Below are 248,523 nucleotides of genomic sequence, written 5' to 3'. Positions count from 1 at the left end.
AGAGCCACAGGTGTCATAGTTGCATCAAATCTTATCGCTTTACACACTCTTTAGAGGCAAAGAATACAACTTGCTCATGACAGTGGCAAAGGGGGCAAAATTGGGTACCTAAGATTAGTAGCAAGTTGGTGTGGGGTCCTGAGGAGTGGAATTGATACATTTATCTTCTCCTGTTATATCCATGTTGATACAAAGTAAGTTGTTCCATTTACTTAGAGGGGTAAATCTGTGTGAAAAATCAAACATATTTTCCGAGATTCAGAAGTTGTTTAGCCAAATTCTACTACATGAACATTGTAAAAGTGCATAAGTTGTTCATGATAGTAGCAGAGGGGCTCAAGTGAGCCCATTATGGAGGGTAAGTGGTCAAAATGTGCCCTATCATCAGGAAAAGATATGTGTGATTAAATACTTTGAAGGTAAGGGATCATTCTGTAAGTATTGTGATATTATATGTAAATGTATGTGAATTGTACATAGTCCTATTAGAGTAATGACATTCAAAGCACTGATGACAGATAACACCATACATTCACAGTATACTCTTGTAATGTTGTGTGTAGATACCTATTACACGGTAAGCGATTCTGTTTCATGTGAACACTCGTATCTCATGACTTGTTGCTGCTTCTGTATATGTCAAAGTTCATGTGTATTTGAAGGTTCTAAAAAGGAAATACTGAGATTAAGTTAAGGTCAAGGCCCAGCAGCCATACTTCAAGTTCATGTAGGAAAACATACAAACAATAAAGACATGAAATCCCAAATCGAGTTTAATGCAAAGTGTGCTCTAGTGTTATTAAAACCCAATCCATTGTTAATTATTTTTCACAGAAAAAAATCCTTAATTACATCTTTACACATCAAGAAAATGATTTCAATAAACAATAAATGACACAATCATTTCTGATCATTGTGAAGACATAATGTATGACCCACCATGATCAGACAACGCAATACAGGAGCTTGCAACAAATATAGCCAAAACAAAAGAGACATACATTTGACAATTATATATAAAACAAATCATATAGCAATGTGCATTTTGCACTCCTTCAAAATATATAAAGCAAATTTTCTTCTTGCACCAACAAATAATAAAACCACTTATATATATTTCATTCACAATAGAATGACTTTTTCTTTTTTTCTGTTGCACAAAACATAGCTGGTGTCATAGTGGAAAATGTCATGCTTTCTAGGTGTGCTTCACGCCTTGCCTTCACTGCTTACATATTTTTAAAGATTGGATTGACTTCACAGATAGGTAATGTTAAGCTATATTGCAAACTTAATTTCCACAGGAATGAGAATGAAACACACTCATAGCAAGTACTGTGGGTCTCCTACTTACACAAACAAAATAAGTATGTGCACTGTATAGAAAAAAATATATATAATTCAAGACTTGTTTTCTTTTGTCATAGCCTCAGACACAAGAACTGTCTTACATTGATTGAAATGGCATTAACATTCTTAATTCATAAACAAGGGTCAAAAACTTTATCTCTATCTCTCTCGATTTGAAAAAGGAAGCACCGTATTATTACCAAATAAAGGCATAGATTATATTCGACATTCTTTTCAATAATCAGTATTTGGTATTATACACTTCTGCATATTACATTTTGCATAAACACAAGGGCATACCTCAGAAACTTTGTTCATGCACTGAAGTATAAACTACACAATGCAGCTTATTAAGAAACATATGCAGACAAGTAGAATGCATTATGTACAATTCAATCAGACCTGTTATACCAAATCAAGGTACTAAAGAACATAACACCTCCCCCCTAAAAAAAAATTAAAAAATAAAAAATAACCAAAAACAACCAACCAACTCTTTGATCTCTAACTGTAAGAGAAAGCTTGAACCTGACGTAATGTACAGTTGTAAAGAGATGTATTTTTTACTGAATGCAATACACTGCCAAGCGCTCTTGTAGCTTCGGTGAACCCTGTGACATGGGTAATAAATCAGGTCAGCATGTTCAATCTGTTTGACTTTTCCCTCTGATAACTAATGAAAAATATCACTTGAAATATCTATTTCCTTTTGCTTGGCATCCAATGTTTTATGGGATATAATATTCGTAACTTCAACATAAATCATTTGAAAACAGCCTATATGGTCTTTTTTTTTTCTCTACAAAAAAAAATATTTACAAAAGCAGACCTGCCAATTTTATTAACCCATAAAATGTACACTTTTTTTTTTACTACTTATTTGTCATATCATACAAGACTCGTTCATACAGGCCTATTCAGTGATACAAATTTATACATTTCCATCCCACTATAATGTCTTACACTGCAATAATATATCTTGTGCTTCTAGATAGTTCTCTGGAATGCTTACAATACTATGTATTTTTGTAACTGCATAATGGAATTCATAAACAGTTCTCCATTCATAACGCGAACAAGTTCACACTAAAAGTCACTCACATCATCAATGATGTAACCTTGCAAATAATTGTTTGCACCACATAACACATGGATGGAATTCTCCTTGTACGACTAGATTTGTCTGTCATAGCCAACCCAATGAAACACTAATGACATATCAAGGAGTTGCCTATGTCCAAACTTTATGAAACAGGTACATTGATATACTGATAAAGGTCAAAGTTCATACTGTCTCTGCTCTGTTTTTTTTTTCCATACACATCTGAGCTCAAAAGTTGGTGTGCCATAGGTAGCCAGTTACTGCATTAAGATGCTTGAACATTACAGTGGTAAATCATCAAATTCATTCTCTTGACTTATATACAAAGTGCAGAGATGTTTCTAAGGAAAATATATCAGAGCAAAGTTACTGCTGCTGATATGAAGGATTTAATTGTACATATATGTTCTCTTTGAGTCTATATGAACCAGTAAATGATGCATGTTAACCACTGTTTATATGACATCTCAGAAAACTATTAATTATTTCACTGCCTGGATTTCAAAGGATTTTTTTTTTTTTTCCTGATGAATGATGTACGTAAATCTAATTTTGTGGCACATAAATGTGTAATGTAATCCATTTAAAAAGCTAAATGCATACTAACATACAGCCACTGAAGGAAATTAGATGTTTTCCCCAAGGCTGGATGTAATATGAGTTTATACATTATAAAGCAGAACAATGTAAATACTATACTTCTCTTTCTTATCACACTTGATTCAATTTGTCTCTATGTGTATGTATGTCCACCTAGAAAAATATGACAAAAATATTCCGTATGGGATATGACCTTCAATTTCACCAGAGGTGTTGATATATCTGGTTTCATCTTCATATCTGCCTGTCAATTCCATCTGATAGAAAAATATTTGACCATCCATCTCAACTGCAATGGCAGATATATTCCATGAATTCAAAGAGATTGTAACCAGATGTATGGAAATTTGGAATTAATGAACAAAGTAAAAAAAATGTTACAATTTTGATTTGACAGTATATGCCAAGTATCCAAGAATTTCCAATTGTATGACTATAAATGCTGTTATATCAAAAGTCATTGGTCACAAGCAAAGGGTAAGTACAATGAATGGACAATTGACCACTCAGAATCTTGTTCTTCATGTGTCACAGTTCAGTGTGGGCATAATAACATGTTAAAATTTTCCATAACTTTACTGATTCATCATCGATATGTTGCATATAGTGCCATATAAGGTGCTACAAAACTTGGCCACAAGATGGGTATATTATCTTAATGTCTAAATGTTGGACTTGCTCAACCAGTCTTGTGAATATATGTACCCACTGACATAGTGCCGAAGTGTCTTCTCAACCGTCTGGAATTGTCTACACCATATATCTTGCAGAGTTGCTATTTTCGCAAATTTCAGCAGTCAGGTGCTACCCGAGAATTCAATAACAACACACAGAAACATTTACTCTGATCCCGACATGAATGTGATGGAATGTGCACACTTCTCTGTGCATTTTCTTACTGTACTCTGTGATTGCCAATTAAACCACACCGAAGTCCTGATATGTAAAAAATAGACTGGCTAAATCCATGGCGTATACAGTATCTGCATTCTGTTGAGAAGTAGAGGACTGTCGTGTGTCATGTGACGAATAAATACGCTGTGTAAACTCAATTCACATCAAGAGTTGCAGTCGGGTTTATACAGGATTTGTGGGCATTCTATCTTTGTTCTGCATCATACTCTCTCACATGCATATTTAAACATACGTCATTGTACCTACAAGAAATAATTTGCCGTCAAAGATTTCAAGAAATTTCCCCATTGCATGTCGGTATGCATAGAATTAAAATAACTGCACAATACTGTTTTGTATCATACACCTCACTTCCTTTGAGAGTATCATAAATACATACATGAGCATTTGTTTGGTGTACATGTACCTCAGTGCCAACGTCATGAGGCCATTGGAATGCAAATAACCAGAATGAGGCTACCAACATTGTGCAATCTCTGATCTATCCTGTACATAAAGGTTCAGTGACATACAGAAAGATTTAGACGAGAGGGAAAAAAAAGAAGAAGATAAGGTTCTCAGGTGATTTCATTGTGACAAGTACACTTACAACAGTAATATTGCCAGCCATTAAATAATGGAACTTGCCTTAACCAATAAAAATAAAGTTTTCATACTGAGTTCACTTACTACAGTAAAACCAATCAGTGCAATAATTTTCATCAAAACACTTCTTAATTGATAAGACTACCAATGGGCTTTGTAGAGACACATCCTTTTTATACAACCAGGAATAATCTTACCTGGTGAATGAACACCCTAACAATACCCTGATGCATATTCTTAATAACTACCATGGTAGCTATTCCACTCCTACTTCTGCATGCTGTTCTAAGTAAAGTGTGCATCATCTGGAGTAAGTTGTCATCGGTTTAAATATATCATAGTCAGTACAAGAGTGAGGTATCCTTTACAATAAATTTTAACAAACTGTGATCATTGCAGAAAACGTAACAATGTCACGACACCTATGAATAAGGACATAACTCCAAAGTCTATAATGGGGAATAATATGACATCTAACAATTTGGCACATAAAAAGTTTCTGTGCACAGAAAGATATTGGAGTACACTATCTATGTTTTTCTATGCAGTTCTTGTATATCTTCTCTTTGTTCATTCTACAAGATTTGACATACCTACCAGGTGACCATACACCAACTGCTCATAAATATCTGATACTTTATGCCTCTGCTCCGTGTAATGAACTGCTATCTATCATTGAAGATATATCTCTTGCAAAGTAAGCGATTCAGTTATTTACTCTCCTCTTTCGGCCGCTAGCAATAAAACAGTTCTGATACAAAAATATTGAATGTTCTTTCATTCACATGTACCTTTTCACAGCTTATGCACACAAAGCAGACAAACATTGAAAGTTTCAAGTTATTGCCGCCTACAGAAAGGAGACATTGGAAGAACATGCTAAGCACCCTTCATCATATCTATGGCCAAAGGTGTTTTGATAAACAAAGAAAAGTGAAGAAAAGGCTTTCCATTATCAGCCTTTCCACACTTCTTCCAACTACTGTAGTAACTCCATATTTTAATGGATGTACATTGTGCATGTCAAGTTCTCACAAGTCTGGTTTTTAGCCTTAAGACTGAACATTCGCAAGAAACTCGGATAACAATGGGTGCGTTCGAGCGCTCTAAAGCGAACCAAAGCGAACTGAACCAAAGCGTACCGTACCGAACTGTGCCAGTTTTGGAGCGTTCGAGCGCTCTGTTGAGAAGGCGTACCTCAAGAGTTATTTTTAGAAAAGGTCACGCATTTTGTAGCAAGAATGTCATTCACCTGGTGCTTGAAGTACTTAGCACTGTCCCAAACAAAGAGAATGATGTCTTTGCATTGTGACGTATGCGCATAATACGCGCATGCTTTACAGCGAACTTTTGGTACGCTTTGGTACGCTTTTGAGCACATCGGGAAGTAGTCCGCTTTAGGCTCAGTACAGTCCGGTACACTTTAGGAGCGTTCAACGCTCCTCTGGCGCGGGTACAGGTACGGTACAGTTCGCTTTAGGAGAGCGCTCGAACGCACCCAATATATATTTGAATACTCTATTTTTAAAACTTTATCAAATATCTGCTTCACATCTGTCACTATGTGCATTTCTAAATAAAACATACAAAATCAAATAGAGATATTTAAAAAAAAATAGTTGAACCCATGTTTAAAGCATATGACCGAGCCACTTTAGCAGTGCCTCTGCAATTAATAGAACTGTGTTGAAATGAAGTACCATCAGTAAATTTTCAAGATTCTGTTGAAGTGACAGAAAAGGAATCAAGACCTCCGTAAGATACAACTGAGAAATGTGTTTGTACACCTCCCTGGAAGGTTGATCACTTCTACAGTACTAAGCTGATAAGGACATTAAGCATCTGGTGCAATAAGGACAAATGGTAGGAAGGATATTGGTTGATGAAAGGCAAAGAAGTGATCACATACAGTCCGTCTCAGACAAGATCTACCATCGAAATGGCAAAGTAAATCTACAGTGTTTGTGACTTAGATGGTGATGCATTGCGAGTGTTGAATGACGTCTTGGGGCGGTGAGGCCTGGGCTTGACAGGGGGCGGTTTCCGCCCTGATCCCCCCGTGGGTGTGGAGGGGGAAGAAGAAGTCATGGGAAACACTCCAACTCCTATGCCAACCCCCAAAGGGGTGGTGGCTGGTGAGTAGGGACGGCAAACATCTCGGACGATGTCGGGGGTGAGGGCGGCATCGACGGAAGCTGTGGTTAGCCTGGCCTCGTCGCTGTGGTGTCTTACGTGGTCTGGGCTGGCAGTCGTGGAGGAGGAAGTGCTAGTAGCCAGACTGCCTGGGAGGGACTTGAATGATTCTCTGTGAACGGGAACAGATCATAGGAGAGACTTAAACCCCTTGATGCTTGAATGATTATGAGTGATTTAGTTTATCACATTACAGAACACATGAATCATATGCAATAATGTGCATATACACTGTGCATCTTTGTATATCAATTCAAGTGTAGATATATGTGTCTGTGCATTGTGGCAATGCATACAAAAGTTATAAGGCATGGTTCTTCATAATCTGTGATAAGAAAAAAGTGGGAAAAATATTTACAAATTTGAAGTATGGGTACATGCATTCAAATTCTATACATAAACTAGAAAAGCACTCTGAGGGTGCAGACCTCCGCCACGCAGCTACTTTCCATCGATGATCTTGCTCTTCCCAAAGAGATTTTTCTCCTCTCCACCACTGTGGAAAAGTTCTTAGGGCTCTTCCATAGAGATCAGTGATTTCCACCCATAGGTATACATGTTGAAAAATCGTCCGATTTCCCAATATAGAAGCCTTTGTTACGTCATAAACCCTCAGCTGCACGGCACGCCTTGCCCAGCTGCGAAACTAGAGCACGCACTTTAATGCGCGCATGCAAACCTCAAATACGCGCAGCCTGAACTCCCAAGTTCATTGACCCTACCTGCCAAAATATCAAAATCCTTCATAAATTCCCCAAAAATTCTCGGATCACTACCAAAAGTTAATCGTTTGTTACTTGTGTCATTCTCAACCTTTTCTGCAAGTTTCATCCCAATCCGTTCACTACTTTTTGAGTTATTTTGCACACGGACAAACTAACTACTGTAAAAGTGGATATTTTTGCGCGATGAATTTTTCGCGCTTGGGCGGGTCAGAAGAGTTTCGCGTGTTTTTAATTCCACGAAATCAAGACATCACGCACAGAAACGAATGGCATGCAAAAATATTCGTGTGCTTTTATTTTCGCAGTAGTTTCTGGTTGCGCGAAATGCGCAAAAATTTCAACACCGCGAAAAATGTCCACTTTTACAGTAACTAACTAACAAACGGTAACGAAAACATAACCTCCCTTGGCGGAGGTAACAATAATATATGTATGCAAAAACTTATAGATGTATAACATGTACACCTGAAAGCAACGGTGTAGCCAGGATTTCATCTTAGGGGGGGCGGTTAGTCTGCGAGGGAGCGAAGCGACCGAGCCCAAGCGAGCGGAGCGAGCGAGGGGGGGAGGGTGTGGGAGGGGGGTGTCCCCCCTGCCACGGTAAGAACTTTTTGCATTTTGATGTTGTAAATGGTGCAATTTGATGCATGTTTTTGCGCGTTATTGAACAATTTGCCTATATAATGGTATAATTTAAATACACTTCTTGTATTAATTCTTTTCACTGAATATCATGAACGCGACTGAACCCGAGCGAGCAGAGCGAGCGAGGGGGAGAGGAGGGGGTGTCCCCCTCCCACGGTGAGAACTTTTTGCATTTGATGTTGCAAATGGTGCAATTTGATGCATGTTTTTGCGTGTTTTAACGAGTTGAAACAGTCCCACTTGTTTAAGGTTGCAGTATATTTTGATGTAGATTATCATTGAATAATTTGCCTATAATATGGTATAATTTAAATACACTTCTTGTATTAATTCTTTTCACTGAATATCATGAACGCGACTGAACCCGAGCGAGTGGAGCGAGTGAAGGGGGAGGGGAGGGTGTGGGAGGGGGGTGTCCCCCCTCCCACGTGAGAACTTTTTGCATTTTGATGTTGCAAATGGTGCAATTTGATGCATGTTTTTGCGTGTTTTAACGAGTTGAAACAGTCCCACTTGTTTAAGGTTGCAGCATATTTTGATGTAGATTATCATTGAACAATTTGCCTATATAATGGTATAATTTAAATACACTTCTTGTATTAATTCTTTTCACTGAATATCATGAACGCGACTGAACCCGAGCGAGCAGAGCGAGCGAGGGGGAGAGGAGGGGGTGTCCCCCTCCCACGGTGAGAACTTTTTGCATTTTGATGTTGCAAATGGTGCAATTTGATGCATGTTTTTGCGTGTTTTAACGAGTTGAAACAGTCCCACTTGTTTAAGGTTGCAGCATATTTTGATGTAGATTATCATTGAACAATTTGCCTATATAATGGTATAATTTAAATACACTTCTTGTATTAATTCTTTTCACTGAATATCATGAACGCGACTGAACCCGAGCGAGCAGAGCAAGCGAGGGGGAGAGGAGGGGGTGTCCCCCTCCCAGGGTGAGAACTTTTTGCATTTTGATGTTGCAAATGGTGCAATTTGATGCATGTTTTTGCGTGTTTTAACGAGTTGAAACAGTCCCACTTGTTTAAGGTTGCAGCATATTTTGATGTAGATTATCATTGAACAATTTGCCTATATAATGGTATAATTTAAATACACTTCTTGTATTAATTCTTTTCACTGAATATCATGAACGCGACTGAACCCGAGCGAGCAGAGCGAGCGAGGGGAGGGGAGGGGGTGTCCCCCTCCCACGGTGAGAACTTTTTGCATTTTGATGGTGCAAATGGTGCAATTTGATGCATGTTTTTGCGCGTTTTATCGACGTGAAACAGTCCCACTTGTTTAAGGTTGCAGTATATTTTGATGTAGATTATCATTGAACAATTTGCCTATAAAATGCTATCATTTAAATAATCTTCTTGTATTAATTCTTACACTGAATATCATGAACACTGTCTGTTCAGCAGTCAAACAGAAAAAGCATGCACACGAGGGTGTAGATAGGGGCATATCCCCTCCCACACAAAGGTGATTTTGCGTTTTCAGACCTGAAATTCAGCGATCTGTTGCAAATTTTTGGTGCAATACTTTTTCATCGAAGTGATAAAATCACGGAATTTAGCTCTTATTCCGAATGTGCACCATCTGTGTGTATGTATAAAGTCTAGTGAGGTATATAGAGGAAGGGGGATTCCTCCTCCCGCTCGCGGAGCTTTTGCGTTTTTGGAATTGAAATAAAGCGATCTGGGTATAGCCACAGTCTATACTTCTATGCATAGTGGAAGGGGGGGGGGGGGGGAGGGGCGGGGGAGCAGGGAGAAGGCGTGGGCGAGTGTTATCCCCACCCTTCCCTTCCGATCCAGCTTTTGCCTTTTTAAGGTTGAAATTGAGATATCTCATCTACGCATTTTTAATGGAATCAACATTTGGGAAATCACACACACACACACACACACACACACACACACAAACTGATTGGGGGGGGGGCTGAGGGAGGAAAGGGTCGATTAAAAGGGGAAATTCCCCTTATACATGAGGGAACCTTGAGTTTTCGGAATATAAGTGATAAGTCTTGTGCACTCAGAATTATTCATAATTTTTTGTAAATCTAAAAAGTGTACTAAGCTATGGAAAGAGGCACAGAGGGGGAGGGTTTGGGAGGGGGTATCCCCCTCCCAAGCACGAGAGATTTTGCATATTTTGAATTGAAATTCAACGATCTGGTGCACACTTTGAGTGAAATATTCAAAAAATATCTTATTTGATGAAAGGTTGCAAAGGAGACCCGCTTCATGTGCATGCATATACAGTATACGCGCATTTTTTTTTCCGCCTCCCAAATCCCCGGTCCAAATCTTGGGGGGGGGGGGCGATCGCCCCCATCGCCCCCCCCCCCTGGCTACGCCAGTGCCTGAAAGTAACTTACCCTTTAGCACGTAATAAAATTATCTGTCCTAGCTGAATTCATACAGCCATTTTATTCCCACAGCCCTTTTCAGATTGAAACATATTTAAATCATAGCTTTGCTTAAAAAAATAGTGATTTTCATGAACTATTGACTAATCCAATTCTTCTGTACAACAGTCCAGGGGAGACAAGGTGGTGATTATGGCTTTATACATGGAATCTACTGACTATTAACCAACCATGGGGCATAGAGACATGTACATCATCTGCTTGGTGTGTGAATATATTTGTAAAGGATGAGTGTTTCCTTTATTAATTTTTGTTTTCTCTAGTCACTGTAATACAGGACTTCATGTTACATTCTCTTAAGACAATCAGTGCACATTCCATGTATGACATAAAGGATACTGTTGGGTCAATACAGCTCCACTGAGTTCAGTATACAATTGTAGATTCAAACTCTTGTAAGCACTTGTTAGTTCTATCAATCAGAATGCCTAAAAATAAATTGATGATGGGCCTATGTCTTTGTGATAAATCCCAGCTTTCTGCAAAGTCATTGAGAATGAAGTATTGCTTAGAAAATGCCTGCTTGCAGTACCCTAGCCTTGATTCTCAGAATGGACCGGGCATGAATACTAAATATTCTTGTTAATACCGCTGCATCTCTTTTTGTGAGTTGAAGAGAGAATCTCACATGTGCTGAGCCTCTTACATTTAACACACGTTGGGATAGCAGCAAAAAAGAAAAAAGAAGAAAAAAAAGACTACTTGCAGGTTGTTATACTGTGCTGTATAATTCACTGATAATAAAACGTTAAGTAGCGAAACTAACATTGCAGAGTTTGTCCCACGTATACACACTCCATTGTATTAGTTAACCAACCAGTTTCATTGCTTTCAGTTTTATCTTGAGTGTCAATATATATATGTGTGTGTGTGTGTGTTTGTGTTTGTGTGTGTGTGTGTGAGTGTGTAAAAGTACATTGACATATGCATCACATTTAAACAGTACAAACCAGGTAAAATTAGTTTTATTTTTTCAGTTAATGAATATCAAATGACACACTGAAATAGGAATATTTCCAGAACATGCACAGATGTGCATCATCTACGTATGTATATTGTGTAAGCAAAATAACTTGGTAGCAAATCTGCCCTATATTTTATCTAGTCTGTTAACTTTTGTGTCTGAGAGAGTTTGAATGAACATAGAGTGTTACCCAACTCTGCTTTTAATAAAATTTGTAAAATATCATTACCAAAGGACCTTAATTGCAAAAGTATGATGTGTTCGCAAACAAAGAGCTATACTTTTGGAAAGGGGATATTCTCTCAATGTAACATATTCAACAGAGGTGCAGAGAATAAATCCTACTGGGCTTTTTGGACTACAAATCCTGGCACCCCTCCAACTTAGTGGATTCACCCATTCAACACAAGGCTAGCAAAAGAGAGAGGCAAGGCCATGTGGTGCATTATGTGGCAAAATCAACTCGGTAAGTAAACCTGATTGTACAACTGACATATTGATCTGCTGTGTGTCACATGGCCCCAGTTCATAAAAGATACATAAAACACAATAAGAACTTTGAGGAAGCTAACAAGGATCATCTGCTTGTGTGATTATTAGGCACTTTAGTTCCTCTTTCTGAGGTTGTCACATTGCCCCTCCTTCTCCAGGTTATAAGCATATAAAGACTCTATGGTCTAAAGAAATTACATGTAACTCAAATTATGCTGTAACACTGAAATGACTACCACTAGACTATGTAACCATAGAGTTAAAAAAACTAAAATTGCAGCTGCAATTGATGGAAGAAGAAAAAGATAAATGTGTGTGCATATCATACACTTGTAAATCTTGTGAATCACTTCAATGAGGAGATCTTAAATAAAACAATAAATAAATTTTGCAAACTATCCCTTCTAACAGGCATTCACATCAATTCTTTTTCATCCAACCTACAAAGGAGTCGTACATTTAAGATTAAAGGTTATATGAATATGACTAACAGTGGTATTGGGTGAATAAATGTGTACAGTACCATGGTTGGACCACTGTTAAGTGGCTAGTACATGCATGAGACCTGATCTAAAGCAGACAAGCACTAATGAGTTATCTCTTGTGAATGTATGGTTAAAGATGTTAGTGTGTCTTCATTCCAATACTCAAAGATAACAACATGGTTGCAATGCCTAACGTGCAATCACGCCAAATTTCCTTTCAACTGTCTCCAAGTTTAGCATGGAGGTTTCTATCAATGCCTTTTATATTGTCATCCTTCTCATCTGATTTCATTGTCAATATTTTATATTATAGTGAGTTTACATATTTCTTCAAGACCCTTCCATTAATTGGTAAAAATTGGGGCAATTACTTTACAAAAGCAGTTATTCTTCATATGACTGGTATGCCTTCAGGGTTCAACGTAATTAGAAGCTTCCACGTCCCACCACATACAAAGTTCCATTCTTAATAGGTGTTCCACCATATTAATGTCATAATTTGAAGGGATATCTAAAAGGTTTGTATGACTCATTTTTCAGAAATATTCAATATATCTCTATTTCTTTGCTATAATCATGTGCAGTACAGTTGTATATAGTCATCACAGGTATTTAAATATAACTGGTGCTTTTAACACATTGATTTGTGCTGATGAGATCTGAGAAGCTGAAATTAATACAAAAAATTCAAATGTAAACCAAAAAACAAACAAACAATGTTTTGCCAGTGATTTAATGATAAAGAATGAGAGTGCTGCAAAACATTCATTTCAGTTACAATTCAATGATCACTAATTTGTTTTATCTTGTTCCTTTTTTTTTCTTCATTTATCTGCAACAGTTACAACGGTGGACACAGTATCAACTTTATGGACACTTCTTTCACAATGGACAGCCATGGAAGCTACCGACCTAGCAACAGCTACCAAAAACTACAAAACTGAAAGGGGCTGATCCAACACCTAATCTCATGAATAGCCTATAATGGTCTAATTCTTTCCTAATGTTATTATATCTGCCAACTTATACCTTATTTTTTTTGTGCCAATGAAAGCTAAAAGGATATGGAATGGTAGTTTCTCATCTGGATGATACATTTTAGATGATTAATTTTTCCAACACAACCCAATTGGGTATTGCAAACTTGTGTAACAAATGGATACCTAACGTTACGTTACGTTAAAAAGTGCACTTGATATGCAAAAATGACTTTATGAAATGACATATTTCCAACAACAGAAATAGAAAATGCTGGAGAAACCTTTACCGTCGCTACTAATTTTGAAAAAAAAAAATCAGAAAAAAAAATCAGTTCTTGCATTGGTATCAGTTACTTTTACGTACTGGCTGCATTTCACAAAATCTCTCTTCAAAATAAAAATAAAAATATTGCCCTTGAATGAAACCAAGTTTCAAATTTGAGTATATTTCTTTGGTATACCACCATGGTTGTGATCATTGTTAAAGTCCATTACTTGACTGGTAACATAATTTCATCTATTACTCCTGTGTTTCTAGACAAGATCTTTTGATAGGCACCTTTAAGGTCAATTATTTCTGCAACCATTATAACTCTCTTGTGTCATTTGTAAATGAGTGGGGGAAAGTTTATCTTTTTGCAACCGATACATCACTATGCACAGGTAAGTCTACGGTACTCATATGTATTACAAATGAGCTATTAACCCCAACCCACACATCACCAAAAGCTGTACAGACTACTAAGCGTATGTGCCATTCCCAGCAACGCCACTCACACATGTACACTCATTGACTGATGCGCACACACACACACACACACACTCCACTTCTTAAACATTGCTTAGTAATAATGGTGAATCAACCATGGCCTTGCAGTGATTACAGGCATGCATTTTTCACTATTAGTTTGAAGTGATCCAAAATGAATGAGTAGAATGAGAAGTGTGAACGAGCAAATGTCTTTTTCTACCTCACCTGTCACCTTTACAAAATGTTTTCATATTTGGACTCTGTCGGGGAGAAGATTGGCCAAAAGCAATCAACCAGCATTAATAATGATCTGGACCTAGATAGGCAGCCAACTTTCTGGACTACCAGTAATGTGCAAGAAACCCTACATCACACTGCAGTTGTATCTGGTGTGTGAATAGATGCTTGCAATCTTCAATATTTTGGCACTTTGATCAAATGGCTGTTCAAAAGAAAATGGATAATGTCCTGCATACCAGCACTGAATGGACAATGTGAACAGCATGTAGCATTTGATGATCTTGCTAACATTACCCAGAAAAGATTATTGGAAATCATTATGTGTATGACTGTATGTTTCCCATGAAACACATTCAGAATTTTCTTTTGCTCACATTGAAACATGCTGTTAATTTTTTTCTCTAACTTCCAACCACTTCTCTTAAAGGACAAGTTCACCTTCATAAACATAAGGATTGAGAAAATGCAACAATATTAGTAGAACACATCAGTGAAAGTTTGAGGAAAATTGGACAATCGATGCAAAAGTTATGAATTTTTTTAATTTTTGTGTTGGAGCCGCTGGATGAGGAGACTACTACAGCTTGTGAGTCATATGCGTACAACAATATAAAGAAAATGTAAAAGAAATTCAACATATTTTCACTTTTTTCGCATGATAAAACAGCACTTGACTTGCCTCTTTCTAAAGGCAGGGGGAATAATATTACCCATAACATTTGTCGGTAACGAGTCAGGGGAATGTGTACTTTTGTCAAAAGATGGAATTTTGTGAAATTCTCTTTATATTTTCCTTATATTGTTGTACGCATGTGACATCTAAGTTATTCATACACTGCAGTAGTCTTCTCATCCAGCGGGTACTGCACAAAAACTTCAAAAATTCATAACTTTTGAACGGATTGTCTGATTTTCCTCAAACTTTCAATGATGTGTTCTACTAATATTGCTACATTCTCTCAATCCTTATGTTTATGAAGGTGAACTTGTCCTTTAAAAAAAAATAATAATAATAATAAATAAATAATAATAATAATAAGTATAAACATTCAACATTCTGTGCAATTCAATTGACAAGATTCTTGTGATACAACCCTGTTGGCACACCCAAGATTGTTGCATCCATGATGTATGACACAATACATATCAACCTCCAGTGTTATTTGACCACTTGGATATAAACAGATTCTTTTGAATACCATGTGACCAAAATGAAAAGATACTGTCTTTCTCCCAGCCCTTGCCATGATCTGATTTTTGGTTGGGTGTGGGTTCATGCATGATTTTGGGAGAAGGGCAAGGATGGTTGGTTAGGCTAAGTTAATGTAACATCCATGCATTCATAAATGGCACGTATGCAATGCATGTACAATAAATATCCATCATGCATCTTTTCAGCTGATCACATGAAATGATGACAGTAACATTCCAAGTACAGAACAGGTTTGACATGAAAGATGACTACCCTTACACAACATTTGCAATTACAATGAATGACAGTTGATGCTTTTGATGCCCTGTGTTTTTGAAAGGTGCTTCAGCTAAGAGTGTGCAAACTACTGACATCATTTCCTCCATGTTGGTGTGTACAGCACATGATAAAAACTCTGCTACTTCAATCAAGATTATGAAAATATGAGGAAATGAAAGTGAATTCCACACAAGGGTGCATGAAATCAAAGACCCCCCCCCCCCCCCAACTGACCTACTGACAGGACTACAAAGAGCATTTATCCGATAAATATGAGTTATGGAATATTGATGATGTCACAGTTGTCTCTTAAGTTTGTTCAATTTTGGCATATTTCATTCACTGCTAATGACACTACTTTGTGACACTAAGTTTCAGTCTTCAGAGCATTCATAATCACACTTAATTTTGTCTCAGGACAGCTTTTGGTATTTGGTTTTTTCCCAGTGAAATATCAGTTCAGATCAGTGACACTTTCAGAAAGTGGAGTGAGAGTATGGCATGCATATCTAATTACTGAAAGGATATCACAAATGCCGGCACACGCCAATCTGCCATTTTTGATGCCTATGTTTCATTATTAGTATGGATAGAAATGCTTTTGAGAGCTGGCTGTTTGAAACAAGACTCTTAAGCATGATGTCAAACGGAGGTTAGGAGTATCTTGACTTCACAGACGTAAATGTCCTACATATATTGTACATACCAGGAATTGAGCAAGGTGAATATTTGGTATTTAATAATAATGCTATCAGATTTTTTTTTTCATACAGAAACATGCAGCATGTCACTTTCAGCCATATTTTGGTAAATGTTTATTCATTGATCTTCTATTTATCATTTCAATCCAAAATGTTTTATATTGGGCTAAGGATATTTTGGTAAGAATGGTCCTGTCTATCTGGAATATGTGTTAAGACTGTATGTCCTGAACTGATAATTTCTTGTTGTCAAGTCTATGTGTGTTAAACATTCCTTCTTGATCTAATCTTTGGTGAGACATTTAGATACTCTCCAAATTCTGTCAGTCTCCATTCAGATGGCTTTTACTTTCCCAATTATTAGTACTCCACAAAATCACTCTACTCCTTATCAATAGCCTTTGAAAAACACTGGAAATGTATCACATCAGATTGCCACTCTTTCTCTTTTTTTCTAGGCTCCTAAAGTAAATCAGCTTTGTCAATACAGTATATGTGACTCTGTATAAAGCAAAGGCCATAGAAACTTCCATTAAGAGACTTTCTTGCGAGAGCCTTGAGAAAGCCGGTACGATGAAATGAAGCTGCATTTGTTGTATCCTAGGCACACTAAAGCCATCCTAAGATCCCTGCAGGCACATTCAACCCATCCCCTACCAGGGTGCTACATAAATTTATTTTACCACTTGTCCGATTGGGCAAGCAGATTTTCAAATTTGCTGCAAAACACTTGCCCGAAAAGACAGTCCAAAATATAAGAAAATCATATAGTCAAGGGCTTAATAAAACAAAATCATTGGAATAAACAGCACACATTGATTCGCACGCTTAAACGCATTGTAGTAACAAACTCTGTCCGATCAAGTGTTGCCATTGCATTGCATTGCATTAGAGCTTCTACATGTAAGTGTTAGAAAGCTGCTGAAATAAAATGTAAAGTGCGTTGCATCACTACACAGCCATTAACTTTGGGCTTTGTATGGTTAACTTTGTGGGTTTGTTATGAGGGGGTATCAAGTGAAAAACAGGTGGATTCAAAACTTTTTGCTTGTCCAGTTCAGGCAAGCATTTGTTCTTATTGTTCAAAAACACTTGCCCCGGGCAATCGGGCAAGTACTTATGTAGCACCCTGCCCCCACTTAATCATGACTGTAACTTTAGCTATAATATCCTTAATATCAGCACTGTAGTGAAGTTGGTATTGTCCTTCCTTCAAACAGTTTACATAATCATCAATGACTAGTGGGTCTAGTTTAACATGAGAAATGGAACCCACTAAAGGCTATAGTTACTGTGTTCACCACACTAATAAAGAAGAATATTACGTTCCCAGTTGGCTAGAAATCCCTCGCTTCTCGTCATGATTATTGCAGTAGCTGTGAATGCCTATCTTCATAAAATCTTTTTGAAACAGCATCCTGGAAAGGGAAGATCGACTACTGCCTATACTCACTGATGGTATCTAGTCTTCCATCCTATGAATGCATTGCCATGCATACAGTATCATGCGGTTTAAAGAAGGGGTGCACTTACACATCTGGTAAGCTGATGTAGTTCTGCTGGACCAAGCCTTGTTGGTCTCCATGGGAACCCTTCCACCATGTTTCATCCACTCTCTGGTAGAGCTTCAGGGTGTCACCCTTGGAGAAGGTGAGCTCATCTGGAGACTTGCCAAGGTAATCCTCCTTAGCTGTAGCTATGATTGGATCTATGGAGTGATGGGAGTAAAGGTTAATGACTGACCAGAAATATTCACAGACACAACTCATTATTAGAGAGCTTTAGATTTGCAATGCTGATGTTGAACAAAATGATTGTGTTGGCTGTTCTCTTCTCTTCCTGAGTTGCGTTACAAAGTAGCGTCAGGTTACACAAGGACACAGCCTACACAAAGTAAAATGCCCCCCCCCCTCCCCCGCCCCCCGGATCTGTGAGTGGACGCGAACATAACCGACCGTTCAAACTTGGATGATGCCAGGTCGATTTTCACTAGAAAATTTGAGCATGCCCAAAACAGGTTTTTCCTCTGTTCGTCCAAGTCGCAAAAATCTATAAAAGCTCCCTAATAGAAAGCACTGAACAACGTACAGTGTATCCACATTTCCTGGCATCAGTCTACAGTTAGTAACACAGCTGCTTTTTTACAGATCATATTTCACTCATTAATACACAAACTCCTTTGCTACTGTTATTATCAGTTTGAATTATCTCATCTTCTATACAACCAGATGTTACTAAAATCATTTCATATACCACTAAATTATTTTTAAACCATTATTCTGGTACATACCAGTACTTAAAATCTGTTAGGATTACAAGAATCAGAGAGAATGTGTTAGAATCCTGCACACATACACTCAATTGAACCTGCTGTCAGGTTGCCAAAAATCCTGCAGCTTTTTGTTTCAATCAATATTATTTCTATAAACATCCTGGAGGGACATGACGATTTAGTCACTCATCTACATGAACCCTCAACAGGATGCAGCCTTTCACTCTTTACGCTATCCTATTGAATATATCTATAATTTGCTTTCATTTTATTTGTAATATTAACATGATAGTTATGTGTGATTGCAACATCCGAATCATAAACTGACTGACTAAAATTGCAATTGGCAAGCAAACACTTAAAGAAAATTTTGCAGTGCAACTTTCTCTATGTCCACAGATGAAACTAATATTTTGCAAGTAGCATTGTTTTCACAAAAGTGAAGTGCCACAATAGAAGAATGAAAAGAGAATGAACAAGTTTTCCACTCTATTGTTTTAGCACTTAGTTGTATTTTAACCGCCAAGTACTTTTGTAAAGCTAAACATTTGACAGCACAGTCCTGTGTGCTTGTGTTATTCACTCCCAGCATTTTACCCTTCTAATGTCTTCTCCTCACCCTCCAATGCTTGGTATAATATTGGGGCGTTATGAACAGTGAGAAGCTGCAGTCTGCAAATAGCATTTCTAATGAGGTTTGGATATTTAAGGATAAGCAAGGTTGACTGTAAAAGATATTTATCGTCGCTGGGGTGATAAGACCTTGTATCTGCAATTTTGATGAAAATGACTTTCTTAGATTAATAGTCAAATAATTGGTTAAGTGATGTCCTGTCCAAATCCCAACTGTCTTACTTAAAAAATGAAGCCACCACGGCATGTCAAAGGAAAGGCTATCCCATTCACTATAGTGCTTTGGCCGCCATGTTTTTTTACTCTCCTGAACATTTGACATTTTGTAGATACGAGGTCTTATCACCCCAGCGACGTCATGCATACAGAAAATTACATCCTTAGTTTTCCACAACATTTGAATCATACTGAAGTAACCATTTGCATGACCATTCAGAAGACAATAAAAGCAGACTTTGGAGTGGGATGGAACTTACTATCATTGGTGCTGTCTGTCTCATCAATCACTGATTCTGGTATTGTTTCCAGGCTGCCTGTTGGACTATGATCAAAATGGGGAACAAAATGACTGGACATTAAGACTAATAAGTACCCTACTGTGAGATGAACGTCAATGAAAACTGTTACTCACACATTACAATATGTGATTTCATTACGTCAGCAGCAGTAATATCAGTAGTTGTAAAATAAGCATTAGCAGAATATGCTGCAGTGTCACTATGATCACTACAGTCATAAGTCTTTATATTAGTAACAAACCATGATCACTACTGTTGAAAGTTTTTTGCAAGTACTCCAGAAATACATACTCTAGAAATTTAAAAACAACCTCAATCTGTTTAAAAAAACAAGGCTATGAATAAAAGAACGACAAAAAACTGAGTCAAGGCTGCCTTCAGATTGACAAATCACAGCATCCAAATGTATCACTATCACTATTGAGTTGTTCCACATAGCAATAACTGCTGAAAGCTGCAAATATACACTCAATATGTGACTTTTGATTGTGGGGGTATATAATGGGTTAACCAAATTTCAATATGCATTTGGGCATTCATATGCACTTGTACTTTTACTAGTAATACTCATGTATCAATCTTCTTTATTCTAGAAACTTAAAGCTTCAGTAGCCTAATAAGCAAACAATACATTTTTACAGTTGAATCATTCCCTATCCAACACACTCATCTGATTGAGGCTACTGAGCAATCATCAGTAATGTGCCTTGACTGCAGTCAGTATGCATGCCTTGGAAATGCTCAGCAAACATACCTCAGGTCTGCATTGTTCTCCATCTGGAAGAGTGGACCCGGCTCTGAAGGGAAGATCTCATTCTGGAAGAGGATCATGGTCTCCACGAGGTCATTGATGTTACCCTGGTAGGCAACCTCGTCGTAGCCATCTGGTGGTCTGATGAGGGTGGGCCCAAAGCAGAGGGCAAGGTTGTGTGTGTCCATCATGTGTTCATCACTGTACTGAGACAGTCTGGCAAAACAAGAAGCAGGAAATTCAGGGACTCTTCTCACACTAGCAATACATAGCTCTGGCACTAATGCTAACTCTTGCCCTGCTACTTTTATTGGTCAGCAGCACTACATGTAATATTTTCTTGCTTCTGGTTGCCTACAGATACACTTGTCTGACTAATCAAAACAAAGCAATAAACCACAATTTTACAATAAAGGCTTAGCGTACTCTCAATGTGAGCTGTCCTGTTATCTTATACAAATGATGCACAGGATAGAGTGCGTTAGTGGAGGCGTATAGCGCACTCGAGGGTATTTACAATTGTGAAACATGCTTGAGGCGAAGCCGAGTGCATGTTGCACTACATTGTAAATACCCGAGAGTGAGCTACGCCTCCACTAACGCCACGAAATAATACTGTGCATCATTTGTTTTATAAAATGGGTCGAAAATTCGAAAACTAACAGCATTTTTCAGCGTTTTTCTCGTACCTTTGTGGGTCAAGACGTCCGAAGATGTTCGTCCCAAACATTTACACACGTCACGCTCGGAAATCCCGCACATACAGTATAAGTATGATGGGGGGTTGGGTTTCCGGACACTTAAGTTCCCGCATGAAAACTTACTTATGTTACATAGAATATGCACCCTTTACCTTAAAGACTTGATATAGACTCCTCATATAGGCCTACTAGACAACATACTCTGAAGACGGCGTGAGAATTAACCTGTTAAATCGCTGGATTTGCCCTTCAAAGTGACTCCATGTACGCATCTGGTCCCACAACGCTTGGTCTACTGTACTGTACAAAGTGTACGTATAAGAGTATACGTTCGCCACACATGTTATGCACAAGGGAAGAAAGGCCAGCCGGCCCGCAGCCCGAACTAGAAGTTGTTTACAGGATTGACAGCGCGTACTGTATGCATGCAATTCAAAGGAGCCGCCGCGCGCAGACGATCGGCAATAGGATTTAACACGCAGTGCGATGGGACTAGAATAACCAAAGCACACGTGACTCATTTCAGCGCTTCCTATTGGCTACATTCTTGAACCCATTTTATAATACATATTACTTCTCTCTTCTGTGAATCCTTCGTAATTATTTGACAATGTGGATTTCTACTATCAGAGAGAATAGTCTATTCTACTTTGTACAATAGAATTCATTCCATATAAATCACAATCCCTAGCAGCAAGACTTGTTAAGAATACATGTCCCCCACTTAAGTCCCAGAGTGTAGATGATGTCACATGGCTTGCATGCACAGGTCACTCCCATTATAGCTACAGCTGTATGTCCTCGGCACGAGCAGTTTTCTTTCGTTATATCGAAATTTTGCTACAGCCCAACAGTAAAGTATATAAAGATATAAAGATGATACTTTTGGGAACTCAATTTTTACTTCATTGTAACGAGAATTTCATTAGAACCATGTCTGTTATAATGGGAGTGCACTGTATGATTAAAGGGATTAGTTTTGGTTGAGATAGGGATTCAGGTTTTAATGCTTTGTGACATAATTAGAAGCACTTATATGAAATATCAAAGAGCATACTCATTCTAGAATTAAAAGTTTACTTTGATGAAAATTGGTTTTAAAATGGCTGAGATATAATAAAACAAAGTTGTCCTAATAAAAGTTGGGACCATCCTCTCCCTGCCTGGTGGTAGATCTGTCATAATGGAATCACAGACAATCTCCATGGACACACTGGAACAACATACTCATGATGATTTACGGCTGCTGCCAACAAATGCTTAGAACACACACTATTGTTACAGTGAACTGTAAAAACACTCTACCATGTGTATTTCCTATTAAAATAACATGGAAGAGAGACCTTGCTTAATGCAGAAAGGAGTACTATATGTTCTTTCATGTCCAACGACACTAAGCGTACACTAATGGTAAAACCGACACAAATCTAAGAGAGAATGTTACAGAAAGGTGTTTGTTTGATTGTTTCCTCCACTACACGTCCGGTGCTTGCCTTGTTGATGGAGCCATGACTTTTACAATCACAAACTTCACCAATAGGTACATAAAACGGGAGAGAAGTGAAGTTTCAACACCCAACACCACTATTTATTCTAAAACTAATGGTTGATATAATGGTGAATCTGTGTAAATTCTCTATTCTACCACAAAGATATTATACCCTTAGAATTGTCTTGACATTACAACATTCTTTCTGCATATCTCTAAAGTAGTTGACACACATGTATGTCATGTGTTTACTTTTGATGTGTGTCACGACTAGTAATTCTTACTGATGCAATCCATGAACTTGTCAAACTTGTCCTTAGGGAAGAGTGGTTCAGGAAGCTCTCTGAAGTAGGCCTTGAGCACACTGGCCACCACATTTACATCTCCTTCCTCACCCAGGCCATAGATTGGGTCTTTGCCTGGATATAGCACACACAACGACATAGAAAAACAAACAAAGATAATTATCTCACTCCCAGCAAACTGCAGCCCACAGCACTAATTACACCCTCATGTAAAGACACATTAGTTTGTGAAATATCAACTTCCTTTAATATTGTCAGTGAGACCACCTCTGGAAAGAAAGAACAAAAAATAAATAAATAGAAATGTCACTATGGCAACTGGTATGCCTCCGCCATATCACATTATTCTCACAAGAGGTCAACAGTAAATATTGCCAATGTGAGACAACAATTTCACATGATGGCCAGATAATCATTATTCGGTAATCATACACCGATTTTCAAGACAATACTTTGAGCCATTTTCAAAATATGGAAAACAAGTGAAATTTTAGTATTTTCACTTTTGACCTCACAGTCTAAAATTTTCCCTGCATAATCCCTGTGTGACAATGCATTTACAAATTGTATACCTCCTACAAATGCAAGTGTATAAAGTACATTCAATGATTTCTATTAAAGGTATGGAGAAAACTGTGCAATTTCAGCATAAGATTTTCACCATTTCAACTTGACCACTGACCCTTGACCTTTGATCTCTGACCCAAGAACTTCCAAAGAGAATCAATGTCAGGCAATACACATAGAAGCACAAAGTTTCATGAAGATACTTTAAGCCATTTTCAAGATATGGAGGAAAGAAGTGAAATTTTAGCATTTTTATGTGACATTTGACCTTATGTCCCAAAACTTTCCATGAAGAATCCACGTCTGTACATGTATACACTAAGTTTCATTAAAATGAATTCAAGCATTGTAGAGATATGAGGAACACAGTGAAATTTTAGCATCTGACCTTGACTTTTGACCTTGAGCATATACGCCCATTTCAATGGGTACAACTTCTTTCATTCTTACATACATAAGCCAAGTTTCGTTTGACTACCTGAAACTGTTCTCAAGTTACGTCCTCCACAAACTGATTACGGATGCACAGATGGACAACCCACAACATTATGCATCCAGCGCCACTTCATGAAGGAGACATAAAAACAACCCTAATCCTTTTCATCATGAAACACTATCTACACTAACTACTGGCCACTTATCAGATTTCCTGTTCAACTTTCTAGCGTCCTACAGTTGCAAGTTCGCTACGCTTCTGTGACAAAATACACTTTAAAAAAAAAAACACTTTGGCATTGTCCAGGATTGTCTGCTGCCTTACGAAAAGGAAACCAAAAGATTTCGTAGAATGGGTGTTGGTTTCACTCTCCCACTCATTAGTCCCATCAAGTGGCACAGAAAACAGGCTCATGATCAATCACACATCAATTTGTGTGGCTATAGTATCATCCACATTACATGCTCTGGCAGTTGTCAGGAGGCATAAGATGAAATGTACACACTGCATCATGCCATGAATATTCTGCAAACTATGAGTGTTCATTGTTGTTGTTGTTTTTTTAATAAGATATGAAACTGCACAATCTGAGAGCTTACACTATAATCAACTCAATGCACATTTTCTGCAGAGACTTTATATGTGCAGTATACTGATAGTAGGTTGTTGTTGTTGTTGGTTTTTTTTTTTTTGGGGGGGGGGGGGTGGAGGCAGATACTGAATATATATGCTCAAGGAAGGTTAAAACATGGTAGCTGTTATTTAATCACCCCCCCCCCCCCAAATAAATAAAGATGATGTGTTCCTCTCTCCATAGGGTGAAGTGTATAATAACATTAACCTCCAGGATCATACATGTAACATACATGTATCAATAACTGAGGAGTGCATGTGTAAAAACTAATAGAATGTTCAAGATAATGATTCAGGATGAAGGTTCTACGCAAGGGAAGGAATGTACATTTAATACAACTTCTGTTGTCTTTAAACCACTAAGAAATTTAGACAGCACAAGATTCTTTCAAAGAAAAATGTTGACTATTCTGTATGAAATGCTTGGACAGGAACTAAGCATAAAGGTAAGTGTAATGTGTTCAAGTTATTCGATAAGTTTGCATGGACACATACATAGCAGTGTGATGATGAGTACAGTATGTTGTGTGCAAATCTAATGTGGTACACTGATACACCATATTGTGGCCTGTACTTTGTCGAAGAAGAAGATTCCGAAGAAGACTGCAGTCTCTACCATGAGGACATGCACAATTAGGCAAATCTGTACTTAAACATTTTTTACCTATGCTCTTGGAAGAAGAATAACACTGTTAAAATTAATGACCGTTACAAAGTTTGTCCATACATAAACAGCTTTCACAGCATATCTGCTTGTTTTTTTTTCTTCATAAAAGAAGATATTATCAGAGATATGACATCTTCATTCAAACCGTTTTGAAATGGAAGGAAATTCTGTGATTTCCTTTTTATGTCAGTGTATGTGACAGTATGTGTGTGCGTGGGTTTGTGTCAGTGAGATTTTCCTGGACTTGGCGTGGCCGTTCACTTCTATGCAGAGAAATGACATCAAACAGATCTATTGTGTCTTTAGCTAGTAATCAGCTATGAGGTAAGACCTACCCCTCTCAAACTGCTCCTTCATGTCATTGATCTCCAGATGAGAGCCTGGTAGTCGGAAGATGCCATGGTGATGGAGGCCTAGAGAACAAACAAACAAATCATCAGCAGGTAAAACATCATCCAATCAAGTCATTTTATATCACTGTCTCTTACAAAAACAAGAAGTAGAAAAGCACTTGAAGAGCAGATCTCAGCAAAGCTCATTTCCAACCATATATATGTATATATGCTAAAAATAGCTAAATTTCACAATGATAAAGAATCCTTTCTAGTACAGTGTCTCTGTTAATTTCTTGCTGTGTCCCTAGCACCTCCTCAAATACACACAGCTTGAATTCCGTAGTTGATCCAGATCACTACTAAAATTTAATCATCTGTTCCTTGAGTCTTTATCATCTGTTCCTTGAATCTTTATCAACTTTTCCTGAAAATTATATTCAAATTTGTCCACAACTTTTTGAGTGGTCAGACTGAAGCCCAAAGTTATCATACACAGATATCGCACAAATTCCAACATGTATACTCACCATATACTGTGATAAACTCTATGCAGCTTGCAACGATAGGTGGGATTTGAAAGTTGCCAGACTGCAATATAAGGAAACAGAGGAACAACAGCGTTACTATTGATGATGATGACGACAATGATTATGACCAGCATTTATATAACACCATTTGTCAGTTAAGAACATTAAAAAGGCACCCAGCTCCCATCTGTTTACACAGGGCTCTAATACATGGACATTCTACAGTCACATGTGATGAAATATACAGCAAATATACCACATAAAGCTTATAAAGTCTTTGCTAGATGAAGTCACAGAAAGGGCTACTCTTCCCTACTACCATGCAAGTAATGTGTGCTGCAACTCCTGACAGGCTTTTCTTAGCACGCATTTACCAAAGAACTTGTGACATTATGCCACAAACAGTTCTCAAGGCTCAGTATGATTCACTAGCCCACTACAGAAAAAAAAATTGTAGTCTTTTGTCAAGGAGATGGTGCAAACATTCCAGGGATGCAAGATTGAATACTTCCATCACAAGGATGAGAGGAGCATTACATCATAATTGCTATTAACACTGACATCCTTCTTTCCCTTCATATAACATTGTATTTCATGTGATGTTCTATCTGTACTCACATCCAGGTACTGCTGCAGATCTCCCCCAAAGAGAGGCATGTACACAGAGCCTGGTCTCTCCCTCAGCTTCTCCTTCTTAGGAACGTGATTCAGGGGTCTGTGGATAGAATATCAGTGACATAAAAGCTATCTGTAACAGGTCCTCTTCAAACAACAATCTACACATCCACAGAAACACATCCATATACCAGTACAACACATCATCAGTTGAGCTCAAAATTTTCATTACTGGTACTTGGTATACTTTGGATCAAAAGACAAACTAGTGAATAGTTTAACTCTGATGATTCTTTCTATGCAAAGAGGAACATTTTTGGTAAACACTACATTCTGACAAAATGATTCAAAGTTATTGAATCTACTTCATCAGTCACTGCTAGAATAATTTAATTTTAAATCCTCAACACTCTGTGAAGTAATGTCATAAAGACAGATGCTGCCTAATAACTCCTATATGCCACAGAGAGCTGTGTCTCAAAGCCATCTGACAGCTGAAGGCAAACATTCCACAGGATATCGAACTCCACCCCGACCCCCCCCCCCAGCACTTTCATTCCAATCAATTTGGAATATAGTATTATTTGTGGAAACATACATCCTCTTTTATATACCTCACCTCCTTTTGTAATCTAACTATATTATGTTCTTTGCATGTCAGCTTCTTGACACTTGAGATGGAACATGGCATCCCACCTTTGTGACAATTTTCATGCAGAAAAAAAAAGTTTTATTTTTACTTCTTTCATAACAGTTTAATTAAACTATGCAAGACTGTCAGGGAAAACCTTGCAAAATATCTTGACATATATTCTATTCCTAATATAGTAGATACAACTGACAAATGCAGATGTATTGACATAAGATAAGAGATTGTGTTTAGTAGTGTCATCATACTCCACTTTTCTCCTTGGTTTTTGTATCTGTTCATCTTTTTAATAACCTTGTGAGAGAGAAGAGTTTCTTTGTGAATTTTAACACCCTGTGCAAACATGTTACATGACAAAAGGTCAGCAGCAAATACATACCTTGAGCCAGAGGTGCCACTGGATTCATGGGCTGAAAAAAAAATTAACAAAATCAGACAATTCAATGAGTAATCGCAGCCAAAAATGTTATATCAGCACCATCCTCTAAAATGGCCAAGTATCATCCCTGTAACAACCCACTTTAAAATTTAAGATTGTCATTTTACTTTCATCATATAAACTTCTACCTTTCATGAAATTGTCTTGTTTTTATAAGCAATTTTAACACTAATACACATCTTTGGAATCTAGACGGTGGGAATTCACCACGACAATGGGAGTGAAATCCCTGGAATAAAATCCAGACCTAATACCCACCATCACACTTCTCCACAGATGAACTCTTTTGTCAATTCATCAAATGGAGAGAAACACTCAGGTGACTTCATAAAGCTAAGATACAAATTGTAGCTAGTTTTTAGAAGACATAACATCTCAAATGTGGCAACTTGAATACACCTGTGTTACTTTGTTAATCTGCAATTAAGCTTCTAGTTTTCATATAAATTCATATGTATTCGTACGAACTTTGCCAAATTTGTGTGTGTCTTTTTTTTAATCAGGATTTTTTGAAAATTCAACAAGCTTTGGAACGCCTGAAGGGCATTCTGCTCGTTGCCACAAACTGGCAACGGTACCATGCAAAGACTTCCTGAAATACCTTACTCATGGTCATTAAGTATCTGAACATGAAAGCTTTATCTCAACGACTCTTAAGGAACTCTACAGCAAACCAAACTATTCCACTGCCCTGCATTTCACACTTCCAACTCCCTATACTGTCTGGAGTTCAAATTCCACACATGTGATGCTATCTTCGCACAAAATGGACACAGTTGACATGAAGGGCACAGAATTGCAATAAACATTGACAGTAAAACCCTACCATCAAGTTTCTGCCGTCAGAGGAAAGAGACTCTACGTCTATCTTACCTGATCCCAATGCTGCCTTCATCAGCTCCTGTCTGGACTGCATACGTGCCAATGCATTCCCTTTCTCAAGGTTCTCTTTGAATTTCTGATATGGAGGAAGAAAAGAAAGAAAATATGATGACCTAAGTCTGGGTTGGTTAACCTACATCTTGCATGCTGCTTGGACAATTTCTTCAGTTTTCCCTGGATTGTTTATCTGTTTGTAGATTACATTCATGCACACTCTACTGCCCATGATATCGAGTGTAATAAAACCTGAAGGTTTTATTTTTCAAGTGCATTGACACGATTTTGCAATACAGCTGAAGAACAACAAACAAAAATGCATAAGAGAATCATCTATTTCATCAAAGAGAGTAAGAAGTTAGGAAGTTTAACAAGAATCTTCACACTTTTAAAGACATACAGGCTTAATTGTCTATTCAAGAGCTGACATCCAATGATCTTTAATCTACTGTACTTTCCCAATCAAGCGTCACTGACGTCACACATAATAATGCATCTAGAAAACAAAAACATGCATATCACAAACTGCATTCACTGGCATTAAGGCCGCACAATTTCAAACAGAAAAGAAAGTTCCAGTGCTGTTCAGCAGGAAGCGTTGACGCGTGAGACTTACACCGAGAAAGTAGAGCTCCTTCTCCTGGTTGCTGCGAGGTCGCTTCATGGAGGGCACCCTCGACAGTTCTGCGTTGGAGTCGTGCGCCTTCAGGATGCGGAACTGTGCCTGCACCTCCTCATCAGCCAGGTTTGTAGTGTCGTCTGCCCACATCTTCTGCATGTCTTGTAGCGTCTTCATGATCTACACATCAACGGAATAGTGGGTCAGGTAGGGGATACGCTGAACTGATCTCAATCTAAAATTTTTACACATTAAAGTCACTAAACTGTACAAGCTGTACGACTATGGTAAAACCAGAAATTTTCCTTGTGCATGAAACTTTCAAAAATTTCACAAAGAGCACAGATCTGCAAAAGTAAGATACGCAATAGAGTGCTTTTTTTCTTCACTGTTGCAGATCGATAGGCAAGGTTCACGATGTATAAAAGTGCACAGTTTGTTATTTCCAGTATGTTTAAGGTACACTCAAGAGGAATAAGCAGTTACACCTTCCAAGTAATGGAATTAATCCAATTCATACATACGAGTACTGTATGTATACACTTGTGCATGTTACAGCTCAAGTCAGGCTGAGTAATAATTCTGAAGTCAACTACTCCTATGCATGTTTAGTAGTGCGCATTCAGTTTTGTTGTGTGTTTTATATCAACCAGCAGTGCGTGTTCAACAAATCCGTTTTACTAGTACATGTAATATACTTGTGATTTTTGCATGGTCAGCAATTCATAAAAGTTTCATGCCACGGATGTTTTTGGTTTTACAATTAAGTTTCCCATGATGGTAAGCTACACACCAACAATTTCCACTAATGTAAATCTGCACTAATTAGTTTTGATTCATCAGGCAGTATTGCAATAATCTTTCCAAAGTATAGAGAGCAAACAGGTTCTATCATGAGAAGAAATGCTTGACAATAATGAGAATATTAGAATTTGATGTAATACATTAATAGGGTTTTGAAGTATATCAGAGTCAAGGGTTTCACTTATTACAACTGATTATGATTGATGATGTACGGCAACATTTTTATATTCAAGATAATGAACAGTCTCTGTGGCAAGTTAGGCAGATACATCTGTGTGTGGTTATGAGACAAGGCTTGGTCATGAGACAAGGCTTGGTCATAAAAAGGATTTGATCAATTTGCCAGGAATTGGTTATGACAGCACACAGTGAGAGTATGCAGACACAAATCAAGCATGCATATATACTCCATCATTTTGCTAATTGCCCACGCACAGAGACTATCTGGGACACAATGTATTTTGACTTTGATTTCTGCACACAGAAGGCAAATGTTTGTAAGAGGCTAGAATCCTATCTAGGTTGGCCAGTATGCCTTCTTTCACCTCCCACACTTTAAGTCTGGGTGGCAGAATCTCTTCAAACACAACCCTGGCACAGTACATAGTGTTCACTGTCTTTTATCAGAGAATTTCAGGTCACGTTTCATTACAAAAGCATGCAGCTCCTTTGTTTCATGCAGTCTATTTGAAGGCCTGACACTGCATTTGCTCCTGCAACAATGTTTCCAGTGTTATTTTCTCCAAGGACTTAGGGTTAGGGTTGTAATAAAGTTTCAGTTATAGTTTGATGTGAGGATTGGGATAAGGGCTAGGATTATGTTTGTGGGTAAGATTTATGTTTGGCTTAGCATGCAGATATTTCATGAGAGCAATTGTTGCACAAACAAATGTCATGGAACCATTTGAAGGATATCAACTAACAGGAACGCATCTTAGTTGTGCCTACACATGAGGTTGGCAGTAATTGTATCCAGATTTCTTTATCTTTGTTTCTCTGATAAAAGTCACCTGCGACACGAAAGCAAATATGACATGCTGCTGTGACTAAAAAAACAAACAAACAAAGCCAATCACCCCCCCCCCCCATACTACAGGCAAACAGAATGACAAAGGACAAAGTACATTTCTCACACTGGTAAGTTGGGAAAATTGTTCCGTTATTCCCATTTTGCTTATCATGAGCTAAAAGAGCACTCCAGTATTTGTTTTGGATTGAAGCTAAACTCTATTACAATCTGGGCTGTACACACACCCACACATAGGTATGCTTGCAAGTATATACAGTCAGACAGAATGTGCAGAGGGAGGGAGAAAGAATACTAGAATCCTTATGATCAATCAATTTAACTAAGCAGGCCTAATGATACAGTGCACTCCCGTTATAACGAACAAGATTATAACGAAATTCCGGTTACCATGAAGTACAAATTCAGGCTGAAACGTTATCCACTCTATTTTTTTTTTTATTGTTTATATGTTCTGTTATAACGAAATTTCGATATAATGAAAGAAAATTGCCAGTCCCGAGGACTTCGTTATAATGGGAGTCCACTGTAATGCTAAACTTGGGATCACTTCAATAATTTGAGGTCAAACATCCAACAGACCTTAAATATACTGAACAAAGTTATTTCTGTTTATAATATACTGCATGACACAATGGACACAAACATCTTTACTTCAAACACTGAAATTTTCATACTATTGTTTAAACTACCTTCTACAATACATAATATTGGGTGTACAATGTATGTCACAGCTAATACAGAAAATGGAAAATAACTTTTGAGTGATCCATTTGATACTAAGTATTTTTGAAACAGTAAAATCATCTATTCCTCAACAACTTCCTTCTGAAAAGCGACAATATTGTATAAATACATGTATAACACTTTGTCCATTTACCTTTCTATTCAATACTCATTTATGTATTACTCAATGTGCATAATATACATCATATCTATATGTTACATCTATTTGTAGATATTTTCCTATCTATATTTCCAGTAAACAAGGATCTCTTCATCTACTACACAATTTAATGACAACAAGGATATCCTATGGTGTACAAATATTGGTTGGCACCAGATCCTAATAGATTCCTAGAACCCCACAGACAGATGACTGTACAGACCATACTTCGGATGAAGTAAAAATCCAGTCTCTAACTGCAAAATGGGCCGCCAGGTTTCGCTCTAGCTCTCTCGAGTCATAATTATCTGCCGTTAATCAGGGGCAACCTCTCCTTGCCGCTCGTTAAAACAAAATCAAGGTTCAATTCGTTACGGTCTAGGAACACTGATTACCCTGCCATCTCTCTCATCACATATATGGGAAGACATTACGCTGTGTGAGCGGTATCAAAGACGGCACACCAAACATATCATGTATGCTTCCACGAGCGCACATACAGCCAGTCTATACACACTAAGCTACAAGATCAATAACACAGATGGAGAAGTGCACTCTCACAAGGCTAGATTTCTGACAGGGAATATGGCTTTTGAGGGAGACAATAATACAAAAAATAATACTAATTTTCATTATGATATTACATTTATTTCAATTCATAGTCCTGCTGAATGTCATGAAAATAAACTGAAAATTTGAGTGATGAATATCATTGTATATTGTATATGTGCAAGCATAGTTTTCATTTTCAATTGCATCTGAAATCCAATATAGGCCCTAAAGACAAGAGGATCTCCCTATGAATCTCATTGTAAGAATACATTTTTTCTTTGTCTAGGATACATCATCCTCTCTGTAATTAGTTGTAGTAGAACCTTTCTCAACCTAGGACTCAAAACCATGATGTGTGCATGTAGGGGGCTTTCACTATCATACAAAAAGCAAACATACAAACAAACAAACTTGTTTTAATCATCTTTTGAAATGCATTTCCAAAAGTATTTAGAGTTACTGGGCATGCATACACTTGCATAATTGCCTTGCTGACAACTATTTGCAGATGAACATTGCATGCAATAGCTGCGTCACAAGTACCAATTCCTGTAAATCAAATGTGTAACTCTCGATATGCTGCATATGTTGTATATTATATGTACACACCACTGAGGAAGTGAGTACATGTTCAGGCAGACTCCACCTCCCCAATCGCTTCTAGAGGTCAGACTATGAAACTATCAATGCAAACTATAAAGACTTAAGCACTTGAACAGAATTGAAGTTTGCATTTAGATTTAAACAAGAAAAAATACAAATTAAGACTAGCATGAATTGTGTTTAGAAACATGTTTTATACAAGTAGTCAGTAAAGTGTGAAAGCCCTAGCTGTGGCTCTGGCAGGCCCTGGATGAGAGGCACAAAGGCAATTCTCATGTCTGTGATCCTCACCACCACCCCTCTGGTATCGTGATTAATAAATGGGGAGGGATGTGGTTCAGCATGACTCCCATCTGGAGCTACTCATGGAATAATCTACGCCGACATTGCAGGTGTTCCATTCTCACTGATGGCTTTTCAAGATGCCTTGCTCCCCATGGGTGAGAGGAACAGGGGGAGCGGTAGCCTTTTGACAAGGCCTCGTGGCTGAGGAATGAGACTAACTCGCCGCAACGAGTATCGCGTGCAAGGGGTGAACGCGAGACCAAGTGGCGCAGCCATGAGGCCTTTTGAAACTTAGGTTTTCCCTGCCACTTCACTATGTACGTGATTGTATGAATTGTTCATGTTATAGGGCGGTATGGTTCAGTCAGTAGCAAACCTGTATCACAATCAACCAACTCGGGTTCGATTCCCATTGAGTGTAAATTGCTCTGTTCCTCAGGTAGGACATTTAGTAGATGGAGTTCACAAGTGTGACGGATTCATGACTCACTCACGTAAAAGATCCTACTTCATTCATCACAAAGAGTGGGTGCTAACATGGTAAACTTGTCCTCCTGCAAGTCTGCACCAGAAAATGGGCAAATGATGCCAACCCCTTGCGGTTTGCTCCAGGTGACTAGCAATAGCCAGCAAATGGTATCAACCATCAACCAGGCACATTGTGCCATACAAAGAAAAAGATTCATGTTCTCATGAATTAATCATAGTGGTATACTATAGTATGAGCTGATTTCTAGGCTGCGCTAGAGAGTCCCGATGAGCAAGCTACAGTATTTGCATGCTTATGCATATTTATAACACACTGATGTCATTGTGAGTAATGTGGTCTCTGGTTGGTTGCTACCTTTTGGGTAGCAAAATCGAGAAGAAATAAAGTTGTGAAATAAGAAATTCATGTCAGATTATAAAAGGGGGCTGCGCAACTTGGTCTTGCACTTACTCGTTGCCTTGAAGTTAGTCTTTATTCCAAGCCTCAGCCAAGAGGCCTTGTCAAAAGGCTAGGGTAGAGGGAAAACAATGATGTCATCTCAGGCTGCTCAAAATAAAAAAAATAGTTCTCTACTAAAGCTAATCTTGCCTTCATGTTACCAAAGATCAACAGGATAATTGAGCCCAATAAGCCCTTATATTTATATGGTTGGAGATTATCTTCACAGCAGCTGTATAATCTGCGACATTTCATCAAGTACTTTCACTCCTTACCCGTGGTCTGTTTGATATTACACTGACTTGATACAAAGATATCTTTGGTCATTCGAGCAAACATTTCTTTATCTCATGCATTCATGATGAAGTAGCGATCCACATGGATCGACTGTGCAAAAATTGAAATTCCTTTCAGAGTGACGGCTGCCCAGTTTGAGCTCAGTAAGAGTCCCAAATGTTTGCACATCACACTCAAAGCTTGGTACATCACCCAGCAGTCGAAGTGGGGAAAAAAAATTATGCATAAAATTTTGTCTATTCCAGAATTTGCCCAGCACGGCCAACCAATCCCAGACAAATCTATTTGTCCGCCACTCACTCACACCATTCACCCCAACTCTTCTCGTCTCTTCAAATATTGACGCAGGAGAGGAAAGTTGCTCACCTCATTCGTGTCTGTCTCTAGGTGCTTGATGCGGCCACTCAGATTGTCAGACTTTGATTTCAGTTCCTCGGAGAGCGGGTAGATATCGGCCACCATCGTGGTCGTCTGAAAACCATGAGAAAAGATGTGGGAAGACTGATTCACATCTCATCTCACAAGGCACAAAGTGCATTGGGAGTGGATGCAATGCAAGGACTCGGCGGCACATGCTGGACACACTCATACACTGCATAAAGCTGACGAGACTTCTGAGAATGTGTTTGTTCAACTGTATTTGAACAACATCAGATAATGCTATAAGCTGATGGATGTGCTGTCCCGTCAGATGCAAATCATACAAGTGTAAACAATGATCTCAGTTGCATTTGAATAAATGGAATGTCATTTTGAGATGCCTACCTAATTACTTTTAAAACTGATATAGATGGCAATTAGCACTGGTAAGGGAAAGATATCTGAGTTAGTATTCACATCATTCAAAAGCCTCTCTTTAAGGATATCTAAAGAAATATCACATTTAACAGTAAAAGATAGCAAATACTATGATGACTACACTGGAGCACCATTTGCACTGAACTTATGGTGAATGAAATGCTTGTAATATTGAGAGGGTACATTTCATCTATGAATCAAGAGATCTGCTTTCAAATCAGCCCTGGGAGAATGAAGGGAAACATACATAATTCTGATACTATAAAATCATAAAACATGATGCTTCAACAGACTCTATCCTATATAATACCACTGCCATGAAACACTAAGAACTGTTATTTTGACTTTCTATCATTTTGGCATTTAATGTATTCTTGTATTTCTCTCAATTTCCGTATGGACACAATGAGTGCAGGACAGCCACAGCCATCTACATACTATGTACAAGTGGTGCACTCATTAACAAACCATTCATTGTTATTTGTTATTAAAGGACAAGTTCACCTTCATAGACATGTGGGTTGAGTGAATGCAGCAATATTAGTAGAACACATCAGTGAGAGTTTGAGCAAAATCGGACAATCTGTTAAAAAGTTATGAATTTTTGAAGTTTCTGCTCAGTCACGGCTGGATGAAAAGGCTACTAGCTTGTGATGTCACATGAGTACAACGATATAAAGAAAGAATAAAGAAAATTCAACATATTTCCATTTTTCTCGCATAACAAAAGAACATCTGACTTCTCTCTTTCAGAAGGCAGGGAGAATAATATTACCCTTAACATACGTCAGTAGCAAGTCGAAGAAATGTGCACTTTATTCAAAAAGTAAAGTTTTGTGAAATTCTCTTTTTGTTTTCCTTATATAGTTGTACGCATGTGACATCATACACTGTAGTAGTCTTCTCTTCCAGCAGTTACTGCGCAGATACTTAAAATATTCGTAACTTTTGAACGGATTGTCCAATTTTCCTCAAACTTTCACTGATATGTTCAACTAATATTGCTGTATTCTCTCAGTCCTTATGTATATGAAGGTGGACTTGTCCTTTAATAGCTTGAGCAGGGCAAAGAAGTTCATATTGAAGGCACCTATGTCAGTGAGTGCTCTTGGGTACTTTGATTCGGCTGCATAGCACACATTCAGCAGGCATAATAAAATGTGTACACTGTCAGTAGCCATGCCATGACAATCCCTACCCAGAGACCATTGGAGGGGCTCCTCAGTAACTCACCGTGTCTCCTCCGTGGGGGATGAATTGGAATGTCTCAGGCGTGGTGAAGGCATGGCGATGGGTCTCCAGGAAGCTGTCCTTGTCCTTTGATGCACTCATGCTGCGGATGTTGAGCTCCAGCCGCTGCAGGTCTTCCTGCTGGAGTCTGAGTAGTTGGGTCTGGGAGGCCTGGAAGGCGTACAGCATCTTCTGTGTCTTGCGCACATAGCCAAGGTCTAAGCACTGATTCAATAAAACAAGACAAATATCACACTTTCTATAGATGCAATGGATGAAGCCTGCTTGAACTACTAACAGTTAGAACATACTTCTCAGAAGGACTCAAAATTCATCTTTTACCTTCTTGAATTTGCTTGCAATATATCAAAAGGGATTACCAAGAACCTTGTCTGGCTGACACGATTTGCCCGGGTAAGGAATTGTTTTGGAGTATTTTGAAATCATAAGTGCAAAATGATTTCAATCATAGTACATGACTTTATTCCTGAAGCTCCCTCCCAGTTCAGCAGTGAGTTGGTAGACGATATAAGTAATATGTAATGATCAAATCATGCCCTAGTACTTCGTAGTAGCAGCATTAAATCGTATCCAGCTAACAAGATGCTTTTTATCAAAAGTGTGCATTTATTGTTGCAAATATTTTACACTTTACAAGGCTACTTTATAGAACAGCAACTACCTGGTGCATGTCTGCTGGTACACATTGTACATGTTCTCTTCAAAACAACAGTAAATTCAGTAACAGTGCAATAAAATGATAAGATATGTGTATATCATCGAAACAAATTTTAATGTCACCATAAAACAAGAGACCCGGGGGTCACACGCTCACCTGAGTATCGCAAGTTCACCTACCGTGCATTCTTGCAGACTCTTACCTGAGAACATTGGAAACTTGTGGTGGGGGTAGCTTTGAGAATGGGGGCATGGTGTCCATTTACATATTCCATCACACTGGTAAAAATACCTGCCAAGTACACTGTACTTTATAGAATGTTGGATTATGCAGCTTGGGAAAAAAGTCTTAAAGCCCTATCACTTCTGATAAGAACTAGAGAAAAATATTATTTAATATTCATTAATTTAGGAGGTTTGGACCCCTGGGGCCCCCAAGGAAAGCCTGGTGCCCATTCAAACACTTTGAGATCTTATTCCTATGGGAATGCTACTTGACGAGTTTGGTGAAAATCCATTATGTTGTTTTCAGCAAGAAGATGAAAATTTAGGCCCGCATTTGGACACCCCCATCCCATCCCGCTTCCTTGGGTTCCAAGGGGGTGGGGGGGCACCCCGATTCTCCCATGAACAAACTTGAAACAACAGTCATCAATACACTGACTCATTGTATTAACCCTAACTAGGCGGGGGGGCCTCCCCCCTCGACGTTCTGCGCGATGTATCGCAATCGCAAAAAGCTATCGCCGCAACATTTCATGACTTTTTTCTTTCAAGTCTCCCGCATCTTTTGACACCAAATTTGCGACGCCCGGGCGCGCGGTTCAGAAGTTACGCATAAATATGTACATGCATGTCAGACCAAATATTGCTCAAAAACGTGAATTCGTGTACAATTTCAATGCAAACTGTGCTTACAGGCAAATTTCATAAAAGCATGATTATTTTGGTGTTTTATTGATTAAAATCAATGAATAACATATTTTCTTGTTCGAAGCAATGTCGCAGACAAATTTCATCGAAAAAACAATGAAAAACATAAAGTTGAAAAAACAGAGAAATACATAAGAAATGCAAAAAACAATAAAATACTTAAGAATTTTTTCTGATATCACAATTTTTTTTAATTACATTTGCTAAGGACACTAAAAAGAATACCAACACAAAAATTGTGCCTGTTTTGAGCTTTATTTTGTGATTTATACCAAATAGTCTGATTTCATGCATCATTATGCATAAATTAGCATAATTTAGCATAAATGATAATTTTTTGAAAAATTAACTTCAAGGTATTTTAGATTACATCATAGGCAATGTGTGTGCCAATTTTCGTCGCAATCGCACGGTCGACGGCCGAGATCTGGAGGGGGGGGGCCTGGGAGGCCCCCCCCCCCCGGCTCGATCAGCTACCTAAATAGCCGGTCTAGTTAGGGTTAACTTACAGTATATGTAGCTCAATCACTTCCAGTTCTAGAGAAAATCTGTAAAGATTCCTGACAGGAGGGGGGTGGGACCCCTGGGGCCCCCCAGGTGGGGCATGATGCCCATTTGATGGAATTGAGATTCTATCCCCCTAGGGATGCTACCTGCCAAGTTTGGTGAAAATTGGTGATAGGGTTTTCAAGAAAATGATGAAAATTTACAATTTCGGTCCAAATTTAGGCCCCCTGGGGCCCCCAGGTGGGGCATAGTGCCCATTTGATGGTAATGAGATTCTTTCCCCCTAGGGATGCTACCTGCCAACTTTGGTGAAAATTCATCATGGCATTTTCAAGAAAAAGATGAAAATGTACAATTTGGGCCCCATTAGGACCCCTCCCCACCCCCCTCCCCTGGGTCCCAAGGGGGCACCCCTGATTCCGCCATGAACAAACTTGAAACTACAGTCATCAATGTACTAATTCATAGTATAAACTTAGCTCTATCACTTCTGGTTCTAGAGAAGAAGATTTTTTAAGATTCCTTAATTTTGGGGGGTTTGGGCCCCTCTGGGGGCCCCCCAGGTGGGGTATGGTGCCCACTTGAACAAATTGAAATCCTATCCCCCTAGGGATGCTACCTGCCAAGTTTGGTGAAAATCGGTCCAGGGGTTCTCAAGAAGAAGATGAAAATGTAAAAGTTTACGCACGACGCACGATGCACGCCGGACGTCGGACGAAGAGCGATTGCAATAGCTCACTTGAGCCTTCGGCTCAGGTGAGCTAAAAAAAAACAGTTCCTGAGATGTAAAACATGAATGTACAATCTCCAATATGCAGACATGATAAAATGCCTGATATAGCACACTCATTTTTCTTGATGCTATTTTGTTTGTACACCAATGCAGTTACATAGATAGGGTAGGTGTCACCAGTGTAAAAGATTGACAGTTGTAGTAGGTATATCAGCTGCTAGTTTGCATGGTACTACACAAATATGTCTAGTCAATGAAGGTCCCTGTGTTTTTGCCTTATCTACCCTGGTTGATCCAAGTGAAAAAGATGGTATGTATCACAAATATAACAGGTGGCCCAATTTCAGAGTCACATCAAGAAAATATCCTGTTTTGAAGCATGTGTCTAAATATTATCCAGTAAGCCCACTAAAAAGGAATGCTTCCCAATTTGGTTCTAGGCATGATCGCAGTCATTGTGTGTGAAGGCTGCATGGAGCCCATGGCTGACCATGCATTGCAGCTACAAAACCTCATGTGTGGGCTGCCAAGATGTTCCCAACACTGACTCGCACAAAGGCAGGCCAAGTTTGCGGCCACAACGTATCCCCCTCCACAAGGTCATTCACCGAGAGACTGTCAGTACAGTCTTCACGAATGACAGGCCTCGTGTTATGCCATCTGTGCTCCATGCCAATTATCAGAATAAAATAATGCCATTTGTGATGCTTCAGTGACTTTCATCTAATGAAAAAGTGCAGATATATTCCTACAATGTTATCAATTCTTTCTCTTGTATTACTGCTTACTAAAGATCGTGACTACCTGAGAGAAAAAAAAAGGCTTCAGGAAAAACATTTAGTTAGAGTTTCAGTGGCGGATCCAGAGGGGGGCGCACCAGGCGCGCACCCCCTCTTTATTTTTTTGTTCAAATAAAAGAAATAAAAAGAAAAAAAATGGCGATGGGGCACTTGCACCCCCCTTTAATTTCGTAAAGGTGCCTCCCCTTTACGGAATTCCTGGATCTGCCCGAGTTTAGAAGTAAGGAATGGAGAAAATCAAATATATTTCAAAACACAAGTACCAAAGTTAATGAAAATTTCACTTAAGATGACAATCAGAATGATTTGTTCCATTATTTACTGCAAAAACTGTTATTTTTGCATACAGATATTTTCACAAACGAGATCACAGACATTTTCATGAGATGTTGCTTTTGCGATTTGACACCAAGACCTTCATACTTCTGTACTACTACCTGTCCTTTCCTAATATTTTTGTGTGCTATCAAATTGGCAGCCCAACAGTAATTTGCAAAATCTGCAAATATTAAACCCTTATGATAATAACAGCATACACTGTAAATACAAGACATCACTGACTTGTTAAAATTGACAAAAGGTGAATTCACAGACAGGATATGCATGACAACTGCATCATCAACAAAGTGTAAGTTATCATAAACACTGGTTGAAAAGAATTTCGTGATGCTGATTCTTGAAGGGAGTACCTCAGCTGAGGGAGGCAAAGATTACATCTTTTGAGTATAAGATGAAAACACTGGACGGAGGCCAGTGAGGTATCTCCTGAATACAGACAGACTCACATCAACTAACTCTGCCCCATTCTTCCCAAAGTACTTCTGTATGGTGGCATTAGCTGCAGCCGTGACCAGCAGGTAGTCATTTCTTGCTCTTGTGGCCTTGACCTCCGCACTGCTTAGTTTCTGTTGGACCTAAAGTGAAAGACAAGAGAGGAAATGTTGCCATCAATGTCAAAATAGAATCAACAACTTCAAGGCAGTGATGTTGTCTCACTTCTTTTTGTGTGTGTGTCATAGTCTGGGTGGTGCATGTACAGTGTCTGTAAGCACGAACTGCCTTTTACAAAGATACAAATGTATGGGAGTATATATGGCGCAGAATTTTAATCACATATTTTCCCATAGGATCTAGGTATACTGGAAAGTATCATTTTTTGCTACTTGCTACTTGCAAAAGATATATCTAATCACTAAATTCATCATTATATAAATCTTTGCTCTGACTAAAAGATCAGAAGTTGATGGTTTCTTTCTTTTTTTTCTGATTGGATGGTACTACAGACTTGCTCAATGTGATATTTACTGACAATTATCATAAAAAAAGAAAGCAAAGCAACAGAAATTTGTTAAAGATTATGCCCTTATACAATGTACATACACACCACCTGCATAACATATATATATTTTTTTTCTCTCTCTCTCCTAAACACAGGATATCTAAGCTGGAACAGGATGGATACTTCTGGATTTCCTTGGGAATTTCCCATGGTAAATGTTTGAAGGCATAATGTGAGTTTTGAGTAGTGTACCATCAGATTCATCAGGAAAAGAGAGAGGAAAAAAATGTGAAAACCACATGTCACTATCAGTGATCAAATTTGGCATGCTTTCTAACTTTACCTCTCCCAGTTCCTGGAAATCATGTTTTGTTTGCTATGCTTGGCTTGTCTGGCCTCGCCATATACAATTGTTACAGCATCAAATCAAGCAGCAAAAGAAAACAGAGGGGGGAAAAAAAGGAAATCACCACCACATGTATAAAGAGATATGTACCATGACATTTTACATGAAGCGCTCCAGTAACAAACTGTGGTCGGACAGCTCATTCACTCTCTGTTTTAAAGGTATACCATACCATGTGTAATGGTAAACAACCTTTCACAGCAAGATATGTCCTACTTTGTATAACCAATATAGTTCAATTCAAAGACAGACTTGTTTGATAAAGGTAGATGAAAATTGGGACAACTGGGACAACTTGTCTAAGTGATCAGAGTATGTAACCCACGACAGCTGCTAGTAGCCAATTTTATGTGCAATGACACATCATGACCATGTTAGCCTTAATCAATTTCAACAAATTAGATAAAGTTATGATGTCACATCCTGCTATTCTCCCAATGGTTTGGACACAGAAGCCATAAAAAGTCATCAATGCTCTGTTATTACAACACACTACTGTAAAACATGATATTTTCGCGTCATGAAATTTCACGAATTGGAGCCGACAGCCTTTTTTGCAGCATGAAATTTTCGCGAGTTGCCTCTAACATTTAATGCGTATAGTGTAGACAAGAACTTTCAAGTGCATCTTAATTTTGTGAATCTTGGCTCTTGCGAAACACGGGAAGGTAGAATGCACGCGAACATTCTTCGTTTTACACTAATCATTTGAGGTGAAGTTTTTCTTACTGCTCTCATCAAAATTAAATGCTGTACAGAGTTGCATGCAATTCAGTGGAAGAATCAGCTTGGATTTAATTCATGTCTGTGATTAAGACTAACATCACTTCTCAGAGACCAATATAATTTTTTCAATATGCACATATAAAACCGTTAAATCCCATAACTGCTATCATTATGTCATATTCTAGCATAACAACTCTGATTAAATTATGAAGCAAATCCTAATCAAATAATTGGTTGAGAGCATACACGTGACCAGGCATTTAGTTTGCCAAACACATAGTCTTACTTATGACTGATCACTAGCACTTTCACATGGCGATCAGGCAACATTTCATTGTTTGATTTACTCGTGATGAGGGGGATTTATCAAACAACAAGGATCTGCTTCATCATTCTATACAGGAAATAATACACATCGTTTTGTTCTGGCATTAGTACAATTATCCACACTCGATATCATCGAAATAGTCCGAACATTCTTGGCTATCGCCTCAGGCATCTTAGATTGTTCCATAGGTACCTTGCATGAGAAATTCATACTAAATGCCCTCACTGTGTATTATCTGTATATCATTCTGTCTCTTTGTTTCTACTCCAATGACAGTCAACACTTAAACACAGAATGCTTGAGGCAAAAAAAAAAAAAAAAATCAGTGTCATTATATTCAAGTCAATTTTGCAACCAGGTGGCTACTGCTCTTCTGTGTGCCATGAGCAAAAAGCACATTTAAAACAGTCTAATATTTCTGATAACATATAATTTCAAACCCTACAGAACATATTGTACAAAAAGTCCTGTGTCATTCTCTTAGAGATGATAGCATGAGAAGCTCTGAAGAAATAGAGCTAAATAAGTTCTGCCCAAGTAATATCACTCGAATTACCCAATTAAACATGTAATGATGGATTTTGTAGTCCGTCTCATTTCTACAATTCTCAGTGGAAAAATGATAGGAACAGTGGGAAACACAACAGGCTCCATGAAGGGTCTTTTTTTGTTGCAAAGTATGATTGTCAAACCCAGAAAATCTTTCACCAAAATAATTCATCCCACCACACAACAACACGTTCCCTTCATTTAAATTCATGATCCTTTTCTTTTTTGATGGGGGGGGGGGGGGGGGGGGGAGTTACTCATCATTATTCTTAGAGAGAAAATTAGCACAAAGATTGAAAACAGAAAGCAATCCAGTTTTGAACATAAGCAGCCATAATCCAATGAACACTTTATTCAAATTTATAAATCACTGAAAAAATATGCTTTGCTCGGATGTTATATATCATGGGGAGAATTTGAGTCTCCAGTTAAACATTTCTCAAATTATTTATGGCTGCATGTCAATGCGAAACAATTTAATATCACCAATAAAAACTCTCATGTCAGTGTTAGGAAAAGGCTTATTATGATGAGAAAGCAATTTATGATGAGGACATGAGTTCTCGAACGAAACTTTAAAAAGGATCCCACGGTCTTTAATGGCATCAGTCTAAAGTGTATGAACTTGTTTGTTTCAGCATTTTGAATACTGTATACGCTATAATTTTCGCGTACATAAATTTCCGCGAATTGCCGCTGTCACACATTTTCGCGAGTGGTTAAATTCGCGATTGGGGGACCAGAGAAAATATGAAGTGGCAATTTAAAGAAAGTGTGAATTTTCAACTTACTAGCAAATAAGAATGATACTAGTTATACACTGCATGAAAAAAACTTATCAAACTCTGCAAACTAGTAAGTTAGAATTCAATATTTTTGAAGTGGTTAAGTCCATCGTGCTAGATTTCTGACGAGTGGTCCCCTTGCGGTAATGGATGGGCTCTCTACAGTATTCGTAAGTATGAGACGTGGACGTGCGTAAACAAGCTTAGCCAGAATGGTCTGTTCGGTAAGCCGTGACATGGTATACTAATACTGAAATGTTCGTATCATCAAGGCAAGGGATTCATTTTGGAAGGTAATATTTTCGCGTGTTGTTAATTTCGCGAATAGCTCCCGACTCGCGAAATTCGCGAAAATAAAACCCACGCGAAATATATAGCGTATACAGTATCTTCCACTTCCTAACCAATTAGAAACTTTCTTATATCATTTGTCAGCCTTACAACTTCTCGTTAACTTCCTTTTTTTGATTGTCTGTGTCTATTACTAAGACTGTCTGTATCAATGGAAAGCGTAAAAATAGACAAGTGGGCCTTTTAAGACATGCTACACATGTATAATGACATATTGCCCCCAGGACTGAGTTGTCATGTGAGCACCTACATATAGGCCAAAGTTTATGGATGAGATCAGACAGGCCATCATATCTCAGCACTACTTAATAGCTCCCTTTTGTTGCTGAAATGGCTGTATAGAGCTTCTCAACATTCATGTTTCATTCTTCCTCTTACATCAAGCCAACTGAGCACAAGACATGCATTCATCATCTTCCCTGACTTCAAAAAGAAGAAAGCCTTTTGTATCATCAAGAGGGAAAAATGCATTTGTTCTACTTTCTCATTTGGCAGCCCTTGAATTACCTTTTCATGTTGCCTTTCATGGTCTTTCACTCTTTTCCCTTTCTTCCTCGCTTTCTCCAAGTCGGCTGCAATTTGCTGCATTTTGTCTTCCATGGCCTTGTAGCTGCCGTGTGCTGCATGGTATGACTTGGTTTCCTGGCAATTGGAGACACATGGGACATTTTCATCAGTGAAAAGTCATGATTATTTGTCGTGTCACTCAGTTTTATGATTATACAGAACATAGTTGACCCTGAAATTGAACTAATAAATGGCATTCAAAGCTGCTTTTGCAATCAAGTGGCATAAATTCATACCACTGGTTGACAAAAAAAAAAGCACTGTATTGGAGATTTTATGACATTGTGTGAATTACCAAGCCATGTTTGTAATTTTGAGCACAGATGTCTGTTAAAGGGATCGTATAGTTTTGGTTGAGACCTAATTTCAGGTTTCTAACATTCTTTGGTTAGATAATGAGAAACTTCTTATGAAATATGAAAGAGCGTGTCTTTTTATGAGGAATTCAACGTTTATTTGATGAAAATTGGTTTGGAAATGGCTGAGATATCCCAAAAAGGGCGATTCTAATAAAGTGTGGGACCCACACTTTATTACGATTGCTTTGTTTTACTTTGTTTTTGGCTGTTTCAGTCATTCCAAACCCGATTTTCATCAAATTAGCTTTGAATTCCTCTTAAAATGGTATGCCCTGTACTATACCATAAGTATTTTCTTGGTATCTCGCAAAAAAGTTAAAAGCTCAATTCTCATCTCCACCAATACTGTACTATCCCTTTAACACAATCTGAAAACACACTAGAATGTTATTTTTGGGGACTTCCTGGAATGGTCTGTTTTCGCGAAGTATCAAGATTTTTTTTTCTCATGCAGGAAACTTCCTTCATCTCCCACATGTTTTCTACTTGCCTCCTACGCAAACATTATGACTAAAAAGAGGGTATATGCAGCCAGTGCAATCAAAATAGAAGCTGCTCAAAGAGGTCTATTAAGATGTCCATGCTATGTCGTCTGAAGGAGTTTATTATTGAACTGCATGCATCACATTTCATCCAAAATATCCTGCATTTGAAGCTTAAAAAATGAAAGGACTTCTCACTTTTAATTTCATTCTCATTAATCAATTATTGTATCTTCTTGTATTATCACAAAGGTGTCATTTGTGATAACATTGTCATGACGACTTGAAAGTTGCCCTATGTCTGCCACATAAAAGGTCATTTCAAACTACAGTGAGTTCATTTCAATCTGAGACTCCCACAATGATCTGCCTATAGAGAGTGGCAACATGTACGAATGTGACTCCATATGTTACTTTATTACTTCATGGAGAAGGCCTCAATTCATTAGCATTAGATACAATGAAAGCTCATTAAATGGTTTCAATGATTCAACACATTCTCAAACCACATCTACAGGTGTAATAAAGGCAATAAAAACTGACATAGAGACAATTGTTCAATGGTCACACAGGCTGATACAAATTAATACACACATACACATATATACACAAACATGATTACTGATCAAAATGTTTCATAACTTCCTGATATAATGTCCATAACTTGAATAATGTTTACATATACATTTTGCTCATACTTTTTTTAATCATTGATCACACACTAATGTTTCATAACTTTAACTTTAACTTTCTTGGATTTGGAATACTATACTTTCTGTGATAGGGTTTATTCATTTGCTTTTATAGCTTCATATTTACATGTAAAAATGTTCTTTCATATCACGTCATGTTCACCTAAAATAAGATGAATAATAAACCTGTGTCAAACTACCTACATTTTCTGGTAGTTTCCATAAATGTTCACTGGTCTTTAATGAGATTTACATGGCTAAAGCTTTCTGCCATTCCATGGAGTCACCCTTGGTATTGTTAATATAGCGTATTGTCTGTAGTTGGAAGATCTATGTATGTGCAGCTGTATTATAACTCCATTATAACCCCCAGTGTTTTCAGTGACACTTACCGCAAATAACTCATTCAGTACTCTAAGGATTTCATTGTGCACTTCCACCGTCATTTCTCGACTCTGCAGTAAAGGAAGATAAAAACAAGACAGAACAAATCATTACTCCAGAGATCAATGACAGTTTGACTCGCAGCCCTATCAAGAGTCGCAGACTTTCTAACACTGAAGACTTCATGTAGATCATGCCTTTTCAATGAATGCATTCAGACATGAATAGAACACCTGTTTCACTGTGAAGATCGAGATAATGCCTATCTTACCCTCGTGGCTGGAAAGGATTATGAGCAGGTGAAGCCTTTATGGTTTAATACCACAGTTATTATGTGTTTTCATCTTGCATGGTATGTTACGTAATATTAACCTTGGATTAGTCATCCCACTCAACTAATGCTAACAAAAAAAGACAGAGAGAAAAACATGGTGAGCACTCTTAATCCCAGAACTTTCAAACAGAACATATCAGTGTGTATGAGCATAAAGAGATGACATTGTGGTCCATATTTGTATTCCCACTAGGTGCTCAAAACACTCAAATGGGTACACACTGAATATTTCAACATATTGCATAGGCCGTTATTTTCACGGGTTTTTTTTTTTTTTTTAAATCACTGTGTGATCGCGAATTTATCAACACGTGAAAATGTTGCCACGCGCTAGGGTATAGTGTACGTACGATATCATCAGTGTCAATTCGCAAACTCTCAAAAAATCTCTTACAAATACCTGTGATCTCCTCATTCTTGAAAATATCTGTACGTGAAAATAACAGCTTAAACAGTACATTTGAAATCCATGAAATTGTGACACTTTAAAGAGCCTATCTCAATGGAGGAGACATTGCTATAACTGCCACAACTGATCAAGTGTAGCAACTTGTGCAACTCAAAAAAGACAATATATATATATATATATATATATATATATATATATATATATAGGCCTATATAGCTTGTGCTCACACCAGGTTAACATCTGAGGCATCTCCAAACAACGTGACAACTGATTTGCATTATGGGGACATCTCAACGACATCCCATGTTATCTGTAGGTCACCATGGGTCTCCTCAGGGTTGCCTTGTCTCATCAAGAAATGCTGATGTGGAGACATTGCTGAAATGTCACTGAGATGTCTCCAAGACCAGCTGGACAGTGGAAAAGGTCTCCTACAAAATTGAACTTGCTCAATTCTCCCCGGAGACTCCGCTAGTCTCCAGGAGACATCACGGAGACATCTCCACAACCAGTGGAGACTTGATACAATCACTACAAGCTTGCCACCTAGTCTCCAGGACAATGAGGTACCCACTTAAGGGCTATCACCTCAAAATGCCTTCACACAGTGCACAGAGAGGCTACTGAGGGAGGTACAAGAGATGAGCATATTTAAATAAGAATAGGTGATTTAACAATGATAACCTTTGGTCTATAGGACTGCAACATTGCATACATAGTGCTCCTCATTTCCACTGTACATTAAATGTCACTAGCCTTAAAGTCCAGACAGACAAAGAGAGAGACTTGTTTGCCAAAGACATCATGCTCCTATACATCCTCTCATACAGAAGAGAATATGGCATACATTTAAAGGTGATTTGCCAATATCGAAAGATTAAAATTTTACTTTTTTGGGGGGCAGAGTTTGCTTGAATTTTCATCATTTCTTCTATTTTCTAATCCAGGCCAAAATGGGAGGGGGGGGGGGGGGGGGGAGCTTTCTCTCTGAACAAACAGACAAAATGTCTTAGACATCTTCATATCACGTTGTGCCTAAACAAAGGTTGTTGGTCACATGGCATATAAATGTACATAATAGTATGACATCAGCTGCTTTTCATTAGGCACATGATGAAATTTGAGAATAAAAAAATACCCGAGAAGAAAGCAGATGATTATCACCCACAGTCATAGAAACAAATGAAATGAGAGTTGGTGACGAATAATGGATTCTGACAACTCCCATCGTACACAAAGGTACACACTCATCCATTGTCAATTGCCTTTATAACATGAATATTTAGTGACCCATGCATTACACAAAGACAGACCACAAATTAATGGTGCTTTCAAAACCATTAAAGCGTGGCCAGTCGTAAATATCTTGATTGCCGCGTTCAAGTGTACATGAAAGTTTTACGACTATGCCATGGGCTAGGCTGTGTGTAATCTGCACCGCACAAGGGAACCGCACAAGAGAACCACACAAGAGAACCGTGTGACACATGCTGAGCATGACTGTCTGATTCACACCCCTCCAGTCAGAATTTTTTCTGCCTTTGGACTTCCCCCAGTCCGTCTATCTGTAGGGCAAATCAATACTCCTACAATACTCCCACGGGCCTTAGGCTCATTTGGTGTGATGAGAGGAGGAGGAGAGGGCTGATAGCACCTCCAAACACTTCAAGAAGATGGTTGCTGCATCCCTTGATGAGTTCACCAGACGGGGAAGACTTCACTTCCCTCTCAAGTTGGTAAATATTTACAATAATTGTACAATCCTACCTCTTGCCCTTCCTCCCCCTACTCTTCTCCCTGATTATGCCTGATGAAGATTACAAATTTGTATCTAATCAGAATTGCTGATGCTGAGATGGTGGGGTAAAATGGCTGAACTGGAAAAGTACAGTGGGGGAAGATGAGAGTTTGATTAATGTGCATCTCAGAATCCAGCAATCTCAGATGAACATAGCAAGCATAATCCCTCCATGACATCATTGCTACATGATATCACTGCCATGTCTCAACAGCTCATTCTCTCTACCTAACCAGACAGAGAGCTAGCATACACAGATTGGTGAGAGATTAAAAGGAAGAGTTCATCTATCCAATACTTCCTAGAAGGACTCAATTGGCACCATATCACACTGCCTCAGTGCAGTATGTATGAAACCACCATCACACTAAAATGATGGCAAACATCACCCCCATCAGGATATTACCACCAGGGAACATTATCCTTCCTTCCTCTGTATGGCCTACCGTTATGGAACCCCCCCCCCCCCCAAACCTTCTACAAACATTCTCTGAACATGACCAGCATACTCCAAAGACTTCCATCTGTATATCATATTACAGATTCCCCCCCCCCCCCCCCCCCCCCCAATGTGGCCTTGTGCCCATCAACATTCCCCACAGTGCATTGTACCTTCTCACCATTGCAATTTACTTTCCCTTTGATACATACTTGGAGTGCCAAGTTCTAATACACACAAATTGGACCCAGCTGTTCTTCTGGAGAAAAAAAAAGGAAGGAAAAAACCCATGGATCTTTCTCCTTTATTCCACCACAACTGTAATACAAACCTAATCAAGGTACTGTAGGCTGTATAATTCTAAGATATCATCTTGCATTTGAAAACAAATCTCATATTTTATGATGAGTTAATCAGCATTGATGACCCCACTCCAAGGCTGATGAAGCTAAATTTTCTATGTGTGTTTTGTTTTTGTCTTTTGAGCTCACATTCCATTTCATATCTGCCAACAAGAAATGAAAATCATGATTTCTTTCTTGTTCCTTCAGTTCTTTGAGCGCTTATGATTGCAATGAAAATTTTAATACTACATTGTGTTGGTAAATTTATCCCATATCTATGGTATATTGTTGCAAATGCCACATATTTTGTAAAGCATTTATCTAACAATTTTGGACAGGAGCCTAGTATTCGTGAGTGGTTCAATTCACACCCAAGAAACACAATACACTGTAGATGGATGGGATACACGTAGGAAAGAAATATCCCTTTTCAAAGGAAAAATTACAATTTCTCACCTGAGACATGGTATACATGGCAACCTTTTCTTGAATTTGGATTTTGAAAATTCTGCTAGCAAAATCCATGAAAATAAACCATGTAGGGGCCTATACAGTACATTACCAGTCGATTCAAAGTACAGTGACCACACCTTTCATTTGATGCTTGCAGTATGTTACTAGTATAGGCCTATGTTTCTTGTCCCCCCCCCCCCGCGCTTCAGGAAACTAACAATGAAAAAAAAATTATCAAAGCAATACTATGTATTTGCAAAACACTCCCTCCTCCCATTTCATTGTAAAGCTCCATTCAACTTTAACATAGTCTCAGTATCTTTAAGGACATTCACAGAATATGGAGGTTCTCCTTCTCAACACATAAGTTGACAAAATTGCATAGTTTTTTTTAATTCAGCTCCATCTCCAAAATATTCAGACAGAGACTAGCACTCCTCTTCTTCAATTCAATCACAGTTATACTTGCCTGAGCCTACACCATTCCCTGCATTAACCACTCATACAAAAACCTAGATGCACTGCAGATGAAATCTGAAATTGACTACATGCAAACACAATTCACATTTATGTCGAGCCATCTCCTCTCATCCTATAATGCAATCTTCCTCAGTCCATGTATTAGCTAACACAACAAATGCATCTAGTTTTCTTTAAGCCACCATGACATGTTGAAGCAAACTACATTGAAATTATGAATGGACTGTCAATCAGAGGCACAGAGTTGCTGCAGGGAAACTCAAACCATAATACCTCACCCACTGCCTATTTCTCATTAATGAATGGAAATCAGCTTGGCTCTAACATTCACTTAGCAAGCTGACTTGCACTTATCAGAACTGTTATATTATATATACATGAACTATAGTCTTTAGGGAAACATTTCATATATTTCAATATTTTGTATTCAAGTAAAGTGCCACTTACAGTCCAAATTCATTAGCTATCCATATGCAAGAAGAAAAGAAGGAATTTCATCAAAATAGAATACAAAATAAGACAGTTATAAAATGTGAATGTTTCCAAAATTTCCACTGAACAGTGAAAGTGATCTCTGGAATTAAAGTCTGACAGTGAGAAGTGAATTGAAGCTCAACATGATGCAAGCAACAAAGCTCTTTTTAGGGTAGAAGAAACACAATAATGATAGAAAAAAAATACTAGTGTAAATTAGTGTACATATATCAGTGTATGGCTTTGCTGATGATAAGCCATGAATACCAGAGATGTATCTTGTGAGTCATTAGCATGTTCTCATCACACACAGCACTGCCCATGCCTGGACCAAGCCCCTTCTGTTGAGCAATCAACATTCAGCCGACATCACTGTGAATCTGGCAGTGTTGCAATATCAAACTAGATTACTCAGTTCATATACCGTAAATGTTGAAACTTTGCAGTGTGGAAATTTTGCACATTTTGCGTGGCTAGAAACTAGCGCAAAAATAAATGCACATCAATATCTTTGCTTGTTATACGTAAAGCTATTTGAAATTCATCTTCTCCTGCAGAGGGCAAAAAATGACTCAAGTGAAAATTTCACCTTTACAGTAACATGTTGCATGATAAAGCAATATACTGATTGAAGCAACTGAAGCAATATAATGATTGAAGCAATTTAATAATTGCTAACAATCGATTACACCACTACATGCATCAAAAGAGGCTGCCGACAGTCCAAGGTTCTGCATTTCAAGGGCTACTGTGGCATCAGTTTGCAACATTTTGTTGCTATTTTGTAATTTGCATCAAGACCAACCGATGATCACTCCATATTCCAAGAAACATCACAAAAGAAGTGTAACTGTATTTACTGACTGTGAGAGGTCTAGAATTTAGTTTGAAACAGTGCATGAAGGATAGCCTTATGCTGGAAGAAAAACATTTGCCTCATTGACACTCCATTTTCATATCATCTCTGATGTGATACAGGATTGAGTACATACAAGTTGCATTACTTCCCCTAAAATGCCTAACAGAGTATTTCACTTGGCAAATCATCACCCTAGTGAGCATACACTAATACAGATGTATATAGGACAGAACATTATGGTGTCGAAGCAGACATCTATTGAGGAAATAGTCACTCACGCTGCATTCCTTGAACAAAGACTTTCAGACATCAAAACCACTTAACTGTCAAGACCAACCATCCCACCCTTTTCATGGTCTGATGCTAATGGATAATAGGCACCAGTTTGTTGTTGTACCACACAATGACAAAATGAATATGGCATAATGGTTCAGGTTTAGCCAGGTCATGCACCACACAAAGAGATGCCCAGCACCCAACTTGTAGTAAAAAGGATAGTATCCTGGATCGGGGTGGTTCCTACAGGATGCACACAAGAATAGTACATATATACAGTAGTATCATGGTTTCAAAGTTTATTTCCTAAAACTGAGAGTACAAAGGTCCCAAAACATACCACTGCATGCAATTCTAAACTTGGATTTTGCTCACTATGTATACTGTAGTCCTGGTATCCAATGGAGTAGATTCTTACCTGAAATTCAATTGCTTGCTCCATAAAATCATAACATTTACTTGTATGTTTTTAGGGAATCTACACTGTACTAGCAGCACCCGTGGAAATCCACAGGTCTGAGGGGTTTTATTTTTTTTCTCATAATTTTACGATTTTGCACATTTTTATTGAAGAAATAAAAAGATAAGTCTTCTCATTCTTTCGTTAATTGTGCTGTCTTCTAAATGACCACCCTTCCCAGAAATTTAATAATACATTTTTGTAGTATGTGCCCAGCGATCCGGTCCATTGGTAGGGATCATTCCCGCCACTACTTGCTGTTATTATAGAACTTGAGTTTCGAGGGGTTATTTGCACCCGTTGAAGTCCAACAGTTGTCTTGTTGCCCCTCACCCCTCCCCCCCCCCCCTCACGCACACACACATTTCCACCTCCGCAGGGCAAAAAAACAAAAACATTCAGGGAAAATTACCAAAAACGCAAATGAGATTCCCCGAAAGTTCTGCCCACAGATTGTTCCCGTCAAAACGGGAAGATATTAACACTATGACTTTGATTACCCCCTGCTCTTGCATCCACAAAGGCACCCATGGGAATCCACGGCTGGTCTCCAGGCCTCGGTTTGTTTGTTTTTTTTCATATTTCTTTTCCCCACGTTATGAGAGAAAAAAGAAATATTTTCGTCTTCATTTGCTCCCTCCTTTTTATTTTTAATAACCAAAACTTGGCTTGATATATCATAGAACCATCATCTGCTTCAGACTGTACATTATCATAATTAATATTAGGCCTACAATTATTGCTCCTATTATTGTTATTATTATTATTGTTATTATTATTATTATTATTATTATTATCATTGTTATCATTTGGGGAGGGGGAGATCATAGTCATCAGGTTTAATATGCTCCTGTGGGAGTAGGGTCTCATGACCTCGTTTGTTTTTTTTTCTTTAATATTTTTCCCCCATGTTATGGAAGAAAGAAGAATAATTTATTCATCTTCATTTGCTCCCTCTTTTTTTTCTTTTTTTTTTGCACCAAAACTTGGTTTGATAGACCATAGAACCACACATTCTATTTCCACTTGTAATTTTAAAAATAGGCGGTCGGCAAAATGAGGTTTTCCCCTACGTCCGCTCATCTTATGAATATGTATGATTACAGCAGCTCTGCAGTAAACGAATGGACACAGCTGCGCGTGTAATCTGATATGGAAGGGTACGATCGGCAAATATATTTAGCCGTCCTAAACAGTCTGCGTACAATGACATCGGACTTGAGAGCAAACGGCGAGCAAACTAAATAACGTACCTGAGCTGCATAGTATTCTGCAGTTGTGCAAAATACAATTAAATAACAACGTTCGTTGTTTTCATTTGGGGACGCCAATGGTGAACTGTACGTAAATGCCCTTGTAGTCCATATCACGCGCACGCAGATATAGTGCTTCGTGTAACCATCGTCAATACATTACACACCCGTAACAGGCGGAGGCAAAGGTACATCACAGAAATATACACACACTCAGAGTGTGTAGAGTTCTGTGAGGTACATTGTGTGTGTGCGTGCGCGTCCGCCGGAAGATGTCAGAGATTTCGCCGCATCCATCATCTTTAGTATCCCACTGTCTCTGCAAGCTAAAAGATGAACGGTCGAGAAAGCAGGAGTCCAGCGCAGGATCGGTGGATATTAAAACGCTCGGCTCTTTCGTCACGCACAAAAATGCATTATGCATCTATCTAATTAATTTTTCTTTTTCGTCCTCGACGTCGACACGGAGGCGGAGCGGGGATGGAACCCGCGCCATTCGATGCAGGATACTCTTCTGCGGCCGACGGCACCGGTCGCAGCTGCCCGGAGCCGACGGCTCAGGAGATAGAAAAACCAGCAACGCCGGAATAAAACAGGAAATACATAAGGCCGCAACAACAACAACAACTTCGAGTATTATGATAGTAGATGTTCCTGACAGTAATGGGGATCTACTGTAAAACACGATATTTTCACGGCAGGAAATTTTCGCGAAGTGGAGCCAACGGCCTTTTTCGCGGCATGCAATTTTTGGGAGTTGCCTCTGACATTCAATGCATATAGTGTAAACAAGAACTTTCACATACATTTTGATTTTGTGAAACTTGGCTCTCGAGGAATCGCACAATTAAAAATGCTCACAAACATTCCTCATTTTACAGTATAGCGCTACCTAGGACACACACATTTTATAACGATGCATACCTTCAGGATTCTTTCCCTTCTACTCTCAATTCATATACCAGTATTAGCAATTTCTTAAAGATTATTTGTGCATGCACGGTGTGTGTACTCAGTAAAGCCCAGATTAATTTGATTGCACACACTTGTTAATTCATAATCAACATCAGATATGCAAAATTTGTTCTGGTTGAATTACTCTTTTTTTTTTGGCACTCTGACAATAGCACAAGATTCTGTTTGTACTATTCATGTGAAAAAAAAAATTAGTAAGATTTATTTGAAGCATGAAAGGAGTGGTTTCAAACAATACAGATTGCAAGGTTACATTGTAAATGTACCATATTTTGCAAATGAATTCAAATTACATTAGGCCTATGTTGCTCTTGTTGTATTTTGGGGTGTACTAGTTTTTGTGTTAAGAATGCGCTATTGTTTGGGTATTACCCAGTTATCCAATCTGTACACTGACTTTATATTGTTACTTTACAGAAAAGCTACTATACCAACACTTTACAAGGTCTGTGGAAACTGAATCTGATTATGATACTGATAGTAAGACTATCCATTACCCCAGGTACATATGGATACATGGTTTACATTTGCATATGACATTTCACGATTCAGTTTTCTTTGTCTTACCAAGCCTGGGCCCCATTGCAAGAAAGTTGCAATCAATTGCAAATAATTGCTAATTTTGAAACAACCATTCTGATTGGCTCAGGGTCTGCCCTATTAAGAAGACATGCATGCAACAATGATTTTGATTGGCCAGTGACAATCAGTTGCAAGTTGCGTTTAAACGCAAAGTTTCTAGCAACGGGGCCCTGATCTATTTACTCTTTAAGCCCTACATATCAAGTGTAACAAGGCTTCTACCAGTGATCTGAGGTATTCAAATTCCATGGAAGTAGGCATCATAGTCCTTGCATGCCCTTCATTAGCTATGGGGTGGTTCTGGTTTACTGCCTGTAGGCCTTGGCTGAGGTGAAGGGAGGCGTCTGTATTCTGTGCCTCAGGTGTGCCAGTAGCAAGCATTGCCTTTCCTGTTCTTCCATGGATGAACCTACAACTGTGCATAATGCAGCTGAGACTACATGTAGTACCACTGCTTTATGTACTGCTATTCTACTATCATGGGTTGATATGTTGCAAAGCTGGGTTGTTTGTTTTGTTTTGTTTTGTTTTGTTTTGTTTGCTTTGTTTTGTTTTGTTTTGCTTTTTGGTTGTTGTTGTTGTTGTTTTTTGTTGTTGTTGTTGTTGTTTTTTTTTTTTTTTTTTTTTTTTGGGGGGGGGGGTGGATGAAAGCCCTGTTTCCTGACCTATATTCATTACATGTTCTTATGAATATCATTCATCCCTTTGCAAAATATGCAGTATTTCCATCATGTTGTACCGTGCCTGTGATGTCGCAAGTCCTTTGAATCATTGCATTCATATATTTAGCTTTAGAGGGCAAGTCCAAGATAAGGTCCCCTCAGAAGGCAAAATTTCATCTTCGATCAATATTGACATGTTTGGTATCATTTTGAAGCTTATGAGTTGAAGTTTTGATTTCCATGGAGGAAAAAATGATATTATGTAAATTTATGCAAATTTCAAGGGCTTCATTTGCATAAATGTGAAACACAGCGTTACGTATGGGACATTTATAAAAATTCATATTAATTCAAAGGAAAGCAAATGATATTTGATTTATATGTGGACATAAGAAGTTCATCACATAGTTTAACTTGGTATGAAAATTTAGGGATTATGCAAATGATTATGCAAATTAGCTCGTGTCCTATCATGAGATGTCCCATACGTAACAAAATGAGGTCATTTTTTTAGGTTTTTTCTAAAATTGCTAAGGTTATTTTAATGCCCTTTTGGAAAGTTCTAATTTATTGTTTAGAGAAATTAAATACCAGAGAAAAAAGAAAAAAAAAGTAAAAGAAACATTTTTTATTAGGCATTGAAATAATGTTGCGTATGGGACAAATGCGTTACGTATGGGACATCCTCATACATATTGCATGTGAATGCATGTAGCTAGCTGGGAAGGTCTCTCAGTACACATATGGTCAATCATCCTGAAGAAAGCATCCCAACATTGTAGCTACTTTTTGAGTTATAGACACTTTAAACAATACATGAACTTGACTGAACAATTTTCAGAAAGGGGGAGGGGAAAATGGCAAAATACACAATGAAAAATCAGCATTAAAGGGATGGTATAGTTTTTTGTAGAAATGAGGATTCAGTTTTCAACATTTAATGAGATGATTGGAAACCAATTATATGAATTACTTAAGAGCATACAATCGTAAGACTAGAGGAATTCAAAGTTTATGTATGGAGTTCGAATTTGAAATGGTCGTAAAAAAAAATAAAGTAAAATGATTTTTTTATTTATTGCAAGTGATACACAAATTGTCCTTATTCAGTTTTCAATAGTAGCCACAACAAAATTCATGGGTATACATACTGAGGTGTGACTCGAATCAATGACCTGACTGCTAGACAGACATCATAATCTACTCGATCACTGGGGTTCCATGCAGCAGGTATTGCTTATTTATTAAACTTGATATTTCTTGTGTCAAGTTGATTTTTATTGAAACTGAATGGCAAACTGCCCTTCATCATAGGAAGTAAACACTTTAAACTATTCAATTTTTCAGTTGTAACTATCCTGATAAAAATAGGGCATACATACTAAAGGTTGGTCATAAAAATATAGAATATGATTAAATGTGATTATGATGGTAAATATCTGGGGAATATTGTTCCCTTGTCAATCTGGATCAGTATTTGAGTAATTTCAACTGATTCCACCTCAATAATTATGCAAAAATTTGTTTATGGGTATTTTGCAAAATTATTTTGCAAAATACCCATAAACATGGTTCTCCACACACTAAACGAATGGGGGACAAAGGGCATGCATACCCAGGTTGGTCATAAATATATAAAAATATGATTGAATATGATTATGATGGTGAATATTTAGGGAATATTGTTTCCTTGACAATCTGGATCAGTATTTGAGTAGTTTCAACTGATTTTACTTCAATAATTATGCAAAATACCCATAAACATGGTTCTTCACACACTAAATGAATGGGGGACAAACTGTCCCATACGTAACTGTCCCATACGTAACGCGTCATGTCTGTCTTTAATTAGAACCTGTAATTAGAGCTTTTTGCCTAATGACATGAAACTTACCTGTGATAATCTTGAGTGTTGTGACTTTCATCACAGTGAGTTACAAGTTGTAGAATGATATACTTTCAGAGAGTTTTGAGGTTGAAAAAAATGTTCAAAAAAACAAAATTTTTCTGGTCCCATACGTAACGGCACATATTTTCTCTTCTAGAATATAATTGTCAAGGTAATTTTTCTCAATTTTTTACATGATTATACTTCTCCTAGATATCAATCACCATGATGAAGTTCAATATGATCAAAGGCCATTAACACTATTTTTCAGGTCATAAAAGTCTCTGAATGTCCCATACGTAACGTGCGCGTTATCTTGGACTTGCCCTAGAGACAAAACCCTACAGATGTTTATGCTCATGTTACTGTAGCGTGCAAAGATCATTTCCCATGGGAACCAGTGGCTGATTTGCACTTTCTCAAATATAAGCACATTCTTTCCTGTTACTAAGATTTTAACGTTGTTTTTAATACTGAAAGATAACCAGGAGGAAGGAAAAGTATATAGACAATTTTGAAGTCAAGCAATAGGCCTATATGATCATTAACTGTACAGAAACTGTCGTGAGATAATTGCTATGTATAATACATAGAATTCATTGTGTCAAATATAATGCGTAGTGGAATGTATCCGGTAATATATTATACAGTACTTGTACAGTATCAGGTAACAAATATCTATTTCAAGATTAAAAGTCCACAATTTGTCTTGAGTGAAAATGAAAAATTCTATGAAGTACGAATTGTGTGAAATTGCAAAATAGATTTACAAGTTGTGACACAAAAAGTTTAACAAGCTAAAACACATTTATTAAGGACTAGCATTTATTGTTGTGTTGTTTTTTCTTTTTACTTGAAAGTTGATGCTTTTGTCAGCATTTTTTTTTTCATGGCACAACTGTCTTCATACTCAAGGTTTATAATGTCTTCATGTTGACATGATCCCAGAGGTCAGCCCAAAACCTTTATATCTACTCTTGTCAATCAAAAACATTTAACAGGAACCAGTAGAAATTCATTGCTCTTGAAGCTACTAACAAACACATCAGCCTTCATTCCACATACTGGTACACAGGCACATTTCACACAAAACTACAAATGTAGCAGTATCACTTTACAAAGAGCCAGCAACTGAAGACTACAACATTATACACTCTCCCCTTTGCCTTGGGTAATTAAAACTCACTGCAAGGCAAATGATTTCAAAGGACACTTCGCTCTTAAAAGTACAGTAGCATTTCTTGAAAGCCAATTCAGGCAAGTAGGAGACAGGGTACTGTAAAACACAATATTTTCATGGCATGAAATTTTCACGAATTGGAGCCGACGGCCTTTTTCGCAGCATGAAATTTTTGTGAGTTGCCTCTAACATTCAATGTGTATAGTGTAGACAAGAACTTTCACATGCATTTTAATTTTGCGTATCCTGGCTCTCGCGAAATTTGCAGAATTAAAATGCATGCGAACATTCCTCGTATTACAGTATATCATTTCCTTAATGCTTTTTGGTCACCTGTATGGAAGAAGACCAATGAATGATATTTCAGTGTGACTTGTATTCACTTTTTTCAACAACAACTAGCACCAGTGAAAAGGTGGGCAGGACTACAGTTATACAGAAGGCTGTGTTGGGAGACAGAGGCATTAGAGAGACTCCCAGCAGATCTGATGTTACCCTGGTCCTTGAAGAGCTAAAGGGGTAGTTCAGTTTTGGTTCAGATGGGACTGCAACTTTCCAACTTTGTGTGTGTGTGTGTGTGTGTGTGTGTGTGTGCGTGTGTGTGTGTGTGTGTGTGTGTTTGTGAGATAAAGCAAAACCCCTTATGAAATATGAAAGAACATGTAATTCTTAGAGAAATTCAAAGTTTATTTGATGAAACTTGGTCTTGAAATGGCAGACATATCCAATGAGCGTATCCGGGCAATTACCCCCAGAGGGCAATCCCCCCCCCCCCCCCCCCCCGGCTAAATACTGGTTAGTGGTAAAGTTAGAATAAAGATTAGGGTTAGGTTTAGGGTTAGGAGTTTGGGTTAGGGTTAGGATTAGGTTCAGGATTAGGATTAGGATTAGGATTAGGGCCAGGGGAAGGATCTGGGGTAATTGCCCAGGGTGTAATTGCCCTAGACCCCCAACGAGGCAACCCTAATAAACTGTGACAGGCCACGACTTTTATTAGGATTGCTTTGTTTTACCTTGTTTTGGGATATCTCAGTCATTTCAAAACCAATTTTCATCAAATAAACCTTAAATTCCCCTTAGAATTGTATGCTCTTTAACATTTCATAGGGAGGTTTCTAAATATCTCGCTAAACATTAAAAGCTGAATCCTCATTTCAACCAATGCTATACCATCCCTTTAAGGTAGAGGGGAAACAATGAACCCTTCCACAATCCTCCAAGAACTTCTTTTTACATTCATTTACATACAAGTTTCAAGCTATTTGTGTTACTTTTGTGAATCAGAAAGCAAAACTACAATCTCTTTTTGTCTATTGTGTTTCTAAAAATACATTTGGCCAGTCACAGTCCAGAGGTATTTTCCAATCAAGTTTTGCTCGATTCTACTAGAATGCATAATTTGTCATCTACAAAATTTGAACCATTTTTTTTAAAGGGGGGAGGAGCAAAATCAAAATATCCTGTTTTTACTTAACTAAACGAGAGCAAGCTAGTCAAATATGAATATTAATGTGTATCAATTAGAGACATTTTCATGTGATAATGCGCTATATAGATATTGTGAATTATTATTATTATTGAATACACTTTTAATCCAGAGTGTCTCGACACATAGAGCTGTATGTTAGATTGATAGGCTACATAGGCCTATATGGAGTTTGAAACATAGCTGTTTTTAATTAGTGCTGACTATATAAGGAGTTTGAGACACAGTTGTTTTAAATGGAATGCTGTTTGGAGTTTAAGATCGCAGACTCATTTCAGAATCTAAATGGCTGGTAACTCTAAATATGATTAGAAACATGTTGCACAAATTTGATTTCATGTATATATACACTGTACATATTGGCCATCTTATAATGGACATAAACACACCAATAGCTTTCCAGCTGGCATCATGTGTACATGTCCTACTTTCTATTCCAAATTTATCTCTTTTCTTTTCTTTTTTTTCATATAAACTCTGGGCACAAACAATGTTATTGCCTGAATTCAAAAAGGAAGTTTGAATCAAATCCATGGTCTAAATTAAGTCCATAGATTAAAAAAGTATGAAATAGGTAGACTCTTCATACACACGTGTCAGCGCACGTTAATTATTGGATGTCTCTTGGCATATGTCATCTACTATGAACATTAACACAAATAAAATTTGCATAATATGTGGGCTAAACTAAAACTACTTTTTGACTTTGGGCCTATGTTTCTGTTTGATGTCAAATATACAACTATAGATGGAAAGAAGCAATACATTGTATTGTACCAGTGCCTTCCTTGCCAGAGATACTGCACAATCAGATAGGATGCACACTCTCTTGAAGATACAGTCATGGTGTTCCTACATGTAGTCAATAACATGAGCCTCGGATACAGTATGTTATATGACAAGCCATTACAATTCTGACAAGAGGAAATAACTTGAGTGGAAGCAAAACTACAATGCGGTTGGAGGAGATGATCATTTTGCTACGGAAGAGAATACTTTGTGAAGTATTCTATCATAATAAATGAAGTGGTGTCTGCAATAACAGAATAAGTGCTTGTAAGTATCTTGTCTGAACCTTATTTATGAAGCCACTACACAAAGGTTAATAAACTGTAGTTGGGGCTGCCTAATTATCTAATAAAGCTACAATGTAGCATCACAGCATCTATATACCACTCCATTTAGAATTCAGTACCTTAATTGCCTTTAAATTATGTTAAGGGTTTTTTCCCTCTCTCTCTCTCTCTCTCTTTATTATTCATCATTTAATGCACTACAATGTACTTACTTAATTATGTAATTGTGTTTTTTTAATCTTTTCCCACACACTTGCAGTGCACTTCCAATTGTTTGAAGTGCAAATATTTGTCTAGACTGCTGTATGGGGTTAATTACAAATGTACAGCTCATTCTGAATCAAAGGAATAACATTCGGAAGATGAAACTGTCATATGTATGAGTTTAGTCAGAGGGATGAAGTTTCTATAGAGTTCAATGTAATCTACCAGAAGAACTACAAATATTTGTATGATGTACAGTCACTTGAATGCCAGTGAAAACAACAATCCACAATGCTGAACGAATGTTGCTGCTGTTAGTGTTGTATGGCTGTCATAGCCACATTACTCATTAAACTGCAATGCTGCTTTACTTGTAACAACTTGTGGTTATATCCAAAACAGAATGAGGCATCTTTGATGAGTGATACTACCACCACATCAGTCAGATTGACACTGCTATGGTTAAAAAGTTATCCATGCAACACAGCATTCATTGATGACTTTACAATTCTACCTGCTATAACTACTATTAGGACCTACATTTGCCTCATATGCCATCAATTTCAGGAATTTGTTGCCTTTGTTCCACTTGCACATGTGCACAGTGGCTATTATCTCTGGATATCTCCATTATTTTTAATTTCTCATCCGATGCAGTACACAAACACATCAAATCTTGCAGAGTCAAGAACAGAACAATTTGAGCAATGTTCAACCTATAACTAGGCAGATACTGAAGATATCCCTGAGTTGTAGCAAAGATATCATGTTCCCCTTGCACACAGACAGACAACATGATGGAGAGTGAAGGCTGATAATGATATGCAGTAAAGGAGGATGAATGACTGCCCTATGACTTGCTCTCTGTGAAGGCAATCATGATACTGTGCTCTCTAGGGAAATGGACTGATGTTGATTTGTACATCATCCTATGACTAGCACAAGGTGTATGCAGACTGGAGAAAGATGAAAGTCTTATTCATTTTTTTTTTTTTTTGTGTGCAACATATTTGCTTTCAACCACATATATAAACGGTGAAGAACTGTTCAAATCATACCACATTTCCTTGTCACACAGATAACCTGATTTCCAGCACTTCTCTCCATCTATACCTGTACATGTACTGTGTTACACACTGCCCATTCTAACTATATCACTATAATTTTTTTTCTCATACTCTGAAATCTTTGTAACCTCTTGAATAAGATTTATTTTTAATCGATATAATTAGTGATACAAAAGTTTACAATTGGTAAGTTTTAATGTCAAAGCTTCTCTTGACCCTCACCACATTCATATTTTGTCCAATATGTTACATTAGTCTGTAATTTCTTTACAGTCTATACTTCATGAATTGTGGAAATAAATGAATTAAATCAATGAATGAAGATACACAATAATGAGTGAACATACAAATACAACACGTAATATGATGCAAAATAAATTGTGAGCTCCAACTGAAGAAATCAAAATGTCAAACATGAGTTGTTGCCTACATGCAAACATATTTGGTTGATTCGCATTTACAGCAAAATATTACAGTATTTTGTAATGTGAAAACAAATAATGCCGCAAAATACACAGCAAAAATACCATGGTATTTAGGGTGGTAATTCAAACTTCACACCAAATTCACATGCAAGCTTTCAACGTTATTGTCACAAAATACACTTATTTCTCACGTGATCTAACAAACTTCCTGTTTTGTCCCTCATAGGAGATATGCATATTGTGCATTGTTTACCACAGAGAAGAGTACTTTCTGGCCAGAAATACCATGTGTGTGTGTGTGTGTGTGTGTGTGTGTGTGTGTGTGTGTGTGTGTGTGAATGAGAATGGTAACAACTGAAATATCGCAATACCTATTACCATGGTATTTTGCCAGTGAGAATGGAAACAACGGATTACCACTGTATTTAATACTCCTTTATTTCTCAGGTGAATGTACACTGTACCTTTACGGTTAATAGATCTATCCACCTTGGTTTGTATCATGTGCAGTAATAGTCCTCATTGTAACAATGACATCCCTCGCAAAGCTCTGTGAGAACAAACTTCATGGGTTCAGGCTTTTGATCTTTGTTCCCAGTCTACCACACCTCAAACTAATTCGGATCTAGTTTTGCTGCACAAATCCATCATTCCCATAAAAAGAAGTCTACTAGGAAGTATCTACTGACTACAGTATGTTGTCATAATACTGTCATGAGGCTTCTACCATGAATATGTATCGCTCAGTTAATTGTACATTAGAGTACAGCCACCTACATGTAGTGTCATATTCACAAATTTGTGGCAGTAACTCCACAGACTTGGTACAGAGTTAATGTCCTTCTGGCTCTCAGAGATTCACTAAGAATGCAGTAAGAGTACTGCTGCAAATATGCAATGCCAATTCTTTTGCCAAAATAGTTTTGAAGATGAAGATTACTGCATCTGGTAGGATAGCCTTTTGTTGCCCCGACATGCTGCAACTGTACTTGCTTTTTAAAATATACTACAAGAATGGACCAAAATGATAAACACTGATACTTCTCATGACTTGCTTTCTCATATCACTGACAACAGTTTATAGCCATAGGTGTCAGATTTTATGAAAACAGGGTTAAAAGAATTTTTTGCAGCCTTCATACATTTAACTGAGTCATGGAAGTAGCATCATGCTCTACGTTTAGTGGCAGTGCACAAAATATCTACATACATGGTACATACAACTGTACTTTTGCAGACATGAGCCAATAGGGCCTACATATTCACAAATACTTAGTATGCCATGACAAAACAAAACAAATCAAATCAAATCAAAATAAAACAAAGCAAAAAAAAATGCATTTATGGCACAAATGAGACCTTTACATCACAAACAAACCCTCTTTTTGTTGTAAAAGGATTAAAACTATTAAAGTTAACACAAATGCGATGAGATCTTATACTAGCACACTTCTGGGCTGTAAAGACATTTGGTAGTTCTAAACAACAGGAACTGACAAGGAAGACTTCTACATGCACAATGGTTGTACCTTGTATGATGCAGTATTCTCATATCTTTTAGAGAATGGACTGATTATAAAATGCCTACAGGTGTAAATATATTGTATACCACAGCATGAGAGATATAATGGTAAATAAGCAATATTTAATCAATAAAGCAAGTTATTATAAATGTGACACATTTCAAGAATTGGAACTTGTACAGTTGTAAGACCACTTCCCAAGTGGTTGAATTCATGATGGACAATCACACTGTTAGAATGAGCACAAACTATCATCACTTTGCACTTAAAAGATCAATTTCTCACTGTGTACAATTGTATATATGGCATAAAATGCATAAAATAATTATGGGAGGCAATACCAGTATTTCTGCGAAATCTTCATTCACAAATATTGGTTGAGTTATAAAATTCTAGAAAATAAAGACACTGTGAAATAAGCATACTGTACAGTATTGTCAAGGGTATTTCGCTTAACTTTTATGGATGTACCTGCATCATAGCCTGCATTTGTAAACCTATGCAGTTTCTAACATTTCAATATTAGTGTTATTGTAAATGATATTAGGGCCCAAGTACATTGTATACAACATTGGTCAAAAAGTTTTCAGCATAATTCAAAGTTAAAAGGACCTCTGCATGTATATAAAGGACTGCAGGCTTGTTTCTCCTCTACTAACTCTACAGAAAATCTCGTCAATTTCATATCCTGAAGGAATTTGGATACAATTCCAGATGTTTTGTCTAACCAGCAATAATTCTGAGAATCAGGTATGATAAATTAGCCCTACTTTTGAGTCTTATATTTTGTGCACTTTCATGTAATATTTAGACATTTTACATAATTTGTGTCAAGGATAGTAACTACATAATGTTCGCTTTTAAAAGTTGATTTAGCAATTTTTAATACGTATTGCAAATCATGTGCATCACCGACCTTTGTACATAAAATATCACACACACACACACTTACACATACCGGTACACAAACACAAAAACAAAACTTTGATGCAGCCAATCTAACCCTGGATCAAACTATATGGATCTTGATATCAGTAATTATGAGTGTAACTACATTGCAGATAAGAGAACTACCAATGTCAGCACAAGATCTTACACGATTTGCTCTTCATCATGTTTATCATGTCAATATCATACCTGCACTTATGATAAACTGATGTCTTCTTTAAAGACAGTCACATGAAAACATGAGTGTACTATGACTCATTCTACAGGTGGTCACTCATAATAAACAGAGCTTGGCCTCCAAAGAACATCAATTACGATCATCAGGATGCTATGCTTTACCTTATCCTACGAAGGCAGTTATTTTTTTTCCAGCACGAACAACATTTTGACTTGCAGGTGAGGTTCCTACTCATATAATAATCTCTTCAAACACAGTAAATAAAACCTCAAAGCCTCTGGTACAGTTGATATAGACAATCATAACAGAAACTGGCAAAACTGTGTCGAAATAAGCGATCATGTATGCACATTCTCATATTTACAACCATGCAAAATAGAAAATGAAAAAAAAAAATCTGAAATAAAACAAGAAATCCTGAAGATCATGTACAGTTGTTTACTACACAAGTAAGGGGGGGGGGGGGGGAACTGGCAGAATTCAGTTTTGTCTGTTAATGAATGGACAATTCTAAATTGCCAGAACTTATCGTCATGTGAATTTTGAGGGTAAAAAACATTTCTTGAACAACTGATCAAATGATGCCATTTGTCTCAAAGGCATAATTTACCATTTGCAGATAAAACAAAAACCCACCATTAATGTTTTAAAATAGTTCTAGAATGTGAGTTAGGGATAGAAAAATCCACTATAAAAATTAGAATCCGTATAATCGATGTGAAGTATTGTTAAATACACAAAAACTGAACAATAGTTATAATAAGAATGCTTTCAGAATAAACCGTCTACAGTTATGGTTTATTCAGAAAAATACTGATTATCTCCTTTTAAGGCTTTATTGCGAATGTAGGATGTAGGATGTTTTGTGATACAACATACCTACACATATGCATCAAATGTAATATCTTGAATATTTTTGTAAATCACTGCTCCCAAAGGTAAACTGGACCTTTAATACTTAATATTACCATGACAGGAAAGCAAAGTTTTGCAATACCTTTTCTGTTGCTTTGGGGGGGGGGGGGGGGGGGGGGGGGGGAGACATACCAGTATTTATGTGTAAATTACCTTGCACCCTAATTGCACTTTGAGACTATCCTTACACATTACTGCACGTAGCTGCCTGTACTTGTAAACCGAGTGTTATACAAATAAGTTAAAAATAGCCCATAGCTGTGAGTGAACAATTATCTAAACAGAAGTCGTCACAAGCCAAAGCAGGGAGATTCATGAAAATAGTAAGTAGCATCAGTGCAGTCATTTTCCATGAAAGAAGAAGAGAGGGGTGGAGTGTACCTTACTTGTCATGTATGAAAAAAGAAAACCAAACAAACAAATAAACAACACAGATGAGTGGGATGCTATATGACAGAGTAACAGCAACTACAGATTGTACATGTAACATGCATATTTGGTACATATCTATTTTGTCTCATTTGCTCAAAAATTTTATCTCACTTTTCTTGTGCAGCATTCATGCTATACAGAGTAATTCTGTATTTGACATTACTACTAGTACCTTTTATAAAGATTTTATAGTTCATGGCCTTCACATACTGTCTGCAGTAAATCTTCACCTTCTTATCACAACATGAATGATAAATGGCTAATATTCTAGTGTGGATTTACAGCTATACTAACATGGTACCAGCTAATATAGTCTATGATACACAAGGTCTGCAGTGCACAAAGCATGTGAACCTGCTATGGGCAGAGGGGATTTCAATCAGGAAGTAGATGCAATATTTCAGTTGCACGTGTTCTACCCCGAGCCTTGGCAGTCCTCTATACAATATATGATCACTGCATTCGTCAGTTGATGCTTGAACAACAGGCAGTGCATTCATACAATAGAATGTATGATGTATTGCTCAGGTCTTGACAGGATGAAGAACCCTACTGAAAGATTGACATTGCACAAACACAGCGAAATGTAAGCATCAGTAATTAATACAAAACCAGTACAGGAGTACAAGAACAAATCTGCATTACAATCATTCAGTTTAGTAATGATTGAACAGACAATAAAGTACTCAAGTAATATTTACCATGAAACTATTAAACTGCCAATAATTTGGCTTTTTCTCATATGAAACACTTCCTTCATGGATGTTTTTGTGATGCATGCTACATGTACTTGTAGTCATTACATGTCCCCCAAACTAAGACTCCTTCATGTAAACTTCTAAGGACAAACAAAAGTGGTTTCAATTACATAACAAAACAGGAATTCCTACAGTAAAGGTCCCCATAGCATAAGTTCCCTGACCAGCTGGCATTCAACTGTTATCATAAAAATAGTTCTAGACTGATATACATTGTTCTAGCTCCTCCTTTGATGCTACAAGTTGATTTGAAAACATTATTATCTTTGAGGTAATTTGTATTTGTGATATATGACTGAATGAAAGCCTTCATGCATACTGTACATGGGGGGGGGGGGGGGGAAGAAGGTTAAAGGACAAGTTCACCTTCATAAACATAAGGATTGAGAGAATGTAGAAATATTAGTAGAACACATCAGTGAAAGTTTGAGGAAAATCAGACAATCCGTTCAAAAGTTATGAATTTTTGAAGTTTTTGTGCAGTAACCGCTGGATGAGAAGACTACTGCAGTGTATGTATAACTTAGATGTCACATGCGTACAACAATACAAGGAAAATATAAAGAGAATTTCACAAAATTCCATCTTTTGAAAAAAGTACACATTCCCCTGACTCGTTACCGACAAATGTTATGGGTAATATTGTTCCCCCCGCCTTTAGAAAGAGGCAAGTCAAGTGCTCTTTTATTATGCGAAAAAAGTGAAAATATGTTGAATTTTCTTTTACATTTTCTTTATACTGTTGTACGCATATGACTCACAAGCTGTAGTAGTCTCCTCATCCAGCGGTTCCAACGCAAAAATTCTAAAAATTCATAACTTTTGCATCGATTGTCCAATTTTCCTCAAACTTTCACTGATGTGTTCTACTATTATTGTTGCATTCTCTCAATCCTTATGTTTATGAAGGTGAACTTGTCCTTTAATTGGGCTGTAACATATCACTATCAGCCTTCGTACGAGTCTAGAGCACTTTCTCTGACACATCCTCCTGCTGCACTATCACTCTCTCTCATAATGATTAGCATTCGCTTTGAAAAGGATCCGTCTCTAGACCGTAATTTTCAAGTTGAGATAACAATCATATATTCATATTTCATCAGTATACAAGTCTGCCCATCCTATATCATCTTATTAAACCCAAGTGGTGTGTTTCAGTTTTGAAACACTTTGGGTTCTTAACAACTGATAAGAATGCCAATCTCAAGTTCAGATCCCTAGATTAAAGACATAGCATAGTGCATCAAGGGCTTGCAGAAATCTGTCATGTCTGTGTGTATTCATCACTTGAAGGCCACAACACCAAGAGGAAACATAGGAAAACTTCCATTCTTTGTCCAGCTTATACTGTTGTATGGAAATTTGTAACATCAAACTGCATGTTTTGTACATGTGTGGAAAGGATTTCAGACCAAAGTTTGGACGGCTGAAAAAAATCTAGCTACTCCCATATCCCCAATTCTCATTGGTACTTTTTTATTTTATCTATTTTTTGGTTTATTTTTTTTTCTTTGCATAAATTGCACATCTCTTACATAAAAACTTGGTAATCATGGTTTAAATCTGGCTTGCTCTATATGGAAACCTTTAGAGTACACAATTTGCACACAAATGCAGTACACACTGGTTTCTCTTGCACTAATTTTTGTTTCACGCCATTCTCTGGCTTGGACAAAAGGGTAATTGTAACTGATATACACTGATTCATTAAAGAATAAAATGAAACAAACTGTGAATCTATTCAAAGTCTACATCATGAAAGTGAATTGAAGGAAACTAGACATGATTTCAATCTTTTAACACAACATTTTTTTTTTTTAAATTGATAATTCCAGTACATTCTCCATAGAACCACATGGCCTCAAAAACTTAATCTTGGAAGTAAGTCTAGATTTATACTACTAATCTATATGATAGTATATAATGACTGGCATAAGTTTGCTCATAAACTTAATACAAATTTTCATATGGAAGGTATTTTGCAGCTATTTTGCATTTAATAAAATGAAGAACTTCCTTAAACCCTCCAATCGCAATCAATAAGGGCTTATTGTGGCTGCAACGGTAGTGTCTAAAAATATAATCAATAAAAAGAAGTGTACACTTTGTGAATTATAAATCCATGACCGCACCTACAAAATGTAAACTCGAGGTGCAGTGTCAAGACACATGGAATCTTACTCCACAGTCACCCTTTACCTGCAATGTTTCAGTCACATTATCACACTCTCCTGTGAGATATCGCACCTAGCTGTATCTGGAGACAGTTGCTATAATCTGAGGGGTTTGGATATTATGTGACCAGTAAATCATGGGCTCAAATGGGATCGGTCTCGGGAGCACTAAATCAGTGAGGTGCAAGGAGATTTTCCAGGGGTGGGTTGAAATCAGTGAGCATGAACCACAGAGCATCGACAGAGATCTACCGCCAAGACCAGGAGATGCAAGATGAAAGCATACTGACATACATTTGTCATCCATATATTTCACAAAACTACATACTCTAAAACTAGAAGTGTTTGTGTGCATTTTAATTTCACGAATTGTACGAGAGCCAGGATTTGCACAATCAAAATGCACCCGAAAGTTCTTATCTACATCAAGATGCACTGAATACTAGTGGCAATTCACAGAAAATTTAATGTCGCAAATATATGTTGCTTTATAGTGGTCATGCTCGGGTCATATGTATTGGTATCAATGAAAATATTTGGTATATATTTCAAGAATTGGGACTCTGGGTTTACGCTATTCTACAAGTGGCTAAATACAATGTATGTCTTCAACAAACACAGAGGCAGAATAAGAATAACTAGCCATATTTACATGCAAGTCCATAGCCTCGACGCTAAGATAGCCTTGATACGATTGGGTTCACACACCAATTCTAGTATTTTGCTCTATCGCTCACTTGTGGTTAATGTTGCTCCCTTGCTGCTATGGACTGCGTGTAAACATGGCTATATAATGAGAAAGACTTATGGCTATAATAGTCACAAGTCTGTTCACACAGCAGCTGGCAACAAGAGCAGTGGGTGGTTGTGCAAAATCTTGCTGTTACAGAGCTAGACCTTAAGTTTTTTTTTTTGGTTTTTTTTTTTGGTTTTTTTGCCAAAAGAGTTCTCGCTCATGGCTATCATGGTTCATCTTGTATACCATCTCCGTTCAAACAGCAAGAGGCCTTAAGTTTTGGCTCTTGTGGTCAAGATAGCTTCAAGTCTATCATAGCCTCAAGCTTATAGTCCTATGTCTGAACTCAACTGATAAATTGTATCTCTCTATAAGAAGCAGAGGTGAAGATTCCCCACCACAGAGACAATACATCTTTGTATTAAAGGGAAACAAAATTTAAGAATGTTATTGATTTTATGCATAATACCAATCAAGTTGCAAATTTTTATGACAAATAATCAATGCTAAATATATGTCATGCATGATAATAGCTTGAGCACTTTTGGACTTGTGCACGAGCGATTTTTGCCTTTCCTTTTATATAATTGTATGTGAAGTCAAATTTTGATACTTTCATAAAAGACTAACTTGTACAAGGTTTATCGAACCAACTTTGAGTGTACGGTATAATATCACCTGGCAACATCATAATGTCAGACACAATGCGGATGTCATTGCTACAACTTACCTTCCTATACACACTGTCCAGCTCATCTCGTAAAATGCCGTATCTGTTTGCCATGCTATGGGAATAGACATGGCTTAAGGTTGTGTGTTGTCGGTGGTGGTTCTTGGTCATCTCCAGAAGTAGATTCCAGCATATCTGAGGTGAGGGGAGGGTGGAATCCTTTTCACGTCTGCAAGAGAAGACACAATTCTCATTTATCATCAAGCCACTTCACGTAAATAAACCTCCAAGGGATGCATGGTGTTTGCAGAAAAATTAGAAGGATTCCAGCTGTTCTCTTTTTCATCTGCCATGGTGGATTATGTAAAACGTGGACAGTTATGGCTTGAGGCAAAACTAGTAAATTTCAAATTAATGTAATAATGACTGGTAGCAAAACTTCAATCGCAAAATTAGTACCAGCAAAACACTTTTTTTCCCATAAATATTGAGTACATAATAGAAGATCATGCTTTATTCATAATCTTCCCTAAAAAGAAAGTTGATGGCGATGATGATGGCTCCTCGTATAATACCGGTCAAAGTGGCAGGAAAACATGGTATCCTTATTTAGGTATCCTTTTTTATTTGGGCATTTTCACTTGACCTTTGATCCTTGACCTTTGACCTCATGGCTCACAGCTTTCTTCAAATAATCACTACCTGGTAATATCCAATTTTCACATTACTTTAAGCTATTTTGAAAATATGGAAAATATTGTGAAGTCTTAACACATTTACCTGACCCCATGGCCAAACTCTTTCCCTGCAGAATCATTGTGCATTAATGCATGTATGCCTAATTTAATCAAGTGCATGTATTGAGTAATTTCCTCAGTCTGGAGAAAAATAGTGTAATTTCTGCATAAATAGCAGAATTCAGCATTTTAACGGGACCTTTGACCCTTGACCTTTGACACCATGATCCCCAAATACCTAAGAGAATCATTGTCTGGCATTACATGCATATGTACTAAGTTTCCTGAAAATTGCTTGAGCAATTTCTGAGATATGGAGAAAAAAAATAAAGTTTTAGCATTTTCAATTGACCTTTACTCTTTGAACTTTGACTACATGGCGCAAAACTCCCTAGAGAATCTTTATCTGGTAATATGTACACACAAAGTTTCATGAAAATACCATTGGGCATTTTAGATTGGTAGAAACAATCAAATTTAAGAATTTGACCTTGACCATTGACCTTGAGCATGTGCACCTAAAAGTTAATAACAATACACACAGCTTCATGCACTCGTACACACATGTGCCATGTTTCATTTGGATACCGTAAACAGTTCATAAGTTACACTGTCCACAAAATTGATTACAGACATGCAGATAGAGAGGACAGATAAACAGACAACCCCAAAACATAATGCCTCTGGTGACACTTCATGGTGGAGACATACAAATTCTTCATACAAATTTATCATTCCAAAAAATTTGAGTGCGCTCAACACAAACAACAAAAATGATAATTTCTTATATATCCATGGATTCATATCATAGAAGCATTTTTCGTAAAGTGACTGTTTCTGAGGAACCACGTCCCTATAGAGGATGCATAATGTGCATCCTGGTACAAAGGTCAGCTCAGTTAGACCATTCTCATAAAATAGCTTTCACTCTGCATATCACCTAAAATTTTCCCTCGGGCAGGTCACAAGAACTGATGCCAAAACTAACATTTTGCAATGTGTGTACACAGATAATGTTTACCATATTAGTAAGTGTATAGAAGCACAGTGCTAGGACAGTGGTCACACGAACCTTTGACCCTCTTCTTGCCTACCGACAAAAAACAAAGTACCGGTACTCTAAAGAGTTAGTAAAGAGTAAGACTAACAAAGAGAAGAGTAGGGAATGGAGGAAGAGGCCACAGTCACAGTAGGACCACATTAACTTCCAGGAATTCCCAAGCTACCAGGACCAGTGGGTGGGACCTCTTCAGCCAGATCCGAGCTGGTGGGGGGGCCATCATCAAGGCAGTCTATTACTACCATTTAGATGACATGGCATCTACCTAGCTGGCTTCAAGAAACAGACAGACAGACAGACAGGCAGGAAGGACTGGGTCAATACCTCCACAGCATTCACATCAAGTTCAGCTTGGGACAAATCTCATTCACCTAATAAGGAAACAACCTCGCTGACAATGATGGTCCTGAATATTCATGTCTTGACAAACATTCATAAATGTGCATACACATATCATACACATTATGAGGAACAACTCACACACACGTCTAGTTATTCAAACATTTTTATGAGCAAACTACATGTAGTACTTCCCACTATTCGGCATTGCACACAACAGGAAATAATGATTTCAAAACTAACAGTCTGCCAAGATCTAGGCCACTGGAAGCCTGGGTATTAACCCTTGGTGTCACCGGAGACGCAAGTATTCCAATAAGATTGGTTGTGGCACAGATCAATAGCAGAATCAGTTTATTCCACTCCATTGGGTATGGGAGAGATTGATCCCCATCGGCAACACTCGATAGCCAGGCCCCTTGAGCATATTCCACAAATTAACAGACATTTAAGACACTTTCTCCTCTTCTCCCTTCTCAGCAGCGAAAATTTCATCCATTAGAATTTCAGGTGTACAATGTATGTCACCAAACTCTCAATGCATGTCACTGAACTCTTTTTGTACAGCCCTGCATTTCAGTATTTCTCTGTGGGTTTTCTTTTTCCACGGCATACATGCACAGTACGCCATTCTAGAGAATCAAACAAGAAATGATTAACAGTTAATCAATCTGTATGAAATAAAGTACTACTGTCAGAAGCTCAATACTGACAAAATAATGTGTGAAGCAGCTTTCAGGCACACTTACAAACCAGAAGACCTTTAAAACAGCTAACAGTAATTGTTACTAGCAGTCATCCTCCATGATCAGACTGATTCTGCCCCATCCCCATGAGAAAAAAAAATATAAGCTTCATAATGGATTTGATAAATAGATGATCAGAATATTTCACAGAACAATGCTCATGATTAGTCAGTTAGTACTAAACAGTCTATGGCTACCATACAAGTGGTAATATGAACATGTATATATATTTACATGTATGTTTAAAAACTTTTGAACAGATTGAAGATGGTTTAGAAAGCTGTAAGAAATAAAACCAAAAAAGTGTCCTATCTTACGATATCACACAAGAAACTTTTATACATGTCTGCAGTAGCAACTAATTCAAGAGAGAATTTACTTTTTGATATAATGATAAATACATTGTATACAGGATTTTTCCTGTTATCAATATCACTACAGTTAATTGATATCAGGGCTACCTGTCTATGTAGGACCCTGAGCAAAGCTCTATGCAGCTACTGTAAACAATGACAAAAAAATCTCTGACTCGCTAAACAGAAATATGTTGAAAATCCCACATATTATGCACTAAATTATATAATAAACTGGTAATTACATATTTGTTTACTCTTCTATGAGTATACGATTGCATAATTGCATATTGAGAACTGTATTTCATGTATGTGTATGATGTACCTGGTATGAAACATGTATCCATGTATGCATATTATTTGTATAAATTCCAACAGAAGGGATTTCCTATAGTGCACAATAAAAAATAAAATCTGAATCTGAATCTATATTGAGGGCCACTTACATGTAATAGTCAGGTGTAACTAAATTGTCTCCCTAGCTCAATATTTGTTGTGTATACCTAGCAACCACAGATGCCAGGTTACTGACAAATTTGTACTGGTATGTTTGCCGGCATGTTGAGTTTTCTTTCTGCCAGCATATCTAAAATGTTATACCAGAATGACACCTTTCTCTTAAAAATGTTCATCAAGATCATACCAACATTAATATTTGTTTCTTTCTGGGGTATAAAGACAAATTCACATACTGACGTCATTTATCACCACATGTTCACACTCTTCCTCAAAGATGGTCATCTTGTACATGAACACAGGGTAACTAAACATTCCTCCTCAAAATACAGGGTAAGGTGCAAGGTACCATTTAAAATGTATACACAAATGTCTTGTGAGGCTTGGTGTAGTAAGTATCCAAGCAATGCAATCCCCCTGCTCCCCCCCCCCAAAAAAGCATCCCATTATATGACTGGCACTTCTCTATAATTCATACATTATGTCCAACCAGGGCAGTGGCACAAATCCTTGGTCAAACTGACAATGAATCATCACTTTTTCAGGTCATTGCTGAGAATGAAATAAATTATATGATTGACCATGCAATATGAAATTATGCTGGTTTCTCTAAAACTTGAGGTACAAAGTATCTGTCATATCAATGGTGTACACTGTACTTTAGCCCTGTAGTTTAAGTTATATCATTACCCAAACATTGCCCCATGATGGTACTGATTTCTATCACTAGAAGTACATGAAAATTGCTGAAAATCATCAGTATGGCTGGGTAAACCCAAATGCAAACAGCATCAGAATGCATTTCAAATGCTGCTTTTACTGCCAGTTTACATTGTACAATAGCCTAAATATGAGCGTGTTTCTATTGAGCGACGATAATTCGAGGTGATGCCAGCCGATGTGTGGTGATACCGGCCGATGCGTGGTGACACCTCGAATTTTTCCTTAGTAGAAACAGATCTGGTAGTGGCCGATGCCGGCTGATGCGAGGTGCTCCGTCGTCCATCTATTGAGGTGGTCGATGCATGGTGACGCGAAGGACGATTCTCAGTAGAAACACACCGGGTAGCGAAATTCGTGGTGTTCGGACGTCTAGAATTTCTCCCCGCGCTTTTCAATCGGTTCATCGCACACACTCCTTCGACACATGTGTACAAAATATGTGTGTACACACAGCGACCGTGTTCGCATCATGCTTTGTTTGTACCAACTCGCTTGTGTATGTGTTATAGGCCCTATACGTTACGTTACATGTGAATTGTGGCATTCATCGTCTATTGTTCGCCTAACTTATTGCATTACTAAGCCCTCATCAATTACTTGATTTTACACCACGTTATTTCATTTTATATTGTCTCGAATCGCGAGAGTACCACATTAGCAGGGTGGTCCACAACTTGAAATTTTAGCATGTTGCAGGGGGAAAAAAGTGATATTGCGCATGAAAGTATGTGCGCGAAGCGCACATCACGAGCGCGAAGCGCGAAGTCCCTTGCGGCCGGGGTCCAGGGCCCGCTTAAGGGCCCTGGAAGCTCTGGGGTTCTAGATGCTCTCTGGTGCTATCTTAGCCTTATTTTGAACACTTTGATCACCATGATCACTCTGCAATGCCAGGATAAAAATCATTAATATTTGAAAAATTATGTTTAATTGTTTGATTATGACATAAGATTTTAAATTGTTCTTGAAATGTTAATATATCGTCCTACTCCTTACTCATAAGACCTTTTGAATATATCTTGAATAGATATACTCCTCAATGGGGATGCTATGATAAATGACAAGGACATCTTGAACTTGTACTACAGTACAGCACACTGACTGTCTTTAATATTATTTACTTTCAGTTTCACCAGGGAGGAGCCACCTCCCTGGTTTCACATTGAAATGCCAAGATAACTGTGTACTCACAAAGTAGATGAGATGAGTGTAGAAAAGTGAGAACTGCACTTTTGCAGCCTACTGGTAAACAGACGTTTAGTTAACTTGAATGACATTTAACAAAAACTCAGATCTAGATAATTCTATCCACAATAAGCCTTTCCAGAGAGAAATTAGATTTCCAAAGTACAGAGCTGCCAACCTTTGGAAGCAAAAATTAGTACTCAGCAGCTGCAAAATTCGTATTTTCCCACCAGAATTCATATTTTTTCAATCTCCTTTTTTTTTTCTTTTTTGCTATTTTGAATTAAACTTGTCAACTTATGAGGCCTACAGGCTCTAAACATAACGTTATGACACATGCCGAAGGATCGAGCTGGTCACCAGCACGATAAAGATGCCAAACTACGCAATGTTCAGCGTTGATTGATTGCTTTCTCGCAATGAATGTGTACAAGTGCAAGTACAACTGTATGTACCTCCAAAAACTTGCTGGGCTGATTATGGAAGCTTCCACTATCTAGCAGGGGACGGGGAATGCTTTCATCTTCTCAAGAGAGCTTCTGTGTGAGCGGATGCAAAACTCTGTTCTGTGTTTCCAATTGTTGTTTACTATTTAAACATAATCATGCGTTGTTTTCAGGCTTTTTTATTTTATTGGATTTTAAATATCAGTATTTTCAGAAGTATTCCAATTCCTTTTCCCCTGACTGGAATCGGAAATTCTGCTATAACGATGATCGCAAAATGCCGCGCTGTGTGTGGAAGCGCCGATGCAAACACGTGGCTTCACGTTCAAAATGAAATGGTGCTAGACGGGTTCTCCAGCACTTACCGAAACTTAGTTTTCACTTTAAAGGAATGCGCCATGTGCTCGATCCTGCCTGTAAGAGGTTACTGCAAGTTCGATGGATCGAATGCGCCATAGCTGAGCTGAGCTGAATGGCTTGTTTACGGTAAACATGCAGTTTACGTTCGATACGAAGAAATCATTACGCCTTTCACGAGAGAAAAACACACAAAACAAACAAACAAACAAACAAACAAACAAAATACACCCACGAACGAATGTTGATAGCCAAAACTTTGAAAAGTAATAAGCAGTTTTGATGAGCGTGAACTGGAATTAATTGTCATTACACGTTGTATTAAACCAGGTGATGACTGCATCTCACTGGACCTACAATTGTACTCGTAGTGAATTTGTCTGGTCATACGAGACCTTTAATTCATGTATTTCTGTGATTGCATTTTTAATTGACTGAATAATCAATCCTTTTTTTATTGTTCAGGGAACATTAGATATTCGATCAAGTACACTATAATCGACTGTTCGATGTTTCCTACTATGCGCCAAAAGAAAGGCTATAGAAATAGAATCATGATATCTTTGCAATGATTCCTTTAATTCAACTAATGAGCTGGTTCTTCGATCGATATTTCCAGGATATTTACACGCTGTTTATTCCAGTGCGCGCATTCTTTCGTCTGGCACGCACCTGGGTGTGGCACCTGCTTTTGTGGAAATTTCCACAAGGGAGAGGGGTGGGGTGTCAAGTTTCTTCTAGCCGAAGAGACTGCATACACGATCTCTTCGCTTTTATTTATTGTCATTCGTGCTTTCCCCTTATTCTTTGCTGATATTGAACATTTAGATTGAACTTTACGAAGGTTGCTATAGCACGTGGTTCTTTTTGTTGTGAGGTGTATGTAATTTCTTTTTTTATCATTCTTGAGAGGGGAAAGGAGAGTAAGGGGGAAAGAAGAGTAAGAGGGAAAGGGAAATAAACAAACGTCACGTACGCTCAGCATTCACAGGAATCCGTCTTTTTACACCAGTCACCAGCATAGTTATCATCATCACCATCAGACATCACTCAAGATCATTTTAGCCTTTTCCTATCAACATTAAGAAACACGCATAGGCCCTAATCCCTCGAGATAAATACCTAGGAAAATAAATAACAAATACAAAGTATCAACACCTCCCAACAACACAAACATTTTTATTTAGAAAATACAACAAACAGCACATCGAAGCGGCTGCTGGGATCAAACTCCGAGCTCCGTCGCTTCGATTCGAAAAAGTATTGCAGCGAAGCGGAGAAATCGCCGTTACAAAAATAACAGTGCGAGACACGGAATTACGTTTAATTACTTCAAAGTATAAAGGGAACGGATAAAGTGATATAAAAGGGAAGAAATCGTACCAAACGAGGTGCGAGAAACGACAGAAATTAGTTTAGTAGTAAACTTAGGCCCTAGCAAAATTTTGCAGCACCGAAAGCTACGCGAAAATGAATACACATTGGAAACTCGGTATTGCGACGAGATCCTTGGGATAAATTCAACTTCGGCGCTCGAGTAAAATCTAACTTACTAAAGGTTCAAATGGAACGCATGGCTTTTTAGAGAAAAACTAACCCGCTGAATCTACCAAAAAAAAAAAGATTAAACAATTTGCATTTGCTTACTCCATCGTTCGTTTTTGTTTTTGATTTTTTTTTAACGAAAGATGGAGGTAATTTTCTCTCTGCGGCAATGCTTTGAACGCATCTAATTTTGCGTAATTGCTATTGCCGATGGCAAGCTTCCTATAGAATTGATACGAATCCTTTCAAATATACGAAACAAAGTCTAAGAAAAAATCCTGGATATCCTGACGTTGAATTCCAGTGGTATCATAAATCCTTCTCACTACCAAAATTTAATCATCTGTTCCTTGCGCCATTTTACCAACCAACCGTTCCTGAAATTTCATCCTAATCTGTTCCCAACTTTTGACCTATTTTGCGAATAGAGAGACAGACAGGCAGACAAACGAACAGACAAACCAAAGCAGCAAAAAAAAAAATATATATATATATAAAATACAACCTTTGGCGAAGGGGGGCATGCATTTCATATCGTTTGTTTTTGCGTAACCCGACAACAAGCGTGACAACAAGCGAGCACGTGTCAGCCTTCCTCAGCCTCCCTCGGCCTCCGACCCTCTCTTTCCGTCCTCTCTCTCCCTCTCACATGCATACAGGCGGCTGTCTGTGCCGCTGCATAGGTGTTACTTCACACAAATTGCTGTGTGTGTGGATCCCGAATCAGAGCGCAATCCCATAGCATACACATGTGAGCAGGGAGGTGAGGGAGATAGTGAGCAAGTGTGTGATGTGGTGTTGTGCGAGACTGTTGTACTGATAGCTTGTTGTTGAGCCGCGTTGTGTTGTGATCGGTGCGGTGACTGTGGATAAACTTTTGGCGCTTGTAAACTGCTGCTCCTTTCAACAAGGAGCACTCTCGTAAGTCATTTGCGAGTTAGTTACTTTTAGCATGTCGCAGTTTTATTGGCATGGCGCTTAGAATGTCGCAAGTTTTGAAGGATGTCGCGCAAAAATTTTAGCATGTCGCAGCGACATGCTAAAACCCCTCGTGGACCTCACTGCATTAGTATGTCGCAGCCTTGAGAAAATCTCAACTGGACCCTCGATCTCCAAAGATTTCTCATCAATCAGTGGCAGGATACCAGTATGTTAGTTCGGGGTATATTGGATGGGAAGACGAAGAGAAATGGCTAATCAAAAAATAGCCGACGCAGTTGTAGCAAAGCAGTGCAGGGTTCGGATCGTATTAACAGGCAGTGCGCGCGTGACCCAAATCTGTGACTTAAAAATACCTGACTTCCGGAATCGCGGCATTTGCACGTCACCGTTGCATCACCTCGTATTTTATCGCTCAGTAGAAACAGCTCGAGTGGTCGTAAAATACGAGGTGCTGCGTTGGACAAAATTCGTGGCGATGCCAGGGATGTGAGGTGCTCTCAGTAGAAACACGCTCTATGATCCAAATTTGCTAGTGTTCCCAGATTTTATACCAGGTTGGTATGTACATACGTTATTCCTGGAAAATGAAAATAAACAGTCAGTTTTAATGAATACTGACTTATCACTCTATCATATTTCTGTTTAACCCTATAAAGCCCAAGGGGGGCACATTGTGCCCCCCCCCTACCATATTTTTGTTTGCCACTCCTACACCCTTTACCCGATTTCAACCAAATTGGTGACTTTTCCTAAAATCTTATTGCGATTATTTTGATTTACTTTAGCAATGTCCGATATTGCTGGTTGCCATGGCAACCATAAACTGACAACCATGTTCGTCAGATTTTGCATGATTTTCTGTTCCAATTTCAGTTAACAACATAATAATGCATGAAATGGGGGTTTTCTTGGAGTAATTTGCTGAAGGACCAAAATGTGAAGTAATTATGGTTGTGAATTACCCTGAAATGGTATTCTTATTATTTCCTTTATTTGTTTATCAATCTGCAAACTCAAAATGCAATATTTTGGAAATATGAAATGTGATACCAATATGTGTACCCATTCCAAGCAATACATCATAGGTTTCATACATTTCTTCATATTGTAATGAATAGTGCCCCCAGATGTTGACCTTGAGAAATTTCAACCATAACTAAAAGTGAAGGTTGACTTGCTTTTCTTTTGTGGTGAATATGAAAATGATTGATATAAAATGAAAACATATAAACTGGGGATAAAATAAAAAGAAAAAACATGATTTTAGCGTATTTCCTATATTTCTTTATATTTTGGTAAATAGTGCCCTCAGCGGATGACCTTGAGAAATTTCAGATGTTGGGTCATAATAAGAGTATGAGTTGCTCTACGTGTACCTATGTGTCAAATATGACGGTCATACATCATATAATAATGTATGGGGGGTACAATGTGATATAAATTTTGGGCCTGGAAGGGGTCAAAATAGTTCGGACTTTATAGGGTTAAAGCTGCCATAGCATAAAATGTCCTTATTTCATTTCCCAAGCAAGAAACAGCAACCAGAATGAAAGAGAGATACACTGGACATTAAACAGTGCATACATTACTATAGCAAGGATGAACAGACAAACCCTTGTAGGTATTATCTTAACACAAATGGCATACTGCAGTTCAAAGTTAAGGTAAATCTTTTATATCATAAAATGACACAAATAAAGATAAACATGTACCTGCACAATTCTTTTCTGAAGATTTGTTATTTTTACAGGAGAAGAGCTTGGCATTTCTAAGTGCATTGATTTAGTTACATGATATGTGAAAACCTTTAAAATACTAGTATTTCAAGCTTTCACGATAAGTATCAGTGACCCAGGAATTGACTCCTTTTTGTGAAATCAATAAAAAAAGCAATAATGCAATATTGATAGGCCTAGATGAACAACCATGTGCAGGTCTTCCAACAAGTCATCTTCTTTTTCTTTTCTTTTCTTTTTATAACTACCTGCATACCTTTTTCAATACAAGTATAGCTATCGTGTCGATGACCTCCAAGCATACATTCACATTTTTGCACGGTTATCTGCACAAAAGCCAACTTTATATTCAATAGCAATTGAATACTTTCATTTGTGTCTGCATGTATGATATTCCATTAATCAAACTAATCAGGATATAAAGGTTCTTAAAAAATTCCTGACCCAATTACTATTTCTGTTTGTTAACTGACAAATACTAGGTATAGACTTAGGCTTTTAGAGTTCGTGCTTTTGGCAAATGAGGCTCAGTATTTCAGTTGCTTTTATATCCAGTCTGTTGCTATTATGAAAAAAATACAGGGTGAAAATTCTCAATTTAAATGCAGCATTACAAGATAAAGTTTTGAACACAGTAATACAGGAACAGCTCTTAAAGTAAGTTACTGCGGAAGCTGACATCAGCCTTGTGACGTTCTGGTTCATTCCTGGCTCCAGCTAAGCTTTCCTGATCAAATGTCAAGATGTAATCTACACACTTCCATGGGACAAATATCTGCCATCACACAAGCTGATCCAGTAGCTCGTTGGGGTGCATGAAAGAAACACAATTCTGGCTTGTGGTAGCACCAGGTTCTTCCTGGTGGAATATCATACTTCTATATTTCAGACTCATGCCAAAGTGCGAGCCCTTGATGAGGTAAGTATATTTAAGCCATCCTGTGAAGAAACTTCAGGAGTCCAGGTTTTAAAGACAAAAGTTCAAGACAGTGAAATCAAATCTGTCCAATTCCTTTGAATAATCTATCATTATTTTTCTTTTTCAATAGACACAGGAAATAACATCATTCTCATGGAACTGCTCATCTCTGACAACAATTTACCACACTTTCGCAAGGCAGCACTGTTTGCAATATTTACCTTACAGGGTGACTTCATTGTCTTGCTAAGAGTTATCTTGCACAATGTGCATAATTATGTAATTAGTACAGACCATCATGGCTTCAGCAAAGTTCCAGCAGGTTAAACATGTGATTATTGACATCCTTTCTTTAGTATAAATCCTCACAATTTAATAATTCACTTATATCTCAGCAAAACTGAAAAGTTCCAGAAGTGATTTCAAGTTACAGTTAACTAGAAGTCCAGAGTGGTGGTCTATCACCCAAAATACTATTTTTACAGATTTTCCATAGAAATCCATAATGTGACATTAGTAATGTTCTCGTGGGGTTTAAAAGAATGTGAAAATGATATTGAGAATGGCACTAATGCTCCCTCTTTTCTTTTTGTGGATAGGAAGTGTATCACACGCAAACTGCTAATAGTTCAATGAAATGAAAGCTTTCAAAACTACCCTTGGAATGTTTCACATGCGTAGAACAATTACTGCATCCACTGCAATCAAAACGAGCATATCTCCTGGTACACATATATATCAATACTTACTGTGACTGTATCTGTTTTTGTTTCCGTACTGTTCGATCATGTAATTTTTCCAGGTCTTTGGCATATTGCAGCTCTATTTCTGACCGTTGGCGAAAATAGTCCTGATAATCAGAAATCAATTCTCTTTGAATCTCTGCGCGATTGTCCAGTGACTTGAGTTGCTCACTGAGATGAAGCCGTATATCTGGAGAATGAACAATAAAAACCACATAGAAATCAAAGTTAGGTGCTTTCAACTATAAGTTCTCACACAGTGGTTTACCAGCATGGTTTCTACTTACAACAGACATGGCATATTCTGTTGGTTTTTTTTTCTCTCTCTCTTTTCATCATCTTTTTTTTTTTACATTGATTAGTGCCTCAACAAGCATTCCAGCATAGCTTACCAAGTGAGAGCACCGCTAAAGGGATTGTCTAAACTGTAAAACCAGAATTTTTGCCACATGATTTTCGCTTGCATGAAACTTTCGGGAATTTCACGAGGAGCCAAACTTCGCGAAAGTAATATGCACACAAAAAGATTATGATGTATACTTATAATTTTTTTTTCAATGGTCAGCAAAACACAAAAGTTTCATGCCACAAATGTTTCTGGTTTTACAATACTCTATCAACTATCAAGTATTGAGTATCAGAGTTATCAAGACTGCTCGAACATCCCATCTTGACAAATGTGATTCAAATCATTTTCACCCAATCGCATGGCCTCCATAACAATCTAACAGTGAATGCCCTAGTGAATTAGAAGTTCAAATCCCACCCCCCAATATCTTGCGTCATGGTGGTGACATACAGCAGTATACTTACAATTCAATGCATATTCTCTATTCTTTTTATTTCTTCAAATGCTTCTGGTAGCTTCTAATGGTATTTGAATATACAGAAAGGGTGTACATTTCATCCAACTTTTACAGTTCTCCATCATGACAACACGTGTATGACACACCATATGTTGACTGAGCCAAATCATGCAGTCGATACCCCTTGCACATTTCATAGATGTAGTGCTCCTCATTGCACCTGACAAGTAAAATCTCAGTACCCAGAATATAATTGTAATAATGTAATAATGCTATAATGTAATCTATTGAAAGGCAAACTGAGTTGGACATAACAGCTGTTTAAATCAAACTGACCTATATAGCACACTTTATTCAGCATAAAACCTCAATTTGTTTAGGAAGGGATATAATTGGTGAATTTTAAAACGTAACATATGTCTGCTTAAGCACAAAATACAATACAAAATGACATCACTATTACAAAGTGTCTGCTTTAATCAGACCCCCTGTAGCATTAAAATCATGCACTCAAAGAGTATGATGCCTGTATTTTTCATCACATATTAGGCCTCACTCCAAAAGGATACTTTTGACAATACAGCATTAGAAAGTTCTGTGCAACTGTCGACATATATATAAATGGAATTAGGTTACAATACCATGAACATCTGTACCATGTCATGAGTTATTGACATTTTTTTATGCAATTAGAAAGATGAAAGCAATAACAGCCAAAGATATTCAGTTTTTGAGCAAGATGTCCATTTGTAAATCATCTATTCACACACAGCACATAAAAAACAATGTTACTTTTAACAAAACGATAATATCCTCACATTACAGGTTCTTGATGTAATCAGTAATACAGTGGGGCTGGAGAATACATTGTAGATTTGTGATATACAGTTTCCAAGATGTCTACAGGCCTGTCTGAGACCAGTCAAATTTAACAAGCAAAACGCATACGCTTCTGTTTATGTAATATACATAATGACTGTTTAACTACACACTACCATGCAGTGAATGTCTCATTCTCTGTCTGGAGGAAAAATATGTATTGCCAAAAGGCATCCCTATGACTAACATTTTCCACTGATAATATATGACACACATTTTATTCTATATTAATAAAAGACTTCTGTGACTCCAGCCTGCAAGAAACTCTGCTTGAACTGAGCAGCTCACGACCGCACATCTCCTTTCATGCACCAATATAAGTAGGTTTGTTTTCAAAACAAAGACAAAAAAATAAACTCCTGCTCTTCAAAAAACAAACAAATTAAAAAAAAACAATAAAAAATCATACAGTTTATATTTGGCCTTTAATATTAATGCACACCTATTTTGAATGGAGAAATTACTGTTTTAGCTAAAACTGCTACTTATGTGTGCTTCACAGCCATGAAGCAATTATGAATGTTAAGTTGGACTGGAACCAGATCTTCTATCAGTCTTTACCTGCAATAGTGTAGTCATAAATCATCCATATCACAAAATCCTCCTCTCATATTCATTTACACAAAAACAAAATAGCAAAAAAAAAAATAATAATAATAACAATAATTTAAAAAAAAAAAATCCATGAAGGACAAATTCCAATTACGTAGACTCTGGAATGTCTGACTCCTGAATCATAGAAACATGACAGGCAGACAAACACAGAATTTGTGCCAACAATGCCGACAGTCACCAACCTACGTCACTGAAATGCTTCATCTCACTGAGACAATAAAAACCCATGTATTCTGGCCTACTTAATTGTACATTTAAATGAAGCAAATTACCGACCATGGATCATACCATAATTACAATGAAAGCTTCTCAGCTTTGTTTCTGAATGAATGATGCAGATATCCTGTGTACACAAGATCATAAGAATACATATTTGCACACAAGAAGGTGTCGTCTGAGTCGGTCTGATAGTTACAATGGAGCCAGTATCACACACACACAAACTCCTATTCAAGAAGAATGTACCATTTAAAGATGTGTAAAAAGCATTAATATAAAACTAAAAGTAGCAGGTTACAGTAATCTTGCACAAACTGGCTCAATGTAGTGATTGCAACCACTTGAAAGCCTTAAAGATGGCATTCAAGCTACAATTGCACAAAAACTTTTTTTTTTATCACCATAATTGACATTAACTTCACTTTTTCCACAGCAGATGTAGTTTCTCTGTGAGTCTACTTCTGTTCTATTACAGTTTGTACAATTACTCCCCTCCAATACAGGAAGTAGGGGCCTAAGTAAAGTTCAAAGCAATACACATATTGTAATGAAACAATTTACAAGCAACAAATTCTGGCTGACTTTTCTTCAATATGAAAGTCTATGACACTACCAGTTCTCACTAGGCCTATCATGTGTCTTCTATGCATGCTTTAGTTTCTATCTGAAAATTCCATCTGAAAATTCCACCATATCCATTTGAATACCAATTTGAATTTGATCTACATAATTAAGGACAGCCTCTGTATCAACTTCTCTATGATCTCAATGAAAAGAGTTAACTAAATTGCAGGTTTGCTTGAAGTCAACTACAGCACAGTGTAGACTATTGACAATCTGAGATTTGTCTATAGTTAGCATATAGGCCTACAATTTAAATAACAAATGTACCTTCAACAGTGCTTCTTTGCTCACTATAACCACTTTGTGACTCTGGGTACAATCTCGTAAGTCTTATGCGTCAAGTGTATGGTGTGTCAGCAGGAGCATTTCAAGCAATGATCTAGAGAGAATTCAACGGCATTCATTGCTATCCTCTTTCTCATCCAGGATAAAGTTACTTGGTGACTTCCTGTGGGAAACGGATGTCGTGATGCCCTTGACAGCCTTTCAAATCAACCCATGGACAGAGCAATCACTCCTTCAAACATTTGTCAACCCTTCATTTCCACAAAGAATGAACTTCAGCAGAAATCCAATGCAGTGTATTTCCCATCAGACATCATGGTATTCTTCACATACAATGTCTTGACCCTCAAACTGGGTCACCGCTCAGACAAAAAAAAAGGGGGGGGGGAAAGTCTGGCACCATGCTGCTCTCTTTTGAAGTGTTGGGGGGAAAAGGCGAGTTTGCCACAGATGAGTCACAATGGACTTACAAACAAACTCTCTCTTAGAATGTGACTGCTGTGCAAATGTTCTAAACCTGAGCATATTTAGGCATGTGTCTCTGTATGTACTCAATTCATGTTTCAGATATTTTCAACAAAAATGATGAAAAGTCACTTAGAGGGGATCATCTCATGAATTCTTGCAGTGTCAATACAAGATATACATGTATATGTAGACCCTACACATTTACCTATATGCTATTTATCAAAATACATACTGTATATTTGACCAATCATTATCAGTGCACTGTTTTAACACTACAGTCCAGCATCATCATTATCATATTACTTAGAAATAAATTACATACATTCAAATCACTAATATATCATCACCAAAGAACTTGTGGTGTGTATTTTGGTCAGAAATATATTCAAACTTTCACACCAGCATTCTGTAAAACCAGACATTTTTGCTTGCATTTCAATTTTGCGAATTTTGCAAAAGTCAAAGTTCACAAGATTTAAATCCATGCGAAAGTTCTTGTTTACACTATATGCATTGAATGCCTGTGGCAATTCGTGAAAATTTCATGCCGCAAAAAATGCTGTCAGCTCCAGTTTGCAAAAATTTCTTGTGTTACAGTATACGTATTAATACAAGAGACCTATAATGAAGCATAGTGAATGAAAAACAAGAACACAACCTATGACAAACACAACACAGAGCCACATTCGTAATGAGAGCACGACACAAGTAAACTCACAACTGGATAAGAGACATGAACATGAGCCAGAAAGTGAACTGGCACACTATGTGACCTTATGCTACACAAAGCCACCTTGAGAGAAATTTCACACTCCAGCTGCTAATACTGAACTATTTCATTACAGACCATGAGAGGATCCGGGAGGATCACAGGGGACCTGATAGTCTTCTTCACCTCAAAGCCGAGGTCAGGGAGGAAGAATGTGTGGCAGTTTACAGGATTAATCTCAAGATTCATTTAAGAGTCTATTCTTGGCTCAATAAGCCTGGCACAGGATTTCTCAGCAATCTGGGTGATTCACATCACTTGCCTCCTTCCTCTTTTGAATACACCATAGATGAGTTTGCATCACTCATTTTCTGCAAATACACACACACACAGAGGACAGGATGGCCGCATAAAAATGCAAGGGCTCGCTGGTACTGGATATATTGTGTTTACTTTACTTCAGACATCCTTGTCCACACAGGGTCTGTAATTAAGAGCGGCTACAAGCTTCAACATCACACATAAAAAAAAAAAGGAAAAGACCTGAACAACACACACACTCATTTCTTTAGGACTTTATCATGTCCTACATCTAAGTACAGTTTCATTGCATTTATACATTTTGAAAGGAACTGATCGCTTTTTCCAATTAACTGTGAATCAAAGCAAATTCCACGACAATCAGTAGCCATGCTTACAATCAAGTTGAAATAAAGTTATCAAAGAGAAAATTAAAGACTGTGTATGCTTTGTTTAAGTGCTTATATACCACACACTATAATCATGCCCCCATGTATTTCTTGAATTTCTAATCAAGAACCACACTGACAAAATAAAATGAGAAAGAATAAGTACCTTTTTTCATTAGAAAAGTCTACCAATTTCCGTGGAAATGATATATGATGCATACTATTACATTTTGCAATATTCTTGATAGTTATTAAGTTCATGAATATCAGTTGTTTCACATAAAATTGTGCAAATGAAACGCACACACTGAGAATAACTAACCATGTATAAAGTTACGGAAGTGGCGTTGATATCTTTTCTGAAGTGAAGATAATCACTGCCCAGGGGAGCATTTCATGAAGCATTCTGTCGAACAAATTTGTCCGACAAATTTGCTCTAAGCCAATGAGATGCAAGGATTATTGTAGCTTAAAGCAGTTTGTCAGAAAAAGATATGACAAAGCGTTTCATGAAATGCTCCCTGGTTGTCAATTCTGTGAGTGTGATGTTGTACAAACCTCGTTTACACAAGTACTAATATCACCAGCCGGCCTTGAGGGGGACATTAAAATGAGCTGGGACTCCTGGGAGCATATTGCACTCATCTTCAACTTGTACCATTATTGTCCTAGCCAGGACAGTACATTGCTGGGGTACGTACACGTGTACATCCTCCAAAAATGGCTAGCAAGTATAATAGATATATTATATCTTATATACTGCAAGATGTATCCCTTCAAATTTCACTCGATTCTTAAAAGTTGCAAATTGAAAATCTTGGTCTGTTGGTGTATATGTACAGGTGTATGCATGGACACACGCTGTACTGTATCACTTTGAGTTATGTAGAGAGTCTATACATTTTATGTGTAACTCTATGGGAACCAAGGTAATCGCAGAGTTTGGGAGTGACAATGGAGAAATCCATCAGAACTGCCATTATGATGAAATGATTACATCAATACTTATCTAAATAAGTGAATAAAAAAAACTCATAATTTCCGGAAACACATGTCTCATGCTACTTTGTCTTGAGTACCGTATTTCAGTAGTCAACACTGGACCAGCAAGCCATCACATGCTTTCACCACAATCTTCTCTAGATTATATTATTGTATTGTTGTTCACAAACACAATAATAACAACCTAAGTACTGTAAGCACAAATTCATTTGACAGTGTATGCTCAGTGCTGCAAAGCATGCAATAGAGGCTTTACTTCTTGTGATAGTTTCAGTTTTTCCACCCACATTCCAACATACGGCATGCTATAAAATGCCTTTTATGCATGGTCTCTACTGAGATAGGACTTTGGATCAAGTCCAAACATAGCCAAAGCACAATTTAGGAAAATCAAAACGGGCATAATGGGTGAGCGAGTAGCACAAACAATGCTAACATTCCAATTTCTGTCCTTCCCCTCTGAAGCTCGTTATTGACATCCTGTGCCAAGAGTGGCAGGACATTTCTTGAACACAAACATGCAAGACTCACAGTACAAGGATATAGTCTGGCAAAGGGGCATTGTAATTAACAAGCTGCAAAGTGCTAATGCACTTGCATCCAGTCCTAATCCCTGCAAGAAGATCATAAACATCCAGTGTTGTGATAGTTTTCCTCTCTGCTGCTGAGAGCAAGAGAGATTCCCCCTATTTCCTGGCTGCCCCACCTGCTGTTAGCACTAATTACTCACAGCTCCAACAACTTCCGTTACCATGCACTCAGTATGTACTGGAGTGAGCAAATACCTACACAGAGAATGTCTCAATTGCACCCAACTACTGGTATCTTTTTCAACATGGTGCAGGGTCATATCACCTGCCTTAGGCTCTCCTGCTGACATCATCACACACTGAATATTTCATTGGTGGGAGTTGAAGCAAACCCACAAGCAATTCATGACCTTGACAAAACCATCATTTCACAAACTAACTGTTTAACCTGTTTTTCTGACATCCACAACTTTTTGCATGTTGAAGCCCACAGTCCTGAGCTCAAGATCATGATGTAATTACTGAGTTCATGACAGTACAGATCAAAAGTAAAGTTTGGGGGAACTACACAAACTATGAGATTCTCAAACGGATGAGCACTGTATTATCAAACTGGGAACCACTTTTTCAAGGAAGTTCCTAAAGTTGCTCAGTAAAGCCAAAGTTTTGGCAGCAGATCATTGTAGGCACTTTAAAGACCAGCAAGACATGAGTCTCTCTGAAATGCCTCATGCCCAACGTCAGAGCAAGATCATAGCTTGACCTTTACCTTTAACTGCTCTAATTTGAAATTTGATTTTAAGTTTAGGCCTACAAGATTTTGCACAAGTAGTAGAGGGGGGGGGGGGGGGGGTGGGTGGAGGTACCAGAAGCAGATAACACTCCTTAAACCATACACTATGTAGAAACATTGGAATAATCATGTTCAGTTTATGTTCCTGCAATATGTACTGTAAAAGTGGATATTTTCGCGTGACTAATTTTTCGCGCTTGGCCGGGTTGGAAGAGTTTCGTGTTTTTAATTCCGCGGAATCAAGACATCACGCACAGGCACCTATGGCAAGCAAAAATATTCGCGTGCTTTTATTTTCACGCTAGTTTCTGGTTGCGCGAAATGCGCGAAAATTTGAACGCCGCTAAAATTTCCACTTTTACAGTAGTTGTCTGACTACAAGATATAAAATCTTTTCTTTTCTGCCCCTATAAAGATCGTGACAGTTACAATTGCCTTTCTCTATATAGTCTGACTGATAACTAAGAAAAAAAAAAGATCCTATATTGAATAAAACCACGCCCTATATAAAGCAGCTGCCTTCTTTGTGTAAGGCGAATGAACACATAGCACAAAAATTTATGTAATTCCCTACTCATCCCCACCCCTTTATATCATATTGCACCAAATGTGAACTATAGGGATCATGTATTGTGTGCATGTAAGTGTGTGAGGTTGTGTGTACACACATGAATAAGTGCCTGTGAGTGTGAGTGTGAGTGTGTATGTGTGTGTGTGTGTGTGTGTGTGTGTGTGTGTGTGTGTGTGCATTTAACGCACACACTGTACATCTCAAATTGAGGGACAGAGGCAGAGAGAATGAAACAAGTTCCGTAGAGGGATAACAAATAGCTTCCAACAATAAGTGTGTGACGCACGTTCTAACAAATATGGAATGGGATTCACACGTGACTTCACAAACACAAACAAACTATTTTCATGCTTATAAGCAGGCCATCACACAAGTTTTTGGTAGACTCTTGTTTTGTCAAACCCGCAGTGAAGTTAGGGTGTCACGTCATTCTCAAATAAAGACCAATTTTCATTCACACATCACTTCCTGGGTTGCTTCCCTCCCCCACCCCACCATGCTGTAATGCACACAACACATCAAGTATAATTTGTACAGGGTGCCAATAGGTGCCATCACAACTCACAGTTTCCATCGCCCTGAGTTTCATAATAGTTAGTTGATTGATTTGATTTATCATACTCTGATTAGGGAGGCTGCATCCTGCAGAGCGTGATAGCTGGGAGATGATGAAATGAAACTAAGGCCACTATCAGACACACAGAGTTAGCTTGTATCCATACATTGTATGGATATACGATTTTTGATACGAGACCATTCAAACCAGAGTATTGTACACTGTATATCCATCCATGCAAAATACGGATAAATCCTAATATAAATCAACCGTATGGCAGCATCAGACCTCATGTATTGTCAATGTCATGTTTCAAGATGAGAAGCTCATGGATATGTATGAATCTCTCTTTTGCGCAGTATGAACTTCAATGTGCTGGCTTTGGGCATCAGGTTTACACTTTGTGGTGTGCATTATCTGGTAGTTCGCACTACTAGTAACCCTCACAAGCATCATGAATAAGCCCTAACTACTCACATGACATATGGATATATATAAGGGCATTCAGATATGAACAAACGTTGTATGGATATATGTTATACACCCATACAATGTATCAATACAATGTACACAATGTCCCACATACAATGTACGTATACAAGTTGTATGTCCTATATCCACACGAGAACTCTCTTGTCTAGCAAGGGGGAATTGACTTTGTTACATAATACAAGATACAGTATATCAAAATTACCTCCCAGTTTCAGGTGCCTGGGTAGTCTAGCTTCTGGACTCTTTTTACTCGTAGCAGTGATCGTGTACACGTCAAGCCGTATGAGGGCGTGACACCCGAGGATTGCGATACGCCGAGAACTGCGATACCCGAGAAAAAAGAGTCCAGTAAAATACTTTCGCCGGATCGAGCAGGGTCAAGAGTTCACGCTAGAGTGGTCATGAATATTCATAACTCGCAGTCAATCAGACAGTTTTACTACTTGTTAATGAGAATACCAGCTGATCGCACTCCCACTGGTAGTGTGTGGTAGTGCTGCCCACCTCCACTATACCAGGGAGGTGCTATAGCACCTCCCTGACTATACACTACAGCAATGTCCACCAAATAGAGGGTTTTGTTGTGAAGTTGAGCCCACTTCGACCGCCAGCTCATACTGCATTATGTAGGCCTATGCTTTCTTTATGCATGATGAGAGACAAGCTGCCAATTCCATGATTTCATGAAGTCATCATATAGAAGTTGTTACATAAAATCAAGGAAATTCCAAATACTCTCATAATTATGAAGCTATATTATGTATACAAGAGAAGTAAAGTCTGTGTGTCTTATGAGAGAGAAGTTTTTTCATGAAACGTTGCCTCCATCCAAATAGGGGAGCTGTATATCTCCACAATTTTATAATACGGGGCAAGTCCAAGATATCGCGCACCTTACGTATGGGACATTCAGAGATTTCAAACCTCTGAAAAGTAATGAAGGAGCACTTGGATTTTACTGTTTATCATCAGGAGGACTGGTAGCCCTGAGAAGAATATTGTGTTTAAGTTTGATGTCATTTGACCTTGGGTTAATTATTTTATTAAGAAAAATATGGCAACTTACGTATGGGACCAGAGAAAAACTGGATTTTTCAAAATAAAGTTTGAAATGAAAATTCTCTGAAAGTACCTTACTGATCAAGTTCTGTTTAGAAGTGAAGAAAGGTACGATACTGAAGTATCTTTCAGTTAAGTTTCACTGCAAAAGAATGGTGCATATTTTCACGAAGTTGGTTTAATCAACGAAAGTACACCTTACGTATGGGACATGGCTCAACTTACGTATGGGACATTTGTCTTTAGTGCACAAGTGTATTCATGGGAATGACTGTAAATTTCCCCATAGTGTCATATTCAGTTCCACAGATCATACTACAACATGTAACAAATGAAATAGACTTCTAAGCGGGTACTTTCCCGGTTCAGATACCTAACAAAAGCTAAAATAAGACAAATAAAAGTAATTACCAATTTACAATTAAATGTCTTAGTTTTGATTCCGTCATGCATTATTCACTGTCCTCATGATGTCTACACATACAGATACAGTATGCTGACACTCTATTTCTAGCCCATTTGTAATACTCTGGTCAATATTTTTTATCAAACGAAAAAAAAAAAAAAATTGTGAATTCTAGCTTGCGACCTTGATGTAGCACACAACATGCACTGTATATACCATGACTAATTTGTAGTCTTGATAATTTCAACTGTAAAATCAAATGTCATGTACAGTGTAATTTGCAAATACAGTTTGAAGTGGGTACTTTCAGTAGTTCTAGGCTTACCTTGCAAGTTGTCTAAGTTTTTATAGAGCTTTGTAATTGTTTGAAATGCAGCACAAAACACAACGACAACAAGAGTAATTAATTTTGCTCTGTCATCATCATGTTTTGCCATGTGAATTTTAGCCTCTGCAAAATCAATCAAATTTTAATGAAACTTTTAGATTTTAAAAGCCGTGGTAGAACAAAGAGATAGAAGAATGTATGTGCCAATGCTGGCTTTGTTTTTTTCAAATTGCTTGGCTTCAGGTCTATGAAACCTAAGACGACAAAATTTGTGTTTATACTTTGTACATACATACATGCTTGTGTAGTGATACAGGAAAGATTATCATTTGTACATTTAAATCTTAAGAGAAAATGTAATTCTAGACTTGAAACACTTAAGTAACTCACTGATCTGAAACTTACAATTTTGATAAATTCTAATAACCTAATTTGATCATACACTACGAGATTGCAATGCTTGTTGATAATTGAGTAGATGTGGGGTACAAAGTAAGTATGAGTTGATGAAGGTGTCTCAGAGCACATCTGTCTCTTCAAACACAATATAGAAAAGAAAATTGAATTCCCTATTTGTTTGTGTAATTTGTGTTATTAGCACTCCAACCACAGAACCAGTATTGATATTGTGGTTCATGGCAAATGTAAATTATAGTCTTCATTTTACAGGGTTTTCAGAAATCATGTTCATGACCTTGATAAGTCATGACATATTCTGAGGGTGTGCAGTTCAAATATTAAACATCATATCAAAATAAAAAGTATTCTCGTAGGGTTTTTCCTTTGCTATCAACTCAAGTAATGACAAAGTTACCTGCTGTCACCTCAAGTGATTTTTCTTTTCAGTAAGACCTGTAATGTTGTCATTGATGAGCGCCACAAGCACAATTGTTTTGATTTCCCTTTTTAGGCTGTACAGCCTGTAGTACATGCTGAACAGTGTACTGCACCTAAAATGACACTCAGAGAATCCCATTCTCTAGGACAAAGTCATTTTGTAGAGAGGTAAAGTTGAAAATGATAACTGAATTAAGAAAATGTCCAATATCAAAATGTTAAAAGGAGGAATGTTAATTGAAGACCAGCTGCACAGCCTGTAATGAATATAAGAAAATACAAGTATAAATTAATATTCTTTATTTTCCTTTATTAATCATAGAATGACTCAATAATGCTGTTCTTACACTCTCCCTGAGGTAACTAAGTAGGAGAGGTAGATATATAGACATATCGTTCAGAGTAGGTGCAACAATAACCATTAACCAAACAAATGTAAGTACATATAGCATCTATGTCAAAAGGCGGTTTTCCCATTCACTTTGCATGTAATGTCCCATACGTAAGGCATCTGTCCCATACGTAAGCAAACTTTAATTAGTTATAAGATGAAGGACTAATTAAATTTCCACATTTAGTTTTGCTAATCTGGAGTTAAAATGAATAAATTAGAACTTCCTAAAGTATGATTGGTCAATGTTAGAAATCTTCAGAAAAAACTTAAATAAACATACTCAAATCCTTACGTATGGGACACTTCGTTCTGGGAAAGAGCATAATTTGCATAATTAATGTGCTGACCTTGTCTTACCTATTGGAAATTATACTAGCTCATACAGGGGTCATGTCCATAAAGGAACTAGGTCAAGGACAAACTCAACTGATTTTAGATGAATATTTTTAATTTGTCCCATACGTAAGGTTTGTTTTTAATTTATGCAAATTACGGCCATATTTCTTGCATAAATTTGCATAATTAAATACTTTCTTTGCTAGAAATATATAATTTAACTCTTTGGCTACAACATGATATCAATAACTTTTTGATTAAATCAAGATGAATTTTGAGCATCTGAGGGGACATTATCTTGGACTTGCCCTACGATGAAAAAAAAAAGTTTCATTGGACATTATAGGCTTATTGAAGATTACAGACTTTATTTTAGATTGATTCCTCCGAGAATAACAGAATGACCTCCGTAAAAGGGTCAATCCCACTATATCCGCTAAAATATGTGATCTTCATATACATGACTTTTGATCAATATTCAATTCAATTCATGCTTTATTTCATTTTTCGAAAAGAACATAAACATTTCACTTTCTTTGGTAACAGAGAATAAGGTTGCATAGTCAAAACAAAGTAAATTGAGAAAAATATAATCGAGGAACCTTGGGATAAGAAATACGTTGTAATGAAAATTGACTGAAGTGATAAAGACGATATAGGCTAATACGTAAGACATCGAAAAATGGAGGGACCCACTAAAAAGACAATGCTTGTAGAATGTGGGCCCCTCAAGTAAAGAATGTCAGTAGAAATTGAACTGATGCAAAAAGGGGAAGAAAGACTGGGAATAAAGTAAAAAAGAAAAAAGTCTGGAAGCCCACTAGGAAGATAGAGTATCAAACAGACATACATACTCAGGCGAGTAAACATAAAACGAAACTGGGACGACGAAACTAATAAAGGGGGACTCATAGACAAGACAGAACGAGACAAGACTAACATAACAGGAAGACAATACAACGGACAGAAAGACAAAACAGATCCTGTGATCCTCGACAGAATTCATTGAAAAAAATGATGGGATGCGTGAAAAGGATGCGATTATATAGAAAAGTATATATAGAGAAATAGATGCAGAAATAATATAAATGAAATCAAACCTACTCTGTAGGTGTCTCAGGACAAGAGAGACGAGAAAATACGTGACAGTATATCACTTGTAAGCCAAGTTCTTCGAAAAGGAATTGAAATAAGCCAACAGGCTAATTCCATTCTGTGGGATCATAAAATTGCAATAAAGAAAACTTTAATCTTCTTTTAAATGAATATATAGAGGGGGCATTTTTTATATCATTATTCAGGGAATTCCAGTAAGTTGAGCCAGTGTAAATAAGTGTGTTCTTAGCAAACATCGTTCGTAAAAGAAGTAAATGAAATTCATTGGAGCGTCGAGTGGGATACTCATGGAATGATTGATTTCTTTGAAACATAGAAGCAAAAATGGACGGGAGTGAGTCGTTGCTGTACATGTACATAAATTGCCCCAAATTATATAAAAACAGATCTTTAGTTTTTAATAGCTTATTGGAGGAAAATAACAAATTTGAGTGGGAGGGTATATGGAAGGATAACAGATGACACGGAACACTCTATCCAGTAGATTCTGATGAGTGTTACCCCATACTAAAACACCATAATTAAGATAAGGCAATATCAATGAAGAATATAACATAAGTAATGATTTTTGTGGAATATACGAATTCATTCTATTTATTAAAATTTGTTAAAATCCTTGATATTGGAGTTTGGAGGTCTGTACATAATGCCGACCACAATATTCCTAATCCCTGGGATGTAAATTTCTAAAAATAATGATTCAACAATATTATCCATTCTGGAAAAAATTCAAATAGATTTAAGGGATCCCGTGCCACAGAAGTCATATCTTTGGTAAAGCAACTCTACCAAAGATATTTAAAACCAGACCCCCCCCCCAAAAAAAAAAAAATGATAATGATAATAAATAATAGTAATAACATCATTATCATTACAAAATATCCAATGTAGGAACCAGATTCAAATAGTCGATCGTGCCAAAATATATTTCTGTCTCTACAATCAGGCTTAAAGGACAAGTTCACCTTCATAGACATGTGGGTTGAGGGAATGCAGCAATATTAGTAGAACACATCAGTGAGAGTTTGAGCAAAATCGGACAATCCGTTAAAAAGTTATGAATTTTTGAAGTTTCTGCTCAGTTACGGCTGGATGAAAAGACTACTATAGCTTGTGATGTCACATGAGTACAACGATGTAAAGAAAGAATAAAGAAAATTCAACATATTTCTATTTTTCTCGCATAACAAAAGAACACTCGACTTCTCTCTTTCAGAAGGCAGGGGGAATAATATTACCCTTAACATACGTCAGTAGCAAGTCGAAGAACTGTGCACTTTATTCAAAAAGTAAATTTTGTGAAATTCTCTTTTTATTTTCCTTATATAGTTGTACGCATGTGACATCATACACTGTAGTAGTCTTCTCTTCCAGCAGTGGCTGCGCAGATACTTAAAATATTCGTAACTTTTGAACGGATTGTCCAATTTTCCTCAAACTTTCACTGATGTGTTCTACTAATATTGCTGCATTATCTTAATCCTTATGTATTTATGAAGGTGGACTTGTCCTTTAAGCCTGATTGTAGATAGGAATAAAAAAAAATTGTCATGGTTTACAAAGGCACGTGAAATTCATTGGATTGCGCCTGCGGGTAGGATAACGAAGAGATTCGTGTTTTTGTTATTTTTTTTAAAAACTCAGTAGATCGAGTCAAATACAGACGGATTTCACTGACGAATTCCATAAGGTATTTCAAGATTCAACGAAACATACGTGATACCCTGCTATGAGATTTCTCCTCAAGGATTATGACAGCCTTATAGCTCAACTGCAAGCAACTCCTCCCATATCTCACTATAGAACACATTAAAGTAACTTTATTATCTCATTTCCATGGAAAAAGTGCAGGTGGGAAACGTATACGTTACGAAAACTCACTCCCCGACCAACATAACTCGCAGGATTCATCCCCAAACTTATACAAACGCTCTGAGGGAATTTATTCATAGTAAGAACTTTCATAGTCAAACTATTTCATCTAAACGTAAAAGCAACATTATTCCATGCGTCCTTTTACCAAAACACTTGTGGCTTGCCTTTAAAACAGATTATGCTGAAAGTGCTATAATTCGTGAGGAATACGGTGCTGGTTAAAATGGTGCGTTCTTCCAAACTGATAGGCTCTTTAATCAGAAAGCTATGCCTGTTATTCCGAAGGTTCATTTATTCGACAAAAAACTATTGCTCACTATTTTTTTTTCTGATAATGAAATAATTTTCATTAGCCGAAACTTAAAAGATTTAAGGGTTTGTAGTTATGTACTTGTAAATAGCACACTTAACCATCACAACAATACCCGCTGTTATGTTCACATGGCATGTGCTGATACGTGGCGATAACAATATGCCAATTCTTTTAATTTTATTAACTGAATGGATTTTGAAGTAGGCCTACCGGTAACAGGAGTGTTACACACATCTATTTTCCCTGAAAAAGGTGTTAGTGCTAACCTGTATAGCAGTAAAGCAAAACAGAGCAAAAGGAAACAAACTTGTAATGCTACACATTAAGCCGCGTTGATCGAAGGATGATAATACAGCATGACATTATAATGATGAGAAGCAGAATGCTTCACAGACCCAGGTACACAGCGACTCAAATTGTCTTATGACTTTGAAAGCGAACACTTCTTTTTAATGGGTGCTTATCAATGTGAATGCAGGAGGATATACAGGTCATTCTCATTTATACACACACACACACACCCCCCAAAAAATGGGGGCAAAATTGAATATTAAAGATACGACTAGCAAATTACCTCCCGCAAAACCATACTGTTGAAAAGACATGCATTTTACTTCTCTTTTTTAATGGGAGTGGACTTTCTCTTGTCTGTGTGGTTGAAGATCACCTATTGGAAAGCAATACCCGGAAGTAAATGGTTTAGCAAATATTTACACATCACAGATGATTTTTTTTTAAAATTTATTTATTGTCTTCTTTACAAAAGCAGGGTAGTCCCATTCAAGCCGCAAGGCCTGCTTTCCAAGGGAGCCCTGCTGGAACAAATCACATTTATGATACAATAAAATATATACATAATAATAATATACAAACACACATAATAATACATTTCATAAAAGTGGAGAGCCTCTGTAGATAGATAGAGCGAGAGAGGGGGGGGAGGGGGGAGAGAAAGAGAGGGCGAGAAAGAAAGGTGACAGGAAGAATACATGTGTACAACTTTCAAAGATGGTAATCACCTGGATGTTGCGGACATTGCGTTTAAAAAGGGGCAGTGAGGCGGAGGATTTAACAAACACGGGTAGAGCTTCGTTGCTGTGTATGAAAAAGACTGCTTTTTATACTCGGACTTGGGTTTAGCTAGATAGAGTTGGTGCATGGAGACTGATCTCGTAGAGTATGGATTAGTTCGCTGAGGTGAAACTCGTCTTAGATATTCGGGAGCAAGGCCTTTCAAAATCTTGTACATAAATACATTATAATTATATTCCAGTCTATGTTTAACGGATTGTAATTTCAAAGAATCTAACATAATTTGAACAGGGGTATAATAAGGTGCATCTAACCAAGATGATATAACTTTCGAGCCCAGCTATTAGTAAAATTGCATTTATATGCATTGAACATCAGCTGCGTGGATAGTATAAAAATTGATGATGCGCAGTGTGGGACACGATCGACATATTGCAATTTTGTCTTAACGGTAACGTACTAGTATTATGTTTCATTGGAAATACCAGATATTTCTCCTTTAATCATGCTGTTAATGGACATCTTTAAAAATCGTCCAACAATGAAGGATTAAAAATCTAGGGCAGCTAGATAAACTTTATAGGAGTCCATACCATGTTGTTATCATGTCGTGTTGTTCTGAGGGGTGAACCCCGTAGACTGTGGTATCATAAAGTTTAAACGAATAATTAATAAATCTATTTTGCACTATACGATATAAGCAAGTGTCTGATTTATATCTATGCCCTTCAGCATGGTGTTGTGGAGTTTGTCTGTTACATCAAGGAGGCTCTCTTGCCTTCTTGATGATTATACTATAGCTAGTTTACCTCCTGATGGTTACATGGCATCATCTTTATAATGCAATGTGAATATCAGAATTGTATAATAATCGATCCGCTGGGATTGTTAAATGCTGAATAATTCTGGAGTCAGAAATTTCTTATTTCTGGTTACAGTTTGTTTTTCTGAAGGTTCATTTTCAGGGTTTATTATTACGATGGTTCAGTAATCCAAAACTGAATAAGGTTCGTTTAAAATACTAAAGGATTGGTCTTCCGAATGTTCGTTTGTATATAGCCCCTAAAAGAAATATAAAGAAAAAAAGTTTGCAATCCCGAAGGTTCGTTAATATAAAACGATATTGGTTAGTAATTCCGAATGTTTGGTTATAAGTATGCAATTTTTCCATTTGTTGGATTTACGAACCTTGTTTCATATGTTTGTTTGTTTGATGTTTGTTTGTTTGTTTGTTTGTTTGTTTGTTTGTTTGTTTTTTTGGGGTGGGGTGGGGGGCTATCAAACCTTCAAAATAATAAAGTTTCTCTCATTTTCAGATTAGCGAACCTTCGGGAAAACAATGCCTATTCAATTTTTGGATACATAGCGTGTATAAGGTTTGCCACGTAATTTCTCCATCAAACATGTGATATCTTTATCTTCCTTTGGTAAATTAGGTCTGAAGAAAATACCAGCTTATTTTTTTTTTTTAGGCCAAGTTAAAAAAGAAACCAGTTTCTCGTCCTCGCGCGCATCGATTTTGGCCGCCGCATCGATTTTTTTACTATTTACTATTTTCAAAATGGCGCTGAAAATACCAAGAAATTCATAATTCTCGTCCCAGCCCGCTCCCCGCCCGCATCGAATTTCAGTTGCCGCATTGACTTTTTTTGATATTTATGTACTATTTTTTCGGCCGCCAATCGTGATTTCTCATTGCTAAATACGCCTTGCGTCCTCTACTTAGTACAGCTGTAGCTTATGTAGTGCGTATGTAATATAACGCATGCATTTCACACTGCGAGCTCGGGAAAGAAGCTTCGAACTGTAGTTGGATGGGCGCGCGGCGGGCCTGGGCTGGCTGTGTGATGTATATGTACAGCGCACTCGGTACGTCGTGAACGCGATAGCGGCAACATTTTTTTCGAACAATCGCTGATATTCCACGCATATTTCGCGCATTGTTCGTATTTTTCCCCGTTTCTCATATTTTGAGCGGATGAATTGTACTGTGCAAATGCTTGTGAGGATTGTATCGAGTTTGTAAGTATACATTTTCATGTCATTGTGACTATGTGCATGTGTGTGCAGTGTCGGAAGGTACGGTGCCAGTGCAGTGGCTGGCCGTGCCGGCCGCGTATGCGTGTCTGTAGCTGTCAGGGTCCCATCCAAAGATACTGAAGTAGTAGAGATAACAAGATACGAAGGCGCGCGATAACAATGGACACAAAATGGCTACCCTACATGACGATACAAAAGAGAGCTAAGTACAAACTCAGTACACCTAGGAACATCATTCATTTCCAAAGGTAGTGGTATTTTTGTTATCTTAAAAAGATTTAAAAATTATAATCTTAGCTTTTTATCGATTCGTGTCTTATTAGTTAAGCGTCTTTGGTCCCATCCCCCTGGTCTGTCAGCTATCTGCACGCACGCATGAACACATTCGAATGTGTAGAGGCCCAAACACTGCTCTGTACAAACGTTGCATCTGACAGCGATATACTAGTTTGTATTCTATTTTGAAGAGAATATGAATGCGCTTTTCCAGCAAATGTAGAATCATTAAATGGGTGTATCTACAAAATGAATAACTTTTCCACGGATTCTGGTTTGTCTTGTATTTCTGCGGGATACTTTTCTTTACGATGTAAATTCATAGACACGGCCGTGAGTCGTAGGCCTATCACCTGAAGTGTGATTGAATCATTCATCATCCAAATGATGAGTGATTATCAAATGTCTTTTTTAGAACATGAAGAAACATCTTTAAATGTTTAATGCTATAATGCCATATCAGTATCATTTTGACATCCATGTACCGGCCAGTTTCCGGTTGAATGTGCTACAATTGTACTGTGAAGAGATGCAGATAGGCTTACAGCGCAGCTGTGTGGACACAAAAAGTCACAAACACCAATGATAAATAAAGCAGTCTTTTGAATATCATGGAATTTATTTCAGTCGTACATTTGTTGATAGAGTGTTTTATACCTGTTTCAATTAATAGCACAATACATCAGAATTGCAAGTACACTGGTATCAGAAATGCCATTACAACACTAAATACATGTACCAGTATTAAGATGGTCATTTTCCCTTGACATCTGTAGTGGAAAGGAAAAGCAAATGTATTTCTGCATGCATGAAGTTTCATTTCAAGTATGGTACATATTTATATCTATTTGTTTGAAAATGCACAGAGTGCTGGCAAGACATATACTTGGGACATGGTCTCTCATAACACAGCTACCGCATACCAGAGTCTTCATAAATTGGATATAGAAAATAGTAAAGCCCTCTCTCGTTACCTTTCTCAAAATTACCGGACGAGAAACACATGTTACTTTCATTTTGACAATCCTCGAAAAAATAGTAAGATATCAAATAGTAAGGACCTCCCTCATCGCCTTGCTCAAAAAACCCGGACGAGAAACTACTTTCTTTTTTTACTTGGCCTTAAATCAAAACTGATAAAATACTATTCCTAAGCTTGTGAAGCTCAACGCGGGAAACCTTTTATGCTTGCGTAATCAAAGCGTGTTTTTGTATTCTAACCTGTTATATTTTATAACACATAAAGCTTTGATGGCTACATATTTTATCGATGAAATCACTTATTACTAGTAATTTCAGCGTCAGATCCCACACTCAGAAAGATTTGTGGATGTTTTTATCTGAAATTGCATGGTAGTTAGGCCCTATGCTGACAGTTTTACTATTGTGGTTGTGTTGTGAATTATTGTTCTCCAGATATAGAAATCCGATTGTAAACCTACTTAACGTTTATACTTGGCTAAAAAAAAAGGGGGGGGGGGATTCCAGAAGTTCAAGGCTTCATCTTATAGGATTGGCACACAAGTACAACATACAGTCGACTGCAGTCGTAGTATACCCATTCAATTTGCATATAATATCAATTTGATATTTAGAATCAGTGCCTCGATCTTCAAAGTGTTTATGGATTCACTCGGACACAGTGCAGCCGACTGAAATACCTCTCTCTTACCAAATCCTGTTGTACTGCCACAAACAAGATCGCAAAATCAAGAACATTTCTAATTATGATACGAATAGTGATGGCTACTATTGGGCCCTATTCTTTTGTACAAAGTTGAAAAAAAAAATAGAGAGAAATCACTAGAGAGATAAACGATCGTAGATCGCCATTCGTTTTTAGCTCCATGGCCAAACTAAACACTTATACTGGGTAAGGTACATAATTATGCAATGCATGCATGCAGTACTCCATCCGCCCATGGTGAGACCAGGGGGGTAGAAGAGAGACCAAGGACAGATCTGCAGGGTGTTGGGAGAAAGGTACTGAACTGTGTAATGCCTATAACGGTCGATGACTAGTCTAATCCAAATTCAGCAGTAAATTCAGCATTATGTGTTCGTATTAGGCCTACTATGAATAAAAAGGTACTGTGTCTTTTCTTCAGAAGAATTGAATACTCTGAAACCAATTTGTGACCTATATGAATCTACATGTCATTAATATAGATCACATACGAAGTCAGATAGACGCAAATTTCATTTACATTGGTTTGATAAACAGACTACTACCATACTCGGTGGGCGGGACCTGTCAGAGCGAATGATATATCGCGTTCAGTCAAAATCCGATCGGAAAGTCGTAAAACTGAAACTTTCTTCCCGGACCCTTTTTCGTTGGGCGCGCAGTCTCTCGAATATCGCAATCAGAAAGTTTGCGCCCTCTCTTGGCACCAAGGAAAAGGGGACGGAGCCCAGACTAGTGCCTGGGTGGACACTGGGCAGGATACTAAATAGGTCAAGCAGGCTGGTAGCAGCGTTACCATGACATTAGCATCACTAAGACACAACAGCTATGGACCACAGAAAGAGATACCTTCATACTAGGCAGCAGTTGATAAGATAATAATGCTAGATTGACAAGCAGTTATGTTTTCATATATTAAATTTCTAGATTTGTACAGCTTTATTCAAACTCTCAAAAATTCTTCAATATGTTGGTTTTGCGCCACTGTCTTCATGAAGATAAATTTCACTTCAGCACTTCATTCTCTGATTTTTATCTTATTTCAAAAGTTGCTACGAAAGTTAAATTTAGCCCATTATCATAGTTTTGACATGTCCCTAGATGCCAATCTAATTTGACTAGTCTATCATGCCAAGGGATATTTTAGGCAAACCCCAATAGTTACCCTTCCAGTCTTTTGCCCAGTGGATGCAGCAGTACCAGAGAAACAGCGACATCTGGTTTGCCTAATAATATGACTGACTAGCCAAATTAGTGAGGGTTTCAACAAGCCACAACAAGGCAACTATAACTGCATTCAAAGAGTGTACCCATCCAGGAATACCTCAGAATATTATACAGCTATTTATAGGTTCAGTTTAATATAATCATGCACACAAACTTGGAGGGTTGGATGAAATCATTTGGACCACTGACAGGTACAGTGTAGTTAATGATTAGCCAATGAAGGGGGTTCCATGCAGCTGACAAAGCCTGTGATTCACTAGGCTCTAAAACTTTATAGAATTATCTTGCATTCAACCGCAAACTACATAAATTTGACATCAATTTTCAATCTTTATCAGGAGCCATCACAAAAAACATGTGAAATTCATTCACATTAAAAGCAGTATGCCTGTACGAGGGGGAATTACAAGCTTCTCTACTATTATGGTGTTTTAATTCACTTTTGACCGACTATACAGTCACACAGATTTTCAAAATCATCAAAAGTCCAGCATGGAAATAAAAGCATACAGTGTATGTGCATATCTTTGTTTGTCATACATGTATGTACCACTATGTAATGTCTTGATTCTACAGAATTAAGATTCATCTTTATAGTGCATAAAATCACTCGTGCTAAAATGTTCACTTATAACATTACAATACTTTCTTTCCACTTCCATCTCCTCCTCCTCTTCCTAACTTTCATTTTAACCACAATTTCCTAAAAACACTCTACTGAAGGGCTACTGTATACTGTGTGTCACTTCACCCAATTACAGTGTATTAAAGGGTGTGTACAGTTCTGGTCGAGGTGAAGATTTAGCTTTTAACGTTTTGTGAGATATTCAGAAACGACTCTATGAGATGTCAAAGAGCATGCAGTTCTAAGGGGTATCAAAAGTTTATTCAATGAAAATCGGTTTTGAAATGGCTGAGATATCCAAAAACAAGGTGAAACAAAGAGATACTAATAAAGTTGGGGCATGTCGCCTTTTATTATTAGCACTTTTTTGGATATCTCAGCCATTTGAAAACCAATTTTCATCAAATAAACGTTGAATCCTTCTTAAAATTACATGCTCTTTCATATTTCATAAGAGGCTTTTCATTATCTCACTTAGGAATGTTCAAAACATGAATCCCTACCTCAACCAGTACTGTACAGTCCCTTTATGCTACAATTTCAAGAAACTATTGATTCACGTGTCTATTTGCATGATAGACACCACCAGTGTATGAGGTTTTGCCTATGGTATTTGGATTTTGACCTTGCTTTTGACTGGCAATTCCAGGACTATCTGAAAGCTTTCTACTTTGATAGAATTGTAAAAGCTTGTGATAAAAGTAGAGAAAGAAAGAAAGTGGAGAAGTTACAGATACAACAAACATCACTGCACACCAAACTCTAGCAGGTGTGGTGCATTACTTGAATAAGAATCAGCAGAACATTACATGATTCCTTCAGTTTAAACAAAGCTGACTCATAAATTTAATTAGAAACCATGTGTTCAACAAAAAACAACAATTGTTTTGTCTACTGTGTTACAACTATTTTCTGACTTTATGAATGTTATGAGATATACTTATCCATGCATTTTCTTATCCTTTTTTTTAACCACAGCATGAAAGGTACTAGTCACTACTCTACAGAATCTGGTATCATATTCTTAACAGCAAATTCATCAACACAGTAGCAGTACCAGTGTGAACTGTTCGTATCATACATGTAGGAACATAGCATTTCACTGTACACCTGCTGTTACCCCAAGACCTCATATTTTCTTTCAATCACTGACAGAACGTATGTGTCAACATGCGCAGACATTTGGAAAAGACTAAATCTGACTCAATACAAACATTGAACCGGGCTAATTTCTGACGGGTGGTGGGCTTTCACTGCATAGTTTATCCTTGACACCTACATGTACATGTTTAAACAGATATCAAGCTTGTAGTCACCATTACAAAGTACAACTACCATGAACTTCAGACTGTGCATATTGCAAACAGTGAGTACGTAGCACAGAAGGCTCTAGCTAGCTGCCTCATGATACCAGTACATATTGTACATCCTACACCAAATTCTCACAGCATACTACCATCTCATGCTGGCTTTGTTAAACTGAAGTTCATGACTTCCCAATCCACTCAAGCTCTCTCTGCTCACACAGAGCAGTTTCATGGCACATCCCTCGGCCAGTTAATTTCCCATCTTCATTCTACCGCATGATTCACGGTGATGCCGCGACGGGCCATCAGCCGCGTGCTTTGACTTCAATTCCCGGCCAACCAGGAGTGGAGGCGGGGATTCTGCCTTCATTACACCCGCCATATCATATTACTCCAGTCGTTACTGCTTTCCTTTCACTTCACTTGTGATGGCAAATGCAGCGGGACCGACTCGGAGATGCACCCAGGATAACCCTAATGGAGCCATGGTGGCTTGGTTTGTAGATAGTTTTGATGGCCTAAAATTGCCGACTCCAAGATTAGATTATTAATCTGCACACCCCAACCCCCCTTTTGCAATACCATTGTCCATTACAAAATGTATATACAGCCAATCAGTGAAGACAAAGACATTGTACATTATATGGGTAAGTGTATCTGAAATTCATTCTTCATTAAATTCGCTTTTCATGAAATAGATTTAAAAATTTTGAATTCTAACACTCCAACTTTATTATTCTCAAGAAGTGAATTATTTTGATTAGATGTAATGTTTTTACAGTGAAAGTTTGTGGCCATAAAATTCTCAGCAGATGTGTATCAACTGGCCATGGTTCCCCATCCACACTCTGCGTGGCCAGAAATGCTCCGTCCCATTCATCACACAGGTCATTAAAAGCCCTGTAGTATATTTCACTGTCGAAGGGTGCAGTTTATACCCCTTTCACATAATTAGTCACTCAGGTAACCACCCAAGAGATTCAAAAGGGAACCAAACGAGGTACAGCCACAAGAAATTTCTTTCATACTAGCAAATGAGCTCCTGCTTGAATATCTATTGCCAGTTCTTCTGCAGTGCAAGTACACATTATGGTGTGATATACACTGTACACAAAATGGCCCGTAAAATGTTGTTGGTATGCTGGCCTTAGCTTTTCACCACAGAGTTTACTTGCAATGACTTTTATACTCTGGCGTCACCTTCAAGTTCCCGGGAAATCTCAGGTGAAATTTGCTACATATGAAAGGGGTGTTAGATACAGTAGTATTTAGTAGTAGTAACATATTCAGAGGATGACAGGGGTCGCAATGCCCAATCTCAAGAGTATTAAAATTTAGGAACTCACATTCAAATTTGAATTGTGAACCCCATCCTATATGTGTATTTCTGAATAAGCAAGCACATGTGCTCTACCTATTCCTACTACCAGAATTAAAAACCACTTTTGTGGAATAAAAGCATTAAAGGTAAAATCACATTCATGAAGGTTTGCAAATTGAAACAGAATCAACCCTAATTCATATACATATACAAGAGGCAAACATTGTGTACCGGTACATAGAAATAATTTCGATGCAGTTGCATAAAATTAAAGTACACCTTCCTAAAAGAATACTGAAGTAGCATCTATAGGGAAAAATATTCATTGAAAAGTAACACCTATAAATGCATTGTCATTAGACCTACAATGCAATCACTCATTTATTGTCTGGCACTGCACAGCATCAAACTGACTACACTGTATAGTCCCCTAGTCTGCAGATCTCTAGATCTTCTATGTTCTCGAGATAATACTTCATGCAGTATATATCTATGGCAGTTGATGTTGCATACACTCAGCAGAGAGCAACTTTTATACTCTGTGTTTCAGTTTCAGCTTCTTATGGCCTTCAGGCACTTACCATTAATTATGACACCAGTTACAGCTTAAAGGAAGGCTTCCCTAATGAAATATAATTTCAAATTGAGGGTAGTCACATCCAAATCATATAACAGAAAATGTGGATAAAATCAATAGTAAATCCATCTTAATGTTACAACCCTATCTGAACTGACATTCTATGAGATATTCAAAATAGCACAGTAGGGCACCTTGCAAAACTTGAGTAATTTGGTGGAATAACAAATTATGAACAACAGACATCTTCTTCATTTCTTGTAAAATATGGATATCCAGTATGTCATTTCGAGAGCATTCTGAAGCACTACTCAGCAAAATTCCAACTTCACGTTCCATTACATGACTTCAATGAAACAGTGAATCGAAGCTAACTTTGGTCACTGTATTGCACTGTACAGATATTTATTCTAAAGAAAACTTTGCACATTGCATTGATATTGATAATGTCTGCAGATGCACATCAGTTCGTAGAGCACTGATTGGGCCAACACGCTATGCACTGTAATGCCCTTTAGAATTGTATAATGACCTGTGAACATGTATCACAATAATTCAGATATGAGAAAGTGTAATAATATGAACAGACAATAATTCCAAAAGACACTGTTATTATCTGCATTCATACAAGCACACACAGAGTGTAGTACACCTTGTAAGATAGAAATGGTAACTAACAGTATCTCATTCATATCCATACAAATATTCTCAAGTCTGGAATCACAGTGTTGGTCTCAGCAGCTTATTCATGACATCAAGCTAGTGAACAATACTTTTCGAGATTGGAGATGGACCTCTACATGTACACCTGTATACAGCAACAAGAGAAAGATATCATTGCTGAATTATAACCTTACCAAGTGATATTAATTAGTCAGTATTCAAGCTTGTAAGGTTGAATGGTTGACATTAAATTTCAATGGTACATGTACATTCATGGTTACCTTTGGCATTGCATGCTGACTGAATTTTCTGCCAGTACACTGTGCAAATTTGTATGTGAGTCAGTGGTTTAAGCATGCACTGCCTTTGAAATGACAGTATCACTCTGTATCACATCTTTAAAAGTATACAGTATATGTACACTTTCCTATATGTGATAGATCATATCAGCACGCATAATCACATGATTAATGCAATGCATGCTGATGTGATTGATATCATATGCCCAAAGTGAGAGATGAAAAATGCAAATCTGATGTCTTCAGTGGAAAGATTGACCTCACAATTCATTGCCCTTTACTGATTATCAGATGAAACATTTCTTTCTCTTCACTCACTATGCTCTGATATGAGTTGAACATTTCTGTTCATACATTGCACTTCGTCCAAAAAAAAAAAAAAAAAAAAATATATATATATATATATATAATATATTCTCATGACCCATAAGGAGAGGACAAATATTGCAGTTTCTAGGTCTCAATCACAAACATAAATCTGTATTTTAGGACTTTGAACTGATTTCCCAGTTGGGACCATGTAATGTAATACTTTTTGAGCAACAGACGTCATCATTGAAATGCCTCTCAGCCCACACACATTGTGTGCAACACGTGAGTGAGACAGGGCGGATGCGGTCTGGAGTAAGGCACTACTGTGGAAGTTATACTAAACATTGAGCAGACTGAGTCCAAGTCCACGAATCACCACATGTGTGCATGCCACTATAAAGCTGCACAATGTACATACAATTATAAACAGCATAGTGACCTCTCTGTCTCTTTCAGTCTTGCATCCATTGAAATGAACAGGATTTCACAATTCATTTCAACATACAAAGAACTAGCTGGACATGATGATTGTGCTCATAATAGCATGTAATTTTGGTTGCTCATAGATTCTTCAGTATTTAAGAATACTAAAGCAGACCAAAACTAGAAGAAGCTCAGTGAAAATGTTCACAAAGCTGATTTAAAAAAAAAGGGGGGGGGGTAAGAATAAAAAGCCAATAAAGATGAGAAAGAAATATCACTAAACATATGAATATAAGTGATGCTTTTAGACGGTATACACATAGATATCACGCCGGTAACAGAAAATGTGCATCACAATAAAACAAATGCACATAGTTTCATCACTTATTCCAAGATGGGACAACTTGGTGACTGGCTGGTACAAGTATCTCAAAAATACATCAATTCTAAAATATTTTATCCCAATCTGCACAGTTAAACCCTACTGTGCTTTGTTCACCAATTGTCTCACACACACTGGAGTGCTTTCTTTACCAATTGGCACAGATACATTGTATCTGGAAACTAATTGTCAGTGGACAGAAATCTTTTAATCCCCCTAATCCATATCATGTAACTACAACCTCTTTGTTGGATTGAAGTATATTGCTATCCGTTCAGTGGGCTTGCTTATTGACAACTAAGTTTGGATTGATTTCTGATTGCCGACTAAAAAGCTTGGCAAGTTAAACTAAGCACCTTGGTGCATACAAGCCACATACACGCCCCTGAAATTAAGAGTTTTTTAAATTTAATTTTAAATGCATTGCAAAAACTAGTAAATTTTAGGTATGGACACACTAAAAACTTTTTAAACTTCACAATATGCATCATGATGCAATATCAGTCCAGGTTGATTCTGTTTTTAAAACTCTCCCAATGATCTACACTGCCAGGTCCCTGGTGTGTGTTTGTAAACAGCAGGCAGAGAAACTATCAATTTCTGAAAATCCCATAAAGAGGTTGCAAACTTAGAAGCCAGAGTCATGCTCAGGGCTCCATTTTATCAAAAGATAAAACTGATTTTAAATTTCCTTACCACACAGGCTGCCATAGACTTACATTTGAAATCAACTATACATAATAAATTTTTAACTCTTCATAAAACAGGGCCCTAGTCATTTGTTGGGCATGCTCGATCTTGAGATCAAAAGCGCTTTAAATATTTACAGCAAAGTGATTTCTTTTTTCTTTTTTTTTCTTTTTTTTTGGTGTGTGAACAGTGGCAAATTAAAATTGATTTTCATGTCACAATGCGAAACCTGATGATTTCTGTGACTGTGGCTTCTATTACTATGCCACATACTTTCCTCTCCATCACACCCATTTGTTACCTCACTTCCTCCTCTTATTCTTAGATTTGTTCTTTAAGTTTCTCAGTATCTGAAAAAAAAAACTTTACAATAAATGTCAAAATTTACATTTCAGGACTCTGGTGACATCACCTCCTGCTATAGTTTGTGGTTAAACAATTCCTCCAACTATCACTGTTCCATTGAAAAATGTACAACTTATAACTTCACAACTGTTTTATTTTATTTGTCATTATGATAAAACTTTGATATTTCTGTTCATCTGCTTAATTACTCTCTTTGGCATACATGTATGTGTACATTTCATTTGCCTTTGTAATAAGTAAAGCGACAAACACTGATGGAAAGGACAAAAACACAACAAAAAATAAGTTAATAAAAACCCAGGCTTAATATAACTGAACAAAAACATGCAAACGGTAAAATGAGCACTTGCCAATACAACAGTTTATTAATTATCACTTAAAAGAAAATGACATTTCTCTTGTCTAGACACAAATCAAGCTTTCAATGATGTATGTACTCATCAAAATATTCTTTATAAATGTTGACAGAACTAAAATGTATTGCAGACCATAAGGTCAAAAATGAATGTAGTTGAAATGCACACTATTCCTGGATCTTGTCAAAATAACTATTAGTCACCATAAATTGACAAGAAGGAAAGTTATGTTGTCATGTGGTCTCTTTGTTTATGAGTTGCAACATTTCTGTTAGCCTTGCAAACTCCATAAACCTTTAAAACCATTGCTTAAATGACAATAGAACGGCATGCATGGCACCATGATATCAAAGCACTTACCGCATGGCAATTACAAATAATTCCCCTCTCATTCATTTTGATGATGTAATGAAACAAGCCATTGGGTAACCTTTAGAGAGGTCCTGTATCTTAGTGTATAAGCGGTATTGAATTTCATTATGCAACACATACAATTCTAAGCTGTCAATTCTGTGTTCTGATAAAAGCTTTGATCACACAACTCATATTTTTCCTAACAGGTTTGTTTTGTTTTTTTGTCATTTTTGTCTTGAACTGTTTTTGCGCATCCATACTTTGGACAAGAAACCAAGTTAACAGGATCATTAATCTAACTTGCCTATAGATATAGATATGTCTACTCATGATAATGTTGGCCTTCTCAATGTCTTACATTTCTTTCCTACAAGATATATCTGTCTGAAAAAAAAAAAAAAATGTCATCATTATTACCCCAAAATAGAATGAATGAAAGTTCAGCAATATTGCACCAATATGTTCATTGTCATTAAAACAAATTCTGAAATTTGGGTCACGATCAGGCTCACATCTTTTTGATTCATCGTTCTCTATGTAAAAATTTCAAAACTTGTACGTTGCAAGTGTCATAATTTGACCTGAGGTCAACCTTGTACTCCCTGAGCACACACTTTCATGTATTTGTATCATGCTTTCAGCCTCCTGATTTTTTTTTTTTTGATTTTTTTTTTATAACTTGGTTCTACTGTATCCATAAACAAGGCAACTAGCCAGCGATTCTCTTAGTAACATTCCTGAGAGAATCATGAATCCTGGAATCTTTTACAAGAGAGATGTGATGCCACCTCCTGCTGGCTAGAGAACACTCCACGGCACTTTTCATACGGACCATTTTTCATTCTCTAGCTACATCGTATACTACCACATGTGTCAAAACAAATGAATAGCATTTAGTGATTTTGGGTCTGTTAGAAACAGCATAGATTAGTTGTACCATGGACCTACAACATAGGTCCATGGTCGTACTAATCCTGTTGAAGCTCTCCCCCTGATGCTAGGAGTAGTCAGCAAAGTTTCATAATAGCATAAAAATTATCTGTGACAAACAAAAGGAAAATCATCTCCAAGGCAGGAAGTGTCAAAATCTGTTGGCTTGCATCCTTCACAGGAAAGTGGCTGGTCCTGTATTCAAGACTTTGTCACCCCACTACTAGAGCATGCTTCCGCAAAGACCGTTACTGATGTTGCTTGTCTTCACTACATTGCACTAGAAATGTAAACAGTGGTCTACAAGCCATAGAAAGTGGATTTAGTTCACATTATCACAGTGTAATGTAGATAGAAATGTCCTGAAGCTTAGTGGGAAATCTAAAAACCGAAACCTTTCTTCCTCAAATCAGTATTTTGAGTATTCCTTACTACTACAGAAAGTTGAACACATCTCCAGAAAACTCTGTGAAGTTCATCAAACAGAGGGTACGTACTTAATACTTGTATTGATATACCCTGCTGCAGAAGAATAAGCTCCAGAAGCATAGAATAATGAATGAATTCATGAATGAGAATTCATTCTCCAACTTGAATACTTGACTCACCCTTAAATGCAGGAAAAAAATAAAATAAAATGACAATAGCACAACTGCTAACCCGTTGAGGATGGACTGATTTTGCCACAACATGCATTTCCCAGAGACACCTGCCCGAGTACAGTATATATTCAGGACTCACCCTCAATGGGTTAATCAAGGTCAATGATGAGAATTACATGTATAGCACCACAAAAGTTTAATAAATTCTTGTTTGAAATTATGTTACTATAATTCAAATATAAATGTTGAGTGATCATCAAATCATTTCTTTCATACATTGGGCCAAACTCTGGCCAAGTCATCCAGAAAGATTTTTAAATTATACTAAATTCAGAGTGTGGAATCCATGTATTTTTGGGATAGGGCTTGAAGAGGGTTCCCATATTCATATTTGAATCCCTGTATAGTGTATTGTAGCATGTGTTTTGACAAATGCTTTGCTAATCACATTTCTTAGCACTGCATTGTTGGAGCACCCTATAGTGCCTGGAAATCATGTTTACATGATGGAAAAAGCTTTGAAATGGTGCATAGAACAAGACCACAATACAAAATGGCCAGAAATATCTTGGAATATCATTTGTACCACTTATCGAGGTATATCTCTGGCAATAGTCTGAAGTTCATGTTACTTTCAATCAGAAAATACCATGACACAGACCCTATGAATGTCTCAGTGTAAGTTCTGTTTAAAACAATATTGGGTACCGGGTACTGTAAAATGAGGTATCGTGTCATGGATTTTATCTTCGCGAACTTTGTGAGAGCCAAGACTTGCAAAATTGCAATGCATGCAAAATTAGATTTTACACTATATGCAATGACTGTTAGAGGCAACTCAAGAAGAAAAAAATGTGATTTTGGAACATGGAGTAAAGCATTTAGCAAGACATAGAGACATAGAGTAGTACTTGAAATGAAAGATCTGACATAGACTCTAGAGCTAACATAGTTGAGTTATACTCCTAATGCTAGATTGGTGTTTTCTCACCTCATTAGTCATAATACAACTTGTCAAGAAGGAAAATCATGAGTAACAGTAAGTAATGTTAGAAATACAGTAATAGGAACCATTGTGTATAGAATACTTCTCAATGATTTCTATTCAAAATTAGATTCTCTGTGTTAAGTGGTTATGGAGAGAGCCACTGAATTTATTAGGTTGCATCTACCACTGAACAGATTCAGCAGCAGGCATTTACATGAAATAGTGAGCGCTTAATGTTTTAGACTCTCAATTAAACTTAGACCTACCGTAGTGTCTAACGTTAGATTTAATACTACTCTCTTCTTTTTTTTTCTTTTTTTTTGTGATCTGCTCACCAAAACAGCAATTTGTGGAACCTATTCAAAAAAAACAAAAAAACTCCAGATCAGTGGGTCGTGGTGGGTTTAAATTGTATCATCGTAACGGCTAAGATAAAACTTGACCATCTTTGTTTAAATACTGTGGCATGACAACAGCGGAAGCCTCAACCAAGGCCCAAGCCAGGGAGGTACGCACCCACGAAGCGTAGCGTAGCCGAGGGCCGCAAGCCGCGCTGCCTGGCTGGCAAGGCACCAATGCCAGCCAGCCAGTTCAGCGGAGATAAACCACGGATGTCTGCACCCACCCGGCGAAGATCCCATGTACAACACTCCACAGAGGCAGAAATAGCTGAGCGCAATCTGCTCCTTCAAGCAGCACTCTTACCTTTTATTCTCGTTTCTAGCTCTTGCTGAATTAGCCTCTCTTGCTTCTTGTCCGTCGTCATCTTGATTAATATTCTCTCGTCCTCCCAGGTGAAATACAAAGATTGCCTACAAACTCTCGTGAGATTAAAAATGTGTAACAAATATTCAAAGTTTCTAAGTTTTCACGAGTACAATAGCAGTCGCCATCTTGCAGTGGTCCTAAAGTTCCTTCTTACTTCCGGGGTCAGTAATTGTGAACTACTGAGTACCTTCCGCGATCTTTTTTCGGCGTCTCGATCAACTCTATTTGTCCGTACGCGTTGCATTACACACACCTCGCGGCTGACTCTCTCAAATTCGTTTTCACAAGCCGACAGCTAACAGAGCGATGAGATGATGGCGTCCTTTGCTGGTAACGAATTACGCGGATGGCTTCCCCTTATGTTTACCGAGAAGCAAGCAATGTCTGCCGAGTGATATCAAGGAATGAAAATAAGAATTGTGGAACTTAATGGTTATAAAAGGGATCGTATAGTTTTGGTTGAGACCAAACTTCAGGTTTTTAAGATGTTTGGTGAGATAATGTATGAGAAACTTGTTATAAAATATGAAAGAACATGTAATTCCATGAGGAATTCAATGTTTATTTGACGAAAATTAGTTTTGAAATGGCTGAGATATCAAAAAAAAAAAAGGAAAAAAAAAGAGCAATCCTAATAAAGGGTGGGACTCATGCACCTTTTATTACGATCGCTTTGTTTTACTTTATTTTTGGATGTCTCGGCCATTCCAAAATCGATTTTCATTGAATAAAAACTTTTAATTCCTCTATGAATGGTATGCTCTGTACTATGTATTTCATAAGTGGTTTCTTGGCATCTCGCAAAAAGTTAAAAGCACAATCCTCATCTCTACCAATCTATTATATCATCCTTTTAACTTACAACGTGGCATTCACGACATTTTAAAGCAATTGTGTGGTATGTGATGAACAGATTTAGTTAGATGGAGCAGCAAGATGGGATCCCATTTCGCTGGATAAAAAGTATAATATCACATGGACGAACTGAACGTAGGAGGTTCATCGAAGTCAGAGAGAAAGGTATAAATTGTTATAACGTATATATTAAAACAAGAGGACATTTCGAGAAAGTGAGAAAGAGATGAAACATTGAATGTGTAATTTGCATTTGTGTTATTCATTTATATTCAAAAACTGTATGTAGGTGCAATTATGCATAGTATATATTATATACATATATATATATATATATATATGTATACATAAAATCATTATTAGAATATATAATCAACAATAATATATACGTGTGTGTGTGTGTGTGTGTGTGTGTGTGTGTGTGTGTGTGTGTGTGTGTGTGTGTGTGTGTGTGTGTGTGTGTGATGAGTCTGAATGCAATAAGAATCACATATTATACGAGAGATCTCTTCGTGGATCACCTAAGCAAAATAATCATGTAGTGGATTTTTAGTGCTCGCTCATTTCAGTGTACACCGGATGAGCAGATTTAGCACGCAGTTGTACATTCTATGATACACAGTGATTAGCATTTAGACCGGAGTCTATGGCGTATAGTGGATTGGTACCAGAAACAAACAACAAACAATAAACTAATAGTACAAACAACAACAAGCTTGCCGTCCGATCACAACGCATAGGCCTTGCAGTAACTAGGGGGGGGGGGGACAGGGGGGACATAGAAGGGGGAGGAGTATAATATGCATCGCGAAGTCACAAATTACCGTGGAAAATGGCCAGGTCCGTAACTAGGGGGCTTCAGGGGGTGGGCCGCGGACCAATCCCCTCCCCCTCCCCCTCCCCCTCCCCCCGCCCCGTTTGCCAGCAGCAAAAAGAAATCCCCTTTAATTTTTGTTAAAGAAACCAAGAACCATCTTTGTGAGGCAATTGTATAGTGGTACCAGAACTTTTTTTTTTTTTTGCTTGTCAGCGGATTAAACCCGAAAGTGGCAACAGAAATATTTTTTGCGCCCCCAATCTGGAACATAAACTTGAAATAAAAGGTCCACTTTTTCTAATGCTGTACCCTCCCATACAAGTCCTATAGTTCCTGCCTGATCGCATGAATTATTCATTGCTTTAGTCTGAGTTCAGAGCTGAAACATAGATCTCAACATTACAATCAATGCGATAAGTTCCATTGATTTGCATTTATATTGAACAATAATTTTTTGGATTGTGGTATGGAGCTTGTATGTGAACGGAGATAAACCTTAACAATCTGATACCTGTTCTTACACATTACTTTGAAACAAACAACAAACTGACATTGAACTGAAACACGTTATAAACTCGACATCGGGCACCCCAAGCAAAAGTATAGGGTCGAACTATGTATGTTGTTTTACGGTATATACAATATTATTTATCATTAACTTCTTCATATCCAGCATGGTGTATTAAGGATAGCAACATAGATAAAAACAAATCAACTTTGATTAACCGTTTCAAATCATGCACGGGACAATGAGAAGTTTCATGGAATTGCATGGCATTGCAAATACTATAACTTGTGCATATCAATACTGAAATATTGAAAACATTGTCATGATCATGCATTCAAATCATATCATCTGAAAAGCACATTCTTACTTTTTTTCAAATCATGCACAATCTTAATTTCAAATCATGCGCGGGACAATGAGACGTTTCATGGCATTGCATGTGGGACTTTTATTGGACATTTTCTGAGTATAAAATACTGTAACTTGTGCATATCAATACTGAAGTATACTAGATATTGGGGGAAAAATGGACTTACATTTGCAGCATATGATACAACATGTCTTTTAGAGACAAAAACAGACACACCAGATCTGTCTCAATCTCATATTTGCGGTTGTCAGTGTTGATGTATTATAGTATGCCAATCCAATAAACAAAGTTTGGTGGGTTTCACGGTATGTATATTCTGATGAAGAATCATATTCTTAATTGTTCTGAAAGAATTCATGCAACAGTTTCTGAATCAATTTCATGGATCAAGGTATAGATAGTAAAATTTTAGGTTTTGAGTTTATTGTTGGTGCAGTGATTTGCCATGTGAGGGATCAATATTCACCATTCTAATGAAGTTTTGACAACCTGGTGTATATTATTGATATCTAAAGTAGATATGATGCATCCTTTTGTTTGTTGGGTGATCTTAATGCCAGGACGGGCTTACTTGAGGATTTTTTAGATGTAGAGGATGTGTTGACAGATCAGACTGGATTAGGCTTTTGTAATGATGTTTCTAATATACATGTAACTATACTGATGGCCTATAAATACTCTAGATATCCTAACTTCTCGTTATAATACTGATGTCCATGTAAATAATAATGGAAAGTCTGTTATTGATGTGTGCCACAGTTTCGATCTCATAGAAGGATTAGGGGAAGGTCAGTCTGTCGGAAAATACTCATGCTTCAACAAAAATGGTGGTTGTAGCACTATTGATTATGTTATCGTATCTCGCCAGTTATTTTCTAGCATTACACATTTCAGTATTGATGTATTTGATAAATGTTTGTCAGATGTTCATTGTCCTGTCAGTGTGACCTTGCAATCGCAAAATTCTAAATCTGCTGATGTCGACACTGTTTTTAACAATTCTCAAAACACTGCAGTTAAACAATGCCGATTTATAGACTCACAGCCTAATGAAAGTCAATGTTATTTGTTATTCCACGCAGTGGAACAGTGATAGCGCTGCAATATTTAAACAGAAAATCAAGGACTCGGCTGAGCTAATGTGTGAAAATGTGGAATGTTTAGATGGGAATGCAAATCAAGATAGTATTGATTTTCGTTACTCGCAATTATGCGATATGTTCATCAATGTTGCACAAGATGTTAGCATTTGTAAGTGGAGACAATCTCGTCATAATGTAAACACAAATGAGACTGTCAATAAGGATAAAAACAACCATCAGCCTTGGTTTGATGCTGAATGCAGAGCTGCCCCAGCAGGAGTATTTGAATGTTAAAAATCGAATAAAGAGGAAGCTTAAATTTCTAGGCAGTTCAGGAGCTACTTGTCTATTGAATCATTATAAATCTACAGGAAAGCTTTATAAGAATTTATTAAGACATAAAAGAAGGAAATTTCATAAAGATTTAAATGAATCTCTCCGTTCATTACAGGCATCCAATCCGAAAGAATATTGGCAATTACTCAACAGTAATAATGAACGCAAGGTAAAGAAAATAGGAAATGTTTCATTAGGGGATTTTGTTCATCATACAAGCCCATAGGCCTGAAAGATAGTACTTCAGAATTTTTTTGAGGCAGATGGTTCCTTGGATGCCCCAGTCACTTTGGAAGAAGTGGCACTAATGATTAAGAAACTTAAAAATTCAAAAGCCTTTGGAAAAGATTTCATAAGAAATGAATTCCTTAAGAATTGTCCCGCAGAGATGCTTCATGTGTTGGTAACGTTCTTTAATGTGGTACTGGACAGTGGTATTGTTCCAACTGAATGCGTGCATAGGGAGTATCTTTCCTATTTTTAAGAATAAGGGTATAGACACAAATCCTGATAATTATAGAGGAATAACTCTTCTCAGTTGTCTAGGAAAACTTTTTACTTCCATTTTGAATCATCGAATCTCAGAGTTTTTCGAAGCTGCTATTATAGGTGAAGAACAGGCTGGCTTTCGTTCTAATTATTCTATACAATTGATAATATTTTTGTTTTGAAGACTATAATTGATGTCTATCTGCAAAATAAAAAAAAACGATTATACTGTGCATTTATTGATTACAGGAAAGAATTTGATCTAATTGATAGATCATCTTTATGGTACAAAATGTTGAAGATGGGACTTGTGGGTAAATGTTTACTATCATTAAGAACATTTATGAAAGTGCTAAATCATGTGTGACGGTCAGGGGGGAGATGTCAGAGTTTTTCTACTTGTAACACTGGTGTACGACGGGGTGAAAACCTTCCCCCACTTTTATTTGCCATTTATCTGAATGATTTTGAAGAATACATTAGAAAATCATATGGTGGACTGAAATATTTGGAAGGTGAGATTACTGAACACCTGGATTCTGATAATGTCAAAAAAGCTTTAAATCTTTCTTGTTTACTTTATGCAGATGACACAATAATTTCGGCAGAAACTCCGGAGGAGTTGCAGAAAGCTCTCGATGCTGTGGATAGTTATTGTCAGACATGGCGCTTGACTGATAATGCTAGCAAGACTAAAATTTTTATTTTCTTCCGTCGGAAGGTTAGAAGAATTCCTGAATTTGTTTATGCTGGTGATCCACTAGAGGTTGTAGATGACTTTGTATACCTTGGAGTTAAATTTGATTATAATGGTATCAGTTTTAAAAAAGCAATTTCTAAACAAGTCACACAAGCTATAGAAAAGCACTTTATAGTATGTTGGTCAAGCCAAAAAGTTACAGCTCTCTGTGGACACACAGTGCCATCTATTTGATTATCTTGTTTTACCTGTTTTACTCTATGGTTGTGAAGTCTGGGGTTATGAGTGCATAGACCAAATTGAAGTTTTCCATCGGAAATTCCTAAGAAAAATTTTGCTTGAGAACAAATGTACTCCTGATTGTATGGTTTATGGTGAAACTGGACGTGGAGTAATTTTGAACCATATTAAATGTAGAATGATTGGATTCTGGTTGAGATTAGTTAAGGGAAAAGAAACCAAACACTATACAATTTTCAAATTTCTTTTGCATTTACAAGGAGACACACACTCCCCGTCAAAATCACAATGGTTATTATTTATCGCAAATATTTTTGATTATGCAGGGCTAGGGAATGTGTGGTTAGCACAAGGGGGTGGATTTAGTGCTGCATGGATTTCACACACTTCAAAAGTTAGACTTTTGATATGTTTAGTCAAGAGTGGAGAGCAGCCACATGGTCAAATAGGATTTGTACAAATTATAGAATGTTTAAGGATAATTTGATGTTTGAGAAGCATTTACAGGTCTTGTGTAAGAAAGATTATATTACATTGAGTAAATTCAGATGTCGATCTAATGGATTACCCGTTAATATAATAAGGGCAGGTTTGATGCAAGCCTGACGGATGAATTGCATTGTACTATAATATGTTCATCTGCAGATATAGGGGATGAATTTCATTATATTTTTGTTTGTCCCTTTTCCACAAAGAGAGACTATTGTATAATTTACCAAGTAGTTTGATGGCCAGTAAACCAAGTGCATTACATATGGCCAAACTATTCAATCCAGCCAATGCTAGCCATTAAATTGAAAAAAAAAAACAACAACTAGCCAAATTTGTCAGAATGATTATGTTTCAGTTTTCTTCGAAACCAAAGAAGAAAGATAGTAGTTTTGTAGAAAGTAAAGTAGATGTGAATGTGTGTACACGTAGTGGTAGAGTATATAATTAAACGTCCTTTACGCCTTGTTTTGTAAACATGTTTATTTATATCTGTTATTTTCACATGTATAATGTACTTTATCACTTATATTTTTGTATTCATATATTGTAAATATGTTTGTACTCTCATACCCCGAGAGGAGGTCGATATAAGAGTCAATGAAATCTCACAAATCTTACAAGTCTTACAAATTGAAGACATTGTCATGATGCATTCACACAATATCATCTGCAGATAATGAAAAGCATGCACATTCTTATCAGCATATTCCGACTCCGAGTCATTTTCTTGATCATCCTTGTTCCAATTCCTAAAAAGCAGCTTTTATGGTATTTTGAGTTACGCCATGTTCTTTCTTTTATTTTATTTTTTTGGTTGATTTCCCGTCTATCCTGTCATGTTGTCTCTCAAACAACACTATCGGACTCGAGATCCATTCTTTCTTTTCTATACGAAAACAAAACAAAAAAAAAGCATGAGGGAATTCCCCAAATTAAGTTATTATATTCCGGAACGAGGTTGATGATGCATATTCCTCTTTTTTTTTGTGTGTTTGTGTGTGTATGTGTATGTGTGTGTGTTGTGTGTGTGTGAAATCAAATGCATCATTGTCAAAGAGGGAGTAACCACCATTATGACAAACTGTTCATTTGGTGTTTTCTTGATTTATCCCGTTTATGATTTTCACCATCATAAATTATATTCCCCAGACGTAGTCTGGGGAAATAGGTTCGGATCCTGCTCGAGTATAATATGCCCATGATTTTTTATCATGGCTACTCCTAAAAAAACTGACCAATTCAGTGCTTATTAACATCGATGTAGGGCAATTTGTCAATCAATAATTGCAATGAAAACACCTCGACGGAAGAATTTCATGTATTTGAAGAAGTGTACGTTGTTCTATGAGAAAAAGAAAATCAACAAATTTACTTCCAGGGGCACCGAGGGCAGTGCCTTGATAACTTGAGCAGGCGGTGGAATGCAGTTTTGTCTACAATGACAAAAGACGCCACTGATTATCAGTTCCGAAGGTAAGATATGCAGAATAAGGGAAAATTGTTACAATATTTTTATACTTCAATATGTGCGTCATATTTTGAATTCATATCAAGCAGCAAAGTTTGACAATCATAACATATAGTTATAGATCTATACCATTAACTGTCAAATTTCAATACATTATTATCATAACTGTTGGAATATACAATGAAATTGAAGGAGGATTCGGACATATCCCATGATAGGTGTATAGCTTGCAGGACAAAATCTGATTATCAAACTATTCACGAGGAAAAACAAAATTGCTGTTATTTGCATTTAAGTTGATTAAGATTGTCAAGAAGTTATACGATGGAAGAATGCACTTGAAATATTAGTATGCAATAGAGCATGCGATGTTCTCTGCTTTCATGTTTAGCCCTTATCACTTGATAAGAGTTCAATCTCTCTCTCTCTCTGTTATTATCATGATTATATTATATGCAGATGATGCCCAACAATCGTTTCATGTACAGTCTCGACACTTCACACGAGGATTGAAAAGACCACTTCATGTTTGTTTTATTGCTTTAATGGTTTGTCCGTTTTGAGAGAAATAATATGTGATACTTAAACTTGTAAAGCTTTAACAACAAAAAATCGAAATCGGGAATTTTTCACATTTTTAGTAAAACTAATTATAATTATTTAGTTGTCTCGACGTTTCTACAATTACTGTATCGTGTGGGAGGTGCGGGGAAAAAAAATGGTCTCGCCCGTCCCAATACGCAAGTTCATCTCTTCCCATAATGTCGCCCAAAAGGGCATGCCGCACAATAGGCCACAACATTTTAGAAATGTTCGTTAAACCGAAAGTTCTGTATCCGAAAGTGGAACAAGGTTTATTGTTCTGAAGGTTTCGAAACACAAACATTCGGTATATAGGGGCGCTGTGGCATACAGGCTCCCGAAGAGCCTTCATACTGTATACCTCCCGCCACCCAATCACACTAATCAGAGAACCAGAGTTCGATTCCCACCCATGCAGTGCTTACGTCCTTGGACAAGATGTTTTTACCCACCATGTCCCTCTCGACCCATACAGGTTGTATAAAATGAAAGATATGGGTGATGGCAACGCTGGGGTAATAATGATGGCAGGGCCCTTCGGTAGAGCTGCAGCAGTGGCAACACTGAAGAGGCTACCCTGAATAAACAACACCATATTACACCACTTCTATCATCAATTATAATTATTATTTTTATTATTGTTATTGTTATTATTATTGTTATTATCATTATTATTATTATTATTATTATTATTATTATTATTATTATTGTTTGTTCAGTTGTTTGTTCATCCGACAATAAAATATTATGGGTGCGTTAATCCGAAAGTTTATGGCGTTATTTCGAAGGTTCGTTAATTCAAAAATGAAATAAGGTAAGTTAATCCGAAGATGAATAAAAAGAAGAAAAAAGAAGGTGCATATAAACATTTGGAATTACGACACTTACTTTCGTTTTCGGATTAACGAACCTGCGACATAACGAACCTTTTTCTTTTCTTTTCTTTTCTTTTCTTTTCATTTTTCTTCTTATTCTTTCTTTTCATTTTCGGCCTTCATGCATAAACATTTTTTCTTAATTCGAATTAACAAGCCTTCGGAATAACGTATATACCTTCTACATGAATTACAAACCTTTGGAGTAACAAAGAAATAAACAAATGTAAACGGATGTGAATGAGACCGAATTATTGAACCATACAAGGATAAAGAGGAAAATAGGCCCTTAGTACATAATAACCTCAGGGAATAATTATATAGAATGAGCAGAAGGGTGGAATGGACTATAATTCATACAAATGCAGATAATAAACGCAAACAGAAGAAAACTGACCAGAAAGCTAGGAAACAATTTAGCAAAATGAGCACGCAAAGAAAACTGAATTGAATCCCATTTTCTTTGCTCATATTACACTAAATACTGTAATACGTAACAAAATCACAAAAACCAACGAAAACGCTCAGTTATTTCACTTATTTGTGAATCCATATTTGTCTGATTTGACGAAACCATCACACCAAGGTGGGTGGACTCATCGAATACAACTTACTACGTGCACATTGTGACCGTTGTTGCAAGTCGTCAATCGTCGTCGTAATTCGAGCTTCGAGCGTACTACTAGTATGCATGCGGAGTGTATCGGCACGCGCGTACGCTTGTACGTACGCCTGCTCGCGCGGACGCCCGATCCCGAGATGCGACGTGTTTGTTTACTTGTGGACATTTAAATCACCTGATGGTTAACCGTCTGCTACACCACGTTTTGCACGGGTTGCACTTTTGTCCAGTTGGTGGGGATAGAATTCTACTGAGCCGGTCGAGCAGTTCCACGTTACATACAGCCTTACATTAGCTTTTTGCGGATCTCACGAACGGAGTAAACACCCACAAATGTATGATAAACATCACATATTCGTCGAGTAACTGGTGCATGTTGCAAGTTGCGCTGCTTCCCGTGCTTTTCACCACAAGCTAATAATGATAGCAACATAAGAAGGCAAAGGGGGACGACTATCATCATCAACAAGCGTTCGCGTTCGGTGTACGTGTGTACAAGTGTAACGCTAGCTCTATTTACAGTTCAACGTCTCAAGTAAATTACTGTATAACCCACGGATTTACGGATACAACGACACGAACAAGGCTACAACTCACAAGCTAACTTTTGACTAGTGGTGCTGAGATATTTCCCATCTTTTTGAGTGTCTATCATGCATTCAAGCTTCAAGAAAAAACCAGTCGTTTATCTCTTCTGTCGATACTGCAACTCGTGCATCTGCAAACGCGGAATGAAGGCGGTCTTGTTAGCCGACACAAACGTTGAGCTTTATTCAACAGATGCACCATGTTCAGGGTGAGTAGAGTGCAGTGGTTGCACGACTTGCAAGTTGCATTTTCTAAGTTTTGTAGCAGGCCTATGTGAGAACTACAGAAGAACCCTTTTAATCTGACGACGACGTTTGCCTCCTCTGTGGCTATGCATGAGACAGTTAAGAACTGAATTTATATCGTTATTGCCAAGTGTAAACCTAAATAATATATGCTCCATAACTTAACATGAAAAAATCTAGACTTCTTCATGACAACATAGATTTTCAATATTACAACCATGACAACAGTATAAAAGATAGAACTTTAGTTAGTCTAGTAAATTCATAAAACTTGTCACCAGTGACAAGTTGTCATACATGTAGATGTGACAAGCTGCTGAAATCCTTGCATCTTATTGGCTGAGAGCAAATTTGTCATAGAAAAGTGGCAGTTGTCACTGATAACAAGTTTTATGAATGTATATGCATTGCACGCCAATGGCAGTTCAGGAGAATTTCATGCCACAAAAGAGGCCGTCGGCTCCAATTTGGGAAAATTTCATGCCGTGAATATATCATGTTTTACAGTATTTGTTGAGGCTCTGAATATGCTGAATAATGTCAATTCCATAGAGCCAAATGTACAACAAAGGAACTTCTCTCACCATGTAGTCAACCTCTGGAACAGCCTACTGCTTGAAGTCATCAGTAGCAACCGTATTAACACCTTCAAATCAAGTCTGGAGAAGTCATGGAAATATAAATTCAACCATTATGATCGAGATCCTAAATTCCCATAATGCTCCAGCCCTACGCATGCAAACACATATATGTAGTAGTGCAAATAACACGTGCAGCAAGACTCAGGAGGATGCAGATGATGGACAAATAAGTTCAGTATACTTAATGCCCAACATCAAGGTAAACCAAGAGGATGTACAGTTATAATCAGGACAGGGGAGTATACTTTGAAGATCTACCTTTGCCTGTGTGTGTCCCAAAGCAGTTTCCAAGAAAGGGAATAAAATAGGCAGCAAAAGCAAACGTAACTTTGCTTATATTTCAATTAATTCACAGGACAATCAGCGCTACAGGGCAGCCTTATTCAACAGGGAAATGTGATTGCAAGATATCAGATACTGTGTGCAATAAATGGTGAGTCCAGAGTTTAATTCATTATAATTATCATGTCCATGGATGTAAAATTTACCCTAGCTTACTCCAGATGTACAGTACTTCATCTGATGATGTGCATGAAGAAAATCAAAAGAAAGTGTACATCATAACAGAAAGTATTTGATGTGGTCGACCAACAAAGAAGAAACAGGTCTGTTTTGATTCCAAGGTCAAGAAGAAACACAAACCCGTATTCAGCTTCATTGTGAATTCACTCAATTGTTCTCTTTCTTAACTCGTAAGTGAAAAGAAGTCTTCAAAAATAGATTTGCATTATTTCTGCACTGTAAACAAGATTTCTGTCGATCACAGTTCAATATTCTCTACCTAGATGTAACTCTGTAGTGGAATGCACTTTCACATTCAGTGTAAAGAAAGCTCATCATGCATGAGTCTTTTTGTATGGACACAAACATAATTTATGAAATGCAATGTCACTTTGTTTTCAAGTTGGCCAAATGATAAATGAAGTGTAATCTACTACCAGAGTAATAGAAGATCAACAGAAATCAGACATGAAAGAGAGAGGTTTTGGAGATTAAAAATTTCACATAAAATTTCACTTCAAAACTTGCAGATGATATCATTATCTCACAAGTCTCCCATTATCCAGCACACATACCCCCTTTTTGACATTATTTGAGAATCATCTAATACTCCCCCCCCCCCCCCGAGAATCATGTAATACTTTATCTCTCTCATATCACATTACTGCGGGGTGAAATAGCCTGCAGACATGGTGACCTTTATTTTACTTCCTGAATTATTGACCAAAAACATCACCTTTCTAATATTTATATCTACCAGGTTCACAGACCAATTGAAGAGTTTTTAGACCGGTGATACACAAGTTCATTTCATTACCTGCTGTACAATGTAATTTGGAGCTAATCAGTATCTTAATTTGTGTCCAGTTTTGATAATACAGTATTTGTACATTATACAAGTGTATCTCCATGATTTTACCCTTTTAAAGTTAAAATGATCATTGAATGACATAACATTTCAATTTGTAGAAGTGCCCAGACACGCACAATTGGACTGCCTCTTCAGTCTGCTTACACAAGTTAGGGATGAGTTTAATAATTAGGGAGTTGAAATTTGTGAATTGTGTATTTTGCATACTTGTTAAACACCAAGTGCTGAAATGGTTTTAAAAGTGACTGTGGTCCAGCATGGAGCATGGCTCAACTTAGTGTCATGGACTGAATAGTAGAGCCAACAGGCTAAACAAAGAAAGTTCATCACATTTCTTTTGAGACTGGAATTACATTTTTGAAATACAGTGTACTAAAAGAAGATACATTCTACTGTTCTTCAAAAAAGAAACAACCAAAAACATAACAAATATTTTCAAATTTATTTTTATGTATAATTTCTATCTTTCTCTCCTTTTTTTTTTTTGTATCACCACTGAAACTATTGTACAGTGGAAACAATGTAGGTTATTCCATCATGATTCCTTGTGTGCCATGCCTGCAGTCTTGTAACAATGGACACTTATGGATCTTCAACAGTACTGCTGTGTGGGCAGAAGGCAAACTTGACAAAACAGGTAAAAACATCTACGGTATCCTCTAGGTGAATTCTCTCTGTAGTATGTCCTATGAATTACTGGTAGTATTATTTGTGTGTGTGCTGTTTTGATGTGAATGAGTCTAAGTCAAATCTGTTGCCCTGGCAACCTGTGAAGGATAACCATCATACCACAATGGGCACAGTCCCATTCAGAAAGTTGTCGTACACAGTAACACAGTGTGCTGGATAAGGAGACTATATCACACTTGATGACATTTTTGACAACAATATGAAGGAAATGTAAAGAAATGTAAGGAAAATTCAACATAATTGTACTTTTCTAGCATAATGAAAGAGCACCTGACTTACCTCTTTCTCAGTTGCTGCTTTCACTCAATCCACATCTATATTTGGGCAAGGAGAGACATAAGTAATCAAGTACTTACAATGTACATATTCCCATCAGCAATTACTGTAAAAGTGGATATTTTCGCGTGACTAATTTTTCGCGCTCGGCTGGGTAAGAAGAGTTTCACATGTTTTTAATTCCGCAGGATCATGACATCAACTACGGGAATATATATAGCAAGCAAAAATATGCGCGTGCTTTAATTTTCGTCCTTGTTTCTGGTTGCGCAAAATGCGCAAAAATTTCAACACCGCAAAAATTTCCACTTTTACAGTAACTAAGAGATAGATAGCTAAATAAACTTTAATTGTGCTTGCATCATGGAAGAACTGATATCAGTATAACAGCTGGAAAATGCAGACGGCTGTCACGTTATTCACTGCTTCAAGAAATACTTGTAGTTAGCTCTATTCAATAGTGACATAAAAGAGGGCTGTGTAATCAGAAATGATGCTCCAGCTTGGAAAGTGTACATAGTTGAATTTGGTGTGTATAAATGAGTTTATTAGTAGTCAAAATGTCTTAGAATAAGGGGAGTAAATCATGAAAATGTTAATAGCTGTTTGGTAGTAGTACAGAGGAATGCCATGATTCTGAAGAGTTTTGAATAGATAGAGCAAAAGATCAGTGTGACAAAAAATGAAGATGATGGATTTTTTTTTTTTTATGTTCTTGTCTGTTGAATCTCAGTCTCTCCATAATATCATTTTTCTTTACTGCAGGTTGTGATGTTCTAAGATGGGACAGCTTACCTGAGTGTCCAGAAGACAACAGCCAAGATTCAATTTATGCAGAGCTTGATGAAATTGAATGCGTGCGATGACTCTCTTGGCAGTTATCTGACGGTAACTCCTCAGATACATACAATGTGTCTTATTCAGAACATTCCATGTCAAGCACTGCTGCTGTGACTTTACATGTAGATAAGATTCAAAATGAGAGCCTTGTGCCAGTGCAAGAAAGGCATGTTACACTTCTGTGGACACCTTCATTGTAACCTTCCTTGCATGCTGGATATACCGTTTTGTCCATCAGCTGTACCTGTGGCCTAACTTGTGTTAAGCATTACATGGTATGCATTGTGCAGTATTATTCCTGCAAAGATACCATGAATGTAAAACAACTGATACAATTTTCTTTTGGTGTTCTGTTGTTTCTTGACCATATCAGGTGTCACTTTGGCCCATATCACAAGATGTAACTAATTTTATTATGGTCTTCTTTGTTGGATATATGCATTTATTTTATATTAATGCATTTTTTTAACATTTACTTTGCCAGTTTAGTTTGGGTAGTAGAAAAAGACATTGGTTTGTTTTCTATTTCAGATGTATTTGCCAATGCTTGTAACATGCCTCTCAGACATGCAATGCTATGTCATGATCTTAAAGTGCAAATTGATTTGTCATAATGTCATCCTAGTGAAAGGGGTCATTCAGAGTTATTTTTTTTTCCAAAGTATTCATAGGGAATCTTTTATGAATGCTTGATGACATTCACAAGATGTCATTGAGTATGAATCCATGTTTAATTAAACATTAATATATGAAAATCTGTTTTTAGCAAATTTTTACAAGTTTTATTACATGATATGTCAACATTCATTAGTCTAAGATGCTATTAACTTTTGTTCAGCTTGTATTTTACAGATGCTAGAAGAAGAAAATTAACAAAGCTTGCCATTTTTTACTCTTTTAGAATATTTTTTATCGTAATGCATCTGCAATGTATGCTACATACAGTTTGTACGTATGTGTTCACATACGTATGTAGCATACATGTCATTTTACAGTATACTTGCTGTAGTAGGCTGCATAAAGCACCAGTAATAAATGTGTGATCAGAAACTTTGATGTTAATGATTTCAAAGAACTTAAACTGTTATTCTTGATAAAGTAAAATTTTTCCTAAACTTGCATGTAACAAGTCCAATCACAGAATATGTTCTTTGAATCTCAATACTACAGTCAAACTTTTTCAAGTTGACCTTGCATAACTTGAATAATCGCCGAAGTCTAAGGTCTTTTCAAGTCCTCTTCTTTTTATATTCTATCAATCTTAATCCCTTCCAAGACAAATTTCTCTATGTTGAAGCTATTTCTTCAGTCAAAATAGATTTGACTTCGGCAGAGTTGACTTAATACTTATTGTATCAATGTACCATTAATTTGTTCACTTGTTTGTTATGTTAGTGATTCAATCTTATGTGTCTGTTGATCTGAGATGGGGGACGCTCACACAAAAATAATATTTGATTATATGCTTTCATGACACAATATCTGTGCACTTAGTGCATATGATTTCCTTTGATACGGTACCGGGATTTTGACTGATTTTGTGGAAGCTTTCCATGGAAAAAAAACACAAATTTTGAGTTTAAATACTGTAAAAGTGGAAATTTTTGCGGTGTTGAAATTTTCGCGTATTTCGCGCAACCAGAACCTAGCGCGAAAATAAAATCAAGCAGATATTTTTGCTTGCCATATGTCCCAGTAGTTGGTGTCTTCATTCTGTGGAATTAAAAACACGCGAAACTCTTCTAACCCCGCCAAGCACGAAAAAATTGTTGCGCGAAAATATCCACTTTTACAGTATTTGATTAAAATATTTAGAAAATCTCTCATTGATTATACATTGTACACGGTATGCAAATATGTAATTTCTTTTTCTTTTTGGATATTGACTGTTAACTATAAAGTTACCTAAATTGCTGGTGATTTTCATAATGGAAGCATGTTATGTTCTAGTCTCTGTGTATCTGCACCGAATGAATTTTCACTTCGTATGCACAGATTCACGTATAAGCAGTGTATGCTTGTGGAGGAGTCTATCACAGATACTGGTATATTATGTAGTACTCGACAAACAAAAACCAAAAATATAAACAAATAGTTATAACTGAATTTAGCAACAAGGAAGTAAAAGTATATTCAGGTCCCAATATTATTTATTTTTCTTTATTTACCGTATTTGTTCAGTTATAACAAATTTTTGACATAATGAACAAAAACTGCCAGTCCTGGGGGCATTGTTTATCATAGGAGTTGCCTGTAGTGTTTATACATTACATCATGTACCAGTGGTAAGTTTGATATCACTCAAGTCAAAACTATTTGTCCTCTCCCAGAAATATGTCACAGTAAGTACAGCTTAAAGCCCCAACAAAGTTTTGGTACGCCTGCAAATGTTGTCAAATTTCGTTCCCAAATGTGAACGTATGCTTAGGAAATGTGCGGGATAACGCTGTAATAACAAGATATTCGATGAGTAACGACGAAAATCCGAAATATTAACCAAAAAGGTTCAGTCTCAGAAATTACCCGAACGGGGTCAGGCTAAACTCGGACTCGGGGATAACTCGGCTTCGCTTTGACGGCGGGATGAGTTGTAATGGTTGTCCCTCTGATTGTACAGTGTTGTCCTATAGGAGCGGCCTGTATACCAGCGCTTCGTGTTCTGGCTACTATACTCGCAGTGTTAAATGCTCGCCGAGTTAGGTTGTTACAACGCGCGCATCAAAAACCTCTTTTGCGCGTATGCAAAAATTAGTGTTCGCCTAACAAGCACCTCTAAAACAATCAAAGACGCTTGATAAACAACAATGATAACTTCAAAGACAGCGCGTTATAGCAACTGACCGCGCGCTGTCATTTTTTTTTTTTTTTTTTTTTTTTTTTGGTACAGGATTACGTTAGCACGCACTTTCCTGTCTATTCAGTTAGGCCTCCTTTGGTATTATGCAGTGACCAGTAGAATATGGCGATCACGAACTGCGTGTAAATTGTCTGAAGTAGGGTCGAATTTTTCCTGAGACCGAGTTAGTCTGGAGCCTTCTGGAATAAAAGTCGGTTTTCCTACTATTATCATTTTTCTCAAAATACTCCAAAACGACTCATCATTCCGGCAAACCGCGTCAGACAGACGGTACGTTTCTTAGTAGACTCTTTCGATATATTGCAAGCAAATATGAAATGGTGCTAGACGGGTTCTTAAGCCCTTACCAAAACTTTGTTTTCACTTTAAACACAATGATTACAGTCCTCTGCTCTGGTAAGATGCGTTTGATTTCTGACTAAGAAACAAAGACACGAAAAGGGAATGTTTTGATGGCTTAAAAAGATTGTATAGTTTTGGTTGAGATGGGGCGTCAGGTTTCCAACTTCTTTTGTGAGATAATGAGAAACCTCTTGAGAAATATGAAAGAGCATACAATTCTAGGAATTCAAAGTTTATTTGATGAAAACTGGTGTTGAAGTGGTGTAGATATGTAAAAAAACAAAGAGGTCCTAATAAAAAGTGGGACCCAACTTTGTTAGGACCGCTTTGTTTTACTTTGTTTTTTGATATCTCGACCATTTCAAAACCGATTTTCATCAAATTAACTTCCTTTTTAAATTAGACGCTCTTATATTTCATAAGTGGTTTCTAATTATCTGGCAAAAAGATAAAATTATGTTCATCTCCCATCTCTGTCGAAACTATGCCATCCCTTAAAGACTTACTGGGACTGTAGGATGTAGATATAGAGCAAACATAATTGCCTGGTAAAGAGAGGCCTATGCATCAGACATATCACACATACAAGTAATACCAGTACACGTGTAATATTTGTGAAATATTTTCATATACACGTACGTGCGATATATAGTACACATGTATGTAATATTGTGGCCATCATAAATGAATGTGATGTGTATCAGAAGAACCAATGTTATTGTAATGTTTGCTGTAAGTATACAGTAATACTTTTATGCAAAGAAAAACACATACAATTGGGTAAAGTGTTACTTTTGCTCTTTAATATTTGGATATTTGTTTTAACTGCGAACAGTGTATCAAACATAATTGAGTGTTCAAACTAGAGTGGTCCGGTACCATTGTCAGTTTAGTGATGCTTAACTGTATATTGCATTTTCAACAACTGCAACATTTATAGAATTGCAACTTGTGTTCATCAAATACACAAACACACTATGACTATGCTTGTACCATGACTATTTTTTTTCTATGTGTGTGTACGTATTGGGATAGATGTGTGTATACACTGTATATTGTATACATGACTGGGTACTCTCATTTCAAGGCTCACCAGCAATATAGTATTTAAATTAATATCGAGATTAAGTAAAGAAATATATGCATGTGTGTGTGTGTTAAATCTACTTATGGGCAATTCCACGGTAACTGACGTTACACGTAAGGATTTTCATAAAATTGTTTATGTTGTAGTTTTGTGAATGAAAGCACCCAGGGCTTGTAATTAGCATTGATGAATGAGTTCATGAGAATTAAGAAATAGGTGGAAAGTTTTTCTCTCAAACTGCATTTCTTATCACATAGCATGTGAAAATGTGTCGGTTACTGACGTTACGGAAAAAGGACATGGGAAATTATGGTGTAGATTTAAATGGAAATATCTCATGTCCCTGACTTCTAAACTTTATGTGTTTAATATGGCAATATACCTAGGTTCTTAGGAACAGGTGTGCAAAATAATGTGCACTTTAGATATTTCCTTTCAGCACCATGCCAATTTCAGTGAAGGCATGACGGTAACTGATGTTACGCTTACATTTGCCATAGGGTTTACACATGGAAAATCATGATTAGGAATAGTTTTGTGATATTTTATAATTCTGACCTTTCAGAGTGATTTGTTTGATATGGAATCATACCTTGGTTTATCAATTACAAATACCCAAATGAAGTGAAACATAAGTCCATTTTCTTTATGTTTTATGAAAACTTAAAGGTAAACATGTCAGTAACTGACGTTACGTAACTGACGTTACACATACTTTTGCTATGGGGTTTACAAAGAACTAACTTATTTAACAGGTTAATATACTGCTGCAGTATACCAGTAACAATCCCAGACATTTACTTAGCAACAAATTAAAACAAAATCTGAAGACAAAAATGGGGTGGGGCCCTTAGAGGGCAAGCTCCCCCCCCCCCCCATGCCATAGCACAGTTGAGCAAAAATAATGTAAATGCACCAGAGGATATTTCTTGACATTTGTCTGAAGATTGAATGCTTATTCAACAGTTATGATTACACAGAGCCATTTAGATTCAGCAGTTCCAAGTATAGATATTGACATAACTAAGGGTGTTTTTTTTGGTTGTTGGTTTTTTTTATGAACAGGACAGTTTCTATCTAGAGTACCCCACCCATAATTCCCTGCAGTACTACACAAAACATAGATGTTTTTGTGTGTGAAAAAAAATATCTTTCAGGTCATGGGGAAAAAACACATACAAATAAAAATATGAATTCATAAATATTATGATGAAATCTACTGTGATATATTCTTTCTTCTTTTCTTTATTTTACTCCTCCCTCAAGGCATTGTTAGGGCCACAAATAAAAAAATGATCTCCATTATCAATAATGATTTAAATGAATAGTGTTACACTTTTAATATTTTTTCTGTGAAGAAGAAACATGCTTTTTTGGTCAAAAGGGCATTATTTGTTTATTCCTTGCTTGAAGGAATGTAATTGTTTTTCTTTTCCTTTTCACTGGTATGTCAAGGCTTGCAAATACATCCTAGATACCAAGAAATAGGACTTTGCACTGAAAGAATTCTATTAAAGATCGATATAAACGAATCTTCTGTTCATAATTATCATGTATTACAAAAATGTCCCTGCATGAATGAAATAAAGTATTCAACAAATATGAACAGTTTTTTATTTTACCCTAGAATCACCTCTCACTTTGAGCAACATCAGTGTTAAATGTTGAGCAACATCAGTGTTAGTTTCAAACAGTAATGACAGTACATGCATCATGTCAGGCCTGCTTATGTACCATTGGTTCAAGATGTGCCATATTAACTAAACCACACATTTAAGTGCAAGCGAAGAAATATATCTGTTCCTGCATTTGCCTTAGGGTACTGTAGAAACTTCACTAAGCTTCCAGAAAAAAAGAAAAATGCTAGCAAAAGTAGTCATTAGTAAAGATTAAACTGTTGGTATACAGCTGTACACAAGCTTTTTAATAGAAAAAGGTGGTTACCATGCAACCACATCATTGATTAGGCCTACAAATTTGGCAGCTTTATCATCCTGTAGGACTGTGAGTACTGTATAGTAAATTGAGTGCATGATATATTGCATGTGATAAACTTAAACTTCCAGATGATTTAACCTTAAACTTGTGCTGAACCAAAAATCAAAAGCTCAGGCCCCCCCCCCCCCCACAAAAAAAATATGATCCATAAATAAATAAGATAAGTGAACAAAAAAAAATGTATCCATAGACATACAGTGTACCATGGTGATGACATCATTCCCTATCAAAGGGATTGCTGCTCTTTGTTGATAACCTTTGACTTCCCAGATGTATTGAAATGGCCTAAAGTCAAAAAAATTGCCTAAGTTATAATTACTGTCATGGTAACTGACGTTACACACTGGTATATGAGGTTTCGGTAACTGACGTTACACATTTTGATGTGTTCATTTGACTCTTCAGTATGCCAAGTATCCTTATTTTCTGGTATTGAAAGGAAGGCATATGGGCATACATTAGAAATCCTAAGTTACATCGTACAGCTCACTTTCTTTGATGAATAAAGTTAAGAATTCCTTGTTTTTGGTAACTGACGTTACATCCATCATCGTCAAACTAATTAAAAGTTTTTATAAAATTCTTTAAAGCAACCAGCTTTTCCTTTCTATCATGTGGTAAAAGACTTGTGTGGTAACTGCATGCATATAAAAGATTGTTGTTTAGAGTACTAGTAAAGTGGATATACAGAGGGTAAATTATGTGACAATACACTCTTTCTTACCATTGAGTTATAGGCATATTTTGGCAGCCATTTTGAAAATCAAAATGGCCGCTTTTATTGAAAAACATAATGATTCTTAAAACTTCAACTCAAGTATTGTCTGAAAATGTATGGTGTTTGAAACAAATATCATTTTGAATTTTTGGCATCTGTGTCCTACATACTGAGGAATTGCCCTTATGTGAGAGATACATTCAACCATAGATGACCCCTGCATCACAAAAACGCAAAAAGTCTCCAGACATGGATTTTTAGTTTAATCTCAGTGCAGATTCTGAAAGACCATACATGCATATAACTAGACTCATATACTTCCCTAGCCCATTATTATAAATGATGAAGAGAAAGTACAGTCAATTTCGTTACAACTGTGTTTGTTATAATGGGAGTGCACCGTATAAACTTTCAATACGATGTAGAGTAAAATCCTTTCAGAATTCAGATACTGAGTCGAAGTGAAGAGTGTGTGCATGGATATGGGGGGGGGGGGGACAGACAGAAAAAAAAAGTTTTAAATTAAAACTGAAAAAGAAATTCCCTTCATTTTATGATCCCAAACTTAATAAATTAAACAGAAAAAGAAGTCTGCTTTCAGAAAACATAATAGACTATGTTGACCCATTTCACTTATTTTGAGTCCTCATGTTTCTGTGATATTAATGTGACTAACAAAAGACGTGGAGAGGGTGCATTCCAGTGTCTTTTATTAAACATACCAGTACTTTAGCAATGATTGACAGTTGAGGTCGCAAGAGGAATATTGATTTGGAAGGATTTTTTGTGGGCATTCCAAGTAATCGGAAGAAAAATAGAAGGAAAAAATCGTTAAAAATATATTGAATGTTTCTAGATATTTGTTTCACCGCAAAAATGATGTTAAGGGCATCATAAATCAACACAAATCAACATGTATTTGGATTTCAGTGGCCCTTTAATATCACTTATTTGTAGCCTTACCATTGTTTATCAAATTGAAGATTTTGCTATTACATGAACTTGTCAGACTGAATATTCTTAGTTTTATATTTGAATATAGAGGTATGCTCCTTCCGTATTTAATATGTTCCAAACAAGCTCTAATTTTCACATGTATTCAATTCGTTCTCAGACTAACTTACAGCATCCATTTACTCATTTGACTATATGATCCCACTATTAGTTTCACTGGTGTAAATGAATGGAATTTAATTCCAGATTCAAATCCTTATTGTTGAAAAATTAGCCATGGCCGAGTATACAACATTCTTTGTGCGGTGGTGACTAGTTCATTGTTCATTCACTTGACTTCACACAGAATTATTTTTAATATATGTTAATAACATTTTGTAGATATAAGGAAAAAGAAAAAGGCAAGTAGTTTTGACAGTATTCCTCGTACTGTTCCTCTTTTTTTTTTTTTTTTGGGGGGGTGCACAAATTGAAATTTGTCTCCACTGGGAATCAAACCCCGGGTCCTTTGCAATGGAATGCAGAGAATTCATGACGGTTCTGGGCAGACCCACGTTTGATTACCCAATGTACCAACTCTTCAACCCATATTGTGTGCATATTCCTCTTTGAGGTAAATTACAAATAATAACCAGCCTCACACGGATCAACTACTGAGATTCAAGTACATTATTTTCATTTTTAAGCATCCTTACTAGCTAATACAAGCACAAAATGCTTTCATGGCTGCCTGGCTGCAGTTCTCAACGCTAACGTGATATACTGTTGTTTCACTTTACCAAATGAATTGTCTGCATGGCCTTGATCAAATCAAAATCAGAAGTAGGTTCAGACCACACAAATGGAAACACACACACAAACACACACACGCAGACACTTGTGCACACAAAAGTTCACACATACAAACACTAATAGATGGGTCCACCACCACACCAAAACATGCAGTGCATACACACATCTCAAAATTTGCTCAAACGGAGGACCATGCTCCTACAACTTGATGCCAAATGGTTCAAGTGATGCTCAATCAAATCTACCGGTATTCAAATACAACATGATACCTAAAACTGTATCTCTGTGCTTTATATGCATGTTTGTTAGGTGTGCATAATTTGCAGTTGGTTGCTAATTTGGCAAAAGTAATGGAGTTTGGCCTAAAGGGCATTTGCACGCACACACACAGGCATTTGTACAGACTAAGTATATATTTCATCCGATTACTGTAAAAGCCGTCATTTTCACAAGGGTTTCAATAATTTTCAGTAATTTTGCAAATTACTGTTTGGCCACAAATTGAACATGCAAAAATACTGCGAACAGACTGACACTACCGCACTTACGATAAGCCTTGGTGTAAAAAAAAAAAACCCTCAAAAACAATATTCCACAAAATGTCATTGACCTCATTTGTAAATATTTCCTTCAGGAAAATAACAGCTTTTACAGTACCCTCCAACTACATGGGTCTATCACTGTGGACCCATAGTGATATATATATATATAAAGGTGGATCCATCACACAAGTTCAGAGCAGTTTATCAAGTTCTTTGATGCATTTACAATGGATATACTTCAGCTGCGAAGGATATCCATAGTCAATGGCTATCCATGGCATGCTTAATTCTGGGGTGGTCCACATTTTCCTGGCCTTCAGAAATGCACACACAGACACACAGACACAAATACAACGTACCAAGGACACATGAACAAAGCAGGGAATTGCAGCATTTGTTTGTAGTTTGTCTTTATTAACTGAGGACTTGAAACATGCTTCTACCAATGAGATCTTGAATTACAATTGCAGATGACTATTCCAATAATTCCATTTCCTGCAAACATGAATAGTGACATACATTATTGTAAGTACTGTTTTATGCATGATATGATATGACATTACATTGTCCAGCAAAATGCTCTTATTTTCAGCATTTGGTATTGCATAATATGACATGGAAAAAAAACCCCAAATACAATAAACATTTACATGGCACATATCACAATAAAAAAAAATTACATCTCTTTGCAAATTGAAGGAAAATATAGAAATTTAATTATAAGAACTATGTATGAAGGAGAGAGAGAGAGTGAAGAGGAACAAGGCAAGATGAAAAGTGACAAAATTCAGATGTGTAGCACAAAGCTTGATCCATTGAATTACACAAATATATTTTCAAAAGACTTCAAATCTACATGTGGGCAAAGCTAGTGGATAGTAAATTATTTTGAGAATGAATTGCCAAATATATGTACTGTTGAAAGAAACCAAGAGTTTGTGTACGTAAACTGATGATACCTTGGTGAAGAATTTTGAGTGCTCAATTATCTTTTCAGACTTACAATTTTTGTATTCCTGATAAAGTGATGGAATAGTGGGATTGTTAATTTTTCAATTTCATTTATGATCCAAACCCTGACTGTAATTGTTTCCATCATATCTCAAATAAGTGTCAGAAGTATTTTTCTCTGTCTACAGTCTGAAACCTCAGGTTGACCAAGAAAAAAAAAAGTGACACAGTTGACTTTAAATAAGCATTTTGGTAATTTGTTTGTGTTACTGGTTAGTGCATTTCATGCTGGAGGAAATGGCATCAGTATAAAAAGTGATACCATTTTTGAAAACCATCATGTTCAAGGAATGTCTAGAGCCAGGAAAGCATACGCTTTGGGCATGGTGCTTATTTCAGTCTGACTTGAGAGATGAAAGTATCAATTTTTCAAAGGTGACAAATTCTCTGCAAAATTGCTCTTTGATTACTCTTTGATTGCTCTTTGATTGCTCTTTGATTACTTGGTTTCTTCAAAATTGTCATTTGTTGTATGATTTTGCTGAAAAAGAACTTTCTGTGCAATTATGCAAACATTTCATATGTTTCTTTTACATTTGCTACTGGCCCACCAAGTACATTATCAGAACTTTTTGTTGCATACATACACACAATTACAGTATGCAGATGAATGCTTTTCTTTTACTTGGAAAGGCTCTATAAAGTGCATGTAAGATAAGAGTGAAGTAAACTTATGACTGCTTGAATAAACACTTTCGTAACCACTTCTCTCCACATTCATATGCATTTACATGTTTATGATGGCCTAGATGTGGATGTCTTTGACCTTGATCTTGGGTCTGAAGAAGGCATTACACATGATACTACAGAAGGCCCCATTTCATAGTAAAGAGATGTTAGGATAGCAACTTGCTGGAATGGCAACTTCCCATACCAACAGCCAATCAGGATGTTGGATTCTTGTCATTACAAGGACAAATGCCATCCCAGCAAAAGTTGCTATCATATCACCTTTTTATGAAATGGGGCCCAGGTAATGATGGGGAAGAACACTCCCACATCTACACCAGCAGGTGCATTGCCCATGAAGACCGCCTTTTTAAACTTTTGAAAAACTTGCATTGACTTGCATGTAAGAAATGTATGTCCCCTTTCTCATCGCAGTTCTGCCTCAGGAATAGCACTCCCGATGAAATCAGAGTGTCATTATCCCCATGGAGGAACATGGACATCACAGCCAAGATATATAATTATACAAGGGAATGTTCTCTCGCCACATCCAGAATACATCCTCCATGCTCTTGTCTGGTAATGGGCACCAGAAAGTCGCAACAATGGCAAAACTCTGCAACCTGCACCTTTTTTTTCCAAGCTTATAATTTGGAATGGGGTTCAGGAGTTTTACATCACCCCTGCCATAAACGAATTCTATGGTAAAATGGCAATGGGTTCTCCTTCAGTCTTATATCAGTTGTCCTCTACAGAGATGGGAATTGTGATTCTCTAGGACATAGTGCCAGCATGTGCACATACTCATTCTGCAACACACAGTCCAAGAAGATTTTGCATACAAGGACAACAGTCCTCTTGCAAGAAGCTGTGGGAGAGTCTCCAAATATAGAACGAAAGCATTTGAACAAGGTTTGATTTGGACTATGTGACTCTTAAGGTAGAAGTGTCTGCAATTGAGACTTGATACACATCCACAGATGGTTGCTACAAAGAAAACAAGGCAAAAGCCAAGCACTGCCTCACCAACATTTTGCAATTTCTGATTAAAAGTTATTTTTAATGCAAGTTCAGTGACCTATTGACCTTGTCCAACTTGATCAGCATCTTTAGGCGATGTACCTGTGGTGCAAGTTTTGTGGTCGCAAAGTAGCTCAAAGTTGTGAAAAGTTATTGGGAGCACAGGGGATCCTCCTAGCCTGGGCAAGGGCTAGGGGGTTGCTTGGCATTTTTGTTTTGTTTTTGTTTTTTGTTCCCTGAGCAGGATGACTCCATGTTTCAACCAAGTGCAGTTTAATTATGTTATTATGAAATGAAAGAATACTCCTAGTAGACCTATGAGGCACAGACTACATTGCAAAAGCAGTTCCTCAATCTTTTTCCACTTTAGCACCAAAATTATATACATACCACCCCATGAACTTGATGTACGTGTACATGTGAAGGACAAGAATGCAAAATTATCTGCAGCACGCAGTGCAGAGCAACTGCACACACTTCAATAGAGTATCAAACTTTTAAGATTTTATAAAGTATCATTTTTCAGTTTAAAGGATTTTTTTTATAGCATTACAGAAACCATTTAAATTTTTCGTATCAGGAAAAATTATTACGTATACTTTGTAATTCATTACTTCAGTCAATACTTTCCGCTCGACTATGTGGAGATAACTTGGCTCCAATTCAAGTCAGACATGGCCAATAGGAGCGTGGTGTATATACAGCAAGTCCATCAGAACAAACAATGACGTAGATGGATACAACCAGTGACTGAACAGGAAAGCTGGTGGAAAGAGCATGGGACTATACCCACTAGCATCATTCCTCCATCAGGAAGCCAAACCAGCGGACCTCACTGTAAGAATGGTCGACCGTCACCTCATCACAAGGAGACACAGACAGTGAAACAGGACCATGCAATCCCATGTCTTTGTGGCTTGGGAGGCCCATGGCAATGGCACAAAAACAACTAGAAATATGCCTCCACCATAATGTATGATTCTCCTAATAGGTCTATGGTACGTCTTGACAATGTGTGATGACAGTTTCATCTAAATGGCAAAATATCAAGTTGACATGTTATGTGTTGAATGTTCACTTTCCTTGAACTAGGCTTAATTGGATCAATGGCTACATTTTCTAAGAGAGCATGTATTTGGGGGGTTCGGGGACTTTTACTCGACTTTTGACCTTTTCTCAAGTCTCTATGCATCGAGTAATTTTCAAGGAACAGAGAAAAAGTGTAATTTCTGTGTTAAATAGTAAATTGTAAGCATCTTGACCTGGCCTTTGACTCTTGATCTTTGAACCTTGACCTCTGACCCTATGACCTTAAAATTCCTAAGAGAATCACTGTCGGGCACAACATGCATACAGGTGTATATATTAGTTTCATGATGATACCTTGAGCCATTTCCGAGATATGGAGGAAGACGTGAAATTTAGCACTTTCACTTGACCTTTGAAAACAACGCACGGCACTACTACAGATGTCTCAGGACACCAAATAGGAAGGTGGGGAAGCTGAAGTATCCCCACAAAGTGTACGTCTGGGGAGGGATAGTCTGCCGCGGGGCAACATGCCTAGCTATCTTCGACAGCATCATGCGGAAGGAATTTTTTGCAGACGAACCCCTCAGCAACTTCCCGACACCCTTCATCCATGAAGTCTACCCAGACAACTGCAGGCTGATGGATAATGACCCCAAGCATACCAGAACTTTAAGCAGCCGACGCCATGATGCGCAACGTCACATGGAGAACACCACCTGAATCCCCTGACGTCAACCCGATCGAACATGTGTGGGGGAACATAAAGGTCTACATCAAGAGGAACATGAAACCTTGGACCAAGGATCAACTCATCGACGGTCTGAAGACCTACTGGCCAGATAACATGACGAGATACAAGTTGGCGCCGCATCTCAACAATGTTTACGCATATGCAAGATCAACTGTCAGATGGGTGATACAATTATGTACCCATTCAGACAACCTGGCACAACCAGGCTTTTGCAATGTATTGTCCCACTTCTCGTGCATTTACTTCCATTTGAAGTAGCAAATAAAAGTGGATTCAGACAGAAAATGATATTAAGATGAAAGACAAATATGTCAACACTTTCCCCCTTTTACATACTCTCACTCTCTTCTCACTGTCATCTTGACTTTTTTGGTATTGTGTGTGTGTGAATCAGTGTTTTTGAAATGATCCTAATGAGAATAAATCATTTTGAAAGGATACCACTGGTAATAAATTGCCTAATATCCTTCATCATTTTAGTTAGAATCCCCTAATCTGTGGAATAATCTACCCAAATGTAAAAACGAACGGACTCGCCAGAAAAATTAAAATCCAGAGCAAGCGTGTAGGCCTTTATTCTTTACTAACTATTCCCAAATGAATGGAAATATATAGGTATATAAAATATCTCTAGATCATCATCATTTTTTGTATACAATATCTATATCATGTTCTGTATCCATCATTATTTTGTCCGATTTCTTTGATCCTCAGCCTAAAGGGCAGGGCCCGAAAGCTCGAGAATAAAAATCAAACTGAGGATTCAAGCTACGTCTATCGTCTCATCCTTTCTCTCACCTGTGTATAAAATATATATATATATATATATATATATACCCCTCCCATTCATAAATAAAAATTTCAGTCTCCACATTGCAATCACTTAATTCAATTTGAGTGAATTTGAATGATCAACATTCAAATATCCAGTTATGTACTATTATGTATTTGCAGTTGGACCCTACCGTGACATTTGCAACACAGAGAGGCATCTGCCAGAGACACACCCATCCTAAGATTAACAACGCAAAACAGGCAGAGATGCATGAGGTCAGGGAATGCACGCGGCATCCTCATGGAATGGTAATGAGAAGTAGAACCTGTTTGGAGACCCATGGTCAGAGGGCTGAAGGCCAGGGAGAAAAAAAGATTCGAAATGGGGCTACGGCTCAGGGAGGAAGGGCTGAAACCCAGGGTTGGGACCACGCACGACTCAGGGGCCGAGGGTCACCTGGGGCAGAAGAACATGCAAAAGACTGGGCAGACAGCACATGTCTGGTCCAGAGGGGATACAGGCAAGGTTGATCCGAGTCAGTCCGTGGAGCCAAACCTGCAAGACCGGATGGACGCAAATCTCATCCCGACATTCGATCTTGCAAAGTATGTGGATGAAAACTCGGGTGAACCACTCACAGATTGGAGCCAATCTTTGTATACTTGGGGAGGTAGTCGCAGGGACCAAGTACCCTAGTGACGAGGAATTGACAATAGGACTGCATGAACTGAAGAGTACTGTGAAAAAGCTGGGGAAGCTTGGATGCAGGAAGAAAAGGCCTACAAGCGGGGGCTCGACGACTGAGAAATCAAACCGCACGAGTGGTCCTGGCTGGGACCCCGTTTTTTATGTAGTTTTAATAAAAGAATTAAATGGGTCAATATTGGGGTAATTCTAATTTGTTATATATATCTAATAATTATCCCATGTCATTTATTCGCATTAAATGATGATCCGTCAAGCTCCCCCTCTGGTACTGTTGAGTTTTATTTGCATCGTATCAGTCTTCGCGATCTTTTAATATCCTGTTCCTTTGGCTGCGCCTTGTTAGTGAGTGGGTCTCTACGGTGGGGAAGTTATGCCCACCTGCAAACCCCGGGGCCTGCGGGCTTCACGCCTTAAGCTGCAGGCTGATGGTAGGGCTCCCTACCACCGCCACCGGTCCATCAACGGGACGACCATGGTTAGTTCAAAGAGGTTGGGAGACTGTTCCCAGTATAATAATACATCCATTCGATTATCCCCTCCACTTCTTATCTTTATGTTGGAGTTCACCGGCTCGCCTTATGATCTAATAAAAACTTCGCCATGTCCAAGTACATGTGCCTTTTTTCCGCGGGCTGTCCCGGTGTATTTCTTAACGTTACATCGTATTTACTTTTCTTTGGTTGTTCTCCATTCCTCACTCCTTATTCTTTTACCGGTCACAAACCAACTTCCCTCGAGCATGGCCACATCTGCATTCTCTTTTTATAATGTCAAGTGAATTTGGTTTTTGTATACGGTAACAGTTTTTCAACTAAGTGAATTATTGTGATGATTAAATGTTATTTATTTGGAATAAAAAGATTATATAATTCTAATAAATGGAAAAATGGGTCAATATTGGGGTAATTTTAACCTGTAATATACATCAATAATCACCCCATGTTATCTATTCATATTGAATGATGATCTGTCAGGCTCCCCCTATGGTTCTGTTAGTTTTAATTTTATTGTATTGATCTTTTCAATCTTTTATTATCTGTTCAAATACATGCGTACCGTTTTTGCTTAGTTATCTGGCCGGCTGTCCGTGCATTATTTCCTACCTTTATATTTTAGTTACTTTTCTTTGGGTGTTCTCCATTCTCCAGTTCTTTTCTCTAACTGGTTACATTTTCGACTTCCCCTGAACACGACATTTGCCACCTTCCTCTATAATGTAAAATGAATATGGTTTTGTATTTGTATAATGTTAACTTATTTATTGTGATGGTTTAATGTATTTTAATTCTGTTTTTTCTTTACTTCCTTTTTTCTCACAAGTCTCACTTTGCCCACACGGGGTCTCGTTACAAGTGATTTTACCATTTAAAAAAAGATTTGTTATGGTTGAATGTGTTTCAAGTTTTGTAAAAAAGGACGTACATACAGTTTTAATAAAAGAATTAAATGGGTCAATACTGGGGTAATTTTAGTTTGTATTATATCTAATAATTACCCCATGTAATTTATTCACATCAAATGGCGATCCGTCAAGCTCCAACTCTGGTGCTGTTGAGTTGAATTTTTATCTTGTTGATCTTCCTGATCTTTTAATATCTTATTCTCTTGGCTGCCTCGCATTAATGAGTGGGTCTCTACGGTGGGGGAGTTATACCCACCTGCAAACCCCAGGGCCTGCGGGCCGTGCGCCTAAATTGCAGGCTGACGGTTGGACTCCCAACCATGGTCACTGGTCCCACAACGGGGCGACCGTGGTTAGTTCCACGAGGTAGGAGACCATTTCCAGTATTATACCACTTCCCTTCCATTACTCCATTCATTCCTTATCTTTATGTTGGACTTCACCCATTATTCGCCTTATTTTAATAAAAACGTTGCCATTTCCAAGTACATGTGCTTTTTTTCCGCCGGCTGTCCTGGTGTATTTCTTACCTTTATATTCTAATTACTCTTCTTTAAGTGTCCTCAATTCTCCAGTTATTTTCTCTAACTGGTTACATTTTCGACTTCCCCCGAACATGGTGACATTTGCCATCTTCCTCTATAATGTAAAATGAATTTTGGTTTTGCATTTATATTATGTTAAGAAAGTTATTTATTGTGATGGTTCAATTTATTTTAAGTCCGGTCATGAGGACCAAATACCCTAGTGATGAGGAATTGACCATAGGACCGCATGAACTGACAAGTACTGTAAAAATGCTGGGGGAGCTTGGATGCACAAAGAAGAGGCCTACAAGCCGGGGCTCGAGGAGTGGGACAAAGACATGAAGTCTGAAGGATGCCTATGAGGAGAAAGTTTTGAAGTACTCTTCATTAGTACTGATGACCAGGACACTATGGTATTTTGAAGGGCAATGGACATGGCTTTGTAATCAGAGCCCGAGATACATGGTGCCCTCAGAATGCCCCTTTTGCCAAGCTACTTGGTCTGAGTAAGAGTCATGTGAGAACGCTATGCATGATTGCACTGAGCGGTACTATCAAACTCACCCAGGCCTTCTTCGATTTGTGATTAGGATGTTGGACAAAGTCCTGGATATGTTCCAGGCTTCTTGAACGAGGCTTCCATGTTCTATGGAGGCCATATCCTGGTGATAGGCACAAGCCTGTCAGTGGACGCTGTGAATGCTGTATAAAACAGCAGCAGCGCCAGCAAATTTAGCATCAGATAAACATTTCACAAAGATCCGTAAAGGCTAGAGGGCCGGCCAGAGACTGGCATAATGGCGTTGAAGGTGGAGTCTGTCAACTTGAAAGATATGACCCGAACAAGCCTCTCCCTTTTTACCCTCTATTTCATCAAAGTGATGGGATACACTGTCCCTGTCAGTGAAATAAGCGAGAGGACACTCATGGCGCGTCCATTTTGCTTTAATAAATCGCCAAATGCCTCAAATAATTATTGAAGCACACATGTGTACAAATAGTGTAGTGCTCAGTATGCACGATATTTACAATTTGCATTTTAACCTGTAATATACATTAATATTCATCCCATGTCATCTATTCACATTGAATGATATGATCTGTCAGGGTCCCTTTCTGGTTCTGTTAAGTTTTAATATTATTGTATTGATCTTTTGAGATCTTATCATCCTGCTCCCTTGGCTGTGGCTCCCTAGCAATTGGGGCGGTGGGGGTCTCATTTTGTCCCGCTGTGCATCTTCTTTTTCTTTACTTCCTGTTACTCTCGAGTCTCATTTTGCCCACGCGGGCCTTGTTATGTGTAATTTTACAAATTTTGAAAATTTTTAAAAGAACTTTTTAAAGAAATTTTTAAAATTTGTTGTTTTTTAATGTGTTTTAAGTTTTGAAATAAAGAGACAATTTATACAGTTCTAATAAGATAATTAAATGGGTCAATATTGGGGTAATTATGTTTAATACATCTAATAATGATCCCATGTCATTGATTTACATCAAATGATGATCCGTCAAGCTTCACCTCTGGTCCTGTTGAGTTTTAATTTTATTGTATTGTTACATGTAATCTTACCATTTTCTTTTTATTTGATATGGTTGAATGTGTTGTAAGTTTTGAAGTACAGAGACATATTCATACCGTTTTAATACATATTAAATGAGTTTTATTTCTGTCGTATTGATCTTCCCGATCTTTTACTATCCTGTTAGTTTGGCTGCGGCTCATTAGTGACGGGGACAGTGGGAATCTCATTATGTCCCACTGTGCGTTGCCAATTAGATGATGATTCTTTCTTTACTTCATGTTTTCTCTCGAGTCTCACTTTGCCCACAGGGGGTCTTGTTACATGTAATCTTACCATTTTTCTATATTTATTATGGTTAAATGTGTTTTAAGTTTGGAAATAAAGAGACGTATTTATACTTGGCCTTGTTCCAAGGAGTCATCAAAGAAACCAAGGAATTGCTGCGTTGCGCACACTGCGCCTTCGTAGATTTTCGGAAGGCGTTTGACAACATGGTACACTGCCAAAAGGGGAGTCCTACAGGGAGACTCTATTTGCCATTGATAACAAAGTAAGAGAAGGAAGTGAATTCTTCTTTTCTGACAACTTTAACGTGCATATCTTTAAGCTTGCCAAAGTAATAGCAGCTTACAAAAATGGTGATGAATGTATTTCAACTACCTACAGACCCATATCTCTGTTAATGTGTTTAGTAAACTTGCGTAGACGGCAGATCTCCCTTAACCATTTTGTTTGGTGTTTGTGTGCCCTTTCCAAATTCTTTGTTTTGTTATTGTAGTCCAAATTTAGGACTACAATTAGGGGCACACACTTTTCTTTTCTTTCTTTTGTTTCGTTTTCTTGATCGTTGTGTTTTATAACCACAGTATGAGCGACACCAGTCTTGAAAACGGTGCTGACGTCGACCAGGACAAAACCATCTGTCCAATTTGTTGCAGAAAATTCAAATCCTTCGCAGGCCCTTCGTCAGCACGAGCGGAAGTCCCACCCAGATGAATACCATTCGGGCGTGGCCGACGCCATCAGGGCACGCCCGAAGATGAGGTGGGATGAGGAGGAGCTGAGACTGGCTGCGAGTGCGGAGATCTCCGCACCCGCTTCTACACACAATCTCAATCAAATCATTTCGAAAGTGTTGCCGCATAGAACAATCGAGTCTATAAAAGGCATGCGGCGCAAAAATGCCAGGTACTCAGCCCTCCTCGGGGAAATGAGATGCAAAGGGGTTTCGGATGTGGGAGCAAACCCTGCTGAACCCGGGCTCGAGCAAGCCACGGAAGAAACTTCTGGCCCTCCTTCTTCCGTGGAGACATCAGTCGAGGCCGCCGCTGCGGTCTCGGCCGATACGGATGATAGCCGGTGCCCAACGCGAGCTTCGAGTGAGGGGACCACTCCACCGGTGACCCCGAAAGAGGCCTTTGTGAGGATCTCTAGGGAATTGGGCCTTCGGGTCCCCTCCCCAGAGGGAGCTGGAGGAGTGGCTCCCAAGCGCCACCTCACGACGCCGCCCTGCAGCCCTTCGGGCCGACCAGCAGGGCGGGACCAAGAAAAGAAAATCCCAATGGAAGTACCGACAGACCCAGCAGAGTTGGAAGAAGGATTGGGGCCGCACATGCAGAGATATTCTGGACGGTAGGGTGATTGCGGATGAGATAAACAAATCAATTAAGGCCTCCAAAAAGGGAACCGCCACTTGACGGGATGGGAGATTACTAAAAGACCTTGCGCAGGTCAATACACTTAAACTCCAGTGGCTCTTTAATGGATTTTTGGGCTTTGGTCTCCCCTCTGCGCTTAGAGAGGGGAGAACCGTTCTCATTACCAAGTCCTCACACCCGGAGGGCCCCAGTGAGTATATGCCGCTCACGATCACCTCGGTGGTCACAAGGACCCTCCATAGGATCTTGGCTTGGAGAGTACGCTCTGCTGCGCCTGTCGGAGACTACCAGAAGGGATTCACCGACGAGGACGGAACGGCGGCCAACTTAGCCTTGTTCCATGGAGTCATCAAAGAAACTAAGAAATTGCTGCGTTGCGCACACTGCGCGTTTATCGATTTTCGGAAAGCGTTTGACTCCGTTGGACACGAGGCAATGTTGGCGGCCGCCACTCGCATGGGGTTGCCGAAAACATTGGTGGAGTACATCCAGGGCGTATATGGTGACGCCACCACCACGGTGTTCAACACGGTGGTACACTGTAAAAGGGGAGTCCTGCAGGGAGACCCTTTGTCTCCCTACCTTTTCAACATCACTCTCGACTGGGCCCTAGCCGAATTGGATGAAAACATCGGCGTCCAATTGGGGCCTAGTCGAATTTCCAAGCTAGCCTTAGCATCCGATATTGTCATCTTTGCTAGTACAGCCACACGGTTGGCTACCCAGCTTCGACGCCTGGAAGCTGGGGCTGCAAAGGTTGGCCTGGAGATAGGACTCTCCAAGTGTGCCACCATGTCGATAGTAAGTGACCCCAAGCGAAAGAAGTGGGTGACCGACAAGGACATGACTTTTGACACGAGTGGCGGGAAGATCAAGGCGATGGGTCCTGGGGACTTTTATAAAGAGTACATCCAGGGCGTGTATGGCGACGCCACCACCACGGTGTTCGACACAGTGGTACACTGCAAAAGGGGAGTCCTACAGGGAGACTGTCTCCCTACCTTTTTAACATCACTCTCGACTGGGCCCTTGCGGAATTGGACGAAAACATCGGCGTCCAATTGGGGCCCAGCCGAATCTTCAAGCTAGCCTTGCAGATGATGTAATTTTTGCTAGCACAGCCACAGGGTTGGCTACCCAGCTTCGACGCCTAGAAGCTGGGGCTGCAAAGGTTAGATTGGAGATAGGGCTTTCTTAGTGTGCCACCATGTCGATAGTAAGTGACCCCAAGTGAAAGAAGTGGGTGACCGACAAGGACATGACTTTCGACACGAGTGGCGGGAAGATTAAGGCGATGGGTCCTGGGGACTTTTATAAGTAACTGGGCGTGTCCGGTTGGAGCCGGAGGGACGGAGGTGAGTGACCTTTCGCTGCTTAAGCGAGCCCCACTGAAGCCGCAGCAGAAGATCTGGGCGTTAGTCAATGTTTTGGCAGCGCAGCACCGCTAAAGCCTTGTGCTTAGCGGTGCAAAGAAAGGAACCCTTCATAGGGTCGACAAGGAGACCAGGAAATTTATGCACGGGGCATTACATCTGCCAAAAGATTCCACCAACGCAAGACCCACCCCGAGATCGGGATGGTGGCCGTGGTATCCCATCTTTCGAATCCACCATCCCACTGCTGGAGTCATGCAGCGTCTTGCCCAGTCCTCGGACAATCGAGTTGTTCTTATTTGTTATGGTTGAATGTGTTTTAAGTTTTGAAATAAAGATACATATCTATACAGTTTTAACAAAAGAATTAAATGAGTCAATATTAGGGTAATTCAAATTTGTTTTATACATCTAATAATGACCCCATGTCATTTATTCACATTGAATGATGATCCGTCAAGCTCCTCCTCTGGTTCTGTTGAATTTTATTTTTATCGTATTGATCTTCGCGGTCTTTTTAAAATCCTGTTCCTTTGGTTGCGGCTCGTTAGTGACCGCAATGGTGGGGTCTCTTTTTGTTCGGCTCCCGTCATTGATCAGATAACGATTCTTTTTCTTTACTTCCTGTTTTCTCACGAGTCTCACTCTGCCCACAGGGGGCCTTGTTACATGCAATCTTACCATTTTTAAAAATTTGTTATGGTTGAATGTGTTCAACGTATTTATACAGTTTTAATACATTTTTAATGAGTTTTATTTTTATCATATTGGATCTTCCCAATTTCTTAATATCCTGTTACTTTGGCTGTGACTCATTAGTGACGAGGACAGTTGGTTTTTTTATTTCCATGAGGTTAGTTGACTGTCTCCTTTTATTATGTTAATCCCCTGACTGCCTGCTTTTACTGCTTATATTTCTGTTGAAGTTCACCCCATCGGCCTATAATTTGCTATGCTCAAATACATGTGTACCGTTTTTGTTTAGTTATCCGGCCGGCTGTCCCGGCGTTACTTCCTACCTTTACATTTTTGTTACTTTTCTTTGGGTGTTCTCCATTCAGTTCTTTTTTCTTACTGGTTACGTTTTTGACTTCCCCCCGAACACCAACTTGGCCTTGTTCCAAGGAGTCATCAAAGAAACCAAGGAATTGCTGGTTGCGCACACTGCGCCTTCATAGGTTTTCAGAAAGCATTTGACTCCGTTGGACACGAGGCGATGTTGGCGGCCACCACTCGCATGGGGTTGCCGAAACCGTTGGTGGAGTACATCCAGGGCGTATATGGCGACGCCACCACCACGGTGTTCGACACAGTGGTACACTGCAAAAGGGGAGTTCTACAGGGGCAATTCCGCAGTTAGAGGGACATGACCATAAAATTTCAATTTGGTTTTTTCGTTGATTTTTGTGTTTGACTTCAGAAAGAACACATTGATAATTCAGGAAAAACTAGTTTTCAGGGTATCTTGATAGTTTTAGGTATTGAATTCACCAATTTTGAACAAGTAATCTTTCAGATTGAATTTCATCAGCAAAATCTCCATAATGGCAAAGAAGATAGCTAGTCAAGTTAAATGCCATTTTCTAGCCACAAATATTGAAGTCATAGAGGCAATGCAGTACTCTCATGGATAGATTAAGTAAAATCAACTTATATGTCTTCAAAATGCAAACATGTGTGCATTTCCCCAACCATCAGACAGTCATGTAACGTTACTAACCAAAAAGTGAAATTATTTACCTCCAGAGAGTATAAAGTGTCTATGAATGATAATATTTCAATTTTTCCTGCTGTGTCCAATGACTAATTGAAATATAAAAATAAGTATTACTAATCATTATAGAAGTTAGAAATAACGGCAGTCAAAATGTGTAACGTTACTAACCACGTAACGTTACTAACCACAGCCTGTGTGTATTGTAACGTTACTAACCATGAAATAAGTGAATAAGACTCCAATGGACAGGTCCTGGTCTGGCAAAATTTTACCTGATGATAGAGCCAGATGTCAACTACAAGATTACGTGGTCATACAGGAAAAGATATTGTTTTGTTTTTTTAGTAAATTAAATATGCAAATTTACAAATGAAATCATATTTTCACCTATAACGCCATAAAAAAGACTGAAGGATTGCTAAATTTTTGTGTAAGAGTTCCTCAAGACACATAAAACAATTTTCTTACAAAAAAATAGCAAAATCAAAATCAGTTTCTTTGTTTTTTATTGTTTTGTTAATTTCTTATGTATCTTAATGTTTTTCCCCTTTTGTTTTCTATTGGTTTTATTGCCAAAATTTGTTACAGGCACTTTTTCAAGCTTATCTACATTACAACTGATTAATTTCACTGGTCAAAGGTTGAAACAATCTAATTATTATCAAATTAACGAAAAAACACAATTTGCATTGGATTTGCACACGATATCACAAATATGAGCTGTTTTCAAGTCGACATGCATTTATGCAAAACATTACATAACTGCAGAACGGTGTACCCGGACGTCGCAAATTTTGTCTCAAAATATGCGGGAGACTTCACTGAAAAAAGTCATGAAACGATGCGGCAAAATCTTTGCGCGTTGCGGAATCGTGGCGGGAAATGTTGGGGGGGGGGGGTCTGCAGCATTCGCATCACTACAGAAGGCTCACAAGGTGCACATTGAGCGATTTTTTTTTTTTTTTTTAACCACTTCCCTTGGGAAGGGGCAATCGATGGAATCTGCAGGCCAGCAGAGCATTTTGTGTGGAAAGTAGTGTTAAAAACAATTGAGGCCATCACTTCAAATTTTCTGTCCCAATTTGAAATTATCATACAATGGTTTGTTGGGGTTAATTACGTTTCAGGTACAGCGAACAGACTTTTGTTTTCAGAACAATGCAGAGATAAGACATTCAAACTGGTCTAAAAGAAAAAAAATACATGTCTCTAGACTTGAATAAACATGAATTCAACTAATACACTGTATTATTTGAGTTAATATCATATGACTTAAACTACTTTCACAATAATATAAAACATTGCATTATGCTGGATTCCTATTGTGCAATGACTACGCACACCACAATTGGCCATACACTGTACATACTACATACCGGTACATTAGTTTTTGCTCTTTGATTTCTTTCCCCTTTATTAAAGGTACTCTTGATAAGGAACACATTAACTGTTTTGCTCAATAAAACAGGCTGCTTTTGTGAATTACTGTGAGTCATGATGAACAGTGATTGGCAAAGTTATGAAACTGTGGATATCACTTGACCTAGTCTTTAAAAGTGGTACTTTTTTTTAGTTTGTAATTTATGCAAACTTTTTTTTCTAGTCTTTTTTAACATACAAGTACAATGGTACTATACTGCATGAGTTTGATGACTGCAATAAGAGTTTCATGTCTTATCTGATGTTTCTTAGCTTTAACTTTGCATTCTCATGAGGAAACATGTAATGATTTGAGTTAACACACAATTCTGTAATCACTGGACAAACCGTAACGTTACTAACCATGATTTTTGTACTTAATTTTCAAACAAAGTTACAATGAGAAAGGATATTTGTGGTAGATATTGCCCTTAAAGCTAGAAATGAAAAATAAGTGTTGATTCATTTCAAGCTATACCAGTTTTAGCAAACTTTTTGTTCAAAGATGCTCATCAATTTTTTATGTCCTTTTTTTGTAACGTTACTAACCGCCATTAAAAGCAGACCTTTCTTCTAAAATAATCCATGAAATGATTTCATTCTTTGCTCTGTTCTAGGTCTACACTAGAATGATCTCTGGTGACATTAATGAGACTTCACATCCGCAGATAGAGAAATGAGTCTAATCTAAATCATGACAATGTCCCTAAAATGTAACGTTACTAACCGCGGAATTGCCCACAGGGAGACTGTCTCCCTACCCTTTAAACATCACTCTCGACTGGGCCCTAGGGGAACTGGACGAAAACATCGGCGTCCAATTGGGGTCCAGCCGAACCTTCAAGCTAGCCTTGTAGTTTTTTACCTTTCTGTTTTGTTATTGAAGTCCAAATTTAGGACTACAATTAGGGGCACACACTTTTCTTTTCTTTCTTTTGTTTTGTTTTCTTGATCGTTGTGTTTTATAACCACAGTATGAGCAACACCGGTCTTGAAAACGGTGCTGACGTCGACCAGGACAAATCCATCTGTCCGATTTGCTGCAGAAAATTCAAATCTTTCGCGGAAAAAACTTCTGGCCCTCCTTCTTCCGTGGAGACATCGGTCGAGGCCGCCGCTGCGGTCTCGGCCGATACGGATGATAGCTCGGGCCCAACGCGAGCTTCGAGTGAGGGGACCGCTCCACCGGTGACCCCGAAAGAGGCCTTTGTAAAGAACCTGAGGAATTGGGCCTTCGGATCCCCTCCCCAGAGGGAGCTCAGGACCTCTTGATGGGCAAGCTGGAGGAGTGGCTCCCAAGCGCCACCTCACGACGCCGCCCTGCAGCCCTTCGGGCCGACCAGCAGGGCGGGACCAAGAAAAGAAAATCCCAATGGAAGTACCGACAGACCCAGCAGAGGGTGACCGAAAAGGACATGACTTTCGACACGAGTGGCGGGAAGATTAAGGCGATGGGTCCTGGGGACTTTTATAAGTACCTGGGCGTGTCCGGTTGGAGCCGGAGGGACGGAGGGCCCGTCGAGGGCCCTAGCTCGCTTGGTGAGTGACCTTTCGCTGCTTAAGCGAGCCCCACTGAAGCCGCAGCAGAAGATCTGGGCGTTAGTCAATGTTTTGGCAGTGCAGCACCACTAAAGCCTTGTGCTTAGTGGTGCTAAGAAAGGAACCCTTCATAGGGTCGACAAGGAGACCAGGAAATTTATGCACGGGGCATTACATCTGCCAAAAGATTCCACCAACGCAAGTCCCACCCCCAGATCAGGATGGTGGCCGCGGTATCCCATCTTTCGAATCCACCATCCCACTGCTGGAGTCATGCAGCATCTTGCCCAGTCCTCGGACAATCAAGTTTCGTAGGTTGCTTTGGATTTTAATATTGCTGTGTGAAGTATACTATTTTGTCTAGTGGAAATGATTTTTTTGACTTGGTCACAACATTTTCTTTAATGCCTCAAATTACTAAGCCCACACGTATTACAACTTCTTTTGCAACAACAGACAATTTAGTATGTAATAACCCAGAGAAGGTTTTGAAAGTGGGCATAGTTACGACTGATGTTAAGTGACCATTTGACTCCTTTTGCAATATCCTCCAAGACCCTTGATGTTACATTCATATTTTATTTCTATTTGCCATAGTATCCACACACAAATAGTAGGAAATTCTTCTTTCGATGATTATAATGAATATATAAAAGGAAGTTTTGCTGATTCTATGTACTTGAATGAAGTAACAGAATATGATATTTAGAAAGCTGTGTTAGAATTGCAAACCAAAAAGAGCTGTGGCTATGATGGTTTTGATTTTGCTCTTGTGGAATCAAGTATTGGTATTATTCTCAAACCTCTGTGTAATATATTTAATTCTTCATCGGATTCGGGTGACTACCCTGATGGCCTTAAGCTTGTCAAAGTAATACTATTTTACAAAAATGGTGATGAATATATCCAACAAACCACGGACCCATATCTTTCAACTGTGTTCAGTAACCATTTTTTATCGTTGAATGTGTTTTAAATTTATGTAATAAAGAGATGTATTTGAACAGTTTTAATAAATGAATTAAATGGGTCAATATTAGGGTAATTCTAATTTGTTATAGATATCTAATAATTACCCCATGTCATTCATTCACATCGAATGATGATCCTTCAAGCTCCCCCTCTGGTACTGTTGAGTTTTATTTTTATCGTATTAATCTTCCTGATCTCTTTAATATCCTATTTCTCTGGCTGCCGCACGTTATTGAGTGGGTCTCTACGGTGGGGGAATTACGCCCACCTGCGAACCCCGGGGCCTGCGGCCTGCGCGCCTTAAATTGCAAGCTGACGGTGGGGCTCCCTACCACGGCAACCGGTTTCCCAACGGGGCGACAATGGTTAGTTCCACGAGGTAGGAGACTGTTTCCAGTGCACTAATTCCACTGGTTACATCCTCACTCCACTCCTTGTTTTTTTTCATTGGCGTTCACCCTCTCACACTATGATTTAACAAAAACTTTGCCATGTCCCAGCACAGGTGCTTTTCTTCTACCGGCTCCTCGGTTTTTTCTGATCCTTATATTTTAGTTACTTTTCTTTGGGTGTCCTCCATTCCTCACTCTTTTTTCTTTTACCGGTCACAAACCAACTTCCCTCATGCAAGGCCACATCTGCATTCTCCTTTTAGAATGTCAAGTTAATTTGGTTTTGGTATTTACAGCTTGTCAACTAAGTTAATAACTGTCAGTGATGATTAAGTGTTTAGTTTGGAATAAATGGATATAGTTTTAATGGAAAAAAATGGGTCAACATTGTAATCACCCCCATGTCACAATCTGTACTTAACGGTATATAACCTATATTACCTATAATAAACTACTACAATTTCATTTTTTTCACTGCAAGTGTATGTGATAATACTGCCTTTCCGTTGGAGCAAATGTAATATTGCTGTCCATGTTTGTTCGATTTTCTTTTGCCTTGTTTTGTTTTTGTTGTTTGCCTTATTCTGTTGAAATGTATGCAAATTGGTGTTACTGTCTACATTCCGTTTGATTGGCTTCTCGTTATTACTATTTCTATTTCTGTTCAAATGCATGCAAATTGGTTGCTATTTTGCTTTTATGTTTATGTCTCATCAAGCCCTTGAGAAAGGCTGGTGAAACAGCCGAAAGCTTGGGGAATAAAGGCAAGACCGAACATCACTGCAACGTCTATACTGCAAGTTTTCCTTCCGTCACACATATACCAATGATGCAGTACCCACCACGTACGAGGCCAAGACCGCTTCACGTTTTATATATACAAATGTATATATACCCCTCCCATTTATGCATAAAATTTGAAATTTGACATTGCCATCACTTAATCTAATTTGAGTGAATTTGGTCAACATTCAAATACCCATTTATGTACTATATTATGTATTTGTAGTTGACCCCACTGTGGTCTAGGACAGAGACATGAAGTCTAAAGGACGCCTATGAGGAGAAAGTTTGGAAGTATTCTTCGTTAGTACCGATGATCAGGACCCTCTATGGTGTTTTGAAGGGCAATGAACATGGCTTTGTAATCAGAGCCTGAGGTACCTGGTGCCCTCGGAATGCCCCTGTTGCTGAGCTACTTGGTCTCAGCAAGAGTCCTGCGAGAATGCTTTGCATGATTGCACCGAGTGGTACTATCAAACTCACCCAGGCCTTCTTTGATTTGTGATTAGGATGTTGGACAAAGCCCTGGATATGTTCCAGGCTTCTTGAACGAGGCTTCCATGTTCTATGGAGGCCATATCCTGGTGATAGGCACAAGCCTGTCAGTGGACGCTGCGAATGCTGTATAAAACGGCAGCAGCGCTAGCAAATCTAGCATCAGATAAACGTTTCACAAAGATCCGTAAAGGCTAGAGGGCCGGCCAGAGACTGGCATAATGGCGTTGAAAATGGAGTCTGTCAACTTGAAAGATATGACCCAAACAAGCCTCTCCCTTTTTACCCTCGATTTCATCAAAGTGATGGGATACACTGTCCCTGTCAGTGAAATAAGCGAGAGGACACTCATGGGGCGTCCATTTTGCTTTAATAAATCGCCAAATGCCTCAAATAATTATTGAAGCACACATGTGTACAAATAGTGTAGTGCTCAGTATGCACGATATTTACAATTTGCATTTTAACCTGTAATATACATTAATATTCATCCCATGTCATCTATTCACATTGAATGATATGATCCGTTAGGGTCCCTCTCTGGTTCTGTTAAGTTTCAATATTATTGTATTGATCTTTTGATATCTTATCATCCTGCTCCCTTGGCTGTGGCTCCCTAGCAATGGGGGCGGTGGGGGTCTCATTTTGTCCCGCTGCGCATCACCGATTAGACGATTCTTTTTCTCTACTTCCTGTTACTCTCGAGTCTCATTTTGCCCACGCGGGCCTTGTTATGTGTAATGTTACCATTTTTAAAATTTGTTGTTTTTTAATGTGTTTTAAGTTTTGAAATAAAGAGACAATTTATACAGTTTTAATAAAATAATTAAATGGGTCAATATTGGGGTAATTTTATCATATGCATCTAATAATGATCCCATGTCATTGATTTACATCAAATGATGATCCGTCAAGCTTCCCCTCTGGTTCTGTTGAGTTTTAATTTTTATTGTACTGTTACGTGTAATCTTACCATTTCCTTTTTATTTGATATGGTTGAATGTGTTGTAAGTTTTGAAGTACAGAGACATATTTATACGATTTTAATACATTTTTAATGAGTTTTATTTCTGTCGTATTGATCTTCCCGATCTTTTACTATCCTGTTAGTTTAGCTGCGGCTCATTAGTGATGGGGACAGTGGGGATCTCATTTTGTCCCAATGCGCGTTGCCGATTAGATGACGATTCTTTCTTTACTTCACGTTTTCTCTCGAGACTGGCTGCGAGTGCGGAGATCTCCGCACCCGCTTCTACACACAATCTCAATCAAATCATTTCGAAAGTGTTGCCGCATAGAACAATCGAGTCTATAAAAGGCATGCGGCGCAAAAATGCCAGGTACTCGGCCCTCCTCAGGGAAATGAGATGCAAAGGGGTTTCGGATGTGGGAGCAAACCCTGCTGAACCCGGGCTCGAGCAAGCCACGGAAGAAACTTCTGGCCCTCCTTCTTCGGTGGAGACATCGGTCGAGGCCGCCGCTGCGGTCTCGGCCGATACGGATGATAGCTCGGGCCCAACGCGAGCTTCGAGTGAGGGGACCACTCCACCGGTGACCCTGAAAGAGGCCTTTGTGAGGATCTCTGGGGAATTGGGCCTTCGGGTCCCCTCCCCAGACGGAGCTGGAGGAGTGGCTCCCAAGCGCCACCTCACGACGCCGCCCTGCAGCCCTTCAGGCCAACCAGCAGGGCGGGACCAAGAAAAGAAAATCCCAATGGGAAGTACCGACAGACCCAGCAGAGTTGGAAGAAGGATAGGGGCCGCACATGCAGAGATATTCTGGACGGTAAGGTTCCAGGTGCGGCCACATCCTTCCCGGAGGGGACGGAACAATAATGTGTGGATCTTTTGGGAAGTGATTGCGGATGAGATAAACAAATCAATTAAGGCCTCCAAAAAGGGAACCGCCACTGGACGGGATGGAAGAGTACTAAAAGACCTTGTGCAGGTCAATACACTTAAACTCCAGTGGCTCTTTAATGGATTTTTGGTCTTTGGTCTCCCCTCCGCACTTAGAGAGGGGAGAACCGTTCTCATCCCCAAGTACTCACACCCGGAGGGCCCCAGTGAGTATAGGCCGCTCACGATCACTTCAGTGCTAGTACAGCCACAGGGTTGGCTACCCAGCTTCGATGCCTAGAAGCTGGGGCTGCAAAGGTTAGATTGGAGATAGGGCTTTCTTAGTGTGCCACCATGTCGATAGTAAGTGACCCCAAACGAAAGAAGTGGGTGACCGACAAGGACATGACTTTCGACACGAGTGGCGGGAAGATTAAGGCGATGGGTCCTGGGGACTTTTATAAGTACCTGGGCGTGTCCGGTTGGAGCCGGAGGGACGGAGGGCCCATCGAGGGCCCTAGCTCGCTTGGTGAGTGACCTTTCGCTGCTAAAGCGAGCCCCACTGAAGCCGCAGCAGAAGATCTGGGCGTTAGTCAATGTTTTGGCAGCGCAGCACCACTAAAGCCTTGTGCTTAGCAGTGCAAAGAAAGGAACCCTTCATAGGGTCGACAAGGAGACCAGGAAATTTATGCACGGGGCATTACATCTGCCAAAAGATTCCACCAACGCAAGTCCCACCCCCAGATCGGAAAGGTGGCCGCGGTATCCCATCTTTCAAATCCATCATCCCACTGCTGGAGTCGTGCAGCGTCTTGCCCAGTCCTCGGACAATCGAGTTGTTCTTATTTGTTATGGTTGAATGTGTTTTAAGTTTTGAAATAAAGATACGTATTTATACAGTTTTAACAAAAGAATTAAATGAGTCAATATTGGGGTAATTCAAATTTGTTTTATACATCTAATAATGACCCCATGTCATTTATTCACATTGAATGATGATCCGTCAAGCTCCTCCTCTGGTTCTGTCGAGTTTTATTTTTATCGTATTGATCTTCGCGATATTTTAATATCCTGTTCCTTGGCTGCGGCTCGTTAGTGACCGCAACGGTGGGTCTCTTTTTGTCCGCCTCCTGTCACTGATTAGATAACGATTCTTTTTCTTTACTTCCTGTTTTCTCACGAGTCTCACTCTGCCCACAGGGAGCCTTGTTACGTGCAATCTTACCATTTTTTAAATTTGTTATGGTTGAATGTGTTTTAAATTTTCAAATAAAGAGACGTATTTATACAGTTTTAATACATTTTTAATGAGTTTTATTTTCATCGTATTGGATCTTCCCAATTTCTTAATATCCTGTTACTTTGGCTGTGACTCATTAGTGACGAGGACAGTTGGTTGTTATTTATTTCCATGAGGTTAGTTGACTGTCTCCTTTTATTATGTTACTCCCCTGACTGCCTGCTTTTATCCCATCTTTCGAATCCACCATCCCACTGCTGGAGTCATGCAGCGTCTTGCCCAGTCCTCAGATGATCGATTTGTTCTTATTTGTTATGGTTGAATGCCTTTTAAGTTTTGAAATAAAGATACGAATTTATACAGCTTTAACAAAAGAACTAAATGAGTCAATATTGGGGTAATCCAAATTTGTTTTATTCATCTAATAATGACCCCATGTCATTTATTCACATTGAATGACGATCCATCAAGCTCCCCCACTGGTTCTGTTGAGTTTTATTTTTATCGTATTGATCTTCCTAATCTTTTTCTATCCTGTTCCTTTGGCTGCAGCTCGTTGGTGATGGGGGAAGGTGGGGGTCTCATTTTGTCCGGCTGCGCAACAATTCTTTTTCTTTACTTCTAGTTTTATCTCAAGTCTCACTTTGCCCACATGGGACCTTGTTACGTGAAATTTTCCATTTTAAATAGCCAAATGAATCGTCATCTCGAGGGGAATTTGACTGGGGCAGGACATCTGTCAAATGGTAACGCAGGTGTCCTATAGTGCGGATAAACTCCACTTTCTTGGACACTTGCAGATGCCAAGCTGGCCTCCCTCAAGGTAGTGTCATTAACCCTACATTATTCAATTTGTATATCAATGAAATTACACACTACTGGGCATCAAATATATACTGTGTATGCTACTAATATCACTATAAACTATGTTTATTTGTCCAAGTCGGCCATGGTCCATTGAACCTGGAAAAATGGCCAGATACTTGGAAATACAGATAGGTCCCTAGTCTAGATCATGACCAGGTATTCATCCAAGTGGAGGAACAATTGATTTAATAATGTGAGAATATAGAAAAGGCAGCCCTAAAATTGAGAAGGAAGTTAAGTATGTTGACCACACATGTCATTAGAATAGCATATGACAAACCAAAGGAATGTTCAATAGAACCTAAATTTGGAGGAAAGATATGACCATTTGGTTATATGTCAAGAAATTGCTCTTTCTACCATCAACAATTTCATCTACACCAAAGCCAAAGAAGTGGGTCTACAACATAGGAGTAATAACCTTTGACTTTGTTTGTACAAAAGTGTATTTGTGGATTAGTACACATCTGCAAATTGGAATACCCAGTTGGAGCAGAAATTGCGAGCCTAATACAATGACAACAGAAGGCAGTCAAGATGGCTGAAAGAAAGGGAATCTCTATCCCAGACAATCTCAACGAAGAGTAGAACACTTTAAAAGAAAGAAGAATGTCAGAAATCCTGTCTCTCTCGAGGAAAATGAGCACATTACTCCCGACACAGGGAGGGTAATGTCTGAATAAGGAACCCAGGTTTCCTCACAGAGAATGAATATCTGTAGGCACTAAAGATCAGGGCAAATGTGGTAACTTGAAAAGAAATATCAGCTGCAGGAAATTCAATCTGACAGCAGAGACAATGGGAAACATTTCAGGCTACTGCCAATCCATTCCAGACCTATGAAAAACAAAACATGGTCGTATCTGTAAAGAAATCATTGGGGCCACCGAAAGCCAGTGGTTTCAGAATTACTGAGGAAACGGGGCATTGGGATCCATGTCACCAGCGCCACCCTTGGACACCAACTCTAACCCTAACCCTAGGACGCCAAGTCCGCGTCACCCAAGGACCCACAGAAGCTATTGGGCATAAACCTTTGCCTAACCCTAGATCTATGTAATTTGCCTAAATGTCACAATAATTATACAACATACAAAAGGAACATTTCCTGGGTTCTACATCATTCTGCCCTTGGAAAAGGCCAAGCTTTTATTCTCATCATGGCTCTTTCAGTGGTAGCCATGCAGGATGTTGTATGATTGGTATCTGGGGCAGTAAAGAATGGAGTAAATGTAATTTGATATCTTTTGCCTCACTAGTAAATCCGTGATGATTGAACAATATAAACTCGGGGAGCAGAGCAATCACTTGTGCTACAAGACATGTGAGCTATGTCTACCTAGGCTAAACTCAATAGGCCATGCTTGCCTGTTCATCCATTTTGACACTGCACCATATACACAATGGAAAATTAAATTAACCATTTACTTCACCTCTGTCTTGCTATCGAACATTCAGTTCTTCATCTTGTTGTTTCAACATTTCTTTTGATTTTATCTGAGATAAGCACCTGGTTGTTCATCTACCTGCGTACCAAGCCAAAATGTCGGGGCTCAAGATCCTCCGAAAAGGCTGGTAATTGTCATAAAATATAGTTGCACATAAGGCCGCAAAAAATTCAATATTCATTCCCACTTGTATCATAGGAGGAGAGATGTGTATGAAGACCACTTCACTCTAGATTTTGAGAGAATCTTTGGCCAAAATAATGGGATACCACCCTAAAAGACTCCACGTTTTGGGGGTTCGAGATATCTCTTGTATTGATGGTTAGAAGCATAGACCCATAAAGGCTACCAACACAAAGGCAGGAAATATAAAAACAAAATGCGAAAACAGAAAGACAACCCTGGTAACGTCTGTACTAGAAAATTGGCAAGCCTGGAAAATCAAGGAAAGGGCAAGTATAGGATACAATGGATCCAGATTCTAGACACCTTGTACCATATGTGTTATTTGTACCCTCTCATATCTTCCACACCCTATTACACCCTATTCCTTTGAGGCAGAAAAGAATTGATTTTCACGATTTGATTAGTAATCTGGACTACAAAACCACATTGTACATATGCCACAATGGATCATGCCATGTTGTTATGAGTAGAAACAGAATTTCAACAATTAGAACATTGCACAGCACTTCAAACTTTTGGCTACAACATAAACAGTAGTATCTGTCACCTGAACTGATACCCTGGAAACAATCCCTGCAATTTACCTAGGAGAATATCTTTCATGATACTTTTAAATTCCTCATACCATGCAACAAGATCCTGCCGCCTCCGGATAACTTCATCCACCGCCAGTCTTTGCTGCTCCTCGATGATATTTGGCAACTCGCTCCAGTCCTTGACATAGATGAATGGTGCACCGTGCTCCTTCAGCAATCTGAATGGGCTGTGCAGGCAGTCCCCTTCGGTTGGGAGGTCCTCCACGACTGGCATGGATCCCAGGGCGCAGGCCTCGTAAATCCGGTAGCACTCTGGGTTCATGCCCACGGGACTGAGTGTGAGGTCACTCTGGGTGATGACATTGATGTAGGACTGCAGGCTTGCTTCAGTCTCATCTGGCTCCCAACTGGTAATGATACATTGTATAAATTCACAAAAGCAAATCATTTCAGGTTTTCTGAAAACTTAGCGTATTCATGGGGCAGATCTCATTAGGAATAACCCTTTTTCCACTTATATATCATGGCCTCATTCATTTGGGAATTTTGTCACACCATGGAACAATAGCTACACACAATGCTATACACATGTGTACAGATATCAAATTAGAAAAAAAATCTATGAAATGAGTCATCTGTGAAACCTTTCGGAAAGACGAATTACAGAATATCTGATTTGTGTCCTCATCAAGGGTGAATATTAACATCAATAATGAGAAGACATATCCAAATCTTGAATTTATTTCCTATACACAAACAAATCATTTACACTTTTGTACATCTTTTCCTGTGCTATGGTGGTGCCTCCGACAGCCTGGTGCTACACTCGTGTACTACCACAGTGTGTAGAATACACTGATAAAACAAATCGTAACCTGTAATAGGAGTAAAGGGTCAGACATTCTGGTCTCCTTACATATCAAGGACTTGAAAGTGGTTCAAAATTGCCAAAGGAGTACTGGACATGTCAAGCTTGGGTTACTATCAACGGAATTTTGTCAATACTTGTGTTTGGGTCAAAACAGTGTTATAGTGGGTATCAAAATCTAAAGATGCTCCAATTACTATAAAATATACATCCAAATATTCCCAAAAATTGGCATAGGACACGACATCCCTGTGCATGCCTGCCACTTGACTTCCAAATCCAGTCTTGTAAGAGATGGACAGTCATATTGACATTCATTGGTTTGTTTGCTTAACATTTTTTTACCAAAGTTCATTCAAATCTGATTTTAAGTCTATATTTCAGCACATGTGCATTGACCTATCGGCATCGCTGGTTGTTTTGACTTGGTGAGAGATCAGAAATGCAGCAACCTGAACTTTTACAAAGAATCACAAAATGAATATATGTATAATTTGTGGTTGGAGCACCCTGTCCACCTAGGCATCAACTGATGGCACCCTGATCCCTTTAAATTGCTGGAATCAGAAATAATCATCTAGCATGGATTAGTTTGCTCAGTATTACTAGGGTCCCCTCATATACACCACTTTCAAACCCAACCCTGTCAAGGGACCTTTACGTCTTTCTTTAATCACATACAGTGGAAATTTCTCAAAGTCCGACAGCTTACTTTTTTCGGGTTTTCACGTAGCAGTAGTTCTGGAGTTGATGACTGGCCATGATTCTTGACAGCTGTTCACGTGATGAACCAGGATAGACTGTGCCCAAGAAATTACACAGATAGTGCCGTGGAGAAGCAAGGTGCAGCTGACTGCTATTGACCACAGGAAAGCCACGGTACCTTAAATATACAACAAATACAGAGGGAAATTAGATGTAACAGAGGTCAGGATCCACCCATTTCCTCATAGCCGAAATCTTGCAACATCAATATAATCACATTGTGACAGGTATGCCACTATGTATGTCCAGGACCATGTAATGTGCAACTTCAGCACTAAAACTGCTTTTTTTTTTGGTCATAGCCAATCTCATTATAAGAGTGGCTTTATACATTGACTGGTGTGGAAGAAGATGAGGGTAAGCAGAAATTTCCTCAAAACATCCAATATTTCTCTATCTCGGTTTGTCATAACATTTTTCTCCTGTACAATGGAATTTCACACCATCAGAGAGACTAGTGGATCATTTTTTCCGTGAAATTCACAGCAAAACTTTACAGATTTTTAAAACTTCTAGATACAAATACCAATCATGTTTGAAAAACATACTACCGAGTATCCATGAGTTCTTACATTGTGACCATCCCAGAAATATTCTTTCCTCATTATCTTCGGTAGTACAGGACATTCAAATCCACATTTAGCAATCATTCCATGTACTGGTAAAATGTTTGCCATCACTTACGTTGCCACACCCAAGGGCCACTGCAGAATGTCTTGTCCATTCACTATCTTGGTGTCATACACGATAAAGAGTAGGTCTATTCTTCCTCCATTGCTCTTCATGTAAGGCAAGACCCAGTCATTCTGACATTGTTCATTGCCTATCAGCATGAGCACAACTCGGGCTAGTCTCGGGTAGGATGCCAGGTGGTCCAGCCAGGTCTTGGTGTGGTAAACTGTGTCCCGGGATCGTCCATTCAAAATGAGAACGACGTTTTCTGCATCCTGGGGTACTTTGTCGGGCATAACTCCATCACCATGTCTCATTCTGAAAGAGATATTCCAGACATTAACACTAAAGATAACCCCATCAAACTACACAATGATAATCTATTCTTCAGTTACATCGACAATAAAGGTATGCTCTCAAAATGAATAAAAAAATACAAACTTTGGTAGTATTGTGAAAACCTTTTGATATTCACAATGCTTAATCTCTGCTTAAAGGGGAATTCCATTCTGATGGCATGTTGCTTCGAATGAAAACAGAAAATTCAGGAGTAAATCAGTCAAAATTTGGGGAAAAAATTAGACAAACACAAAAGTTATGAACTGATAACTTGTTTAGAGAGTACGACAAATTGGCAATTCTAAGGTAGGCGTTGAGCAGTTCTCAATTTGTTTTGTACACATAATTTCACTAATTCTCGTTTTGCTCAACTATTTTCACACAGACCTTATCCGAGAACATGAAAAAAACATCTTGCATTTAAATGTCTCATTGTATATAATCAAGAACAGAAGAAAGATAAGAATTAGTGACTTTTGGTGTACAAACAAAATGGAGAGCTGCTCAACACCTGTGTCACTGAGTTGGCAAGTTGTGACTTTCTATAATTTTTTGGTTCATAACTTTTTTGTGTTACTTGTTTTTTTTTTTCAAAAAATAAAAAATTCACTGATTTTCTTTTCTGATTTTCCTGTTTTGATGCAATGCACCAAATCAGGATGGAATTACCCTTTAAAAGAAATCAGCATGGAAAAAGATAAGGATAATAATTCCACAAAATTCCATTTTTTCATGAAAAACACACATTTCCCAAACTTGTTCCCGACATATCTTAAAAGGGTAATATCATTCCTCCTGCTTTCTTAAAAGAGGCAAGTCAAGTGCTCTTTCATTATGCTAGAAAAGTGAAAAAAACATTGAATTCTATCTTTATTTTCTTTATATTGCTGTCCATACTGAGGTCATGAAGTAATGTAGCCTCCTTATCCAGCGATGATGGCACCGAAACTTTTGAATCCATTGCCTGATTTTCCTCAAACTTTCACTAATGTGTTCTAATATTGCTGCTTTCACTCAGTCCACATCTACCATATATTTGGACTTTGCTTTCTTTAACCTGTCAAGGACAGACTGATTTGCTATAACACGCATTTCTCAGAGACACCTGCCCGAGTATACTTGGGACTCGTTTTCAATGGGTTAATACCTTGATTTACTACACAAGGGTTGGGAGTGGATGGCATTTAGTCTCTCACTATGACTTCTCACAAAATAGAGATAAAATAATGATCATAAAATTTCCACCAAAATCTTGTGTGTGTTTGCACACTACACACAATTATACTGACTGCATACGCATATCTTCCTAATATTTCCCCCTTTCCTTTTTTACTTCACCCGCCAGAAGCGGCTAATTTCATCAGTAGAAAGTGAAAAGTGCAAGATGTACATATGTATGCCATTAAAGACATTGTATATGGGAAAGTAAACACCAATCATTTCTGCTGCATTTTCAGCGTAGTCGACAGCAAACTCCCCATCGTCAACAGCTTTTCTGTTTCATTGCACAATCATACATGTACACACAATACTAACATATTGACCTTCCAAGACATAGTTTATAAACGTCTGGCTTTGAAACCAATGCCAAGACTTTCCTTTTACCCATTTAAAAGGTGCAAGTTTTGATATGTTCCATCAAAAAAATTATTTAAAAAAAATCTGCTGTATAAGAAATTTTATAGCAAATCTATTTAATGCAGTCTGGGTGCCAAAGTCACATTCTGAGTCTAACCTTGTTTTCGAAGGTTCGCTCATTTTTTGAAGGTGACAAATCCAAATCTGGTGATGCAAAATGGCTGTTGAAAATAAATTCTTACATACTCCTTTAAAAATCGTAAAAAATTAAAAGATTTGATGGTTTCATCCATTTTCAAGGGTGCTGCATCCGAATGGGTGTTGCGAATCTTGCCCCCTCGAGGGTTTTTCGGAAATCCAAAATGGTCACAAAAATCTGAAATCTTGGTGTATGTACTTATGAAAAGTGCTCCCCTTTTTTGGCACCATACAAAAGAATACATAAGGTGTCACCACTTTAGCCACCCCCCCCCCACCTTTTTTAAACCCCGGAAGTGCGTAAGTGGCATGAGAAAGAAATAGAAACCTTAAAGTGTGAGCGTGGTAAAAATATGTTTTTGCGTGCTGCAGATTCCCCCCCCCCCCTTTTTTTTTTTGCTTGACAGCTGAAGAAACCCAGAAGTGGCACCAGAAGTTGCCCTGAAGGCCTTTCTTTTTTTTCTTTTTTCTTTTTTTTTTTTTTTTTTTGGGGGGGGGGGGGCTTGTTAGCTCATGAAACCCAGAAGTGGGGCCCCTCCCCCCATCCCCAAAACTTTTGAAAACGTTTGGCCGGCGGTGTAAGAATATATTTCCTGATGTGCTGAGCCAAGCTTATCCCTTGTATGAATTCAGGTTTGGGGTTATCAAGTGAAATGATTCTATCATATTGGTGTCTATCATACTGGTTCCTTAAAACCTCAATTTGCCATTTTCACCTTTGTCACATGAATTATCTGGAGCTCCCATCTGGATAGAGTAGTCTAGAGTAAAATATCTTGTTTGCGGCAGTTTAAGCATTGTTAAGGGTTTTTCCAACTTGTAAACAAATCAGGCAAATTATTTTCAACCACTTCATATATCATAGACAAGATTATTATTCATTAATGCAATTGTTTTCAAAAAAGAAATTTACCATTGACCAACGCAGTTTTCATGATTTACCAGGACAAAACTCGGCACAATTTTCGCCGACAAGGGCGCTATGCAACGTAGTATTTCTGCTTGCGGCACAATGTACAATCCCTATGCAATACGCGCGTGCTCCGCGATCTTTAGCTGAACGCCTTCACATGTCTCGCGAACATTGCGTAAGCGCCAATTCCCATTGCGAAAGCATGTGAAAATAGCTGGCGCACATGCATTGGTTGCAAACAAGATCGCAATTCTGGCGGTGTTGTTGATGTCTTTCTCGTGTTTTTCTGAATTTTTTCGATGGTAACATCCACTTTCCGAACAAATATGGCGGCCCACATCGGCTCGCGAAAGTTCTATTTTATGTGAGGATATGTTTTCAAAATCCATGAGCATATCATCGGGAAAACGACAAAAGATCAAGTTTCTTGGACCATTATTTCTTAATTGTTATGTTAAGAAGTACCCAAAATTTTATTTTGGATGCGATATGTTGTCATTTAGGTGAGAAAATTTCACTTTCGTCAGATCGTGCCCATTTCATTGGTTGGTTTTTGTTGATTGCTAGTGTGTTAGTATATGTGTAGTGTGCATGTAACAGTGCAATGCTGTGTTTAGCGGTATATTACCGTGTATGTTGTACCTGCCGCGAACGGCTGCACGGCCGCTTACTGCCGCAGTTACTCTATATGCATGTACATCCAACATACAAAATAAATCAAACCTCTTTCTCTTACATGCTGGCACAACTAAACCATACAATTTCACAAACCAGTGAACTGCCTGCTTGCTTGGTTTAAAAAAAAAAAAAAAAAAAATCACAAAGGACTAGAGTAAAATATCCCGTTTGCGGCAGTTTAAGCATTGTTAAGAGTTTTTCCAACTTGTAAACAAATCAGGCAAATTATTTTCAACCATTTCATATATCATAGACAAGATTATTCATTAACGCAATTGTTTTCATGAAAGAAATTTACCATTGACCAACGCAGTTTTCATGATTTACCAGGGCAAAACCCGGCACAATTTTCGCCGATAAGGGCGATATGCGACGTAGTATTTCTGCTTGCGGCACGATGTACAATCCCTATGCAATACGCGCGTGCTCCGCGATCTTTAGCTGAACGCCTTCACATGTCTCGCGAACATTGCGTAAGCGCCAATTCCCATTGCGAAAGCACGTGAAAATAGCGTGCGCACATGCATTGGCCGCAAACAAGATCGCAATTCTGGCGGTGTTGTTGATGTCTTTCTCGTGTTTTTCTCATTTTTTTGCGATGGTAACATCCACTTTCCGAAAAAAATGGCGGCCCACATCGGCTCGCGAAAATTCTATTTTATGTGAGGATATGTTTTCAAAATCCATGAACATCGAGAAAACGACAAAAAATTTAGTTCCTTGGACCATTGTTTCTTAACTGTTATGTTAAGAAGTATCGAAAATTTCATTTTGGATGCGATATGTTGTCATTTAGGTGAGAAAATTTCACTTTCGTCAGAGATCGTGCCCATTTTATCGGTTGATTTTTGTTGATTGCTAGTGTGTTAGTATATGTGTAGTGTGCATGTAACAGTGCAATGCTGTGTTTAGCTGTATATTACCGTGTATGTTGTACCTGCCGCGAACGGCTGCACGGCCGCTTACTGACGCAGTTACTCTAGTCTTTGACATTTTAAAATTCATCCCAAATAGGAAATACAAATTCTAATGCGTTTAATTCATCTCCTTAAATAATCTTCATAAGAATTATACTTGCTACCAGTGCTAGAGACAAGAGTCCAGACTATAGCTATGCAGCTGTGTCCATCAATCATACCTTGACCATTACTTTGCTATGAACTGCTCAACAATTTACCCTAAAGCAATATTGTTTATCACACTTGCAATTTCTAACGAATAATTTTGACTCTATTAAACTTCCAACTAACCATGATACATGAAATATATACATCACACTTGCCATAAGACAAATTTCTCCTTGCATACCATTGAATCTACTATTGATAATTCAGTTTTCACAAAGACCACATGTAAAATAGATTTACATAAAAATAATTGTACGGCAAGCTGCCATTAAAATGACCTTGGACAGTTTGCTTTACCTTCTGACTTTCAAATATTACTTTTCACACTTTCCTAGTAGAAATTCTTTTACCCAATTATTGGCTACTAAGGTTTTCTTTCATTTCATGAAATGTGTGAAAAATAACATAACTAAATACAAATGATATAAATTTAGCTCCTAACCACTTACAGTTCTTGAAAAGTGTGAGTCAAGCTGGGGGAAATGGGTGCTTCTCCGAGCCTGTGCTGCCAAAGGTTTGCACTGGAAGTGATATTCTGGTAGTGCCCGACATGCATTGGATAACCTGCAAGTCTGAGCATGTGCCTCATCCTTGGTGCTCCCAAACTTACTGCTACCACACACCCACAGGAGAGCCTGTGGCAGCTCCTCAGCAAGGCATCCTGCTGCCAAAAGCTCTTGGTGTCATCTGCCCACTATCATACCTTCCTCTCATATCTTAGCCCTCCTACAACTGTACGCCCACTCATGTGCACCATGCATGATTGCACAAGCACAAAAAGACCCCACCTTCTTTCTACACAACAGAGCACATCTGGTCCAAGATTGTAAAAACCCTGGACTATGTGTTGTTGCCTTCCTAGACAAGACTGATAGCAAAGCCCACTCTCTTGTTCTCCCTTATTCCCTATTCAAAGTAAGCTTAGATTTGAATATTATGCAAATGCGGAGGAGGAACTACAGTATTCACACTGTGACAGCTGGTAGAGTGTAGTTAAATTATATGTGATTCACACTGATGCAAATACATGATAAATGAATGCTTTTCTAGCATACAGAACCTGTAAAAAGGTTTTCAGTGCTTTTAATGGACCACTTTACATACATATTCAAATTTATGGGTGTGTCTTCTGTCCTGACCTAATACTAAACTATTCTATCAACCTGCACCTAAGAAAAACACATTTCATACCTGGGATCCAATTTGCATATGTTAGTTTTGGCTACATCAGGCATACTTTGTACCTTGGGCAAGCTTTCAGGTTGTCAAGAAGAGCTCTTGTAAGAAAGGCATGCATAAAATTTGAATATGTTAGTACCCCAGTCTATTGCATAGTGCTACGGAGCAATTCAAAAAACTGTGAGTACATTTAAATACTAACCGGAAAAGAATGCCATTAGATTTCAGCTCTCCATAACTCCATATGCCACCTAGTCTTGGCTCAAGTTGACCACCCAGTATATGCTCCCAGGTGTATGCTCCTGATGGGCAAAAGTCAAAATACATAAGTAAATTACACTGAAATTAGTCTTTACTCCTGAATGGTAAATATGCTTGTGATACTTTTCTCATTCCTGCAAATAATGATTGATAACACTCAGCAAACATAAAAAAGGCAGAGCTACCAAGTCTCACGCATTCTGAGTGAGACTCAAGCATTTTATAGGGGTCGTCTCACGATATCACGCATGGCACCCATTTTTCTCACGCATCGGGCAAAGTCTGCAATTTTTGCCCATAGTAAGGAGCATAGCTCAAAGGATTAAAGTGATGGCTACAATTGACGGTACATTTTCCTTTTGTCTTTCAAAATAAGTAAAAAATAGTCATTTAAGTATGCACCTGATCGCACCATTAAGAGGTAACACGGGCCAAGGGGGGGGGGGGGGGGGGGGGGGAGAACCCCTCCCACACCCTTGCTTGCGTGCACATTCGCTTGCCGAGATGCCTAGTCATGAAAATCTCAATCATAAACATTTTTTGAACTTGGCATCCCTGAAAAGGTCCTGTATCAAAGTCTTGTATATTTGCTTTAGTCTACATAAAACACTTTTGCATTCCACATCTAATTTCATGTCAATACAATAAATAGGCCAGTTTGTATATTAGCTTGTGTGCACGTTGGTTAGGCACATCACTGTTTTCAGCTGACTTTATTTATAAGCATGCCTGATCATGTAACAATTTGTGGAATTTGTGTTATTCACACAAAGAATGAACTTGTGTAGACCAGGGGGCATTTCATCAAATGTTTTGTCAGATTTTTTTTTTCTGACGAAATTCCTCTCAGCCAATCAGATGCAAGGAATTCAGTAGCTTATCAAACAGTTTGTCAGCTTGATGAAATGCCCCCATGCAACCAGATTGGTCCATCAATCAAAACTTAGGGAAGCATTCAATTCATTGTTTTGCAATGAATGCATTTACAAACCACTTTTTTTCTCAGTTAATATTGCCAAATACCAGGCTTGCTGTCAGGTGGACGTGCTACAAAACACCATTCAAAAGGATAACATGAATAACTGTTACATCACAGGTGCTTATCTCTGTGAATTTAAAAAGGAACATGTCTGCTGGAACAAATTATGATATTATATGACCTATATAGATATCAATGTGTGATTGGTCAAAATGCAGTCACGTGACCATTGTCACAAGGATAAGAAGCGTTATATTTTCATAACATGACGTAAATTACGTACAACCATGTAATATAACAGCGACCACGTTAAACAAATGCGTTATATCAGGAGGGGTGACGTCATCAAAAACCAATTGTTATGATGCGCGCAACATACACAGAGACGCTTTGCACACACACGTACACGAATGCAATCGCCGTGACCAGTGCCGTATGCTGGATGGATATGGCGGGCCGTAACCGTGACCACAGTATACAGTACCCTACAAGCGTACAAACGTGATGAGCGGTAGACAACACTTCATGCACAGCATACGTATACACGCGCTACAGGCGAGAATTGCGAAATTGCAACAGATTTGTTTTAGTCAAACTGTTAGCAGTGTTGTAACTGGTATGGCAGCTTGAGAGAGAAACAAGTTGGAAGCTATAGAGCCTACTACTCCCGTTAATGTTAGACAGTCGTGACAGGGCCGGAAGGCAAAGGATTTCCCATTAGTATTACCACCGCCTGAACTGAGTAAGTTTCTTTGACACCGGTAGTTCTATGCTACAACTAGCGCTAGCTGGACCTGGACCAGGGCCAGGTCCGTAGTCTACAGTTTATGTAAAAGTACCAGTGACTGCAGACAGGAGAGATTAGGCCCTACATTGTTAGAAAGTTCACATTCTCATACATCACCACAAACACTTACCTCAACAAGCTTGCTTTAGACCAAAAGCGGCAGTTACGGTAGTCTTATACAATTTTTTAAAAATAATTTTACAACCGTCATTACAAAATCTAGCTCTAACGTTACCGCTACGTAAATAGGCCCTCGCTACAGGCCTACGTATGATTGAATAGTGACTTCTAGGAATGCTCCTGCACGGCTATATGCCACGATAGTAGGGCGTACGCGAAAACCATCATGGCTCGGTTTGGCTCGATTGCATACCACTAGAACAGTGCCGAGCGTTGTCACGCGCGTTCGTGAATTTGACTGTGGGTGGGTTTGAAAAAGGAGAAGTCGTGTTGCTTTATACAGCAGTTTATTTCTTGTACTGTAGGTCATATAATATAACAGATATTGACTTTTTTCCTTCGGTAGGAATATAACATTTCATTTCCCTTGGGAAGTTATATTTTTGTCTCGAAATACTATATTTTTCCTCGACAAAAATATAACTTCCCGCGAGGATCTCAAATGTTATATTCCACCTCTGATAAGTCAATATCTGTATAATATCTGCTCATGCGCAAAGTGGAACTATGATCTTGCTTATCTCTGAAGAAAAATTCTTCGAAAACTTTCAATGTTATAGTTCACTGATTTTTTTAAATATTTATATATAAAGGAATAAATATGCGGTAATCATATCTCTTCCCTCTGTGTCATTTAATGAATATGATTACAATTACTATACATCACTTTACACTGCCATGATTTTCATGGAATTTGACCTGTAAGCTAAATTAAGTTACATTTTTTCACAAGGCACAAAATATTTGTTGGAGCATGGACCTACCACACATGGACATACATCGCTCGCTAATTAATTCAAACACCTGTTTCCATCAAAAGCGTCACAATAACATTTTGTACATGCTTTCGTGCTTTGATCTCATCACAACGACCTCTGACTGTCAGCCTAGATGAAAACAAAATGGCGCTTTGAAAAATCTAAAAACTGTATGCGCAGGAGATAATAACTCTATCAAATGAAGAAAAATGCATGTGCAGTTGTAGTGTATATTGGGAAATCACTCAAGCAATTTCATTTGCAAAGTGTACATATTTTACAAGAGAAAGCAAATATTTCGGCAGGTTGATCGTGATCTGTAATCTAATGTTTCCCATTTTTCGCACATTGTTTCAGAGTAAACATGGATAGCAGGTTCAGTAGATGACATGCATGTCTTTCCATTACTACGTAATGTTACATGCGTGTCCACAAGTGTCCACTTCTGTAAATTTTGTGACATAAAGTTTGTCATGTTTTGAGGTTTTACTGCTCCCTGTCATTGGTGTTTTGAAACAGGCACCTCAGCCAAATAAGACCAAACGGAGGGAAATGGCTCCTTTGCCTTAGACTTCAGAGTTATTTGTCATTGGGGACAAATAGTATTTTGTTGCAAATTTGGAGATGATTCTTTAAGGTTGATAGCTGCAATACCTTTGAAATGAATGGAAAAAAAACCCACAATGCTGACTGGAACAGATGCAGTATGTACTCTTGAATAAGCAATCTCGTGATGATCATAATTCAAATTAATCTCAAGGCAGTTTTCCTGTTTTCTACTGCTAAATGCTTTATGACGATACAGACAGCAAAACAAGTGAGAGTTTTTTTTCCTACACATCACTGTCTCCTTTTGAAAAAAACAACAACAAAAATCTCACCTAATCCAACTTTACTCCAGACTTCAAAGACTTCTACTCTGTTTCCTGGAGTTGGCCTGGGCTTCTTGTTGAGTTGTTCTAGCTCATGGTCTTTGGTAGCATGATGCTTCTCACTGCTTCTCATCTGTTCATCAAACCAGTTATTAACCTTCTTCACTTCTGGTGCTAAAAAAAACCAAACCAAAACAAAACACCAACAACATTCAAATGTACAATGGTATGTACAACAGCTGATAAAGGGAAGTGAGGTTTCATAACCAGTAAAACGGGTATATCTTACTAGTATACACAATAAAAGTAACATAAAGCCAAAAATAAGTGACAATGGTATCATCATTAAGGTCATGGCTGCTTGAACCATAGTTTAATCTCAAGTAAATTTAATGAAATCCTAAATGGCACTTTGGATGATCGTCATGGTTGAAATACAGAATGTGACAGATTTCACAGGAGTTTGGGCAAAACTCAGTTAATTTAATGACTCTGACTTGTTTTAAAAATAGCACAACAAAAGCCTGTAACCTGTAGTGACATAAAACCATAAAGAATGAGCCAAATCTTTGGTTGTTGAGGTATTGTATTGTATTGATTACTGAGGTAGAGAAGTAATGCCATAAGTAAGGAGGGGATTGATTAAATCACACCCGTCTTTGTCTAGGATTAGACCTTATATGGACAATAGTCACATGATTTCTATACTTAAAAAATGTTCATATCTTTTTTGCTGATGATTTACAATTAAACTTTGGTTTTGTTTCGCATTCCTTTTGGGGCATTGAAGGCGCTTGGAGAATTTCGGGAGGAATATGGGTTAACAGCCAGCCTGCACAACTACAGGTTTTTTTTTTTTTAAGGTTTCTTCTAGCCTTTACAATCCATAACCTTCACCATGGCCACTTGATAACATGGTTTGTCGCTGCAAGTTATTGAATATGAACAGAGTAAATCTGACTGTGTGGGCTGGCCTTTGCAGGAGTGACCAAGTTATCAGTCAGGTGACCATGTTAAAGGTTATGGATGATAACACAAGTTTCCATCATACACACAAACCTGCATTCATACAGGCTGGCCTATTCGGCCACTTTTATCTATGTATAGTAAGTCTACTACTCATCGACCACCTATCTTTTAGATCGACCACTCTCGCGCAATGGCTTTCTTGCGTATAAAATAAAAAAATATGCGTGGGACGGGGCGCAATATGCTGGAACATTCGAACACGAATACAAATCAAGAAAAATTAGGGAAATACTGGTAAATAATCTGAGGAAACAGGGGGAAAAAGAATTGAAGAAAATCCTCATTAATAATAGAGTTTCTACACATAATCATTGTTAGCACTTATTTGCCCATTCACTGGATTTACGTGCTTTTCAATGGGAAAACAGGCGGTCGATTAAAATGATGAGCTTGCACCGGTGTACAGCGAAAAATGTCACTTGTGTTTTGTCGCTGAGAACTCTGCGCATACAGTACGAGTCGGAATAATTGTGATATGGTGCCCACCACTCCCCACCGCAGTGCGCGTGCACCCGTGCGTTTAGGCAGGGCTGCCAACACTGGAAACTAGTTGAGAGTGAGACTCCCATAGGCCAATGCTATAATTTAGGAGTCAAAATGAGTGATCAATAGAAATGCATGCAAATGAAATAAAGTTTTAGAGTGAGAAAGGACCAAAATGCATGAGTCTCAAGCTCAATGTGTGAGAGTTGGCAGCCCTGGTTTAGGGTTAGGGTATAGTACATAGCCCTCCGAAGCTGGGTTACTTTTTTTCATTTGATACGCACCATTATTTCATTCTGACTGTGTGAAGACACAGTCAAGTTACAACGGGATCTTGACTCATTACAGCAATGGGAGGAAGACTGGCTCATGCAATTCAACCCCAAGAAATGCCAAACTCTTCATGTAACCAAAAAGAGACGTCCGATAATCAAGTCCTATAACATCCATGGTCAGATCCTCGATCAAGCTGATACTGCAAAGTATCTTGGTGTCCATCTCACTCATAACTTGAACTGGAACCATCACATCAATGTCATAACAAAGAAAGCAAACTCAACCAGCGCCTTCTTACAATGCAATATCAGGTCATGTCCAAGAAACACAAAGGAGTTGTGCTACAAAGCACTGGTACGCCCCATAATGGAATATGCATGCACCGTTTGGGACCCGTTCACTCAAGACAATATACACAAGCTCGAGATGGTGCAACGTCGCTATGCTCGCTTCATCTGCAATGACTACAGACGAACAAGCAGTGTTGCAGCCATGCTCCACCAGTTACATTGGCCTACACTTCAAGAGCGCAGGGCTCAATTCAAGGTAGTAATGCTGTACCGCATCAAGTACTCACTCATTGACATACCCCCAGATATCATACACCCTTCTTCATCAACTTCACTCCGCGGACACTCTCACAAGCTCTTTATTCCATATGCACGAACTGTTAGCTACCAAAGGACATTCTTCCCAGACACAACCAGACTATGGAATGCTCTGCCCCAGGATACCTTCAACTGCACCACTTTAGCTCAGTTTAAGCAAGTGGTGCAGGATATTCAACTCCGCTAGAAGGGAATGGGATGTTTTTAGCTGCACTCTAGAAAATGTAGTCATTTTAACCTGCACTGTACATAAACACCTCCACACCATGCCTGCCAACAGTACGACAATACACCAAAGGTGGACTGTACTGAACAGGAAGAAGAAGAAGAAGAAGAAGATGCAATTCTAATCCCCATGACGCCACGTTCATCTAATTTAGCTTGAACTTCTGATACAACTTTACAATACAAGATTACAAGTTATGACATAATTAATTAATTATGTATTGTTTATGGATTATGTACCTACCAGTGAAGAATAGATAAAGCGTGTAAACACTAGCCAGAACGTAGAGAAGGACCACTCCAGTTAAGATTTGCCGAATTCTCCGGTTCATACTGCACTGTCAACAACGTCAAGTTTTCATTCTTCATTCGTTTGTGAGGCTATCTTGTCAGGCCAAGGAGATGTTAGTGTTGCAGCGTCCTGCGCTGTGAAGTTGCGCTTGTCACTGAACTCTCCTACATTTTCACATGTTCATTCAGCAGCAGCTGCTAGCTCGCTTTCAGTACACACAGATTGCGAAATCGACGGTTCCCAACCTCCCTGGCTCGACTCAACACACACAGTTGACACACAAGTGTGATAACGCTACGCTGTACTGTGTACACGCGCTCGCTACTTGCAGACTGACAATGATGGCGCTACCGGGAATCAGGGTTGGCCCCATAGTAAAGTTCACCTCGACATTATTTGGCTTTTCTCGGCTTGGAACAAGTAAGTAGATTTGATAATACATTCAATCATATTCTATTCTTTCTCATCTGTTCCGTAGCACTAGCCAATCCATTCTGACAACCATTAGATGATAGATCTAGTCTAGCTCCACGGCGGCGCGCACGTGAGTGATGTGGCACGACATCTACACGGAGCTATCTAGCAGCCGTACGGTACATACGGTGTTCGACTGCCCGGCAGGCTGGCGGCGCGTGCACTTGCCTTGCCCGGCCCGGGCCCGGTGGGGGGCTGCCTTGGGCATGTTGGGATCTCCCTATTTAACAACAACTCGTTTTAGGAATTTAGATCTGGGACGGCCTAGCCAAGCGCCTGTCAGGTCATTTATTTGCTGCAATGAGGACTTGATAAATGATGAGGCGGCAAAGTCAAAGAAAAAAAGGCAAAATTGAGAAATAAAATAGCCCCACTGCACTGGCACTGCAGCGCAGCCGCAGGGCGTGTTTCACTTGTAAAGTTGTACATTGTATCTAGGCCTGAAGTGAAGATGCATAGTCTATGATAGATTCTAGTCCGGTGGGTGAGAGGGCGCTGTGATGATACTGCCGTAATCGTGATATAGTCCCCACTGCTGCGTGTCCGTACTAAATACAAGTTACAACCCTACCTAACCCTTTGACCGAAAGATCGGTCTGTATCTGTCCGTCGGGGAATGTTCCGCGGAGACTGCGTCTGGCTTCACGGATCCCCTCCGTATACAGACCGAAGTCAATGATGCCAGCTACTGTGTGGCAGTAGCGCACAGATAAAACGTTACGATAAACCAAATTACAGGCAGCTTTTTTACATTCAAACAAGTTTGACATGATATGACACATTATGCAGCAATATTTGGGGTTAATTTCTCACATTTTGCAATCGAAATACTCACAGTAACGCGGTTATAATGCAGAAATTTTATCCATATCGCAACATCGCCGTTCGCTAGCCGTAAGTCGCCATTTTGAATCTGTAAACTAATCACATGCGAGGTACTTTATTAAGTAAAAAAACACGTAGAAACTACCTCGCATGTGATTGGCTAATAGATTCATACTGTATGTTTCTGCAGTTTGAACGTGACGACGCGACGGGCTGGTTGATGTGTGTTTTGCGTTGAAAATTCGACCGAAATATTGGATTATTCATTAATCTGGTGAGTGTAGTCTGTTCTTGAATAGTTGATTTAACTATTCAAGTTTAAATTTGCCGACCTAGGGCCGTGAATTAGACGCAATCGAGAAGGGTGAGGTACCTCACCCAATTTTCCATAGAGACAGTGGTTAAGAACATCCACACAGCAATGGGTACTACAACCTTCCGTCTGTCTACGGAGGACGGCGTTAATGGCAAAATACAAAAGAGTCCTCCGGACAGACGGATCTTTCTGTCTACCTAACCCTATACCCTAACCCTAGTCCGCGGGTGCACGCGCTCTGTGTTGGGGCCTATGGTGGGGACTATATCACGATAATGCCCACCGTTCAATAGCACGATACGAAGGTTGCCGAAGTTGAGCTGTCATCAAGAGTATAAAAGCGGTAACATTGGTCACTGCTTTCGTTATCTTCTCTGCGCGTCACACAGTCTGTAGTGTAGTGTAGTGATGCCAGGAAGTGTGCTTATGATGATAAACTTATGACGTGCTTCTTATTGTGACATCACAAAAGAAGTTTGAAAAGTGCCGTACCCCTTAACTATACACAGCCCAGGCGCTGTAAGTAGCGACAGTATACGCACAGCGTACTAACAGCATCTGGTCGGGCTACATCTCCCTCAGCCGAATCATAAGCCGAACTGTGATGGGACCACTATTAACTACAGTGGATCGAACTTCTTCAGACTCACAAAGCGCTAAAGAGGAGTCGATAGCGTAGGTCTCTATAGGAAAATTGCGCCATGCGCCCGCGTATGCATTTGACTGAAACACCAGCACCATGTGCCCTTAAATTTTAAGTTCAACTTAAAATTATGGTAGACTATCAGTGTAGTAGGCTGTTGAGTGTTGTTGCTGTGTGTGATTTCTTATTCTAACTTTCATAGAAGAATGAAAACATATTATCTTTCCATACACTATATACAGGCATTTTAACAAATTTAATTCATTCACCATGTACAATTGTATTCACCTGTATTCACCTGGTGAATACAGATGAATTTGATTTGATTTGATTTGATTAAGTTATTGTCCAATTAAAGGAAATTTATTTTTCACTTGGACTTGGTTTGACAATACAGATACATGTATTAGATATTACATATTGTAATATGCATGTTCGTACACATTTCAATAATTTTGCGAATTAGAGCAAATGGCCTTTTTTTCGGCATGAAATTGTCACACTAAGTCACAGATTGCCACTGGCATTCAATGCATATAAAGTACTATTTGGTAGGCAAGAACTATTTGGTGCATTTTATCTTTGCTCTCGCAAAATTTGTGAAATTAAACTGCATGCGAACATTTCTCGTTGCACGACAGTATGCCAGTTAGGCAGATTCGTTGATCTAATCGAAGAGGGGCATCCAAGTTGGCAATTTTTTGACAGAATTGCATAGGTTAGTCTTCAGTGTCATTGACATCATTAAAAGAAGTAGTCTACACTGTCGCTGTATTTGCTGCACGCTTGATGCAGGACAATGCTCTAAACCACGAAGCCCCAGTCACAGGACTGTCAAGTTCTCGCATCATCATCAGCGCAGTGTTAAATGGTGGAAGATGTCTACATAGTCGCTAGACTTGAATACCCGTGCAATGTTCCATACACTTGTACATGTAATTGCAAGTAGTTTTTATATGTAACTCTTGCTTACTCCGTATAGTCGTATCCCCTCAGATATAGATCCTACAATTATGTATGTAGGATACACAGTAGACTGCAGAACAGCAGTGTATCCACACAGAATATCTGACAGGAATATGAGATTCCAAAGGATTACAATACTTTTCCATGGGTGGTATGTTAACTGTACCTGAATGACAATTTACCTAGTACATTATTTGAGAGGAATTTGGAAGAAAAAAAACGAAACAAAACAAAACAAAACATTTTCAGTCCTTTACCAGTAATCATCAGCTCATTTTCAATGAAAACCATCCAGGCAAACCACTTTGGATCGATTCAGACAAACCACTTTGGATCAAGGCCAAGTGAGTTTTGAAATTTTTTGCAAGTGCAGCTGTCTGATAAGGAAAGAAATGTAAACCCTGATTGATCTCACAAAGGGCACACTGCTCACAGATATTAAAGATGTGGCTCTATACATCAGTTTAATTTTTGCAAAAATCTTATCTAGATTGATGAGTTGTCAATAACCAATTACGTATCTTGAGCTTTGTTTCTTTGTTTCTTTGTTTGTTTGTTTGTTATTTGATATTAGGAGCAAGAGGAGGAGGAAGATGTGTATGGCATTCACAGAGATGCAGCTTCCATTCAAGCAGTTTTAGGAACCAGTGCAACAGTGCAACCTCATCACAGGACAGTGGTGCAAAAACAGACAAGCCATGGAGGCTGATCAGTGCAGTCTGCTTGGAGAGATTTCCAGTCATCAGTCAGGAGATGAGTGAGGTTGAACAAAGTTACTTGGACATGGTCAAGGCAGTGGAGTTTGAGAGGAGTGCATTATCCCTGCATGAGATAGCTGTGACAGCTGACAGGTATGGAGATTACCCTCATTGTTGAGTACATTGTCATAAAGTCAGAACAATTCACCAACAATGTTCCCCTTCCATACAGATCTGCACAGGACCATAAGGGAATTGAGAGAATGCAGCCAAATATTCCAACCTACTCATCATATGTTATGTAGAAATTCCAATCCCCCTTCACCCCCTCATTAAAAAAAAGGGGGAGGGGGTTGAAGAAAGCTGCTTTGATACATATGTAATATAGATTAACCTCATTAGCTAATAATTTATAAATGCAATTCTGAAGAATTGCTAAGCAATTTCCTTTCAAGATGACTGTCTGTGACAGCATGATGAATTTTGTCATTCATGTTGTTTACAGGGCTTTATCCAGGTTTCACTTCTATATGCATTTGCCCTCCCATTCTGAACATTGCGGTTACTTGAAGCTATAAAGGACACAGGAGTAGAATGGTAAATGTTTTGTCTTTCTCTCACAATGGCACAGAAAGAGAATGGAGAAGAAGCAGGCTGGTGAACAGGAGGCCGATGAGGATGAAGAGGGCGATGATGGAGGAGGTTTGATGACTGCCCTAGACGTGGAAGATATAGCCACAGAAGAACTTTCCAAGTTCCAGGCTGCTTCAAGAATTACAGGTTTGAGAAGATTTTGTAATACCAAGTATCGTGGCTCAAAGGGGAAAAATAATTTCTCACAGAGCAACCCAATTTCATGAAAGCTAAATGTTAAACAAATAGTCAATTAAGGTGTTCATTGGACATTAAAATTGTGCAAATGTCCAACAGAGAAATAGTTTTAAAAAGAACGCAATGGAAACGAATAGTTGCAACTAGAAAGGCAGCAAATAGAAATCGTGATCACTACTTATCGGTAGCTGCTGATTCTTCTTTAAGTTACCTGATAAGTTAGTCTCGTAATGAGTCCTTTTTGCAACAGGGTTTCTGAGTGTCATCCAGATTTGTTCAGGAGTTTAGATAAAGATTATTCTGTGCCTCATATTAGTAAACTTCAATTTTAGACAATTGATAGGTTGACAAAGCATACTCATATGAAGATGGATGGTAAAGTATTGACTAACTTTGTTTATAGTTCAGTTTCATAATGAAAGTTTTTCATTAGTAGTGTCTAGTTTCACCAGTATATTCAATGTATTCAACACATAAGTTTGCACTTGAGAATATCTTACTCTTCTTTGGATAGACTGTGGGCATTGCAGATCATCATTGATTGTCAAAGATGTTTGAATTTCATTTCACATAGTGTAGAAGTCAAAGACACATTGATTAACAACTGCTTTACAACTATCTGTCCATATAATGAAGCTGGTTCGATGACTCATTGCTACTTTGTGACATCAGTTGGTGAAAATTTTTTCCAGTGTTTAATGAGCAGTCATCATCAACAAAGCTGAAACTAGAAAAGCACTCTGAGAGTGCAGAACTCCGCCAAGCAGCTACTCTTTCATAGTAATCAGTGATTTCCACCCATATGCATGCAGAAAAATTGCCCTATTTCCCAATATAGAAGCCTTTGTTACGTCGTAAATCATGCCTCGTCCTAGCAGAAACTAGAGCATGCACTTTAGTGCGCTTTATATGAAAACCTCATAAATGCGCAGTTTGAACTCCCAAGTTCATTGACCCTACCTACCAAAATATCAAAAATCCTTCATAAAATCCATAAAAGTTTCTGGATCACTACCAAAATTTAATCATATGTTCCTTGTGTCATTCTCAACCTTTCCTGCAAGTTTCATCTAAATCTGTTCCCTTTTTGAGTTATTTTGCACACAGACAAACAAATGGTAAAGAAAACAACCTACCCCTTGGCAGAGGTAATAAAAGGGCCTTTTTTTCATCAAGATGCAATGGTTTCTGTTGTCTAGTATTCAGTGTAGTGATTTGTTTTTGTTTTTGTTTTGTTTTTTTGTTTTATCTGCCAATAAAGCATGTAGAATGGTCATATTTTAATGCCTACAGCTGCAGATGAAGGTGATGACAGACGTTCCTTGAATCGCAGACTGACAGATAAGCTGGTGCTTCTTGTGAAGTGTAGAGTTGGAGATGATAGGACATGGATGCTGCCCCATGGCCTGAGAGAAGAAGGAGAAACCATGAAGGAGGTACTTTCCGAAATCTATTCTTCCATAGGACTAAAATTTCATTCTGCATGACAAGATGTGGCAAAGTAAAATGAGGCGGTGTTTCCAAGTGTAGTAAACCTTTTTTCAAAGTTCATTACCATACTTTGATTTGCACTGTCATTCGCCAGTGAATCTCAAAACAAGAGAGTGGTATTATGAATTACTGGCATAATCATTAAATTAATAGATTAATCAATATAGAGTCCCTTATGGGTCATGGTAATTTCATTGAATCACTACTCACTTCACAGTGTGATGAGAGTAGTAAGTTTGATTAGATTTAGGTCTGCTTCACAGTCTGATCATGGTATGCAGTTATCAATGCAACTTGTGTTGTATGATCAAAATGGTGGTTAGTTTTATGTTTTGTAAATTCTACTTCACAGAGAATACGAATGTTTACATGTATGACAAGTTCAAGAATGTAATTAAAGGCATGCGGTATGTGTTTTTAAATCACATGAACTTATATAAATCATGATCACAACACCTTTGGTGCACTTGTTCCTGAAGCACACTCACATATTAATCATTGGCAAGATTGATGCTGTGCACATTATAATGTAGCATTGCATTGTATAGAGCTGTTTTAGTTTTTTTCTCAGGCTTAAACAGGTACAATGTGCACATATGTCAGCATTGCTGTCTAGATGCAGTCATTGTTGAAATCAGTATTCAGTATATGACATGTAAGGATAAACACAAATGTGCATAAAAGGAACTACAGTTAGCATGATGGCATGATGCAGTCAAACATTATTTTGTGCATTTATGCCTGATGTATTGGAAGCACAAGTTCTTGTGGCATCAACTGATATGTACACAGGAGTGCCTGCATTCATGGCCTAAATTCATGTTCATTTGTGTTATGCTATCCAGAAAATGGCTTTAATGGAAAGTATGAAAACTGCTTGTATCACGGTATTATTTGTGACCGTGCACCTCAAAACGAACATAAAGTCGCACACACTGATTTTGCGTGAGGACTGAAAATAAGTGAAATGGGTCAACCTAGCCGAACTTGACTTTTTCATATTTTCTGAAAGAGCGGGTCTTCTTTTACATTATGCTAAAATTTGGTATCATAAAACGGGCAGGAAAGTGTGTTTTTTTAGCAGTTTATCTCGAACATTTTTGGTAGAATAGTGTGATTAGGTGTGTATTTAGAATCCTTTTTTCATTTCTGAAAAACCTTGTCCACACTGTCACTGTCAACTCTAATAACTTTTGAAAAGATATGGCTACTGCTTTGAAAGTTGGCATTAATTATGAACAGAATGTGTTAATGAGGCATGCTCATTTTCACTTTAATCTGATAATCCCTTCATTGTTGTTACTCTGGTGGTTAACTTCCTGTTTTTTGTCCCATGCATCGCACAGCCAGCACGGTTTGGTAAAGATTAAGCGCTTGAATAGACGCTGTACTTCCGAGCCTCCTTTCTCGGTTCACACTTTTCCAGAGTTTGTGCTTTCTTTCCAATATTTAGAGAGGTTAGGATAGTCCATTTGATTTGAGTTATACATCATTTTAAAGCTTAAAGTCTGTTCTTTCAGAATATGGTCTTAACTAAAAATTCATGTCTGGCGACTTTTTGTTTGTTTTGAGGTGCAGAGTCACATTTGTCTTTTCTCCATTGTAGTGTGCACTTGTTTTGCTGTAAAACTTGTATAAAGATGTACATACCTAGCGATCAATGTTAAGCTCAGTAGATATTTGATTTTGCTGACCCCATTCAGGTACGGCTTTTGTGTTAAACTAAAGAGTTTGTGAGTGCATCAGTGCACCCTCTATTCATACCTTGCGCACCTGATCAATATTTCCATTGTTCTTAAGGCACATGTAGTTGACCTTGGAAAGGGGGTAACATGTACGCTTGACTGCTTTCGCACAGGTGGATTACCAACCTGCCCATTCTCTGTCGACCTGTAAAAAGAATCTTGTTTGGGGGCATTGAAGGTGCTCGGAGAATGGTGGGAGGAACAGGTTAAAAACTACTATCTGGTATGAACAAAGGCTTGTTGTCTAATTTGTGTTTTTCTTTTGATTGCATCAAATCAGGCTGCTCAAAGGGTACTAACTAATTGTTCAGCTGCAAGTGGATCTCTGCAAGCTCATTTCATGGGCAATGCACCAGTAGGCTTCTTCAAGCAACGTTTCCCAAGGGCCGTTCAAGAAGAGACTGGCAGTGCTGGTCTCAAGGTATGTACATTGACAGCATTCCATTCCAAGATATGTCTTAAGAAAGTAGTGTTTTGGCATGTTTCAAACACAAGTGGAATTGGGATGTTATTTGGGATGATATTTTTCTCTTTGGTTACATGTGTTTATCAAGCTTGTCACAGTTGTTTTGCTCCCATGTAATGACCCCCCCCCCCCCAAAAAAAAAAAAAAAAAAAAGTTTGTCACTCTCTTATCTTCTTGCAAGCAATACATCGGTTAAGTATCTGTGTCTGTATACTGTGATAAATACATAGGGTAGTTCTTCCTCAGTGGCAAGCACAGTTCCTTTCATATGCATTGTCCAAACTTAATTTTGATGGTTGTGTGCCATTGAACATATTGCAAGGTTTTGTAGCTCTTATTAAACCAAAGAGAGATCCAGGCAAATCATATTATCATGTTTTTGTGTCCACCAGTTTATTCTTGCTGAAATCTTTTTATGAACAGACATTTCTTTATGAACATGATGATTTTGCTGATATATCTGCATTCATTACCATGATATTCTTCTGATGTCTTTTTTAGTGAGATGTCTCATGTTAAAATGGTAAAGCAAATTGTTTTGTATGCCATGATTTTAAAGTACAAATATCAATGCAGATTTTTATATATGCATATTCAAATGTCAGTGTTTGGCAATAATTCATTCTTATCCACTTCCTTCACTACATAGGTATTTTTCTTCAAGGCACAGTACATGACTGGCAATTTCTCCACAAGTGAAGATGAGACAATGATTGAAGACTTTGTGTGGGTCACTCCTTCCGAGCTTGAACAGTACCTAGGGGCAACATATCATGCCTCTGTGAAGAAATTTATATTCCCAGTGTGATGCAAGGGAGGCTGGAGCAAGATCTGCTGGATGGTCTTTGTTCTTACATGCACTGATGTTGAAGAAGGGTTCAGACTGCAGCACCAGTGATGAGGATGTACAGGATTTGGCCTTGTCATGAACCGGACCATGGAATAGCATCAGTGATTATAGCCTCAATGGAGAGGAACAAGACTCTTTCTGAAATGTGATGGCTATGATGATTTCTTAGTCTGAACATATCCTGTTTTGAGCATGTGTATAGCCCTGCAGAGGGAATTTTTGGACCTGTAAACCAAATTTTTAAATGAAAAGAATGCTTTAGATAGCACCCAACTGTAACTTTCCAACAAGAGTCATAATCTGATTGGTGTTGATTCATAACGGCTGTTATGGCTTTTGTAGGTTCCCACACTCTATGTGCGTATTTAAGATTTGTACAATGCACTCCCGTTATAACAAACACGGTTATAACGAAATTCCAGTTACAACAAATTAAAAATTATGGTCGCAAATTTATCTGCTCTTTGTTCTTTATTGTTTATTTGTTTGGTTATAACGAAATTTCAATGAAAAAAAATTGCCGTTCCTGAGGACTTCGTTATAATGGGGGTCCGCTGTATACGTTGATGTAAATTCCAGACTCAGGTGTTTGTGGGTATTTCTCATCTGGGGCCCGTTGCATAAAACTTACCATTGAATTTCAGTGGTAACTACCGTCAAAATTAGGCGTCACAGCCAATCAGCATCAAGGATTATAAAATTTACCGCTAATTTGAAGACTTACCGCTTGAGAGGAGCAGTAAGTCCAGCGGTAAGGGTTTTATGCGACAGGGTTTGCTTGAATTTCCACGTGAACATTATCCAGTGTGTATGCACCATTTGTGGGAAGGATTTTTTTTTTCAATTTTATGGTATTATTATACCCCTGCCACACATAGTGTGAAGGGGATATATAGGAATCACCGTGATGTTGGTCGGGCGGGCGGTCGAGCGGGCAGTCGGGCGGGCGGTCGGGCGGGCGGTCGGGCGGGCGGTCGGGCGGGCGGACGGTCGGTCCGTTGCAAAATCTTGCGTCGCGAACTCCTCCTACAGTTTTGAAGCAATTTAAATGAAACTTAGGGTAAATGATGATATTGAGGTATAGATGTGCAAGACATGTTTTTTGTGTTTGTCGGACAATGCGTTGCCATAGTAACCATAATTTTACCAAAACCTTGTCGATTGAATAACTTCATAGTATTTCAGCAATCAATTTCAAAATTGGTATCTATGATGATTTATAGGTATAGTTATGCAAGACACTCTTTGTGTTTGTACTTGACAAAGCGTTACCATGGTAACCGCATGTTTTCTTCGAAAACTTGTGGAGTGAACAACTTCCACAGTTTTGAAGCAATTGAAATCAAATTTGGTAGGCGTTATGGCCTTGAGGCATAGATGTGGAACACATAATTTTTGTGTTTGTCAGACAAAGCATTGCCATGGTAACCATAATTTTACCAAAACCTTGTGGATTGAATAACTTCCACATTATTCAAGCAATTAAGGTCAAATTTAGTATGTATGATGATCGGGAGGTGTAGTTATGCAAGACACCAATGTGTTAATATAAGAAAAATGTGTTGCCATGGTAACCACTCATTTTTGTATCAAATTGAACCATTTAATCTATGAAGGTGAAATTTGGTGTGTATGATGCTCTTTAAGTGTAGTTTTGCAAAATGTCCTTTGTATTTGTATCGGACAATGCGTTGCCATGGTAACCACATTTTTTTTTAAATCCTGTGGAGTGAACTTCTTCCACAGTTTTCAAGCAATTGAAACCAAATTTGATAGGCATTATGGCCCTGAGGTAAAGATGTGGAAAACATAATTTTTGTGTTTGTCACACAAACCATTGCCATGGTAACCACAATTTTACCAAAACCTTGCAGATCGAATAACTTTTCCATCATTCAAGCAATTAAAGTCAAATTTAGTATGTATCATGATCTAGAAGTGTAGTTTTGCAAGACACCAATGTGTTAGATTAAAGGGACTGTACAGTACTGGTTGAGGTGGGGATTCATGTTTTGAACATTCCTAAGTGAGATAATGAAAAGCCTCTTATGAAATATGAAAGAGCATGTAATTTTTAGAAGGATTCAACATTTATTTGATGAAAATTGGTTTTCAAATGGCTGAGATATCCAAAAAAGTGCTAATAATAAAAGGCGACATGCCACAACTTTATTAGGATCTCTTTGTTTCACCTTGTTTTTGGATATCTCAGCCATTTCAAAACCGAATTTCATCGAATAAACTTTTGATACCCCTTAGAACTGCATGCTCTTTGACATCTCATAGAGTTGTTTCTGAATATCTCGCAAAACGTTAAAAGCTAAATCCTCACCTCGACCAGAACTGTACACACCCTTTAAGGAAAATGTGTTGCCATGGTAACCACTCATTTTTGTATCAAAATAAACCATTCAAGCTATGAAGATCAAATTTGGTGTGTATGATGGTCTTTAAGTGTAGTGATGCTAGGGGAAAGCATGTTTCCATTTGCTGTAAGTTTTATACTCAGTATCAACTCTTTAATTGTACAGTAAACTAAAATTATTCTGTTTTCAATTCGACAAATGCACAAACTTGGTATTAACGTCATTGCCCTCATGACATCACATACTATAAAGCAACACTAGGGGCGGGGGTATTAATCACCTTCAGTGATAATTCTAGTTGGGTTTAAACTCACTTGAGGGTAAAACTTATGCCTTAAAAACTGGAGAGCAAGAATTCACACTTCAGTATCTTATCCATCACATTTAAACCACATGCAGTATGTTTTTGGCCAGTGGTGTGACTCATTCAACAATGAATAGTCTATTGACATACCAAACAAAAACAAAAACAAAAAAGGAACGGTGACATACATTTAAAGAAAGTGACATTGTTTCTTGCAAAATACCAATTTCTTATGTGTACTGAGAATTTGTCCGCCTCCTTGTAAACATAAATCAATGCAATCCTAAACCTTGATTTAGGTCAGCCTGAAGGATGACTGACCTTTTGAAGTGAACATGCAAAGATGAATTTATGACAATAGACATTGAATTTGGAGATACAGCGAGTACAGGTCAATTTAGTTACTTGTGACCAACAGCCACTAGATATTGCATTTTGTCACTGGTGTTGTTTTTCATCATCTTTGCATGTGGCTTCAGATTTCTGAGATAACCTCTCAATATGATAGTGCACATTCATTGTTATCACTTTACTCTGTCTCGAACAAGGAGTGTCAACAACATAAAAGCATTGGCAGACAGCACAATGATTAAAATTTGTTGATATGCGTGTTCAATAACAGGATAGAGTTTAACATAGTCATCATACACTCTACTCAAATATTTTAAGTGAATGACAAAATAACTAACCTACTGAGTATGGTATGACTGTATATTGTAAAGTATCTTTGATGTACACTGTATTTTTGTTTGCAAGGACACAGAGAAACATTATCTTGCTGTGTAAAGTCATACATGTTGATATGTGTGCATGTGCGTAAGGTTCAACTGAGCCTGAGGCTAAGCTGAGTGATGCCATCTTCTGATGACAGCCGTTGGTTGTCTGTTAGCTCTTCACCCCTTTCACTGTATCTTCTTTATAACTTATGATCAGATCAGGACAAACTTTGGGAAGGAGGCATTCACATAGAAAGGGGATTCAAGGTTGTTCAAATGGTACAGCTGGCCCCCAAAGAGGTCCAGGGACAGGCCAAGGTCCCTGGGAGCAGTGGCAGGATAGATTTCAAACATTATCTCCAGATTGGACTGATGGAAATGTGTTCCCACAATACAATTGTATTTGTGTTTTTGCTCACTGTAAAACCAGAAATGTTTGCATGCATTTTTGATTTTGCAAATTTCATGAGAGCCAAGATTTGCAAAATTAGAATGCATGCAAAAGTTCTTATTTACACTATATGCATTGAATGCCAGTGGCAACTTGTGAAAAGAAACCCGTCGGCTCCAATTCACGAAAATTTCATGATGTGAAAGTATCTTGCTTAACAGGTACAATAGTAACAAGTTCAGTTCAATAAAGATTGGATAATCAGTGATTGGTCCCTACATGCGAAATGGAAAATGTGTGGAACTTATTTCTCATAATGAAACTACCAGATACTGTAAAAGTGGAAATTTTCACGGTGTTGAAATTTTCGTGCATTTTGTGCAACCAGAAGCTATCGCGAAAATAAAAGCACATGAATATTTTTGCATGTCATATGTTCCAGTAGTTGATGTCTTGATTCCACGGAATTAAAAACACATGAAACTTTTCTTACGCGGCTGAGCGCAAAAAAAAAAAAATTTAGTCAGGCAAAACTATCCACTTACAGTCTTGCTTGGTTTGATGTAGCATCTGTGTATGTTACAATTCAGCATCCTGACTAGAATGCTTCTGAGGGAGTGAGCCGAGCAGACTGCTCATGTTGGGTGGATTTCAAAAACTAAGGTGTGTGAATGTATTCCCATTTGGAGCACCTCCAAATATGGTGTAAAGATCTTGCATAGAAACATCCATAGTTCTAATTGATGTAACACATGAAGATTTTCACCTATTTTTATGCCTCCGCCACAAAGTATCGCTGGAAACATTATGTTTTTGGGTTGTCCATCCTTCCATCTGTCCGTCTGTCTGTCCGTCCCTCCATCGTCCGACTGTAATCAATTTTGTGGACAGTGTAACTAAAAATTTGTTTGAGGTATCCTATCATGCAACTTGGCATATATACACGTATGTATTAGTGGGCGAGCCGATCAACTTTTTTGGTGTACATGCTCAAGGTTTAAGGTCAAAGGTCACAATCAAATGCTCAAAATTTCACTATTTCCCTTACATCTATGCAATGCATGCAGGTATTTTCTTGAAGCTTAGTGTGTACATGTACTATGCAATAAAGATTCTCTAGAGAGAGTTTTGGGCCATTCATTAATTCATTATTTATTTATTTGGCAAAATATAAAACAATATACAACTTACAGGTCATCACAAAGAAGCAAATACATGCCAAGACTCCTAACGGAAGAAGCAATTGTGTACTTTTGGCTGGAGTCCTAAAAAAAAATATATATATATATATATAAATACAGTGTGAAAAGAAGAGCCAGGTGGACGTAGCTAGGTCAACGTGTCTGTTTATTGCCGCCGAGCTTTCGGTCCCAAACGGACCTTCATCAGGGCTGTAACGATACAAAAATGACTCACTCGTATGGCTACACTAATAAATATATATTCATATATATATACTAATATAAATCTAACTGGCGTGAGTCTATAATGACTGTGAAATCAATCAATCCGTAATTACAGCTGTATATAACATATTCCCGTCGACAACATAAAAATGTCTAGTTTGATATTATTACAGTCGTCTGTCACACAACACATAAGATGAGGATACTGAATTGGTGTCTTTGTTATATATCTTCACCTCAATTAATAACACGAGTGTGATATGAAATGTATTCAATAATATGCAATTGATTATGTATATGATTATTGGAATATGTTATATACAGCTGTAATTACGGATTGATTGATTACACAGTCATTATAGACTCACGCCAGTTAGATTTATATTAGTATATATATATGAATATATATTTATTAGTGTAGCCATACGAGTGAGTCATTTTTGTATCGTTACAGCCCTGATGAAGGTCCGTTTGGGACCGAAAGCTCGGCGGCAATAAACAGACACATTGACCTAGCTACGTCCACCTGGCTCTTCTTTTCACACTGAATGCAAATAATGAAGGCCACACACTGGTACTGTAAATGGTCGATACCCCTTCTCACAGTCTATATATATATATATATATATATATATATATATATATATATATATATATGTACAATCAACCAACACTTGTGGCACGGACCAATACATACAGAAGATTAGTCCAAATTGAAATAACACATATATGTATTTAAATCATCTGTTATCAAACACAAAAACATACTTTTGCTTAATTTGTTGGCAGGCACGCACACACACATACACACACACTCACACTCACACATGCATCCTAAGTGAACAGAGAAAAAGAGATCAGAAAAAGAAAGGTAGAGGAAGAAAGGAAGTCTAGTCAGTCATGGATACCATCTGTCTGAATACACTTTGTTTGTATAGAACTTTAAACCTAGAAAATGTTAGCTAGATGGGTCAGCATTAATAGAATTCCATTCCTTGACACCTGTAAAATGAATAGATTGCAATCTGTCAATATGTAAAAGTGGAAATATATTTTGTTTTCCATATGGTCCAGTAGCTGATATGTTGATTCCATGGAATTAAAGACAAATGCAAACAGAAGGAAACTGACAGCAGAAATGAATATAATTTTTCAACTAATGAATTAAAAACGCGCAACACTCTTCTTAAACGGCTGAGCGCGAAAAATTTGTCATGCGAAAATATCCACTTTTACAGTAGGCCTACCTGCTCTCTTAGACAATATAGCCATTCATCCAATGAAACCTAGTTCAAGGAATGTGAACATTCAACACATTTGTGACAAATGCAATTCTATGAAACTGCCATCACACATTGTCAAGGCATAGATAGGGCCTACCATTGACCTATTAGGAGAACCATGTATTATGGCAGAGACATACCGGTACCAGTCGTCATTGCGACATTTCTAGTAAAAGACTAGCGTGCGTACTATGACGTAATATGCATACAGTAATGCCTGTTCTTGAAACATATGGCCCTTGAAAGTCAGCCTTGCAGATTCTGAAAACAGAATTATAGGAAACAACATTGCTTGTTTATACTGGTATATTTAATTGGTGTGGTAGGGCTATGGTTGCTACTACTATTTTCCTTTTTTTTTTGCGTGTGTATTTGTGTGAGTGAGTGAGTGAGTATGAGGGGCTGGGTTTTGGTTTTTTTTCGGGTTTTTTTTTTCTTTTCTTTTCTTTTTTTTTGTTTCATATTTCCACCTCTAACAATAAAGGATCTGTTACATTATTGCAGTAACAGCACGCAGTTGTCACAATCAGTAGAGGGCGTTTTCCTAAAACACTTGCGTCATAGACTGGGCAAAACGTCGGTAGCTGGCAGCCATTTTTACTTTCTTCTCTTAGAATAGTGAAAGACATCGTGGAAATTGAATGACCATTGACACAAAATGTCGCTAGATCAAGACTACCATCAGTACGGCATACGGAGCCGGGATGTTCTTGATACTGAAGACGACGCTGCTCTAATATCAAGGTTAGTGTTCGATTGAGAGATGATGGTAAAAATGTTCGGTAACGGGCCGTACCATTTTGGATGGTTGTAGGCGCAGGCCTACAAGAGGCTAAGAGCCGCGATGGGGGTTGGACAACTCGACCGCGGGATAAGTCGTCCCTGGACAAGTCGTCCCTACCCCTGGACAGCTCGACCGGGTCGAGTTGTCCAGGGTCAGGTTTGCGATTGGACAACTCGACCCAACTTTATTTGTGCCAGATTTTTGCAGAGTGAAACACATTTTAGTCATTAAAATGGCATAGGTTAGTGGAATGATGTATGAAAAAATGTTTTATCGCATTTTTAAGGCAATTCCTATTTATTTTCTGATGTTGCGAAGCAATATTTCACGGTATCTTCCCTGCTCTGAGAATCTCGGTGACGGAGCTTTTTCTTGTGACGACAGCCTGTATGGTAAGGTGACATTTGTTGAGAAATTTCCATTAAATGCTTATAACCAGCAATAAAATATAGTATTTTACATAGTTATACGTGTTTTCTATCCTTAGTGAAATTTTCATGAGCAGAGGAATCATTTCAGTATGAAAAATGAAACAAATGTCTACAGTATGTCGATTCGTCTTCGTTCGTACTTGTTCGGTTTCCATATCGTGGGACGCGCGCTGCTAGCTAGCTGCTAGCTGAGAGGCTAGGCTGAGTGGTGTCGCTCGCTCGCTCCTGGCCACCAGACCCCCTCCCACCGATACCAGCCCAACTTGTGACGACATCCTGTTTGGTAAGGTGAAATTTGTTGAGAAATTTCCATAAGATGCTCATAACCAACAATAAAATATAGTATTTCATATAGGTGCATGTGTTTTCAATACTTGGTGACATTTTATGGGCAAAGGAATAATTTCAGTAAGAAAAATGAAACAAATGTATCTATGTCGAATCGTCTTCGTTCGGTAGGTGTCCACACCGCGGCACGCTGCTGAGAGTGGTTCACGCTACCACCGATACCAGCAGAACGGGATACCGGCCCGCGGGCCCCGCGGGCCGTAGGGCTGGCAGTCGTGGTGCTCGCTCGATGGGTGGAGCGAGCTGTGTCGCTGCGTAGCTACGAAGTCGACCGTGATCTTTTCTTCGACATTTGGACTAAATTCCAGTCAATGAAACTATTTCATACCTTTCTCTTAACTTTGAACGATGTTATACTGACTAAATGGTTTGAAAAGTGTCTGAAATTCACCGGCACTGTATTGATTCATAAGTATTAAGTCATCAACAACATGACGACCAGTCTTATCTTGCAATCCCAAATTCTCTGTACTACCACACTACCCACAAGCTAGTATGGAGAACCCGACTCCATATTGATACACTTATTGTTCTACTGTACTGTCAACAAATAATGGGGAAAAAAAATATAGTGACAAATAAAGGAAATAAAATTTCTCACTCTTTTTCTTTTACTTTTTTGTGGTTGGTTTGTTTATGTTTTTGCCAAAAAAAAGGAGAGTTGTTCTGCATGTCCTGCATGAAATTCATAAAAAAAAAGAAGAAAAAAAAAAAACGGGTGTAGGACCTACTGTAAAAGTGGATATTTTCGCGCGACTAATTTTTCGCGTTTGGCCGGGTCAGAAGAGTTTCGCCTGTTTTTAATTCCGCGGAATCCAGACATCATGCACAATAACATATGGCAAGCAAAAATATTTGCATGCTTTTATTTTCGCGCTAGTTTCTGGTTGCGCGAAATGCACGAAAATTTCAACACCACGAAAATTTCCACGTTTACAAATATTGTCTGAAAACTCTTTTCTTTTTCTTTTTTTCTATGCACTTCTCTCCCGGTCTTTGCCGAAGATATTTTGAAAAAAAGAAAATGCCTACCGGTAAATACTTACACTTGAACACTTGTAACTTATATTTACTGGTGATTTCTGACAGTGCTTCTCTGAAGTTGATGATATGATCTGAACTAACCCTTTTTAAGAAAAAAAAAAGGGGGATGAAAGGGGGGGGGGGGCATCCCAGGCCTGCGTAGAACATCATTCTAATACCCTGAACAGAGTTGTGTTAGAAAAACAGAAATGTATAATTCTTAATTTCATTTTGTTATGTATGCATCATACAGGTTACAATGTCTCTCTCTGTCAAACTCAAAGGTATTTTTTTTTCTTAAAATAGAATGATGGCCATAATAAAAAAAAAAAAAATCTGTATGGTGCGGTATATACTTAAACATCTGTCTTTGCCAAAGATATAACCTGCGAAAACTGTTTGACGTTACAGACACTTCACTACACATTAGTTAATACAGTGTAACATTATCCTAAATTCCTAAGGCCACGTTAAAGTCCATCAAACCATCCAGATCTCTCTAAACCTTAGTTTCATCACAGAAAACAATGTCTCACCTTTGTAGCAGCACGTACCCCGTTAGTTTGACAGTAAGTCACTGGCCGAGAGAGGGAGCCATTTCAATCGGTAGTATAGTCATGTTACTCTCTCCGGACGCTCCCTGATGGCAAAAAGAAACAAAAGAGCTCATTTTCGCTGACCAGTCCTTTGACCACGGTTACGTAAAAAGGTACACGTAGGCTTATCCCATAATACTTGCCACATAGCCCCTTTTTCCTAACATTAACCGTGGACAAAGCTCTTTATCTCACTCTGGCTCCTTAACCTCCAAAGGAGATGGACATACAGTAGACCATAGCTCTCCTGCGTCCAATACAAAAAGGAGATGCAATATTACTTTCCAGAGTCACGTCCTTTCCTTATTGAGACGGTTTTGATAAATTCTCTAAGTTCATACATGTCTATTTTACACCACATCGGTGAGGTGCTTGGTTCCAGCAACATTGATTTGAAATAGTTTTGGAACAATTATTACGGAAGAGGAGTTGCCTTCCTGTCACACTTGCGGATGCTGCATGAGGCTATTGCATCAGAGCTCGTCTCGCATCTCCTCTCATTGTCAACCCTGTCATCAATGACTGAGGATGAACTTCATCCATTTCCAGCTCACGACGAATTAGCGCAAATGTGAATCTCCAAGCTGGGATCGCATCATTGACAATCGCATTAGTGTCAGCGCTAAGTGATGTGAGTGCCAGGCGACGACCAGGCGGCGAACACCCGTTCCAAACAGTGTACACGTCAGCATCTCGACCCGGAGCTCATCGTGGCAGTGCGCACTGCAGTTCGCGATCGCGATCGAGATCCTCTTGGAGAGTGACGTGGCCATATTTCACCCTTGACGCGACCTGGGACTCTGCTCGGACTGTCACGGTGGTTCTATGAATAAAGGGAGAGTAAAATAGTCCTATTTGGACAAGTCAGCCATTTACGAAAGGGGAAGGGTATATTAAGGGAAACAAAAAGAATACTACCTTGGTCAAGTCAGCACATTGCTGCTACTAACTTTTGTTTTGTCTCGATTCCACACAAAGACATAACATGGAAAATAACTCCTGACCAATCACACCACTATCCCTTCTTACATAACTTATGTTACTTCTTGTCTGGAGTGAGAAATAAAGAGTTGTATAGCATCTACACTTCTGACCAATCATAAAGAAGGTCATTCTTACATAACTTATGTTATTCATTGTCTGAAAATCTATTCAAAGAAACACAAAAGAAAATTACTTTTAACCAATCATCTCTCTGTCTGGACCAGCAATGTATATCTCTATTTCCTGCTAGCCTCCTACCCTAAGGGTTAAGACCACCCGACCTTTGAGATGTTTGTCCCTGGACAGGGGATTTATCTTACATTAAGCTCCTGGGGACTGCCACCTGTTGTGGTCTGGAGATGGGGATGTACTATACAGTGCTATACATTTAAATGTGAAATGGACACTACTGTACGCATGGGGTATTTCCCACAAAATAATTGGGCTGACGTGACTATTGTGTGCATCTCACAATTATCATAATCACTATTGCTATTGACTGACTGTGCACAAATTGGAAAAGAATTTCACCGCTCTGTCGGTATGGCTTCCTGATTTTGAGGCCATCAAAAATGTGCTGTTACCATGACACCACACTTTCCTCTTTAAGAATGCATCTTGCACTTCAAATATCATCTTTTTTATGTGTCCTTTTTTCCTGTCATTTCAATAAAAAAAAATGAAGAATTAAGTCTTATTTGCTAGTAATTTACTGCATTTAAAGGGTTATGATTTGTTGTTGCCATGACAACACAGTTTCTACCACTGATTAAAATGTGTCTTTCTCTTTCTACCACTGATTAAAATGTGTCTTTCTCTTCTTCTGGCTAATGCAAACAGGACTCCACAGCTATGGGATGTTCAGTTGCAGGCGCAAGGTTAGCAGTGCATAAAAAAGGGACCCCCCCCCCCCCCCATGGATTCCTTGTGCATTTTTGTTGTTGTTGGTCTAATCAGCAATGGCCAACACAATTCTAATTATTGTCATAATTAGATATTTCTATATGGTAACATAGCATACAAAACTGTGTTAACCCCATTCATTTTATTCCAAGAAAGTGTTTCTATGGAGCTGACAGTAACAAACTGACAACCGATGATCATGGCATAAAAGGTGAATGCACCAAACTTTTTAGGTGACACTGATTAAATAGATGATGACTCGATCCCTTCACGCAGCAAATCGTCAGTGTAAACCATTAGGGTCAGGGTAAATAAACAAATGCATAACATGGACAGATTGATGCAAAAGGACTCGTACAATCAGAGACACTTCCTCTACTTTTTTTCAATGACTTTGATCTTTAGTTTTGTCATGGATTCCTTGTGCATTTTGTTGTTGTTGTTGGTGGTCTCATCAACAATGGTCAACACAATTCTATATCAGGGATCCCTGTATAATTTTGTCAGGTAACTGGACAAACAGGTTACAGTTGGACTTTTTTTGTGATAGGTAACATAATAAATTGTATTAACCTTCCCCACCACCACCACCACCACCACCACCTCATCTCTCTTTCCAGGCTCTCTCTCTTGTATCTCTATCTCCCCTTCAAATCCTCCACTTACAGATTAAAATAGTTTTTGAATACCAATTCTGTGAGTTATAACTATGTCATTTTGGATGTCAGGTAGTCAAATCACATTCATTTGCAATCTTTACACTATGGATACATGATTGAGGTTTTTTTTTTTTTACTGTAATGTTCTGATTGTTCGACCGTTTCCCTCCTTGTGTGTGTGTGTGAGTGTGTATGCAATATGAACTTTAATGAGGAAAAAGATAGTAAAGTCAATGAGCCTGGTATGTTTTACATTTTTATGGGGGGGGGGGGGGGGGGGGGGAGGGGGGCAACATGACTGTTTTATATTCTGATGATTGAAATGATCACATGATATTTCTTTGCTGCTAAAAGACATTATGTGGTACACACACACATGTGCATGCACAAATGAAAAAAAAAAAATACCGTGACATCATAACTTGACCAAAAATTTACCATCTATTTTCAGCCTTCTTAGTTAGTTTTTTAAGAATACTGATCGTCTTTTAATCAGATTGTGTTATGTTATCAATTGTATGTGAAAACAAACAACCATATATGCCCTATGGGTTAGAAATGTGAAATTGCTCATGTTATAAAAATGCTTGTGTGTTTGTCCTATAGGCATCATAAAATGAAATGTTTTCCTAGTTCTACAGCATACTCCTACGTACACACTTTGTTTTTTCAGTGTAGCAAAAAAAAAAAAAAAAAAGAGAGAGAAAAGAAAAACAACAACAACTGCTGTTCAAAAACTGCTTAAATCCAATTGCGGAGAGCCAGTGGAGTAAAATGGAGTCAAAAGGGGCCTGAGCTTTCAATCCTAGCAGAATCTCTGTCAGAGGCAAAACGACAAACAGGCAGGGAAAGCAATCATATAATAGGACTTCACCCATAAAGAACAGTCAGAGACTCGCTAGGGACACAGAACAAGGAAAACAAAAGGGGAGGGTAGGAAGTCACGGGCAAGGAGCCCAACAGGTATAGGGAGGGGGATTAGAGTGGGAGGTTGACAGACAAAAGGCTGAGGAGGGTCAGTGATGATCCAGATCTGAGGACCAAAGGGGGAAACCTTGAAGGAACAGGATGAATAAGGAGGCAAAATCAAACAAGATAAAGAACAACAGAGGATAAAGAAAGGAAAAGAGTGAAAAACATGGGGGGAGGGGGGGGGGGGCTGAGCAAGCAGTGAGCCTTAATAAGGTGTACCAAGAGGAGGCAACAAAATGAAAGTGAGTGTCAACCAACCAATGCAAGTTCTCAATCATATCAAATAACAATAATAATAATGATGATGATAATGATAATATTAATAATGAAAATTATAATAATAATAATAATAACAAAATAATAACAATAATAATAATAGGGACCTAATAATAAAAGTAATAATGATATTGATGAAAGAAATAAAAATGATAATTAAAAAAAATATGTATAAATATGAAAAAGGGAGGAAATACACAAAATCCCTGGGAGAGAAAATGCATTTTAGGTTGAAGCTGGCATAAATACGCATAGAACCACATTCAATTTCATTTCATGAATCCGGACTATCTGTGCAGATCAGACATCTCCCCTTTTGCTTTATATTCCACAATTTCTATCAAACTTTAGTGACCACTTCATTCTGAAAGGAGTTTGCCTGTGTTGCAACAATTTTTTCCAATCAGGTCGTACAAGACAACAGCAATGTATTAGTTGAAAATGTGACAAGCATTATTTGAGTTTGTGTCTTTATCAAGATAATGCCGTTTCTTGAAGGTGTGGTGAAGGCTAATGAATTCATGATAATGTAAAGCTACATAGTACATGTATGTTCTTTTAAAAAATTAATTATGAATGTATTTTAATCTGTATTCATAGTTTTTAGGCAAATATCTCAAACTTTGGTACACATGATGACTGTGATATGAAAAAGTCCATGACACATCTTTGCAGTGTCCTGAATTGGTTGCTATGGTAATGGCATAGCAAAAATAAAGGATGAAGCATGATTATTAAACCTTATCACAGGATACCAGTAATTTTCATGAATTTTGCCACTATTGTTGGCCTCGATAAGAGAATGCAAGACACTAGGTTTCCTTGACATGGTCATGGCCTGTTGTATTATAACTCAGAGAAAACCTCCCAGAGAGAAGGAAACTGGATGGAGACAGGTGTACCTGTATAAAAGGTAATCACCTTCATACAGTAATACCACATTTTGAGGTTTCATTTTGAGCAGAAATACTACCTGAAGCAAGAGGAATCATTCTGAAGGTTACAGCTCGTTATTCGAAAGGTTCGTTATTCCGAAGGCTCTTTAGTCCTAAGATTCGTTATTCTGAAGGTTCTTCATTCCAAATTTCATTTTCGGATTAACAAATCTCGGGAATAACGAACCTTCGGAATAATGCCACAAATGTTAAGACTAACGAACCCAAGATGTCTTGCCACTGTAACAACATTTTTGTACAAATCATTAAAAATTGTAGAATTCTCAAACTACTACACTGTAGTATGCTGGTTTTCAAGAGATTCAAGCAAAAATTGACTCAATATAAAGTTGTGCAAGATATATTAGTATACAAATGCATTCGAAGGTGTTTGCCATGACAATTGTAAGCCCTACATGATGGCCCAGGAAATTACAAAAAGACTTACAGATCACACTTCTCCAGTTTTTAAGTGATGACATAAGTTTAATAGCACACATTGGTCATGTTAGGCTCAATGTAAAGCTGTGTATACCCTTAGGCTGCGTTAACATAGAAGAATTCAGTATTCGTTATTCCCTATGCGTCGTCAAGTCGACCCAGTACACCATCATCCGCACCATCCGAATGTCTTCCTCCTACACAACCATCCCAGCAATCTTATTAAAGGACAAGTTCACCTTCATAGACATGTGGGTTGAGAGAATGCAGCAATATTAGTAGAACACATCAATGAGAGTTTGAGGAAAATCGGACAATCCGTTCAAAAGTTATGAATTTTTGAAGTTTATGCTCAGTCACGGCTGGATGAGAAGACTACTATAGCTTGTGATGTCATATGAGTACAACTATATAAAGAAAGTATAAAGAAAATTCAAGATATTCTCACTTTTCTCACATAATAAAAGAACACTCGACTTCTCTCTTTCAGAAGTCAGGGGGAATAATATTACCCCTAACATAAGTCAGTAACAAGTCAAGAAAATGTGCACTTTATTTAAAAAGTCAAGTTTTGTGAAATTCTCTTTTTATTTTCCTTATATCGTTGTACGCATGTGACATCATACACTGTAGTAGTCTTCTCATCCAGCAGTGATTGCACAGATATTTTAAAAATTCATAACTTTTGAACGGATTGTCGGATTTTCCCCAAACTTTCACTGATGTGTTCTACTAACATTGTTGCCTTCACTTAATCCACATGTATATGAAGGTGAACTTGTCCTTTAACAATTTCTAAACTGCATCAGAATGTCAGTCTATATGATCATTTTTGCTAAAGGGCAAATTGAGACCAAAGTTGTTACCATTTCAAAATCGAAAGACGGTATACACTGCTCAAAAATCGAACAAGCGCGATTCCCACTATGCTTTACTATTCTGTGCTATTCGGCATATTCAAATAGTGCCCTCTTACCCGTGTTAGAAAATCATATCGTTCGATTCAAGCTATTCACGTGCCCTCGAAAACGCGTACCGTACTATACCCGAATAGTATACTTCTATGTGAACGCAGCCTTATAGGCCAAATTGCATTGGGGGGGGGGGGGGGGGGGGGCTTTATGCACTGCTAGCCACCTTGCACCTGCAACCAAATATCCCAGCTGTGGAGTCCTGTTTACATTATAACATTTTAATCAGCACTGGGGAGAAAGTGTGTTGCCATGGCAATAGCAAATTATAACCCTTTAAGTGCGGTAATGGACTAACAAATTAGACTTAATTTGCCTTTTTTTTCAATTAGAAATTACCAGATATATGGAACACATAAAAAAATTGATATTCAAAGTGCAAGATACATTTTTAAAGAGTAAAGTGTGGTGTCATGGTAACAGCACATTTCTGATGGCCTCAAAATGAGGAATGCCATGCAGGGTCATGAAATTCTTTTCCAATTTGTGCACATTCAATCTGTAGATATAGTAAGTGTTATGATATTTTTTTGAGGTCAAATAGGCACCAGTACTTCAAGAGGGGGTATAAATCATTTTGACAATGACATTTCTGGTTTTCGTTTATACTCCTGTCTTTAAAGGGCTATTCAGCAAAATTTGAGGTTGTTCTATCTAGATACCAGATAAGTAGATTGATGAGCTCACATCAAACTGGGACATATAAAATAAGACAAGGTGGAATTTAAAATGCACCTTTGTTTATGCCCTGATAAATGAAATGTGATGAAAATTAGTCATGTCCAGACCAAAAATATGTTGTGAAGAAAGGTGTGACATTGTTTTCTGTGATGAAACTAAGGTTTAGAGAGATCTGGATGGTTTGATGGACTTTAACGTGGCCTTAGGAATTTAGGATAATGTTACACCGTAACCGATGTGTAGTGAACTGTCTGTAACGTCAAACAGTTTTCGCAGTTTATATCTTTGACAAAGACAGAATTTTAAGTACCGTACCATACAGAATTTTTTTTTTATTATGACCATAATTCTATTTTAAGAAAAAAAAAGTACCTGTGAGTTTGACAGAGAGAGACAATGTAACCTGTATCATGCATGCGTAACAAAATCAAATTAAGATATACATTTCTGTTTTTCTGACACAACTCTGCCCAGGGCATTAGAATGATGTTCTATGCAGGCCTGGGATGCCCCCCCCCCCCCCCCCCCCCCCCACCCATCCCCCTTTTTTTTTCTTAAAAAGGATCAGTTCAGATCATATCATCAACTTCAGAAAAGTACTGTCAGAAATCACCGGCAAATATAAGTTACAAGTGTTCAAGTGTAAGTTACAAGAATTTTTTTTTTCTTCAAAATAGTATCTTTGGCAAAGACCGAGAGAGAAGTGCGTAGAAGAAAAAAAAAATAGAGGATTACATATTTGAAGTTTTCAGACAAGCTAAGACAGCCAGTACTTCATGTACTCCCTGTTCTTTTCTTTTTCTTTTCTTTTTTTAATGAATGCAAGACATGCAGGGCAATCCTTTTTTTTTTTTTTTTTTTGGCAAAAACAGAAATAAACAAACCAACCACAAAAAAGTACAAGAAAAAGAGTGAGAAATCTTATTTCCTTTTTTGTCACTATCTTTTTCCCCCATTATTTGTTGACAGTACAGTAGTACAGTACTGGTCCCCACAGTACTGTATCAATACGGAGTCAGGTTCTCCATACCTTGTGGGTAGTGTGGTAGTACAGAGAATTTGGGCTTGCAAGACAAAGACTGTAGCCTGGTCGTCATGTTGTTGATGGCTTACTTATGAATCAATACAGTGACGGTAAAATTTCAGACACTTTTCAAACCATTTAGTCAGTATAACATCGTTCAAAGTTAAGAGAAAGGTATGAAATAGTTTCATTGACTGGAATTTAGTCCAAATGTCGAAGAAAAGATCACGGTCGACTTCGTAGCTACGCAGCGACACAGCTCGCTCCACCCATCGAGCGAGCACCACGACTGCCAGCCCTACGGCCCGCGGGGCCCGCGGGCCGGTATCCCGTTCTGCTGGTATCGGTGGTAGCGTGAGCCACTCTCAGCAGCGTGCCGCGGTGTGGACACCTACCGAACGAAGACGATTCGACATAGATATATTTGTTTCATTTTTCTTACTGAAATTATTCCTTTGCCCATAAAATGTCACCAAGGATTGAAAACACGTGCACCTATATGAAATACTATATTTTATTGTTGGTTATGAGCATCTTATGGAAATTTCTCAACAAATTTCACCTTACCAAACAGGATGTCGTCACAAGTTGGGCTGGTATCGGTGGGAGGGGGTCTGGTGGCCAGGGAGCGAGCGAGCGACACGCTCAGCCTAGCCTCTCAGCTAGCAGCTAGCTAGCAGCGCGCGTCCCACGATATGGAAACCGAACAAGTACGAACGAAGACGAATCGACATACTGTAGACATTTGTTTCATTTTTCATACTGAAATGATTCCTCTGCTCATGAAAATGTCACTAAGGATAGAAAACACGTATAACTATGTAAAATACTATATTTTATTGCTGGTTATAAGCATTTAATGGAAATTTCTCAACAAATGTCACCTTACCATACAGGCTGTCGTCACAAGAAAAAGCTCCGTCACCGAGATTCTCAGAGCAGGGAAGATACCGTGAAATATTGCTTCGCAGCATCAGAAAATAAATAGGAATTGCCTTAAAAATGCGATAAAACATTTTTTCATACATCATTCCACTAACCCATGCCATTTTAATGACTAAAATGTGTTTCATTCTGCAAAAATCTGGCACAAATAAAGTTGGGTCGAGTTGTCCAATCGCAAACCTGACCCTGGACAACTCGACCCGGTCGAGCTGTCCAGGGGTAGGGACGACTTGTCCAGGGACGACTTATCCCGCGGTCGAGTTGTCCAGGAACCGCCGCGATATGATGCCGCCTTGCTTCCCACTCGTGACTCATGGCGCGATGGCGTCTGGATTTATTATTTAGCCTGGTCGGGCTAATTTATCTGTGTGTAACTAACAGTATCACGTTAGACTTAACACATGTGTGCAAGATTGTGTCTTTCTGTAGACCTATTGTAGTATTAGTAAATAATAATAATAGGCCCTAGGCCTAGAGAAAACTTTGTTTGGGGCAAATATTCTTCATTGCCATTGGCGTCCATGGAGTGTCGCTCCACTGTGCTGTGCTGTGGGAGCGCCCCCACAGTGCAGTGGGGGCCATGAACATGAGGACAGATTTGCATAGGCCCTAACGTTACACTGATGAGAGAGAGAGAGAGAGAGAAAAAAAACATACATTGATCCTAATTTCATAAATTCAGGCACTTCTGTCCCTGTGTTCACATTCACGAGTCCCTGCGACGCAGGGAAAGTCCCATGGCCACGCCACGTAGAAGATATGCACATTGCCACAGGCAAGCCGCGCATGCGCGATTCTTCTTCTTCTGATTAAGTCTGCCTCCTTCAATAGACTGAAGATTCTTGCAGACTGGTGCTATTTACATTATAATACAATTTATTTACAGATATTTACAAGCACATAGAAAATTTGACGAAAATACTAGCCACTGTGATCAACCGCTAGACGGTTTCGAAATGATCCCACAGATGGCGCTGAAACAATTTCTGACGACAGGGAATTCCAGTTCCTTACAGTTCTTGGGAAGAACGAATGGCGATGCGATTCAGTTCTCGAATATGGTACCTGATAGGAGTGTGGTTGTGAGGCTCTCGTTAACTGAGTAGCCTGTTTGATGATATAGTCCTGTGCTGAAAAAGGAGTGAGATTATTGTGTATTTTGTACATCATAATTAGCCTGTCATTTTCTCTGCGCTGTTCCAGAGTGGTCCAATTAAGTTCTTGTAGCATTTTGGTGACACTCGAGGTGATTCGCTACTGCCCTCGCTCGCATTAGCATGACGTCATTTTTCATTCATGAATCGGGAGCTACACCGAAGCTGCATCATCATTGGCTCTTTATCCCCGTCATTTACATATTTTCCCACAACGTTATAGCATGTGTGCGACAATTTCCAGTGCGATTGGCCGGACAGTTTGATACCAAACTCGGCATTTTTACATCAAGTCTTTGATTTTTGGCAAAATATTTTCCTCCTTCGATGTAACCATGTATTCAGCGAAGCTATCGTTGTGTTTGAAATTTGATAAGTCATATTTTTACATGATTTTAAGGTATGAATTTGTGAAGTAGTTTGATGTGTTCGTTGGTGTGTGTGTATCAATAGATGTGATTTGTATGGTAGCGACATGTACGGGTGTGGAGCGACACACATAAGAAGCTCAACACCACGATGCAAATTAGTCGCCATATTGTGTGGTTTGTTTATCGTTGTGTACTGATGGGTGCTCTTTAGTTGAGCTCGCCGCCATGGCCGCTACATAACACGATGGCAAGCATGCATGGTGATTGCAGTGCATTGTGTACACCACGCCGATCCACGGAGTAGTGAATCTTGCACACCACGCAGTGCGATGAAGCGGACGGCTGGGCGATCAACCAATCAGTGGCCCGGCTATCTTTCTAGTGCCGTCTATGGGGAATTGTCTGCGTGCACGCTACGGGACTTTCTCCTCAAAATACGAAAATCAGATGTACACCAAGCCATGAAATGAGATCAATTATCCGTAGATTGATACGTAATATAGACATGAACAGTGTTGAAATCAGTCAATTTTTTCGTTTTCTTGTAAAAATCTTGCGTTTAATATTTTTTTGCGTTCACAATTTTCCCTTTGTAGTAGCGAGCGCCCTAGCCGCCTCAATTCGCCGATCGTAAGTACAGAGCGCTGAGCCAGCGCGCGGCGTCCGCGGGCAGTCGTAAATCACACAACACCCATAGCGACTCCCGCGGGAGCAACCGCAAAGCTCCTCACGATCACGGGCTCTGATCGGGCAACCAATTTTACTGAAACAGGCATTGCAAGGTCCATTGCATGTACTGTTCTTGCCACATACGCTAACATGCGCTCGATAAATTTTCCTTTCAAAAAATCAGAAGACATTTCAATTTTGAAAAAGGGAAGTTTCGATACTGCCATATTTTGTGCAATGTGGATTAAGTACCTGGTACAAAATACACCAAAGGTCACGACGAATAAGTGCGAAATTTCGACTTAGCATGCCGAACAGATCGTCCTTTGATAACAGTAACATTGCAAGTACATACGCATAGCATATTATGCACATAGATAAAAACACAAACACATGAACAGAAAGGTTACCAGCAGTTTGTTTTAAGCACTATTCATTTCAAAAATATCTTTCAAAATATTACACAGTTTTTTATATGATTTCACTATCTTCACCAATACGAATTCATTATCAGTACCTTTGGGTGTTTCAAAAATATTTATTGCTGGGGATGGCGCGAATCCTGAGAAAAGTATTAGAAGTCTAAGGTTCCATGATGGAATCTGACGTGATATTGATCTCCAAGAGATATCTTGTGAAGATAGTGACAACAACAACAACAACAACAATAATGATGATAATAATGATAATAATAATAATAACTAGAGATTGTAATTTGTCATCACTGACAAATTAAGGTGATCCGATTTTTTTTTAATCAATGATTCGAGGTCTGATCGCAATAGGCAACACCATACAGGTTTCATCTGTGTTTAGAGACATTGGTTGTGTGATGTTTGGATTCTCATTTAGAAAAGGGAGTCAAATCTGTCATCTTTGGTTCCAAATTCTGTATACACTAGATAACGAAGATACAGCAACAAATATATAATTTAGGCATGACCATACAGGTTCATCTGTGTTTAGGGACATTCGCCGTGTGATATTCGGAATCTCATTTAGAAAAGCGAGTCAGATCTGCCATCTTTGGTACCATATTCCGTATAACACGTCGTAATAAAGAGACAGAATGAAGTATATTTGACCACTGACCTCACTTTGCACAGCCAGGATGGCATCTAAGCAAAATGTGGTTATTTTGTAAAATGATTCTTGTAACATGGTCTTTGCGTGTGCAAAATATGGAAGAGACAGGACATGTATTCACTAAGATACAGAATGAAACATTTATGACCTTTGACCCTAATTTACATACCCAAGATGGTGTCTGATCAAGAAGTTGTTATTTTATGAAATAATGTACGTGACATGAACTAAACATGTGCAAAATTTGAGGGTGATAGATGCTGTTTTTCTTGAGTTATTGCAAAGAAAGTTGCAGAAAGAAAAGAAACATCTCAATACATTGAAGATAAGCTTTAAGTTCAACCACGTTTTTTAACGTGATCCCGACATCGTATGAAAAAAACGAAGGGTAAAATACAATAGCCCAAAGTCTCAGCTACAACATATTAAGATCTGGGAGAAATTCACCGAAGCATAAGTGAGCTATTGCTCGAAAAAGATTGTCATAGCTTCATTCGCAGAAAAACTGCACTCCCATAGAGATAACACGTCATAATGAAGATACAGAAAGAATATATGACCTTTAACCCCACTTTGCACAGACATGATGGCATCTGAGCAAAAAGTGGTTATTTTGTGAAACGATTCTTGTAACATGGTCTTTGTGTGTGCAAAATATGGGAGAGATAGGACATGTATTCACCAAGATACAGGATAAAACATTTATGACCTTTGACCCTAATTTACATACCCAAGATGGTGTCCGATCAAGTAATTGTTATTTTATGAAATAATGTACGTGACATGAACAAAACATGTGCAAAATATGGGATTAATAGCCATTGTTGTTGTTCATCTATTGCACAGAAAGTAGTAGAAAGAAAGAAAAATAAAGAAAAAATTATGTTATTTTTATAGAAATTTGAAGGAGAAGCATGAAAAAATCAGAAAAAGATAAAGTTAGGAAAGGAGATTAAGACTAACTAAAGAAAAAAAAGGAAAAAAAGTGTTCAAAAAAAAAAAACAAACTGGCAGGGGTGAGCATCGAACCAGGGACCTTAGGATTACGAGTCGGATGCGCTATGCAATGACCTATTTCATGCTCCATAGGCCCTGTGTATTAAGCAAAATGACGCTGCATCGAAGCCACATGCAATTTTTCAACCAAGTTTTTCGATGTGATACCAACGTTGTATGAAAAAATGGAGGGCACACTCACGATAGCCCAAAGTCTCAGCTACAACATACTAAAATCTGGGAGAAATTCACCGAAGCATAAGTGAGCTAGTGCTCAAAAAAGAGAGTCATGTCAATTTTCACTGCCAGAAAAACTGCACTCCCATAGAGATAACACGTAAACTGGTGAAATTTTACAAGGATACTTTCAATCCATTTTTACGAGGTGATGACGTTATCCAATCAAAATGTTATCACATCGATGAAAGAACATTTCATAAGCTACAACATACTGAAATCTGGGTGAAAATTGGCGAAATTTAAGTGAGATACGCTCGAGTGAATTTGAAATTTGATGACGTCATTTGGAAAATTTACTTTGTTTACTTTATTAAGAAATTTGATATCTTTTAATCATTTTTTTCAGTATCGCCAACCCATGAAATGACATGTACAACTCATCAGCTTTTAGAATATGTCAAGAAAAGGGGGGGTCATCGTCCATCCTGACGAGTAAAATCCGATTTAAAATTGGCGGTTTTTTGGCATAGTTGCACAGTGTATCCCCATTGACGCACGCGCGGAATTTTGAATTTGATGGGCCCGTATGATGTCATATTGAGTCGGATCGACTTGAAACTTGATAGAAATATTCCTTGACATTGTGGACATCCAATCCGTGTGAAAAAACTGAAAATTTCTATTGCATATGAGCTGTGCGTGCGTATATGCGCGCGCGCGTACGCATCCGTCCGATTTTTTCAATTTTTCAAAAAATGCTCTAAATGGTCTGAAACGTGTGTAAAAAAAATTTGAGCTCGATTTGAGCATACAAATATTTCAACGCGCGCGTACGCGCACGTACCAAGAGAAAATGTGAATTTTGAGAATATGAGTAGAATGCGCATAACTTGAAATAAATGTGACGTGAATTTCATTGAAAAACTTCATTCCATTAATGAGATATGATTGAGAATGTGTTTTCATATAATGACGTCATAGTGACGTCACGGTCGACTGATCACTTTGATTTTAGTTCGATTGCCGTCTTTGGGACACGATACATACATGGTATAAGTTTGAACTTGATAGGCATAGTACTTTCTGAGCTAACCTCTGCACAACTTTTGGGGAGAAATAAAGAAAGAAGAAGAAGAAGAAGAAGAAGAAGAAGAAAGAATCCGTACAGATACAATAGGTGATCCGAGAGGATACTCGGATCACCTAATAATAATATGGCATTGCAAGGGCTTAACTTCATTTAGAAGCGTCAGGTTCCCCATAAACCATGACATTTGGGTTCCTCTTACGCACGCCAGATATCTTCTTATTTTTTAAACAAAATTTCAAATACCTGGTAAAAACACTCAATCTGAGGGAGCTTTGCGAATCCCCTACCGCACCAACTATACGTCAAAACCGGTAAGAAGGCATAATGATCAAGCTTCTGTTGTAGCCTTATTTTATCTCTGGCTCTCTTTACCTGCGCATGCCATTGTCCTATTTGTGTGCACGCCAGAGAATGAGCGCTTGTTAAAACGCGCAGAGTTAAGCAAGGCGTATTTACCCAAGGGAGCAATCTTATTGGTTGAAATGTCTTAGATGCTACTTCTAACAATATTTCCTATTGGATATGATTATTGCGATGGGCGTAGTTATCATGACTTACAGCACCGTTAAACAGTTTTCAGAATACCGATATACAACTGTTTTAGCAGAGATAAAACGGTGTTCAGAATACCATTCCTGGTTTCAAGTGGCAGAGCTTGCCCCACAACTCGGGGACAGATGAGATAGCAGTGTCGACGGTCAGTAGTTTACAAAAAAGATAAGATATCCAATGACTTTCCCCGCAACGACGGGTCCAAATCCAATGTGAACGCAGGGTAAAGGTACCCTGTATAACAAGCAAAAGGCTGGCATGTAAAGGCGCGAGTAGAAATTATTTCTATAATGTACAAGAGCGCGCACCCTAGCACTAGGTACAGTACATCAAATGTATGTATATGCAGTTCTAGAAGGAGTAATTATCAAATGTTGCACACCTGTCGCTGTGTGTGTTTGTCGCGATGACATCTGTCTGGTTGGGCTATTCGTTGAGTAAATAATGCATCATGCAATGCATGAGCCTCCAAAATCTGACAGAAGTTACATTTTAGCACTTTTGCAAGTGTTGGAATAACTCAATTACCTGATGAAATCTAAATGCTGCTCTGGACACAAGTGATTGGCACAGTACAAAAACACTCAGCACATACATGCAGTGAGGGTTGATTGTTTGATTTTACTGAAGGTAGTGATCACAGGGGCTTTTTCTATGGTGTCTTTGAGAAGCTGAATATCTTTGTCCTTTTCCCTCTGCCAAACCTTGCAGTAGTAATTTGTATACACAGTGGTTGAGCTTGTGTGTGTGCATCCCCTGGTCCTATATATTTCTCTATCTCTTTTTATATCTTGTTTCCTTTTTCTTTCATTTATAAGTGTTGTATTTTCCCTCTCCTTCCTATTCATCTTTCTTTTTTCTTTTTTTTTGGTTTCCTCTTGTGTAACTTTTATTGATTTCCTATTCAGTTCCTCTTCATTTTTTTTTTCTGTTTCCTTATGTATCTCTTTCTTGATTTCCATGTCAACATGTATATTTTTCTTTTTTCCTGATATACAGTAAAATGATAGAGTGAATAATAATCAAATATTAGCTTTTGCACTCTTGACTGTAACTGTACTAATGTGTTGTGATCATTTATGTTGGCAGAGCAAGAGATGTGATTAGCAGGGCTACAGGCCAGTATCCTCAGGTACAAGGGTCATGGGATCGCCAGCGCCTTCTTACATCAGGATGGGAGTCAAGTGCTTATTCATCTTCGCTGGGAGATACTGATGATAGAGTGCGATCACGTAGCAGAAGTGATGGTGAGTGCTGTATTGGAAGTCGTTTAAAGGGCCTCTGAAATCCAAATGCATGTTGATTTTGTGTTGATTTATGATACCCTCAACATCACTTTTGCAGTGAAACGAATATCTAGAAACATTCCATATATTTTTAATGATTATTTTCTTCTGTTTTTCTTCAGATTACTTGGCAACGCCAAGTGATATTTATGTGACTAACAAAAGACATGGCGAGTGAACATGCAAGTTATGCTGAGTTGAGGGACGGTGTATTCCAATGTCTTTTGTTAAACATTTCAGTACTTTAGCAATGATTGACAGATGAGGTCATCTGAGGAATATTGGTTTGGAAGGATTTTTTGTGGGCATTCCCAAGTAATCTGAAGAAAAATAGAAGAAAAAATTGTTCAAATGGAATGTATCTAGATATTCGTTTCACTGCAAAAGTGATGTTGAGGATATCATAAATCAACACAAATCAACCTGCATTTGGATTTCAGGGGCCCTTTAAAGTTTAGAAATCAGCTTACTCATAAATGTGAGTTCACTCTTTTTCAAAAGAATATTAAATATTTTGGGATGTGAGTGCAGAGTGTTTGGTAATCTATCACAGGTCTATAGTGTTTGATGCAAAGAATTAAATTCTGTTTAAAAAAAGACTGAGTCAGTGGCATCTAAATTATTGTATGTCATTGCATTCAATAGGACTATTGAAAAATGTTTGTTAAAGAATAAAACTTTCATATTATAAACGTACAAGTGGGTTCCTCCTGTAGAGCTGATGTCACATCCTGATGTGACAAGACAAATGCTAACAGTTTGATGCAATATGCCATGAAAGAATAACCAAATGTTGTATTGCTTTAGGTTTGCACAAAGTCACATTTGTAAGCCTTGTTTGTACTACGCTATGTGTTCAGAGCTTGTTTAATCCATTGCTTAGTCCCATACATGCATGTGTTTATGTATTTTGATTATGGTGATTCACTAGGTTGGAAAGATTAGGACTTTGTTGTGGTGGTGTATAGGCTGCACCCTCAAATTTATTGCTCGAGGTTTCTCCTGAAAATAAGGCAAACCTTCATTGCTGGTGAATACTGTGTATGACGAGTATATATTAAAGTCAAATGCAAATATTTATTGTGTTAAAGATGCTGCTTGATTGATTATTGAATGTAAGAAGAGAAAATTATACCTGTCACAATTTTTTTTATTCTTATCCAGCTCGAGATTATGATGACCGTGACTATCACCATGAAGAAAAGAAAAGTCGCACAAGAAATAGACGAAGAGAGCGGAGAAGGGATGAAGTGAGTTTTTTCCTTTGCCAATTTTATGTCCGTGATATACGTGCTTGACAGATAGCATTTAAGGTGAAAACCTTGATTCAGAATGTTTACCCAGAGTTTTATCATGAGATGACTTTAGTCATCAGTGATGTCCGTTGCAATTTTACTTCCGATAGCCCCTGACTCTTGGCCACAGAGCGTCCTATACTGAAATAAAAATATCCAAAACAAAACTTCATTTGAGACTGCAATTTTTATTTTTTTTGCAAACAAGTCTTGAAATAAATTCATACAGCGTCTGTGTCTTACAATTTTGTTGAGATGAATGAAGGCTTTTCTTTTACATCTGTATATGAATTTTTGTGTACTAGGTCCTAAGTAAAGTATAAACATTGTTTTGCCTTTTGATTGAATTACTAATGTTTTTTTTTTTTTTGGGGGGGGGGGTGGAAGTGGGAATGACGTATATAAAATAAATGTAATTGGTATCATCCCAAAATGTTTGTATATATCTTGGTATTTTCCCCTTATCTTTCAGAGGAGAGCTCAGTCAGAAAAGCCTTGCAGAACAATTCTTATCAAGCATCTTCCTGTAGAAGTAGATGAAGCACATGTAAGTTTGACTGCAAATGCACATTTTTGTTGTTGTTGTTTTTTTATTGTACAAGTACATGATTACAGGGATTGACACATTTGTTTGGGAAGTGGAATTTGGAAGTGACCCAGCAAAGATTTTTTACTCCCAGAATGTGAGCATCTAGGAGAACTAGAATCTAGAAAATCTAGAATCTAGAAATCTAAAAAAAACAAGGAAAACTATGCCATGTTTAAATGGCAAAGGTATTTGCTGGGAATAACATACACAAGGAAAATGTGAAAATGCACAAGCTGAAAATGTTCCAACATTCAATGCATAATGCTTACAGGTACAGTCAAATTTCTTGCCTCCATGTTTCAAGAAATATGTGTGTGTTCTAAATCTGTAGCCTGATGTGCTGACAATTTTAAAATGTTTTAACATACATGTTGTACAGGCATATCCACACATAAAGATTGAAGATATCTCATTCCTTTAAAAGTGAGACAAAATATGAATAAAATGTCCCTAATTTCTACTGTGTTAGACATGGGTGTCACTATGACATATTTGTGTGAGATAAGAATTATCTAAATTTATTCTATTCCAGTACCCAGTGTCCGAAGTGGGTACTTATATTCTTGTATATATTGCTGCAAATGTTTTTGCCAATTGTTATATTCTGTTATGTTTCAACAGTTACGGGGAATTTTGCAGCTATTTGGATCACCAATCCAGGATGTGCGGCTAGTCAAACACAAAGACTCAGGTGAGATTGTGTAGGAGACGGATACTCCTCAAGAGTGGTGGGGCAGAATTTGGGACTGCTTGTATTTATGGACAGAGCATTGATTTATTTGGATTGGCATGCAAAATCACTTCCAATACCTCATCGTAGTTGTATTCACAGGAATGCAAGCCAGAGAAATTGATCATTTGTCACAAGAGAAACGAAAACATTGATGGAGAAACCTTTCTTCATTATACCTGTACCTTTCTTAGTCTTGCTTTCAACAAACCCATTTATTCCTCTTTGTCATTATGATGAAAGCTTTATTCCAGCAGGTTGAAAGGTCGTCTTGCAGCTGCACAGGTAGGTACATTTTGAGCATGCAGGTACAGATGTGTTCATTGTCAAATAATTTGCCACCAAGGCATCGACCAAAATATAGGCATCAGTTTATATTCCTGTTTTGTTCATAATTTGTCTGTATGGGAGCCTTTATGGATATCCAAAGGTAGATCACCGGCTTTGTAATCTGGGTGTGATGTTTGATATTTTGATGTAAATGGGTTTGTCTGTTTCAGACATTAATTTTACAGTTGTATCAGACACCAAATTATTGTGTCATGATATGTATTTAATTTTGGCATTGAAGCACCAAGTATTTGCCTAGTGATCTGCTTGAATAAGACAACTACTTTGATTGTAGTCCGTGAACTCAAAAAGAAAAAAAAAATCCAACTATGTTGCCTCAGTATGTATATTTGATAGGAAAAAGTAGAGTTTCTATAACCAAGGCCTTAAGGATCTTATATTTGCCCCATTTTGTAGAACTCTTTCAAAAAATTTTAAAATTTGTGCATTGTAGAATATATATTCTTTTGAACTTCTTATTCAGCCATGTGGCTGTTCCTTTTCTTTTCAAAAGACCCATATTGGTTGACATACATTTTACCTAATGAATAGAAGGGGACATATGTAGCATATTCATTACAATAGTGGCTTGTCTGGCTCCTTATTTGAAGCCGTCATTAAGTGCTTCAAAATATCATCCAATAGAACCCTTGTAATCAGTAAATCATATTGACTGGTAATTACAGATGATTATGAGGTGCTGAATCAGACATGACTATGTGTAGGTGTGTGTTTGGAAAGTACTGGTGTTCTGTACAAGAGTCTTTCTCTTCAAGAAATAGAAAGCATGCCTTGTATAAATACATTTATGTGCTAGGCAGAGATGTGATTTCTGTCTAATGTTGCTGTATTTGGCATTTCTGCATCAATGTTGTTTCAATGTAGTGACAAATGATCAATTCTGTTCTTTTCACACTTTCTCTTTTTGGCAAAACATGCTGTCAAGCATACAAATTGATTGCCAATCATGTCAGCTGAATGCCTGTCCAGATAGATTAGGGGGAAAGAAAGAGAAAAAAAGGAAAGGATTTCAAATACTATGAATACCGTGAGAAAAAAACTCTGCTAACACCCAGCTTTTGGGTCCATTTGCTGGCCTCTCCTGTGTACCCTCCTTTAGGTGCTTCAAGAGGCTTCGCATTTGTGGAGTTCCAATTCCTTCCGGACGCTCAGCGATGGATGGAGGAAAACCAGGTTTTGTTGAGATCGTGCCCGTCACGATATTACGGCTCTCTTCTTCAGCTCCTACCCTGACATTAGTTGACCCCGCACCTCTTTCCAGACAAGAGCAGCAATCAAGCATTGCTGAGTATTTTGTGGTGGGGGGGGGGGGGGGGGGGGGGGGGTAACAAAATAGGTGCAGAAAGCAACACAATGGTGGGCATGTATTTGTCATTAAACTAGACAGGAACAGTGGTGATTCAACTAGGAGAACTTAACTTGATTTTGACAATATGGGGGGGGGGGGGAATAATCATTTACACTGTCAGTTGATTCCATACCTGCAGCTTTATACAGGATATCATTTGGTGTTTTGGTCTCGCATGACCATCTAAATGAACATGTGGAAATGTAGCTTTTTACCTACATTAGCAGCAAACTGTAACCTTTTTCAGTGTCTTTGTTGCGCTCAGAGCAGTGTGTATTGACATGTTTGTGAGGTCTTTGCTCACAGTTGTTGCAGTCAGATAAATTAGCCAATTTCAGCTATGCAAGCCTCCTTGATCTTTCTATAAGTTGGAGTTTGACAGAAGTCTACAGCGAATGTTAGCGGACAACAGCCATTTTATAGGAGAGAGAGGCATTCTTTCCTTCTGCAAAACTAGTGGAGCTCCACAGATTTGATGAGAAATTTGTTTTAAATCTGAATAATGCAGTTTGTATCAACAAATCTTCATAAAGGGCAGATGATCTAGTTGCTGTCTCTCTTCTAATATCTGTTGGTTTTACGCAGTCATCTTTGTAAAGGTACATTGCAGGGTCACGTGGTAGCAGTATCTATAAGCAAATGGCATGGCTGCCCAATAGTTTTATTAAAGGAGAGCTTACCCTCATAGTAAGGCTATTTTGGATAAGAGTAATGAAACACAAGCACAGGTTAATGGAAATTTGAAACGAATCACAAATTTTGAGAGAATTAAAAGTCACTTAGATGGCATAAATGCAACATGCTGTTTGTCAAAAATGTTAAAAGAGGTGTGTTCAGAAAACTGAACCATTGACCATTTTTGGCTCTGTTTGTTTTTAGTCCAGTGGATTTGTGTGAGATACTACACAAAACACACTGTAGTCATGTGACGGAGAGCTATTGCCAGCTCCCCAAAGGACACCATGTTTGATGATAATACTGATGCTTACATTTTCATACACATTCAGTACTGCTCAAGTTTTACTGAGCTATTGCTCTTGTTAAATTACCTTTATTCAAATCATCTTGTACTTGGGGGTAAATTCTCAGAATCAGTTTTTTTTTCCTATTCCTGGGCAGTTTAGTGTCAAACTGTCCGAAGCTGAAAAGTGAGGCATATTTATATATGCAGATCTTATACAATGATTATCATTCAGAATGCTTTCTCTGAAAGGTTTCACATGCTTTGTTTGCTGTCAAGGTTGTTACAGTGGTATCCCTAGTTTGCGCAAATCAGACTTGTTTTTTGTCATTTTTTTTTTTCGGTGTGTGTGTTGTTGGTGGTCACTGGTGACAGAGGTCATGGGCTTAATTCAGACTGTCTTTAGTTAGTCTTGAAGAAAGCATGACCTCCGAGGAGGCTTTTTGGCAGGTTTCAAGGTGGTAACAGAAGAGACTTTCACTAATATTTGTGTGTGTTTCTGTGTTTCAATGTTTGCAGGGTGTTTTGGTGATAGGCGATGGCCGTGCTACCCTGACCTACAGCAAGAGCAGAGGGGATGAAGACTGGTTCTGTTCACAAGTGAGTATTCTTCAGATGATGTGTTTAGTTCATAAAAGACTGTGATAAGTATTGTGACCTGTGAAAAGAATACCCAGTCCTGTTTAGGACTATCCACATGGCAATTCCACCGTTGCATTACACCGATTCACAACACAAGAAGACTCTACTATCCCTCCTTTCCTTACACTTTTCTTGTCACTTCATTCATCTCTTCTCTCCACAGTCGTTTTCATGGTCATGAGTATGGATGAAACCCTTCACAGACTTCATCCACCGGCACAATGGAACGATTTGAAATACATTTACAATTATGGATTTGACATTTTGACATGTCAAAGAAATACATCGAAGTGAAAAGCAGAACTGAGAGACATTGATGTGGAGATGTCCACTTTCTGTTTTTATGTTTTTCTTAATATCATGTTTTATTGACACAATTGTATCTTTTCTCCACAGTGCGGAACTCAAAACTTCAAGAGAAGAGCCAACTGCTTCAAGTGTGGTATTGAAAAAAATGGTAAGTTGCTGCTTTTAGAAATATTGCAAGTTGTGAAAGCTATGTGCCTTAACCCTAATCAGGCTGGGCTTTTTCGGCTATGCTATATCGGGGGGGCGGGGGGCGGGGCGGATTCCGCCCCCCCCCCCCCCCCCCCCCTTCAGATCTCGCCTATGGAACGCGTGATCGCGCCGAAAATCGGCACACGCGACGCCCGCGACGTATACTGTCAAAATGTATGGTTGCTTTCTCCGAAAAATTTTTCTTATATTTTATATTAATTAATTATTGTAATTTATGCATAAAATCAGTTTTGGGCTCTAAATCACTTATTAATGCTCTAATTAAGCTAATTTCTTTTTTAAAATGTTTCTTGTATCATTCTCCTGAGACATAGAATAAAAAAAAATCTGTATCGAAATTAATTTCTTATGTATTTGATTGTTTTTGAATTTCTTATGTATTTCTTTGTTTTTCGACCTTTTGTTTTTGTTTGTTTTTTGGCCAAAATTTGTCACAGACATTTTTCGAAGCTTTATTATGCTAAAATAAATTAATTTCGTCCATTCTAAGTCAAGATATGAATTTTTATGTGAATTAATTGAAAAAACACAATTTGCTTTGGATTTGTACACAAAATCACGTTTTGGAGCAATTTTGGGGTTGACAAATTTTTTTCGAACGGGCGTCGCGTCAAAACGGTACACGCGGGCGCAACAATTTTGGTCTCAAAAGTTGCGCGATACTTGAAAGAATAAAGTCATGAAACATCGCGGCGGGAGCTTATCGCGCTGCGAAGATATTGCGCGAAACGTCAAGGGGGGGCGGATTCCGCCCCCCCCCCCCCCCCCCCCAGCCTGATTAGGGTTAAAGGCCAATCAGTGGAGAAGATGGAACCTGATAATTTGTTGTCTGTCTTGGGAATTATGAATTGTCAATCATATCACACTTGTAATATTTGCTAATAATTTGACTTATGCGTGTGTGACTGTGTGTGCACCATGTCTGGTAAATGTGGGCAGTCATGTACATCAAATCAATCTTCCCTCTTTTCTGCCACATATTGGACTTTTTTGGCCTGAATTGCAGAGGTATATTGATTTATTGATTACTGTGTAATTTCTCACCAGGTTATTGTGCAATTTATTTTGGAATTTTGCCTACCATCTTTCTTTCTCTTGTTCTTTTATTTTTCCATTTATTTATTTATTTATTTATTTATTTATTTATTTATTTATGTATGTATTTATTTATTTATTTATTTATTTATTTATTTATTTATTTATTTATTTATTTATTTATTTATTTATTTATCTATTTATTATTCTGAAGAAAGCTTTTGCTCTTTAGTGCTTGGTTCTGTTGTCATTTCATAGGGTAAAAAGCAAAAAGGCCTTCATGTTTAACCCAATAATTAACCTCAACTGTTTTTGCAGTAAAGCAAATTGTCCTCTGTTTGTTTCTTTCAGAATCCGAAAGGTATAGCCAAATCAGTGTCGTTCCCACAAGAAGTGAGTAGACAATTCATGTTTACATGTTGTCAGTATTACAAGCTTTTTGATATTTCCATTAGTGTAAAACTGAGTAATTGAGATGGACTCTGGTGTAAATGTATGAATTTGTATTGTTCATTTTCTGTCCTGTCAGCTAAGACATAAAATTATCATAGATTATGTGAATGAAGCTTATATGAATGAACCTTTACAAATATTTGTATGCCTCCACACTGAAGGGGTGTCATAGGCATTATGTTGTCTCTGTTGTCTATCCTTCTGTCTGTCCCATTACAATTTTATATCATGATGCAAAGTCCCTATTCATTGACTCCTAACATGTCAGAAATTAGTATCATGGCAAAGGAAAATGTACTGAGTACAGCCTGCAAGGTTGAATGTAAAGAATTAAAGTTGGTTTATAATTTCTCGTATTTCAATCCTGCAATATTCACAAAGACATCAAATATATGTCATGTTCTGGACATAAATCAAAAATGTAAGTCAAATGATAATGTTACTTAGTGTTATGAATGCAGATTAATTGGAAAATTAGAAAAGAAGTGACTCTCACAAGACCTTTGTTGAATCGTAGTATTTTTGAACGGAGATGAAAATTTGTGCTGCCTCTCAAGAACAGTGAACTTTTCTATACCCTAATATTAGTTCTCCTGTTGATGGGACTGGATTCACTTACTTCGGAAGAAAAAGTCCAGAAGGAGCTGCATGAGATTACTGCCGTAGATATGAACATCCAACTCATCAGAGACCCAACAACAAACATGTCCAGGGGCCTGTGTTATGTAGCTTTGTCCACTATAGAATATGCCAGCCATCTCCTGGAGATCATTGCCAATATGCAACCCCCGTTCATGTTGGATGGCAAGCAGAGTGAGTATCCCTTTTGGCTATCTCACAAGTGATTATTATTATTATTATTATCATTTTCTCTTTTTTTGCCAGCAAAAGAAATGAGTTTTCTTCCTCATTCAATTTCAAAATTATTTACGTGTACGTCCTATGTGGGAGACACTCATTTCTGATGATGTTTCTTTGTCTCTACATGCAGGTCAAAGTGCATGTCATGCATGTGTGCATACAAGTTAATGATAGTTTTTCCTATTTTTGTTCCTACAAGTGTAAATCATTCAAAAGGTAAACTGCATATCAAGTCTTTCTTTATTGGACGGGTGTAGGCATAGATAATGAAGTCATCATCTCTGCCAAGTGTTCCAAGCCTTGTCTCGAAGCTGAAAGTCTGATAGGGCTATTTGATTAACCTATAAATATTGTTTCCTCATTGTGCATGTAATAGGCTTGCTTTCAGCTTGTATCAGTTGTAACACTTCAAATTTAGAGCCTATTTTTTGTCTATGCTGGTCTCTTGTAGATGTAAATGTAGGTGTTTTTTTTTCTTTGAGTGTAAATGTGTGTCTTGGCACATCTAGTCATATATATTGTATTACCAAGCAAGGATATGATGGTTTGTAGATACTGAACCTGTTATTTTCCTGTTCATTTATATTGTCTCCATAGTTTCTGTGCACTACTGTAAAGAGGGAACAGAAGAGGACTACTCTGCCTGGACAGAAGTGAGTCATGACATGATATACAATATCCACTGTAGTCATTTTATTTCATTTTGTTGTAGACATCATTCAATCCCATTGAGTGTGAATACTTCTGTATATGACATGACAGTTGCTATAAGTGGGCGCTATTGTGGTTGTACTTGTCGTGTTTCACAAATCTCTATTTAGTACGCAATACGCTACTTGAAAGTCCAACTTTGTCCCTTTGAGCTATGGGTAAAGAAAAAGTATGCTTTCTCAAGGTGATGCGAAAATGTTGCAGTCCAACAATACTAGTTTACAGATGTATGTTGTTGCTATGATGATTTGTGTATGTATAACTTGTACAATTTGTGTACTGATATTACCTTGACTTGGCCATGGTAGACTATTGTAAAGGCTGTTATTTTGCGTACAGAAATTTTTGCAAATGAGGAGGTAACAGACATTTTTGCAAGATGTTTTCGGTAAATTTGCGATTTGACACTGAGGCTGTTGTAAGAAGATGTCTGCATCTATCTCCTTGCAGGGAGTCATTGTATCTGATTTATTGTCATTATTCCTGTCTGTATGAGTAGCAGCAGACTGATGTGACATCACAGGAGTACTATGAACAGTACTACCAGCAGACAGAAGCCAGCACAGCAGCCGCAGCAGCAGTAGCAGCAGCAAGTCAGTATGACCAAAGCTATGCAGGGTACACTGCAGGACAGTACACCGTTGCTGCCCAACAACAGCAGCAACAGGAACTTTCAGCCGCAGGTACGAGGGTCACAGTCCAATGTTGGTTTCTTTCAGTCTATCTTATGTTCAGTAAATATGATTGCATGCAAATTAATGGAATGTGTCATCTCAAATGTGATTTTCAATCTTGGCTTTTTATTAGCGCCACTATAAAGTAACCTTAAAAATATATATATTTACACAACAAAGATGTAAAGATGGACTAAGTAGATGCTTTCCAGCTCTTAAATGGGCTTTGCTATGTAAGCTGAGGGCTTTGAAAGTCAATTAAAATGCTTGCTTTTCTGAGGTTTCATGTGTGCAGTGCACTTAAGCCATATATGTGAGGTGCAGAAATGTCACTGTTGGAGAATATATGATTTCTGACTTGTATGTTTATTTATGGTCATTTTCCCCGTAGACAAAGCAGCTTTGGCGCAGGAGCAGGTTCAAGCAGCGCGGAAGATGCAGCTAGAGCAACAGCATATCACCAAGAAGCTGCTGAACAAGATCCGCCAAGGGCCAGAGAAGAAGTCCAAAAAGGCCAAAGTGGACTTACCTCCCCCAGGCACTGATGAAGAAGCCTTAGTCCAGAGCCAGGTTGTTGACACAGCTGTCACAGAGCAACCAGCAAAGACTACTGCTGTCACAGCTGAAGAGTGGAGCTCAGAGGCCGAAGGTCACGCAGTGAGTATTAGATAGGCTTGTCAGTCATCTCTCCCTGTTTTGCTCTTTTTGTACCAGGTTGCATGCTCTGTTCAGTGTCTCCTGAAGCTCGGTGGCACTAAAATTGTTCTTGTCACAACATACCACGAAAGCTGCTTTCAGTCACATTGTCATTCCCACTTGGGTTCTATTACTTGTTACAAGGAAACCCCTGCTATGAGATCACTGTGGCCACCGACCTTACCTTGTTATGATAGGTACCTCATGAGTGTACAAGGAAAAAAAAAAGGGCTAGAAATGGAAAATATGTACTGCCGAATTCACCTGTGGTACCTCATTTTAAGAGAGCTTGACACATAAGGTTCTCTGTAAAGTATTTTCAGTGAACAGCGACAAGATAAGTTGCATGAAATGGATAAAACTCTGATGTAATGAACTTTTGAAAACAAATACAAGTTAATGATATTCTCATGTAAAATTCTTCTGATTATTTTTGATTCGTAGTTATTTTATCCCTCAATGTAACTGTAGCTATGGCAAAGGAGTTGTTATGAGTGTTGTAGGAACTTGCACATTCATACCAAATAGAAGAAGTCATAAACCATGGTTGGTCAGAACAAAGTAGAATGTGAACCTCAGTCCAGCTCTGACCAGATTTTTGCATTCTCACTAACTCATTGTCATTTATTTTAAGTAAAAGAACAAGAAGTTGGAATGGTCATATCATGTATTCTACTGTGTGTTTCTATTTAAAGCTTCAGCACCAGACATCCAATACAAGCTCTGATGGCAGCTACTACCCAGACACCTCACACTATCAGTATGATGAGACATCTGGCTTCTACTACGACCCCCAGACAGGCCTGTACTATGATCCAAACTCACAGGTAATTTTCATGATGCATGATTGCCAGTGCATGCTGTTTTCAATCAAATGGGGCAGCATTTCTTCTTGTCATGGGGGGGGGGGGGGGGGGGGGTCTTTGGTTATTGGAATGGAATGGCCTGTATTAGAATTCCATGTGAAATGTATAAATTATAACATATTTTCTTGCCAACAGAGTCTCACCAGACCTGAAATTTATTTTTTCTCTCCCATACACTTGTGAAGTACAAATGTCGGAACCAGTGTAGACATATTGTTTGTCAGAGACCCAGAAAGATAACTGTCTTTGTACGTACAAAGCCTTGGTGCAGAGCCATTGCTGGCATTTCATACAAATCTGCATTTGTCATTGGGTGTTATGATAGGTCTTAAGGTGATCTGTATTTAATTTTTATCCCTCCACCCTGAAGTTTTCAAGAAGCATTATAAAACTGCTGACCTGCTTAATCAATTTATCTTCATTGTTTTGTTGTTGGGGTTTGTCTTTTCTGGTTTGTTTGTTTGTTTGTTTGTTGTTCGTAGTAGAATAACCATTTGATTAACCAACAATCCGTTTTCCTTTCAGTATTACTACAACACACACACCCAGCAGTACATGTATTGGGATGGAACACAGTATGTCCCTGCACCACATCAAGGGTCTGTGGCCCCACCTAAACTTGGAGAGCATGGTCCAGTGGAGAAGGAGAAAGAAGATAAGAACAAGAAGGAGAAAACCAAAATGGCCAAGAAGGTTTGTATACCTACTGCAGTGATGAATTGCAATCAGATACTGTTAAAGCTTTTTATTTTAGTGAAGGGTTGATTTTTGTGAATTTTACAAATTACTGTTGGGCCGGGAATTGAACTAGTAAAAATATTGCCACAGGGGGGCATTTCATGAAGCGTTTGGTCGGATATTTTTCTGACAAGCTGTTACAAACTACTGAAATCCTTGCATTTGATTGGCCGAGACCAAATTTGTCCAACCAATATGTCAGACAAAACACGTCATGAGATGCCCCCTGATCTTGATCACACAAAGTGACGGCGTGAATGGACAGACATTAGTGCACTGTGTATGATAGCCTTAATGTCAAATCACGAAAACAACATCTTGTGAAAATTTCTGTGACCTCATTTGTGAGAGTATCCGTATGCAAAAATTACAGCTTTTGCATTATGCAATCAAACTAATTGAAATCAGCTCTATGTTCCAAGATGCTTGGTTCTGTGCATTTTTGGAAATTAAGTAAAGAATGTGCAGAACACTTTGAATGTTGTCAGTTAAACCATGATTAAGTGTGCTTTAGTTCTTGTACAATTCAACACCATGTTCAAGTTTGTTGTAAAAAGCTAGTAGAATTAGTAATAGAATCATAGTAACATATTGTTTGTCTGGTTTCACTCTTTTTATTAAAGCCATCTTCAACATAGTATAGTATGGAATTGCAAGTTTAGGAGAAGGCATTCCATCTCTTTCAACTTAATTTCAATATGAAGTTTCATTGGGTTTTATATGAAAAGAGGCAAAATGCATCACTTGTACAATACAAACTTGTTATTGAACTCTTTAGGGTATGTTTTAATATATGTCTGTAGGTTGAATGTATAAAAAATGTCCATGAATTAACAGGTTTTTAGCTCACCTGAGCCGAAGGCTCAAGTGAGCTATTGCGATCGCTCTTCGTCCGGCGTCCGTCGTCCGTCGTGCGTAAACTTTTTACATTTTCATCTTCTTCTTGAGAACCCCATGACCGATTTTCACCAAACTTGGCAGGTAGCATCCCTAGGGGGGTAGGATCTCAATTTGTTCAAATGGGCACCATGGCCCACCTGGGGGGCCCCAGGGGGGCCCAAACACCCTAAAATTAAGGAATCTTTAAAAATCTTCTTCTCTAGAACCAGAAGTGATAGAGCTTAGTTAATGCTATGAGTTAGTACATTGATGACTGTAGTTTCAAGTTTGTTCATGGGGGAATCAGGGGTGCCCCCCTTGGGACCCAGGGGAGGGGGATGGGGAGGGGTCCTAATGGGGCCTAAATCGTACATTTTCATATTCACTTTGATATCCCCATGTCTGATTTCCACCAAACTTGGTAGGTAGCATCCCTAGGGGGATAGGATCTCAATTTGTTCAAATGGGCACCATGGCCCACCTGGAGGGCCCCCAGGGGGACCCAAACCCCCTAAAATTAAGGAATCTTTAAAAATCTTCTAGAACCAGAAGTGAAAGGGCTTAGATAACACTATGAGTTAGTACATTGATGACTGTAGTTTCAAGTTTGTTCATGGGATTGGCGGAATCAGGGGTACCCCCTCCCTTGGGACCCAGGAGAGGGGATGGAGAGAAGTCCTACACTACAGTTGTAATGGGGCCTGAATTGTACACGTTCATCTTCTTCTTAAAAACCTCATGATTAATTTTGACCAAACTTAGCAGGTAGCATCCCTCGGGGGATAGAATCTCAATTCCTTCAAATGGGCACCATGTCCCTCTTGGGGGGCCCCTATGGGGCCCACCTCCCACCCCTCCCCCCTCCCACATTAAGGAATATTTAAAATCTTCTACTCTAGAACCAGAAATGATAAAGCATAGTTAATACATACCATGAGTTTGTACATTGATGACTTTACGTGTAGTTCCAAGTTTGTTCATTGCAGATCCAGGGCTGCTTGCCCCCCCCCCCCCCCACCCTGGAGTTGGGGGGGGGGGGGGGATCCATATGCAGACCTAAGTTTCCAATGTTCTCAGGTAAGAGTGTGCAAGAATGCATGGAAGGTGAAATTGCGATACTCAGGTGAGCGCGTGACCCGCGGGTCTCTTGTTTTTTTTTTCATTCGATGTGAAGCTCACCTACAACATGGTCCTTCCCCCTTCCATTCCAATAATATGACCTCCTAAAAGAACCAAACAATGTAGTGGCTTAATTAAGATCAGTAAACCTTACACAATTCCTTCTAAGTTGTAGTATGAAATTTTGTACCAATCAAACCTGTCTGCGCTATCTCATGCTAACAGTGGCTACTAGAAGTATTTCAGAGACAGAGGATTATATAAAATGCAGTCTGTCCACAGTGACCGTTCACCAATAGTGACAGTCTTTTGTGTGCATGTAGGCCATTATAGATATCAATGACTTGCTTGGTCCCCATTTCTTCATAACCATCATCATTAGCCAGTGCTTGTATTCATCCTTTTTCTTGAAAGGTGCACATGTTTCTTTTCTCTAATCGCTTTCTCTTCATACCTTCTGTAAAGGTTGCCAGTGACATGAGAAGATGGGCTGAGACAATGAATGAGATGAAGAATGTCAAAGCCAAGAAAAGTAATAACAGTACTAAGAAGGACAACTCATCTGCCACGGCTGATGCTGGATTCGCTGTCCTAAGCAAACGGGTAGGTGGAGAGTATACTCCTTGTGTTGATAGAGAACATGGCAAAACATTCTTTGTAGTTTAAAGGGATGGTACAGTATTGGTGGAGATAAGAAATGGGCTTCTAACTTTTTGCGAGATACCAAGAAAACACTTATGATATACTACATAACATACCAGTTTAGGAGGAATTCAAAGTTTATTTGATGAAAATTGGATTTGGAATGACTGAAACATCCAAAAACAAAATAAAACAAAGTGATCGTAAAAAAGTGTGGGTCCCACACTTTATCAAAATCACTCTTTTTTGGATATCTGAGCCATTTCAAAACCAATTTTCATCAAATTAACATTGAATTCCTCATAGAATTACATGCTCTTTCATATTTCATAAGAGGTTTCTCATTATCTCACCAAAAAATGTTAGAAACCTGAATTAGGTCTCAATCAAAACTATATGGTCCCTTTAACAGATGGAAAAGCTAGTTCATGTGTTCACAACATACATGTTATGCTTTTTGCAAATATGCGATAGGTACTCATGGGTAGGAATAGCAAATTATGTCATGAAGAGTTTTCTCTGTTTTGCTTTTGGCTTCTATTCTGATGCTTTTGATATTTGTTGGGGAATACACTCTGTACTTCTAATCATGATTTCTGCAGCCTTCGTGCAAACTTATCAAGACCTCTCTGTGTAAGATAACAAGCAGTTGTTTGTGCCACTGTGTTTTCAAGCTCCTAAACGCCCTCCGCAAGACAGACAGAAGCAGTATGGGCAAATTTAGCACCCTGTATTGTCTTATTTATGCAAGTTGATATTCTATGTCCACTTCCAGACATCTTTCATCATGCCTTATTCTACAACAGAAGTTCTTCATTGTAGTATAATAATTAAGATGCATTATCTCTGACATCCTTTTCTTTCACTTACCAGGCTGACCCAGCTGAGACCAAGCAGTCAGTGATGCTAGCATTGAAGCGCTCTGCTACAAGTGAGGATCAGAGGAAGAAGCAGTCTAAGTCATCTATTGTAAGTGTTAGTTATTCAAGAACTTTGTGTCATTTTGTGAATTAAATCAAGGGATGGAGATAGTTTTAAAATGAGCAGTAGTGCTTTCATATTTGCTGTTTCATGGCAAGCATTGGCTTAGCAGGAAGTGGTTGAGTTCAAGAAATTTGTCAGAATCATAGAGCTTGCTGTACTGTTGATAGTATATTGCATATTGTATACTATTGTACACTAGCATAATGTGACAAAACCCGTGCCATGTGATCAGCACTAAAGTTTAAAAAGGCACACAGGGCTTTGCTTCTTCTATAGAAAGAAACTCCTGTGTGAATTTTACTTCACATTTAGGAGGTCATTAGATGCTCTAGATACTCTAAAAAATCCTAGATCAAAGCAGTCGAGGACATATGAAACAGGAGATCGAAAGACAACTCCCATTCTTTCCTTTCCTGTATGCTGTCACCATGCTGTTAAACCAGTCTGACAAATGGTCAGGTTATAATGCAACTGTTTTGCTGCACTGCTTATTTGGAAATGTAATGATGTTCTCGGCATCCTTTTAAAATCCTATTAAACTAAGACGAAGAAGAGGAAGAAAAAAATGCAAATATTTTCTGTTGCATCACACCAGATCAACATCCTTGCCCAGTATGGAGGAGACAGTGACAGTGATCATGAGGCGTGCCAAACAGCCTTACAGACTGGAGCAAGCTCATCTGTCTCCTGTGCAAGCGACAGTTTCCTTCCAAGGAGGTGCTGGTAAAGCACCAACAGTTCTCAGATCTTCACAAACAAAACCTTGAGGCTCTAAAGAAGAGGACTGGCTTACAATCAGAAGACAGCAATCAGGGGGAGGTAAGTGTGTGCTTGAAATCATGCTCGTCAACATTTATTGGCTCAGTCTTTTATTGCCCCATGGAATGTGTCCGTCCTTTTTATGCCTCCGCCACGAAGTGGTGCCGGAGGCATTATGTTTTCGGGTTGTCCGTCCGTCCGTCCGTCCGCTTTCGTTTACGCGATACCTTGAGTAATATTTACTGGAATTTTACCAAACTTGGTCCAAGTATGAAGTATGATGGGGCAATGACTTGATTAGATTTTGGGTGAAATCGGCTAAAGGTCAAAGGTCAAGGTCAAATCATGAAATTGCATCCGTTTACGCGATAACTCAAGACTGGATGGGGCAAATTTCACCAAACTTTGGTGGAGGATGATGTATGATAGGACAATTACTTGAGTAGTTTTTCAGTGAAATCGGACAGAGGTCAAAGATCAGAGATCAAGGTCAAATCCTAAAATTTATCTGTTTACGTGATAACTCAAAACTGGATTAAGCAGCTTTCACCAAACATGATCCAGGGATGATGTATGATGGGACAATTAGTTGAGTAGATTGTAGTGACATTGGCAAGAGGTCAAAGGTCAAAAGGTCAAGGTCAAATGCCCGCAGTTATTTTCTTGAAACTTAGTGTAGACATGTACTACTGCGTAAAGATTCTCCAGAGAGAGTTTCATGTCATAAGGTCAAAGGTCAAAAGGTCAAAGGTTAGTTGAAAATGTTGCAATATCACTTTTCTCGCAAGTGGTGCAATGTATCTTCATGGAACTTGGTGCATATGCATGTACTGACTGGCAGGGATTATCTAGGGAATTTAGGGGTCATGGGTCAAAAGTCAGGGGGTCAAAGATCAAGGTCAACTCCTCAAAATGTTACTATTTCCCTCATATACTAGTTTATGCAATGATTGCATTATTAGTTGTAAAATTCAATATATATATGTACATGTATTACTTAATGGAGATTCTCTTGGAAATTTCCAGCCAGAAGGTCAAAGGTCAAAGGTTAAGGGTCAAAGGTCAGGTTTAAATTATAAAAAAAAAGATTTATTTTGTACTGTAATTACACTCTTTCTTCATACCTTGGAAATTATACTCAATGCATAAACTTATAATAAGGTCGGTCAGAAGTCAAGTAAAAATGTTCAATTCCCCAAATATATGTGTACCTGCACTCTTTAAAGGACAAGTTCACCTTCATAGACATGTGGGTTGAGTGAATGCATCAATATTAGTAGAACACATCCATGAGAGTTTGAGGAAAATCGGACAATCCGTTAAAAAGTTATGAATTTTTGAAGTTTCTGCTCAGTCACGGCTGGATGAAAAGACTAAGTAAGCTTGTGATGTCACATGAGTACAACGATACAAAGAAAGAATAAAGAAAATTCAACACATTTCCATTTTTCTCGCATAACAAAAGAACATTCGACTTCTCTCTTTCAGAAGGCAGGGGGAATAATATTACCCTTAACATACGTCAGTAGCAAGTCGAAGAAATGTGCACTTTACTCAAAAAGTCAAGTTTTGTGAAATTCTCATTTTATTTTCCTTATATACTTGTACGCACGTGACATCATACACCAGGCCTCGAAATAGGATTTTGGAGGGGCAAGGCCATTTAGAAAAGGGCACTTTTTCCAAGAGGCCAGGGCACTTAAGTCAGTCAGAGGGGCACCAAGGCCACATTGGAAAGGGCATGTTTGGTGTTTATGAAAAAAAAAGAAGAAAAACAAACCGAGAAAAACAAACAAACACACACACACACACACACACACACACAAAGTGCAACACACAACAAAAACCTCTTCCCTACAGCTGTAACACATTCCCGATCTCCGCGTTTCTATCAGGTGAAACAACATTTTTTAAAACAGGAATAAAACAACAGTAGGTATTGATTGCAACTCGACACTCTTTCAGGCCAGCCAGGCCAGGCTGCCATGAAACTTCAAAGCACATTCCGACAGCTGGCTGGCAAAACCACAAGGCAAAGGAATTTGCATGCGCGTGTAGATTGCTATGATTAGTCTGTGACAGACAGTTCATGACCTCAAGAATGCGCCAGTACGCGCGGTTTCTTCTGTTGATTGGTCTCTCTCTCTCTCCACCCCTCCCCATTCCCCAGTCTGGCACACCTTGGCATCGTGGGATTTTTCTTTTTTCTTGGTGAACTTGGTGTTCACTCTTTACTACTCTATCTGAATATGCGCTGCCTAGCTAGTACATACTCGAGGCCGCTGCGCTGCGGAGGCAGTCGGGACGGTAAAAGCCGGTCGGGCGTACATGTACGTACACGTCGTCTCGTACCTCGGAAAGATACTTTGAGTTTGAATCAGATATATTGGGACGCGAGTTAACTGAAGGTATGATATTTGAGATCAGGAAAGTTGTTCAAGCTTATTTAAGAGACTTTGAGAAAGGGCATATCATACGTCATAAATAATAACTTTCATTCTAAAAGGGCACCACGGCCCCAAGAAAAAGGGCACATTTTTTTTTGGCCGTAACTTTGATAAAAAAACAAAAGGCATTGCGGCCAACGAGAGGGGCACCGACGGCCATGGCCGTCGGTGGCCGTCGGTTAATTCGAGGCCTGATACACTGTAGTAGTCTTCTCATCCAGCAGTGACTGCGCAGATACTTAAATATTCAAGATTTTCCTCAAACTTTCACTGATGTCTTCTACTAATATTGCTGCAGTCTCTCAATCCTAATGTATATGAAGGTGGACTTGTCCTTTAATAGACAATTACTATAGCAAACCCAGATCATGGAAAGTGAACATTCAAGATATTTTGACAAACCTGTCATTTCGATATTTTGCCAGTTATGTGAAACTGTCATCACACATTGTGAAGACATTGTACTATACACCTATTGGGAGAATCATGCATTATGGCGGAGGCATCAGTCGCCAAAGCGACATTTCTAGTTCTCTTCTATTTGAGAAAAGAGTATGAATGTTTTTACATGTAGTGTACACAAGATGGTGTGCGTTGTTCCCAATAATGTTTTTGATTTTTGACAAGACCTTTTGCTCGAAGATGTCATTCCCTGCCTACTACCCTTTGCGACATCCATCTTATGCAATCAGTGCGATTCTGGTTCTTTTACATCATATATCCATTGCAGTATGTGAGATCGTAGGTATAAAAACACACTGTGTATGAGGGCCTGGTGGAATTATTTCAGGATTGGTCGGTCAACACGTAAATTGTTTAACATTCGCAAAAAAGAAAAAAATAGGATTAGTTTCAGCTTCTCCTCTTCTCTTTGTTGGTCCCTGGTAATTTGTCCATCCTATTTCTCTTCTGTGAGAGAAAAGTGGACAAATCCTTGGGATCAGAAGGATTAGTTTCTTCTGCTCTCATTCAGGTTAGGGTCTGGGGTAATTGCCCAGGGGGTGATTGCCCTAGACCCTTTTTGAAACTCACAAGCTGCTCATCCAGGGGGTAACAATTTTGGCCTGGTGGATAATTAGTCCATTAGTTTCTATGATGGACAGTGTGGAGGTACTTTTGAATGCCTTCCCAAAGTTTTGCTGATGTAGTAATTGTAAGATGGATAATACACAGTCTTAAACAAGATTAATGTCTGCTCAACTTTGTTTTTGTGTGTTTGTGTGTGTATGCAGATAGCATATCGAGACCGAGCACAGGAAAGGAGATCGAGGTTCAGCTATAAATAGGTGTGCGCAGATTCAGGCTCTGGTGAGTTATTTATTTGTTAGTTTGTGTCAGATACTAATATTATATGTGAAGAAAGAGGCAAGCTTCATCAACATCATTTGATTTTCTGTCCCATTGTGATAGGCTTTCAGGATCATGTTCAAAATTCTGAATCCAAAGGCTCGTGATATTTTTGTGTTTATACAATTATTTTGTATCGATATATCTATGGAACAGAGGTGATTACTCTGTTGTAGATGAAACTAACTGATGAAAGTTTAACAGGTGGATGTATATCCAACGCTACACACTGGCACTGGTCCAATGGTCCCTGACCAGTAAAAAAATCACTGTCGAACCAATAACTTTTTTTGGATTTGACAAGTTAAAGGACAAGTCCACCTTCATATAGATAAGGATTGAGAGAATGCAGGTAGAACACATCAGTGAAAGTTTGAGGAAAATTGGACAATCCGTTCAAAAGTTAGGAATACTTTAAGTATCTGCGCAGTCACTGCTGGAAGAGAAGACTACTACAGTGTATGATGTACATGCGCACAACTATATAAGGAAAATAAAAAGAGAATTTCACAAAACTTTACTTTTTGAATAAAGCGGACATTTCTTCGACTTGCTACTGACGTATGTTATTAAAGGGTAATATTATTCCCCCTGCCTTCTGAAAGAGAGAAGTCGAGTGTTCTTTTGTTGTGCGAGAAAAATGGAAATATGTTGAATTTTCTTTATTCTTTCTTTATATCGTTGTACTCATGTGACATCACAAGCTATAGTAGTCTTTTCATCCAGCCGTGACTGAGCAGAAACTTCAAAAATTCGTAACTTTTTAACGGATTGTCCGATTTTGCTTAAACTCTCACTGATGTGTTCTACTAATATTGCTGCATTCACTCAACCCACATGTCTATGAAGGTGAACTTGTCCTTTAAAAAATAGAAAAAACTGGGTACTTACTGGTCCGACAGATAGGTTAGACAAGCAAAAAGAATAGCTTAGTGTGCAGCCTTGGTATATCAGTAGGTTCCTATGTAGAATGTTCATTAGGTTGCATTCATCCTTAGGGGACAAATAACCATAGCCACTTCCCTGTTTTCAGACCACATGAGCCAACAGGCACATGTTTGCAGTATGTATAAAGTGGCTAACCCTAGTGACAAGCATTACACACATGTTTGCTCTTTACTATCTGAGCTCCTATGTATTGCAGTATTCATACAATCTACATGTCTACACTGTATATGGGTGTCATTCCCCTTATAAGTCTATAAAGAGAAAGGAAGCAGCCTAATGGAACATGTTCATCATTGTAATTTCTTCCAGATTGACCTTGGTCCTGTCGTCATCACTATGGATGCTGGTGGAATCATCCTCTCCTCCCATCTCCCTTCCTGTGTCTTGATGACAGTGCTGTCCTCATCATGTGCAACTTTTGGAGGAAAGCCCAATACATCTCTTCATGCACGACATGTGCACATGCATGCAAAATTGTGACAGACAGTGCTCTGGTTTGTGATGTATGGATAACATCATGGTCAGAATTGTTACAGGTTTTTCCTCTTTTGTCCAGGCTAGTGGAAGCTGGGAACCAAATTGCATTGAAAGGAGCATATTATTTTTTTTTTTAAAACCATGAGCTGTGTTTGGCAAGGAGGGCTGGAACCGCTGCCGGACCTGCTACAACGTGGAATTGAGCAGTAGCTTCTAACATTTGATACTTGTGCTTCACTGTTTGCCACTTGTCCATGCCTATCACAAATTGTGTTGTACAGAATTACACAATGTTCTCTTACTACTTTGTGTCGTGTTAGTGTACAGCTTATTTTACAAGTTGGGACATGAAATGCAACCCCCATGCCAATTATCGATGCGAAGTTTTGAGCAACTTCAGCCACAACAACAACAACAACAACAAAAATGTGCTAATGGGCCTACTTCGATGAATGTTTGGCGTCACAATTCAATATTTATTTGCTACAAACTTGCAAGATTCTGAATCATATTTCTCATCTGGTAGCAGGTTTGAATGGCATTTGTTCTTCAGAATAAACTACATCACACTACACAGAATCTACAAAATACTGAGTACTGGTGATGTTTGGAAGAAGGGAACAACCTTTGATGATATGGTATTCCTCACAAAGTATGAATGAAACTACACTGTATTTTTCTTCATGTGATCATGAAGGATATATTCTGCTGGGCGCCTGTCAATGTGCCTTCACTCAATATAATGCCAGTGAGAGCGTGTAGAGTATATGTGGTAAGTTTCTTTTCTGCTGAAGAAGACGTGCCAAGTGCTTCTCTGGTGTAGGTCACTGTACAGATTTGCTACTGATGATGATGGCATCTTCTCTTGCAAATGTTCGCTTCAAACTGTTTCATATACAGATGAATTATGGATTTAGCGCTTCAAGTGTAATAAACCTTCGTGTTCCTATGGAGATCTAGGATTTAGCATTTAGAATGAAATAAATCACTGTTAGTACAGAGATCCAGCAGTCCTAGTCTTTGTTCAATCCACCAGCATGTTGAAAAAAAATAATGTCCTTGACATTAAGCTAGTGAAATGTTAATCTTGTGTTTCCTTTACTCCATTGCTAGGCTGTGAATGGCCAGATCCTGGATACATGTACCAATATCTGCTTATTTATTTTCCGTTGTACAGGGCACTAGCCACAGCTTTTGCCAGAAAATGACACTTTGACAGTCCTGATTTCTATTAAACACATTCCTTGTGAATGCAAAGCTATCTGTGTCCCCTGTCAATCAATTCATCCATATGACTGCCTGTATCTGGTTGTTGCGATTAACTCTGTAGATTGTGTTGCTGCATGTTGGTGGCACAGGTGTACATTGTACTATCTTAGCTTCAAATGCACTAATAAATTTATGCTTAAAATCCATCAAAGTCCATAGTTTCTGCATATGGCTAAAATGTCACTTCTCAGCCTCAACTTCAGGAATATCAAGTGTTACAGTAATCATTTGAGAAGGAAGACAAATATAAAAGGATTGATAATATACATGTGAATGTCGGGATGAAAGGTCAAAGTCAGAGGTATATGACATTAAAGTGTCATTGACTTGAGCATGGAATGTCCACTGGTATTGAAGGAAATCCAGATGCACACTGTGTATGTTTGTTGTATAATATATACAGCTGTACATACACTATATGCACATGTATTTTCTGCATCATGTGTAATTTATCATACACAATGATACTAATGAAGTAACAGCAGTGAAAGGTGTAGATCAAGGACATGGCTTACTGACATATGGCCAACATTAAACAGTTCTAACCAAGACACCCCCAGCAATTTGTTATGTTCCGGAGCTTGTATGGTAAGAAGGATATTAATGAGTTGGGAGATGTACCGTGTACTGAACAGCAGTGCAGTACATTCCCTTGATTTAAAGGATGTATGGATAGTTCAATGCCTTTGTGTTCCACATGTAATGAAAGCCCATACTAAAAGGCAAGTTTGCCTTAATATACATGTGGATTGAGAGGATACAGCAATATTAATAGAACACATCAGTGAAAGCTTTTGAGGAAAATTGGACAATCCTTTCAAAAGTAGTGCATTTTTGAAGATTCAGTGTGGCCATTGTTGGATAAGAAGACTACTGCAGCTAGTTATGTCATCTGCATAGAATGATATAAAGAAAGCAAAAAAAAAATTGACAAATGTTCACTTTCCTCCCATAATAAAAAGCACTTCACTTGCCACTCTCAGAAGGCAGGGGAAATAATAGAAGTCGAGGTAGTGTGTACTCTTTTGTCTTCAAGAAATCAAATTTGGTGGAATTCACTTTATATTTTTCTTATGTCATTCTATGCATATGACAAACTGTAGTAGTGTTCTCATCCAGCAGTGACAGCATGGAATTGATCATAAGGATATGCTATATATACAATGTATATATATATATATATATATATATATATATATATATATATACAATGTATATATATATATATATATATATATATATATATATATATATATATATCAACGTCTAGGTAAATGATGATATAGATACATCATTTGTAATGCACAATCTCGTTTTTTCCACCCAATTTCATCAGATTTGCACTTAATTAACAATACGATCATTCAATTTCAAGCGAATACAGGTGATCAGGGAGAGCAGTATTCAAAAGATAACCAGTCCACTCAATATAATTTCATCGGCACAAACAGGTAAAAAGCATGTTCAAATAAAATGTTTGAGTGAGATGCATTCTAATTCCCAACAGCACAGCCCCAATGCAGTCATTTACAGCATTTTTAGGCAGTACCGTGCATTTCGTTAGTGCTACATGGTCTTTGTACATGTACATGTACTCTTCATCTCTTTGTATGAATTATGCAAATGTCATGTGCATCTAAATTGGACTTTTGCCTTTAGTAGAGTGGTTAAGCCCTCAAAAAAAAAAAAAAAAAAAAAAAAAAAACATGATTAAGATGTACAAAACAGGCATATCTGTTTTACAATGAAATTGTCTTCATATTCCAAAGAGCACAGACAGGATTTTACCTTTGATATCTGTTGACCTTTCGTAGAGGTCAACTACCTCATGATACCACAATATTGATCTGTGATTTCATTATCTATTGATAAACATGGTTAAAATGTACAAAACAAACATATCTGTTTTACAATTGTAGCCTAGATGGCTACTGTCACATATAATAAAGAATAGAATAGAATAGGATAGAGAGTAAAAGAAAACAGAACATTGCAGTCGTTTTCCTAGTCACCCTGTGACGTCAATATGCAGTCTTTTCCCTTTCTTGGAGTCTATGAAACTGTTTATCTTCCTTCCAGTTTTTTCCTTTTTGTCGAGCCCGAGGGGAGACTAAGGGATCGCCTGCGGCGTCCGTCCGTGCGTCGTCTGTCCATAACGCTACAAAAACTTCAATAACTCTTTACTCTAGGCTTCAATTGCAATCAAACTAGGAGGGAAGAGGGGTCATACAAAGTTTCACATTTTACCATATATCAAGGTCACCTCAAGGTCAAAGCTTACAGGCAGGGGTCAATGAACTTAAGGGCCCAATGTTAAGTTTTTATGGTGCATTTCTATTATGGGTCATAACTTTTGATCCATAACTCCATTTGTGACCAGACTTGAATGGTAAATGTCCCTTGGGGAGTGGATGGTCACCACAAGGTCAATGGTTACAAGCATGGGTCAACAAACTTTAGGGCCCAATGTTAAGTTTTTAATGGCACGTTTCTATTATGGGTCATAACTTTTGATCCACAGGTCCGTTTGTGACTAAACTTGGATGGTAGATGTCCCTTGGGGAGTGGATGATCACCACAAGGTCAATGGTCGCAAACATGGGTCAACAAACTTTTAGAGCCCAATGTTAGGTTTTTATGGCACGTTTCTTTTATGGGTCATAACTTTTGATCCATAACTCCATTTGTGACTTAACTTGGATGGTAGATGTCCCTTGGGGAGTGGATGATCACCACAAGGTCAAAGGTCACAAGCAGGGGTCAACGAACTTTTAGAGCCCAGAATTTATCCCTCTTGATTTAGCATTTATTGTTTAGTGGAGTGGGTCAGACGGAAATTCCAAAGACAAATTCAGGGACAACGATCCAGAACAACGATGATGTTGGATGTCACAAGGACTCAAATATTCATTTGGTTTATCATTTTGTTATCCAAGAAACTAAAAAGTCTTCACCAGTGGTTACAGAGAAGCAGTAAATGAAGAAAAAAAAATGCATAGGTGCAGTGGTAGTACACATTGGGAAATCATCGCTCAGGTAATTTCATTTGAGTGCACGTAAGTACTTTACGAGAGAAAGCAAGTATTTCGGTAGGTTGGTTGTAATTTGTAATCTAATTTTTCCCATTTTCGCACATTGTTCAAGAGTATTATTACAGTGCAAGATGTCACATGACTGCGTAGAATGATGTTAGGAAAATAAGAGGAAAATTTCACAAAACTTTACTTTTTGAATAAAGTGCACATTTTCTTCGACTCGTTACTGACGTATGTTAAGGGTTACATTTTCCCCCTTGCCTTCTGAAAGAGAGAAGTCGAGTGTTCTTTTGTTATGCGAGAAAAGTAAAAAATATGTTGAAATTTCTTTATACTTGTATTATAATCGTTGTACACATGTGACATCACAGGCTGTGTAGTAGTCTTCTCATCCACCCGTGACTGACATAAACTCCAAAAATTGATTGTTCGATTTTCCTCAAACTCTCACTGATGTGTTCTACTAATATTGCTGCATTCACTCAACCCACATGTCTATGAAGGTGAACTTGTCCGTTAAAGGAACGACGGTCGCCTGACCAAATTATCGACATTGTGCAATGTAAGCGTATGGAATTGTTAATTCTATACTTGAAGAGTTTGTTCGCAAAAACCGATAAGTCCATTTTTGAAGATTTTGAAGTACAGTCTCTGTCATAAAGTACAAAATAATACCTTTTGAATAATACATTGGTCACTACATATAAAGGTATATTTTTGAAGTTATGGTCAAAAGAAGCAAAAATTTTCTTATTATTCTCTTTATTTTTCTTGACCTTTAATCGCAAATATCTACATTTGGCAATTATGGACTTATCGGTTTTTGCAAACAAACTCTTCACTTGTTTGCTGTATCTATCAGTGAGCCGTAGGCTTTTGATAATTATGACCATGAATGAATCGAAGAATGACTTATATTATGTACAGAAGATACACAACTAATGTGATTGAGTTATGTTAACTCTCTTGAAATAAAGCGGGAAAATTTGTACAAGAATGCCGGGAGGGGTAGAAAACGAACATAGAACAATATCGTGCAAGCTGCACAAAATGTGAGCTAGAGTATAAAGTACAGCAGTATATAGCTCTCCTTAATTATCATGGCATCATGTGGAAAGTCCAGGTACTACGAATAATGTGCATACTTAACTTTAAGCAACGAAACAGATTTAATATACTTATGCAAAGGGTAAGAATTACAGAACACAGTACATGAATGGTGAGCAAAGTTAGTTAACTCGGGCAAGATTCGTTTGATTCTTTGCACGAATATATTATATTAATTTTTTATACGCTCATAAAGGGGGAAATATGGGCATTTCCTTGTTCATCAGTCGATGCTTACCCTTTCCCCTTTGAACAGGCGCAGTACATGCCGGGAGTACATGACATCATGATCTTTTGTGTAGAGGTAATAGGTCCTTTGAATATATTTTATATCAAAAGATTGTAATAAAAACTCCGGTTTGATGGAAATGTCTGAAGAATTGACACTGCAGATTAGACAAGACCACTGACAATGAGCATGTTTTCTTCAGGGGTGTGTGTCGGTCGGGGAGAGAGTGCGGTCTTTTGCCATGATATCAAAATGTGATTCGAACACCAATTCCATGCATTCATATAATACAGTCACATCAAGGAGGTTCAAGAGATGGAGTCGCAACTGTCTTATTCACTACCCCCCCCCCCCCCCCCTCCCCGGCATGTTCGAAACTGGCACTCAAAACTATTTAAAGTGTTTTAAATCTAATTAGCTAAAACTATTCAATGTGCCAAATTCAGGGGCGGATCCAGGAATTCCGTAAAGGGGGGGGGGGGGTATAACTAATATTTCTGGTGCCACTTTCGGGTTTCGTTTCATTTTTTTCTTTTTATTTCTTTTGTTTTTAACGATAAATAAAGGGGGTGCGCCCCTTGTGCCCCCCTCTGGATCCGCCACTACAAATTAGATCTACCAAACAGATAAGAAGACAATTGATTCATGTTTCATTGCGTATACCAGCCACTCTGTACGGGTCCTTATGGTGGTACTTTTTGTTACTTTTTGCGATCCCTAAGGATGAGTGATACATAATGGTAAAGAAACGAGGACATGTAAATAGAAATTGCGCAAAGATTGATGAAAATATGAATAAGTTTAATGGACATGTCAGGATACTAATCTGACATATTGGTGTATAAAGAACCATATTTGAACATAGTACCATTTCAAATTTATTTGTCAGAATTAAGCGGAAAAGTGATAAAATCGGCTTTACCAGCAGAGTACAGCTTCAAACACTTTTACAACATACAGCTCAAATTTATCCTTCTGCGTATATTTCTGGACGGGATTGACTTTTTCATGATGAACTCTAATTTCATAATGAATGAACAAGCAAAATATAACTGACATTATGTTCACACGTCATGCATGCATCACACAGATTCAAAGAAAATCCAACCGAATTTCTCTTTTCTATCACAGCATAACGGAAGAGAAGTTTACTTACCTCTTTGGGAAAGCAGGAGGGATAGCAAGTCGACAGAATGTGAAGAAGTGGAATTTTGTGGAATTCCCTGAAAATGTTGTACGTTCGTACTAATCTTTGTGACCGTAGGTATAGTTAGTAATTCTGCATGGCTTACGACTTGACTAAAAGTCATTTTTGCGATGGGGTGAGTAGGATAAGAATTTACGTCTCTGTAATTTGGTATGAAGTCATGTGTGAACGAAAGGTATATATTCTTCATGTATACTTCAAGTTCACGTTCAAGTTCTTTTATTTAACACTTGGCATTAAACATACACAGATATATCATACGAAATAAGACAATACAAAGATCATGACACTTCTTGTACAAAAGAGGGAGGAATTATGCAAGTGTAAGGAATCAGCAGAAAGGCCGAGGCCTTATATAAAAGCTGAGACCCTGAGATAATCATAACAACTATACATTTAACACAGTACACATATACAGTATACACACACACATACTCACACGCAGTAATCAAATACATGTAACAATATAACTGTATGGAATGACACTAATACCTGATCATACACACAAGCAATGTTCTAATTATATAAATGATGTTTAATTTGCAACAGTTGAATAGCTGATTGTAATAGAGGTATGTGTGAAGGTCGTGTACTATTCTGAATTTTGGATTGTTTGTATAACTGGATTGTTGTACACTGTACACTGTAAAAACATCGGTGTTAGATTTAGCACCATGGGTATTAAATCTAACACCGATCAAACTTCAATAGAGGACCACACCCACAGGTGTAGAAAATGCACTGTGATGGTGTTGAAAAGTGTTCACCTGACACTTCGTGGTGTTAATTTGACACTGTACCTGGTGTTATTTTGACACTGTACTGGTGTTAATTCAAAAATGACACCACATGGTGTTGATTTGATATTTGTTGGTGTTGATATCAATGGTTTAACACCCGTCCAGCTTCAATAAGAGACCACACCGCTGGTGTTACTGTGGTGGTAATTTATTTTCACATTTTTTCAAAAAAATGTAAAATTCTTGATCGTCTTGTTGTCACTAAGAAACTCCTCAAAACAGTTTTATATTTGGAAATGACACCCGGAGGTGTTAATTTAACACCATAAATGAGCACCGAAAATTTAACACTTACTCTCTAAAAGAAATCGAGTGAAAATTTTCACTCTAAAAAGAGTGAATACAAAAAAGAATGAATTTCGAGTGAAATTGGAGTGAATTTTGAGTGAAAATGCTCATTTTCACTCATTTTGGAGTGACGTCAGGGATCACTCGAAGATTTTGGAGTGATCCTTGACGTCACTCTAAAACGAGTGAAAATGAACATTTTCACTCAGAATTCACTCCAATTTCACTCGAAATTCACTCTTTTTTGTATTCACTCTTTTAAGAGTGAATATTTTCACTCGATTTTTTTTTAGAGAGTAGCTCGGTGTTCACTATTTAACACCGGACTTTTTGCAGTGTATGGTTTCCTTGAGGAGTGATACAAAACAAAACTGTTTTGGAACTGATGGAGAGGGTAGTTTGTTATGTCTGCTATATACGTTGTGTCCGGTTGTATCTCATTATATTGATCGAGTTCCCATTGTATGGGACCTACCCCTATAGACTAAATGGGTTTAGCTCTATACTAAACTGACGTTTAGCACTCAGACTAAATAAAGACGGACGATATGTATACA

General features: G+C 38.2%; 5 protein-coding genes across 5 annotated transcripts; 3 read left to right on the top strand and 2 right to left on the bottom strand.

Moving 5' to 3' along the window:
• Window positions 1-6,137: 6,137 nt before the first annotated feature.
• On the bottom strand, window positions 6,138-118,737 carry LOC139741743 (SLIT-ROBO Rho GTPase-activating protein 3-like). Its single transcript, XM_071652328.1, has 21 exons — window positions 118,444-118,737; window positions 85,386-85,569; window positions 73,156-73,324; window positions 47,646-47,708; window positions 45,661-45,795; window positions 41,515-41,643; window positions 37,082-37,303; window positions 35,417-35,521; window positions 29,666-29,848; window positions 29,044-29,128; window positions 28,111-28,141; window positions 27,086-27,182; window positions 26,468-26,528; window positions 25,941-26,018; window positions 23,282-23,416; window positions 22,658-22,683; window positions 21,698-21,710; window positions 20,811-21,093; window positions 20,015-20,079; window positions 18,167-18,341; window positions 6,138-6,857 (listed from the first exon to the last, which is right to left on the bottom strand). The coding sequence occupies exons 1-21, from the start codon at window positions 118,502-118,504 to the stop codon at window positions 6,506-6,508; spliced, it is 2,652 nt and encodes an 883-aa protein (XP_071508429.1). The 5' UTR covers window positions 118,505-118,737; the 3' UTR covers window positions 6,138-6,505.
• Window positions 118,738-128,385: 9,648 nt separating this feature from the next.
• LOC139741749 (protein FAM72A-like) lies at window positions 128,386-132,975 on the top strand. Its single transcript, XM_071652334.1, has 4 exons — window positions 128,386-128,738; window positions 129,772-129,849; window positions 131,301-131,425; window positions 132,520-132,975. The coding sequence occupies exons 1-4, from the start codon at window positions 128,596-128,598 to the stop codon at window positions 132,618-132,620; spliced, it is 447 nt and encodes a 148-aa protein (XP_071508435.1). The 5' UTR covers window positions 128,386-128,595; the 3' UTR covers window positions 132,621-132,975.
• Window positions 132,976-165,572: 32,597 nt separating this feature from the next.
• On the bottom strand, window positions 165,573-182,923 carry LOC139741748 (ribitol-5-phosphate xylosyltransferase 1-like). The gene is made up of 6 exons (XM_071652332.1): window positions 182,785-182,923; window positions 179,929-180,093; window positions 176,285-176,384; window positions 170,083-170,388; window positions 169,346-169,516; window positions 165,573-168,172 (listed from the first exon to the last, which is right to left on the bottom strand). The coding sequence occupies exons 1-6, from the start codon at window positions 182,870-182,872 to the stop codon at window positions 167,773-167,775; spliced, it is 1,230 nt and encodes a 409-aa protein (XP_071508433.1). The 5' UTR covers window positions 182,873-182,923; the 3' UTR covers window positions 165,573-167,772.
• A 250-nt stretch (window positions 182,924-183,173) lies between these two features.
• Window positions 183,174-192,322, top strand: LOC139741746 (large ribosomal subunit protein mL46-like). The gene is made up of 6 exons (XM_071652330.1): window positions 183,174-183,252; window positions 186,631-186,907; window positions 187,386-187,534; window positions 188,879-189,021; window positions 191,102-191,242; window positions 191,937-192,322. Exons 1-6 carry the CDS (start codon window positions 183,174-183,176, stop codon window positions 192,093-192,095), a joined length of 948 nt encoding a protein of 315 aa, XP_071508431.1. The 3' UTR covers window positions 192,096-192,322.
• A 6,871-nt stretch (window positions 192,323-199,193) lies between these two features.
• On the top strand, window positions 199,194-241,272 carry LOC139741742 (RNA-binding protein 5-like). The gene is given in 21 exon segments (XM_071652327.1): window positions 199,194-199,347; window positions 217,764-217,921; window positions 219,125-219,210; window positions 219,728-219,802; window positions 220,466-220,535; window positions 222,025-222,098; window positions 223,754-223,834; window positions 224,273-224,333; window positions 225,782-225,823; window positions 226,472-226,696; window positions 227,342-227,397; window positions 227,955-228,138; window positions 228,521-228,786; window positions 229,521-229,652; window positions 230,217-230,384; window positions 232,893-233,030; window positions 233,943-234,038; window positions 234,649-234,694; window positions 234,697-234,872; window positions 238,492-238,567; window positions 239,864-241,272. Coding segments are annotated over 20 exon segments (2,274 nt in total). The 5' UTR covers window positions 199,194-199,261; the 3' UTR covers window positions 238,546-238,567; window positions 239,864-241,272.
• The last annotated feature ends 7,251 nt before the right edge of the window (window positions 241,273-248,523 follow it).

Source organism: Diadema antillarum, unplaced genomic scaffold (assembly GCF_040938485.1).
Source record: "Diadema antillarum isolate AM-2024a unplaced genomic scaffold, OU_Dant_1.0 seq00000950_RagTag, whole genome shotgun sequence".
In the NCBI taxonomy this organism is placed as follows: Eukaryota; Metazoa; Echinodermata; class Echinoidea; order Diadematoida; family Diadematidae; genus Diadema; species Diadema antillarum.
The sequence above is the reverse complement of the archived record's forward strand: the minus strand, read 5'-3'. Positions and strand labels throughout refer to the sequence as shown.

Excerpts from the sequence above, each read along its gene's own strand:
- LOC139741749 (XM_071652334.1), top strand. The coding sequence starts at position 128,596 with ATGCATTCAAGCTTCAAGAAAAAACCAGTCGTTTATCTCTTCTGTCGA. Across the intron at positions 129,850-131,300 it reads GATACTGTGTGCAATAAATG|TGGAAACAATGTAGGTTATT; the intron begins GTGAGTCCAGAG and ends ACTATTGTACAG. Across the intron at positions 131,426-132,519 it reads AGGCAAACTTGACAAAACAG|GTTGTGATGTTCTAAGATGG; the intron begins GTAAAAACATCT and ends TCTTTACTGCAG.
- LOC139741746 (XM_071652330.1), top strand. The coding sequence starts at position 183,174 with ATGGCGCTACCGGGAATCAGGGTTGGCCCCATAGTAAAGTTCACCTCG. Across the intron at positions 183,253-186,630 it reads CTTTTCTCGGCTTGGAACAA|GAGCAAGAGGAGGAGGAAGA; the intron begins GTAAGTAGATTT and ends ATTTGATATTAG. Across the intron at positions 186,908-187,385 it reads ATAGCTGTGACAGCTGACAG|AAAGAGAATGGAGAAGAAGC; the intron begins GTATGGAGATTA and ends ACAATGGCACAG.
- LOC139741743 (XM_071652328.1), bottom strand. The coding sequence starts at position 118,504 with ATGACGACGGACAAGAAGCAAGAGAGGCTAATTCAGCAAGAGCTAGAA. Across the intron at positions 35,522-37,081 it reads TCCCCCACGGAGGAGACACG|ACGACCACGATGGTGGCCGA; the intron begins GTGAGTTACTGA and ends CATGGTTTTCAG. Across the intron at positions 26,019-26,467 it reads AGAGTTTATCACAGTATATG|GCCTCCATCACCATGGCATC; the intron begins GTGAGTATACAT and ends TTTGTTCTCTAG.
- LOC139741748 (XM_071652332.1), bottom strand. The coding sequence starts at position 182,872 with ATGAACCGGAGAATTCGGCAAATCTTAACTGGAGTGGTCCTTCTCTAC. Across the intron at positions 180,094-182,784 it reads GCTTTATCTATTCTTCACTG|CACCAGAAGTGAAGAAGGTT; the intron begins GTAGGTACATAA and ends GGTTTTTTTTAG. Across the intron at positions 168,173-169,345 it reads TACGTGAAAACCCGAAAAAA|TTGGGAGCCAGATGAGACTG; the intron begins GTAAGCTGTCGG and ends TATCATTACCAG.